The sequence below is a fragment of the Acinonyx jubatus genome, chromosome B1, assembly GCF_027475565.1.
Source record: "Acinonyx jubatus isolate Ajub_Pintada_27869175 chromosome B1, VMU_Ajub_asm_v1.0, whole genome shotgun sequence".
Classification (NCBI taxonomy): domain Eukaryota; kingdom Metazoa; phylum Chordata; class Mammalia; order Carnivora; family Felidae; genus Acinonyx; species Acinonyx jubatus.
The window spans coordinates 74,313,825-74,602,182 of record NC_069382.1 but is presented as its reverse complement, the minus strand read 5'-3'; the positions used below and the strand labels follow the sequence as shown (position 1 = coordinate 74,602,182).

General features: G+C 38.9%; 3 protein-coding genes, 1 long non-coding RNA gene, 2 other non-coding genes and 2 pseudogenes across 7 annotated transcripts; 5 read left to right on the top strand and 3 right to left on the bottom strand.

Annotated features, from left to right (window-relative positions):
• Positions 1-29,631: 29,631 nt before the first annotated feature.
• On the bottom strand, positions 29,632-54,991 carry LOC128314439 (40S ribosomal protein S12-like; annotated as a pseudogene).
• LOC106983536 (high mobility group nucleosome-binding domain-containing protein 4-like) lies at positions 45,727-48,756 on the top strand. Its single transcript, XM_053216166.1, has 2 exons — positions 45,727-45,734; positions 48,339-48,756. The coding sequence occupies exons 1-2, from the start codon at positions 45,727-45,729 to the stop codon at positions 48,607-48,609; spliced, it is 279 nt and encodes a 92-aa protein (XP_053072141.1). The 3' UTR covers positions 48,610-48,756.
• A 56-nt stretch (positions 54,992-55,047) lies between the features above and the next one.
• Positions 55,048-59,402, top strand: RPS3A (ribosomal protein S3A). The gene is made up of 6 exons (XM_015081433.3): positions 55,048-55,206; positions 56,023-56,126; positions 56,503-56,690; positions 58,168-58,376; positions 58,953-59,062; positions 59,230-59,402. The coding sequence occupies exons 1-6, from the start codon at positions 55,145-55,147 to the stop codon at positions 59,349-59,351; spliced, it is 795 nt and encodes a 264-aa protein (XP_014936919.1). The 5' UTR covers positions 55,048-55,144; the 3' UTR covers positions 59,352-59,402.
• LOC113603187 (small nucleolar RNA SNORD73) lies at positions 57,377-57,449 on the top strand. The gene has a single exon (XR_003424728.1). It is a non-coding gene; the product is annotated as a small nucleolar RNA SNORD73 (small nucleolar RNA).
• Positions 58,673-58,746, top strand: LOC113603188 (small nucleolar RNA SNORD73). Its single transcript, XR_003424729.1, has one exon. It is a non-coding gene; the product is annotated as a small nucleolar RNA SNORD73 (small nucleolar RNA).
• Positions 59,403-74,505: 15,103 nt separating the features above from the next.
• SH3D19 (SH3 domain containing 19) lies at positions 74,506-252,835 on the bottom strand. 2 transcript variants are annotated; one of them, XM_053216870.1, is made up of 22 exons: positions 252,487-252,834; positions 168,874-168,913; positions 137,100-137,180; positions 130,660-130,700; positions 124,604-124,646; positions 122,603-122,741; positions 122,028-122,190; positions 120,304-121,305; positions 111,207-111,314; positions 106,361-106,473; positions 100,746-100,807; positions 99,438-99,702; positions 96,949-97,017; positions 96,642-96,782; positions 91,002-91,083; positions 89,464-89,594; positions 87,564-87,622; positions 85,490-85,692; positions 84,707-84,760; positions 80,382-80,567; positions 79,849-79,946; positions 74,506-76,433 (listed from the first exon to the last, which is right to left on the bottom strand). In XM_053216870.1, exons 1-22 carry the CDS (start codon positions 252,596-252,598, stop codon positions 76,329-76,331), a joined length of 3,297 nt encoding a protein of 1,098 aa, XP_053072845.1. In that variant the 5' UTR covers positions 252,599-252,834; the 3' UTR covers positions 74,506-76,328. The 2 variants fall into 2 exon arrangements, with proteins under 2 accessions (XP_053072845.1, XP_053072846.1); XM_053216871.1 differs by lacking the exons at positions 74,506-76,433; positions 79,849-79,946 and having other exon boundaries at positions 80,443-80,573; positions 84,713-84,760; positions 252,487-252,835.
• Positions 230,285-245,774, bottom strand: LOC128314440 (uncharacterized). Its single transcript, XR_008296074.1, has 2 exons — positions 237,871-245,774; positions 230,285-230,924 (listed from the first exon to the last, which is right to left on the bottom strand). It is a non-coding gene; the product is annotated as an uncharacterized LOC128314440 (long non-coding RNA).
• A 15,582-nt stretch (positions 252,836-268,417) lies between the features above and the next one.
• LOC106983724 (calmodulin-alpha-like) lies at positions 268,418-269,677 on the top strand (annotated as a pseudogene).
• Positions 269,678-288,358: the final 18,681 nt, after the last annotated feature.

Sequence of the window (288,358 nt, the reverse complement as noted above, 5' to 3'; positions counted from 1 at the left end):
AAGAAATTTACTCATTAATTAAAATCATTCCAAAAAAAACATGTATTGAGTGATCCTACATATTAAACACTGCATTAGACATTTAGGTTAAAAAAGAAAAATCTAGTCCCTGCCTTGGGGACTCATAGTCTAGTCATTGGGACAGACATTATAATGCAGTATGTTAAACCTATGAAAACCTAAAAGAAAAAAAAAAAAAAAACTAAAAAGGTGATACCAAGAAAAAGGTGATACCAGAGCTGAGTATTAAAGAATAAAAGGGGGAGGGGCACCTAGGTGACTCAGTCGGATAGGTGTCCAACACTTGATTTCAGCTCAGGTCATGATCTTGCAGTTCCTGGGATTGAGACCCATGTCAGGATTCCCATCAGCACAGAGCCTGGTTGGGATTCTCTCTCCCCCTGCCCCTCTCCCCAACTCACGTCCTCTCACTATCTTTCTCTCTCTCTCAAAATAAATAAATAAACATTTAAAAATAAATAAATATTTTTTAAATAAAAATAAAAAATAAATAGGAGCAAGCCAGATGAAAAAGTCAAGGAAGATTGATCCACAATATGAGAAGTCTCCAAAAAGGGGCACCTGCATGGCTCAGTTGGTTGGGCATCCGACTTCAGCTCAGGTAATGATCTCACGGTTCGTGGGTTCAAGCCCTATGTCGGGCTCTGTGCTGACAACTTGGAGCCTGGAGCCTACTTCAGATTCTGTGTCTCCTTCTCCCTCTGCCCCTCCCCCACTTGTGCTCTGTCTCTCTCTGTCTCTCAAAAAATAAATAAAAGTAAAAAAAAAAAATTTAAAGAAAAGTCTCCAGAAAGGTTGGACATTTTGAACTGAGAATATAACTGAGTCCAACTGTCACCCTTAAATAATTAGATTTTTCTTCTGGACAGAGCTATATAGAGCACTAGTACGGTTACTCTGTAAATATATATTGAAAAATACCACCTACACTTTGATCACACCCACTTTCTAGGTATGCTTTATATATGAAGAATCAAAGTGTGGGTAACTCTTATCCCATAACAGATGGTATTGTGATTGTCTAAAATGTCATTAAAGTGTTTATTGTCCCTGCACTAAAGGAGAAATGGAATTGACTCTGTGTTTACACAATAGGCTGCAGAAGGGCAAATGAATAGATTATGATACATTCTTTGTGTGTTTGTTTTTTTAATTTTTTTTAATGTTTATTCATTTTAGAGAGACAAAGACAGAGCATGAGTCAGGGAGGAGCAGAGAAAGAGGGAGACACAGAATCCAAAGCAGGCTCAAACCCACGGACCTCGAGATCATGACCTGAGCTGAAGTCATATGCCTAAACGACTGAGCCACCCAGGTGCCCCTACATTCTTGGTTTTATTATGAATTAAAATTAGGTTATCATAACCAAGACCCCCATGCCTAAATTATAACTGTTACCAAAAAATGGTAAGTCTGGGAAAAGCAAGTAGGTTGTTGATAAGAAGTTAACTAGGGATGAAGCTAGAGAGGTGGAGTAGACCAAAGTAAACCAGGCTAAGGACTGGGCTCTACCCTGAAGGGAACCTGTTGCCTCCAGAAGATTTCAAGCTATAAAGTAATAGGACTTCACTAGCCTCTTAAAAAAATCACTAGCAGCAACCCAACCTCATTTCATATTTATTTGGGTGGAATCATCCATTGTACAGCATTAGTGGAATGCTGTGTTTATATTATCTTATAATAATTTGAATTTATAAAGGTGCAAAATTGTGTGGAATAATGAGATGATTAACATAATCATTGAAAGATTGTACATTGTGTTAGGCATTTCCCTCAAAATATTGAGAAACTGAAGATAAAGTTAAGATGTCTCCATAGTTATCATACTATCTTTGATGAGGAGCTATGCAAGTTTATATATATGATTTAGCTGTTAAGCAAATACTTGAAGCATATTTGGAAGATACTTTGGAATTTCTTGCGTGTGGCACACACTCCTAGGAAAATATATTGCCACTGGTAAGTATCTGAAAAATAAAATTGAACCCTTATCTCACATCACTCACAAAAATTAACTCAGGGGCACCTGGGTGGCTCAGTAGGTTAAGCATCTGACTACTGATTACAGCTCAGGTCGTGATCTCATGTTCATGAGTTGGAGATAAGCGTCTGCCTCTGTGCTTAGCATAAGACCTGCTTGAGATTCTCTCTCTCTTTCTCTGCCCATCCCCCGCTTGCACACAAACACTCGCTCACTTGCTTTCTCTCTCAAAAATAAGTAAATAAACTGGGGCGCCTGGGTGGCTCAGTCAGTTGAGCACCCTACTCTTGATTTCAGCTTAGGTCATGATTCTAGGGCCATGGGACTGAGCCCCATGTCAGTTTCTGTACTGAGCCCGGATCCTGCTTGGGATTCTCTCTCTTTCCCCCTCTGCCCCTCTCCCCTGTTCACTCTCTCTCTCTCTAAAATTAAAAAAAAAAAAATGTAATAGTAGGTAAATAAATACACTTAAAAAATTAACTCAAAATGAATTAAAATCATCTTGTAATGTTTAGTTTTGACAGAGAGTGTGTGAGTGGGGAAGAGGCAGAGAAAGAGGAAGACAGGATCTCAAGTGGGCTCTGTGCTGTCACAAGGCTTGAACTCACAAAACACAAGATCATGACCTGAGCCAAAGCCAAACGCTTAACCAACTGAGCCACCCAGGCACCCCTGGATTAAAGTCTTAAACATATGACCTGATACTGTAAAATGCCTAGAAGAAAACATAAAAGAATCTCCTTGACATTGATCTTTGTGATGTTTTTTTTGGGCATAGCAGCAAAAGTAAAAATCAACAAGTGGGGTGACATCAAACTAAAAAGCTTCCTTCCCCATACAACAACAACAACAACAAAATGAAACAACAACAACGAAATGAAAAAGCAAAGCTGAAGAATGGGAGAAAATAATTGCAAACCATATGTTGAATAAGAGGTTAATATCCAAAATATATAGAGAACTCATATAGCTCAACAACAACAACAACAACAAACAATCAGATTTAAAAATGAACAAACTAAATAGAAATTTTTCCAAAGAAGATATCAAAATGGCCAACAGGGGGGTGCCTGCCTAGCTCAGTCAGTGGAACACGCAACTCTTAATCTCAGGGTTGTGAGTTCAAGTCCCACGTTAGGTGTAGAGATTACTTCAAATAAAATCCAAAAAAAATGGTCCATAGGTACAATGAAAAGATGCTCAACATCACTAATCATGAAAGAAAGGCAAATCAAAACCATAATATATCACCTCACACCTGTTAGCATGGCTCTCATTAAGCAAAGATAGCAAGTGTTACTGAGGATGTAGAGGAAATAGAAACTTCATACACTCTTGGTGGGAATGCAACCTGGTGCAGTCACTTATAGAAAGCCATATGGAGGTTCCTTTAAAAATTAAAAATAGAACTGCCATATGATCCAATAATTCCACATATCGGTATATATCCAAAGGAAATTAAAGCAGGGTATCAAAGAGATCCATACTTTCATTTTTATTGCAGCATTATTCACAATGGCCACGCTACAAAACAACCTAAGTTCCCATCAGTGGATGAATGGATAAAGAAGATGTGATATACATATGTAATGGAATATTATTCAGCCATAAGAATCCTGCCATTTGTAACAACAAGGATACACCTGGAGAACATTATGCTAAGTGAGATAAGTCAAAGAAAAATAGTGTATGATATCACCTATATGTGGCATCTAAAAAAACTGTACTCATAAAAACAGAGAATAAGACAGTGGTTAACAGGGGCTGGAGATGGGGGAGATGTTGTTTAAGGGTTCAAACTTGCATCTAGTAGGTAAATAAATTATAGAGATCTACTGCACAACATAGTGGTTACAGTCAATAATACTGTAATATAAACTTCAAAACTGCTAAGAGATTAGATCTTAACTGTTCTCAGCACAAAAAAAAAAAAGAGAAATGGTAATTACAGGTTGTGATAGAGGTGTTAGCTGAAGCTAGGATGATAATTATATTGCAATATATAAATGTATCAACAGGCTGTACATCTAAAACTTACACAATGTTATATGTCAATTATATCTCGATTAAAAAAAAAAGCTTCCTGGAGAAAAGTACACATGCTTTGAATTTTCAAGGACAATGAAGAGGGGTGCTTGGGTGGCTCAGTTGGTTAAGCATCGGACTTTGGCTCAGGTCATGATCTCATAGTTTGTGATTTCGAGCCCTGAGTTGGGCTCTGAGCTAAGCATGAGGGGCCTGCTTGGGATTCTCTCTCCCCCTCTTCCCCCACTTGTGCATACTTTCTCAAAATAAATAAATTAATCAAAAAAAAAAAAAAGGACAAAGAAGATAACGTGACTTAAAAAAAAAAAAAAAAAAAGGAGAAAAGGTGTTTAAACCAAGATAGCAAAAAGTGCAAAGACCTTAAGGAGAAAAACAGCACAGGTTCCAGGGACTGTGGGACATCAAGGGGAGATGGCCAGTGAATATTTGCAGCTGTAGTTGTAGATAGAAATGTGGTATCATCAGTAATCTCACGGTTCGTGGGTTCGAGCCCCATGGCAGGCTCTGTGCTGACAGTGTGGAGCCTGCTTGGAATTCTTTCTCTCCTCTCTCTCTGCCCCTCCCCACTCATTCTCTCTCTCTCTCTCAATGAATAAACATTTAAAAGTAAAAAATTAAAAAAAAAAAAAATGTGGCATCATCCACCAGAATGAGAAAGATCACCAAGCAGAGTGTGTAACATTCGAAGGGAAAACAACTACAGACTACAGGCTTGTGGTGGGCAGTAGAAAAGCCTTTCAAAGATGTCTGAGTCCTAACCTCTGGGACGTGTGAATTTGTACCTCACATGGAAAAAGGACTTTACAGATGATTAAGTTAAGGATCATGAGGATCTATATAACCCTGGATTATGTAGGTGGGCCCATTATAATCACAAGGGTCCTTATAAGTGAAAGGCGGAGACAGAAAGGTTAGAGTCAGTGAGAGATCTGAAGACCCTACAATGATGTCTTTGAAGATAGAAGAAGGGGCCATGGGCCAAGGAATTCAGGTAGCTTCTAGAAGCTGGAAAAGGTAGGGAAACAGATTCTCACCCGTAGTCTCCAGAAGGAATGCAGCCCTGCAAATATCTTGATTTCAGCCCAGTGAAACCCATTTTGGACTTCTGACCTCTAAACAGTAAGATTATAAATCTCTATTGTTTTAAAACAATAGAGTGGTGGGGGAGAAGTCTGGCTGGCTCAGTCAGTGGAACATGTGACTCTTTATCTCTGCCTCGTGAGTTCAAGCCCCACATTGGGTATAGAGAATATTTAAAAAAGATAAAAATCTTTTTTTAAAAAGGGGGGCACTGGGAGGAATAATATTGACTTCTAGGAGCTGTAATTGCCTAATTCCATGGCTCTTAACCTTGGCCATGTTTTAGAATCACCTGGAGCCTTTTATAACTCCCAATGCTCAGGCCAAATAAGTCAGAATTGTGATTAGGACCCAGACATCAGCATTTTTTACAGCTTCTCAGGTAATTCCAATGTGGAGCCAAATTTTATAACCACTGAACTTATTTTTTATTCATAATACTTCTTTGAGGATGTGTGTAATAAGTTTGATGTTAATTAAAAATAACTTGCATAAAGATTTTAGCATCACTTATTTAGATTATTATTTCTATTTTAAAAGCAATGGTCTTATAAATCAGAAGGGAGAAGAATTGAGAGCTTTGTGTAAAAAAGAGAAACTAACAGTTGCTAGATTTCATGCTAAAAGCAACACAGAACTAGTGTCACCTTCAAAATAATTTTTTTTAAGATTTTATTTTTAAGCAATCTCTATACCCAAAGTGGGGCTCGAACTCACAACCCCAAGATCAAAAGTCGCACACTCCACTGACTGAGCCAGCCAGGCACCACCACCAAAATAGTTTATTTCTAAAGCAAAATGTGGTTAGTAAACAAAAAAAATTACCATTTATTAAAATGTACTGCAATTTCCAGGATCTAAAATAAGATTACTGGAAGTTCCATAATCAGCAACTATAGAAGAAATAGCTAGAGGAAACTATTTTATGTTGTGTAAAAAATGAGAAAGTCTTTATTCCTTTGCTAAATCCAACTTCTCCTAATGGAAGTTTGTTAGACAGCTTAACTTTGTGTTTAAGCTTTAGAAGAACAAAATGTGTTTTGCTTATATCAATTTTAGCCAGTTGAGAAAAATCTAATACAGAAAGTAACACATAGCAGTACACTGATCTAGTTCTGGTTCCATGAGTCATAGCTGTAGAAGCTTAGAAGGCAAAAAAAAGAAGAAGAAGAAGAAGGAGGAGGAGGAGGAGGAGGAGGGGAGGAGGAGGAAGAGCTATTGAATGAATTGAAGGCCTGGAAAAATGAGGTAAGACTAACTTAAGTGGAAACAAGTTTGGTAAACCACCCCAGACTACAATACATTTTTATTTCAACATTTCTGGTTTGTTCTTTACACATGGATGAGAATTAAGAATAGAATATATAGTGGTGCCTGGGTGGTTCAGTCGGTTAAGCGTCCAACTTCGGCTCAGGTCATGATCTCGCGGTCCGTGAGTTCAAGCCCCGTTTTGGGTTCTGTGCTGACAGCTCGGAGCCTGGAGCCTGCTTCGGATTCTGTGTCCCCCTCTCTCTCTGGCCCTCCCCCGTTCATGCTCTGTCTCTCTCTGTCTCAAAAATAAATAAACATTAAAAAAGAATAGAATATATAATTTTCCTTTTTTCCAGTCCCCCCTCAACCATTGTTAACCGAGGTGGTTGTGTACAAAGTAAACAGGACAAATGAACAAATAATTTTTTTAGGTTCCCCAAAATTTGGTAGGAAACCAAAGTGAATGCATTTTTTCTGTACTCTTAAATTAATTTTGAATTGAGATAATTCAGACAAGCTAGGTAAATCTTCACTTTTCAATAGAAAAAAATGAAAGGAGACCAGAGCCACATCTTCTGAATTTTCAATTTCAAATCCAGAGATTAGTACGACTGGCTGTGTGTGAAGAATGGATGGTGGCCAAGCAAAGATAAAAGCAAAGAGATAATTTAGGATGAAAAACAGCCTAAGCAAAGTGGAGGCTGAGAAAGGAAAGAAAAGGACTCAACTTGTATTTCAAAAATTGAATCAACAGGATGTGTTGTTATATTGTATGTGAGAGGGTAAAAATATGGAAAGGAAGCAGTGAAACATGTCATTTAGTTTTTTGACTTGAGCAATTGATGGATATGCTATTAACTGAGGTGGAAATAACTGGAGTTGAGCTATAGGAAGAGTTGGCAGTGACATCAGGGACTTACTTCACTCACTTGTTAATGACCAGGCTCCTGAAGGCATTGAAATGTATATTTATATTTTTCCTCTGTAATGAGTAGTGAAGAGGTGACCCAAGGCCAGGCCTCAGGATCTTTGAAATGAAGGGGAGGTGAGGAGAGGAAAAGGAACTAGCAAAGGAGATTGAAAAAGGGAAGGCCAGGGAGGTAGATGGAAAGTAGGAGCAGGTAGTCACTGAAGTCAGGGAAGGAAAGCAATTAAAAAAGGAGGAAAATGATTAGGATAGAATTGTGCTTACTCATGACCCTGATTAGTATGATATCAGCTAATGGAAAATTAAGACACATATCTGCACTGGTGACTTCACCTATGAAAGAACATGCACTTATGCCACAGCCACATTCATATATGTTCAGTTCTCCCCACCCTTCTTTCCCCACAGAATTTCCGTTATCTGTCATAAAATGGATGGTGGTATTTGTTACTCCTCTTACTAATTTCTCTCTTCTACCTTAAATAACATTGAAGGGTCTTACAGAATTCAAAAAGTAATGCATGTTAATTGTAGAAAGTTTGGAAAATGTAGAAAAGTTCAAAAATTTAAGAAGAAGAAGAAGAAGAAGAAGAAGAAGAAGAAGAAGAAGAAGAAGAAGAGGAAACCATGATTGCAACACCTAGAGATACCTTCTCTAACATTTGGTGTAGGTAAGCATTCCAACCACATAAATGTGTATTACAGGGACTCCTGGGTGGCTCAGCCCATGGAGTGTCCGACTTCAGCCTGCATGGAGATCTCTACTGTCAATGCAGAGCCTACATCAGATCCTCTGTCCTCCTCTCTCTCTCTCTGCCCCTCCCCTGCTTGCACTCTCTTTCTCTCTCTTAAAAATAAATAAACATTAGAGGCACCTGGGTGGCTCAATCCAACTTCAGCTCAGGTCTGATCTCACTGTTCTGAGTTTGAGCCCCACATCTGGCTCTGTGCTGACTGACAGCTCAGAGACTGGAGCCTGCTTCAGACTCTGTATCTCCTTCTCTGTCCTCCTCCCCTCGCACTCTGTCTCTCTCTTCCAAAAATAAATAAACATTTAAAAAAAATTTTTAATACACATTAAAAAATTTTTAATGTGTATTACAAAATCAAGATCATGTTAAATATACTACTTGTAACCTGCTTTTTTTCACTTAGAAATATATTATTAACATTTTCCATGTCACCAAATACTCTTTTAAGCATCACCTTAGTAACTATATTATTATATTATTGACTAGACCATAATTTAACAAATCTTCTATTGTTTAAATTCAAGTTGCTCCCAATGTTTGGCTATTATAAACATCATAAAAATATAAAATCTAGAGGATTATACGCTTTGACACCTAACACAGCTGGTTTAAATGCTACATCCATGGCTTACTGGCTGTGTGTTCTTGAGAAATTACTGAACAAATTAGTTAAGTTTCAGTTTCCTCACTTATAAAATGACTATAATTATATTACCCATTTTAAGGATTACAGTTAAAGTACTTAGCATGTTACCCCCAAAGCAATTAATGCTTAATAAATGTAAATTATTACAATGATTATAGAACGTGTTGTTAAATTACTGTATTTTTAATTTTTTGAAAAAAAAGCTTAAAGCTTTCCTGATCAATTTAGCTTTTTTTTTTTTTTCTGATCAATTTAGCTATTTATCATACTATTTACCAGCTAGTCTGGTTAGCATTTGGGATATCCATATCACCTCTGATTCGGTCACAAATTCCCTTAATATCTTGGACCAAAAGAGGTAAGGGTTTTTTTTTTCTTTAATATTTATTTATTTATTTTTGAGAGAGAGAGAGAGAGAGAGAGAGAGAGAGAGAGAGAGACAGAGCACAAGTTGCGGAGGGGCAGAGAAAGAGGGAGACACAGAATCCGAAACAGGCTCCATGCTCTGACCTGCCAGCGCAGAGCCTGACACGGGACTCAGACCCACAAACCGTGGGATCATGACCTGAGCCAAAGTCAGACACCCAACCGAGCCACCGAGGCACCCCTAAAAGAAGTAACTCTTGACAATGGGTTCTTCTTTGCTCATTCAGACCATTAGGAATCTTGAAGCAAAACAATTTAAATGATTTTTTTTCCAGAATCAGAATCTTGGAATCAATTCCTCAGATCACATAAAAAGTACTAATCTGTTAAAACATACCAAAAAATACCTGGGACTGGCACAACAAACTGATACACACTCCTGCTCTGCCTGCTCAGTTCCCAGTGTTGCCTACTTCTTCTCTGCCACTTTTTTGTAGGTAGTGTAAGGAGAGAAGGCTAAGCAAAGTTCATGTGGTATCTAGGAAAGAGAATAGAGGTATTGAATTCCATCCTGCCTATTGCAACAATTCCACTATCCCAGACTCTCCTCTAGCACTCCCCCAACTGCACCAGGTTTCCAAATTTACCAAATCACTTTGCTTATGTGTCAATAAAGAATCATTTTGACTTCCTTTGTAGTGAACTGAGTTGTTACTTTATTATTTTATTATCTTGGTCACTCTTTTGTTATAGAAAATTCCTCAGGGTTCCTAACATGTGGGCTACTTGAATCAAGTTTTGGACAGATGATTGTTTAGACAAAAGTGGGGGCAGCCAGACAAAATTTCCACTCCACTTCCACCCCTCAAACCATCTCTGTTTTGTGGCTTGTGGGTTGTCTATTGTAGATCTTTTTCTGCTGTGTTCCTAGTATGTCATGGAAACTAGAGAAAATACAGGAACTATGTTTATACAGGCTTCATTTCTATTTACTAAATCTCTTCTGTGGAGTTTGTAGCCCCCCCCCCCCCCCCCAACACACACACACTGTTGCACCTGTTGCTCTAACTCTAATCAGCCAATGAGCACTAAGGTCTGAAGCCAGTTTCTGATGGGGAAATAGGGAGGGTACCCATCAAACTGGTTTTAGTGCCTAAAGATGACTGATTACCCTAGTTTTGGGGGGGGGGGGAATGGAACATACAAAATAACGCCAGTCTTTGTATTTGCCAACGCTGAAATTGAATCGAGGGCTGTAAACACAAAGGCTACTAATAGACTTCACTTTTTAACCATTTTAGGACTGCCATATAGACCCAGCTTTAGAGAGCTTCATTGTTCTGACCAACACCATAGACTGGATTATACCCACCTGACTTGAAAGAGTTGTTAGGTGCCCAAGCACCTGATTGCTGGGTCATTTTGACAATGAAGAAAATGAGTGTCCTGGGTTAAATAAAAGGTATTGAATCTAGAGGCCTGTGAGTCCATTCAGATTTAGTGCTGGCATTTAACCTCTCAATTTTGTAAAAGCCAAAAGGAATGTACATAAATAAACATTCTGCATGTAGTTCCTTAAAGAATTCATTGCAGGGGCGCCTGGGTGGCTCAGTCGATTAGGCAGCCAACTTCAGCTCAGGTCATGATCTCAAGGTCCATGAGTTCGAGCCCTGCGTCGGGCTCTGTGTTGACAGCTCAGAGCCCGGAGCCTGTTTCAGATTCTGTGTCTCCCTCTCTCTCTCTGACCCTCCCCCGTTCATGCTCTGTCTCTCTCTGTCTCAAAAATAAATAAACGTTAAAAAAAAAAAAAAGAATTCATTGCAAATAATGAGGAAAAGAATTTAATTCTATTTGAGGCCAGTTTCCTATATTTTTAACTTCTGAGTCTCACTTTCTTTATCCGTGAAACAGGGCTAATAATACCTACCAAATAACATTATTCTGAGGATCAAGTGAGAAAACGCTTACCACTAGATACAGTAATCACTTTAAACAGGAAGTTTTGATATTTGTAATATAATGAACCAATAATGCAGGAGGAAAAACACTTTTTCTTTAAGAATCACCAGACTTTGGGGGCACCTAGGTGACCATGATGACTATGATCTCATTGTCCTGGGATTGAGCCCTGCCTGGGGCTCCAAGCTGAGCATGGGGCCTGCTTGGGATTCTCTCTCTCACCCTGCCCCACTCATGTTCTCTCTCTCTCTTAAAATAAATAAATATTTTTTAAAAAAGAATCACACAAAATTTATAACTTAGTTTTTTCTTTTTTTTTTAAGTTTAGTTATTTATTTTGAGAGAGAGAGAGCACACATACAGAGGGAAAGAAAGAGAATCCCAAGCAGGCTCCCTGCTCTCAGTGCAGAGACCCATGCAGGCTCAGTCTCACTAACCTTGAGATCATGACCTGAGCCGAAATCAGGAGTCGTGTGCTTAACTGACTGAGCCACCCAGGCACCCCAACTTAGTTTTTTTTTTTTTCTTAACCAATGGAGCATTGGCAATAAATGTATGTATGTATGCCCTCATACATATAAAGATATGAATATTTTTTTCTTCAAGATCACTTTTAATTGCTCCTCCTTTTTACATCCACAGAATCTACTTATGCTTATCAACAATTACCTTTTTCTGCTTTGAATTTTAATTCCTTCTTTATCAATCTCTTTCCTCCATGAGATTGGACATTCCAGGGGTCTTTCCCCCCTTACAATATCTGGCATGTTGTCCATAAAAGTTTGTGTTGAAATGAAAGAAGTTGAATGTAGAACTTGTGTAGGACTTCACTGTTTCCCATTGAAGCCATATCCTGATTAGAGCCCATTTGTTTTATCTGTCAGTGGAAAAGGGACCAAAGCAAGGGATATTGATAGTATCACAATGAATTACATAGGAAAAGATTTTAATAAAGAAAGAAGATTAAATTGTTGAATGCCACAAATAGGTAGAGAAGGAGGAGGAGGATCAAAGTTCATTGTATTTTTTCTGATGGTTAGGGATGACCTTCTATAGAACTGTCTCAGTTAAGAGATAAGGAAAAGTCAGATTACTATAGGCTTGAAAGTGAGCGATTGGTGACAAATGGCCGGAAGAAATGCATTTCTGTTTCTGGGAAATGTATTCCCTCAGGGTTGAGCTCCAGTCCAGCACGACACATAAGCATCCTCCACAGTTTTACGCTCCAGGTACACCCACCATATCACAGTTTCGTCACACATGGTGATTTGCCATCTCCAGGATTTTGTTCTTGGTCTTCCCATATGATCTAAGAGTCCGGTGTCAACTACTCTGAAACCCCCAGGTTTTTTTCCGAATTGCTCCTACTTAATGTGTTCTGTTTTGCCCTGAAGCTAGTAAAATGTAAGTTGTAACTTTCTGTTTGTTTGTTTGCTTGCTTGCTTCTTTTTTGAGAGAGAGAGGGACAGCAGGGGAGGGGCAGGGGGAGAGAGAATCTTAAGCAGGCTCCATACTCAGCACAGAGCCCAACACAGGGCTCAATCCAACAACCCTGGGATCTTGACCTGACCTGAAATCAAGAGTCAGATACTTCACCGACTGAGACACTTAGGCATCTGTAAATTGTAACTTTCTTATGTCACTCAACACATTCAGCCTAGTATTACAGTTAGGTAAATATATGATTTCCTTATTAATTTGTAAGGGATAAGTAAACTTTGACAACTACTAAAACCACTTTTCATATTAAGATACTACCTATTCAAATGGATAGTAGTTGTGTAGATCCAGACAAAGAATTTTAAGTCAGAAAAATTAAATCAAGAGACTTCAGAGTTTCAGCTTAAGCTGACAAACACTTATTGAATGCCTTTTATGTGCAAAATACTGTGCCTTCAAGGAATTTAAGATCTAATGCAGGAGTCAGCAAACATTTTTTTATAAACAGCCAGTAAATATTTTAGACTTTGTGGACAACATGGTCTCTGTCGCATCTACTCAATTCTGCCATTATAGCAGGAAAGCAGCCACACACATTCCTAAACCAATGAGGGGGGCTGTATTCCAATAAAACTTGTTTATGAACACAGAAATTTGAATTTCATATAAGTTTCACATGTCATGATACATTATTCTTCTTTTATTTTTTCTCAATGATCTAGAAATATAAAAATCCATATTTAGCTTGTGGACCATACAAAAACAGAAGACAGACCAGACTTGGCCTGATGGCCATAGTTTGCTGACCCCTGATCCAATGAATGGACAGACAGTTCACTCAAAAGCCCTTTGAAGTTCTAGCCTTAACACCAAAATAATCTACCATGTTGCTGCCATTTTGACAAGATTTGTGATTTATTTATCATAGACAAGGTAGATTTTCACTTATTCACCAATATTTCCTCAGTGCCTACCTTATTCTAAGCATTGTGCCAAGCACTGAAGATATAACTGTGAAGAGGTCAGAAAAGATGATTATCCTTAGAAAAATCACCATTTTGCAACAAATACTGCAAAATAATTATCAAAGGATGCTAAAACCAAAGGGTGAACGATTGTTTAAGAACGAAATACTCACATATTCTTGAAACATAAGATTAAATATCAAGGGAAAGGTATTTTTACAATGAAGCAATCTGATAAACCCCATCTTAACCAAGTGATTCCTATGAAATCTATATTCCAGTAGGAAAACCAGGCAATATACCACTAACAAAAAAGTAACCACCAAAAAGTAAAACCAAAAGTAAACTTGAAAAAGTTTCCTACAAGTTTCCTACTTTTCGTTTCACCAAAAGTAAAACCACTGAGAGGGGCGCCTAGGTGGCTCAGTCAGTTGAGTACCCGACTTCGGCTGAGGTCATGATCTCACGGCCAGTGAGTTCGAGCCCGGAGTGGGGCTCTGCGCCCGACAGCTCGGACGGAGCCTGGAGCCTGCTTCAGATTCTATGTCTCCGTCACTCTCTGCCCCTCCCCGACTCATTCTCTGTCTCTATCTCAAAAATAAATAAACATTAAAAAAAAAATTAAAAAAAAAACACTGAGAGATTGTAAATCCAGTGGAGAAAATGAGTACCGTTATATGACAGAAAGTATCTGGGTAGAACGGAAGGCTATTTTGGATACTGTTTTCAAGTAAAACTTCTCTGCAGAGGGAGGTATCATCTTAGCTGAGGCCCTCAAGATCAGCCAGCCATGTCAAATGTACGTAGAAAAAGTATTCCAGGACTCTAGCGTAAGGAAATAGTAATTGCAAAGGCAAATGTGTCATGAAATAATTGGAAAGATGCAGACAGGAGCCAGATTATACAAAGCTATAGGCCATTGTTAGGAGTCTGGATTTTATTTAAAATCCAATGAGATAGAGAACAAACTGATGGTTGCCAGAAGTGGGGTAGGTGGAGGGGACGGGTGAAATAGGTGACAGAGATTAAGAGTGCACCTGCTGTGATGCAGGTGTTGTTTGGAAGTGTTGAGTCACTATATTTTACACTGAAGTTAATAGTACACTGTATGTTAACTGAAATTTAACTAAAAAAATTTTAAAAATAATAATAAAATAAAATCCAATGAGAGATGTATGCACAACTTTGTGAATTGTGTTCTTTGAAAAGGGAATTTATGGTATGTGAATTCTATCCCAATAACAATTTATTTAATTAAAATTAAAATAAATTTGAGAATCCATTAAAAAAAATTTTTTTGAGAGAGAGAGGGCACAAGTGACCAAGGGGCAGAGAGAGAGAAAGAAGCAGAGCTCACCCAAAGCAGGGCACAAGTTCACCTAATGCAGGATTTGAGCTCAGGAACCTTGAGATCATGACCTGACTGGAAGTCAGATGCTTAACGACTGAGCCACCCAGTCACCCAGAAAATCCATTAAAGATTTTAAGCAGGAACATAACATGACCTAATTTACCTTTAAAAAATTTACTCTAATTAACCGCAGCTCTCTTTAGTCACATATCCTTAGTAGCTTGTGTTAAGTTTCTAGATGTTTCTGATCTCCCCAATAATCTGTAAGTGCCTGAATCATGGAATTGGTGTCCAATACATCTTTATATTCCACAGAGTGTCAAACCCAGTGCCTTACTCATATTTTATGTTCAGAAAATATTTAGGGGTGCCTGGGTGGCTCAGTCGGTTAAGCATCCGACTTCGGCTCAGCTCACGATCTCGCGGTCCGTGAGTTCGAGCCCTGCGTCGGGCTCTGTGCTGACAGCTCAGAGCCTGGAGCCTGTTTCGGATTCTGTGTCCCCCTCTCTCTCTGGCCCTCCCCCCATTCATGCTCTGTCTCTCTCTGTCTCAAAAATAAATAAACGTTTAAAAAAAAGAAAAAAAAAGAAAATATTTTCTCCATTGATATAAAATTCTTCAAGATAGTTACATCCAGTCATGGGATATTTTATTTTTGTATATTTTGCCACATTTTTCAAGTTTCCTACAAATGAGCTTATAATACTTTTATGATCAGAACAAGTGGCTCTTTTAGCACCTTGAAATGTCCATCTCTTCTAGTCTACAAATAAAAATGAAAAAAAGAAAATTTAGGATGGCTAATTAAAAAAAAAACAACAACAGTACACATAATCCAAGAATGATTCCTGCCTAAATTTCAGTCTCTGCAGCACTTTTCCTCACCCAGGCAAGGCCACTCATTCATTCATTTGTTTATTCATCAATAAAATACTATCAGGTTGGGCTGGTTACACAACTGGGGGAGGGGGAGGACCATTCACTTAGAATACAGTGTGAATGGCACCCTCCAGAGTTGTGTAACACTTACGCACTTAGCAGGTACTAGTCCCTGCACTTGGCACTTCGTAAGCCCTGGAGGTAAAAGAGTAAACAAAGCAGTTCTCACACTGTTACAATTATCTGCCTACCCCAGTGTGATGTAAACCCTGTGAGGCCAGGAACCTTAAGAAGAAATCAGATTTCTGCAGGAAGGGATGACTAAGACTAAGGAGCTTAGCAAGCAGAGAAGGGGCAGAGTCAAGGAAGAAGATTCCTGTCAGAAAAAAACAGTAAGTGGGAAGGCAAGAGAAAATTGTGTTTGACAAATTGATTGACTAGGAAAGGAATCAAGAGTAAGGAGGTGGAAAGAGAGCCATACTGGAGGGATTTGTGAGTCACAATAAAGAATTTAGACTGAAGGGGTGCCTGGGTGGCTCAGTCAGTTGAGCCTCCAACTTCAGCTCAGGTCATGATCTCATGACTCATGAGTTCAAGCCCTGCATTGGGCTCTGTGCTCACAGCTTAGAGCTTGGAGCCTGCTTCAGATTCTGTGTCTCCCTCTCTCTCTGACCTTCCCCTGCTTGCTCTCTCTCTTTCATTCTGTCTCTCTCAAAAATAATAAACATTAAAAATTTTTTTAATATAAAGAAAAAAAAAGAGAAGTTAAACAGCCTAAAAACCAAGGGTTCATAAATTGGAGCCTGTTGCAAATTGAACGTGAATGAGAAAAAAAAATTTTTTTTTTAATGTCTATATATTTTTGAGAGAGACAGAGTGCAAGTGGGGGAGGGGCAGAGAGAGAGAGAGGGAGACACAGAATCCCAAGCAGGCTCCAGGCTCCAAGCTGTCAGCACAAAGCCTGATGCAGGACTCAAACCCACGAACCACAAGAGCCTAGGTCAGATGCCCAACTGACTGCACTGCCCAGAAGCCCCCAAAAATCTTTTTTTTTTTTAAACAAGAGAAAAACCAACAGTGTAGATGGACGATACCCCAGGAAACTGAGGAACTCCAAAAAAACCTTTATTTTTACTGATTTCTAATTGAAATTTAGAAATTCCTCTAGTTATGAATGTAAACTATAAACCACAGTACTATTAACAATGTTTGTGATTTTATGACCAGTAGAAATCAGATATTTTTATAACACATTCCAGTTGTTGGAGATATCTCGAAACATTGTTCATTCTCATTGCTACTGTGAAATTATTACTGGTTATTTTACTCACTGTTGGACCTTATTTTTAATGGATTAATAAATACATGTGTTGCATTCATATTTTAAATATTCTGATAACTGTGCAGAAATATAATAGTTTCCAACTTTTTACATTTAATAACTTTACTCTGGGAAGGGTTCATTGGCTTTACCAGATGAGCAAAGTCGGCTGTGGCACAAAAAGGGGTTAAAATCCTGGCTCAGGACCTAGTTACACTGAAATACCTGTGACTCCTCTAAAGCACCAGCTTCTCCTCTGGCCTCCACCTACTTCCCCAATGTCTTCTGCTTTTTTTTTTTTTTTTTTAAGTTTATTTATTTTTGAGAGAGAGTCTGAGCAGAAGAAGGGCAGAGAAAGGGGGGACAGAGGATCTCCAAAGCAGGCTCCGCACTGTCAGCAGCGAGCCCAATGCTTGGCTCTAACTCCCAAACCTCGAGCTGAACCTGAACTGAACTGAACCTGAGCTGAAGTCGGTTGTCAATCAACTGAGCCACCCAGGAACGCCAATCTCTTCTGCTTTAAATGCCAGTTCCTTCCTCCACCATCAGACTAACTCCTTTAGATCTCACCTCAGGATTCCTTGCACCCACCCCTCTCCCCGACTCAGGTGTCTTGTTTATAGACCTTCATGACAACCTGTTTTTACTATAAACATAGTATTTACCGCATGGACCTGGCATCCCACAATTTAACATTTGAAGTTTTAAATATCACAAGTGGCCCTGAAACTCCAGGACATGTAGTAATTTGTCAGTCTGCTGAGGCATGAAATAGGATTGCTACTGCTGAGATAGAGTCACTGAGCCAGTCAGGAGCTTGGCTGCCCAGGGTCCTCACTGCTACGTGATGTAATTTAATACACACAACAAAGCTCCAAATGAAGCCGTATTTCCCCCATTTTACAGACGAATAATGTGATGAAATCATAAATTAGAGTAGAATAAGTGGATGTGGAGATTTTTTCAATGCCTTCAGTTATAACCATTTAGACTACTGTTTTGTTTCTAACTCAACCATAAACAAGTGAGCAACCTAAAGGCAACGACTGTGTGGCGAATCTTGACACCTCCAGGGCACATACTGGGCCTGGTATTAGTAGGTATTCAGTACTGAGTTTCCTCACTAATAAGAGCAGGAATCCTAAGAATTTTGCCTTCCCTCACTGAAAAGGAATTTCCTAGAAACTGGCCTCCATTTTGATCCCACCTAATTCCCAGCTCCTAGAAAAGTGCCTGGCTGATAAAAACTAGAAGTATTTATTAATTGACTGCTTGTCTAACTCTACTTTAATTTGTGTTTGACACACAGGCACACATTTTCTTTTATTGAGGTAATTCTATAAATGTCTTTGAACAGCAGAATATTGCACAAAAGTCTAAATAAGACCAATTTTATAGGTAATTCTAATAACTTTTTCCAGCTTTCAACTCTTCTATTCTTTGGAATAACTTGAACATCAGTCTCCTTGATTATTACAGAAAATTTTTACTTATGAAATATGGGGAGAGATATCTATGTTTTGTTTTGGCCATTGATCAGTACGCATACAACTGGCACACACAGGTTAAGTGTACTTTTATATAATTGAGTTTTTCCCTAGACTCAAATAAAGTAAAAATAATAATATAAATTTCTTAGGTTTTTTTGGACTAATACTTTATCTTACAGAATGAAAAAAATGGAGGCAAAAATAAATATAATCAGGAGAAAGTCTTAATGAAAACATTTGCTACGTTAAACTGTAGCGTTCACTTTAGGCTTCAGATTTGTTTTACAGAGGATTGAAATTTTATGGTAGTATTAGATCAAAGAAAGAAGGGTATATCTTTTTTTCCATGTGTAGAATGTATTAAGCATAAAAAGTATCTTATCTCAAAATGCTTCCCTTCCTGACTGATCCAGAAATAGACACATAAAATCCAAATGTGAAATGTACAAATTTCTGCTTTCAGTTCCTTGTCCTTTTCTTTCATTAGCTTCATTTGAACTGAACTTGCTCAGATAGTCACTAATAACTATGTGCCCCGTGTATATTTAGAAGCCACCTTGCAGAGACATTTGTCTTTGACTCTAATGCAAGGTTTCAGTAAGAATTTCAGTTACTCTTTCTCACATACCACAAAAGCCCAGCTTTGTAAAATTCATCACTTTCACTTTTTATAAAATAATGAATTTTCATGTGGTCAGAGATGACAAAAGCATTTGATACTATTTCTTTACATGTTATGCAATAAAAGTAAATTAGCATTTTTTTTCAGAAATTTATATAAAAACAGGGATAAATTATAATAAAGGAAAAACAATTTCAGCTCTTATTTGTGAAATTTGGGGATACATTAACAATTAGGAATATTTCATTGAATCCTAATATAGCCTGAGCCTACATAGAAGTGATGTGATATAATAGGATCAAAATAATCTCCCCATCAGTATTCTACCACACCTAAAAAGTCAACATTGGGATTAGTCATTAAAGGTTTTCTTAGCACACAATTTTAACTGTAAGTCACTCTGTTAATTTTATCTGTGAATTCATTACTGCTCACGTCATCTAGAGGACACCAGGGCCTTAAAGAAGTCATACGTATAATAGGTAAGTTTTTATGGAAAAAAAAAAAACTGCTAGACAAAAGCTCACCTCTTAGTATACCAAAGTAGTAACCCTATAGAGCCAGGAACGAATGCTTCACCATCTTTCTTTACAGCTAGTTCTTATCCCAAGGAATAGTGACATTCGGTTGAGAAAGATGTAAAGAAATTTAGCAAACAGGGGCACTTGGGTGGCTCGGTCAGTTAAACGTTGGACATTTGATTTTGGCCCAGGTCATGATCTCACGGTTTGGTTTGTGGGTTCTAGCCCCATGTGGCGCTCTGTGCTGACAGCTCAGAGTCTGCTCAGGGTTCTCTCTGCATCTCTCTCTGCCCCTGCCTCGCTCACATGCGTGCACGCACACTCTCTCTCAAAATAAATAAAGTTAAAATTTTAAAAATTTAGCAAACAGTGTCAGTCAAACCTCACATATGTCTTGCTAAGTAATGATTCTAAAAGACAAATCCCTAAACTTCCCACCTCTAGCAACAAAAGAGGCAAAGATTTAGTGCAAACCTAAACTATAGTATAATCTTATAACTAAATGAGATTAAATGAATTAGGAAAACATTTCCTGGGGTGCCTGGCTGGCTCAGTCAGAGAAGCATGCAACTCTTGATCTCGGGGTTGTGAGTTCGAGCCCCATGTTGGTTGTAAAGATTATTTAAAAATAAATAAACTAAGAGAGAGAGAGAGAGAGAGAGAGAGAGAGAAAGAAAGAAAGAAAGAAAGAAAGAAAGAAAGAAAGAAAGAAAGAAAGAAAGAAAGAAAACACTTGCTATATTTCTGAGTTAGAATGGCAGTTGAAATGGAGGCATGCATTTCAGTCTCTTTCCCAAATACCACTGAAACTAAGGAAGTAAAGGGAAAACAGCAGCATCAAATTTTGGAAGCTGAAAACATAGAAGACCAACAGCAACTGACTTAGATGCAAGCATCCTGACTCCCAAGACATCAGTAGGGAAATTGAAAACCAACTCCTGGCGCCTGGGTGGCTCATTTGTTCCAACTTTAACCCGGGTCATGATCTTGTGGCTTGTGAGTTGGAGCCCTGGTTCGTGAGTTTGAGCCCAGCTTTGGATTGCCTGCCCCCCTCCCCTCTCTGTGCCCCTCCCCAACTCGTGCACATGTGCTCTCTCTCTCAAAACTAAATAAACATTAGGGGTGCCTGGGTGGCTCAGTCAGTTCAGCGTCCAACTTCAGCTCAGGTCATGATCTCACGGTTCCTGAGTTCAAGCCCAGTGTCGAGCTCTGTGCTGACAGCTCAGGGCCTGGAGTCTGCTTCTGATTCTGTGTCTCCCTCTCTCTCTGCTCCTCCCCTGCTCACACTCTGTGTCTCTCTCAAAAAGAAATAAAGATTAAAAAAAAAATTTTTTTTAATACAGACATTAAAAAAAAAAAAAAGAAAACCAATTCAATTTATTCTACAGGATCCTCAAAAGACATGGGAAGTGGTGGCAACTGAAACTTACAGTTAGGAATACTACAGTAAAAGCAGTTTGATCTCTCCTTTTCACTAGGGAGCAACTGCTCCTTTCCAAGCCTGGGATTGATCAGACATTTATTCTCTGAAAAAAGTAAAACTTAATGTTTCCAGACTATGAAAGTCCCTGGTGAAGTTGAGGGGATAGATCTTGTATCCCAACAGGTAGACTTACAAATATGTATATTGAATACTAGTTGCAGAGAACAACCCCATTCCCTGGGCACTTACTTAGTGTACAGAATGCTAGCAACCAGGCACTTATCTACCTGGTGGGAGACTGGACATCTTTTTCTTGGTGAATCTAACCCAAGAGTTAAATTTGCCCACCCAAGTCACCCTACAGTAAAGTGTAGACACTAAGCCCCATATTGAGCGCATTCAATGAGTTTTTTAGTCCCTTATGCTTAATCATGGGGTCATGCAGTAAAGGATTACCAGTAATTGAGGGAATTTTTTCTTTTCTTTTCTTTTCTTTTCTTTTCTTTTTTTTTCTTTTCTTTTCTTCTTTTCTTTTCTTTTCTCTTCTCTTCTTTTCTTTTTAAGTTTCTTTTTAAGTTTCTATTTAATTTTGAGAGAGAGAGAGCATGAACAGGGGAAAGGCAGAGAGAGAATCTCAAGCAGGCTCCTTGCTGTCAGCATGGAGCCTGATGTGGGGCTCAAACTCACGAACCATGAGATCATGACCTGAGCCAAAATCAAGAGTAGATGCTTAACCAACTGAGCTAACCAGGCACCCTAAGGAAATTTTCTAATGTGAAAGATATGGTGTACAAATACAAACAGGAAAAAAAAAAAAAGGCAATCGGGGGAAGCAAACTTTCAAAGGGAAAAAATGTCATTAATTTTAGAGTTATTGAAAAAAATATATAGCATCCATGAAACAAGAATAGGAATTCTCAGAGAACAAAAATGAGTCATTGGGAATTAAAAGTTTGATTGAAAAACAAAAACAAAAAACACAACCCTAAAAGGTGGGTTAGAAGATAAAGTTGAAGAAAGCACTTCTGAAAGTAAAAGAGAAAAAACAGAGATGGGAAATAGTAGAAAAAAAGATAAGAAAACTGAAGAAAAAGAAAAAGTTGAGCAAAGGAAATAATGAAAATAATTCAAGAAAAATTACCAGAGTTTATAGTCTTGGTTTCCAGATTTAAAAAACCCACCAAGTACCAAAGAAAACAGACAAAGATAGATTCATACCAAGTCACCCATTCTGAAATTTCAGGACACCTAGACAGAGAAAGGATTCTACTAGCTTTCAGGAGCAAAAGTAAAGAGATTGGTTATACACAAAGGATAAAGAGACATAACAGCTTTGGACTTTTCCACAGCAGCTGTGGAAGCAAGACAATAGTCTTTCAAGAAGCAAGAGAAATACATGCAAAATTCTAAACAAAACAATCTCCAACCTAGAATCCTGTCCTCAGAAATTATCAATCAAGAATGAGGATTGAACAAAAATATTTTCCGACATTCAAAGTCCCTATTTATTTCTCACGTATCTTTTCCTAAGAAGCTACTAGAGGATGTGCTTCATCAATATGAGAGAATAAACCAAGAGAGAGGAAGACATGAAATACAGGGAGTAAAAATCCAAAACACGGGAAAGGGAATCTCAATTAACAACGGTGCCCCACACATGGAGGTAACCAGTCTAGATGGGGAAGTATGACTACAGAATCAGACATGATCAACACTGTCATCATCAAAATCCTCTGCCATTATACCCTCTTTTAGGGTATGATAGAGTACCTGGGTGACCCTGACTCACCTTCTTCCCTGGGTTTGGCTGGTCTTGATCATGTGTTGATGAAGTTTCTGCTCTCTTCTTCATCTGAGGACCATCATTTCAAAAGGATTTAGGCTTGACTTAGTGCTAAGACCTAGAGGTAGCCCATAGGAGTTAAAAGTAGAAACTACAGAGCAGTACTCTCTGATCAAGCTTCAACTCTGTGACCAGTATCTTCTTCACACTACATGCATGTTGGATAGGTGGATTCTAATAAGCTCTCTGTTTCCCAGGAGTCACTGCAGAAAGAGGAAGTCTCTTGTAAACTCTCAGAGGAGCTGAAACCAGACTATGACCCAGAGACTCCATTCAGTATGTTTTCTCCTGACTGCCTTCAACAAATGATGATAATATTGCTTTTTCCTTATGCAACTAGTTTTGTGATTGCTACTCTAGTTTTCAAAACTAAGTAATATATTCTTTACTGATTATATACACACACACACACACACACACACACACACACACACACAGATGGTGGGGAAAAGCAAATGAATGGTGGACGCAAAATCAAGCTGCCTCTGGGGAGAAAGAGGAAGATGTTATGTGGAGGGGCACACAGAGCACTGGTAGCAGTAATGCTATTTCTTCACCCAGGTACATGGATTTATCATGATTATTTAAAACCATGCATATGTGGCTTATACATTGTTCCATTTAAAGGATACATTTCACAATAAAAAAAAAATCTAAAAAATGGCTGGGAGGATACAGCTCAGTGGTAGAGCACGTGCTTCGCATGTGTGAGGTCCCGGGTTCAATCCCTGGCATCTCCAAATAGCTGATGTCACTCTTTTGGGGCACCTGGGTGACTCAGTCAATTAGTCATCCAACTTTGTCTCAGGCCATGATCAGCAGTGCAGAGCCCTCTGGATCCTCTGTCCCCCCTCTCTGCCCTTCCCCTGCTCTCTCCCTCAAAAATAAACAATAACAACAAAAAAACCCAAAACATCTAAAAACCAAAAAAATTAAATATACATTTTATTGAAGCTTTTTCTGCATTTTATTAAAAGATGCTTCTATTGTATTACCAACTTTGATTTCAGATGTTAATCAAATTCAAGTTGTTTATAAAACTTCATCTCTCCTAGTGCAACTATCTGATTCAAATACAAACATTTAGACCGAACAAAAAACAAAAACCCTAATCTGTCCTATACTCATAGAACATTCCATTCCAAAGGAAATCAAATGATATAATACTGCTGCTTTATAAAAAACAGAAAGCAATTTCCTCTCAAATAAGCATAATGAAACATGATTTTGCATTATGTAGGTTTTCTTTTCCCCTGACATATAGGCAATATGCTTGGTTACATTATAAATGTTAAAAAGTAGAAATATTTGCTCTATATGAATATAGAATTCATAATTCTATAAACTATTCAAATAAACACCAAATATATTAATAACATTATTTACTTAAGTCATTTATTAAAAGTATAATAAAAATCAGAAGATCTAATGTTGCCACTAATTTAACAATCTCAAATACTATTTACACTACTTTTTTAATGTTTGTTTTTGAGAGAGAACATGTGAGGGAAGGAGGGGCAGAGGGAGAAGGCAACAGAGGATCCCAAGCAGGTTCTGCACTTCAAACTCACGAATTGCAAGATGATGACCTGAGCCAAAGTCAGACACTTAACCAACTCAGCCACCTAGGTGTTCCTACTATTTACCCTTTTTAAAACACTGAAGTATATATTCAGATTTACTTTTTATTTTTTATTTATTTATTTTTCAGTTTATTTATTTACTTATTTTGAGAGAGACTGAGACAGTGCAAGTTGGGGAGGGACAGAGAGAGAGTGAAAGAGAGAATCCCAAGCAGGCTCCACTCAATGCCAGTGCAGAGCCAAATTCGGGGTTCGAACTCATGAAACTGTGAGATCATGATCTGAGCTGAAACCAAGAGTTGGACACTACCAAATGAGACACCCAGGTACCCCTCAGATTTACTTTTAAAATCAATTGTGGCAATCTTAAGTAAATGTTTACCTTTGACTTTGAGACTATTTGTTGAAATACAATGATTTTTGATGTCCCTGTTTTGGATTTTGGTTTGTTTTATTTACTTGTTTATTTTTTACTTTAGAGAGAGAGGGAGCACAAGCAGGGGAGAGGGGCAGGGGGGAGAGAGAGAGAGAGAGAGAGAGAGAGAGAGAGAGAGAGAGATTGACTCTCAAGCAGGCTCCATTCTCAGCACATAGCCTGACACCGGACTTGATCCCATGACCCTGGGATCATGACCTGAGCCGAAATCAAGAGTCAGATGGCCAACTGACTGAGCCACCCAGGTGCCCCCTGAATATATTTTGAAGATAGAGCTGATAAGTTTTAGATGAGGAATATGACAGCAAGAGGGAACTTGAGGATAATTCTAAAGCAAACTACCAGAATTCAGTTGCCATTACTGAGATGGAGAAGACCACATTCTGTCATGAATATGAGCGTCTGGGTTGATAAGTGTTCTGCATATATCTCTAAATAATGTATCACTATTTATCAAAGCATTTTATGGGTGAGAGATATTTATAACTAAAAAGCAACTTGAATCAGACTGTAATTATTTTTTTATTTCCAAGGATCTGATAAATGAAAAAACACTCATGATTGTTGTTTTAAAAAGCACTTCTTACATAATTGTTAAGTGTAACTTACAATCTTTGCTCTAGTTGAGCTGCTTAACTCCTTGTTGTCTTATTGTGGGTGTTAAAAGTGCTGGTGATACGCACTGGTGCTGTCTATACAGCACATTAATTGTAGGAATTATCTCTTAGCTTACCCATCTCCTGATTTTTAATTATCTTTAGAGGGAGTTATACATAGAAGTTCCACGCTGATTACCCAGAGTTATACATAGAAGTTCCACGCTGATTACCCACTGTCCAACACTAGTAACTCCTAAACCTGTTCGTTATGATGTAAATAGGATAAGAATATGTTCTACACTCTAGTTCATAGGGTATATCTCACTGTAGTGTCCCTTTCCATTTCTACAAATAATCCACATCTAAAAATGTATGCTTTTTTTTCTTCTCTTTGTGTTTCTTGAAAGGCAACGTTCTTTGTTTTCATTCTTTACTCTTAATTTGGCAATAGTTTCTGTGCCTGCATTTTATTCTGGTATTCTTTTTTTTTTTTTTTTCCTAATTGAAATACAGTTGACATACAATATCATATTAGTTTCAGGTATACAACATAGTGATTTGAGAACTATATATTATTATGAAATGCACACCACAATAAGTTTAGTTACCATCTGTCACCATACAAAGTTATATTATTATTGGCTATTGACTATATTTGCTATGCTGTACTTTTCATTATTCAGGTGCTGTTTTTTTTTTTAATGTTTATTTTTGAGAGAGAGAGAGAGCGTGCATGAGCAGGGGAGAGGCAGAGAAAGAGGAAGACAGGAGATATGAAGCAGGCTCTGTGCTGTCAGCACGGAGTTTGATGCAGGGTTCAAACTCAGAAACTGTGAGATCATGACCTGAGCCAAAGTCGGACACTTAACCGATTGAGCCATGCAGGCACCCCTATTCTGGTGTTCTTTAATGGAAATGTACTGTTTATTTCTATAAAGGGAGTTTTGTTTTCAAGATCCTAAAATTCTGTTTTTACTGTCACGGTAAATATTGGTCTGTTTATATTCTTTTAAACCTTAAAATTAATATGGAAACCATATTAGACTTGGTTTGGAGCTTGGAAGTAATCTGATTCAACTCAATATCTAATTAAGCAGATACCCAGGTCATTTGTTTTAAACACTGTCAATATAAGGGACATCACATAGCTGTCACTGCATTCTTTTTTAAAATATTTATTTATTTATTTTAAGAGAGAACAAGTGTGCACACACGTGTGAGTGCGTGAAGGGGAGAGGCAGAGAGAGAGAAAGAGTCCCAAGCAGGTTCTGCATTGTCAGTGCAGAACCCAACTTGGGGCTCAATCTCACCAACCATGAGATCATGACCTGAGCTGAAATCAAGAGTCAGACATTTAACCAACTGAGCTACCTAGGCACCCCACCTGTCATTGCATTCTTAAAAGAGCTCCAGGTGCTAGAAAGGTTTTCTTCACAAGTAATTAAAGTTGGCTTTCCTATAGGCTTTATCCATAAATTCCTGAAACTACAAAAGGCACAAGTGCTTTTCATTCAGGCATCCAGAGTTATATTATCAAGTTAACCAGTAACTAGCCATGTGACATTGTCAGAATCATAACCACTTTGAGTCTCACCTTTTTGATTTATAAAATGAGGGGCTGCAGCATTGGATACCTCATATAGCTCTTAAGTTCCATGATTCTAGCAACTCTTTCATAGAATTTTATGATGCTTGAAAGTAGCTATCACATTCCTCCCCTACATTTATTTTTTTCCTATCCTAATGTCCTGAGTTCACTCAAGGATTCCTTTTGTGACATGGTTTCTAGCTCCTTCACAGCCCTTATTACACGTCCCCAATACATTCCAGATTGTCAACATGCTTAAAGACAGTACTCAGAACTGAAGAAAGTAAATGTTCTAGATGTGGTCTGGGTACTGAGTTCCATGTTCTAGTCCTCCATTTTCCTTCCATTAATTTTTCCTGTGTAACAAATTACCCCCAAATTGGACAACTTTAAAACAGCAATAAACATTTATTAACTCATAATTCTGCGGGTCAAGAATTTGGAAAGGGTTTGGCTGAGTGATTCTGATTCAAAGTTTCTCATCAGGTTGCAGTTAGGTCATCAACTAGGGCTGTAGTCATCTCAAGACTCAAGTGGGGCTGAAAGATCTCTTTTAAACTCACTCATGTGGTTTTTAGAAGGCTGAACTTTCTCATGGGCCATTGAATTGAGGGCCTCAATTCCTCATCACACCACATGAGTCTCTCCATAAGACTGCTCACATCATGATACATCAGACAGCTTGCTCACTCTAGAGCAAGTGATCCCCAGGAGGGAAGGAAGAAAGGAGGGAAGGAGGGAGAGCGACAGAGCATGCACGAAAGACCAGTCTCTGTAGAATATAATTTCAGAAGGAGTATCCCATCACTTCTGCCATATTCTATTTGTTACAATTGAGTCAGCAGGTCCAGTTTACAGGATTACACATAGACATTGAACATCAGAGGACAGGAGGCATTGGGGACTAACTGCCTACTTCAGTTGTGAATATCACCTTTCTATAAATGCAGCCTAAGATTGAATAATGGTTTTATGACAATGGTTCATGTTGAGCTTCTAGTCAGTTAAAACACAGTAAGAGGAGAACCTGGGTGGCTCAGACAGCTGAACATCCAACTTTGTTTCAGGTCACAATCTCGCCATTTGTGGGTTCAAGCCCTGCATGGAGCTGTCCTCAGGTCCTCTGTCCCCTTCTTTCTCTGCCCCTCCCCTGCTTGTGTGCAGGCTCTCTCTCTCACTCAAAAATTAAATAACCACCAAAAAAAAAAAAAACCCACTAAAAAAACCCACCACAAAACCAAAAAGATTCCATTTGTTTCACAAAGCAATTGGTTTTGCACTCTGTCCCTTGAATCTAAGGGCAAGAATTATATCAGACATTTTATTTCTTTTGTGTCTAATGCATTTTTTAAAAAAAATTACCTCCTAGGGGCACCTGGGTGACTCAGTTGGTTAAGTGTCCAACTTCAGTTCTAGTCATGATCTCACCATTCATGAGTTCAAGCCCTGAGTCAGCCTTTGTGCTGACAGCTCGGAGCCTGGAGCCTGCTTCGAGTTCCATGAATCCCTCTCTGCCCCCCCTCCCACGCTCTCTCTCTCTCTCTCTCTCCTTTCAAAAATAAACATTAATAAAACAAAAAGAAAGAATAGAGTCTGCTAAAACATTGTTGACTATTTTTAATTGGGTTATTTGCCTTTTTATTACTGAGTATACGGGTTCTTTATATATTCTGCATACAAGTCCCTTATCAAATATACGAGCTACAAATATTTTCTCCCATTCTTTGAGTTGTTTTTTTACTTTCTTAATACTATCCTTAGAAAAAAAACTTTTTAATGTTGATGATAAATTGCTTTTTATAAAAAAGCCTTTGGAGATCTGGATCTCCAAAATGTTTTCCTAACACATAATGAATAGTTTCAAAGAATTTTATAGCAGGTAGGAAAGTAATTCAAGAGTGTATTACAAGAAGAACACGAGAACCTAACTGATAATTAAAACAAGAAATATTTTGATGGCTAGGAAAGTAAATTTCACATAGTTAATATATAAAAGTAAAGGCTCTGTAATATATTTAGATCTCTTTTCATATGTGTAAATGCACATAAAGCAGATTGCAAGAAATCATTTTATAAACACAAGCCAGAGAAAAGTCTGTGCTTACCCCTAAAACTAAGCTGAACTGAAGGGAAAACAGAGGTGATTACTCACTCAGGTTAAATGGACTGGTGTCTATAAATGACAAGAGGATATATTAAAGAAGTCATTAACTTTATATACTGAACTGTTGCTAATGATATTTTAATAAAAGTTGCTCTGGAAGTAACCCTTTCTGGCTAATTTCTCTTCTCTCTTTGGAATCTTTGGTAGTTAAAAAAAAAAAAAAAGGAAACCACTAAATTCAATATGCATCTGCAACTTTTACAACAGTTCATGTGGAGCATACAAAGTTAACAGCTTATAAATTCTCCTTCCCTCAAAAAAGAAAATGGGCATAAAGAAACTATGAATCACTGTTGTGGTCACTCCTGTTAAAATACTTCTTCAATATACTTTGGACTATTCATTTTCTTCTTATATATAAATTTTACCTTTCTCTAAATAAACACAAGGACACCGAAAGTCAGAGAAGGAACAGAATAGGAATTCAGGTAGGCAGATGAAACTTAAGTAACAAGGGGGCTCTTACAGGTGAGTTTGGAGGAAGTCTCTTTAACTTGCGTCAGTTAACACGAGGGAGAAGGGCCAAATGAAGGCAGAAATGTATTCCAAGCAGTCTAGTCAAAAGAGTTCAGGACTTAAGCAGAGTTCAGGTAACAGTTACAGGCAACAGCACAAAGCAGGATCTTAACACATTTTATATGCTTTATACGCTTCCTATTAAGGAAAGAACTTTATGTGCTTCCTGTTTTGTTTTGTTTTTTAATATTTATTTATTTTTGAAAGGGAGAGACTGAGTGTGAGCTGGGGAGGGGCAGAGAGAGAGGGAGACACAGAATTCAAAGCAGGCTCCAGGCTTCAAGCTGTCAGCCCAGAGCCCAGAGTGGGGCTCTAACTCACGAATGGTGAGAACATGACCTGAGCTGAAGTCAAACGCCTAACCCAACTGAGCCACCCAGGTGCCCCTATGCATTTCCTGTTAAGGATTCTCAAACCTGACCTGAGTGAGTGTGCAGTGGAGGTCAGTGGAGTACCTGGATGAAAGGAAGAGAATAGCAGCTTTTGACAGAAACGAATCCTGACAGGCCATTGAGGACTAGGTATCTGGGAGAGTTTAAAAAATTTTGGAGCCATGAATATTCTCCAGCGTGTTCTCTAACTACACTGGAAAATACAGGATAAATTGAAAAAATCATTTTACCAGCATCTGGGAAAACGCAATGTTACCAAGTGGTGCTAACATTTAGTAGAACAGAACGTTTTGGCTATTAATAATGAATAAAACCCACTCATACTGTGAATAATACCCAAACAATAAGGAAACTTATTATGTCATGTAACAAGGGAGTTCAGAGGTAGGGCGGGGTTGATAGATGCAGTTCCCTAACAATGTCATTAAGGATCCAGTGTTTTTTCATCTCTTTACTTTGCTATCTGTTTACTTTGTAGCTCTTTGTCAAGAGCTTCATCCCTTAGGTAACAGCTTCATCCTCAGGCAATAAAAAGATGGTATCAGAAATTCTTGGCATCATAACCCAGGTATGCCAACATCCAGAGAAAGAATACCACTCTCAGGAGTGAGGAAGTATTTTTATTTATTAATTTATTTATTTATTTATTTATTTGGAAAAAGAATCAACTTTTTTATTCGTTCATTTCTTGCATTTGAAGTATTCCTTGATGACATCCTTGGCCTGAGACTCTTTGCCATAGTCCTTAACCACCATACAACTGCAACCAACCACTTAATGGGGTTTTCCCTCTCTGTCAGTGTTACAGAAGCCTACCTAGCTTTCCTAGTTTCTTGTTGTCATCAACCTTAATTTGGTTGATCTGGTGTTCAGTACAACGGGGCCTCCACCAACTTAACATACATAGGGCCACCACAGTTGGATGCAAGCACACAAAGATGGGCTTGTCACTTGTCTAAGGCTTTGGCAGATTTGCGAATTCCACGTGCTAGGGCATCGTGGATGAAGGCCGTCTTTAGCACCTCTTGTAAAGCAATATTAACCTTCATTACGCCTCCAACAGCAAAGCCTTCCTCAGCCATGGCTGGTGTTGACTTATGGGTGAAGCCAAATCTTGACTACACTGGAGCACCCCCCCCACCCCCCGCACAACCCAGCAGCAGGGAAAGAGCAGGAGTGAGGAAGTATTTCTATGAATCCTGGTACAATTGGTCACATGAAAATTTGGAACCAATTACTGGCAAGGCAATAGAATAACTATGACTGGTTTAGACTAGCCATCTGGGGTGGATTAAATTTCAGAGTAATTATTTATACTCAGTAAGATTTAAGATATTGCTTTTGTTGGGATTTCCTTAGTTTCTCCTTAAATTGTCCATAAGTTACTATAAGTTATAATTATTAAATGATATCACTAAAGAGATACCAATTAATCTTTTTGCTCATCTGTTTTGGTAAAGAGTTCTTTTTCTTCCCTCAAACCGTGAAGCCATAACTGAGGTACTACTGTTTTTCTTTGATAATCTGTAAGGAAATGGACATCTGATTAGTTGGCTTGTAAACCAACAGATAAAATGATGAAAACTGTCTAGGAGATAAATGAATTCATATTAACTATGGCATACACGTATTAAGCAGATTTAGTCACATTTAATTCAGGATGACTGAGGTTCAGAATTAATGCTATAATTCTATTGACCTCAAGACAGCAGGGGGTGGGTGAGGGGCATTGTGACCTTGTCTTAATTCTAGAAAGGCAGATAATAAAATTATACAGTGTCACTTGAGCTTATCTAGCATCACTGTAAAGACTACAAGAACTAAGCAGTGAGGGGTGATGAGAAGTAGTTAATTATCTCTGAGATTATAAATGGTAGGCTTTTAGGTGAAGAGTCACACTGTTTCTGTCCATCAGCAGGCCTGGGTGAATTGTGTCAAACTGTGTGACAGGAGAAGGCCTAAACCTTTCACTCGATGAAAGAAGAAAAGAGGTGGGTGCCTGGATGGCTCAGTCGGTTGAACATCTGACTTCTGCTCAGGTCGTGATCTCACAGTTCATGAGTTCCAGCCCCGCATCAGGTTCGCTGCTGTCAGCACAGAGTCTGCTTCTGATCCTCTGTCCCCCTCTCTCTCTGCCCTCCCCTTTCTCAAAAATAAAAAAATAAAACAAATAAAATAAATAAATAAATAAAACAAAAAATATATATATAATAAATAACATTAAAAATAAATAAATTAATTAAATATTAAAATAAATAATAAAATAAATACAAACATTAAAAAAGGAGTAAAGAGATTAAAGAAGCTCAATTCCCACCAAAGATCATGATTTCCAGGCACCTAAACTAGTTTGTATCTTCATTCCTGCCGAACAAAGGTGTGACAGAGCTATGTACTATTAAACAGTGTATAATTCTTGAATGAAAGCACTGAAAAGAATTTTTTGAAGAGAGGTTATTTTTCACACATGTTAAAGGGAAAATTCTAAAGTGAAAGAAAAATACAATGAAATGTAAGGACCCCATTTTTCGCCTCGAATATTTGATTTCATTAGACATACACTTGTTGAAGAGGTTTTCAAACTTTTCTGATCATAACCCACAGTAAGATATACATTTACACAGACACACATAGACACACACAGACACACAGACACACAATTTTTTAAAACTGAAACAAAAACTCAGGAACAATAGTTAAACTTTCTAAGTACCTCATAGTTCTTATTCCGTTTCATTTAAAAATAAAGTGCTGATTGGGGCACCTGAGTGGCTCAGTGGGTTGAACATCTGACTCTTGATTTTGACTCGACTCATGATCCCAGAGTTGTGAGATCAAGCTGTGAGTCTGGTTCTGTGATGAACATGGAGCCTGCTTAAGAGTCTCTCTCCCTCTGCCCCTCTCCCTCGCTTGCTCTCTGTCTCTCCCTCTCAAATTAAAAAAAAAAAGTGCCGATTGACACCCAGTAAGTTGATTTTATGACCTACTAACGGGGTCTGACCTGCAGTTTGAAAAACATTGTTGTAAGGTAAATGGATAAAGAATGTTCTGATTCCCTAACACAAATGATGCCTCTGCTCCTCCTTAACAGACAGCAGAGGGAAGGAGACTATTCCATAGACAATGGTGAGAAGTGGCTGGGCTGCTTAACCCCCAACTTTGATGTCCGAGTTTCACCTTCCCTTTGGGAGCTCATAATGCTGCCACCACCAAGCTGGCCTCAAGAAGACCTACTCCCTTTTAGCCTCTTGTCTAAGATAGAACTCTTTCCTGAACTTCCTGTGGCCTAGCTGTATCAGGTTGAAACATTTAAATAAGATTTTACCAAAGGCTGAGAGAAAACAGAGGGAAATGAACACAAAGAGTAACATGAGCCTAGACAATCATCTAGTAAGATAACGCTCATTTATCTTCAGGTTTTACAGAGGTCATCTTTTCATTTCCTTCTGGGAGGACCTTGAAATGAATTCTCAAGGAAACAACAGAGTGACTCCCAGTCAAGACCTCCAGTTCCCCTTCCAGACCTTGTAGTTTCTGGTTTCCTGTTCATTTCCCACCTCCTCTGATACTCAGCTCAGTGAAAGTCCAAATTTTTGGTTGAGGCTTTCACCCCCAACCTCAGGAGTATGAACTTGCTCTGTGGCTTTATCCTTCTCAGACTATAAGGCAACATCTTTACGTTCTTAGAAGAGATATATATAAACTCCTTTTGTGAGTACCCAAAGAACTGATTAAAATAAATATGTTTCATTTTCCAGAAAGCAAATGAATTTACCCTGGCCCTTCTTTTTTTTTTTTTTTTTTTTTTTTTTTTAGTGTTTATTATTTTTGAGAGAGAGAGAGCATGAGCAGGGAAGGGCAGAGAGAAAGGGAGACACAGAATCCAAAGCAGGCTCCATGCTCTGAGCTGTTTGCACAGAACCCGTCATGGGGCTCGAACTCACAAACCTCAAGATCATGACCTGAGTCAAAGTCAGATGCTTAACCAACTGAGCCACCCAGGGGCCCCACCCTGGCCCTTCTGAAATATGATAAATTCAGACAGAAGAGGCATAATTAGAGCAGCAAAAACACCATGCTTCTCAATTTTAGCTTTTTCCCCCTTTTCCTTTTTTTTTTTTTTTAATGTTTATTTGTTTTGAGAGAGAGAGAGAGAGAGAGCACAGGGGAGGGGCAGGGAGAAGGAGACAGAGAATACCAAGTAGGCTCTCCGTTGTCAGTGCAGAGCCTGAAGCAGGGCCCAATCCTATGAACCCTGAGATCATGACCTGAGCTGAAATCAACAGTCAGATGCTTAACTGACTGAGCCACCCAGGCACCCCCACCTTTTTCCTTCTTAAGACACAGACTTTAGAGTTAAGTATGAAGTCCAATTCTCACCTTAAAGGACAAGCTTCTTATTCTCTCTGAACCCTAGTTTACTCATCCATAAGATGGACTAAGTAGTACTCGCTTTCCGGGATTGTTAAAAAAGAATTAAGGGGCACCTGGGTGGTTCAGTAGGTTAAGCATCCAGCTTCGGCTCAGGTCATGATCTCCTGGTCCGTGAGTTCAAGTCCTGATTCAGGCTCTGTGCTGATAGCTCAGAGCCTGGTGCCTGCTTCAGATTCTGTGTCTCCCTCTCTCTCTGCCCCTCCCCCTCTCACGCTCTGTCTCTCTCTCTCTCTCTCTCTCTCTCTCAAAAATAAATAAACCTTTTTAAAAATTTAATTAAAAAAAAGAATTAAGTGAGCTAGTCCTAATATACGTATAATTCGCTCAGCAAATGATCAGTAAATAATAGCTGTTGCTTATCTTAGGTCTGTTCAGACAGACTAAGAAAGCAAACATTGTCAACTCCTTGCTTAACAACAAAATCATTTCAGACTGCCTATTTCCTGGTCTGATGTTCTCCTTGGGGAATCCCTAGATATGCCTGTATCCAGAAGGATACTGCTGTGTGTCTTCTGGTCTGCTAACTCCTGCTACAACAGAAATTTGATTGTAAGTGTAGTGGATATAAAAAAAGACAAAGGGCAAATATAGGCATCCATATGTTTCTTTCTGTTCCTACCACACCCAACTTAAGGCCTCAAGAGTCTCTCTATTATAAGGAGTCTGTGCCTCCAGTCTACCTCCCACCAATAAAACTTGTAATGCCAGATGGATTTCCTAAAGCACAATTCTAATTGTGTCACTTTGATGCTCAATAAATTTTCTTGACTTCCAACAACTGGCCAAAGGAACTCTGAACTGTATATTTTGTTATTTGGTGTACCAGATGAAGTAAAAGGCTCTAACTTGCTTTTGTGGTTTTTTGGTTTTTTTTAACATTTACTTATTTTTGTGAAACTGAGAGACAGAGCACGAGCAGGGGAGGGGCAAAGAGAGGAGACACAGAATCCAAAGCAGGCTCCAGGCTCTGAACTGTCAGCACAGAGCCTGATGCAGGGCTCAAACCCACGAACCATGAGATCATGACCTGAGCTGAAGTTGAATGCTTAATGGACTGAGCTACCCCAGTGACCCATTGCTTTTATTTAAAAAAAAAAAAAAAAAAAAAAAAAAATTTAAAATTAAAAAAATTAAAAAACGCGTTTTTATTGTTGAAGTCAGTCTGCTTCTTCGTATTTGACATTTTTCTTTAAGTGGATGGTAGGTACATAAAAGTTTTGTCTTTTTGTTATTATTATTGGGGTAAACAGTCCCCATTTCCCCTTCCCACCCTATTCTTCCTGCCCTGGGGAACCACTAATCTGTTTTCTGTCCTTAAGGATTTGAAAGTGCTGCTTATTTCAATAAATGGAATCCTGTAGTATGTAGCCTTTTGTGTCTGGATTCCTTCACTTAGAACAATGTTTACAAGGTTCATCTATGTCGTAGCATGTACCATTCTTTTTTATAGCTGAAAAATATTCCACTGTATGGATATACCAACTTTTGTTTATACACTTATCTGTTGATAGACTATTCAGGTTATTTTCTCCTTTTGGCTACTGTGAATAGTGGGGAATAGCTATGAGTACTTGTGAGCAAGATCTTGTTTGAACACCTGTTTTAAATTCTTTAGATTATATATCCAGGAGTGGAATTGCCAGGTCATATGGAAATTCTATATCTAACATTTTGGAAAACTGCCAATTTGTTTTGCAAAGTCACTACACCATTTTACATTCCCATTAACAGTGTTTAAATGTTCTGATTTCTTTTTTTTTAATTTTTTTTTTTTACATTTACTTATTTTTGACAGAAAGAGAAAGAGCACAAGGGGGGGAGGGGCAGAGAGAGAGGGAGACACATAATCCAAAGCAGGCTCCAGGCTCTGAGCTGTCAGCACAGAGCCCGAAAGGGGGCTCAAAGTCATGAACTGTGAGATCATGACTTGAGCCGAAATCGGACGCTAACCTACTGAGCCACCCAGGCGCCCCTAAATGTTCTGATTTCTTAACACCTTCATCAACATTTGTGATTCCCTGACTTTTTTGTTATAGCCATAATAGTGGGTGAGAGATTTTGATTTACATTTCCCTAATGATTACTGATGTCATTGAGTTTTACATGTATTTTTTGGCCATTTGTTTTTTGTTTTTTGGGGTTTTTTTTGAGGAATGTCTACTCAGATCTTTGGCCTATTTCTAATTGGGTTATTTGTTTTTTAGTATTGACTTGTTACATTCTTTATGTATTCTATATACAAATCCTATGTTCGATATATGAGTCATAAATATTTTCTTCCATTCTGTGGATTATCTTTTTACTTAATGGTGTCATTTAAAGCAGAAAGGTTTTTAATTGTGATGAAGCCCAATTTATCTATTTTTTTCTTTTTTTGTTTGTGCTTCTGATGTCATATCTAAGAACTCATGACCTGAGCCGAAGTCAGAAGCTCAACAGACTCAGCCACCCAGGTGCCCCCCCCCCCATTTTTTTTAAATGTTTCATCATTTTAGCTGTTGAATTCAGGTTGTTGGTCCATTTTGAATTAATTTTTATATACAGTCTGAGATAGGCTCCAACTTCATTCTTTCACACGTAACTATCCAGTTGTCCAACATCATTTATTGAAAAGATTCTTCTTTCTCCATTGAATGGCTTTGGCATTCTTGTCAAAAATCAGTTGACTATAGACAGATGGGTTTACTTTTGTTTATGTATTTATTTTGTACTTCTTTTATTAAATTTATTCCTCTTTTAAGATTTTATTTTTAAGTAATTTTAAGTACACCCAATGTAGGACTTGAACTCATAACCCCGACACCAGAGTCACATGCTCCACTGACTGAGCCAGCCAGGTACCCCTCATTAAATTTATTGCTAACTATTTTATTCTTTTTGATGTTATTGTAAATAGAATTTGCTTTAAGTGGGCTCTACACCCAACACAGGGCTTGAACCACAACCCTGAGATCAAGAGTTGCACTCTCTACCAACTGAGTCAGCCCTATGCCCTTTAAAATAGAATTTTCTTAATTTCATTTCTGAGTATTCTTTGCTAGTGTCTAAAAATACAATTGATTTTTATATATTGCTCTTGTATCCTTCAGCCTTACTGTACTAGTTTATGAACTCAAACAGTTTTTTTGGTGGATTTTTTATTATCTATATACAAGATTATATCATCTGTGAATATAGTTTCACTTCTTCCTTTCCAATCTGGATGCCTTTTATTTCTTTTTCTTGCCTAATTTCCTGCTAGAACATTCAATATAATGTTGAATGGAAGTAGCAAAAGTAATCATGCTTGTCTTGTTTGCTGTGGGGTTTCATAGTTGCTTTTTTTTAAAGCATCTTTTTAAAAAATTAATTCATTGATTTTTTTTTTTTTTTAGTAATCTCTGCACCCATTGTGGGGCTCAAACTCATGATCCTAAGATCAAGAGTCGTATGCTCTTCTGACTGAGTCAACCAGGTGCCCCCATAGATGCTTTTTATCAAGTTGAGGAAGTTTCTTTCTATTCCTAGTCTGTTAACTGTTTTTATTATGAAAGGGTATTGGATTTTGTCAATTTTTTTTTGCATCCATTAAATTACCATGTGGGGTTTTTTCCCCTTTAAATTGTGTGGATATGGTGTATAACATTTATTGATTTTTGGATATTAAATCAATCTCACTTTCCTGAAATATATCCCATTTGTTCATGGTGTATAATTCTTTGCATATGTTATTGAATCTGATTTGCTAGTATTTTGTTGAGGTTTTATTTGTTCAAATTCATAAGACATAATGAGTTTTGGCTTTTTTGTGTGTGACATTTTTGTCTAGTTTTGTTATCAAGGTACTAATAGCTTAATAGAATGAGTTAGGAAATGTTCCCTCATCCATTTTTTTGTAAGCGTTTGTGAAGAATTGGTAATTAATTCTTGAAATGTTTGGTAGACTTTGCTAGTTAAGTCATCTGAACTTTTCTTCATGGGTAGATCTTTTTATTACTAACATTTTTATGTGCCTACTAAGACTCTGTTTCTTAAATCAGCTTTTGGTATTTTGTTTCTTTATAGAAATTTCTCCATCTAAATTATCTAACTTATTGGCATACAATTGTTCATAGTATTCCTCCATAATCCTTTTTATATCTGTAAGGTCAACATTAATGTTCCCTATTCATTTCTGATTCCAGGAATTTAAGTCTTTCTATTTTTACCTTGGTCAATCTAGCTAAAGGCTTGTCAATTTTTTGGTCTTGTCAAAGGACCAGTTTTTGTTTTGTTTTTATCATTTTCCTATTCTCTATTTCATTAATTTCCTCTTTAATCTTTATTTCCTTCCATCTGCTTGCTTACAATTTAGTTTGCTCTTCTTTTACTTGTGTCTCAACGTGGAAGGTCAAGTTACTGGTTAAAGATCTTTCTTCTTTTTTAACATTCTTAATTTTCAGCTGTAAATTATCTTCTAAGCACTGCTTTAGCTGCACCCCATAAGTTTCATTTGTGCTTTCATTTTCATTCATCTCAAGTATTTTCTAATTTCCCTTTTGCTTTCTCCTTTGACCCTTTCAGTATTTAGGAGTGCATTGTTTAACTTCAACATACTTGCAAGTTTCCCCAAATTCTTTCTGTTAATGGATTTCCAATTTCATTCCATTCTTACTGGAAAACAAACTTTGTATTATTTCTATCCTTTTATATGTATTTGTTTGTTTTTATGGCTTAGCATATGGTCTGTCCTGGAGAATTTCCCATGTGTACTTGAAAAGTACACATTGTGTATTGTGTATTCTGCTATTGTTGGGTGGAGGGCTCTATAGAAGTCCATTAGACCTAGTTTGTTTATAGCATTGTTCAAGTCTTCTGTTTTCTTGCTGGCCTATCCAATTGTTCTATCCATTTCTGAAAGCGGAGTATTGACGTCTCCCACCATTATTGTACACTATTTCTCCCTTCATTTCTGTCAGTTTTTGCTTAATGTATTTTGATGATCTGTTGTCAAATGTATATATGCCTATAGTTGTTATAGCTTCTTGACAGATTAACCCATTTATCATTATGAAATGTCCCTCTTAATCTCTAAAAAGATTCTCTGTTAATAGGCTTTAAGTCTATTTTGTCTGACATTAGTACAATCACTCCAACTTTATTTTGTTGTTTGCATGATATACCCTTTCCATTCTTTTACTTTCTATTTGTATATTGGAATCTAAAATGTGTCTCCTGTTGACAGTATATAGTTGGATTTTTTCAAAATCCAGTCTGACAATGTTCCATTCACATGTAATGTTATTAGATTGGATTTACACTTGCCATTTTAATTTTGTTTTCTATGCCTTGTATGGTTTTGTTCCTCTAATTTATTTTTTACTGTGTGTTTCAAGAGGGGTAACCTGAGTTACTTCCTAGCCAGTATATCCTGGGTTTCCAACACAATGCTGAATTTAGCATGAGAGATAATAGGTGATAAATATGTCAGAGTCTGGCCTAGTGGTTCTTAAAACATGGACTCCAGACCAGCAGAATCAACAGCACTTGGGAATTTGTTAGAGGAAAAAAGTTAATTGCTGTGCTCAAACTTGGGTTTGAATCCCAGCTCCACACTCACAGCTGTGATTTGGGGCAGGTCACTAAACCACTGAGTCTTATTTCCTCCAACAATCTTACCCTACAGTGCTGTGAGGGCTAAAAGAGATTAGCAAGGTAATGTAAGTAACTCTACTACTAGATCAGGACTTTCTTAATGTTAATATTCTTTCCCATCGTTCTAATATAATAAAAGCATCTACTATTTTCTCAGTATTTTCAGTATGTAACTACCAGGGACTTAAATTATTTAAACCACTTCTCATTTCAGCAACTGTTAAGAAGGAAAAATGCAGAAATAGGAATAGGAATAGAAAACATGAGGTTGTTTGGTAGTTTACCACAGAAAAAGAGAAATCTAGTCTGAGCTCATCTTTCAAAGTGCTCAGAAAAATTAGGTAGCAATTTAAATACCACCTTGGATACTGGTATATGCTCAAGGCCTGGAATTACAGCAATTAAAACAAATCACTGTTCTCTGTACTTTTTTTACTTTTACTGACAGCATGGCAATAATCCTGTGTGGTGGACAGGGCAGGTATTACTATCTCCATTTTACAGGGACTTACAGTTCAGAGGGATTAAGCACCTTGTCTGTGATTACATGAGTAGATCGTGGGGAAGTTGAGATTGAAGCCATGTCAGTTAATTGCAAATATCATAATATCACAACTTTTGAGAAGGCCTCAAAATAACCTACTGAGAGGATATAGAAGTCACTATGTATCTACATAATACTACTGAATAAATAAATATCTGATTTATAAGTAAAAATTTTGTTGCAATAAATACGACTGCAAATATCCTATTTAAGAGGATCTCCATACTATTTAAGAAGAGATTCTGTGCTATGTGCAACACTGATTTTTGGAGTAGAAGGTAGGAAGTGTGTATGTGAATATTTATTCTGACTAAAAGTTTAAACAACATGCACAATGTTTTTGAAGTCTTTGTAATTTGATTTGACTATATGGGTTTTATGGTAATATACACATTGCTGTTTTAGTGTACCATTTGAAAGTGTCATTGTGTGGAATGCATATATAGATTAGGTAACGTTCAAGCACACAAGACTTACATTATTCACTCTCTATAGCATACTAAAATTTTTGAGGGAAGATCCTAGGTTTCTCCCCCCGATTTCACTGTGCCCACCACTAATGAGTGAACAGACACATAAATGAGTAAACAAGTGCATTTTCTTTAAAATCATCCTTTGTTTACTCCCTATTTTGTCAAAAGTACCCTACTCTATTTCTGACCCTTGACGTCTCTATTATCTCCGGTTAGTCAAAATATTTCCACCCAGGCCCAGACTCAATTCTTTCTGGAATCAAGATCCTTTCTTCGGGGCGCCTGGGTGGCTCAGTCGGTTGAGCGGCCGACTTCGGCTCAGGTCATGATCTCACGGTCCGTGGGTTCGAGCCCCACGTCAGGCTCTATGCTGACAGTTCAGAGCCTGGAGCCTGTTTCGGATTCTGTGTCTCCCTCTCTCTGACCCTCCCCTGTTCATGCTCTGTCTCTCCCTGTCTCAAAAATAAATAAACATTAAAAAAGAAAAAAAGATCCTTTCTTCCCCAGACCACTGCTTTATCCCCTAAGTGACAGATCAAAGTGATTCTCAATAGTAATTTGTATCCTATGTTGGGGTCCCCTGAGCTGCTCACATGAATTTGCTTATCAACATTTTCAGTACTCTACTCATTTCTTATGAACAAAGCTTCTAATCAAAATCAGCACATTCAAGATTCTTTCTGGTGCTTCCCTTTTCCAATGTCTTTTATTTCTGCAGCTCCTTTCACGCATTCATTACAGTGTTGCACATTTTATTATTACTTTATTTTTTTAGGTGTATTTATTTATTTTTAGTACTCTCAACACCCAATGTGGGCCTCGAACTCATGACCTTGAGATCAAGAGTTGCATGTTTTTGTAACTGAGCCAGCCAGGTAGCCCACAGTGTTCCACAATTTAATAGAGAGCTGAATTTTGTGTTTAGCCAGTTAAGAAAAAAAATGAAGTCTGTACAATTTTTAAGATATTTATTTATTTAGTTTATTTATTTATTTTGAGAGAGAAAGTAAGCAGGGGAGGGGCAGGGAGAGAGGAGAGATAGAATCCCAAGTAGGTGCCACACTGTCAGCACAAAGCCTGATGTGGGGCTGGAACTCTCCAACTGCAAGATCATGACTTGAGCTGAAATCTAGAGTCAGCTGCTTAAGCAACTGAGCCACCCAGGTGCCCCTATGCAATTTTTTTTTTAAGTAGGCTGTACACCCACTGTGGGGCTTGGACTCAAGACCCCAAGATCTTGATCTTGCAAGCTCTATTCACCGAGACAGTCAGGAACTCCGATACAATTCTTATTGATGTGTTGTAAATGTATTGCTAATGAATGGCTGTTGGAAATAAATTCCCTTTTTGGGAAAGAAGGTGAGGGCAATGAGAAAAAAAGGAAAAATTTTTCTTGAGTATTGACTTTCTTGAGGTATGTATTTAATTTTCACAAAACCCTTATAAGTAAGACAAAAACTAGTAGTTCCTAAATATCCATTCTTCCCTTCTTGAAAAGTAATAAAATTTTTGGTGGGCACATGGCTGTACAGCTAATATTTATAGTTCCTAGCCTCTCTTGCAGCTATGAACAACAAAGTGATATGAGCAGAATGAAGGTGTGGAGCTTGTGGATGGTATTCTGCAAGGTAATAAATGTGTCCTCCTCCTTGTTTTTCTCTCTCCTTACTTGAGTAAATGTTGATTTTTTTACTGGGACCACATGAACGAGAGTAGCACATTATGGCTGGTATAGCCATAAGACTGATGAGAAAGCAGTGAAATCTAAGTCCCCAACACTGTGGAGCCTATGCATCAGCCCTGGACTGTATACACTGAGACATTCTCATAAGTAAGAAATCATTTCTACTAGTGGTGCCTGGGTGGCTCAGTCGGTTAAGCACCCAGCTCTTCATTTCGGCTCAGCTCATGATCTCCCAGGTACATGAGTTCTAGCCTTGCATCAGGCTCTGCACTGACAGTGTGGAGCCTGCTTGAAATTCTCTCTCTCTGCCTCTCTCTCAGCCCCAACCCTGCTCACATGCTCGCTCTCTCACTCTCTCTCTCAAAATAAAGAAATAGACTTAAAAAATAAATTTCTACCTTGTTTATGCCACTATTATCTAAGTCTTTGTTATGGTTTCTGCACCAGAGTTGCTTAACTCCCTGTGCGATCTATGTGAGTGGAGCTCTCTGGAGTTGTGCAACATGGTGGCATTGAATTGAACTTCCAACTAATAGAATAAGGACACAAATTCAGAAAGATTAAAAACTTTTCTGAAGTCAAACTACTACATGATAAGGTGAAAATGAACCCAGGTCTGTAGGATACCAAATAGTGACAATAATAGATACCAGCCCTCGATTTTCACTTTGTGAAATGTTGTTGACCAGAAGGAAAGCTCTACCACTTGTATTCTTACAGTGGTTTCAATTCCCACTCAAAATAGCAACAATAATTGTGTGGTATCAAAAAAAGAAGTGGGGGTCTTCTGGATGTGTGCTCTTCTTAGTACTAACAATGGTAATAGGGAATCTAGTTTGTACCACGGTATTTTTATAATGACATTAATATCACTGTGTACAGGTGTAATCTCAGCTTTCCTACTCACCTCTCTTGCTCTGCTTCCTGGAACAAGTTCCTTCCTTGTATCTGCCATCCACAACAAACTATATAAACCATGTGAGCAGGGCATATGACCCCAACAAGAACACACTTGAAATTTAACAAGATTACAGATAGAGCGGTATTGCAAGAGTGTGTGACTGGGCAGCTGATATTTATATTGAAGAAAAAGAGAAAAGGAGAGTTAATAGTTACTGAATGTCTCCCACATGCTAAGGCCTGTGCTAGGCTTCTAATACATATTGTGTCACTTCAACTTTGCTATAACCCAGGGAGGTAGGTATTGTTTCCACTTAGCTGTGACAAAACAAAGACAGTATAAAGGCACATGCTGGCTGGCTGACAGAGCAGTGATTTGAAGCCAGGTCTGAGTAAAAAATCCATGTTCTTTCCACTACACCTTGCTGCCTTTAGATGCCTTAAAGTCCTAGGGCACCTGGCTGGCTCAGTCAGCAGAGCATGACTCTTGATCTTGGGGTTTTGAGTCTGAGCCCCACTTTGGGTGTAGACATTACTTAAAAATAAGTTTTCAAAAATCTTTAAAGTCCTTTCAAAAATAATTTTCTCATTTTTAAATACACCATCCCCTTTATATAACTCTGCAGATTGTTTTGGGACTATTAAGAAATTTTCCAGGGGGGGCACCTGGATGGCTCAGTCGGTTAAGCGTCTGACTTTGGCTCAGGTCATGATCTCATGGTCTATGGGTTCAAGCCCCACTTCAGGATCTGTGCTGACAGTTCAGAGCCTGGAACCTGCTTTGGATACTTTGGACTCTGTGTTTCTCTTTCTCAAAAATAAACATACACACATACATACATACATAAAAGAAATTTACCAGCCTTTAATATGTTTGGCCTGTCCAATAAAATATTTGATAAGATTCAGAAAATCCAGTGGATCCTTGGTTGTAATGTAACAAAAGGTGCCAGTTGGCAACAAGGTACGGAGCTTACGTCAGAATGCCAATCAGCATACTACTTCCTTAAGAGACAAAGTTTCACTATGGAAGGAAAAGCCAGCTGAATAGTGTGTTTAGTGACACAGTTGATTTCATTCTGTCAACAACTTCTTATCTCATTGCCAACTGATAATATTTGTTGAGCGGTAATCATTCTGATGACTGCATTTGGGGAAGCACTAGTGTAGAGTACATTTCAATAATCCCACCTACAATACAATGAGACTTCATTATTATACACTATTTTCACTTTGTAAATAGAAAAGCAAGAAGAAAGCGATCTTTTCAAAGAAAATAGGTAATCTTCTCTAACCTAAAAATATTAACCAGGATTTATCCATTAGTTAAGTCATTCATTTATTCACTCAAGACTAGTATACAAAGAAAGATACTTAGGACAGAGTCTGCCTTCTACTCAGAGGGGGTAGGATAGTTAAGCACCAAATTAATAAAATTATTATTATACAATGTGATTATCCTTGATTCCTCTTTTTCTTCCCACACAACAATTGATGAGCAAATTCTGTTGGTTCTTATCTTCAAAATATAAACAGAATTTTCAGTTGTATCCCTTTGCCCAGGACAACTGCATTTCACTACTCCAGAGGATGTTATTTGCATGTTAATCTCCATAAATGGGGCCTGTTCCCACCACTCTCCACACTCTGCACTTCCTTCTCCCTAAACCAAGCCACCACCATCTCTTTTTATCTATTCTTGCTCTACTACATTGTATTGTCCACACAACAGCTAGAGTGTCCCTCCACTGCTCCAAAACCTCCAGTGGATTCTTAGCCTATTCAGAAAAACATCCAGAGTCCTCACTGTAGCCTGCAAACCCCAAATTATCTCAAGCAGGCAACAAAGTCATTTTCTTAAATGATAGGGGATAGGACTGAACTGGGGATGGGAGGAGTGTGGTGAGGGAAGGGAATGGTCAGGTACTGAAAGGCAGGGGAAAGGTAGCTGACAGGTAAAACGACTGACAGAGACCCCAAGAACCCAAGTGAGATGTGATACCATTAATTTCTGATAGTTCCAGCCTGAAATGTACAGGCTAGAACTGTTAGATATTAGATCATCTCTATTAGATAATTTCTAATCATGCTATGAAGGTAAGAGTAAATGTAATGTTAGTGAAAATGCATGTCAGTTTTTGGTGCAAAACAAATTCTCCCAACACTCCATGACTTAAAACAACAAATATGTATTATTTCTCATGATTCTAAAGTTTTTAAATTTATTTTGAGAGAGCATGAGTGGGAGAGGGGCAGAGAGAGAGCATCCCAAGCAGGCTCTGCACTGTCAGTGTGAGCCTGACGCAGGGCTTGAATCCATGAACCATGAGATCGTGGCCTGAGTTATAAAACCAAGAGTCAGATGCTTAACTGATGAGTTACCCAGGAGCCCCTATATCTTGTGATTCTAAATGTCAGCAGGTGGTTCTGTTCTAGGCCAGCTCAGTTGGATGAAATGGTCTAGAACTGCCTTATTCAAATACCTGATAGTTGGCAGACTGGTTGTTCTGGAGAGACCTCGGCTCTATTTATTTCTACTTTAAAAGATCTCTCATTCCCCAGCCAGCTAGCTCAGGCTTCTAAGTGAACTCATTGTTCTAAAGAGCAGACGGCAAGATCTGTATGTGCCAGCATTTTTTTCAGTCATTACTTGAGTCATAGCTGCTAATGTCCCTTGACCAAAGCAAGTCACATGATCAAACCCAGAATCAGTGAAGGAGGGACTGAATAAGGTCAATACAGGGAGGAGTGAAAAAACTGGGATGCATACAACCACAGAAGGTAGATAGAGTACTGAACTAGGCTTAGGGTTTTCTGGGCAGTGTCAGACAGGGGTAAGCCTACAAGGAAGTATAGAGTTTGGTGAGGAAGTTTGTTGCTCAGAAGAGCAATTACAAGCTGCAGCTGAGAGGAAAAGGAAATGAGATCAGGAAGTGTTTACACACTGGGAGAAAGTGATGTTAAATGATCCTGGAACCCACTGCAAAACTGTGGGGATCATTCGCATACCAAGAAGCAATTCTCAGACACCAGTTGGATGTCCTACAGTTGAACACAATTCCGACACTGTCTACCCATAGATAGATTCAGATCTTACAGGTGAAGTGCCCAGTCCTTCAAGACTGCCGCCCCCCTTCAAATGCTAATTGCCAAGTCCAGGTTGTCACCTGTTTCTGGCTGACTATGGCTCTGAGCTCCCCAAAGCCCCCTCCTTGGGTTCAATTAAATTTGCTAGAGTGGCTCACACAACTCCAGAAAACATTTTACTTGCTTTACTAAGTTAATAAGTTAACTTTACTTACATTTAGATTACTGATTTATTATAAAAGGATATAACTCAGAACAGCCAGATGGAGGAGATGCATAGGCAGGGTATGGGGAAAGGGTGTAAAACTTCCAGGCTCTCTCCAAACATACCTATCTCCCCACATCTCCATGTCTTCACAAACCTGGAAGCTCTCTGAACCCTGCCATCTTAGGTTTTTAAAGGGGCTTCATTACATAGGTATGATCAATTACTGACCATTGGTGATTGAACTCAACCTCCAGCCCATCTCCCTACAGGAAGGTCAGGGGGATGGGATGGAAAACTCCAACTTTATAATTACATGGTTGGTTTTTCTGGAAACCAGCCCCTATCCTTAGATGCTTCCAAATGTCACTATAAACAAAACGAGACACACCTTTACTAATCTCATCACCTAGGAAATTCCAAATGTTTTGGGAGATCTGTACCAGCAACCCAGATGAAGATGAAATATATATATTTCTTATTATACATCTCAGTACCACAGATGTATTATTTTTTTTAAAATTTTTTTTTTTTTTTAGCATTTATTTATTTTTGAGACAGAGAGAGACAAAGCATGAACGGGGGAGGGTCAGAGAGAAGGAGACACAGAATCTGAAACAGGCTCCAGGCTCTGAGCTGTCAGCACGGAGCCCAACGCGGGGCTCGAACTCACGGACCGCGAGATCATGACCTGGGCCGAAGTCGGCCACTTAACCGACTGAGCCACCCAGGCGCCCCAGTATCACAGATGTATTAAAGAGAATGAAGTTCTACATGAGAAAGGACAGCTGTGTTGGTAGCAGTGGGGAGAGAGCTGGGAGGATCAAAGAGAGAATGATATTTAATTATAAGACTTATAGCCCATGCCAGCCCTGCCCCAGCTGAAGGCACCTGTGAGGTGGAAAGCAGCTGGGAGCCCACACCTCTCAGAGGGTGTGGTACTTGGGTCTCTGGAAGGTCAGCCGGTGGTCTCCTGATAAGTTTCCTTTTTTTTTTTTTAAGTCTTTTTTTTTTTTTTTAAGTAGGTTTCACACCCAGTGTGAAGCCCAGCACAGGGCTTGAACTCACAACCCTGAAATCAAGACCTGAGCTGAGATCAAGCATTGGACTCTCAGCCGACTGAGCCACCCAGGCACCCCTCTTAAAGAAATCTTTCTAGGAGCAGCATGAGGAAGACAACCACCACCCCTCTCCCTGGACTGACAAAGCCACCTGCCAACTACTGCTGCCACCAGGACCAAGAGAAAGGCAAAAGGAGATCCTAAAGGTGACAAGGTGAAGGTGAAGGATGAGCCACAGAGTAGATCGGCACAGTTGTCTGCTAATCCTGCTCCTCCAAAACCAGAACCCAGGTGTAAAAAGTCTGCTGTAAAGAAAGGAGAGAAGTTGCCCAAAGGGAGAAAGGGGAAAGCAGATGGTGGCAAGGATGGGAGCAATGCTGCAAAGAACCTAGATGCTTCCACAGTTCAGTCACAGAAAGCAGAACACACTGGGAATACCAAGTGAAGTGTACGTTTTTGATAGCTCTGTGCTTCTAGTGCTCTGTGCTACTGTTTCAAATACTATTTTTCTTCAGTCAGGTTTTATGAAAACGTAGAATTTGGTTTTTTCTTTCAAACTGATGTTGTTAGTATACAAGACACATTGTTGTTGTCTTTTGTGAAAAGTGTAAATACCACTAATACAATGTCTCAGAAGCCAGATTGAAATGGGCGATCTTCTATCCTTGCTTTTTTTTTTTTAAGATTATTCTTGGTTCTCGGGGGAGATTTTCTGACATTCACACATGTCTTTGGCTTAGAAGCCTTACAGCATAGGGAAGCAAAACTTCATGTCTTCTTTCCTGATGCCATCAGCACATATGCTTGACTTCCTGAAGTAGTTATGATATGGCTTTGGAACCCCTAAAATCCTGTGTCAGGTACTCAGGCTTTTGGGTGATAACATCAAGATGGTGTTGCCCAAAAGACCCAAGATTCCTGTTTGTAGTTTGCAGATCATCCCATTGATAATCTTGGAGTTTTTAGTACGTTTCCTTCGTGTCAGAGTTGACCTGTGAAAAGATCTTATTACATGCCTCATGGGAAATATCCACCACTTCTGAGAACTGTGCCTGTTCAAAACAGCAACAGAAGACTGTTGACTTTTGGGGGAGCAGAGTTTGAAAGGTGTCAGATGTTATGGCTTGTCAACCATGTCCTTCTGGAAGTAACAGGTTTTGAAAAGTATCTTATAAAGCTGAATATAAATTAGGTTGGTGATAGGGAGTTCATTTCCTACCCAAAGTCATAGAGATATTCTTTACTGAATTGTAAACATTTTATAGTTTTGCTTTTCACATTTGTCTTTAGTCTTCCCTGATGTTTGTGAAAAATATGAGATAGAAGTTTAATACTTTCCCCATATGGATAAGTGGTGGTTATCCCAGCACCATTTGCTGGGTAGTTAATTATTTCCCCACTTATCTCTAACACCAGATCTTTCATAAATGAAGTCTGTGTGTGTGTGTGTCTGTGTGTGTGTATCTGTTGATGGTTTCTATTCTGACTCACTGGCCAATTTGTCTAACCTTGGGACAATACTATACCATCCTGTATAACTTTAGAAAATGGTCTCTATTGTTTTTTTTAAGTTTATTTGTTTATTTTGAGAGAGAGAAAGTGCAAGTGAGGGAGGAGCAGAGAGAGAGGAACAGAGAGAGAATTCCAAGGGCTTGAACTCATGAACTGTGAGATCATGACCTGAGCTGAGGTCAGACACCTAACCGAATGAGCCACCCAGGCACCCCTAGAAAATGGCCTTGATATCTCAGGGCAAATCCTACCTCCAGCTCCAAAAAAAATCATCAAATTTTTCTTACTTAGGAATACCTTAGCTATTCTTAGCCATTTGCTCTAATGTACAACTTTTAGAATTAGATTGACAAGTTATAAAACAAAACAAAAATGTTGGAATTTTTATTGGATTTGTATTGAATTTATAGAGTAATTACAAGGTTGAGTCTTCTAATTCATGGACATGATATAGCTCTATTTATTTTGCCTTTTCAAATACCTCTCAATAAAGTTTTATAATTTTCTCAAAAAAAGAAAAGAAAAGAAAAGAAAAGAAAAACTATAAGACTACAGGATTGGCAAATTAAAAACTTCAAAAAAAGCAAACACTGGGATATTTCATAAATAATGTTCACTTTAGGAGCACCTGACTGGCTCAATCAGTAGAGCATGTGACTCTAGATCTTGGGATTGAGAGTTCAAGCCCCATGTTTGGTATGGAGATCACTTAAAAATAAAACCTTTAAAAAAATAATATTCACTTTAGAAATTATATTTTTAATTTTTTAACAGCAGCTTTTTCAGATACAACTCTCATACTATAAAATTCCCCGTTTAAGATATACAATTAATTTTTTTTAGTAAATTCATAGTTGTGCAACCATCACCAATGTTACTATTTTTTAATTTTTTTAAAATAGGCTCCATACCCAATGTGGGGCTTGAACTCATGACCCTGAGATTAAATGTTGTATACTCTACTGACTGAGTCAGACAGGTGCCCCACCAACATGTTATTTTTATACCTATTTTTAAATTATTCATTTTATACTTAAAGTCATAGGAAACTTGACAAACACAGAAGAAAAAAGTAGTGCCACTTTAGTACAACTATGTTGATTTCCTGAGTCTGATATAGATGGGCTCACCAAATAACCTGGGAAATTTTAAGTTGGTAAGTTTTTTTGTATTTGATGTCTTTTTTTTTTTTTACTGTCTTTTGCCTTTTACATAGTTATAGTCAAGATGTATATAAGTTTTGTATCCTGCATTGCCACTTGATCATAAGCATTTTCCACTTGTCTAAACGATGTTCATACTTATGATTTATAATGGCTGCATAACAATATAGCAAATGGATGTATCATAATTTACATAACTGTTTTCTTATTTTAAAGCATTTAGGTTATTTCTAATCATCTAATTTTATGATTAAGACTCTGAATAAAATCTTTACACATATAGGTTTTTCCCAGTTTTGAATTATTTCCTTATGATATATTTCCAGGACACTGAGGGCTTTTGAATCACATTGACAAATGACTTTTCAAATGGCTTATAACTGTAAAATACCAACAAGTATGAATGAGAGAGCACCAGTTTCACTGCAATCTGGTTAGGATTTAGTAATATTTAAGCATTTAAGATAATGTCATCAGTAAAAAGAAACAAATTTGCATTTATTTTATCAAGATGAACAGAATGGAGACTTTTAAAATTTAGGATAACAAAGAAAGATTTCCTCAAATTTCTTCATCTATGGAAGAAATTTCTAACCATTTTAAATAAATGACCCACTATTCCCCAAGCTCGCAAACCAAAACTCTATTAAAATGCTATTCTTTTTAATAGGGAATTACTTGTTCAAACAGGAGGGGGGGGGGAGAAATAAACAAGATAAACAAATAACAAGCTAAACATATTTCTCAGTTCCAGGAAACTGAAACATTTACTTGGACAGCCACCCTGGGTAACAGAGACATAAATCCAATCCCAGGGTCCACAGAATGTGTGAAGTCTAATAGGAGATTCTCCCCTCAACATACTGTGACCTCAAAGAGCTAAACCATTAAGAGCTGAATCTAGTAGGACATCTACAAGGAATTATAGCTGGGTTTTTACCTCCTGGGTTGGCCAGGAAGCCTTAAGTCAAAAAAGCTGGTTTAAATGCCTGGAGGACTCTGGCAGAAGGATATGCATATCCTTTCTGAAAGAGGGTATCTTCATCATAGGCCTCAAATTATTCCCACAAATATTAGTTTTCAAATGCAATGACCAGTACACAAAGACAACTAGAAACTCAAGGGAACTACACTCTATGCAGAGAGCCAGCAGAAAAAGACAATAGAAACAGACCGATAGACTTCAGATACTGGATTATCATATGGTGACTGAAAACACTTACACTTACTGGATTTAAATCTACGTTGAAGATGCCTGCAAAGAATAAGAAGCTACAAAGTGACGTAAATTGAAAAAGAACTAAATTAACCTTTTAGAAATAAAAGACAGTAATCAAAATTTAAAAATCATTAGATCAATTTAATAGTTCAGTCACAGATGAAAAGAAAATTAATGAAACAATTTGACACTTTACTAGATTTGATGTCTTCTGACATCTTTCTGTTCCATTTTATCTGAATTTTGAAATTCTCAGATGGTTTAGACCCAATAACCTGATTTCACACGTCCTGTGCTGTCTTTTATTCAACATAATTAAATTAAAACCGATAATTGTACCATTTAATGTAACAATGTCAAGGAACATCGTTTTTTTTAAAAAAAGCTTTTATTACAAAGCATAGTTGAGGATTCAAATACGTACCTCTGACAAATCCCTTAGGTGCTGGTGTTACTAGAAGAAACTAGATGCAACTGACTTCATTAACACCTCCTCTGTGGCTTTTTACCCTTGGGCAGAAAGAGGAATCAGACCAGGAAGAAGACAAGTTTGGTTTTTATTCTGGAGTAGGTAGCCTACTATAACATTTTCCACCGGGAAGGTTTCAAACTAGTGAACTGCCTGCCAACTATGAAGTAAACTTAGTCAAATTTACTAAAAGTATAGAATTAATAAAGAGAGTTTATTAGACTTAATAGTATATTTAAAAGGACTCATTGATTTTCACTGGTCACTAGTTTTCACTAGTCTGCAGTGAGACAAGAAAAATAAGTTCTAAGCATATTTTCATAAAGTTGACTGATTTAAAAGAATTGACTTTTTAGAGGGTATCTTATTTTTATTTTGCAGGTCAAAATAATTTAAAATGAAGTGATGCTGATAGTAAATGGCAGTTGTGTTTTGTCTTTAACAGCTTGGTGAAAATTTAAAATTGCAGTTCTGGTTCCAAAATTATTTTGAGAATCTGGATTGATCCACAGAGTCCAAAAGACTGGGAACACCACTGATGTCATCAACCCCTTATTTGAGTATCCAACAAATATTCTGAGGGCCTAGGTTGTGCTAGGAGAAGGGGGCACAAGTAACAGAAGTAACCGTGCACAAGTAACTGCACTGTGTGTGCCCTGCTTACAGTGAAAAAGGAGCACATTTAATCCAGAATTCTGAGAAGTTAGGTAGTGCTACGTCTTCTGGGAGCAGCGCTGAAGGAAAGCCTGTTTGTTTGGGAATTCAATCTCTTACTGAAAGAAGTGAAGCTGAGCTGTTTTGAAAAGGCACAAGTATTTGCTTGCTGCTGAGGGAAAAGGAATGAATGGAGGAGAAAGCTGTTTAGTCTAGGGAACTTTATAAATTCTTTTTACTTCTATTTTTTAGAGAGAAAGTAGAGAAGGGGCAGAGGGAGAGAATTTTTTAAAAATGTTTATTTATTTATTTTGAGAGAGAATGCAAGCAGCGGAGGGGCAGAGAAAGAGGGAGAGAGAGAATCCCAAGCATGGATGAGGGGTTCCATCCCATGACTGTGAGATCATGACCTGAGCAGATATCAAGAGTCTGATGCTCAACAGACTGAGCCATCCAGGTACCCCAAGGTCACAGCAGTTTTTGTCAGAGGGGACGTTAAGAGATGTCAACATACCTCTGGCTGAGTACCAAGCTTGTATGGGCCAGGCTTCCAGGGGGCTGCACACTTGAAGCTTTCGGGCCACATCTAACCAGGATGTATTTTGCTAAACCCCTACAATTTAAAAAAAAAAAAAAAAAGGTGTTGTGTTTTGTTTTTTGCATCAGTTGCAAAAATGGAAAATCTTGTCAATTTCCAGCTTTTCTTGAAAACTTAAAATATCTGGGGACACGAGGAACCATACTTCCTCAGGGAAACAATCATAGTAACCTCCTATCCATGTATAATAAACCTATAGAAAAGTATACGTGTGTAACTTGATGTTCGCCAATGACATTCCCCACCAACCAGCACCCCGTATCAACATGCGTAACATCACTAGCACCTACGTTGCAGGATTTTTAACCTCAATACCTGGGATTCATGGTCTCATCGCCTCGAAGAGGTGGACACAAAATAAAATGAGCAGCAGGCAAAAGTTTAAGACGGGCATTTCAAAGCGAATGCCCGTGACTACAGGCAAGGGCCTTTGTTCTATAGGGTTTTGATCCTGGCCCCCTTTCCTTACCCCTCGTCTCTTCTCAGGTTCGCTACCCTTATTGGCCTGATAAATCTAAATACCTAGTCATTCCTTTTTGATTGGTTCTTTTCCATTAAGCCAGGGGTGGTCTATGGCCACATCTTGGTTTTAAGGTCTACTACGCGGTTTTAGTCAGGTCTTTTGTCAAATTCCTGAGGGGTACCTGAGGGGGAGTGGGTGGTGTCTGCTACATTCTCAAGAGGAACTTTACTCCTGAGGGAGTTTGCTCCAGGTCGTACATTGCTGGAAGAAATGTTTTAAAATGTCTTTTTCCCCACCCGGGGACCGTCAAGCCTTAGCCTCTTCCTCTTCCGTTCTGCTTACTGAATCCTATCTTTTCCTATCATAGCTCCAAAGTTATACTTATTTAATCCTACTGACAATCTTGTGAGGCAGACTACATTACTATGTCCTTTTAAATACGAGGAAACTGAAGGTAGACAAGTCACCAGGCTAAATATTGAAACTAGCATTTGAAACCGGATCTGTTGTCTGATTCCAAGTCCCATACCCTCCAAAAAAACCAGGTGAACTGGTAAGTTCGCTTTTAACAATATGGAGAGGCTGTTTCCTTCCACTTACTTCCGGGCTCCAGAGCCACGGAAACCACCGGCAACCCCACGGTGCACCTCAGGCCGCCAGCGCCCGCGCCTCCCCAGCGCAGAACCGAGAGGTCAGTGCATGCCGCTCGTGCTGTGCAGTCTCCACACACTAGAGGACGCTGTCGCAGCTGCAATCTGAGGAGTTCCTCTTTCTGTTGTCGCGATACTCTAGGGGCCGGAAAAACGCAATATCGAAGGTCACGTAGATGGCACGCCTAGCCCCGTACGCCTAAGTTCTCGCGCGAGTTACACTTCCGCCCTTTTGGCTCCCTGAGCAGCGCCATGGCGGTAGGCAAGAACAAGCGCCTTACGAAAGGCGGCAAAAAGGGAGCCAAGAAGAAAGTGTAAGTGGGTTCTGTTTTGGCCCCCAGCTTTTTGGCGTTCTTCTGGTGTCGGCGGGCGGGTTCTGGATGGCGGCGTGTGCCGGATGGCGAGGATGCCAGTTGGATTGCGCGCCGTGCCTGGTTGGGAACCTTCGAACGGTGGCCTGGTGGATCTGGGTTTTCTGTGTCGCCGCGGGCAGGTTCCTTTCCTTTAGCCTTGGTGGTCTTGTGCGCACTCCTGTGAGCCAAATTGGCGTCGCTACTCGGGACTGGTGTGTTCGGTATTGCGTGCTCCCTGGCTTTGTAAATTCCACGGGAAAGCGATGCTACTTATATGAGTTGAGGAAGTCATTCTTGTTTGCCCAGGACCGCGCGCCCCTTCCTCTCTTTGGGGCAGGTGGGACCTTGGAGTTCCTAAGAGCTCGCGTGAGTCCCTGAAGATTCTGAGTTACCAGTAGGAGTTTTCATGCACCAGTGAAGTTCAGGAGACGTGCATGTTATTCAAAGGCAGTGGTTCAAGAGACCTGCATGTTATTCTGAAGCAGTGCTGCTTATGTAGTGGAAAAACCGATGGTGGGGAGTGTGTATGTTTATGGCATAGCTTTTTCAAGGTGTCCGGTGTGTGTACAATGAAGCAGACATCGTGGGGAAGAGATAGGTTTGTATGTGCGCCCCTCACCTCACTGAGAACTAGAGTCTTACATACTCCAGTTGCTTACGTGCTAGTTATTAGCCTTTTACAATCCTTAGAATGAGGAATCGGTTTAAAAATAAAAACTTAGTAAGAATTAATGTGATTTACGGTAAGACTTAATGTAAATGTTTTTTAAATTACAGGGTTGATCCATTTTCAAAGAAAGATTGGTATGATGTAAAAGCACCAGCAATGTTTAATATAAGAAATATTGGAAAAACACTAGTCACGAGAACTCAAGGAACCAGTGAGTATTTTATGCTTGTTTTGTATTTTTCTTTACTTAAGGTCTGCTGGTGATCCTGTGGTGGGAGAACTTAAGGAAATGTCAGTTCTTGGTTGCAGCTTTGGCCACTGTTGGTGCTTGTGTTTGGTGTGACACTTGTAGAAGAAAGGTGGTGCTTTTAGAATCATTAAGAAAACGTGCCTGGGTAGTTTGAGCTTCTAATGAGCATAGTCAGGTCATTGGTGTTCAAATGGATTTGGTTAACAAAAGTTAGGGTTTTTGTAACGTACCATAAATTTTCTGATTTCTCAGTTCAATTTTATGCATGAACATTTCTTCGTTGGCTTGACTTTATGTGGTTCCTAACGTTAATGATATGACAATTTTTGTTTTATAGAAATCGCATCTGATGGCCTTAAGGGTCGTGTGTTTGAAGTAAGCCTGGCTGATTTGCAGAATGATGAAGTTGCATTTAGGAAATTCAAGCTAATTACTGAAGATGTTCAGGGCAAAAACTGCCTGACTAATTTCCATGGCATGGATCTTACCCGGGACAAAATGTGCTCCATGGTCAAAAAATGGCAGGTGAGAACAAAAATTCCTCAGAGTGCTTGGTGCTGTGGTATGCGTGTCCAAGGATGTGATGTTACAATGACCATGAAATTGAAGTAAGTTTCATTTTAAATTCTTGATGTTTTCTTGTCTTTACTGAGTTCTGACTCTGGAAGTGGCACTCCTGAATTTGAGCAAAGCTGTGAGCAAGCCATCATCTTCTTGTTTAAATGGAGTTCAAGATTTATTCTCAAGGTTTAGTACTGGGTTAGCAGAGTTAGTTTTTCTGCTGCGTGGATTGTTGGTTGGGGTATGTCTAGGTGCAGGTTTTCAATTTTGTCTGTCTTTAGCATATCTTTGAAACTCAAAATCTAGTGAATTTTATAGTGAAAAGGTTCATTGGTGCATTTGTTTCTCTTGTAATGTAGCATGATAAGAGTGGCAGAGCCTCTGGTGTGAGGTTGGAGTCTTTGCTCCATTTCCCAGCCGTGTTCTCTTTGGCAAGCAACTTAAAGCTTTGCCAAACCTTGATTTCTTTATCTAAAATGCAGGTAAGAGTATCACTTCTTGGAGTTAAGGTGAAATAAAAGCCATGTAAACATGCTTAAGCAAAGAGCTTGACACAAACCATCTGGTCAGTATTGTTATTACAGGAAATAACTACGTTGGTTCAGATGTGTCTGGCTAACCATTCAGTTTTGGGATATTTTGTTTATGGGAATGAATGATGACAAAATGTTTTGGTCCCAAATGATACATACTGATTATACTGTTAGATTGATTTCTGACATTCCCCGAGGATTTTATGGTTGAATTTCTGGAGATATTTTAAGGTATTTTTGCTAGAAGTGTATTATTAAACTAATTTACAAATTGCAAGGAGGTAATTCAGTTTTTGTTGCTACCTAAGGTAGTTTTCGTTTTTTAACTTTGTGGAGTGATATGAATAGTTAACAGATTTTTAATTACATTTTAGTTGTGAAATTGAATATCTAATCCTCAGCATGGCTCTAGTTTGGGACAGGAAGGACATTTAAAAATACAGATATTTAGTGTTAATAGCAATATTTAACCTATTCAAACACATTTTTTTAAAAAGGAGTAAGTGTAGATGTCCATATTGTAGAGTGTCTTCGAACCTATTTTCTCATCTTGCAGAGTTGTTCCACTGGGTGGGAAGGGCTGATGGGTGGGAAGGGTAGGCTGTTAAAAGGCTGGCATGCATACATAAAAGGTATGGGAGTGCTGGGTGCTGTTGAGATGGGGATAGAAGTGTTACATGGGGATGAGAAGGAGAGTTGGGAGGACTTGGTATTTAATTAGATACGAAGGATAGTAACATTTGGAGTAACTGTTGGTAAGTTTACTTCAGGGAAGTTAATTCTGTAAATTAGGCATGTAGTTTATGTTATACTTCATATTATAAAATAAGTACTTGATCCTCTAGTTTTTTTATATTAGAAATTGAGGGCTTTAAATTGAACTTGGTACAATATCTTTTTTTCTCTAGACCATGATTGAAGCTCACGTTGATGTCAAAACTACCGATGGGTATTTGCTTCGTCTCTTTTGTGTCGGTTTTACTAAAAAACGCAACAATCAGATTCGGAAGACCTCTTATGCTCAGCACCAACAGGTCCGCCAAATTCGGAAAAAGATGATGGAAATCATGACCCGAGAGGTGCAGACAAATGACTTGAAAGAAGTTGTCAATAAATTGTAAGTGTTTCTTTTCATTATACAACATAACCCTGAATCTCTGGTTATCCCTCAAATGAAGGAAAGCATATGAGACTAGGTAGAGTCAAACCTATGTTTTAATCCTGTCTGTGAAACTGTCTAGCTAAATCCCTTGAAATGAAATGTAAGTGCTAAGTAAATGTGATTTGGTTTCTTCATCCTTATGGATCAAGCAGTCTCATGGCAGATGGTGAGACTTGAAGCAAAAGAAATGCCGTTGCCTTAATTAGAAAATAAACTGAATAGACAAAACTTTGCAGTCAATGATGTATGGGAATAGATGATGACAAAATGTTTCGGTCCCAGATGATGTTCACTGATAAAACTGTTAAAACATTTTTCTGATGTTCCCATGCCGTTGGCTAAGAGGGTGGAACAAAAAAAGCAGAAGGCTCAAATGCTAACTTTGCATTTAAATAGCTGTATAATTTGGATCATTTAACGTCCACCTGTAAAGGGGCAATAATAGACTCTTACAAGAGGATTTAAGTGGATTAAATGAGGTGGGTATAATAATGTATAGGTTTATTCTTTTCTGTCATTACTGTTTTGCAGGATTCCAGACAGCATTGGAAAAGACATAGAGAAGGCTTGTCAGTCTATTTATCCACTTCATGATGTTTTTGTTAGAAAAGTAAAAATGCTGAAGAAGCCCAAGTTTGAATGTAAGTGAAAATTCGTAAAGAAATTGTGTGAACAGAGTACATTGGTGTCTTGTTTTTTGAGGCCAGATGATGGCTTCCCCCCCCCCCACCCCATTGTGGTTATATAGTTTTGAGGACCATTGTTTTAAGACAGTGGTATGCTATAACATTTTCTTTCTTTCTTTTAGTGGGAAAGCTCATGGAGCTTCATGGTGAAGGTAGCAGTTCTGGAAAAGCTACTGGGGATGAGACCGGTGCTAAAGTTGAGCGAGCTGATGGATATGAGCCACCAGTCCAAGAATCTGTTTAAAATTCAGACATTTAATGGTGACAAATAAAAAATCTTATTTGTGATGTTTAATTTCTGATCATTATTTTTGAGTAATACACACTTGGTGAATCAGATGTTTTGAACTGATAGTGATGTGAACTCTTCTGAAGCGTTCATGGATTTTATCTATTGCTCTTAGTTACTAAATAGCTGTGAAAGGGTAGTCATCTATTTCAAGCTGTAGTGATCTGGATGGTAGTGCTATGGATGGTTAATGAAATCTTTCTTCTGTATGGCCTGTGTTTTTAAATGGTTCTTGAACCATCTAAAAGGCTTGTTAAAATATGGTAGGGCCCTGCCCCCAGAATTTCTTATTCAGTAGTTGTAGGATGAGACCTGAAAACTTGCTTTTTCTAAATGTTTTTTTATTTTAGAGCATACATGCAAGCAGGGGAGAGGGGCAGAGAGAGAATCCCAAGCAGGCACCATGCTCAGCCCAAAGCCTGATGGTGGTGCTTGATCCCAGGACCCTGGGATCATGACCCGAGCTAAAGTCCACTTGGGCACTCTACCAATTGAGCCACCCAGGTGTCCCTGAAAACTTGTATTTTAAACAAGTTTTCAGGTGGTGGCTGGGGACCACACTTGGAGAACCACTCTGCTACACTGAGCAATGAGAAGAGCCTGTTAATTTTGTTTAGGTTTTTTTTTTATGCAAGTGCTCATTTCCCAATAGTAAAATGGCACAGTGTTCACCTTTACTATGAAGTTGAATTTGACTAGAGAAATTGGTTATTCATCACCTGTGAATAAGTGGGCATTTGATGCTGTCCAGTATCCAGTATTTACTCTAGTCATTTACCCATTCTGTTCTAGTCCTTTTCACCTCCCAACTTTTTTCATTCTTGATCAGCTCAAGACCTTAAAATCCTGAAGAATGTTTAAACTGGGTGAGAAGAGAACTTCACAAATTCCCGTTACTTCCACCCTACCATCTATGTATATATGAACAGGTTTTTGCCTTGTCTAATCAAGCTCATAGCTGTAGCTGTTTTCATGTTTCTCAATGTTTGTTTAACCAATCCCTTCCATCAGCATACATAGTGAAGTTTGCCCTTCCAGATAACACCCTACTCAAACCCCTTAAAGCAAAGCTCAAAGAACTTAACCATATATATTTTTGGGGGTGATAAGCAGTTTGATGTTTAACCACATTCTTTGTAACACTACTTTTTTTTTTTTAAAAAATGAGAGTGTGTGTGTATGAGTGGGGGAGAGGGAGAGAATCCCAAGGCTTTCAGTGCAGGGCATGACACAGGGCTCAATCCCAGGAACCAAGAGATCATGACCTGTGCTGGAATCAAGAGTCCGGGTGCTTCACCAACAGCCACCCAGGTGTCCCCCTCTAATTTTGCTTGTGAATAATGCAATTGGACCCCCAAAAGCTGTTGCTGTCAAGATTACCAGTGACTTTAAGTCCAAATGGTCCATTCATGACCCACATTTTATTTGCTTTTAGTGACATTTGACAGTTGATTTTCCTCCAGAGTCTTAACCTCAGATTTCCTATGTCAGTGGCTCCTCTTACTAGTTCATCTCAGACTTTAGAGGAGGTCTAAGGCTTGGTCCTTGGACATTTAGCCATACTCTCCCTAGTATTCAGTATCTCAAACTGACTTCCAGTTTATTTCTAGCCTACACCTTCCTTTGAATTGCAGGTTTTGTCTATCAACTGCTTACTTGATATCTTTGGATGTAAAATAGGCCTTTCACCTTGGATATGTCTAAAATAGTTATTTCAGGGGCGCCTGGGCAGCTCAGTTAGGCTTGACTTCAACTCAGGTCATGATCTTGAGGTTTGTGAGTTCAAGCCCAGCATCAGGCTCTGTGCTGACAGCTGAGAGCCTGGAGCCTGCTTCAGATTCTGTGTCTCCCTTGCTCTCTGCCTTTCCCCCACTCCCTCTCTCTCAAAAATAAACATTAAGGGGCGCCTTGGTGTCGCAGTCGGTTAAGCATCCGACTTCAGCCAGGTCACAATCTCGCGGTCCGTGAGTTCGAGCCCCGCGTCGGGCTCTGGGCTGATGGCTCAGAGCCTGGAGCCTGTTTCCGATTCTGTGTCTCCCTCTCTCTCTGCCCCTCCCCCGTTCATGCTCTGTCTCTGTCCCAAAAATAAATAAACGTTGAAAAAAAAAATTAAAAAAAAAACATTAAAAAAAAATAAAAGATGGTATTCCAGATCACAGTGTAACCAAAACACTCCTATATTGAAGGCCAAAATCCTCTGGTCATCCTTGATCATTCAGTTTATTCAAAATAGAGAATCTCCCCATTTCTTACCATCTCCATTACAATCACTTTTAAGCAAGCCACCATTACTACCTGGATTGTTAACTACCTAGTCTCCTGAGGTCCCCCTCTTGTGGAATTTAGATGACTCAAGGCCCATGTGATCTTGCCTCTGACCTCTTACTACAATGTCTCTAACTCTTCTAGCTAGACTGTCCTCACTATTCCTGGATGAATTAGGTATACTGTTTCCCTTTTACTTATGTCTACTAGAATATTCCAGGAAGACTGCTTGTTTGGGGGGAGGGGGTGTCTTGTTCACTGCTAAACCTCCAGTGCCTAGAAGTTCAATACTTATTGAATAAAGGAATGAATGATATTCCCTATTAATATCCCATAGTGAAGAAGCAAATGTTTTCAGTAAAAAACATTACATTAGTTAAACATTTGGATCTCAAATGACAGGGGCTTCCTTTCCAAGGTGGACAGTTAGGTCAAAAGAGTGGATATTGAGGGTAGGGTCCAGGAATTGAGATAAATGGTATTTTTTGTCTTGTTGGACATCATTTAATGATACAGTCAACAGTTAAGCTCCAATCTGCTACATCTCTGAATAGGGCTTGGCATAGTTCTTAGAAGGGTTCATTTGAAAATGGTTCCAAAAAGAATGTATGGTTGAATTTTCTAAGAATGTTGATTTTTGAGAGGGGGACAGAGGATCCAAAGCTGGCTCTGTGTGAACAGCATAGAGCCCAACGTGGGGCTTGAACTCATGAACTGTGAGATCATGACCTGAGCCGAAGTTGGACGCTTAACCGGTTGAGCCACCCAGGTACCCTTGTGATTGAATTTTAAATGGTTTGGACTGTTTGATGGTGGGTTTAATCAAGTTATCTTCTAGGCCAACTTGAAGGTGGATAACATCCATCCAGTAACAAACTGTAAAGGATAATTCTGTTTCCCATTTAAGTATCTTATATTTTTTATTACTATTTTAGATTGTAGGGGAGGACAGGGGGAGGGGGAGAGAGAATCCTAAGCAGGCTCCATGCTCAGTGTGGAGACTTGGGGCTTGATCCCACTACCCTGGGATCACTATCTGAGCTGAAATCAAGTCAGATGCTCAACCGATTGAGCCACCCAGGTGCCCCATAAGTACCTTATACATTTAATACATAGATTTTAAGTATTCACACTTTGCTTTTCTCTACTTGATTCTAATTGGAACAATTTTACTTTGGTCTTTCATAGGAAAACAAAAACTGTTAAAACCAGGGATACAGCAGTCTTCAAAAACAGGTTACTGAAGGGGCACTGGGGTGGCTCAGTTGGTTAAACGACTCACAGCCACGAGATCATGACTGAGCTGAAGTCAGGACGCTTAGCCAAATGAGCCACCCAGGTGCCCCACACAGGTTCTTAAATGTGGAAAAATGAGAAAGAAGAGATTGGGATAATGCCATGTGAAGATTCTGCCCAATATTACTAGCTTTGATGAAGAGGACCATGGGCCAAGGGAAGCGAATGCCCTCTAAAAGCTAGAAAAGATATGGAGATTCTCAGTGTCACAATGGTACAATAGAATATGCCATCATTATTTATCCCACATTGCATGCACAGTAGTCTCACCACTACCAGTATAATCACTGAGAAGTTTTAAAAAAAATTTGACATACGGCCCACTGAATTTTTATGGTTGTGCTGTTAACATTGTTTGAGCACATGGCCATTACTTCTATTCTCCCTCTTAGGCTTTATGTAGTCTCACTGCTACAACTATGTCATTGATACCCACTTCCAGTCCTTAGGTTGATAGCTGTATAGTTACTTTATTTGATACTTGTTCTCTGGTCACTTCTAAGTTCTCATGGCAGTACTTTCTGAGTTCTTGCATGTTTAGTACAATTTGTCAGGGTGCTTTATACCTGCAAGTCACTTTTATGGGATATAATACCCTTTGGATTCTGTGTCTCTCTCTCTTTAAAAAATAAAAACATTAAAAATATAAAAACACAAACAAAAAACAACCTAACAGTCAAAGTGGATAATATAACATCCTTGACTCTTTGAGCATCTTAAATATACTACTACATTTTCCTCTGGCATAAAGATTGCTAAGGAAAATCAGATGATAATCTAGTTTCTTTCCCTTGTAAGTCACTTTCTGGTTTTGGCTAGAAGCCCAAAGAATATTTTAGTTTTTTAAATCCATTAAGTTTATAAAATGTGTCTTGGTAGTAGTTGTTCTGATTGAATCGTCTCAGGTATGCAGTATACTCTGTGAATATATAACTTCAATTCTATTTGGGGGTAGTTTTCATAAATTAAAGTTTTTAGCATTTGTTCTATTCCCTTGATTCGGTGCCCTTTATCAGGGACTTCCTTGCCTGTGATTTCCTGGCAGCCGTTATGGTCCCTAACTATTCATGTGATAAACTCCTTGGGATGTATTTCTGGGTGATTTTGTCAGCTAATTACTGCCCATGGGCTAAATCTGGCCAATGTCTGTTTTTTGATGGCCTACAAGGTGAGACTGGCTTTTCCATTTTCATATGGATAAAAAAAATGCTTCATCACATGTGAAAATTATATGAAATTCAAATTTCAGTATACACAAAGTTTTACTGGAACACAGTACACTCATTCAGCTTTACGTATTGTCAGTCGCCGCCTTTTGCACTACAGGGGCAGAGTTGAGTAGTGACAGACCACACACAGCACACTCATCACTTCACACTAAGGTGCAGCACAATGCAGACTTCCACGTTTATATGTGTTTCATATCACCATATCACTGCCGGGTTTATACGTGTTCCATAACACCTTCAAGACACCTTCGAAGATGCATTACATAAAATCTCATTTCAAATCAGCCATAAGCTGTGAGACCATGACCTGGGCTGAAATGAAGATGCTTCAGTTAAGATGCTTAACTGACTGAGCCCCCCAGGTGCCCTTGTTTTCTTTTTAAAGAATCATTTTAGAAATATATGCTGAGATATTTATATTTGAGATTTGAGATTTGCTTCAAAATAATTGGGGAGGAGAAAGTGTCAGGATCTGTGCAGTGTTTGACATTTTACCCAACTTATAAACTTTTTAAAGAGTTAGTCTGCCACAGTTTCATGGATACTGGCAAAAGATATGAGACTCCTGAGTCAGAAATAAAAGGATTTTATTACTCACAGCATATCAATAGCCGAAGCTTCATGTTCATTTGTGACAGTTTCCCATGCTCCTCAAATCCCACAGAGGTAATGCAAAGGATCCATCATACAGTGGGTTGCATTACAGAAGAGGAACACTAAAAATTCAGCACTTGGATAACTAAGTGGAAGCAAGTCTGCTCTTTTTCCAGGGGGAGACATTACATCATCCCTCAAGGTTGCAAGGTGCAAACACCAACCTGAGAAATGGGTCAGGTAAGGAGCAGGCAGAGAGTTGTATTCTTGGCATACCCAACAACATGCAGGGACACTTGGACTCTGTGGCAGACTGCCTCTCACAATGCACTCCTCAGTGAGTAAGAATTGACATGTTCTTAGCCAAACTTCAATTTTCACACGAATATGCTCCTCCATCAACCACTCTGACTAGTCACCAGGTTAGAATCTCACACCACATACTGTCAACAAGATTCAAAGCAATGCATGAGGCCAACCTGTGGTATTTACCTCAGTCATTCTTTCCAGGGTTCCATACTCAGCCAATTGTGAATAAGTCCAAGGGGGTAGCAGTTGCTCTTATTTGAGGCAGCCATAATGTATTCAAAGGCCAGGCCATTATGCATTATGAACCATGCAAGAGAGTTTAAACTTAGGTGTCATTGTCAATAATTACATGGGCAGTAGATGAGCAAAAAAGCAACACCTGTCCCCAGGGGAGAGCCAACTCATGACTTATTTTTGTTCCCCCATCCAGAAATACAATCAAAGGGGCACAGGTCACTTCACCTCAGAATTTGTTGTTAAACCTGATTTGGATTATCATCACATTGGTTTGATCAAGTCACATGGACAGTGTCACCAAACAGTTGTAGCTCCAGTTGCCATTTTTGGTATTACCCAAAGCCATTCAGACATCAAAAGCATGTGATCAGCCAGACTGAATTAAGGTTGTGTTGATGGGTGAGTTTGTACAACACATTCATGTGTGGAGCTGCTGCTGCTGTCATCAGGCATAGCAAAACTAGTTCAGAACCAATCACATCTCATTTTATGAGTTTTCTTCTTTTCATAGCACATGGACACAGATGACAAACCCAGTAGAAGATCAGACATGCTGGATGCAACTGCCACATGATTTAGGTAGCAGTTTTGGATCAAGGTTAGTAGTTCTCAACTGGGGTCAATTTCATCTCCGGGGGACATTTGGCAATGTCCACAGACATTTTTGTCACACCTGGGGGGAAGGTGCTAATGGCATCTAGTGGGTAGAGGCAAGTGATACTGCCAAACAGCCCACAATGCACAATGCAGCACCTCACAACACTAATTATCCAGCCTAGAACATCAATAGCGCCAAGACTGAGAATGAAACAAAGAGTACGTTAATTGCTGTCTTTCCCTCCCTTCTAGGATCTAAAATGTTTTCTCTTCAGGTGCCAGCAGAGATACTTATAATTTCATCTTTTCTCTAATCATACTCACTTTCACCCAGAACTTTTGTCCTGATTATCACCTAGGAGGCACCCCAGAGGAGATGACCCTTTCCTGGGGATTGCCATATTCTGTGACCCCAACTACCCAACTCACTTCATGCAAAATGAAGATGCTTAAAGCTGCTGCAATTTTTACTTGAACAGGAAGGCCCATTTACTGAAGCACATATGGTCTCCAATACTCAAAGCATCCAACAAGGAGTTGGGCCCCCTTTTGTGGCAGGTCAAAGAGACCTGCCTTGATTACTACAGGGATTAAACATTCTAGATCCACCCACACAGTCCCCCCAAAATACTTGGTGAGCAGGCCCCTGAATTTTATTGGAGTTTATCAAACACCCCTGTTGGGAGGATGATAAAAACCAGTCAAGGCCTATAGATACTAAAGGTTCTGATTCACCAACAGGACATCTATTGTAGTGAAAATACTGGACATCAAAGGGTAGAGAAACTTGTGTTAAATCCTGGCCCACCCACTGGTGGCAAATGGCAGGGGAGTCTACTCTAAAAGTAGCAGTGACCTGGACAGAATAATCTTTGAAACTTTACAAGCATTTATTACAGCACAAGTATGTACACATCAACCTCAGGTTTAGCAGCAGAATATACACTAGTACACCCGGACTGAGCCAGAGAGGCACACAGGTACATATACACAAATTCAGAAAACATTTTATAAATTAATTTTTTTCTTCATTGCAAGTTTTACCCAAATGCCATCAGTTAATTTGAATGCTTTATTTCCTGGGGCACCTGGGTGACTCAGTCATTTAAGTGTTCAACTCTTGATTTCAGCTCAGGTCATGATCTCATGGTTCATGGGCTTGAGCCCAGCATTGGGCTCTGCGCTGTCAGTGTTGAGCCTGCTTGGGATTCTCTCTCCCTCTCTCTCTTTGCCCCTCCCCAATTCAGGCTCTCTCTTGCACACTCTCGTGCTTTCTCTTTCTCTCAAAATAAACTTAAAAAAAAGAAAAAGAAAACAATCACAATCCTATTAACATACTTCTAAATTTCAATAAAAATTCCTTAATAGTATTAAATATCCACTCACACCAATTTAATCGATGATTAATCCTCTGTTGGATATAATGCTGTGATAAGCAATGAAAGTGTGAAAGCAAGGGTAGTAAGCTTCCATATGCTAAGACCATTCATGAAGTCAAAGTTGAGAAATTACTGCAGGTGTCATTAGCTCTAAGTCTGTTTGCAGAACTGTAACTGTTTTGTGTCAAAAGAAGATATAACTCACTATAGTGGTGGAAAATGACAATACCAATAGACTGTTAAAACCAAATGCTGGTAAGGAGTGAAGTAACTGGAATTCTTAAACATTGCTAATAGAGTATAAAGTGGTACAACGCTTTGGAAAGCAAGCAGCTTTTTAATAAAATTACACATTTATCTACTTCACTACTTAACAAATTTACTCCTAGATATTTATCCAAGAGAGATAAAATCCTATGTGTACAAAACGACTTAAGAATGTTAGTACTAGTCAACTGTATCTCAATAAAGCTTAGGGGGAAATATGCATACCAGCTTTATTCATAATAGCTAAAAGCTGGAAAAAATCAATAGGAAGATGGATAAACAGATTATCATGTTTTCTTATGATGAAATATTACTGAGGAATAAAAGGGAACAGACTACTGTTACACACAACGTGGAAGAGTCTCAAAAACATCATGTTGAGCAAAAGAATCCAGAAGAGCAGATATTAAATTATTTCATTTTTATGACATCCTAGAACAAGCAAAACAAATCTTGGTGGTAGAGATCAGAACAGTGATGGCCTCTGTAGGGGAGGAGAGCAGGATGTGATGACTGACTGGGAAAGGGCACAAGAAACTTTCTACAGTGCTGGAAATGTTCTATGCATTTATTGATGGATATGAGTGTATAGAATTGCCAAAACTCACAGAACTGTACACTTAGTATCTACACATTTTATGTAAATTATGCTCCAATTAAAGAAAAATATGCATCTAGCCAGCTACATCATGGACTTGCTGCCCTTTAGTGTCTGTCCCACTCTGCGATATGCTTTCTACACTATGAACTCACCCCTTCATATCTACTTAGGTCTGGAACCAAACCTAAATATGCTTCTTTTATCTTTCTCATGGGCTTCTTGGCTGCCCTGGTATTCAGGACTTTGGCTCTAGGTACGGCCACATGGCTAGATCTGATCTTATGTTCAACATTCCAGTGGTTATGGTTAGTATTACTGCCATCCATGGACTGATGGCAGTGTTCCTTACTGCCAAATCCTAAAGAAAATCTTACTTTCTGCAGTTGGACACCAGCTTGAGTGATTTGGCTGCTGGCTTTGTGGGGGACATCAGTATGTGGGGTCTGCTCAGCGGGCCTATTTGTGAGCGTAATTCTGATTCTCATCTTTCCAGGGGTACTCAGCTTCTTTGGTTTCATCATTGCCCTTGTTCTCTTTACAAAGAACCCTCTCTTTGTGACCATCAAATAGAAGATGTTGTAGCAGCCATCCAGTCCTATCTAGCAGGAACAGCCAGACACACTTTTATAGGGGCAATCATCCCACCTGGTAGTTAGTCTTCTAGATGCATGATGCTTCAGTGCTCTACATTCTGTTGCTCTCTGACCTTTTCCCCAAATTCTCATTGCAGTGGACAACTAGGCCTTCTCGTAGCCCAACTAGGCCCCTCCGACCAGCAAAGATGCAGGTCTCTGTCTGCTCACCAATATTCATCTTCCCCTAGAGGACTCTGCATATACAAATGAATAGGGTAATTTTTTTTCATCACTGTATATGTATTTTTCAATAGCTCTGGCATTTCATAGGTCTCAAGAGAAGACACCACTGTCTCCTTAGTACAGGCATACCTCATTTAAAACAAATATTTATTTATTTATTTTGGAAGAGCGCAGGCAGGGGAGGGGCAGAGAGAGGGGGGGGACTGAGGATCCAAAGTGGGCTCTGCACTGACAGGTAACAGCAGCGAGCCCAATGTGGGGCTCGAACTCACAAACCATGAGATCATGACATGAGCTGAAGTCAGATGTTCAACCGACTGAGCCACCCAGGGACCCCAGGCATACCTCATTTTATTGCACTTCATTGCGTTTAGCAGATACAGAGTTTTTTACGAACTGAAAGTTTGTAGCAACCCTGCGTCAAGCAAGCCTATTGTGGTCATTTTTCCAACAGCATTTGCTCAGTTTGTGTCCCTGTGCCACATTTTGGTAACTCTTCTAATATTTCAAATTTTTTCATTATTATTATATTTATAATGTTGATCTGTGATCAGTGGTCTTTGATGTTACTATTGTAATTGTTTTCCTGAGACACAATATTGAAATTAGGCCAATTAATGATGTGCAATGGCCTCTAAGTGCTCAAGTGAAAGGAAGGGTCACACATCCCTCACTTTAAGTCAAAAGCTAGAAATAATTAAGCTTAGTGAGGAAGGCATGTTGAAAGCTGAGATGGGCCAAAAGCCAAGCCTCTTGCACAAAAGATAGTTAAATTGTGAATTCAAAGGTAAAGTTCTTACAGGAGATGAGAAGTGCTACTACTCCAGTGAACACATGAATGATAAGAAGGTGGAACAGCCTCATTGCTGATTTGGATAGAAGATCAAACCGGCTCCAACATTCTCTTAAACCAAAGCCTAATCCAGAGCAAGGCTCTACCTGCCCTCAATTCTATGAGGGATGAGAGAGGTGAGGAAGCTGTAGAAGAAAAGTCTAGAGCCACAGCAAGTTATCTAGAAGATCCAGCTAAGGTAATTCATGAAGGTGGCTACACTAAACAGATTTTCAATGTAGACAAAACAGCTGTATATTGGAAGAAGATGCCATCTGGGATTTTCACAGCTAGAAAGGAGAATTCACTGCCTGGCTTTAAAACTTCAAAGGAGCGGCTGACTTTCGTGTTAGGGGTTTATGCAGCTGGTGACTTAAAGCCAGTGCTCATTTACCACTACCCAAACCATAGGGCCCATAAGAGTTATACTAAATCTGGAGCACCTGGGTGGCTCAGTTAGTTAAATGCCTGACTCTTGATTTGAGCTCAGGTCATGATCTCATGGTTTGGGAGCTTGAGCCCTGTATCGGGCTCTGTGCTGACAGTGCAAACCCTGCTTGGGATTCTCTCTCTCTTTCTCTTTCTGCCCCACCCCTGCTCGTGCACACTCTCTCAAAATAAATAAATAAACTTAAAAAAAAAGTAAAAAAAAAAAAGAGTTATAGTAAATCTGCTCTGCCTTTGCTCTATAAATGGAACAACAAAGCCTGGATCACAGCACATCTGTTTACAACATGGTTTACTGAATATTTTAAGCCCACTGTTGAGACCCACTACTCAGAGAAGATTCCTTTCAAAATACTACTGCTCACTGACAATGTACCTGGTCACCCAACTTTGGTGGAGAAGTACAAGATTAATGTTGTTTTCATGCCTGCTAACACAACATTGCGTTCCGTGGCCCATGCATCAAGGAATAATTGATCCATGGATCAAGGACTTTTGAGTGTTCTTATTTAAGAAATAAGGCTATGACTTCCATAAATATATATTCCTCTAATGGATTTGGTCAAAGTAAATTGAAAACCTTCTGAAAGGATTCATGATGCTGGGTGCCACTAAGAATAACTGTGATTCATCAGAAGATGGCAGATTGTCAACATGAACAGGAGTTTACAAGAAGTTGATTCCAACCCTCAAGGATGCCTTTGAGGGGTTCAAGACTTCATTGAAGGAAGTACCTGCAGATGTGGTGGAAACAGCAAGAGAACTAGAATTAGAAGTGGAGCCTGAAGATGTGTCTGAATTGCTGTGATCTCATAATACAACTTGAACAGATAAGGAGTTGCTTCTTATAGATGAATTAAGTGGTTTCTTGAGACGGAAGCTACACCCGGCAAAGAAGCTGTGAAGACTGTTGAAATGACAACAAAAACTCTAGAACATTTCGAAAACTGAGTTGATAAAGCAGTGGCAAGATTTGGGATAACTGACTCCAATTTTGACAGAGGTTCTCCTGTGGGTAAAATGTTATCAAACGGCATCACATGCTACAGAGAAATCGTTCATGAAGGGAAGAGTCAATGGATGTGGCAAACCTCACTTTGTGTTATTTTAAGAAACTGCAACAACCACCCAGACCTTCAGCAGCCACCACCCTCATTAGTCAGCAGCCATCAACATTGAGGCAAAAGGATTACGACCTGCTGAAAGCTCAGATGGTTAGCATTTTTTAGCAATTAAGCATTTTTAAATTAAGGTATGTACATTGTTTTTTAGACGTAATGTTATTCCACACTTAATAAACTACCGTATAGTGTAAACATAACTTATATATGCACCAAAAAACCAAAATATTCATTTGACTTGCTTTATCGTGATACTCGCTTTGCTGCAGTGGTCTGGAACTGAACCCCCAGTATCACTGAGGTATGTCTGTATAGAGTAATCTCAGGTAGGGTACTGAATTGAAGGGTTAGTTAAATGCTCTGACACTCTTTGAAAGTAACAACTCTGCTCCTCACTGCTGGCTACCTGGGACAGGGGGAACAATGTGGTGGTCCTTAGTGGTCCTCTGAGTCAGGGCTCTATTAAATAAAAAACTTAGATATGACCGGAGAAATAAATGTCACTGCCCTTTTTATTCTAATTGTAAAGCAGAACTAAATATAGGTCACTATTTTGGTATGAAGACTCTTAGTTTATTTCTTTTTTTTTTTCAACGTTTATTTATTTTTGGGACAGAGAGAGACAGAGCATGAATGGGGGAGGGGGCAGAGAGAGAGGGAGACACAGAATCGGAAACAGGCTCCAGGCTCCGAGCCATCAGCCCAGAGCCTGACGCGGGGCTCGAACTCACAGACCGCGAGATCGTGACCTGGCTGAAGTCGGACGCTTAACCGACTGCGCCACCCAGGCGCCCCAAGTTTATTTCTGTTAAAAGAGGATATACGACCAAAGGTAATTTTCCTTTCTGAATTATAAACTTTAGTTCTTACTTCTCCTGAAAAATATTTCAAGTTATTGCCTAATTTACAGTATTTGAAGATAAATAATCCATGGCTTACATTCCATTAAGATTCCTTAAAAAAAAAAAAAAATCTAGAATGTATCCCATCCTCAAATATACATTTATTAAATAGCTTAACAGTGCCTGAGTTAATCTATTAGACTCCAAAATACAACAGTTTTTCGCACTATATGTGTATGAAAAGCTAGGTTTAGGAATCGTTGCTGTTACCAAGAGCACAGCCCTACAGTCACACCTTCTCATGATCTGATGCTTCAAGCATTCATATATTCTCTACTACACTGAAAAGGAATGCCCATTAATGAATCAGTTCATGCCTAGGTAACATCAATATAAATTGTGTACATAAAATTGAGAAACTAAGCAGGATTTTTTTTTTTGAGGAAATAAATTTAAGACTTTATTCTCTGCAACTCATTCCAATCGTAAGTGTTATATCTGAGAAGCTATGGTTTTTTTTTTTAAGTTTATTTATTTATTTTGAGAGAGAGGGAATTCCAAGTAGGCTCCACACTGGCAGTGTGGGGCCCAACGTGGGGCTGGAACTCATGAACTATGAGATCATGACATGAATTGAAACCAATAGTTGGATGCTTAAGCGAATGAGCTACCCAGGGGCCCCATATCTGAAACGTTTTGTTTATAGACAATAAAACAGATGAAATCTACTTGTTTAACGTATCACGTTAGCACAACGAAAAAAGTACTCAACTGGAAATCAGTAGAACTAGCTAGGTTTCGCTTTAAGCTCTGCCATACCTGTATGACCTTAGGCAAATCATTTAATCTCTGCAGGTTGAGAGCTCTGGTCTGCACTCTTCTGTGGTTTAACAGGATGAGCTTGCAATTAGGAGAGAGGCCCCTAGATGGTGCTGTTGTTCTGACTTAGGCTTTGTATTTTTTTTCCCCTCTATAATTACAGTGAAGTAAAAAGGCATAGGTTAGAAAATGATTTCCTATTAGTTCTGAAAAAAATCCAGTGTTAAATATTCAAAATGGCATTGAATTATGAATCATATGGTTCGTGTACATTTGGCATTAATTGAAAGGAATAAACTATTAATGATTATAACAAATATTCCCTTATAATTAGCTCAAATATCCATCGCTATTTCACTAGGTATATTTATCTCAGCTTAAGAAACTGAGATACTAAAATAAAAACCAAACAATTATTGTTAAAAGAGTACTGATGTATAATAAATCCTATAGAAAAAAAATTTTTTTTCAAATGCTAGTTCTAACAATAAATCTTGATAAATGCAGACTGTTTTTCACTATGAATGTTTCAGGCTGTATTTAAAACCTGTGATTTCCATGAGCCCAGTGACAGATATCTTACATTACCTCTCCATCTATATAAACAAAATCTACTTTTAAAAAAAAGTAGATTAGGGGCGCCTGGGTGGCGCAGTCGGTTAAGCGTCCGACTTCAGCCAGGTCACGATCTCGCGGTCCGTGAGTTCGAGCCCTGCGTCAGGCTCTGGGCTGATGGCTCAGAGCCTGGAGCCTGTTTCTGATTCTGTGTCTCCCTCTCTCTCTGCCCCTCCCCCGTTCATGCTCTGTCTCTCTCTGTCCCAAAAATAAGTTAAAAAAACGTTGAAAAAAAAAAATTAAAAAAAGTAGATTAAAAAAAAAATCTTTAAGTATTTTAAAGGATAAGAATAATGTATTAAGTGACTTCTCTAGTTTCAATCCACTAAAGAAAAAGGATTTGAAGATTCTAGTCTGAGTAGGCTTGGATGTACAATATCAGGTTTCATCTAAAATTACTGAAAGGAAAAAGTATATTTCTATTCCTCCCCTATGAAATTCACCGAGTGTAATATGTTCAATCAATACAGAGAACAAGGAAATACCTATGAAAACCCATACTGAGCAACATTCCGGCATTTTGTCACTTGACTGGGTAATAAGTGGCAAGCAAAAAAGGTGTCATGAAGGAGTGAAATGATACAAACTGTGAATTTTGTTTCAATGAAGATTTTTGTCTACAAATTAAGGAGGAAAAATACTGGATCTTGGGGATCTGAGATAGTATTGCTATATGTGAAAGCTTTCCATCTAACCAACCAATCTACCAATCATCCAACCAACCAACCAACCAACCAACCAACCAACCAACTTTTATTGAGTCTACATACATGGTGCAAAGGGCTGGAGATACAAAGGTACCATCTCCATTCTCAAAAAACTCAGTCGAGTATGAGAAAAGGACTTTGAAAAGTTCAGCTCAGTTTATTATAGTGTCAAATAGATTTACAACTATTGCACTTATCATTCTGCTAACACAAGGCCAAAATTTAAGAGGAATATTTTTCTCCAATAAAGCTAGGCTTTCATGATCTTTGATATATGATGTTAAAATTACACAGGCAAAATAACATACCCCCATCCTATTCCAGACACATCCCCACTTCCTTATTGTTGTGCACCTTGCTGCAAATAAGAATTTAGTCAAGATAACGCTAAGTCATTCATTTCTTGTAAAATTACTCTTGAGATTTGACAAGAGTTTTCTTTATACTGTCCTCTTTAACCAAAATGTAAGAAAAACAGCTCCCATATTCCCAAATCAATTGTAATCATGTAAATGGAAGATGAATTTCCATCAAAGACAGTAAACATCTCTTCCCTTACAAAAACCCCACATGGTGTTCACATAATGGTTTGACAACTGGCTGCCTAACTTTTGGACAATGGGAAATCATAACAAAAGCAAACAAGTGGTCTAGTACATGAATTCTTCTCAAAAATAGAAGAAAGTCATGAACATTGTTGGGCAAGTGTTTTACATTTCCAATGAAATTCTATTCCATTGATCTGTTTGAAGATTGTCTTCGACCTATTTGGCTTAAGCCCATAAACTGTAATTGATTCAGTCACATAAAGAACCACTTTTATCTTAAGCCTGGAATGCATAACAAATGGATACCAGGAAAGTGGTTTTTCATTTGCTCTAATAATTTGTTCAGGGATGAGCTGGGGGAAAAAGCCCAAATAACTATCAGCCTTCGGTCTTCTTAAATTATTTTTCATTCTGATTATAATGGGAAGAAATGAGCTGTGGGGGTTTGGTGTTTTCTGTTTTAACCGTTGCTCTGTATTCTGAGATATATGCAATTCATAATGTACCACTATAACAAGACAGTTTTTATATATTACTGGGGTAACGCAAAGAAAATGAATTTTTCTTTGGGTACCAGTAATTGTCAAAAGAATGATTGCAGATTCAGAAAATGTGCTTTATAATAACCCTGTTAACATAAAATATACATGGAAGAGAGAAGGTATGGCAGGTAGGTGGAATGATTGGTTAGTTGTATTAGCAAGGCATTTCAAGATGATTTTGGTTCTTTTGACTAAGATACATCAAATTTTAATCACCCTTAAATCCTTAGACAAAGGGGAAATACTTAGTAACACAAGGAGCATTCGATGAGCACGAGCTGATTCACCACGTGCTTATAAAGGCCCCAACTAGTTAATAAACTGCCTCACCTGAAGCAGAGATTTGCCCTGGTAATAAGGGATAATGCGCTTAAGTGGTTAGAATTAATTTGAATATCAACAATGAAATTTAGATTACCAACCATGTCCTGATAGTTACAGCACGGAGAATATCAAATGTCCTCTTTTTAAACTAAAGTAAAAAATGGAACAAGCATGGTTAATTTCCTTGTGCTGATGAAAAGATGTCTAAGTGCAACTTTTGCTTCTAAGCCTCCCCATGCTGCCATGTCACCTGACACTCTCCCCAGGGGAAGTGTCTGTCTGCCTTGCTAATCCTGCTTGATGTCTTCCTTGATAGAACATCAAGGCTTGCTTATGGGTTTCCATGTACAGGTTTCTACTGTGAATGAAAGCTGACTAAAAAATCATATTCTGCTTTCAGAAAATTCTAGTGTACCATGTACAGCATAGGTATTTCATTCAGTTTAAAAAAATAGTGCAAAAACATATCTGATAGTCAAAGTGATAGTTCAAGTGAGTTCTTGTGCTGAAAAACACAGTCAAGCTTCACCTTTAGCTGACTTGTCAAAACTGAACATAGTTTTTGGGAAATATTCCAGATTTTCCCATTAGTTCTCCACTCATCCAGTCATCATCTACAGATTCCAGCTCTGTTATGATGTCTCCAGCCTGTAAGAAGACAAAAATTGGAAATAATGATTAGTTTCTGTCGAGAATAAGCATGGTAAGCAGTCTACCTGGACAGGCATGGTTAATCTTCTCTTTATGTAACTCACTGATCCTGATTTGCCCAGGGGATTAAATGATACACCACAAAGATGATCTATACCTTATGACACCATTTACTTGTATGCCACTTCTCCTCAGAGCCTGTTCCTTTGCCTTTCTCACCCTTGCTGTACTTTTATTTTCCTGTTTGCATTTTGTGCCCTCCCCCCAATTACTCCTAATCTAAAATACTTCTTTAATAATAGTATTAGCTGTCCTAATATTATATATATAGTTTTTCACGTAATAATTACTTATTGAGTACCCACCATATGTCAGACACTGTTCTGAGCATTATGGCTACAACAATGAATTAAGACTTTAGTTTAGAGTAGGGAGACAAATAAATAAGCTGACAGAGGAGGACAGACAGTATGGGACTGCCTTCTCATCAGGGCAGTCAGGGAATGCCCCATTGAAGGTGACATTTAAACAAAGACTTGGAGGTAAGAGAATAAGTCCTGTGCTTATGATAGGTCGTGTCCTACCTTATGTACTTCATAGGAATTAACTCATTTAAACAACACTGCATCCTAGAGGTGGTTACTATTATCGTGCCATTTTAAGAGAGAGATCCTTACAGACTTCTGTATTTTAAAGAGAAGGAACGTGAAGCCCAAAGAGATCACATAGATTCCTTGGTGTCACATATCTAGTTAGTGGTAGAGACAGGATTCCAATCTAGTGTGATTTCGAGGGCCTGTATTGCTAACCATTGGGCAACATGGCCACCACATCTTACAGTGGACTTTTTACTTAGAAAGGCTTTTATTATAATTGCCTTTCCCAACATCCTGAGCATTTTGTACTCTACATTTATTCTTCCACCTAATGGTATCCTCCTCTACCATTTGGTTTATTCCATGCTTCTGTGGCCTCACGATCAAATTTACATTCTTTCCTGTCCTTAAAGGGCTTCTCCCTGACTCAGAACACTGATTTACCCTCATCAGGTTAGTCAAAGATGCTGTATGTCTCATTCATGTGAATGTTATAATTCCTCAACAGATGAGGACATAATTTTTACAATTATCTCCTGAAACTATTTTGTTCCTTATGGATTCTAACCATTTCTTAGAATCTGGGTTTAAGATTCTATAATGGTTCAAGATGACCCTGGCTACTTTTAAGAATATCTTTATCAGGCTAAATGGATTTTATTTGTAGCACTAGTACATTGCCCTCTGGAAAAATGGTTTGATTCAAGGCCTTTCTTTATGGAAAATGGAAAGGAAAAATGCTGACTATCAAATGTCATTAATTTACTTTACTCTGCCAAAATCCGTAAAAATTCTGGCTGTTCAAAATTTATATTATAAATAAGTTCCTTCTGGTTCCTAAATTATGACATAATAGTTGAATGAAACTTTTTTTTTTTTTTTGGCTCTGGTCCTTATGTACATACCATGTCAGTTTTCTAATGGCTAGCACAATTTCTTTTTCAAAAAAAAGTTCTACTAATATTCTGTAAATATTTAATAAAACATTAATGATTAACAATACTGACAGCTGTGAATTCCTTAACTAAAAAACTCTAGGGGCGCCTGCGTGGCTCAGTCGGTTAAGCGTCAGACTTTGGCTCAGGTCATGATCTTGCGGTCTGTGAGTTCGAGCCCCATGTCGGGCTCTGTGCTGACTGCTCAGAGCCTGGAGCCTGTTTCAGATTCTGTGTCTCCCTCTCTCTCTGACTATCCCCCGTTCATGCTCTGTCTCAAAAATAAATAAATGTTAAAAAAAATTAAAAAAAATAAAATAAAAAACAAAAAAAAGAATGCAGAATATCTCATAAAAAAAAAAAACACTCTAGAATTACCTTGCTTTCAGACAGTCATTTGTAAAATGAAGACAACCTATTTTCTAGAGGATACTATGAGGTCTGTTATTACACTGACATTAAGGCCAAAATAACATCTAAATACTTTGAATCCAGATTGTTCACTTGCAGTATAGATCACAAGAATGAAGTATGAGCCACTGATGCCCATGACTGAAAGGGACTATGGCAATGGTTTCCAAACATTTGGATTTTAAGGACCAAGAAATTAAGAGGGAAAAAAAAAAAAAAAAAAAAGGAACTGATGCAGGGTCACCAAATTATAATTCTGCATTAAGAAATATCATCATTTACTAACAACATTTTATAAAAGAAATGACATTTTAAAATGAAAAAGATAGAAGAAATTCTCAGAATGGAAAACTCCATAACAAAATAGAAGAGTCAGCAACTTTATACAGACTTTATCTCTGCATTGTCCCTTACTCCGTGACTCCCCAAGATTCCCGTTTTGTTTTAGACGGGTGTGGGGGTACCCACAACATCAAGTCTCATCTTGCCCAGTCACTCCTTTCTATTGTAGCCCCGCCTCTGGCTGCTTATCTCTGATGATGGAGAATTTCCCAGCGTCTGACATGGGCTGTTCTGACAGCAACTACTACAACACCCATCCTCCTTCCTCTTAGAACAGTTCCAGGGGCGCCTGGGTGGCTCAGTCGGTTGACCCTCCGACTTCGGATCAGGTCATGATCTCATGGTCTGTGAGTTGGAGCCCCGCGGTAGGCTCTGTGCTGACAGCTCAGAGCCTGGAGCCTGCTTCAGATTCTGTGTCTCCCTCTCTTTGACCCTCCCCCATTCATGCTCTGTCTCTATCTCAAAAATTAATAAACATTAAAAAAAAAAAAGAACAGTTCCAAAGTACTGTCCTGAGTGCTGTCCTCTGACCATGGTCCAGCTGTAGGCTGGGGAAAGAGGATCATGGAAATACTCAGTTTTTACTCAAAAAACAAACAAAAAAGAAGAGGTACTTCTTCAGTAAAGTAAGACTAAATTTTAGGCCTCTAAAAAAAACCTTTGCAAAGGAACTTAACCTTTTGGGATCATTTCCTCAAATTCTAATCAGTGTTTTTGTGGGCAATACTCCAGTGTCTTAGGAACACTACTGCAGCCACCATTGGTGGTAGGTACCATCTGATCTCAAAGAGGACAGTAGCAGGCTGCCAAGGCCATGTAGAGAATCATCCTTTTCTAGGGATGAATGAAAACTCCAATATTGTTGAGGTCGGATGTTACAAGGCCTAGGAATAAGGAAGTCGTTGGGGATTGTAGGGCTATCAAGTCAGGAAGGTTTTAAGGACCTAAACACCTTGCTGATAATTTAAATGTGCCCTATTCACCTTCTCTAATTCCGTCCATTAGAATTAGGGTCTGAGATCTGTTCATTCTTAGCTAATGATCAATACTTCACCCAAATGTTCCACCCTTCAGTAGAAGACACTTCAAAATTTATTAATGCGGTTACAAAAAGACACACATTCTGACCTTAAAGGAAAGTTCATCTTCATTCTCCCCATGGAAATCATATAAGGCTTTGGCCTTCTTCCCCTTAAGTGCTAAAGCAGACATACTTTTTGCCTCAGCTGTGAAGATACCAAAAATTCAAATATGTATAGAAAGACATTAGACTAAAACACAAATCAAACATTTTAAGAACCGCTCCCCCCACCCCCCCACCCCCACGCTTTTCATTCCCAGGACAGAATAATTTCAATTAATTTTGAATTTATTTAACTTGCAAAAAGGTGATGTTTTCCTAGCAGGAAAAAAACTATACAAAATACATTTAGTAGACAAAATTAGCCACTATTAAGTGAAGGCATTTTTGTCTTCCCCTCCCCCCATAACGCCAACAAAGTATATGAAGAGAGTTTCCATAAATTTATGAATCAACTCTTTCAAATGTAGGCAAACAAGTTAAACTGAGCATAGCCAGAGGGAAAAGAAATATATATCATTTCAAAGGTTTCAGGCTTTCTCCCCTTAGAGAGTAACTGTTATTTCTGTAGTTGTCACACCTTGGCAGGGCCGCACAAAGACTGCCGGGAAGATCCCCTCCCTGTCATGCAGTCTGCCCTTGTACCAGTCAGAGTCCACATGCTCAAGGATCAGGATCCGGTCTCCCCTCCTGAAAGCTAAGTCTTCACTGGTCTCTGCTGTAAAACTGTGAAGCGCTTCACACCATTCTCCAGAAAGACTATTATTATCCTGTTACAAATCAGAAGTTTGGTAAGGAATGTGAGATTTTATTTGACATTGATTTCTACAAAGCTTAAAAAGCAATGGGGGAGAAAGCTAAGGGGTCATAAGATTTCAAAGTCTGAACGCTTCTTTCAATCACCTAACATTTTATGTTGCTACCAGCTTTCAGAAATAAAAGTTTCCAATAACTTTTTTTCTTAAAAATATAATTCTAAATGACAGATACGATGGGATTTCTAGCTTTTCTGCTTTTAAAGTACATATAGTACTTAAGCAAAAACTTTTCTGTAAGTATGATCTATGACATTAGTTACATTAAAAACATTAGGTAAAAGCATATAGTATTTATGACACTATGAGAAAACTCTGGTAAAGCACATAATTTTCAGTGAAGCTCTTCTTTACCTAAATAATGAACAGGCTGTTAATCCCTGGTCTTTACCTGATTCAGAGGCTATCAGATTCCATACCATGGGACTTCATTAATTCACATTTTTAATTTTATGAGGTGTAGTTAGCTGTAAGGCTGCCAGGGTAATGACCCAAACATGGTGGGTTAGTATGATGGAATGCTCCAACAAGAATGCTTTTACCCCAAACACACCGGAGGAGGGTTTTGCTCTGCAAAAAGGTGTCTCTGCCAAGTCAAGATGGGAAGCCCATGTTTGAGGAGCTTAAGCAGGGAAGAGAGGATAATGCTAAGGCAAAGGGTTGGAGCTAGACAGGCCTAGGTTTCAGACCCACCCCCAGCTTCACCTTAGTGTTGCGGCAAGGATCAAATGAGGTCATGCATGTAAGCACACTTGGCACAGTGCCTAACACATCTTAAGTTTTGCAACAACTGATGGCTTATAATACAAAAACAAAAAAAGCAAACGAAAACCCCTCTTGTTCTTGCACTTGAGTAATCAATACTAACGAATGGTACTTTTGTTCCCAAGACATGTAGGCAGCAACATGAATATTTCCTTCTGGAGAACTGTAGTCACCTTCTTCCCTGTTTGATTTAATCAGTGCGTGGTGATGAAAGAATTAAGAGACACACAGCCCAATTACCAGTGACATATTGACAATGACCCCATCAGGCTCATTCTTCTACAATATGCTGCAAATAAACAATGGAAGTCATCCACATTCCTAATTCAGTTTAGACACTTCTGAAGTCATGCTACATAAAGTTTTTAAGCCATTTTTTCTCTCATTATACAAATATTACAAATGCTCCCAAACACCTGGAAAGTTTGAAAATGTATGAAGAAGTGAAGAGATGGGGGCGAAAACCCACCCACCTAGATAATCTTACCACCTAAAGGCAACTAGGCAATTGCATGTTAACAAATGTATTTCCTTCTAGTCTTTTTATGCTATATATTCAATTTCCCTATAACATATTTTCCTCCCATGACATTTATTTTATAAATCTAGTATTCATGGCCTCAGAACATTCTCCTAATAATGGTCATAGTTAGGTTGCTTCTAGTTTTTTCCTATTATAAAAACAGCACTATGACCATCTTTGTGACTAAAATCTTGTCCCATTTTTTTTATCCTTTTCTTGGGGTGAGAAACAATAATAATGTAATAATCTGTACTTTCTCTTTTTTTAAATTTATTTATTTTGACAGAGACAGCGTGAGCAGGGAAGGGGCAGAGAGAGGTGAAGAAAGAATCCCAGTCAGGCTCAGCACCACTAGTGCAGAGTCCTACTAGGGGCTCGATCTCACCAACCATGAGATCATGACCCGAGCTGAAGTCAAGAGTTGGACGCTTAACTGACTGAGCCACCCAGGTGCCCCTGTACTTCCTCTATTTTAGCATTCATATAATTACTTGTTTAGTGTTGAACTGTATTGAATCTTTGTTAAGTGGATAGGTTAATGGTATCTTATTGCTGCTTTACAAGGTATTTCTTTGATTACTAATAAGGTGAATTTTTTTTCTTTTTTTTTAATGTTTATTCATTTTTGAGAGAAAGAGTGAGAGAAAACATGAGTGGGAGAGGGGCAGAGAGAGGGGGGGAAAGAGGATCTGAAGAGGACAGCAGCAAGCCTGATGTGGGCTGGAACTCACAAACTGTGATATTGTGACTTGAGCTGAAGTCAGACATTCAACCAACTGAGCCACACAGGCGCCCTAGTTAAAAACTTTTTTAATATCAGGGCACCTGGGTGGTTCAGCTCCTTAAGCATTCGACTTCAGCTCACGTCATGACCTTACAGTTCGTGAGTTTGAGCCCTGTGTCAGACAGACAGTGCTGATAGCCCAGAGCCTGGAGCCTGCTTTGGATTTTGTGTCTCCCTTGCTCTCTGCCCCTCCCCTGCTTGTGCTCTCTCTCTCTCTCTCTCAAAAATAAATAAACATTAAAAAAAATTTAAGGGATGCCTGGGTGGCTCAGTCAGTTGAGCGTCCAACTTCAGCTCAGGTCATGATTTCACGGTTCATGAGTTCGAGTCTCACTTCAGGCTCTGTGCTGACAGCTCAGAGCCCGGAGCCTGCTTTGGATTCTGTGTCTCCCTTTCTCTCTGCCCCTCCCCTGCTCATGCTCTGTCTCTCTCTCTCTTTCTCTCTCAAAAATAAACACTAAAAAATATATATATTAAAAATAAATTTAAAAAGGGGCACCTGGGTGGCTCAGTTGGTTAAGTGTCTGACTTTAGCTTGGGTCACAATCTCACAATTTGTGGGTTTGAGCCCCATGTCGGGCTCTGTGCTGACAGCTCAGAACCTGGAGTCTGCTTCAGATTCTGTGTCTCCCTCTCTCTCTGCCCCTCCCCCACTCTCACTCTGTCTCTCTCTCAAAAATAAACATTAAAACTAAAGGACAACCAACGGAATGGGAAAAGATATTTGCAAATGACATATCGGATAAAGTATCCAAAATCTATAGTATCCAAAATCTATAGTATCCAAAATCTATAAAGAGCTCACCAAACTCCACACCCGAAAAACAAATAACCCAGTGAAGAAATGGGCAGAAAACATGAATAGACACTTCTCTAAAGAAGACATCCGGATGGCCAACAGGCACATGAAAAGATGCTCAATGTCGCTCCTCATCAGGGAAATACAAATCAAAACTACACTCAGATATCACCTCATGCCGGTCAGAGTGGCCAAAATGAACAAATCAGGAGACTATAGATGCTGGAGAGGATGTGGAGAAACGAGAACCCTCTTGCACTGTTGGTGGGAATGCAAACTGGTGCAGCCACTCTGGAAAACCGTGTGGAGGTTCCTCAGAAAATTAAAAATAGACCTACCCTATGACCCAGCAGTAGCACTGCTAGGAATTTACCCAAGGGATACAGGAGTACTGATGCATAGGGGCACTTGTACCCCAATGTTTATAGCAGCACTCTCAACAATAGCCAAATTATGGAAAGAGCCTAAATGTCCATCAACTGATGAATGGATAAAGAAATTGTGGTTTATATACACAATGGAGTACTACGTGGCAATAAGAAAGAATGAAATATGGCCCTTTGTAGCAACGTGGATAGAACTGGAGAGTGTGATGCTAAGTGAAATAAGCCATACAGAGAAAGACAGATACCATATGTTTTCACTCTTATGTGGATCCTGAGAAACTTAACAGAAACCCATGGGGGAGGGGAAGGGGAAAAAAAAAAAAAAAAAGAGGTTAGAGTGGGAGAGAGCCAAAGCATAAGAGACTCTTAAAAACTGAGAACAAACTGAAGGTTGATGGGGGGTGGGAGGGAGGAGAGGATGGGTGATGGGTATTGAGGAGGGCACCTTTTGGGATGAGCACTGGGTGTTGTATGGAAACCAACTGGACAATAAATTTCATATATTGAAAACAAAAATAAAGAAAGGAAGTAATAAAATAAATAAATAAACATTAAAAAAACAAAAATATTTTTAAAGTTTAATATCAGTCACTTACAGTATCTCTTTTATGAATATTCCAATCATGTCTTTTTCCTTGTTTTCTATCAGCATTTGCATGTCTTTCTAACCCATTTGCATGAGCTCTAATATACAGAGTAAAAGGAATTACCAATTTATTTCAAACATTTGTAACATGAATTGAAATTTTCTCTTGATACTTATGATAATTATGATTTTAATATTCCTCCAAGAGTTGAAACCTTTCACTACGGTTACCCATTCAAGAAGCCTACCTGAGAATTTGCACCAGAATCTTCTTTTTTGGCCTTGGGTGGTGTTTTTGTGCCTACGTTAAAAAAAAAAAAAAAAAGTTAAAACTTTACATGTAAAGACAATGTATTAGTATTGGAGAAAAACCATAGAGAGAGAATAAAAAGTCTGGGATTCCAGACCAGTCTCTTCATGTAATGACTAACTTTGACTGGTACCATCCTCCCTGGGTCTGTTTCATTTACTGTAAGGTAGGATACACATTAGTTATACTAGATAGTCCACTTCTGTTTAAAAGTCTATGATTCCTTACCATTTTTGATATGAAGCTATTGCTAACAACCTAAAACACCAAAACTAGATCTTTGTGAGAGATTACCACAACAAAGACTATCCCAATAATTAGTACCATTTAAAAACCATTTTTCAAAAAAAAATAAATAAAAACCATTTTTCTTTCTACTTTAACAAAAATATGGATTATTAAGCAGCTTATTATCCTTTTTAAAAAAATTTTTATATGTTTATCTTTGAGAGAGAGAGAGAGAGGGAAAGAGAGAGAGAGAGTGCAAGCAGGGTAAGGGCAGAGACAGAGGGGGATAGAGGGTCCGAAGTGGGCTCTGTACTGACAGCAGAGGGCCCAATGTGGGGCTCGAACTCGCAAATCACGAGATCATGACCTGAGCTGAAGTCGGGCGCTTAACTGATTGAGCCACACAGGTGCCCCTTAAGTATGATCCTGTTATTTGGTTTAGTTGAATTAGGACATAATAAAATAATAAAAAACCATATTCTCTATACTCACTTGAAATGTTTGCACCAGAGATGGGATGATCTTCCATGAGTTCTACAAAGTTAAGAGGGAAAATCCCAATTCTGTCTCGAAGTTCTCCTCTGGCCCATTCTTCATTCACATACTCTTTAAGAATAATAATTTCTCCCTCTGAGAAACTTAACTCATCCTTCTGGTCTCCAATATATTCAAACCGAGCAATACATCTTGGGCCTCTGAACAAAGAAGATCATGTTTGTGAGTTAAACTAGAGAGTACTAACTTTCAAAATGCTTTAAAACCTTAATTTAGTCTTTCAATAAATACTTATTCTGTGTTTACTACGGAACAAGATATACTAGGCATAATTTAAAATTTTCCATAAGAAGAATAAGCTACATTTCTAAATGATAGTCCTCACTTTTTAGATATGAACTTACTCACTCAAGAAGGCTAAAGCAAAAAAAAAAAAAAAAAAAAGGCTAACATCAAGGTCACAGAGTACATGAGAATTATAAAGGAGACCCCTGTGGCCAGTCTATACTGGTATATCTCTTGATCACCTTTACTCCTTTACTCCATTACATGTCTTTGTATATGTAGGCCGGCTGAATCTGAACCCTCTCAATCCTAACTGCACTGAGTTCACGAGTTGCCAACCCTGAGAATCTCGGGGCAAGACAGGAAAATTCCGTGGCCAAATGCAATGGGCAGAAGCTGGGCAGAGTATCCTCAATATATGCTGAATCATCAGTGAGTTGTCTATAGAGAGAAATGGCCTTCCCAACTGGAAGGTTAGAAGAAAACAGAAACCGGGCAAATTATAATTTTATATCTAACACTGTTGTTTTACAGATGCTTTCCATATCACCTTTAAAAAGGCTTCACTTCTGATTATGAGAACAATCCTTTAATGATCTGCAATTGTGACTGAAAATAAGATAAAAGTAGAGATAAAATTATATCCCCGAAGGCATGATTTAATACCAAACCTTCGATTTAAGGCTTTAGAAAGGGAAGTTTCAATAGCAACAGTCTAGAGAGATGCAATTGCCTGAAGAGAAAAGGTTGGTACTGGCACCAATCAAAGTCTGATTTAAGTCAGGTCAATGGATCAATAGCTGTGAAGGCCCATTTTAAATTCAACCTGCTGACACAGTAAACACTGCTTAAAAATAGGAGAAAAATTGAACTCGAAGTAGAATTCAACTACGGTGGCATCAGAAGTTTTCTTATTTGTGGTAACCTTTGCATTTATTTTCTGGAGTCCTCGGGGAGCATCTCCTTATGTCTGACCTATTCAAAGACAGGTTTACAGTCTTCAGCAGGTAGTGAATTCCACTAATTTGCTCATTTAACTGGAATATAAAGTTGCATTGTGGCAGTGTTTTAAATCACAAAGGAGTTACAGTGGTGCATAAAAGGGTATATAAATTTATGGAAAGGTTTTCAGACATAAAGGAAGACCTCTCCAACTTAACTCTTCCTTTACTTTCTTCTAGTTCCTCTAAAAAACAAAACAATACAAAATGTCTAGCAAGTTTTATAGGGTTCCTATTTCTATAAGATTAAAATATTTTCTGTGGCAAAAATATCTGAACCTTCTAAAAATATGTTGGTAGATAAACACCAGAAGGCCAAAGCAAAATGCGCTGGATAACGAAACTGTCTCTGCTCAAGCTCAGGCCAGGCTGTGGGAAGTTCTAGGATAGACAGTCTGTGGCTCTGTGTGTGTGTCTATATGTCCTGTATGACAGAGTATTGTTTATGCCAGCTTCTTCCAACATATCGCATTTTCATCAGAATTTTAATCCACTAAGGCTTTTTATTTTTATTCATTTATTTTAAAAACAGATTTCACTTTTAAGCAATCTTTACACCCAACATGGGGCTCAAACTTAACAACCCCGAGGATCAAGAGTCACATGCTCTACCAGCTGAGCCAGCCTGGTGCCCCACACGAAGGCAAAGTTTTCCTCAGAATTACAAAGACACACTGAGAATGTGAATAATCACACATCTGAAGTGTTTTCAGTTTGGTAATTCTTTAGGATATAAATGCTTGCCTCCTTTGCATTTGGTGCAAAAGGACACAAATAAAACTTACTTAACACAATGAGATGACATGGATTCTCTTTTCCCTTTTCCTCCTTCGGGAACATCAATCTGTAAAGACAAAGTCAATGCAACAATTTGCACATTAGAATAGAATAAGCACATTAATATCATCCTACCCTGGACTGAGTTTTCTCTCTCCCACATTCTGTAAGTTGAAAACTTCAGATGAGGACGACTTAAGATAGAAACTAGGCAGAAAGCATTCACGCACTACCACACGTATTCCAAGTGTTGGCAGAATTCTGCAATACTTTTCTGACCCCCCAAAAACATTTTAATCAAACTTGTGGATTTCTTCTATTTTCATAACTCTAGAACATTTTATTTTCCTTCAGTGTGAATAGGGAAGGAAGAAAGGAATTAGTACTCAGTGAGCATCTATTAAGTGGCAAGCACTTTAGAGAATACTTTATTTACAGGGCTTGGTAGAGCTGGGTTGTAATAAAATATTGGCCATAATGCACTAAGTCTGAAAACTACTTAAGGTTTAGAGGTCTATATTAAATAAATCAGCACCCTTCCTGATAAATTCTAAAAGTTTTAAAACAATTTTTTAAACCTGTAGGTTTAGAAATAACACTTATACCAATAATGTGGCAGATTCAGTGTGATTGATTTCAGTGTGGTAATTGTGCTTTTTAAAGTACTGCTACATTGGGCAGAAGAAAAATGAGAAAGAGTGCTAAAACTAACATTATTCTTAATATTAATTTAGAGAATGTGGTTAGATTGTCCAAAGAATCAGGGCATATATACACTAGACAATTTTTAAGACCCACATTTTATAATTCAAGAGACTCAAGCTCATTTATATTTGAAAAAATACAGGTTTTCTGTTATATTTGTTTCCTAAGTTTCTGCTGTAATGAAAAGTCATTGGCTTTTTCCCACTTAAATAAGCTGTTAAAGCTTAATGATATAAGCTAGCTTTATTGATATTTTTCAGTATCAATAAGTTGTATCAGAGACTGAGTCATACTCTTCCTATTGATATAAATGTTCAAGTGGCATTCTGATTTTATCTCCATAGTTCACAGCCACCTGGGCTTACACTTAGGGCTCTATAATATGGGCTCACATACTGTAGGCTGTGAGGGTGTAAAAATTCTGATACTTAATATAATTTTTCCCAATCAGATTTGAAATTATTATATGAAACATAATTAATGGACCACTACCCCCAATAAAAGTACTTTAGTATTCCCGAATCTATTTTTTTAAATGGAAATAAATGGGAATGGAAAGGATGAAAGAAACCGAAAGTGAAATCTACCTCAAAGAAAACTTGGCACCATAATCTCAGGGGACATTCCTTCGGGACTATCCAGTAACATTTAATTATTGTTTACTAAATGTTTCAAAGAACTAATATATATCCTTTAGTGCTTATCCACCCTCCAAGTTGGTTCACTAGTTGACCTGCATTTTTCACCTTAGATTTCCGAGAGCATTTAGGCATTAAGTTTTAATATTCCATATAATATAATTAATCATTGCCTAGCTGAACAAAAATTTTCTTTTAAAAATTTTCCAAATACCAAAGGGATCAATGGAAAACAGAGAATTAGAATATAAGAATCTAGGCTTTGGGGTGCCTGGGTGGCTCGGTCAGTTCATTGCCCAACTCTTGATTTTGGCTCAAGTCATCATCTCATGGTTCGTGGGTTACAGTCCCGCAACAGGCTCTGTGCTGACTTTGTGAAGCCTGCTTGGAATCTCTCTCTCTCCCTCTGTCTTTGCCCCTAACCACCTCAAAAATAAATAAATAAACTTAAAAAAAAAAAAAAAAAAAGAATCTAGGCTATCTAGGCTTCTGGTTTTTTCCAAACTGCAAGTCACACAGAACCCACCAAATATATGACCAATTTAAACAAGCACTACCCACTTACAATTACTTTGACGTAATTGGCAGGAAATATACCAGTCTGGTTTCTACATTTCCCTCTATACCAATCTGTGTCTATTTTTTCCAGAAGATAAACAATTTCTCCAGAAGTAAGGTGCAAATCATCAACTTGCTCTGTAACATAAAATTATAATTATGTGTGATGAATTCTCTTGGTTGCAGATTTGATTAAAGCAGCGCACAAAGTAGCTTTCAGTTCTGTCCACTGAGGCAGTACATTCTATTGATTTTAAGAACAGATTATACTAATAAAATTGACTTAAAAAACATATTCTTTTTTGGGAGGATATTGTTATTATAAGCTTCCTTTTTAAAGGCCAAATTAGATGTATTTACCATGCACTGATTGATGGGAGATGGTTAAAAAAAACTATTTTGTTGGTCAATGGTTCCTACCAGGTTAATATAAACCCTTTGCTAAATACATCTTGAGCAATGAAATATTTTATAGACATGTAGAATATTATTATTTTCAATCATGCTTAAAAATCATTTCAATCTAAAATATTAACTAAGGGACTAGTATAGTTCCTTAGCAAGTAAATCTACTCACACTGAAATAAAAATCAGTCTACCAAGTAGATTATAAGAAGTTTTAATAAATCATGAGTTTATTTGTAGTGGCACCTGGGTGGCTCAATTGGTTGAGCATCTGACTCAGCTCAGGTCATGATCCCAGGGTCGTGGGATTGAGCCCCATGTTGGGCTCTGCACTAAGTGTGGAGCCTACTGGGGATTCTCTCTCTTCCTCTCTCTCTCTGCCCCTCCCCCTCCTCAAAATAAATAAATAAACCTAAAAAAATAGGAGCTTATTTTAGCCTTGAATATAAAAGGTATTTAAAAATTGATTACAAAAAATGTGTATTTTCATCACATAAGTAATAGCTAAGTTCTGTGTGTAGGTTTTGCAACTCTTAGAAGAAAATTATTTCCCTCATTAAATTAGAACTAATTTCATTATGGGGCACCTGGGTGGCTCAGTACGTTAAGCATCCGACTTTGGCTCAGGTCATGATCTCATTGTTCGGGAGTTTGAACCCTGCATCACATTGGGCTTCCTGCTATCAACAGGGAGCTTGGGATCGATCCTCTGTCCCCTCTCTCTGCCCCTCCCCAGCTTGTGCGCTCACTCTCAAAAATAAACATTACAAAAAAAAGAATTTCATTTTAATTGTTAACTGGTATGCATTTTTTGGGGTGCAATATGCATAGTTTTTAAAGAGTTAAAAGTTTGCAACTGGTAGGCAATTCACTTTTTGCTCATTGCAAGGGAATCCCTCCACCCCCAGCCCTTTCTGTCTCCCCTCATTCTCTCTCTCACAGGGAGTTTTAAAGGCAAGGGAATGCAGCTAAGCTCTCTGGAACAGTTGGGTATTAATGACCCTTCTGGAAGGCATGGTGAGTGGTAAAATGACCAATCTTTTTTGGCACAGAAAATGAAGATGTCCTCGAGAGGTTAACTCAGGGAAGATACCTGCTCAGGGATCATGAGCTCTACCACTTTATTATTTATGTGCTTACCTGCTGGGAAATCATGAAGAACAACAGCATGAGGGGCACTATTGTCAACAGGCTTCTGAGCACGGCTTGGATGGCTTGGATCCTTAGGGGGAAAAACAGAGCCGTGAATGAAGTGTGCACGATGCATGCTGGATTTGCTATTCGCTCTGAGACCATTTTTTTTTTCTCATTAGAATCCTCTTGACATAATTACATTCTGAGTACAAGATGCAAACCACATAGTTGAGCCAAACAAGGGAATCATTATCAAGTTGAAAAGGCATGTGTCCTTGCCAAGGGAGGACAAAAATAACTCTCAATTATGATATCCCCTAGCATTTTTCTTAAAACCACGAGAGTAAATTAAAAGGGAATTAACTTTTAAAAAATTTTTTTATTAACTGGTACCATTCTACCCTGAAGTAGTGTTTTTTGATCTGTGTACCTTGCCAGGGTTGCTTTTTCTTTAAACTGTTATCAGTACTACACCTTAAGAACAGAGCCTTCAAAGTTGAGTCTTCATTAAAATGGTAAAAGAAGAAAGCTCTGCAATTTATACTCTTGCCTTCCATAATGAAAAGAGCTAATGACTTCCACAAAAGTATAATTCACAAAAAGTAAAATCCATTTCATTTATTACCACTTAACTGAAGGCTTTCTCTAATTTGAAGACCAACACTACCTCCCATGCCTGCCCTGGATTTTCTATTTAATCTAAATGGTTTATTCAACAGTAATTCTAACTAAATTAGCAAAGAGAATTCAATATTCTCTACCCATTTAGCCAACTTCCTAGATTGGCTAAGGGAGAGAGTAAAGTTGAAGAGTGACCTTTTCTCATTGATAAGCAACTGTTACTCTTAGTTTTTAAAACTTAATCTTTCTTTTTAAAATTTTATTTAAATTCTTGCTAGTTAACAGTGCAATATTGATTTCAGGAGAAGTCAGTGATTCATCAATTACAGGCAACATCCAGTGCTCATCACAACTGACCTCCTTGATACCCATCACCCATCCAGCCCATCCCCCACCCACCTCCCTCCATCAACCCTCACTTTGTTCTCTATCATTAAGAGCCCTCACAGTTTGTTTCCCTTTCTTTTTTCCCCCCTCCCATATGTTCACCTGTTTTGTTTCTTAAATTCCACTAGTGAAATCCTATGATATTTGTCTTTCTCTGACTGACTTATATCACTTAGCATAATACACCCTAGCTTCATCCATGTTGTTGCAAATGGCAAAATTTCACTCTTTCTAATGGCTGAGTAATATTCCATTATATATATATGCCACATCTTCTTTATCCAGTCGTCAGTTGATGGACATCTGGGGTTTCTCCATAGCTTGGCTATTGTTGATAATGCTGTTATAAACATCGGGGTGCATGGACCCCTTTAAATCTGTAATTTTGTATCCTTTGGGTAAATACCTAGTTGTACAATTGCTGGGTCCTAGGGTAGTTCTATTTTTAGTTTTTTGAGGAACCTCCATACTGTTCTCCAGAGTGACTGCACCAGTTTGCATTCCCACCAACAGCAGATTACCCTTTCTTCACATCCTCACCAACACCTGTTGTTTCTTGTGTTGTTAATTTTAGCCGTTCTGATAGGTGTGAGGTGGTACCTCATCGTGGTTTTGACTTGTATTTCCCTGATGATAAGCGATGTGGAGTATCTTTTCATGTGTCTGTTAGCCATCTGGATGTCTTCTTTGGAAAAGTTTTTATTCATTATCTTCTGCCCATTTCTTAACTGGATTATGTGTTTGTTGGGTGTTGAGTTTGCTGAGCTCTTCATAGATTTTAGATACTAACCCTTTATCAGATATGTCCTTTGCACATATCTTCTCCCATTCTGTAGGCTGCCTTTTAGTTTTGGTGATTGTTTCTTTCACTTTGCAGAAGCTTTCTATCTTGATAAAGCCCCAATAGTTCATGTCTGCTTTTGTTTCCCTTCTAGTAAGAAGTTGCTATAGCCAAGCTGCTATAGCTGCCTGTGTTCTCCTCTAGGATTTGGATGGTTTCCTTACATTTAGGTTCTGTATCCATTTTGAATTTATTTTTGTATATGGTGTAAGAAAGAGGTCCAGTTTCATTCTTCTGCATGTTGCAATCCAGTTTTCCCAACACCATTTGTTGAAGAGACTGTCTTTTCTACACTGGATATTCTTTACTGCTTTGTCAAAGGTTAGTTGACCATATGGTTGTGGGTCCATTTCTGGGTTTTCTATTCTATTCCATTGATCCATGTGTCTGTTTTTGTTCCAGTACCATACTGTCTTGAAGACTACAGCTTTATAATATAGCCTGAAATCCTGAATCACTGTTATTCTTAGTTTTATTTAATATGAACAGATAGACTTACTCTCCTCTTCCACTTCCTCCTCCTCCTCATCTAATCTGACTAAAAGATATTATTTTCAACACTGGCAAACCTGTGAACTAAATGAAGGCCGATTTATTACCTCATCTTTAACCAAATTGCACCTGCAGAGGCATGCTATATTCTCCCAAGTTAGGTATAGAGAAATACGAACCTAGGTCAAGACAGTAACGGTTAATGGCAGCTTGCTACACTAGCTTCTCAAAGTCACCCTGACAATTTTCTTAGAAGCTGCTCAGTATTTTTCTCTAAATAAATGAGCATGATGGGAAGTTCAGGATTGTGGAAAGGAACCATGAAATATTTGCAGTCTGCAGGGGCTCTAAGAAATTATTTACATAATTTATTATATGTGTGTATGTGTGGTTTTTCATTTTTTTCCTCCTGATTTACATCTGTGGAAAAAAGAATGACTATTCGATAAATGGTGTCAGGTTAGAGGGCTATCCATTTGGAAAAAATGAAGTCAGAGGCTTACCCCACACCAAAACAAACATGAATCTTCAAATGGCCCAACAAGCTGAATGTGACTAAGCCTGAGTGGGTAGAAGAGGTGGGACAGTAACTTGAGCCTCCCAGTCAGTTTCCCTTCTCTGTCTTCAATGCATGGATATCCCCACAGGGCTGCTCATCAACCTGGCCTGGCAGCTATAGGGCAAGAGGAACAGACTACACAGCATTGGCCACAAGAGGTCAGTACAACTCAGACCACACCATTAGGGTGGGTGTCTGGTAGGTAAATTTAATATATTTCAAAGCTCTTTCTTTCTAAAATTTTTTTAAATGTAATTTATTGTCAAATTGGTTTCCATACAACACCAAGTGCTCATCCCAACAGATGCCCTCCTCAATGCCTATCGCCCACTGTCCCCTCTCCCCACCCCCCCATCAACCCTCAGTTTGTTCTCAGTATTTAAGAGTCTCTTACAGTTTGCCTCCTTCCCTTTCTCTTTCTAAATTTTTTTAATGTTTATTTATTTTTGAGAGAGAGAGATGGACAGAGCACAAGCAGGGGAGGGGCACAAAGGGAGACAGAGAATCTGAAGCAGGCTCTAGACTCTGAGCTGTGAGAACAGAGCTCGACGCGGGGCTCGAACCCACGAACTGAGAGATCATGACCAGAGCCAAAGATGGATGCTCAATGGACTAAGCCACCCAGGAGCCCCCTCAAAGCTCTTTCTAATATGACCATAATTGTGGATACAAATGAATAAAAACTGCCAATACTCATTGTTTACTCTCGATGTGCTGCTCACCAGGGTAAACACCTTATATGCATTAATTAGCTCTTTTAAGTTTTTAAACATCTTTGAGATATAACTCCATAATAATACCATAAAATCCATCCATTTAAAGTGTACATAGTTTTGGCAAATTCACAAAACTGCAATTATCACCACAATCTAAGTGTAGACCATTTTTATCACTCTGAAAAGACACGCCCTCCCCATTAGCAGTCATTCCCTCTGCACCCTCCCCATAGCCCTAGGCAATCACTAACCTACTTTCTGGATTTACCTATTGTGGACTTTAATATAAATGGAATCATATAATAAATCAATTCTAAAAATATCTCTGTGGAGTTATCTTAACTATTTTCTACATTAAAAAAATGAAGTTTAGATGGGGCGCCTGGGTGGCTCAGTTGGTTGAGCGTCCAGCTCTTGGATTTCAGATCAGGTCACCATCTCAGGGTCATGGGATCAAGCAAGCTCTGCTTCCAGCTCTGCACTGAGAGTGCAGAACCTTAACATTCTTCCTCTTCCTCTCCCTCTGCCCCTCTCCCCAACTCACTCTCTAAAATTAAAAAAAAAAAAAAAGTTTAGAGATAGGTTAAAAAACTGCCTAGGGTGATATACAGTGAACTGAAACCCAGCTCCCTGAGACATAAATCTGTGCTCACAACCAGGCACTAGGTAACAATCTTCCACTTCCCCTGTGACTTGACAGGCTCAACCTCAGCTGATAATGTTCAGTATTTTCTGTTTACTAAAGCAGGAGAAAGTATAACTCATCTTTAGAAATCTGTACCTTAAAACTAGGCTTACAAGTAGGTAATGTTTATTTTTCTAAAAAGTGTAATGCTAGCCATGAACCCAGAGTTTTCTAAAGGAGGCTTCATTTTGGTATCAGCAGTAGTTGGCCAATGGAGGCCAGGTGTCTTCAAGTCTATGGTGTAAGAGGAAGGCAGGTAATGTTTAAAGTGTCAAACCTCTGGAGTATTATAAGAGTAACTTCTAATTTTTTAGCTTCTGTTTTTCACTGAGGAAAGCTTTTTGGCCCTATAACTCCCACTGTCACCCATCAGTGTGTTCTGAGAGAGGAAGGATGGCTGTGACAGATGGATAATGCTATATCAAAACGAAGAGAAAATGAGTAATAGGAGAACTTTCCCTGTATGGACTAAAGTTAGAATTTCAGTATCCTACCTGTGACTAGTTTAACACATATCTTCTCTGCTCTCCAAGACACAAATTTTTAAGTTTCTTGGCAAACTTCAAAAGATAAACTGCCTTCTAAGAAGAAAGAATTGGACTAGATTATGAAAACTAGGATGAATGGCAAACCAAATACTTTACTTGGGTTAAATGATTGGTGGGTATTATTTTTCAGGTTTGCCACATTAACTAACAGATAGTGAAAATTTAACTGGATAACTTAAGAAGCTCTTTTACGAATACACCTCTATAAATTATTCAATGCTATTTTTCTTGCTAATCAAACGACCTTCGCTAATCATTGCATTCTCCCAGGCTCCACAAATTTGTTAGGCCTAAACTGTGACTTTAGGTTGTTGGATTACATTTCATTTCATTATTTTGAGCTATGATCAGAGAAATGAGGTTTACTCTAAGCTTAAATCTTAAAGGCAAGTGCTTTTTAATGTCAGATTTAGCATTTATAGGGCCCCCGTTAAAATAATTATCCATTCTGTTAGGAAACTAATCTTGGGCAGTTTGGTAAACATGTTTACATTATTTTGGAAAAAAAAATAGCTCTCACAGTTGAATATTAATGGTGAGTGCTCTGGTTGCTGTAAGTCAGTATGCTATGAGGAAGACAACACATGGTAGTCATTCTGTGTGTCAAAGTGATTAGCATGGCAGGGGCAAGTCTTTCAGAAGTCATTTATTCTTAAAATGAAATAAAATGCTACTGCAATTTTTACTCTGGTTAAAATAAACGTGCTAATAAAAACCTGAGGATGAGATATAATTAATAGTTCTATGAAATGTGCTGCCATGTGTGACATGACAGCTGTGCAATATTAATTCCTTACGTTTGGTCTGCTTCTAAGATGTTCATCAAGTGGGGTGATAATCTTTATCTGAGACAGGTGAACTCTGCCAATATCTTCTCCCTTTTGGCATTCCAAGTAATTATTTTCTGCCTGCTTCAGCATCACAAGTACGTCCCCACGCTGTAAGGCACAATATCACACTCTGAAGCAATTATTATTTAATAAAACATTATTACTTTTTTCACATTTTAATCTTTGGAGCCTAAAGCATTTAATAATGTGTAAAGGAGTAACAGAGGACACTGATTTTTTTACATTAGTTAGTAAAGAAAGAGCTCTACTTTACCTTACAAGAGAGTTCTCCAGGGTTTTGGGAGACAATGTCTTCATTGGCAATTCCATGAGGCACAGACAGCTTAAACACAAACCCACAAAAGGATTATTCACAATCAAATAGCCTCCTCATAAACTGCTGATAATGTGGAGATGTCAAATGTGTGCCTAAAGTGCAACTTTTCTAGCAGTTAAACTCTTCACTTGGCTTCCTCAAGCTCTAGATCTAGTGGGATCCAGGAGAAATGGATACTAATAGTATCGGAATGTGAAGAATGTGGCCAAAAATTCCCTTTAACAAGTACAACCAGGAAGTTCTATTCTGTAGGACAAGGCCCACCAAGTCTCCTGATTTAAAGCATTTAAAGGATAAATGCTCAGCACCTGACCTCAGAGCCTAAGCCATGTCTTTACTGCAGGGTTCTCAATGGCTGTCTTCTGAAGGCTGATAGGGGATTGGAGCCTCCTCTGTAGGGCTTGACTGCTTCCATTTGCCTTCAATTTCCTTTTCTCCTAGAGTCTCTCTGATACCAAGTATCTACTTAAACCCATTTCATTGCTTGACCCCAGTCACTTCGTACTCAGCTGTCTGATTTTAGAATGACTATTTTACATCTGCACCCCACCCTTAGCCAGAGGACTGTTCCCTGCCTTGATAAATTTGGTCTGATAAGTGCAGGTCAGAGGGTATATCCAGGAAGTGTGATCACACAAGCTCACTTCCAACAAGAAAAGGCAGATTTCAATCACTCATAAGCAAAGATTCAGAGTGCAAGGATGTGTCCCTGTAAGGCTGGGTTGGGTGGTGGTGATTCCCAGCATCCCTGTTAAGAGTCCCAGGCTCCCAAAGGAACCAGAGTCTTGATTTTAGCAATTTAATCAAGGGATGTCCATGGAAAAAATGAGAGACTTAAGGAATTATTTCATACTGAGACATACTACTCTAATATACTATCATTATGAATTTATTAATTTGAGCTATCCAAATGTTTTACTGACATTATACAGCTATGCTAAGAACCAGCAAAATATGGTTTTTCCTGAATGAGGCTCTTAACATAGAATGTCCAAAGCTAGTAGAGACTTTATAGCTACTAATACTACTCATAGTATGGCTTATTGGCTAAGAGCATGGGGCTCAGAGCCAGCTGATCTACGTTCAAATCTTGGCTCTACCATTAACTGATTTTGTGACCCTGGACAAATTCCTCAACTTCTCTGTGTCTTATTTTTTTCATTTGTATAATAGAGGTTAATAACAGTATTTACTTCAAGGGCTGATGTGAGGAATAATACACATAAAGTGTTTCAACAACAATCTTTTTTTTTTTTAACGTTTATTTATTTTTGAGAGACAGACACATCATGAGAGGGAAAAGGGCAGAGAGAGAGAGGGAGACACAGAATCCGAAGCAGGCTCCAGGCTCTGAGCTGTCAGCACAGAGCCTGATGCGGGGCTCAAACCCACGAACCATGAGATCATGACCTGAGCTGAAGTCGGATGCTTAACCAACTGAGCCACCCAGGCACCCCTAAAGTGTTTAAACAATATCGGGCGCATAGTAAGTACTCAATACATCACTCACTGTTCTTATTTATTATTTTAAAGTAACCTATCCCAAAGAACACCCCTGGGTTTTATTCATCAGTTTAAATGAAAATGAAAATGAAAATGAGCATTACTACTTTTTTCTTATCTGTCTATACCCTTCTCTTAGGATTAGAAAAATCCTAAATGGCTTAAATTTCCTTAATGAGGAAATGTAGAATAACATAATATTGTTAATTGTTGTCTTTGTTAAGAGCCACTGTCACACAATTATCTAAAAAAGTGCAAACAGTTCTGTTCTCCTTCTCATTTTTATTTGTTTTGCATTTTATCAGGCTAACCTGACCAAAGTAGAGAGAGCACATCAGCTCTATTTTCACTTAAGAGTGGGAAATGAACAAACGTTTTGAAGTCACATGATGAAAAAACACATTCAAGAGAACAAAATTAATATCTCAACTATCTCAATTATTGATTAAAAGCTTCTAACCAGTAACTGTTACATGGGCCATGATAATTAGGTTTCTAAAGGGGAAAGTGAGGAAAAAAACCATCCATTTTAATGAGAAATTTCCTTCTATTTCATTTTAAATTTTAGTCTGTGGGCAAGGTAGCTGTAAGATATAAACTATATCAAGTTATAAACTATAATATCTGTCAGAGCTACTCCCATCAGTATAATCCACTGGGTCAGGTTTTTCAGTTTGTTTGGTCAAGCCAGACAGCAGGTTACACTCCCTGTCTGCCCTGCTTTCTTTTCCTATAGTTCTTCTAATAATGAAACCCTGCTTTAAAGACCTAGTTTTATTATGGCCTACTTCTCTAAAGCCCTATTATGGTGTCAAGGGGCAAGTCCCCATTTGTCTCATCATCTTTTTCTAAGGAATAACAGATCATTTATATACTTTAGAACAAATCTCTTGATTACAAACATTTTTAAGGGCTACACTCACCATATATTTCCTGTAAAGAGGGTGTCCTGGTTTGGGGCGAGGGGGCAGCACCGGATCTTGATTTTTAAAGACTTGACTCTTGGCTTTCGAAAGTCCAAATGCCAAGTTACTTTGTTTTTTCTGAAGATCCATGTCAGAAGAAGACCGATTAAAAGGCAGTTTTTTATTTGATGCTCTGGTTGCAGAAAGTTTCGGGGGAGGTGGTCTCTCCGGGGCCCCCTTGGGAGGAGGTTGTCGAGTCGGTATAACTTTTCCATTTATAGGTCTGAAAGTCAATGAAGGTGCTGGGAGTCAGTGTTTGATTGATATTAGGGTCCTGTTTTATTCTTTCTTACACACACACACACACACACACACACACAGCTTTCTGCTGGGGTAATACAATTTCTGAAACATGCAGGCTATGCTATTTTTGAGCAAACGACTGCTGCATTAAACATTATATTATTAGAGGAAATGCCATGATGCTCCAGCTTCCTCTTATCTTGCACTAGAGATTCATTAGTTTAAGACAAACAAGCATTTACTATCATGAGCTCTCCAAGGCACTATTTACTCTTAAACACACCATGACTATTTCAGGAGACTAAGCACTTTCTAAAGTATGAGATGAAATGCTAATAATAAGGTATCAGGTATATTTGACGGAGTCCATACATAATTAGAAAAGGAACAGCAAATTCCCTCAATATTTGCATTAGAGGAATTATTACTAAAACCCTAATTTAGATTAATATAAAGAAAGCTAATTCTGAAAACGGGTAAGACAACCATTGCTTTGAAAGTCTTCCCATAATCTCTATGACAAAAATAATTTCCAACATAGTAACATCTTCTGATAGCATCACAGCGTTTTGTTCAAGTAGCTCTGGAACTCAGGAGGGCAGGTCCCCTCTGAGCTCACAGTGCCTGTCTCCCTTTGGAAAGGCTTTCAAAAACCAGGCTGATTTCATAATGGAGAGTATGTGCGTACGTTCATGTAGACGTTCAAGAAGCAGAGTTGCTTTAGGTTTAGAAAGGGTCTTGTTCCCTTTAGTTGAGGAAAAGTTGAGGAAAAGCAATACAGATCAGTGTTTGTGCTCTGTGAGTTGCTGGGCTGTGTTAAAAGAAAGAAGGAGCAAAGATTCTTACAACCAGATGTCAGAAACAGAGTAGAGGCTAGTGGTCTGGGAGAATTCAGGAGTTTAATGCATCTTCAAAAGATCTTGGACCAACAACACTCAGTTTTGATGACAGAAAACAGAGTCCAGTCTGAGTCATTAGTTTTTCTCTAATTTACTTCTTAAAAGTTTTCTCACACTTACTTACCTTGGTGGCAACCTTGGGGGTCCTCGCACAGAACCTCCTGTTTGACCCATGTGGTCAGATTCCTGCAAGTATCAGACAATGCTTTTCAGTTAAGGTTAATCTGAAATAAGAGCTTGTCAAGAGGAATTATGGACAACTTTTTGACTAGCTCTCTAAGTGGAAATGTAGCTGAGTTACAGAAAGTAGTTTGAGAGTTTTTAGTCTTAAGCAATATTAACTCATTACTTAACAATATTAACTATTACTTCCTGTATCAGTTGTCAAGTCTGAATACAAGTGAAAACAGAGAGAAGACCAGGGTAGTCTGCTGTTGTGGACCATGGCCCAACCAACTGCACTGTGTGGTTATGCGCCCAGCAGACTCATCAGGTATTAAGGATGATATTTAAATCATGATGGGTTATACAGTAGCAATTTAAGCAAGCACTGTAGGGAATTTTTAAAAAATAGCCTTTATTTATCCTATGACAACACATAAGATACGCACTGCTCTTAAGTTTAAACGTATAATAAGTGAGGTGATGATTAGTTTGTTTTGCTTACAACAGGCAGATCTCTCATCACTGGGTGGTTTACAGTTTGGGTGGTGGCTTCTGAACTAGGAGGTAGAACACAATAGAAACTTAAGGGATGGCCTGAAAGGAAGGTATGTGAAGAATAATGGAAAAGGCTCAAGAAAGCAGAAAGAGTAAAGGGGGATAACTCAAAAAATAAAAGATGGGTAGAGCAGGAATGTCCGAGCCTAACAGCATATGGGAGAAACTGGAAGTGTGGAGAACAAGAGGAAGATTTCTATAGGAAAAGGACTCAAACTGTGCTGCTTAAACAGATTTTTCAAACATGTTGTAGCCTAAGGATTAGGAAATGAGTATAATAATACATGGAAAATGTTTGCAGATCTTTTTGTTAAAGGATCACAAAGCCAAAACTTCTGTTTTGTTTTTTTGTTTTTTTTTTTAGGAAAAAGTCCTCTCTAAATTCTTCTAATTCTGATCGAGTCTCCTGTTTTCACGTTTCCTACTTTCTAAGCCCCCAGTACTGACATGCACAATATAATATTCCTCCAAGGGGGAAAGTGCTAACCCTTTAAAATTACATTGCCTTTTTTTGTAAGGGAGATTTAACTCTCATTTGGGAATGTTCAGGCTAATTCAGACTGTTTTCCTCCCTCTCACCTTATGAGTTAAAACTCACTTCCATAGCGTTCTAATTCAAACTGAATAATAACAACTTTTCCTTAAATACCAAATGATTAATTGCCAGTAACTGTGATCATTTAAGTATATTTCAAAATCCCATTTTTAAAAATTAAGCTTGCCCTTAAAACTTGGTTTCACTAATGAGTTCAATTAATGTAGTGAGGCAAGTCACTAGCCCATAAACCCTGCAATGGTCCATACAAAATCCATGCCTTATAAATCCACCACTGCCTATATTCCTCCCACTCCTGCCAAATCCTGCTATGATTCTGAAAAACTCACTTATTTATTTGGCTACCTTTAATATTAACAAACAGAAAAACACTCTAGCAGAGAGTCAGGAACTCTTACTGGTTTTCTCAAAACTATAGTTGTTAGATAACTTAATAAATGAAGGCATATAAAAAATATAGATGTATACATTTGACACAAAAAGTTATAGATGATGTACTTTAATAACTACATACCATATAATCCTAATCTTGTACAAAATATTAACTGCACTTTTCTCTCAGGGGTGTTATTTTTATGGAGGATCTTAAGTATCTTTTTAGTTTCTCAAATTTTCCACAATGAGAACATTTTGAATCAGGAAAAAAAAAGGCACTATGCTTACATCGCCCAGGAATGTTAGGCACACTGTAGAACATAAATACTGAGAAGAGACGACTGGCTCCTGTAGAAGCCACTGTCCTAGTGTTTGCTAAAGTCCAGCTTTGTGCACGAGTTCTGCCAACAGCTTTGGAAGATTAATGATTACGTATTTCCTCCTCTTCAATATTCCACAACTAACCGGAGCCTCTCTGCATCTGTTTTTTATAGTTTCTCTTTAGCTCTGACTTTTCTGAACTTTGGCTTACAATGTGTTTGGATAGTTCCTGGTGAAGCTGGTCTTTCTGCTTGTACTGCCCCTGCAGATGCCATCTTTTTGTTCATCTGCTTTGGAATGGTTTCTTATATTCTAACTTCAAAATAGTTCCCTAGTTTGTTTGTTTTTGCTGAATTTAAAAAAAAACACGTATTTCTTCCAAGACCACATTCTTGTCTGTTGGAATTTCTTAGCAGCCTCTGCAAAAGTTCCTTCTCTTCTTTCTCCAAGACCTGGTACCACTTCTTAGGCCCTGAATTCACTGGCCAGCTTCTGTGCTACAGCTTGGATTCTTGATACATAGCAGGTGGCGTCTCAGGACTCTCCTGCACTGGCTGGCAGCCTCTTTGGGAAAAGCTTTGGAAGCCCTGAGTTCTCACACAAAAACATCTGCTCCTGCTCCAGGGGCTCCTAATGTTCTTCACCCTAGAGTCCCTGTCCTTCTGGTGAAGAAAGGGAGATTTCGTAACATAGCCATCCTGCCCTAAGATGGAGAAACAGTAAAGAGTTTTTGTCTCGTGCCTCATCAAAGGACACAGTTGGCAAAGATGAAGCCCATCCTCGTGGGTGATTACACTGGTGAAATAGTCTTTTTTTTTTTTTAACGTTTATTTATTTTTGAGACAGAGAGAGACAGAGCATGAACAGGGGAGGGTCAGAGAGAGGGAGACAGAATCTGAAACAGGCTCCAGGCTCTGAGCTGTCAGCACAGAGCCCGACGCAGAGCTCAAACTCACGGACTGTGAGATCATGACCTGAGCCGAAGTCAGCTGCTTAACCGACTGAGCCACCCAGGCGCCCCGTGAAATAGTCTTTCTACAAATCCTCCCCGATACCTGAAGGCGTTAAAATCTCTGGTCTAATAGTCACTCAGTAATCGTAATCCTCAAACAAAAGGAATTTCTCAGGCATAGATTTGACTTTCTGGCCCTGAAATCTATTGTGTGTGACTTTAGCCAACTCATTTCACTTGTGGTCTGTTTCTTTTCTCTTCTTCCTTTAGACCCAGTGCATCTATCATGGTATGTATTTATTATAGGACAGCACAGAATGCTTTGGCGCTCCTTGGTAAACAGTGTAGGACAGGATTTTCCTGTTCATGTGAGGTACAATTATGATTATAGTACCTCTCCAGATGGTTAAATCTAACTTCCTTTTCTTGTTTTCCTAAAATGTGGGAGTTGCTTTGTGGTCTGCTTAACACCAAATGTAATAATACCTAATACTTTAATAGAGCTTTATGGTTTACAGAAGCCCATTACATGACTTCATGAATGATATATATATGCCTACACATCACCCTCTCACTCTCTTTTACAACCCTTTAGAGTAGAAGTCAGTAACCTGCTCAAGTAAATTTTCCTCCATGGAAATTTGGGATTTTCTTCTATTCAACAACAGTATTGCACGGGCCCTATCATCCCCTAATGGGCTTTCTTGGCCCAGTTTTAATAAAAATTTATTATCAAGTACTTTGAAAATGTAAACCATCACTAAATTTTAGTTCAGCCTACAGGAAAATCTCATTAACTTGATATTGGCTAATTCAATTTAATGTTTCCTTCAAAGAAATCTCTTTTCACTAGATGATTAGATGGGTTTGCATGTGTAATAAGCATAGTTAATGCACAGTGTAAAACTATTATGAAATTTGAACTGAAAATTTGGTACAGAGATGTTAAGAATTTGTTCAAAATTTTTTAAATTTTCCTTTTTAAATTTTTAATTAAAGAATAATTGATATATAATACTGTATTAGTTTCAGGTGTAACACAGTGATCTAATATTTATATACATACAAAATGGACACTATAGTAAGTCATTACCATCTGTCGCCAAAGTTGTTACAGTATTACTGACCATATTCTCTATGCTGTACATTACATCCCCATAGCTTATTTATTTTATAACTGGAGGATTATACCTTTTAATCCTCTTCGCATATTTCACACCCCTCCCACCTCCCCTCTGTTCTCTGTATCTATGAGACTGTTTCCGTTTTGTTTTGTTTTGTTTTGCTTTTTAAATCCCACATATAAGTAAAGTATACAGTATCTTTCTCTGCCTGACTTATTTCACTTAGCTTGATACCTTCTACGTCCATCCATGTTGTCACAAATGGCAAGATTTCATCTTTTAATGGGTAATATTTCATTGCACATATACAGCACATCTTCTTTACCCATTAAGTTAATCTATTGATGGACACTTAGGTAGCTTCCATATCTTGGCTATTGCCAACAATTCTGTGATGAACACAGGGGTGCATATGTCTTTTTGAATTAGTGTTTTATACTTTTTTTAGATAAGTACCTACAAGTGAAATTGTTGGATACGATAATTGTTTCTAATTTTTATTTTATTTGGGGGGGGCATGAGTGGGAAGAGGGGAGGGGGGGAGAGAGAGAGAGAGAGGGAGAGAATGAACCTCAAGCAGGCTCCATGCTCAGTGCAAAGCCTGACACAGGGCTCAATCCCACGACCATGGGATCTCAACCTGAGCCAAAATCAAGAGTTGCATGCTCAACCGAGTTAGCCACCCAGGCACCCCTATTTTTAATTTTTTTGAAGAACCTCCACACTGTTTTCCACAGTGGTTGTACAAATTTACATTCCCACCAACAGTGCAGAGGGTTCCCTTTTCCCTACATCCTTGCCAACACTTGTTAAGGAACTGGTTTCTTTTGAACAAACCTTAAAAGATAATCTATCATATGGGAGTTTCAAACAGCATGGGGAAATGGTATTGAGGTTGAAAAAAAAATATATATATATGTATACATAGATACAGAGAACAGAGGGGAGGTGGGAGGGGTGTGAAATATGCGAAGAGGATTAAGAGGTATAATCCTCCAGTTATAAAATAAATAAGCTATGGGGATGTAATGTACAGCATAGAGAATATGGTCAGTAATACTGTAACAACTTTGTATGGCAACAGATGGTAATGACTTACTGTAGTGCCCATTTTGTATGTATATAAATATTAGATCACTGTGTTATACACCTGAAATATAGTGTGTATATATACGTGTGTGTGTGTGTGTATATATATATATTAAAAACTCTTTGACTACCATTGTTAACAAGTGCATGATAAAGTACTATTTTTTAATTAAAAAAATTTTTTCCCTCAATTTCAGATTAACAAATTCTTATGGTTATTATCTTAAAATCATGTCACTAATTGGATATTTTAAATAAAAACTGATAATTGGACTAAGTCTATTTCCACAAATATTAAAGGTTTTTAGAGATTTTCAAGAACTTCTGCCTAATTATTAGCACCATGTAAAAGGCAATGTCATTCTATCACTATAGGAAAAAATATTTTATGATGAAGTACCACAAACTGGCTTAATTCCTTTGTCCTATAGGAATTTTTTAAATATTGAACATCACCTTAAATAAGTACATGGGGCTTAGAAATGGTTTGCAATAAAGGTCTTTACCAGACCAACAGTAAAATAATTCAGACATCAGCTGAGTATTTAAAATTAGCGCATAGCTTGGTCTTCAATCTAAGACAATTTATAGTAACCACTTACCAAGTTTCTAGTTCTGTCAACATTACTCAGTTTTCCAGATACTACACTGTAAGTGTTTCCAATAGGTTTTTCAGTAGGGAGAGGAGGTGGGCTTTGTGGATCCTCTTGTAAACCTGGAAAAACAGCAGTAATTCATCAATAATTTAGGCCCTTTGAGGATTCCAAAGTATGAAATGATTGCAGCTTGGTTCCTTAGGAAAATGGCTGTCCTAACAGATCCATACAAAGAATGGACAGCTAAATAAGTGACAAAGAGCTTCAGAAAAAGGATGGGATTAGCAGGCATCAGTTAGTTTTACTGAACGTTGTATAGAGTAAAAATAATACTAAATAATTAAACAACAGCCAGCAATTTTGAAAACCTTCAATGTGCCAGGCATTAAGGCACCTTATTCGTATACATTTCTCCAACCAATGACTATCTATGTGCTAGATCTGGGTAGTTCACTAGCCAGTCGTTGCATGTGGTGATTTAAATTTAAATATTAAATAAAATTACAAATTCAGTTCCTCAGTTGCACTAGCTACACTGAAATAGCTAGCACTTGAAATGTTCAGTTGCCATAATAGACAGCATAGTTTTAGAACGTTTCCACCTTTGCAGAGAGTCCTATGCACTATCTAGCACTATGCTAGATAATATCCTAATTTTGCAGATGAAGAAACCAAAGTTGACAAGAAAATATAAGCTATCTGAAGTCTTAATGCTAGTAATTTTGGGTTTTGAACCCAAAAGCCTGTACTCACTATAATATGGCATGCTGTTTCTTTAATAGGTTGTGTATCCAACCCTCCCCCATCCAAATAATTGAATGTGTTTTCTAATTCATTAGCCCCAGATTAATGGGTTTAATTGCCTTCAATTTAACCAACAATATCTTCACATCCAAACTACATCCTTAACTCAGTGATAGTATACCCCCAGCTTATTTTAAAAAGAAGGAAAAGATCAGATTTAATTAGTGGCAACTAATTAAAATCTGTGTGCAAAAACACTTGGAGAAAGGATGACTGTAACATACTAAAGGAGGCTAAAGCTAATGGTGATTTAGGCACGGAAAGGAGATGGGAATTCTTTTCGTTCTTTCAAATGAACACTCTCTGCTCTCACTTCACATGAAATACCTATAACTAGAGGATGGTTTGTCAGGTTCCTATTTTATCTACAGACAGGAACACTTTCAAAAGAAGGAAAATACCCAGGCCAGCTACTATGAAAACAATGATTTAGACACAGGCAAGCATTCTTAGGGAGGGGCAGGGCTGCTCTGGAAATGAAGACACATAGGAAGATTTCAACTGAGTTGCCATCTTGAGCACTTTCTCTGTGGAAAAATTTTCTTATTCTTACAAGGAGATGCTGAAACCATTTAGGATGCTGTATCGCTGTGACAAACAATTAAGGGTACAAAGCAGTAAGAATATGAAAGTAGAGAGGAGATGTCTTACTGGCAGGAAAGGACATAGGGGTTATCAGGTATGGATGTGAGGGGGGGGAGGTGGAGATTTCCAATTTCAAATAATGTGGTTGGTGGAGGTCTCAATGACAAAAGTGGCATTTGAGCAAAGACCTGAAGGAATGTTGAAGGAGGGAGCCATGCACATACCTGGGGAAAGGACATCCTAGTCAGAAGAAACAAATCTCAAGAGGAAAGAGATGACATGTTCAAAGAAGGCCAAGGGGTTTTGCTTCACAAAGCTGTTCCTTTCTTCGCCTGACCATTCCAAGTTCTTCCAACACCAAGGCACATATGAATTGCTTAATAACTGTGGTAAGTACAATTCTGGGGAGCTGGTTTTTGATGTAAATAGAAACAGCGCTGTAGAAACAGGCACTTCAGTTCTCTCACAGACAGCACTTGGAATCCAACTTTCTAACAGCTCCTGGAGCTTTGTCAGAGTAATAAAGGTGCTTCTTCAATATATCCTTTTCAGGGGGTGCATGGGTGGCTCAGACAGTTAAGCGTCTGACTCTTGGTTTCGGCTCAGGTCATGATCTCATGGCTTGTGGGTTTGAGCCCTGCATCAGGCTCTGTGCTGACAATGTGGAGCCTGCTTGGGATTCTGTCTCTCCTTCTCTCTCTGCTTCTCCCCTGCTCGCTCTCTCTCTCTCTCTCTCTCAAAATGAATAAACTTTAAGAAATATATATCCTTTTCAGGATTTCAAGACTATTTTTTATTAAAAAAATTTTTTTAATGTTTTTATTTATTTTTGAAGGAGAGAGAGAGACAGAGCATGAGTGGGGGAGGAGCAGAAAGGAAGACACAGAATTTGAAGCAGGCTCCAGGCTCTAAGCTGTCAGCACAGAGCCCGATGCGGGGCTCGAACTCACGAACTGTGATATCATGACCTGAGCCAAAGTCAGACACTTGACCAACTGAGCCACCCAGGTGCCCCAGGATTTCAGGACTATTAAGCCAATTTATAAGTATGCAGAAAAGAATGAACATAGCAGGACTGAGACTGCTTATTCTCAGAAAGATATGCTTCCAAGGTTGGTTCTTGCTGGCATCTGGGAACTTGGGCTTTGGGAAGGTTCCCACCATCCCCAGAACTGATAAAACAAAAGAATATGGTTTATGCTGAATACCTGCTTTCCTTCTGGAAATCTGGAATTTTGGAACATGCCAAAATTGCTAGAGGTGCCTGTGTGACCAGCCCCCAATAAAAACCTTGGGCATTGAGTCTCTAATGAGCTTCCTTGGTTGACAACATTTCACCTGTGTTGTCACAACTGGTTCCTGGGGGAGTTAAGTATAGCCCTTGTGATTCCCCTGAGAGAGAACACACAGAAGCTTGTGCCAGGTTTCCTCTAGGCTTTGCCCCAGGTACCGTTTCCCTCTGCTGATTTTGCTTTGTATGCTTTTGCTGTAATAAATCACAGCTGTGAACATAACTATGTGCTAAGTCCTGTGAGTCCTCTAGCGATCATCAAACCTGGGGGTCTTGGGGACCCTGATACACCAGAAGAATAAATTCAAATATAAAAACTGTATTACTTAAAACCCACATGAGCTTCAGGCAACATTTATTATCATTATATTTCACTACACTTGTTAAAATCTAGGATACATTTTGACAAGGTAACGGCAAACAGGCAAACAACCCAATGTCTGTGATAGTTCTATAGCCCACTGATTTGTGGACTATATAATGCTGTCAAAAGAAATGAACCACCAGTTTTTTAATCTACCACATAACCTCCTAAGAAGCGAGGACCCACCAGAGTTTGGTACCCTTGACTTTTTCCTTCCCCTCATTCTTCACAGTAACTCAGTTCAATCTTTTCACTATTTGGCTTAGAGCCATCAATTAATAACCATCAAAAGACCAAAACCAGTATGATCCATCTGGGTAGTATTTTATAGAGAAGCCACACCCATAAACTAAAGGGGTTTCATGGCATTCCAGGGTATGCTTGCAAAATAACCCACGGATGCTACAGGTGAAGGACTGGGGACATTTGATCTGCTATGAGGAGGAATGGAGTGACAGGATCTCCTGTTAGATAAAAAGCAAGGATGCCTCTGGTCTATGAAAATGCACCGAATGAAATGAAATGATAGCAGAAGCTCATGGAGAAAGCTGTGTGATCACTCCAAGCATTGCCAAGAACTGCTTTGGAACGCACTGTCCATGCATGTGCGTGTACACATACATACACTTTTACACACACTTTTAAATAATCTCCAGGGTCTCAAATAAACGGGCCTGGCCCTCTTGGCTTCTCTTTTACAATAAATATTAGATTTCTTCATGGTACATATATAGGCTCATACAAAATTTCATTTATTGTGCCGGTAAAAAAATCAAGGAAGAAAACAGTATAAAAATGTTGTGTTATGCTAATTTTAAAAATGTTTAATACATTATTATGTTTTTATAATTTTTGGTTAACTGCTCTTCACACAACTCATGCATACTTACACTTAGATTATGCTGACTGGAATAAGATACTGTATCCAGAGAGACACATACAACTTTATTTGCTGTCAGTTTCAATTAGAGTTCATAGGAGAACGACTTGGGAGTTAAGAGGTGCTGACGCCCTGGTGCAGTCAAAAATCCACATTAACTGTTGACTCCCCAAAAACTTAATGACTAATATAGCCTAGTGATAAACTAAGTAGCCCAACAACAGAGATTTTATGTTTTATCTGTTATATACTGTAGTCTTACAATGAAGTAAGCTAGAAAAAAGAAAGTGTTAAGGAAACCATAAAAAGGAAATATTGACAGTACTGTAAGAGATCTGTGTACAAGTGGACCCGCACAAGTTCACACCTGTGTTGTTCAAAGGTCAAGCGGACTTTCCTGCCATCTTTACCAGAGGCACTAACGAGATACTCCAATTGTTCTGAGTTTCAGTCTCTCTCTACTGTCTCTGCCTAGAGATGATGGTATAGAGAAATGAAATCCGTATTTACTATACCAACTGTCTAAAGAACTGTGAAAAGGGGCGCCTGGGTGGCGCAGTCGGTTAAGCGTCCGACTTCAGCCAGGTCACGATCTCGCGGTGCGTGAGTTCAAGCCTTGCGTTGGGCTCTGGGCTGATGGCTCAGAGCCTGGAGCCTGTTTCCGATTCTGTGTCTCCCTCTCTCTCTGCCCCTCCCCCGTTCATGCTCTGTCTCTCTCTGTCCCAAAAATAAATAAACGTTGAAAAAAAAAATTAAAAAAAAAAAAAAAGAACTGTGAAAAAAAATAACTTGTTTTTAAATATTCTTGGACTATAAATAATAATAAATGGCCGAATACACATAATTTCAAAAGTAGACATTGATAAATTAGTATATATTTTCCCCAGGCTCTTGGAGAAGCAGATAAAGAAGGCAGATTAGTGCTTACATTTTCCCGGTTTGGCTGGAATTCGAATCACAGTGGGCTTCCTGGTGGGTGCTGGTTGAACTGCTCGTTCTTTTGTTGGTTCTGTTTTTGTGGGGAGCTGAAAGGGATCTAATGAAAAACACAGTTTATTTTGCATGTTTTAGTTAACATGGACTCAAACAAAAAACCTCATTCATAATTAAAGAGTCATATTTTCATGCCCCAGGGAAAACCATGGATAAACAAAATCTCAGTTTGCAGAGACAAACACAAAGTCGGAGCTCATGAAAGGAAATAACTTGGTGCTCTGTAAATAATTCATGTGGCTTTTCTTCCTCTCTGATGAGAGATATCCAGGACAAACTTGAATTATGAAGAAGCAATCCTTCAAGGGAGTACAGTCATTTCGCAAGTGTTGCCTGAAAATGAGAGGCAACTGAGACGAACAGCCAATTTCCCCCTATCGTGAAGCCTCCCAGATCCCCCAGGCAAGAAGGCCTTTTCTCCCCCCCTCTCACTCCCGTGCCTGTCCCAGAACTCAGGCACCAGACTCACCAAGGGCCCTCATCCTACCTAGCACCGTCCCTGATACAGAGTGTGCCTGGCACACTTTGCTGAGCAGAGTGTCAGTCGTTCAGTAAAACCACACTTCAGTTAACAGGAAAATGAAAAATGTTTTATCTTTGAAATAAGATTAAGACATCTTCCTTCAAATATTTCATTTGGGGGCAAGGATACAGGACTTGGCATTTCTCCACCTTAACGGATTCATTTAAAATTGACAGTGTATGTTTAGAGAATTTTATTTATTTTTATTTTTTTATTAAAAAATTTTAATGTTTATTTATTTTTGAGACAGAGACAGAGACAGAGTGTGAGCAGGGGAGGGGAAAAGAGAGAGAGGGAGACACAGAATCCAAAGCAGGCTCCAGGCTCTGTCTGAGCTGTCAGCACAGAGCCCAATGCGGGGCTCGAACTCACAAACTGTGAAATCATGACCTGAGCCAAGTCGATGTTTAACTGATTGAACCACTCAGGTGCCCCTAGAGAAAGTATTTTAAATAGAGACATAATTAACCAAACTTTTTTACTGAAAGAAACCGTCTTTTTTCTTTAATGTAAATATTCTTTTCAGTACTTTAGGGAAATGCCCATATCATTTTTTTAAAGATGAGAAATCTAAAAATAAGTAGATTAGCAAAAATAAAATAAATGCTGTATAATGGATACTCTCTGTAGCACACAGGATCTCTTGAGGCCTCCTTTGCCTTTACTCACCAAGAAGCAGAATGAGTATATGCTGTAATTCTGCACCTGTTCTATGGAATCTTAACTATAGGGAGATACTCCCTATAAAAACAATGTACAGCATAGCTCCTGTGATGAACAGCATTCATGTTCTGCCTATTATGAGCTGTGGTTCAATAAGCACCTTTTGCTGAGCAGCTATTTTCAAGATACATGAAGAGCTGAGCTAACGATAAGAAGGCCTTTCGGCCCCTAGATACTTGACCTTCACTTCCATGCAGCTCTCAGGCAACCTTACCATTACACATCCTACCAAAGGCATCACTCGCTCACTAGCCACTTGCTCACATATAGGATGTCTACCATGTGCCAGTAACAATGGTAGGTGGGAAGATACTATGGTAAAGTACAATCCCATTTTATTATCTACCGCCTAGGAATGGCCCTGAGATGGCATGCCAGGTAAAACTATTATTATTGGCTAGTGAGAAAAACAAAAAAAAAATTAGAGGAGTCCTCTTTGGAAACCTATTAGCTCACAATGAAGCAATCTTGTCTATGTTCAAAAAACCAACTCAAGATTATCACAACAGTATCAAACGTGAAAAAAAGGATCTTGTAATAATGTAACTTTCTTCCACTGTAACCTATGTCCTCACAAAACAAAGAAAGCTCCTTTTAGGTCTAAATAAAATTTTTAATTCTATATTTTGTTATAGCATTATTTTTTACTCCAAAAGAGTATTTATTATAAAAATGGGAAACATTAAGAAATATTTGATGGAAAGCCTTCTATAATCCCATCCCTCCAGTAATAATTAAAATTTGGTATATTTTTTTTACTATATTACATGTATTGTTATACAGGTATTTTGATAAACAAAAAAGCAGGACTTTATGTCGTTCTTTGTAATTTGCTTTTTCACTTTGTCCGCTCAATATTGCTTGGAAGCCTACTATGAATCAAATAGTATACTAGGTGCTGGGAATACTTCAGTGAACAGCAAAGAACTCTGTCCTCACGGCACTTACATTCCATCAGGGAGATGAAGACAATCAACAATAAATATAATAGATACATCGGTTACGTGGCACATTACATGAAAAGTACTACTGAGAAAGGAAAACGTAGAGCATGGTTAGAGACTCTGGGTGTGGGCAGAAGGGAAGCAGTTTGCAGCATGAAACTGGAGTGCAGGGGGTGAGGGAGGGGAGTTCTCTAGGGTCATCTTTCCAACAACTGGATTTTACATATTCTAATAGTCCTTCCAACTTCAATAATATACACGTGGTCTCTAGGAAACAGTAATGGATAACAGGGGATAGGTGCAATTGTATTAAAGCCCATTACTGCAAATATTACCTGAATGTGGACTCCCTGAATGGTTCATCTGAGTAATACTAGCTAAAACGAGAGAATCTGAAGACCCTATGTAATCCTGGCATGCATTTTATTCAAACACAGAAACACAGCATCTTTCCTTTGTGCTGATCTTTCCCTTCTGTTCACCTCTCTCCCTATCATTGCCTTTACTCTGCTTCCTAGGCCCCTGTTGGAACCCACTGACTTCCAAGGACCCACTTTTCTTCCCCAGCAGCGGTGGAGACTTGGTTCAGAGACTTGACTGCCCTCTCTCTCCCTTATCTTGGTTGTCACATCCCATTCTCTCAGGGCTCTTGTTTTCTACTGGGAAAAGCACCAAAAATTCACAAAAAGGATTAAGGCTGTTAAATGTTTACTTGTATTCTACCTTTCAAGTGGCATTTCTGCTTTAATAGCTCCTTCTGGTGCCTACAATCTGTTGATTATTAGTACAGGCTTTTAGTTGATGTTGTCTTTTGGGGTGGGTGTGGAGGGGGAAGAAAATCTTGAGCATGGAATGACCTCAGCTATTTCCCAACTCATATTATATTCTGAGCCAGTATACCACCTACATTCTTTCACATTCCAGGAGGGAGAGCACGAACAAGGGGGGGCATCAGGCAAAAAGGGAAAAGACACTGCCAATCACAGGGGGCATCCAAATTATGCTGTTTGGAGGACTGGCCTCAGACACCTGCCCCAAATCCTGCACAGTATGTAACCTCATCTTCTGCATCCAAGGGTCCAGTGATTTTTTTTTTAACCTTAAGGACTTAAATTGAAGTAGTATAGATACAATTTATATAACAAAGTATTCAAAGTGTCCTTCCTAGTTATCTACTCTTTCTCCATCTTTACCTTTAATATCACTAGCTACTCTTTAATAATTGGCACTCAGATCATGTAAAATTATTCTATGTCTCTGGAAAAAAATTCTTTCTCAATACAGTGAGCACGGAAATTTCAGTGTTCCAGTGCTGCAGGCTATTTGGCAGGAGTGGGTCTGTTTGATGACTTGCCCCAGCTGTGCTCACCGAGTCAGTGAGCTCAGCATCTTCCTCTCTTGTCTGTGAGCTGTCCAGGGCTGTAATGCAGACAAGGTGTGCAGATTAGTGGGGAGGACAAATAGCATCATTTCAATAAGAAGGTGGGACCAGAGGCCTGATTTTCATCTTGATGATGCTACGCAAATCTCTCTTTAGCTACACTAGTATGAAGTTTACTTGTTATGTCCATTTATGAACAGGGTTTTTTTTTCTAACAGAAATCTAAGTGGGCAATATATAAAATAAGGATGGCATCTCATGTTTGGGAACTCCAGGCATTGTCAAGCAGAGAACTGAATCACTGGTACTATTAAAATGTTTAAAGTTCATAACCTTTGACCCAGTAGTCTCACTTTTGGAAACTTATTCCTCAGAAATAAAAACACTAGTAGAAATTGCAATGTTTATGACAGTGTTTACTGCAGTATTTTCTGTAGAGGAAAAAGAAATCCAACAATCTAAAAGCACCATCCATCAATAGGGGAAATGTTCAATCAACTATGATACACTCATACTAAGAAATATCAGGCAGGTATAAGGAAACAAGAAGTTAGACCTACTGACCTAAAAAGAAGTCCATAAATCTCACTGTTAAATAAAAAATGACAAAGGGCAGGGGCGCCTGGGTGGCTCAGTCCACTAGTTGGTTGAGTGTCCAACTCTTGATTTCAGCTTGGGACTGCGACCCGTGTTGGTCTCTGTGCTGAGCACGGAGCCTGCTAAGATTCTCTGACTCCCTCTGCCCACCCCTCACTCTCGCTCTTAAAAAAAAAAAAAAAGACAAGGGTATAGTATGGTAAAACTGTTTGTAAAAGTAGGTAAAAGTACATGTATGTATACATGTTTGTAAGCTTTGGTTTGAAATGTCCAAAGACATGGAAAGCTACATACAGTATTGTTTACACTGGTTCCTCTGAGGATATGGATGGATTGGAGGGAGATACATTTTTTTTCTTTCACTAGATGTTTGCATTGTTGACTTGTTATAGCAGTATAACATTACTTTGTAACAGGAAAAAAAAATGCAGTAAGATAAAGCCAATCACAAGAAAAAAGTTACAAGATTAAGCTGAAATAACAACCCTGACAACCAACCAAACCAAAAACCACTTAAAAATAAGGGGAGGAAAGTGAAAATTCTTGTTCCTTTAGTTGGTCTTTAAAGGCAATAATAGCCATTAAACTTTCTATAAGATAACCAGAAAAATTAAAACTTTATTGGATATAGTTCCTCAGTGATTTTATTTAATAGGATTTTCTGTGCATACATCTATGTATTTGAATTTGTCTTTAGACATATGCAGTTCAAAATAATTAGCTTCGATTTGAAATCTTGAATAATACAGCAATTTAGAAAAATCATGTATTATTATTTTAAAATTTCTACTCATCACAAGACTGAGGATCACATGGGAAGCAGCGCTCACTCGCTCTCTCTCTCACTCTCACTCTCTCTGGCAAAGATGACAAAAGCTAACTCTCCCAGCTTTTCATCCTAATTCTGCTTATCTTTCACTGTTCGAAAACCAGGTTCCCCATCCTGTCCTGCCAATCCTGTTCCTTTATAAAGACTACCTTTGTTACTTTTTATACATCTTTCCAAAGAAACTACATATGTGAATGTGTGTGTTTTAAATAAACAGTAGCTAAAATACCATGAATGCTATCTGTACCTTGCATTTTTCACCTAATAATATCTTAGAGGTTGGTAGGAGGTAATAGGTGGTATGCTTCCTTTTTAATTAACACACAATCCTCCACTGTATTGTGGATGTACCATTATTTATTTAAGCAGTCCACTGGAGGTTACTTGCAATATTCTGTAGCAATAGCCCTCCACTGGGGTGTAAGAATAAGCCCTTGAAGCTCTGAAAACTGTACATACATGAGTTAAGGGGCTATTTTCAAAGGAGATAAAAAGATTCACAGGATAACCTGATTCCGAGTTCTGTGACCCAGAAGGGGTTAAGAACAACAATGCCACAATTCTCTTACCCAGTTTGCTTTTGTTTCTACAGTAAAAAAAAACACAAAGCATCTCAAAGAAGAAAAAATCTCCTACCCAAATCTAAGGAAGGTGCATGGCATTTCTCTCCACCTTTATTTGCAGTATTTATTCTGCCCTCCTTCTAGGCCCTCACACCAAACCAATTATTCTACACCTGCTGCCAAACAAGTAGGCCCCTTTACACCTATATCCGCATGGTCTTCATTACTGGGCTGAGAAAAACACTGATGATAATGTAGTTTTCTGCCCATTACCTGTCTCTAATAATATGCTTGTCATCATAATTAGTTTCACCATCCTTGGCTTGCTTTTCTGTCATTTCCTTCCCTTGAGTTCTGTTAATAGCAGAAATTGGCTGCTAAACTATTATTCTGGGCTGTGTAATGGAGCTGACAGCAAGGCATTCTGCCTCTTTTTTTTGACAACTGGGTATGATTTGTAAAGGTGTGAAGAGGAATTGCTAATACTTCTCAGCTCCATTACATTAACCTGGAAGGCATTCTACCCAAGAAATGAATCCAATATTAAATTGCTTGTTTTATGAGTTTTCCTTTAATAATTTTTCTAATCTTTATAATGTTTTCATAGCTCCAGTATTTTCTGATCTCTATTTTCTGAGATTAATATGGCAACCTCATTTTATGAAAACTACTTTATTAGATTTTCTTTATTTCTGAGGGAAAGAAAAGAAGGAAAGACATATTTGTGAGTTCCTCTCCTTTTTCTCATGTTCTCTCCCAGTTTCTGGCTAATGCCAGGATGATTGAGTAAGGTTTCACAAAGAGACCATAATCCTTTATTTACAAAGACAATGCTATTGATATACCATCAAAAAGTCACAAAGCCCCATATCAATACACAAACAAAAATCTCTCTGCATGTTGAGGAATTCATAGGTGATCCTAAAGGCCTCTGGAGGACAGTAAGCAGGGAAGCAACGAGGTCCAATGAACACTCTAGAAAAAATCCCTTGGGAAGCCATGATATGGAGGATGATAGGTTTGACACAGAAGCAGGGGCTCAATTTAGGAGGCCACTGCAGTAATCTGGCCAGAGTCCTAATGTGGGGCAGCAGAGGGGGGATGAAAATGAGAGGAAGACTCAAGAACCACTGAGAAGGCTAAACCAGCCAGCAGGAGTTGGTAACTAATAGGATGTTAAGGGCAAGAAGTAACAATAATAACTACTACTTAATGGGCACTTCCCATGTTTCAGACACTGGGACAGGGCTTCCCTGCATAATCACATTTAATCCTTGCATTACCTCCATGAGGAGTTATTATTACCTCGTTTTATAGATGACGAAACCGAGGCACTGTGGGGTCAAGTAAATTGCCCAAAGTCACACAGCAATTAAGTGGTAGACTCTGGCCCGTCTCACTCCAAGTCCAAACAAACAGCCACTAGGTGACAGGTAGAAAGACTCAAAGATGATCTCTAGGATTCTCTAGGGAAGGCCGGGTATATGATGGAGTTACTATGGGATGTGCAGGTTAGAAAAGAAGAGAGAGTAAATGTTCAGTACAACTCCACAGTTGAGAGCAATGGTTAAAGTCAGGGAGGGCAAACAAATTACACATTTTGCTGAAAGACTGCCTAAATAATTAAATGTTGTGCAGTGAAGCGGGAGAAATCAAGAAACAGAAAAGGCTGAGTATGAAGCATGAGACTATATTCATGTGGCATGTATATGGTTGACCTTCTTTTTGAAGATGACTGTAATTATCTGTTTGATGACATGGAATAAATTTTCAGCAGTTATTAACCAAGTTGCCATCCCCACAGAATCTAGTGGTTTCTACAAAAGGTGGTATTTCTTTGGCTTGTACCATTTCCACCTCTTCTCAGCTTGCTGTTGTTGGATTTACCCATCCCTGTCCCACCCTGAACTCTGTAACACCAAAAAGGTTTAAGTAAGAAAATGACATAACAAAGACTTGAAAAGTTTTCAAAGTGTTCCCTGGTGTAATGATTCATGAAAATGTTGGGTAGCAACATAATGTAATGAAAAACATACTAGATCTAGAATAAAAAGACGGAGTTTTGGGGCACGTGAGCATTTTACTTGGTTAAGCATCTGATTCTTAATCTTGGCTCAGGTCATGATTTCATGGTTCGTGAGATCGAGCCTCACATCAGGCTCTGTGCTGACAGCATGGAGCCTGCTTGGGATTCTCTCTCCCTTTCTCTTTGCCCCTCCCCTGTTCTTGTGTGTGCTCTCTCTCTCAGAATAAACAAATAAAACTTAAAAGAAATACAGTTTGAATCATGCCGTGAAAACTGTTAGTGTTAGGACACTGGGCAAGTTACCCATTGATTTCTCTCAGTCTCATTTTCTTCTGCAAACTGAGGACAGCAATCCCTTGCAGAGGTTTACTACAAGTATGAAATTAAATGATGTATGTCTGGGTATCTACCACAGGGTTTGGAACATTGCCGAATCAATATATTCTAACATCTTTCCTTCTAGACAAGACGCAAGCTATAGCCAGTTTAATGTGTGCAGGATAAATATTTAATAAATATGTTTGTTATCACTTAAAATACACTTGTGCTGTGCAGAATTTGGTTTTGAATCACAGAGCTTATGCCATTTTGATGCATGTTAAACATTTATAAGATGACAGCTAACCTTTTGAAAATACTATTAAGCTTATATGTTCACAAAATTTACCCAAATAAGTAAACAGCAGTAAAAGGAATCCTCAATGACAAGTAAAGCAGCTTACTCTGACAAATCAAAGATAAGCTTTATGATCATATTCTCCATCTGAACAGTATGAGGAAAGAAAACATACTCTCTGAATTTCCTCTTGAGAAATGTAATTGTCCTGATCTTGGCAGGAAACTTACAGCTCTTGTATTTTATTTACAAAACTTTGCGTTCCCAAGGGAAGACGTTCTGTGAAGATTACTGAAAAAAAAATTTGCAACATATGGCTGGGTCCTCCTCATTCCTTGCTTTGCTCTTGCCAGAGTCCGTCCCAGGGCTGGCATCTCTTCTGGCACTCCCAGTGAGGCTGGTTCAATCTGAGGAGCCTTTCTGGGGCCACTGCATGATTTCGCATCTATGAGAAATTTCCCCTGCATTCCCCCTGATGCTTGAATCTCCACCTGCCAAAGCAAGGGAGCCAACCTCACACCTAGTTTTGTCGTTAGACCGAGTCTGCTTATTCCTGGCTCATGTAACAGTCATCAACATGTGTCTCCCTCTTTCTCCATCTCCATCTCCCCCCATCCCATATTTTCCCTTCCTTCTCTGTCTCTATCTCCTACCCAGCTCCATGTTTCTTAAACTTTCTGTGTTTCTATCTTCTATATACACACATATGCATATGTGTACACACACATGCACAACTCAATAACTTATGTGTTAGAAACTAAAACAGCAAGTGCCATTCAAGATGCCCTCTGAGGAGTTTACATTCCCTTCCACTTCTGATTTTTACTCACCCAGAACCATCTCTGAACCAACAGATTCTTCAACCAGGTTCCCGGGTGGGGTGGGTAAAACATCGTCATCAAAACTGATGAGGTCGATGTCCCCTGAAGGCTTGCTTTGCAGAGCTGTAACTGTGGAGTTGGCTGAGGGTCCTTCTCCCAGTGACCTGAATGCTTTGGCCTGTGACGCCACTGAGAGTCGGGGAGGAATGGTGACTGGTTTCAGGAAAGCTGCAGGGCCGGGGTTTTCTAAGGAAACTGATTTCTTCGGCAACAAAGGCCGAGGAGCAGGAGTTGGAACTTTCTTCCCACCATCAGGGCTCTCGGCCACAGGTCCCCCTCCAGGAATCTCAGGATTAACACTTCGTATAAGGCCAGCATTTGGTTTCTTTGGCAATTCAGGTTTGGTTACTGGGATGCTCCCTACCTCTTGTGGTGGAGGGTGTGGGGTGAGCCCCTCCCGAGAGGCCACCTTGAGTCTGTTTTCAGTCCAGGAGTCCCATTCTCCAGAAGCTCTGTTAGCAGCTGGTTTGGGAGCCACTGTGGGTTTCCCTGAGGGAACAGCAGGTCTTGGGGGGAGTGTGCGGGGAACAATTTCTGGTTTCACAGACAGTCCCGAGGTTTCTTTATTTGTCTGACCCTCAAATGCTTTGATTCTTGAAACAACACTATTTTGGCTTCGTTCTGTGTTCATAATGTTCATCACTGCCTGACTATCCAAGTCGTTGGTGCTGTCCAACAGAGACTGGGGCTCGCTCGGGGAAGATTCCCTTTCTGTGGCCACAGGGCTAATTTTCTGGTGATTTTGCTCTTTAATGTGACTATCTCTGGCTATTGGTCTGAGGTTGGCTTTTGATCTTGGTCTTGGCACTGGACATCTTGGAGCACTGGAGTTCTCTGGACAATTCTGTTCTTCAGAAATATCAAAGACTATTAGAGGTGGGACATCCGTTGGACGATCACTGGCTGAGACCACTGAGGAAGGATGGAGAGGCTTGAGAGGTGCCTGTAGTGCTGACAAGACCAAAAGCAACAGAAAGAAGTTGCACCATTATAATTTAAAAGAAAAAAAAATAGTAGATACACAGATTTTTAAAAAATATACATGTAGAATATCAAGAGGTTTTGATTTCCTTAATTGGTAAAAAATAATTCCAAAATCAAGGGGGAGATGTTTATATTCAGCTTTTCACAAGAGTGTTCTTCAAGTTGTATTTATTCATAAAAGAAATATTCATTACCAATTATTTTAAAACACCATTAAATTCTTGATTCTCAGTAGATTTATCACGCAAACACGTTCTCTCTCATCAGGATTCCAACATTTCTTGTTTTACTTTTCCAAAGTAACATACTCTCATCTCTGTTATTCGAACACAATGCTTTTTAAAAGCTTAACAGGACAACCACCTTTAACATCCCATCAAAGCTACATTGCTAAATATAACATCCTTCTCAATGGGAATTCAGAAGATTAGCAATAATACAACCATGAGTTAAAAGGATGATGTTTTTGTGATATGAACTAGGGTGAGTCCCAGAGATTGGGCCTGCGGCTCATGAGAATGATCTATTGTAATAATCACACCAAGTCAAAATAAAGAAAGCATACAGTGATCACAGTGACTGGGAAGCAGAGCTCAATGAATTATGCACAAGTTGCAAATTATTTTAAAGGCTAGAAGCCTACTGATTACTTTCCTAGAACTAGGTCAGAATTAGGGAAGACAAATTACTTGCACTACTTTGAGGCAGATGGTTGTCTATTTCATCTGAAAAGTCAGTCTGAGTTGCAGAAGTAATTGTGTGCCTTGGAGTGGCAGCAGCATTATTATTATTCGTAGTGTTAACTTGAACTTGGTTGATTTCTTTTATGACTTGTTCATAAGATGGTGGGAGCTGCAAAATAAAGAATGAAGATTTTAGACATCTATGGACAAATAGCCAAAATGTTAAACGTCTCACTTTTCTTGTCTTTGAGCTTAATTTTAAAAATAAAATGTAGGGGTGCCTGGGTGACTTGGTCAGTTAAGTGTCCGACTCTTTTTTTTTTTTTTTTTTTAAGTTTTATTTATTTATTTTGAGAGAGAGAAAGACAGAGTGAGTGAGTATGAGCAAGGGAGGGACAGAGAGAGGAGAGAGAAGAGAATCCTCCCAGGAGGCACAGAGACTGCTTGGGATTCTCTCTCTCTCCTCTCTCTCTCCCTGCCCCTCCCCCACTTGTGCATGTACATGTACTCTTTCTCTCAAAAAAAATAAACATTAAAAAAATAAAAATAAAATGCAAAGAGATAATGTGATACTTATTTACCTCAGCAGGAACCAGCTCACTGGGCCTCCAAGGGCCTGCTGCAGAAGGTGGGGGAAATCCCAATCCTGGGGGTGGAGCTCCTGGAAACCACGAGGCTGGCCTTAGGGGCTCAGCTGCCACAATGGTAATCTCTGGGCGCCTAGCAGACAAGACCTCAGTGAGGGTTTGCAGGTCAGTAACAAGCTATTGTCTATCTGCAAATTGTCGAAGATTCATGAAAACAACCACCTCTCCCCCAAAAGTTACGTAAGAACTGCCATAATCACAGAAATGACCTGTTTGGCCTGGGCTATCAAGGGAGCAAATGACAGTCATCTTCTAGGACTCTGGGCCTCAATGTTAGAGATGTACCCTGGGCCCACTTAGCTCTTCTTTGGTTGATAAGGATAAGAACTAACTAGGCCCCATACAATCTCTTCATTCCAGGGTTCTACTGTCTAGCCTATACCACAAACATAAATATATGGCAAGGTAGAAAAGTACACCAGTGAAGTACAATTGCTTAGTTTTCTGCCATTATAAATTATATACTCAGACACGATACCATATAAAAAGAATATCCTTTCCTCCTCACCCAACTCTACCCCAATTCAAAGTTATCTTTCCTTGTTCACTTCCAGACCGTGACGTGTGTGTCTGTGCTCCTGGTCAGTTTTGTATATGAATTTGATAATTAATCTTTAATACTGAGGAGCCACAGTGATTCACCATTTTCTTAATCTGATTCTACATTCTCATGTTTAAACTTAATACTCAACCTGATTTCCTAACTAATACCAACTGTGTGACCCTGGGCAAATGATTAACCTCTCTTAGCCTCAGTTTTCTCATCTAACAAAAAGGGATGATGACTGATATCTGCTCTGCCTTTCTCTAGCACTCTACAGAAAATAAAAATAAAAATAAAAATAAAAAGCACTGCTATTATCAAAACTGGGCATATACACACATTCTCATGCTAGCCCATAAAACAATAGAATCTGCTTATTGATTAAATGTGAATTGCAATACCTAAAAACCCCTGCTTACAACTTTTATTTGAATAATAGGAGTTACTAGTTAATAAATGTTAAGCACTACACATGTAATAATCCTTATGACAGCCTTGAGATAGGTATGATTAGCAGCATTTAAAAAAAAAACTTTATTTTTAAGTAACCTCTACATCCAACATGGGGCTCAAACTTATAACCTCCAGATCAAGAGTTGCATGCTCTACTGACTGAGTCCGCCAGATGCCCCTGATTAGCAACACTTTAAAGATAGGGATACAGAAGCTAGAAAAGGTTGAGCAGCTTGCCCAGGGTCACACAGTGAGAAGGCAGTGAAGTCAAAATTTGAACTTGGTTATGTCTGACTCTAAAATCCTGTAGATTACTTCTATATTCTTCATTACTGTATACTATAGTCTGTAAGAAATGTGAAAGCAGGGTCCCTGTTTTATAAAATTCCACCCATCTATTTATCCACCTGTCCATGCTTCCATCCATTCTACCATCTGTTTGTCTGCCTACTGGTCCTTCCTTTTATCTACTCAGTGACTTCCTCCTTCCTCTTGCCTTCGCTCCAACCAACCATCCAGCCATTTATCCATTCAGCTATCTATCCAGCCTGACTCTTTCTCCTTCCTTATTCTTCCATTCAATTTTCTATCTTGTCATCCATTTACTTATACAACATTTACTAAGTAGCTGGGAGGTACAAAGCATTTCTTTGAAGCAGTTACAACAATGTTTTACATATACCAGTTGCTTAATAAACATTTAAAAAATTAACTTCAGTAAATAATTATTGCCAAAAGAACATTTTGAGGTTTGTATCGCTTCTTCTCCCAGCAAAATTTCCATCATTCAAACTTATAGATTAAATTAGGAAATATACCGATGAGGTAGAACACTGCTTATGTTATACATTGCTTATGAAAGAGAAATATTTAACTTGCTAACTGACAGCACACTTTGATTTCATTAGCAGAATATATGACCTCTGTTATAACCATACCTCCTATCTCGATGAAGCTCGCTCTGAAAAGAAGTCCGAGAAGCTATAGAAGAAAAAAAAAAACTGGTATAGTACAAAATCAGTACATTTAATAAAGGTTTACATTTTTATAGGATACATTATTGGAAAAAATTAACTTATACTTGAAATCAATGAAGATGTATGAATTTTAACATCCACAAGTAGAAAAGCAAATCAAAATTATCTTTTTATATGGCATAAAATTATGGTTATATATTTGAATTACATAAGAAAATACAGATTTCAAAAATTCCTGAAAGCACACTCCATGGTTCTGAAAATAATCTGAAGAATGAAAGAGAAAGGAAGATAGCTATTAAACACAAACTGCTTGGTAAGAGCTTTATGATGATGACATGAATTACAATGGGCAGAAAAAATTTTTATTTTAATCCATATGACTATACTTTTGTCATGTTTATTTACAACTCTATTGCAAAGAAAGTGAAAGGGGTCAAATTTTCATCTATTTTCTAATTTTTCCAGAATTTTATAACGTTTAAATTGTTCTACTACTTAAATTTAAAGAGAATAATAATGTAAAAACTGTTCAAAACACTTTTATAAACATGTTTATAGTACATATTATATACGTGCAGCACAGACTTTTCCTTCAAGCTTCAAACTCAAAAAGCTAGATGGTTGACACTTTCTGCAAATTTTATTTTAAAACTAAGTCAAGTCTTAATCATAAGATCTGGAAAATGGTGTCACATCACACATATGTGTAACAGAACATTATTCCTATTTTCAAGAAGCACATTCTAATGATTCCTTTAAGAAAATCTTTAAACGCTATACTGCAAAGATACGTGTACAAAGGGGAGTTTGTTTCAGATCTAAACTATTTCTATCAGTTGCCTTCATATCTCTCCAGTACTCTACATTTTCAGTTGTTCTGATTTGAAAAGGTTGAGGGTATGAATCCTTTCTTTCTTTCTATTAACTTCTGATTCTCCCTGAACAAGCAGGCTGCCGAAGCCAGGCAGCAGGGGGTGGGGATGGAGGTGGGGGGTGGGAAGGAAACCGAGGCTGGAGTTGAGGCTGTGGCAGCTGACCCTCTGCTGGGCTGGCAAAGTGTCTCAGGAGTCCTAGATTCATACCATTAACTGATATGACTGTTACATTTTTATCAAGAGCTAGACCAAGCTGAGATGCATTTTGTCTACTGGAATAAAAGAGGACAGAGAGGCTCAAGCTCTGAGTGGTGCATCTGATTCGTAAGAATGGGTTCATTAAGTCAGAGGCTCACCAAGCGGGCTACAATCACATCACCACCATCACGACAGCCAGAATCAGCAGACACAACACTATCAAAAGACATTATGTTATTGTCACAAACATACCTCTTCCACGGGGCATTTTTGCTGTGCACTATTCATGAGTGCTAAGGGAAAAAAAGAAGGGGTTATAGAAGAGGAAAGGGAGGAAAAAAAGAGAGAACCAGTTGCCTATGCTTTAAAAGGAATTCAGGAACAGGACTGTTCTGCCATTCCACTGTTTTTCCCCAACTCTGCACACTTTGATGGAAAAGAAAACTTGATGTACCAGTTTCAGAGAGTAAAGAAATCTGCTGCGGCAAAGATATATCTGTCCCGACTGGGACATCCACCCACACAACCCCAGTAAAAACAAATCTACCTACAGTTTTTAACAACAATGCAAAAAATAAAGTCTAAAAACTATTTTGCAAAGTCATTCTGCTACTTCAATAGGGATTAATTTTAAAGTATGAACGCAGTACTTAAAAGGCAATCCGGTAGTCTATTGACATTCTCTCAAACCAGTGGCTTTTCACTTGATTCTCCCCCTTCACACCAGCGGTGGTTAGTGACCACTGTTAGCAGAGTGGTCCTCCCATTCTGGAGGTAGCAGGATGAGCAAGAGAAAGTCTCTCAACCTTACTTGCAGATCTCCTCCACATCCTTTGAGAATCACTGCTTTCCTGTCTCCTGCTTTAAATTTTTTTTTCCCTCACATTTACTCATCTATGAAATCTCTCTTGATCCTTATAGGATGACTGACACTTTTTGTCAGTGTTGAACAAATTTAGTAGGTACAAACACTTTAGATTTTCATACAGTGTCTCACACTCTTCCTGCTAATTTCTTAACTATCCACTTCCCCTCATTCTCACCTTCCCAGATTACACTGATTTGGTGTAGTTGCTGCCAGGAAAATTCAACTTGCCACCAATGCCCATATAGAGGAACACGTTCCATTTAGTCCCTTCCACAAACTGCATTTCGGATTAAGACCGCAGTTAAAGTTATCGTATCATTTTACAATGACAAGAATTATTTTCAAGCGTTTCTAGTTCATATAGTTAAATTCTAAGTACAAAACAAATTCCTACTCAACTGTTTATAAAAGCCTGAGATCTGGATTTGCAATATTAGCACTAATAAAGAATCCTCCTAAATTCCAACAGGATCATAAGCCAAGAAAGAACCTCAGTGATCATCCTACTCCAATCTTACAGATGAGGAGGCTGTGACACAGAGAGGTTAAATGAATTATCCCAGGTCACACAGCCTATTAATGGGAAGGGCTGGGAGTGTTTGTTCCTTGAAGCAGTTTAACTCCTTTTGGAGCTAGGAGAGCTAGATGTTGATCCTAATTCTAAATAACTCAAAATTATTGACTAAATGATGACCAGAAGAAATAAACACATAGAAGGATTATTATATTACAAGCATCCTTGCTATAGTACCACCTTGCCAATGAAAAATCACAATAAAAGAAAATAAGTAACTACACTTGTTTGAGACTGGGTATGAGTTAGACATGTCTGACATGGTAACAAGAACATCTGTGGAGTTGAAAGCTCAATGGCCTTGTAGTCAGAAGTCTGGGTTCACATCTCAGGTCTACCTTGTGAAGCCATTTAACCTTTTCTAACTCAGTGACCCTCCATCTGTAAAATGGGGTTAAACATCTACCATGCAGAGCACTGCTTTACAATTTATGTGAACATTTCCAACTTACAGTATGCAATGAATATTAGCTGACTCTAAACTTCAGAATACAATTTTCTCTCAAAAAGTTAATGAAAGGAAAAGTATGAAATTCCAGATATATCCAACTATAATACTTTCCAGATTTTTACCCACAGTATTTAGGGTTCGTGAGGATGAATGCAAAATGGACCTCAAGGCTTGATTGGAAGGAGTATCATTATGGAAGAATTTAAAATACAACCAGCGAAGGAATATTGCTTTAAAAATGTGATGAAGTCTTTCTCCTTGCCAGAGAAAGATGACTAAGTATGGGAGAGTAAAACAAACATTTCACTGGGTTGGGGAAGACAAAAATTGTTTGCAACTTTTTCTTACAGAATGGGCAAAAAGTGAAAAAGGGGATGACATAATTATTTTTCATTTTGTATTTACACAGCAACACATGAGGTTATCTGGTGTCCTTGCCTAAACATCCAGGAATAAACACTACCAACAACTACTTCTTTAGGGTACGCTAAGTAACTGATACATAAAAATTGAAACACAACTTAGTTTTGTCTTTTTTTTTTTTTAAAGATACCTCAAAGGCAGAGTTCTCCCTTTGTTTCATCTCCTCTGTCCTCTTCGCTATGGCCCTATTTCACCAATTTCCTCTTTTTATGCTCCAGTCTGATCTCTCCACTGATTCCTTCACCATTGCCTGCAAACGTCTCCAAGCTTCCTTATCCTGAACAGTCTATGTTCAAATCTCCTCTCTGCTTGACACTCCTCAGCCCTTCCTTCTTGTGTTTACCACCAAATGCCATGGAAGAGCAGCCTTGCCCTGCTGTCCCAACTTCGACATATTCCATTCATTATTTAAATTGAAGTGTGGCTTCCAACTTCAATGTTCTATTGAAACTGCTCTCTCAGAGGTCACCACTGACCACCTAAGGGCCACATACAATGACCTATTCTCAGCTACCTTTGGCTTGTCATTGCTGCAGCATGAAGAGTTATCTGTGGTTCACTTATTCTTTAAAAAACCTCCTCTCCCTTGACCTTTAAACACACAGCCATCCCTGGTTTTTGCCCACTCCACCGTAACTGCCCTCTCCTTACGCTTTGTATGGCACAGGGGCCTTAAGGTAAGCAAGATCCATCATGGAGGATCTATGGGGAGTCAGGTACAAATTACAATCCCAGACAAAGAAGTCCTAAGATCCAAGAGAGAGGAAAGGTAAGAAGCTAGTAGACAGGACTCGGTCTCTCCTCCTTATTAGCAGGGCAGAGGTTTTTTTGGGTCATTCATCTTTTGCCCTATGGCACCTTAAAGGCAGAGCTTGGCCTCAGATGTCACTTCCCAAGATTCTGTCCTTTGTCATCTCTAGCCTGTACGTTTTTCTTGAAGTGTTTAGCTACTGCTGCGTTTTGCCTTGATTACCCCAAATTATATCTCCAGCAAAATATTCTTGCCTAAATTCCAGACCCTAATTTTCTTTTTAAATTCTCTCTGTGCCCTGTCTTCTCCACATACCCACCACTTCAAAGTGCTCTAAGGCATGAATTTTTAATTTTCATATCTGAAGTCCCTCCAAAATACACTGGCATTCCCACATCTTTATAATTCACCACCAACAAAAATAAAATGTGAGAAATGTGGAATATCCTTCTGTATTGCCACCTTACAAAATCTGCACAGCAATGGTTCAAATGTATGCTCTTTAGAACCTGTGGATATCCTAAATTTATACCAAATATTACAAATTATGTTTCTAAAACTATGATACATTCTCCTCAGGTGGTGACCTCAGCTCAAACAATGCAAAGAACATCTAAAAATCCCTTTCTTATGGGCAACTTCATTAAGAATGGAGTTGAGACAAGTTCTACCACTTGTCAACTGCAAATCCAACAGGAAGAGATGGGCCTCAGCAGATACTATTTTATTATCCCATCAGGAAGAAGGAGGGTTTTCCTTCTCCCTAGCAAAAGCCCAACCATAACTCAGCCAGTAAGAAGCCACTATATTTTTTACTCCTCAGCTTACTCCCATGGGCTTTTTGTTTATAACAGCCTTCCCATCTCCCCACCTTTTCTCTATAAAAGAATGTTCCTGCCCTTTGTTCTGAAGACTTGCCTACGGTTTTGCTATAGTTTTCGGGTCCTGGATTGCAATTCTCTGCTATTCTTGAACAAATTCATTTTTGCTGGTTAAAAAAAAAAATCCCTTCCTTATCTCTGTTTGTAATAGGTAGTCCATGTTCTATTTGAAAAGGGAAATTTGCAGAGACCTATGTTAAAAAGCTTATTAAAATTTTACACCAAGAGCAAGTTTTAACCAACAGGGTTGGTAAAGCTTTAACCAAGAGGTAAGGATGAAAGTACGAATGTACCATTTTGGAGAGAATTCTATCATGGCACTTCTATCTTGTATGTGGAAGTGAGCCAATCTCCACAGGCATTTATATCGTTACTTAAAAACACTGTGGAGAGGTGCCTGGGTGGCTCAGTTGGTTAAGCGCCTGACTCTTGGTTTTGGCTCAGGTCATAATTTCATGATTTGTGGGATCGAACCCACATCTGGCTCTATGCTGACAGCATGGAGCCTGCTTGGGATTCTCTCTCTCTCTCTTTCTCTCTGCCCCTCCTTGGCGCGCTCTCTCTCTCTCTCTCTCAGAATAAATAAATGTTAAGAAATTAAAATAAAAACACTATGGAAGCAAATGAATCAAAAAGGACAGGGTTTGATATATTTTTTGCATCCATCAGATGTCTCTACCTATGGAAAATGGTTATATAAAATTTATATTAGATCATAAAAATTGAATAGATTATCCAGATTTTTAAAAAGTTTAGTTATAATAAGAGAAAAAATATTATTCTGAGGAACTGGCTTATCAATAAATGAAAGTTGAAAAGAAAGCTGAAAAACTAGCTGCTTGTCTGAAATGGTTTATTACTCCTCAGAAGAAGTGAAAAGCTACTTTTTTGGATTCTTTGCAAGATTTATCAAACACAATAACTTGCTGGAAATCTAGACCATCATTTAAAATATCACAGAGGAAAATACAGAGCAGGAAAAACCAAACTTACATCTCTTGATTACCGCTCTAATGGATGACAAGGGTCCTTGGCTAGAAAAAGAAAGAGAAAAAAACATTATGTATTCATTAATCCTTTTGAAGAAGAATCATTCATAATGCCAGGTCATTTCTGGGACTCAATATGGCATCAAGCAGCAAGTTTGACATATTAGTTTCTGGTTTATCCTCTTTACAAAACATAAATTAAAAAAAATTTTAAATTGCCTTTGCCATAAAATGTTTTATGGGAAATGAGAAGGCTGGTGAAGTATATCTGCAGTGTAAATAAAAATCTGCCTTAAAATTGCTTTCATAGCTACCTACACAGTGCATCTTCCAGTGAAATTGGACAGTGCTTGAAGTCAGGCAGCAATTACATGGTACTCAAAAGAATTCTGACCCTCCTTTATCCGTTTTGGTGTTTGACAGTGAATTCCTATCTTCTTATCTCAGATCAAAATATATCATTTTTATAGTAATTTGACCCAAGGATTAACAGCATTTCTTCCTAAGATTAGATTTAAAACATCACCACCTAAAAATAAGTCTTCTGTTGCTTTGAGTTTTCCTCAGTGTCTGGTTGGTCCTTGGTATCTCTGACTATGTGACTTTGCCAAGTCACAGAAATGCTTATGAGCCTTTATTCACTCACTAGTCAAAACCATCTAGTTGCAAAGGTTTATACCACTAGTTTGTAAGACTCTTTTTTTTTTTTAATCTTTATTCAAACCAGTTGGACTAATTCCAGTTGGAATCATTTAGGAAAAATATACAAACCTAAAAAATTAATGATAGGATTTAGGAAAAAAAAGCCTTCTTGTTTATAAAATTCTTCACTTTGTTTCTGAATGCTCTTAACATTTAGGCTTATTTTTGATTACTAAATTTATGCTGATGGTAATCTGTATAAATCCTCTTGCTGTTTCTTAAGTAGATAAGATAATACTTCAGGAAGCTGCAATAACGTATCAGTTCATTATATGGGAGGACACTTTAAGAATATACTGTTCTGCCAGACCCCCACTCCCCCCAAATTAAGCAAGAGGAGATCTCCAAGGCTTATGAAAGTAGGACAATAATATAAAAACATAAGTGTTTTCAGGGCGCCTCGGTGGCTCAGTTGGTTGAGCATCAACTTCAGCTTAGGTCATGATCTCATGGTTCTTGGGTTCAAGCCCTGCATCGGGCTCTGTGCTGACAGCTCAAAGCCCGGATCCTGCTTCAGATTCTCTGTCTCCCTCTCTATCTGCCCCTCACCCACTTGTGCTCTGTCTCTCAAAAATAAATTTTAAAAAACGTTGAAAAAGTTAAACATGAAAAATGTTTTCAGCAATACTGATTTATTGTGTTAATTAGATTAAAAAAAAATTCAAGTATAATTAACATACTGCTATAGTAGTTTCAGGTGAACAACATAATACTTCAACAATTCTGCACATTATTCAGTGCTCATCATGGTAAGTGTACTCTTAATCCCCTTCACTGTTTCACCCATCCTCTGACCCACCTCCCTTCTGGCAACTGCCAGTTTGTTCTCTGTGTTTAAGAATCGGTTTTTTGTTTTCTCTTCTTTTCTTGGTTTTGTTTAAGTCCACTTATGAGTGAAATCATATGGAATTTGTCTTTCTCTAACTGACTTATTTCACTTAGCATTATACCCTCTAGATCCATCCAGGTTAGTTGGGTAAGCAATGCTCATTTTTAAAAACAGTTCTTGAAGGCTTGTGTAAACAACTACTTGAAAAAAATTAGTATAACATAGAAGAGATTAACAGTACTAAAATGCAAATAGGTTGACTGAGGGTTGTAGGAGAAACTTCTGGATGCAAAAGTGGAGAGACTCTATAAAGTAATTAATAGAATCAAAATCAGTACCTAGAGGCAGGGCCAAGAAAGTCAAAATTCCATGTGTATGTCCAGGCAGAGCATGTGGAATGTCTACATCATTATCTCCTTGCTCATTACCACTGATTTGGTATAATGTTGTTATTATTTACCAGTTTGCTGTTACCTTTGTGAAGGAGGAAGGTGTACTGATTGGAGCGGAACATGGGGATGTCTGGGTCAAACCGTCCCCCTCCCAAAAAGGACACGTTGAAATCTAACCTCAGAAAATAACCTTTTTTTGGAAATAGGTTCCTTACAGATGTAATTAGTTAAGATGAGGTCATACAGGACTAGAATGGTCCCCTAATCCAATATGACTGCTATCCTTAGAAGGAAACCATGTGAAGACAGAGACACACAGGAAAGGCACCATGTGACAATGAGGCAGAGACCTGCAATGATGCAGCCGCAAGCCAAAAAAGCCAAAGATTGCCCACAGACCACCAGAAGATAGCAAGAGGCAAGGAAGGATTCCCCTATGGATTTCAGAGGGAGCGTGGCCCTGATGACATCTTGCTTTTTTAGACTTCTAACCTCCGGAATCGCGAAACAATAAATTTTTGTTGTTTTAAGTCACCCAGTTTGTAGCACTTATTATGGCCGCCCTAGAAAACGGACATGTGGAGTTTTCTGGGGGCTGAGTAGATGTGATAATTAATTGAGCTGTACCTTTCGTGTATGTATGTTACACTTCGATAAAAAGTTGGGGGGGGGGGCTATGGGGGTGGCAGAAACCTTGGCACAAAATAATTTTGACGGAGGTCAGCCAAGGTTCTATAATTCTCAAGATTTATAAGCATCATGATTAGGCTAATTCCATAAACCAGCCAGCCAGCCAGGCAGCTAGCCAACTAACCAATCAGTATCTTAATGTCTAAAACAGCATTTTCCAAACTCTAAAGTGTAAAGTTCTCCCTTGTAGGTTAACAGGTTTTGTGGTAGGGAAAATAAAGAAGGCCTGTGGTCAAATACATCTCCATGGGAAGCAGTTTTGGGAGATGCTGGTGTAACTTCCTGGCTGTGTAGTGCATACAATTTCTGTATCTCAAGTGTAGCTATGGATGCAAAAGATGTCTCTTTTTCTCCACCTTTATGTAGAGCAAAGGCTACAGTGAAGGTACCACTCAGTAGTCTTAACATAAAACCTCATGGGAGTTATTCCTCAGCATAAGCTCAGGTTCATGTCTTAGCTGGGAACCTCCAGGAAGGATGGCCACTATGGGACAGTAGGCATGGCCATAGAATCACTGATCAGAGGAGGAAGCAGTAGAGCCCCGTGGTTGAGAGAGCTGGTTCCAAAGTCCCATTGTTCATACGTACTCCTGGTGCCTCTACTTTTTAGGTGGTGTAGCTGTGTGCAAATTACTTAGCTTCTCTTCATGTTTTTTCATGTATAAAATCAGGAATAACTTAACTCCCTCATGAGATTGTTGTGGAGAATAAGAGGGAAAATCCACTAAAGCATCTTACACTGGCCCTGGAATGAAGTGTGTGTTCAATAATACACTATTGTTATTGCTGCGATTATAATTACTGATGTTTTTTCGTTATCTTAAGGGACATCACAAAACATCTGACAACACATACGACCCTTGACAGGTTTCCATGTTGGGGTGTGATATCACATAGTTTTTATGTTTTTCAATTATTTTTTTCTTTGTGATTACTTTGCTCCCCTCTGGTTTCTGCTATTGCAAGAGAGCCTGAGCCTATGCCACTCCATGGCAAAACAAAGGACTGCCAAATAGCATCTTCCCTCCATTCTAAATGTATGAGTCTATGTGCTGGCCCTTGACAGAGTTGACCCAGAACTTCTGCCTTCTGCTCTTCAAGTGCTGCGGCCCCTATCATCAGGTACCTTTGTTTTCTGGAGGGCAGATAAAACCACTCCTGACATGTAACAGTCAAAGACCCACCAGGAGGGAAACAAAGGGTGAGGGGAAGTAAATGGCTTTCAGATTCTGAGAGAAGAACCAAAAGCTGAGGTCAAGACAAAGTAGTGTCAGGTCTAATTCCTGATGATTTATCTTCCTCTGGGACTTTGGGGGAGTATCCAGCCATTCAGAGTCCCTTTCTATCCTTTCTTCCCACTCTTTTACAATAAGCCCTTAGGCTGTGTTGTAAGGTAACGGTCTACTACTGCATTTGCACACAGCCTTAATTAGTGTTAAGGTGCTTTTAAGAAAGAAAATTGCATCTTAAAAGAGATTCTTAACCTGGGGTGCCTAGGTGGCTCAATCGGTGGCTCAGTGTCCGACTTTGGCTCAGGTCATGGTCTCATGGTTTGTGAGTTTGGGCCCTGTCTCAGGCTCTGTGCTATTAGCACAAAGCCTGATGCCTGCTTTAGATTCTGTGTCTCTCGCTCGCTCTCTCTCTGCCCCTCCCCCGCTTACACTATCTCTCTCTCAAAAATAAATAAACATTAAAAAAATTAAAAAAGGAGGGGCGCCTGGGTGGCTCAGTCGGTTAAGTGTCCGACTTCAGCTCAGGTCATGATCTCACAGTCCGTGAGTTCGAGCCCCGTGTCGGGCTCTGGGCTGATGGCTCAGAGCCTGGAGCCTGCTTCCGATTCTGTGTCTCCCTCTCTCTCTGCCCCTCCCCCGTTCATGCTCTGTCTCTCTCTGTCTCAAAAATAAATAAACTTAAGAAAAAAAAATTAAAAAAAAAAAAAGGAGATTCTTAACCTAATGAAATTAATTTCTAATGATAAGATTTCAGCAATGAAGATGATGATGAAAACTGCTATCATTACATGTGCCCAAACACATTGATCTTTTTTACAAACGAAGAAAATAAGGCTTAGAGGTTAGGTATCCTGTCTGCAGTCACACAGCTGCTAGTGACAGAATCAGCTGTGAATAGTACCATCCGATTACAGTCAAGTCTATAGTTCTTGCTTAAGTGGATAGGTAAAGGTACCTAGATGCTTTTCAAAGTTCACTATATAGGCAAGTACCCTCAAGCATAAAGTTAATTCAAAAAATTTCACAATGGAATCTCATCCAGATTTTGCAGATGCAGGAGAAAACAGAGGTTACTAGTTTTGATACTGTCAAAAACAGCAACAACAAAGCAAATCATGATAGTCATTCTTAATCTCACCTAAGAAAATCCAACCTCTCTTTTTATTTTGGATCATGTTTTATTTATCATTCTGAAATATTCTAAAAAATATTAATACAACTTTCAAAGCAACAGCTTGTTTCCAAGTTTTAAATAATTTCCCCTGTCCTTCTCTTTGGCGAGGAAAAACTTTTCACAAACCAGTAAATGAAGTTTCTGAATGTGGTTAGTTTGGTACACAAATCAGAATGCCTCCAAGTGCCCATCATCGCCACCACATCTGGTTTTGGAGTTCCTTCTCTGTGCAGGGGCAACTGAATATATTTTGAAAATACACTGTAAAAACCCTCAATTAAAGCCATGGTACATGATTAAAGTACCAGTCGGTAAGGTCATTAGCTTGACAAAGGGTAAAGCTAGTGTGACCTAGAGGTGTAGCCCTCTGATTAAGCTGATAAACCTGCCAGTGAACATAAATTTATCTCTTTATACCATCTTTTCCAAAGGCTCTCAACATTTGGATTCATTTCCATTTCCTAGCAGAAAGGTTTAATCAGATTGGTGTGATTTTTGCAGGTTGGAAGAGGTATTCTGGCTCATTCATTCTCACATAACCAATGCTTATTACATATGTAGTATGTAATATTTTACACACACACACACACACACACACACACACACACACACACACACACCACTAGGAATGCCTTGAAAGCATAGACTGCTCTCAGTGAGAAAGACAAATATTGCAACTGCCTTTCTATTAACACTATGCAAGGGTAGGCACAACGTGCTACGGATGCAAAGAAGGCATATATCACTCAATCTTGGAGTCTAAGGAAAAGCTTCAAAAATGTCACGTGTGTATTGACTGAGACAGAAGAATGTGTGGGAAGAAAGGGTCTGTATAGGGAGCATCAGGCAGTATGTACAAAAGACTATGTATGAGGGGACAGTTGAGCACAGCATACAAGGAAGTCATGGTAAGACATAAGAAAGGACTGGAACTCAAATGCCATGCCAAAGTGAGAAGATGCTAGAGAGGGAAGTATTAGTGCCAGGCATCACCAGCCAGATTAAACACTAAGAATCTATGGGGCAAGGATAGGACAGCAACGTATCTCAAAAGCAAGTAAGAATTTATCTGGGATATCTCCTTAGAACAAGCATTGTTAACTGTAGCTGGTCTGTATGTTCAAACCATGGTATTTGCCTGTCTTTAAAAAAAGCATTTATGAATAAACCCTGGACTGCGAATATTCGGTTTGAAAACTGTGGGCAGATCCACATCTGTTCTGTTCCTTTTTAGGAACTACATATATTGGTGATAGGCTTGGTACACTAATATTTGATGAGACACATAATGAGTGGAGGTAGGAAAGAAAAGATAAGAGAGGTGAGCAAGTGGAAGTTTTTGGAAGTGCTGTAAAGGTAATAGAGAAGTCCAGGGTGTCTTATTTATGCAGGCAATTATTCATCTATGGAGCTCTCACTACGTACCTGGCATTATACCACAATTGGGGCACCAATATGAATATACAACCTCTGCCCTCAAGAGGTATGCAGTCACATTGACAAGATCTATAAATAAAAGTTAAAAAAAAATGTGAAAAAATGTTTCACAAGGTATTACGAGACCTTGGGATAGGGGTGTCTAAATTTAAGTTCTAGGAGAGTTGAAGAACACAGAGCTGATGCTTGAAGAGAGCTAATGCAAGTTCTTGTCATTGGCACTACTGGCATTTGTTAAGGAAAAGGGCTTGTCCTATTTATTATAGGATGATTAGCAGCATCCCCAGCCACTACCTACTAGATACCAAAAGCATACTTCTTCCCACCCACTGCCAGCTGTGACAACCCAAAATATCTCCAGACATTGCCAACTATCCTCTGGGAAGGCAGTGAGGGGGGAACTGCCCTCACTTAAGAACCACTAAGTTAGTGACAACAAAACAGAGTGATAGGATTTATATGGATGGGAAAGAAGATGACTTTGTCATTACTGGTTGCCAGGTTGGTGGTAGCAGTAGTGGGATAAAATTGGGGGCTACATATAAAAGAATGAAACAAAGGAAATGAGAAGGAAAGAAGAAAAAAGTAACAGAAATATCTAGCACCAATAACAGTTTGAGAAAAGTGGTACTATGGCTCTACTAGGTGGAAAAACAAAACGAGTCTTTCTACGAAAGAACATATGAAGCCAGTCATTCTATGAAAAAAAAAACCTTTTAAAGTCAGCTGTTTATAAATCAAGGATTACCTGCACTTAAAAAAATGATACTTATTTTAGAACTCCAATAAACAAGTCTTTGACTTACTGCATTTCAAAAAAACAAAACAAGACAAAACACCCAAAACCCCAAAATCAAAAAACCTTACATATACTTTTATAAACAAAAAAAGCCTTGGATCAACCATGATTTGCTTCTCAAAACAGAAAGCAATAATGTTATATAATTTGTTATATAATAACAAATACAGTAAGCATAATTTGTTCTGGAAACATGCTTGCAATCCAAAGCACTTGTATATCCAAGTGAATTTCAAGAACCACTGGCTCACTTGTGATCATGTGACATTCAGTGTCACATACTACTTGTATTGCAAGACATCGCTCATTTATCAACTTAAAATTGATTAGAAATGTTTGCTCGTCTTGCAGATCACTCACAGAACAAGTTACTTGCAATCCGAGGTTTTACCTTGTGTTTTCATCTTGGGTATCTGTCAAACTTTTAATAGCCTATACTACCTGCTAGAATAAGGTATTATTATGTAATGGGAGACGAAAGTATGAATTAGTAAATGATATTGTGCTACAGAGACAAATATAAGGCTATAATGCCATTTTAATAATGTCTAAATTAAGATCATCATCATAATATGTACAGCCATATCTGACAAACTGTAGGAAATGAAAAAGAATAAATGTATTACTTAAAACTAATGAAAACAAATTACCTATTCTTTCTAAAATTCTGATGAACCTCCATAGTTTGAAATCTGGGTATATACTAAGGGGGTGAATCCCTTCTGAAGAAGCAGAGAATAAAGATTAGTGAGAAAAAAATAATTCAAATCCAACCAGAATGGCTTTTGCTAAAACTAAAAATTGTAACAAAACTACAAAATATTTCTATTAATATTATGAAAGCTTTAGGGAAAAAGTTGTAAGAGTTCTGATTTCACTTTCTTATCACCATTGACAGCTCAATTATAATAATTAAGATCTGTAATACAACATCAAGTTACACTGGGTATTTTTCTACTTAATATTTTTCAAAGACAAGCAAAACAAATGTGCTACCTTTATCTACACAGTTTCAGGACAAAGAAAGTCCATACATATTTAAATGGGTTTTCATTAACACATTCTGCCCATTATACATTTGTAAAATGAGTTCTATTAACAGTCATATCTGTGAGTATAGAGAATATGGAGGATGACCTGTAGAGAAAAAGCAAATAGGATACATGATGTACCTACTGGGGCATCATGATTGTAGTGGGAAGAATACAGAATCTGAAACCAGCCAGAGACCTGCTTTCCTATTTCTAATTTACTTATTTGCTGGAATTGTTTCCTCTGTAATGTAAGAATACTAATGTCAATCTTTTTACTTGTTACTAATATTGAATGAAAAAAAACTACATAAAATATACAGTACAGTGCTTAGCACATATAAAAGTCTCAATGGGGCATCTGGGTGGTTCGGTCGTTTGGGCGTCCGACTTCAGCTCAGGTCATGATCTTGCAGTCTGTGAGTTCAGGACCTGCATCAGGCTCTATGCTGACAGCTCAGAGCCTGGAGTCTGCTTTGGATTCTGTCTCCCTCTCTCTCTGCCCCTCCCAGCTTGCACTTTGTCTCTCTTTCTCTCAAAAATAAAAAAATAAAATAAAAAACATTATATATAAAGTCTCAAAATGTTAGTTACATTTCCTACCCTACTTTCCAATACACAAATGTGTATAGTTCATAATTATAGAAGGCTGAAATTTTTGGAACTATCCTGCCAACACCAGTTGAGTTACCCTATACTTATCATAATTGTACCTTATAAACTCAAATAATTGACTATTTGCATTTCAGTTGCAATTAATATTCACTACTTACAACCTTTCTGAGTTTCACAATGCATACTTCTCATATACCTAATCTCCTACCAAGACTAAGCAATAACAAAGTCAAGAGAATAAAACAAACGGACAAGCTTTTGTGAGTACTGTATTATCCCTACTGAGAACACAGATTTCTCTTCCTTTCCATCACCCTTCCCATGATGCTTTTCACAAAATGGATGTAGTGATCAGTAGCTCTGAAGAATTTCATATTTCTTTAGCCCTATTAAAAAAAAATCCCATGGGGGCGCCTGGGTGGCTCAGTCAGTTAAGCGGCCGACTTTGGCTCAGGTCATGATCTCACGGTCCGTGAGTTCGAGCCCCACGTTGGGCTCTGTGCTGACAGCTCAGAGCCCGGAGCCTGTTTCATATTCTGTGTCTCCCTCTCTCTGACCCTCCCCTGTTCATGCTCTGTCTCTCTCGGTCTCAAAAATAAATAAACGTTAAAATAAATAAATAAATAAATAAATAAATATCCCATGAAAAATTTCACAGATCCTGGAAAAAGCCTTCAACTCTACTATTAATAACAACAGTACATTTAAAATTAGAACATGTTGCCCTGTCCTTCCCAATTTTTTAAGTTGTTTTCTCTGTTGTTGATTTTTCCCCCCAGTACATGCATGTCTTGACTTCCTATTTAGACTGCAAACTTCTCAAAGAAAGAGACTGGTTTTTACTCATTTTTATAGTACAACTCAGTGGAATTGCAGTAAGTGCTCACTACTACAGTGAACTCAATCCTACCCCTAGAGAGAAACAAATATAATTTAAATAGTAGAGGTGACTCCACCTACAATTTACTTAATAAGCAAATCCCCCACCAAATAATTTTGCTGCTGGTTTAGTTCTGTTGATCTCTATTCCCAGTTATATCTTGTTGATGTTCACCTTGCTAAGAGTGTCTGGGTCTAATATATAAAAATAGCTATTTTGGGGGGCACCTGGGTGGCTAAGTCAGTTAAGCATCCAACTTTGGCTCAAGTCATGATCTCACAGTTCGTGAGTTTGAGCCCCATATCAGCTCTCTGTTGTCAGCACAGAGCCTGCTTCAGATCCTCTCTCCCTCTTTCTCTGCCCCTCCCCTGTTCTCATTCTCTCTCAAAAATAAATATTGGGGTACCTGGATGGCTCAGTCAGCTGAGTGTCCGACTTCAGCTCAGGTCATGATCTCATGGTTCGTGGGTTCAAGTCCCACATTGGGCTCTCTGCTGACAGCTCACAGACTGGAGCCTGCTTCTGATTCTGTGTCTCCCTCTCTCTCTGCCCCTCCCCTGTTCATGCTCTGTCTCTCAGCAATAAATAAATGTTAAAAAATAAATAAATAAACAGGTATTTTTCATGCCAAATGTCACCTTGATGAGCATCTGGTGCTCAACAAAGGGTAGTACTCTTCTAATAGTAGACAGAAAACTGGCCAGATTCACCTTATTAAGGAATGGTACATTAGACTCCAACATGGCACCTAATTTGGCAATAAGCATTGTACTTCAAGTGTCAATTAATGCAGTTTCAGGGGTAATTCTGCCTATTCACAGTTTTTCATTGTACTCTATCTTTAGAACTGTCTCTATTAGTTAAGCCCCTGCTAATTCCCAAATAATAAGCAGCGCAAACTCTTCACTGGTGCGCTAAATTTAAAACTATGTATAATATACAATAACATATAGTGATGTTAATCAGACAGGATATATCTAAGTGGGTTATTGTATATGATGTAGAACAAGTACAACTTATTTTGAGAAGAGATATAGGATACAATGTCTACTCAACACCCAAGAAAGGTGGTAATTACTGTAATGTCATAACAAAATCTTTAATCTTGTCAAATGTGAATGCAGAAAAGTTGAAAACTAATGGTCTAAAGCATAACTGTGTTCAATAAACACCTACTGAATGAACCAAGGAATTAATAACCAAAATATATTTTTTCTAGGGTTATATCTTTCCTCCACAGTCTACCTAAAATGATCTGTAGAAAGAGTTTAACAGAAAACCTAGAAAGACAAAAATGGCTAAAATCTAATTCTCTCTTTTCTGGATATACAGCAATATAGGAAGATTAAATTTTATGATGAAAAGTTATTTGTTAGTAAAAGGCAAAAATAAGCTGGCACTGTTCCAAAGGGGTGCCCATTACATGCCAGGAAAAAGTGAGGGGAATAAGAAAATATTAGACAAGTATAAGGCAGTTTCAGTTTGAAACATCCATAACATCCAGAGACTGATCATGTTTTGTTTTATTAGTTGGTTATTTCTGTATTTTTGACCAAAACAAAAACATTCACTTAACTGTTAAGAGTTAATATTAATTTTCAATCAAGAAATTTAATGCTTATGCTATTCCAAGTATTATGCTAAGTACCAAAGAAACTAAGATACCAAAGAAACTAAGTACCAAAGAAACAAGATCAACTAGGACAACCCTGTCTATAAGATGCTCATAGTTTATGGACTTCAAGCTGTATTACAAAGCTGTAATCATCAAGACAGTATGGTACTGGCACAAGAACAGGCACTCAGATCAGTGGAACAGAACAGAGAACCCAGAAATGGACCCACAAACGTATGGCCAACTAATCTTTGACAAAGCAGGAAAGACTATCCAATCCAATGGAATAAAAATAGTCTCTTCAGCAAGTGATGCTGGGAAAACTGGACAGCAACATGCAGAAAAATGAACCTGGACCACTTTCTTACACCATACACAAAAATAAACTCAAAATGGATGAAACACCTAAATGTAAGGCAGGAAGCCATCAAAATCCTCAAGGAGAAAGCAGGCAAAAACCTCTTTGAGCTTGGCCGCAGCAACTTCTTACTCAACACGTCTCCAGAGGCAAGGGAAACAAAAGCAAAAATTAACTATTGGGACCTCACCAAAATAAAAAGCAGCTGCACAGCAAAGGAAACCATAAGCAAAACTAAAAGGCAACCGACAGAATGGGAGAAGATATTTGCAAACGACATATCAGATAAAGGGTTAGTATCCAAAATCTATAAAGAACTTATCAAACTCAACACCCAAAAAACAAATAATCAGTGAAGAAATGGGCAAAAGACATGAATAGACACTTCTCCAGAAAAGACATCCAGATGGCCAACCGACACGTGAAAAAATGCTCCACATCACTCATCATCAGGGAAATACAAATCAAAACCACAATGAGATACCACCTCACACCTGTCGGAATGGCTAACATTAACAACTCAGGCAACAACAGATATTGACGAGGATGTGGAGAAAGAGGATCTCCTACTGCTGGTAGGAACACAAACTGGTGCAGCCACTCTGGAAAACAGTATGGAGATTCCTCAAAAAATTAAAAATAGACCTACCCTACGACCCAGGAATTATACTACTAGGTATTTATCCAAGGGATACAGGTATGCTGTTTCGAAGAGGCACATGCACCCCAATGTTTATAGCAGCACTATCAACAATAGCCAAAGCATGCAAAGAGCCCAAATGTCCATTGATGAATGAATGGATAAATATATATATATATATATATATATATATATATATATATATACACACACACACACACACAATACAGTATCACTCAGCGATCAAAAAGAATGAAATCTTGCCATTCGCAACTACGTGGATGGAACTAGAGGGTATTATGCTAAGTGAAATTAGTCAGTCAGAGAAAGACAAATATTATATGACCTCACTCATATGAGGACTTTAAGAGACAAAACAGATGAACATAAGGGAAGGAAAGCAAAAATAATAAAAAACAGGGAGGGGGACAAAACATAAGAGAACTCTTAAATACGGAGAACAAACAGAGGGTTACTGAGGGGTTGTGGGAGGAGGGATGGGCTAAATGGGTAAGGGGCATTAAGGAATCTACTCCTGAAATCATTGTTGCACTATATGCTAACTAACTTGGATGTAAATTTAAAAAATAAATTAAATAATTAAAAAAAAGATGGTCATAGTTTAGTCAGAAGCCTATCGACAAGAGAAGAGCTTACACTTGTGTGTGTTTCTGTTTTTCTTAAAATTAGGATGGTCATATACTTTTTTACCTTGTATTAGAAGTAATCTGGTGTATTATTTCCTCTATTAGACTATAAACTCCTTCTAAGGCAATGCATGTATTGGAATGATGTTAATCCTTAAATTAAAAAAATAATTATGACAAATTTTTAAAATTATAGCAATTTTTAAAGTCTTGACATGTTCAGATTCCATGCCATAAAATATTTTAGGTCATATGTAAAGAACAAATCTTTTAAAAACAAATGACTCATCCAATTAGACCCTATTTAACAATGACTTTTAAAGAATGTAAAGAGAAAGTCGTTAAAAAAAAAAAAAGAATAGAAAACCCACACCCTCTTTAAAACCTGTCATCCTGGTTTCCAAAACTACATGCATTAGAGCTTCTACCTAAAAAGGTTGACACATCCCTTTGGACACTTCCTTAGACATTCAAGGAAAACCTGGCATAAACTTCTGTGACAGACATGAAACTGGCATGGAACACTACCTGGCAGGAGAAATTAGAATATGGGAGGTCTGATAGAAACCCAAGGAGTCACTTGATCATACTACAGAGGGAAAAATTCAAAGCAGATATTTCCTACATCACAGTTCATATATGGAGTCCTATCACCTAAATGAATAAGAAACAAACATCAAATAAAAAAGCCCTCCATCCAAAGATGAAAGAATACTCAAGGACAAAAGAGGGGGAAAAGTTTCTCATAACATACTAGTTTATCACCTACCTGGAAAAATCTGCTTTATGGTGTTTGTTTTTTACTAGATATATACTAAAATATATACTAAATATATACAAGTATTCCAACACAAAATATTCCAATATGAAAAGAAATATTCTCAACAAAACATATAGTCTATTTTTGTCTTCCCTTGGTTTTATTATTACAAAAGGACAGAAAATAGTGAGATGTACAAAGTGGCAATGATATCACCTCCCACATTTGCTGCTGTAAACTCAGAGGCATACCTGGTAACACTCTCAATGTCAGAGTTATGGAGAAGAGCTCTTAATTCTAACATTTCTGGTTATAGTTTTTAGTTCTCTATTTGATTTGTTCATACATTAAGGAAGTAAAAAGAGTACCTTTTTAAAAAAATTTTTGTTTTATGTTTATTTATTTTTGAGAGCAAGAGAGGCAGAGCATGAGCAGGGGAGGCAGAGATAGAGGGAGACACAGAATCCGAAGCAGGCTCCAGGCTCTGAGCTGTCAGCACAGAGCCCGATGTGGAGCTCGAACTTACGAATTGTGAGATCATGACTTGAGCTGGTCGGACACTTAACTGACTGAGCCACCCAGGTGCCCCTAGAGCACTTTAAAAGTAGCATAAGATTTATTTTATATATATATGTGTGTGTGTATGTATATATATATATATATATATATATATATATATATATATATATATACACACACACACATATATATGTATAAAATTTTAATTTTAGGTTTTATAAAGGATACAGGACAGAGTAGGAAGGATGGAAAGAGGAAAAGTAGAATTAGATTCCATATACAACCTGATTAATCTATCACTGTAAAAGTGGGGGGATTAGGGGCGCCTGGGTGGCTCAGTTGGGCGTCCGACTTCGGCTCAGGTCATGATCTCGCAGTCTGTGCGTTCGAGCCCCGCATCGGGCTCTGTGCTGACAGTTCAGAGCCTGGAGCCTGTTTCAGATTCTGTGTCTCCCTCTCTCTCTGACCCTCCCCCGTTCATGCTCTGTCTCCGTCTCAAAAATAAATAAACGTAAAAAAAAAATTTTTTTTAAAGTGGGGGGATTAATTATTTAGTGGAGGTCCTATTAATACGAACCAATATTTTCGGCTTTTGTTTTGACATCACTCCTAACTCATTTTCAATCATTCAGTATTGAAACCTGAAGACCTAACTGCATAGCACATGTGCCTGGTATTTCTGGATGATGTAGCAATCAAAATCAGCACCAAAACTCAAAAGTTCCAGAAGTAGCTGATTACTTGGAGATGGGCTAGCAACAAAATATGTTACAGAGGGGTGTGTGCATGCATATGAATATTTGGGAAGATGTCTTAACCTGAGCATTTCAATGAGACCATATTCATCTTAATTAACCAGTATAATATTCTCTTGTAAAAAATAAAACCTTACTATTAATAAAAACATGAAAAATCAGTGGGTTTAGTAGGAGGCAACAGGGAAATAAAGGTGAGAAACATGATTTTGTGTTTCTTCATTCTTTATGGGATTGAAACAGCACTGCCTCAGGGGCTGGTAGTGTGCCGTCTTTCATTACAAAAGCAAATACACATTTTGAGCATCTGAAACTGATCAAAATATTAATTAAGTGATGCTTCCAAAAAGTTAGAAAGAAATTAGGTCAGGGACTCCTTGGTGGTCCAGTTGATTAAGCATCCAACTCTTGATTTCGGCTCAGGTCATGATCTCAGTTATTGGGATTGAGTCCCTCGTCTGGCTCTGTGCTGACAGCGTAGAGCATGCTTAGCATTTCAATCTCCCCTTCTCTCTGTCCCTCCCAGATACACGCATGGACTCACTCTCTCTCTCTCTCTCTCTCTCTCTCTCTCTCTCTCAAAATAAATAAATAAATAAACATTAAAAAAATAAACTGAAAGAAAGAAAGGTCAGTTTGAAATTCTGCTTTAAAATCTAAAAAAGGTATTACTTTTAAAATGTTAGCTCCATTTTTTTATTTGAAATACTGAGGCAGATAGTTTTAAAAAGCTAGGTTTAAATATTATTAATAAACATAATTATTTATGTTTTCACAGGACACTACAAGATTTTTCTACACTAATAATTTTTTTAAATATCTTTTAAAGGAGGCTGCCATAGTCACTCATTTCTTACCTTTGTAATTTCTCGATCAAGAGTATTACATTGGCTAAGCCCTTCCTTTTGCCCTTTGTAAAATGCATTATTTTTTTTTTGAGAGAGAGAGAGAACCAGCAGGTAAGGAGCAGAGAAAGGGGGATAGAGGATTCAAAGTGGGCTCTGCACTGACAGCAGAGAGCCTGAGGCAGGGCTCAAACCCACAAACCATGAGATCATGACCTGAGCTAAAGTCAGATAGATGCCTAAGTGACTGAGCCACCCAGGCACCTCATGCATTACATTTCTATCTTTTCACCAAATCTTACTAATATCTAAAGCAGAATAGACTTAATCAATGGTGGAGGAAATAACAATGAAGCAAAAAGCACAGAAAACAGCAAAACCTAATCAATGTAATTCCATGTATTAAAGGCCTTAAAAGGGCCTTTATTTTACTAATAAAAACAAATAATTTTTGAAGTTTTTATTTAAATTCCAGTTAGTTAATATACAGTGTTATGTTAGTTTGAGGCGTAGAATACAGTGATTCACACTTCCACACAACAATAGTTACTCATCAGAACAAGTGCAGTCCTTAATCTCTATCACCTATTTCACCCATTCTCCACCCACTTCCCTTCTGGTAGCCATCAGTTTGTTCTCTATAGTTAAGAGGCCGTTTCTTAATTTGCCTCTCTTTGTTTTTTTTCCTCTTTGATAGTTTGTTTTGTTTCTTAAATTCTACATATGAATGAAATCATATGCTATTTGCCTCTCTATGACTGACTTACTGCACTTAGTGGAATACTCTTTAGCTCTATCCATTTAATTGCAAATGGAAAGATTTCATTTTTTAATGGCCGAGTAATATTCCATCGCATATATATACACCACATCTTCTTTTTGTTTTCTCAGATCTAGGGTTAGTATTAGGACTAGGGCTAGAGTTACGATTAGGGTTAGGATAAGACAAGGGTGAGGGTATGTGCTTTGTATTTTGCAGTTCAGAGAAGACTCCAGAGAGTTAGGTTTAGGGTTAGGGGTGAGCGGCTAGGGCTACGGGCAGGATTAGGGTTATGGTTTGTGCTTGGTATCCTGCACTTCAGGGACCTTTCCAGAGAATAAAACACCAGACTCTGGGGTAAGAATAGACATGGCAGTGATCTATGGAGCTGAAGAAGGCACGAGATTTGGGGCTCTAAAAACTCTTAAACATTTTTTTTAATGTTTGTTTATTTTTGAAAGGGAGAGACAGAGGCGTGAACAGGGGAGGGGTAGATACAGAAGGAGACACAGAATCTGAAACAGGTTCCAGGCTGTGAGCTGTGAGCCCAGAGCCCGACTCAGGGTTCAAAAAACTCTTTAAATAAGGGCGCCTAGGTTGCTCAGTCAGTTGAATGTCCGACTTTGGCTCAGGTCATGATCTCGTGGTTCGTGAGTTCCAGCCCTGTGTCGGGTTCTGTGCTGACAACTCAGAGCCTGGAGCCTGCTTCAGATTCTGTCTCCCTTTCTTTCTTCCCCTTCACCACTTGCCTGTGTCTCTCTCAAAAATAAACAAACATTAAAAAAATTTTTTTAACCCCTTAAATAGAAACAAATTTTTAAAAATTCATTTAACTGAGTCCTTCAAAAACAGTTATTAAAGAATTTCTGTTAAAGCCAAAAGCTGTGACCAATAATGTAAAACAGAACACAGAAGCAGATGAGTTCATTCTAACAACACATGGATTTGTTCTCCTCTGGGAATTGGAACAGAAACTTCAACAGTGGGTAGGCATGAAAGCTTTTATTGCAAATATTCAACAATTTCTCCATTATATAAGGAGTGCAAACAGTGTGCACATCAGTTAGTATCTATTTTTTGCAAAGCCACTGAAATCCTTTACCACTGGATAGCAATAATAGATTTATTAGCTAAAGGACTTTATTAAAGTCATTTAAAATTATGACTCTCAATAAAATCACCCAACAGGTACAGTGATAGACAGGTGTAGACTAGGGTTCAGAAAAGCAGAGTTTGGATTCATATCATGTATTTGAGGATACTTTCACTTAAGGGTATGACTTCATTAAGACTGTAGGCACTGAGTCCAAATGCCCTCAAACAAGTAGTTCTTTATTTATAGGATGCAAAAAAGATTCACAGACAGTAAAATCTACCTCCTATAAGCATCAGAAGGAGGCAGAAGGGAGGGAAGCAGGAACATACAGAAGAGGATGTAGGACAGAACAGCAGGTATGGGGTCCAAATGAACAAGGGATGAAGTACTATTGTGGATGAGTAAAACAAGGTCTCTAAACACTCTCCAGGTAAAGACTCTGCCTGAGTAATAATGAAGCCTATACTGGCACCACACTTTGAAATAAATGACCTGCTAAACAGGAGATTTATGCTGCCCCTCTCCCCATTCATTCTCTCCTCTTCGCTCACACTGGAGAGATATTTTATTCAACTGTTCTCCCCAATTCCCTCTTACGACTATGAAATGACTTTGCAGTCTGTGGCAAAGCCACAGAGCATGACCAACTGATACTAGAATTTACTTCCATAAAGTAGATAAATGGGTCCCCAAACCAAATATTTAGTATGAACCCATTATTCTAAAAAAAGATTTAAAAATGCCTTATTTTTAAAATCTTACTTAGAAGACCATATATATGTGTATATATATACAAATACCTACATATATAGGTACACACATATATACACATACAAGTATATACTATATATATCAATACATATATTTTTATATTTATATAAGAAAAATGAGAACATATCTACCCAGTGGTGTGCTGGAGCCAGCTCATACCGGCTTATGAGAGCTGACAAATTTTCAGAAATTTTGCAGGCCAGTTGTTAGACATAGCATTATTAAAAATTACAGGAGCGCCTGGGTGGCTCAGCTGGTTGGGTGTCTGACTTTTGATTTCAGCTCAGGTCATCTCATGGTTTGTGAGATCAAGCCCCACGTTGGGCACTGACAGCATGGAGCCTGCTTGGGATTCTTTCTCCCTCTCTCTCTGGCCCTTTCCCACTTGCATGTGTGCTGTGTCTCTTTCTCCCTAAAAATAAATAAATAAACTTAAAAAAATTGTATAAACTGGGGCACCAGGCTGGCTCGGTTGGCAAAGCACACGACTCAGTTGTGAGTTCAAGCCCCATGATGGCTGTAGAGATTACTTTAAAAAAAATTACTAAACTAAAAAAAAAAAAAAATTACTAAAGATTACTTAAAAAAGCCCTTAGAAATATTATATAAACTTACGATTAATAAATCACATAAAAACAAAGGTAATAAATACTTAAAGCTTATTTCCTAGTTATTTTACCACATGTTACTATTATTTATGCTCTTGAGATTATTTATGCCTATTATGTCTGTATGGTGAAAACATTATATAGAGATGTGATTCCCCAGAGTCCTAGAGCAAATAGTAACTGGCACATAACTTCAAAACAAAAGGAAAGCTATATATTTCACAAATCTCTAGTGCTCCTGCATAAAATAAAAAAACAAGGAGTTAATAACGAAATTAAGTGAACATAAACATTTAGAATTTAAAAATCATTCATGTAACTATTATTTTCTTTGTGTATCCTGTGTTCCAGGGGTTCTCCTAGGTGCTGGGGAACAAGAGTAAAAAAGATGAGTCCCTGCATTCTGAGAGCTTCCAGTTAAGTGGAGAAGACAGAAAAGTAAACAGGCAATTTGTTTTTAAGTGTAAAATTTTAATACAAATTAGGAAATGTGGAAAGATACCCAAGGATATCTGGAATCTTTAAAACATATTATCACAGATCTAGAACTAATCACGAACATCAATGCAAATGAAATACAACTGAGAGTAAAATATAATCAAATTTTAAAAAATAATAAAATAGATGCTCAGTGGCAAGACTGCACAGATATGAATAGTAACATTTACCTGCTTGCAGCACCCAAAGCCAGAGTCACTCCTCAAACGCCTAGCTAGTCTGGTGTTGGCATTTTTAGAACTGGCTTGGCATGATGTTACAGTCCTCAATCAAACTTCTGGTGGCACTCAAGATCATCCTGCTTACACCTATTGACTAATGGCTGTCACCTTAAGAATGTCAATAAGATATGCAAGTTGTTTCTGGGCAATGGCCCTTCCTGTTATAAGAATTCCCAATAATGGAAATCAACCGAAATGAATGTGTATATGGATAGGTGGATGGGCAGGTAGGCAGGTGGACAGACAGACAGGCAGATGAATAAGATGGATAAACTTTTTTCATAACAGCCTTCTTTCAAAAGAGAAGATACATAATTTAGTAACTTGTACTCTCTGTACTCCCACCTATCTATCTAGGTAGCAAATATTCATCTTATTTTGTTGATGGAGTGTGAGAGAGATGAACACCCTTCTAAACAATTGAACCTGGTGTAATAAAGGTACACATTTTGCTTCCAAACAAATACCCTGTTAAAAGTGGGGCTACAATTTTCCTAGGAGAGATATACAGCTCTTTCAGGCTGAGTTGAATCCAGTCAGATGATAGTTGAGATTTTTTGTGGAATTTGGAAAGAAGAAGAAAGAGAAGATGGAGACAAGAGTAGAGAGAAATGTAGCTTTTGGTGGTAGGGTTAGAATCTAAGACATGATTCCAATCTCTACTCCAAATTCATTCTCATTCCCACAAGCCACAACCCTGACACCAAGAGTCTAAGAAAGACTGGGTGGAATTCCCATGAAAGGACAGTCAACAACAGCAGCAACTGTTCCCCCATCATCACCACCAGTAATGTGGAACAAGTCAGCTGATGTGGAACAATCCTGGCAAGTGGGGTAACAGGTCTACCAGATGATTTCAACAGCCTGAGAAGACAAGTGTGTGAAGATAACCAACACACAAATACAAATCAGTAAAGTTTTCTCTAGCTCACAAGTAGCCTCAAAAAGGATTTCAAAAAAAAAAAGGAATACATTTCAGAGTTCATCAGATTTGTAGATGTTTCTAGTTCTCCTCTCAAATCAGGAAATATTGATTCATCATCTGTTCTGTATCAAACCTGGAGACATGAAGATGAACAACCACTTCCAGGTAGGGACCTGGACTTAGAAACATATCACTATAAACTATAATACTAGATGATCTGTGCCCCGGCAAGAACTATGCTAAAGTAATTAGGAAGGAATCTTCAGTTTGTTCATTTTATCTGTGATATCAAAATGTTTCAAATAGTAACTTTGGTCCCAACTTAAAAGTTTAACAGAAAGATTGTACTATACTCCCTTTTAATTCTAACATTTCATAAGGGTTTGTTTTCAAGTTGAGACTTTCTATAGGAACAATGACCTTTCTCTTACTGAAGTAATTCAGGCTTGATTATTTTATCTTATACTATCTGATGAAGCAAAACAAAAGCTGGTCGCTTTGCAAATATTGAATTGCTGCAACTTATTTTGTCATGGTAATTTTGTTTTTTGCAAGAGGGTCTTTTTTAAATTGTAAAATCTTGTAATAGTTTTAGATGTATGGAAATGTTGAGTTTCCTTATACCCCTATTGTTCACATCTTAAATCAATATGTTACGTTTGTCACAATTATGTATGTGTTTTTAAACATTCTGGTCATGTAAACTCTACTTTTCCATGTTTTATTTGTAACAGATTATAGAAGGTACTAGAAAAGATCCCCCACAGGAATTGGTGGAACATTGAACTATAAACACTGAGTGACAGCATTGTTCCCCAGAACAATAAAAACACTGTCAAAACCCAAATATTTCTTCTCAAGGTGAAATCATGTCCAAACTGAGGTAAGGTCAAGCAGGCCTATTCACGGAGCTGACCACTTTGACTATCTCCATATAAAGGCAGAATATTTGGGGTGATGTTTTACAAAAAACAGAATTTACTAGTAAAAGGAAGAAAAATTCAGGAGACATGAAGACTGCTATCCTTAATTGAGTTTAAAGTAAATTAGGATGGGGTGAAATTTCTGTAGATTTATTTTACACAGTTCCAATTCCTTTGATTTAGCATAAACTACTTCAGTGCCTAGTAAAGTGCTTATCACACACAACTATTTGTTGAATATAAGTGAATCCCACTTTCAAGTATGTCATTGTACAGAAACCCCAATACATCTGTTTAGCATCAAATTTGCATTCATCAGTATTTCATGGAGATGTTATTTAAGTCACAATTCTTCCAACATCAGACCTAACAGAAATCCAAGTTGTGGTTTCCCCTCAGGCTTAAGCAGAACAAATCTATGGGAGATCTGAAGGCTATATTCTCAGCAATTACTATTTAAAAATCATAAAGGGTAGTATTTTATTTAAATACTGAGATCAAGGGGGCACGGGGTGGCTCAATCGGTTGAGCATCCAACTCTTGATTTAGGGCCAGGTCATGAACTAAGGGTTGAGGGATCAAGTTCTGCATTCGGCTCCACACTGAGCATGGATCCTGCTTAAGATTCTCTCTCTCTCTCTCTCTCTCTCTCTCTCTTTCTCTCTCTCTCTCTCTCTGTCTCTCAATAAAATAAAATAAGGGGCGCCTGGGTGGCTCAGTTGGTTGAGCGTCTGATTTCAGGTCAGGTCATGGTCTCATGGTTTGTGGGTTCAAGCCCCTTGTCAGTCTCTGTGCTGACAGCTAAAGCCTAGATTCTGCTTCAGATTCTGTGTCTCCCTCTTTTTTTTGCCTCTCCCCTGCTTGTGCTCTGTCTCTCTCAAAAACAAACAAACATTAAAAAAAAATTTTTTAATGAATAGCATAAAACAAAACACTGAGATCAAGTCTCTTTATGTGAGTAGAGGGCCAAAGAGAAGAGGGAAGAGGTGACCTACCCTCGTACAGAAAGCATCTGTTACATTGAGGCTACAAGTAAATTTGGGAAGAATGAAGGGCTCAGGACCAAGGATCCATTTGATAGGGGTCAGACACAGTGAGTGAACTGTGTGAAGAGTTTGGAGGTCTGAGGCACGTTGGGTCTCAGCCCTGCCACTACTCACTTGTGAGCATAATCACATCACTTGATGCCAGTTTCCACATCTATATTATTGGGTTGAATGATCTCTATTTTACTCACTACCCTAAAATTTCTTAAATATCAAACAAAAAACTCCAAGATCCCAATTCAAATTCTACTTAATAAGAATCAATCACTTAATCCAACTGTAGTAAGATGAGCTGGACTTGATAACAGATCCACTCTGATAGTAACAACAGCCAACCTGAATGAGCACTGTTCTAATACCTCACATCTTTCAACTCACTTGATCCACATATCCAAGGCTAAAAGAAGGTACTATTATATCACAAATTTACAGAGGGAAAAAAGGTTTATGTAATTTAAATGACCAAGGTCTCACAACTTGTGAATGATGAAGCCAAGATTTGATTTGCATTCGGACAGTCTGGCTCCAGAGCCTGAGTTCTTAGCTACTATGCTTCACTGTCTCACAAAAAGGTCACCTACAGGCACATGTTGAAATAAAACACACAAAAACACTTACGTAAGAATTGTGAATTAGTTACCAAGGACCCTTGAAAACCTGCCTTTTTTCATTGAATATCCCATGGCTGGAAGATTAAATCAGAAGCAATAGTGGGGGAAGGGGGAAGGTGTCTTGAATTCAAAAGTATTAGAAAATGATTTAAGACTTTCATCACTCCTGGGATTTATTAATATATAATATATCAAGGAGTATATGCAAATAAATTTTTGGAAATTCATGGGCCTGGATGTATTTTGTGTTGTTTTAGGAGATCCCATAGTAAAGATTTTTTTTTGTTTTTGTTCTTCCTTTTGCGGGTGGAACAAGACAAAAACAATAGAGGCTTCTATTCACTAAGGCACAGATCTGGTGTCAGTGTTCATAAGACTAGCAATACATTTCCCTCTTCACATAATATATTATATGGGATTTGGTTTATACATAAATACTCTAAAGTTCTACTCTGCTCTGTTTTATAAATATATTCATGGTACCCTAACCTATGTGGAAATAAATCCTAGAATCAAGGCTATAGTCCCAAAGCCAATGTATGTTAACTATGTAGTTTTCATTTCTTTTTTTTTTTTTTAAGTTTATTTATTTTCAGAGAGTGCGAGTGAGGAAGGGGCAGAGAGAGAGAGGGAGAAAGAGAGAGAGAATCCCAAGTGGGATCCATACTGACCATGTGATGCAGGGCTCAAGCTTACAAACCGTGAGATCATGACCTAAGCTGAAATCAAGAGTCAGATAGTTAACCAACTGAGTCCCCTAGGCCCCCCTGTAATTTTACCTTCTAAGTTACAATATTGTTAAGATTTTTTTCTAAATTTTTAAAAGTTTATGTATTTAATTTCAAAGACAAAGCAAGCAGGGTAGGGGCAGAGAAAGAGATGGGAGAGAGAGAATCCCAAGCTGGCTTCACACTGTCAGCACAGAGCCCAATGCGGGGCTTGAATTCACGAACCGTGAGATCATGACCTGAGGCAAAACCGAGAATCGGATGCTTAACCACTTGAGCCACCCTCATTTTTTTACTAATGGTGTTATGTTATCTTGTGAGGTTAAAAGCAACTGAACTCCTTTAAACTCAAATAAGAGGTTTTAATAATGAGGACATAAGGTTACCTTGGGAATTCCCACAAATAGTAAGTAGACCTGGACTTCACACAACACTGGAAACAAGGTAGCTTCTTGCACAAGCTCTCATTTTTCCTTTACTTTCTCTCGAGACCACACCACCTCTGCTTCACTCTTCAAATCTCCTGGTAGAGTTGGACACGTCACCATACATTCCAGTATTCATCAGTACGTATGTCCCACCAAGCCCAAATCTAAGTTATTTTCAAGGTCCAGAAATGCTGTCTCTCACCTCTGTCTCTGGTTTAAAATTTCAAGAGAAACAACTTGATTATCACAGCATATAGGTCAGAAGTCTATCAGCTATGGCCAAATGGAGCAAGGCCATGTGGAAACATGGTCACAGGTGTCTATCCTTGATCTGGGAGGCAGTTCTCAGAGAGGCAGGCAAGGGCACCCTGCACTGCAACCACAGAAGACTTAGTAGTACTGCATTATCACCCTACTGTGTTAAGAGCAGATACCAGACAGATCAGATGTCAGTTTACGTTCCTGTGTAGAATCCTGCCATGACCAGGCACCCTGGCTCTAGGAGAAAGAATCCTTTAGGATCATGAATAATGCAACTGCACAGTTACTTACGACAAAACAGACCAAACATGTCAAACAGATCAGAAAGAACTTCTGGGTTATGCTATACACTTGAAGAGTGCCGAACTTGAAAAGCAGAAAACACAATGAACCTCATATCCAAGTGGGCTTTACTGCTTAACTGAGGTCCAAACCAACTGTGATGGCCAGTTTTATGTGTCAGCTAGACTAGGCTATACAGTCCCCAGCTATTTGAACACTAATTTACATGCTGCTGTGTAGGTAGGTATTGTGTACAATGTGGTTAAAGCTCATCATGAGGTAACTTTAAGTATGGGAAATTACCCTAGATAATCTGAGTGGGCCTGATTCAGCTGAGACACCTTAAGAGCAAAACTAAGGCTTCTCTGAAGAAAAACTCCTGCCTGAGGATAGCAACTTCAGTCTATGTACCTCAAGTTCCAGCCTGCCCTTCGGGGTGATCTACTCTATGGATTTCTGACTTGCCTAGCCAGCCTCCACAATCACACAAGTCAATTATCTGCAACAAATCTCTTAATATACATCTCCTATTGGTTCTGTTTCTTTGATTGAATGCTAACTGATATAGCAACCAAATAATCGTTATAATAACCCTAGAAAACAGGTATTATTATTAGGCTCATGAATAGATGAGGAAACTAATGTACAGGAAAATAAGAAACTGCCCAAGGGAACCCAGCTACTAGATGGGGAAGCTGGATTCCAATTCAGGCAGGACTGATGTTTGAACCCAAACACATTATCTTCTATTCCACAGTCTTTCTGAATGATTCTGCCAGCATGAGTGAGCAGAGCCTAAACAGCTAAAAAAAGTATTTTTAAAAATTCATTTTGAATTACCCTAAAGAGTTCCCCAAACTTGAGCCCAGACAGTCCCAATTTCAAATACAGGCTCAAGGGACACACGCTGATGTTGATGCCTCAAATCCAGGTAATCTGAGTCCTGAATACCCTTGGATGGGTCTCTGAAAGCCTCTGGGTAAGAGGATCTCCAGAGGCTGTGAATTTGTACGACACTCCTTTGGAAAGCATTGTTTTGGGCCTAAAATAAAGCTTACCAAAAAAAAAAAAAAAAATGGGTCATGGCTAACAAATCTGGGTATCCTAACATAAAAATGAGTTACATTGAAAGAAACAAAATTCTTATTCGTTATTTTTTTTTCTGATTCATCACAACAATGCATGGCAAGAGAAGATCTTCAACACTGGTGAGAATGCAACCTATTACTGAGGCAATTCATTAGTATATATAAAAATCTTAAAATGTTTTTTTTGATCAATTTATTTTTGATCTACTAACTCCACTGCTAAAAATTTATCACAAGAGAGGGGTTAATCAGTGATGGTCCATAAAAATGCAGGTTTAATAATCGTATCACAGCACTGTTAATAATAGTAAAAAAAATTAGAAATAACTGAAATGTCTGAATAGGATATGTCTATCTGATGGAATGTCACTAAAAATCATATCCTAGGAAAAATTTTATAAACTACTGTATTGTGGCAAACACTATGTACAGTATTATCCCAATTATATATTTAAAAAAAAACACATATGCACAGAAAAAAGACTGAACCACCAGTATACTAAGTTATAATTCAGTGGTTGGACTATGAGTAATTTTAATTTTTTTCTTTCTTAAGATAAACTTTCTTTTTTTTTAATAAAATTCCTAATTTATTCTTTTTTCTTTTTTTTTAACGTTTATTTATTTTTAAGACAGAGAGAGACAGAGCATGAACGGGGGAGGGTCAGAGAGAGGGAGACACAGAATCTGAAACAGGCTCCAGGCTCTGAGCTGTCAGCACAGAGCCCGACGCGGGACTCGAACTCACGGACCATGAGATCATGACCTGAGCCAAAGTCGGCCGTTTAACTGACTGAGCCACCCAGGCGCCCCAAGATAAACTTTCTATAATAAAAATGCATTACTTTGTAGTCCAAGTTTTAATCGTAATTTATAAGCTTAGTGAAAGGGGAAAATGTTCATGTTATAATGTTAAAAATAATTTTAAACAGTATATTCATAAGCCCCTATGTTAAAATTATAGTATCTGTTTAAAAAGATATACCAAAATGTGATAGTGATTAATTATAAAGAGATGGAATTATGGATGATTTTTTCTTTTATATGCTTATTTTTCCCCAAATTTTCTTTTTTTAAATTTTTTTTTAAACGCTTATTTATTATTGAGAGAGACAGACAGACCATGAGCAGGGGAGGGGCAGAGAGAGGGAGACACAGAATCTGAAGCAGGCTCCAGGCTCTGAGCTGTCAGCACAGAGCCCAACAACGGGCTCAAACTCACAAACCGCGAGATCATGACCTGACCCGAAGTTGGACGCTTAACCGACTGAGCCACCCAGGGGCCCCTTTCCCCAAGTTTTCTATCATGAACATATTCTGCTTTGTTTTTTAATTTTATTAAATTTTTTTTAATATTTATTTTTGAGAAAGAGAGAGAGAGCATACAAGTGGTGGAGGGGCAGAGAGAGAGGGAAATAGAGAATCCGAAGCAGGATCTATGCTGACAGCAGAGAGTCAAAAGCAGGGCTCAAACTCATGAACTGTGAGATAATAACCTGAGCTGAAGTCAGATGCTTAACTGACCAAGCCACCCAGGTGCCCAAGAACATATTCCACTTTATAATCAGAACAAATAAATGTAACTTCATTAAAAAAAAAAAAAAAAAAGCAATGGAGTTAAAGATAGGAATTAACCATATGGAAAAATTCTGAAGAATGGAGTTCAGCTGATAAAGATTTTTTCTACTTGGAACTTAAGAGTCTGTAACCAGGGGCACCTGGGTGGCTCAGATGGTTAAGTGTCCAACACTTGGTTTCAGCTCAGGTTGTGATCTGTTTGTGGGACTGAGCCCCATGTTGGGCTGTGTGCTGACAACAGCAGCACAGGGTGTGCTTGGGATTCTCTCTGTGGCCCTCACCTATGCTCTCATGAGTGCACGCTCTTTTCTGTCAAAATAAACAAACCTGGAGGAAAAAAAAAAAAAGAATCTGTAACCAAAGAGAAACTACTGGGCAATAGATGGGGATAAACTTTAAGTCCTGCTTGTCATCCCGAGGTAGCATCCCTGAACTGACTGCCTGGAACAAGGCAGTGTACCAGAGACAGTATTATCTACAGGAAACCAGTTTACAATTGAGGGGATGTTTGTATTTTAGACACAATGTTACTCTGAAGCATTCAGACAATTAGACAACCAACACTCTCCTTTTATTCTTTTATCTCCTTAATTTCCAAAGGGTACTGCTTCTCAAACCTTCTTTCCAAAAGGAGAGGGACACACACATGAGTCCTTGGGCATGCTTGCCTTATTTTGCTGCATTTAGAAGTGTGGCATAAGCGTGGGCAAGCTCACTCTGCATCTCTGCAGAGCTCCTCTACAACTGGAACAAGATCAGAAGTGACAAAAATTTGACTTATTATCTGGAGGAGCAAACAACCAAAAGGGCCTAAGCCTTCAACGTTGAAATTGTATTTTTGGGACCAGGCATGATTTCTGGTTTTGAGAAGGGTTTTATGTATAAGGATAAGAATGAATTTTGATCAACGGCAGTTTACTATTAATGACACAGGAGGTAAGTGGGCTACTAAGTAGTTGTTTAGCAATTTTGTGCACGCTAAGATTCTTCCAGGAATTAGAATAATTGTGTGGCTTATAGTCCTAATCAGTGCTCTTGAAGAATGTGATATATGTTGTGCCACTAAGAGACAACATTTAAAGAAAACACAGAAGTCCAGCTGTATGCAGATATTTATTAGCTGGGGTAAAACCATAACCTAGGAACAGACTGAGATCCACAAAGATGTATACAAAGTTCACTCCACTACAGGATATTTATTATAGATTCTGTAGAACTATATAAATAACTGCTTCTAAATTATACTGCAGAAAAATAAAGAACTAATATAAACTATAACTGACCCAAGGGAAAGAGAGGAAAGAATTAGGATGAAAAAATTTAAGGGCCGGCCAGGCACTTCATATGCTCCTTGGACTGCTAAGAAATGGGTGGCCATGCATGCCCATTCTGAGAAAAAGTAATAAATACAGGACCAGCAGCTTTTCCAAAGTTAACTGCCAGCTGATAGTTTAATTTGAAAAAACCTCAGAGAAGCCCCCACACCAAGTACTATGGCAGTGGTAGGCCAGCTGATAAAACTTTTCAATTACCCAACCAATAAACCATATAAATGCTTCATTTTCATTCTCATCACACGGCGGGGGTTGGGGGGGATGCTAACGTCACATTTCTTAAAACCACAATAAAACAACATAATAAATATACATTGTCTGTAGAATGACATGAAATGTTAATAATCCTTTCACATCTCCCAGTGCAAAAGGATTTTTCCCCCCAAAAACTGCACACACTTTAATTTTTTACCTCTTTTATAGCATTACAGATGCTACAGCAAAAGTAATGTTTCTCTTATAGCTTAGAAAACATAATGCGAGAAAGTAATTACACACAAGCTATAGTTTATAGACGTACAGGAATCAAAACATATGGGCAGGGAGATGCTACAGAATTACAGCAGTTAAACTAAGCCCAGCAGAGCACGACATTTTAACAAACGTATTTAGAAAAGAGAAGATCAAAAACAAGTTAAATCTTTTGCTTTTAGCTAATCTATTTAAGTCATAATGTGATGATGCTAAAGTGTCAAATAAAATCCTTAACATCTCTGTAAGACCAACAACAGGATACCAATGCAGAAAACCAAGACTCTTTCAAATTCTTAATAACAAAGTGGTTGCTGAATTTTAACATCATCAATTATTAAATCTGAGTGTACTGACCAATGTGCTACAAATATACTGCATGTTGACTTTGAATGTCTCCCTGTGCAGGGTGACGTTTCAGGCTATACTATGTGGAGGGGGGTTGAAATGGACCCTACTGAACCTGCAGTGACACAAAACTATCATGAAGCGACCTGAGAGTAGGGAAGAGAGTACAAATGTAAGGTATATAACATTTCAAAACTTAAGATAATTATGAATGAGAGTAACAGTTCAATAGAACCTTGGGGAAAAAAATCTAACTTAAAAGACACAACAGAGGCTTTCTCACATATGTATGCACACGATACAAACATAAAGATGTTTACTGCAGCAGCATTTCTGCTGCTATTGATAAACAACCCAAATGCTATTAATAAAGGGCTAGTTAAGTAAATAATAATATAATTACATGAGGAAATTCTATGTAGCAGTTTAAAAAAATAATGAAGGAGAAAGTGACATGGTCAAACTTTCTAAAATCTAAATGAAAAGGGCAAGTTTGCATAAATATATACAAACATATATATACACACACATATATACATATATACTACACACACTCATCCCTGCTATTGTAAATATAACTTGAATATACACTATATATATGCATAGAAAGTAGACTAGGATAGACACTGAACCACTATACTGTTAAAAATAGTTGCCTATGGAATAAAGGCAGACACCATGTTTCTCTACTACTAAAAAATGTTTTCATGTATTACTTGTATAACTTTTTTTTTAATGTTTATTTTTGAGAGAGAGAGAGAGAGAGAGAAAGAGAGTGAGAGAGCACGAGTAGGGGAGGAACAGAGACAGAGGGAGACACAGAATCGGAAGCAGGCTCCAGGCTCTGAGCGGTCAGCACAGAGCCTGACACAGGACTCAAACCCACAAACCGTGAGATCATGACCTGAGCCAAAGTCAGATGCTTAACCGACTGAGGCACCCAGGTGCCGCTACTTGTATAACTCTTAAGTGAGAAAATGAAATAGAAATCTGCAAAGCAAGGGGCGCCTGGGTGGCTCAGTCAGCTGAGCATCCCAACTTCAGCTCATGATTTCATGGTTTGTAAGATCGAGCCCTGCACTGGGCTCTCCTGTCAGCGCAGAGACCACACTGGGTTTGAAGGCCATATGGTTTTCGTTGTAAGTAGTCAACTCTGCTGTTTAAATGCAAAATCAGCCATAGAGAATATGCAAACAAATGAGCATGAATGAGTTCCTATAAAAACAGGTGGCAGGCCAGATTTGGCCCATTTACGGACTTCCACTTCATACAAATAGTATCATTCTTTACCTATCTTTCTACAACTTGCCTTTTATCAGCCCAAATTATGTTTCTGAGATTAACCTACGTTGCCATATATAGTAAATTCCCTTAATCCAAACAGTGCTACTCCCAACGTTCTTGTATGTGGTTCCTCTCTGGCACATGTGAAACAATTTCCTGAGGGCATATAATACCTGCTGGGTTGTAGGCTATGGGCATTTTCAGCTTCATCAGATATTGCTCAGTTGCTCTCTAAATAGGATACACCAAATTTTTTCATACATTCTTGTTATCATCAACTTTTGAGATTTCTGTGCCTACTTGAAAGAAGTGAAATAGTATCACATTATCATGTCACTGGTATATCTTAATAGTAGCAAGATAAATAAGGTTTTCAAATATTAGTTGGCTACTTAGCTTTCATCTTTTGTGAGTTCCCTAGCCATAGTTCCCTGTCTTTTTTCATTCTGATATGTAGTTTCTTATTTATGGACACATTTATTTATAGACACTGACCTTTGCTGCCTGTGTGCATTGCATACCCATGCTTTTCACATGCTTTTGAGGTCTTCATACACATAAGGTTTTTTTTTTAATGTGTATTTATTTATCTTGAGGGAGAGAAAGAGAGTGGTACATGTGTGCAAGTGGGGAGAGGGGGAAAGAGAGAGGGAGAAAGAATCCCAAGCAGGCTCCACACCTGACACGAGGCTTGATCTCACAAACCATTAGATCATGACTTGAGCAAAAATCAAGAGCCAGATGCTTAACTGTCTGAGCCACCCAGGCACCCCTATGTACTTAAGGTTTAAATTTTCACATAAATTTACTAATCCTCTTCTTTGTGGTCTGTACTTGTTAAGCCTTGTTTAAGAACACATTCCTTACCCCAAAGTCATAAAGATAGTCTCATTTATTTCTTCAAAATGTTTTAGTTTCATTTTTGGACTTTTATGTATTTAGATTCTACCTTATATAAAACAAATTCCATCTGAATTTTTAAAAATATGGATAATCAATTTTTCCTGCATCATTTGCTGACATGTCCATTTCCCCCTTTAATCTGAATGCCGCCCCTATTACAGCATAAGACACAGAACTATGTGTATCCATCTATGTCTGTTGTGGACTCTATTTTGTTCCCTTGACCTGTCCTTCTGTTTGTTGACAAAACACTGTCTTAATTACTTGCAGGAGTCCACCTCCCTTTTCTGAACTTCAAAAATGCCTTGGTATTTCTTCCTATTCCTTAAAATTTCATTTTGTTGAGTTCAAACATTTTTTGTGTGATTTTTCTGAAATTTCACTGAATTTTACAAATAGATGTCAAAGGGGATTGTAACTTCTTAAAGGTGGTTTTAAGAAGGTGTTTGGAAGACAGATTCAAATGATAATGCTTGAGTAGTAGATTTAGGGTTCTCATTTCAATGCCTTCTTGTGGGTTTTTTGTTTTGTTTTGCTGCTGTAAATTATTTCCTTGTAGTAGGTAAAACATTTAAGACAAAGTAGCTGATTTCAGCCCCCCATAAGTCATTGGGATCTATTATTCAGAGCTAGTATGGTAGTAAAAAGAGCTCGTAACTTTCCATTCCTGACACTGCTTGCCACAGGGGCTTAACTTTCTTTATTATCTTTAGCTCCTACTTCTCTCTCAATTAGTTTCCCAAACTGTCATTTCATAGCACATTTTCCTATATGTTATTAATAGTTGTGTCTGGGAAAGGAAGTTACAAATTCAAACAAAATTTTAAAGTCCTGCATAGTAAATCTTTCACTTGGGAGTTCTATAATGTACTTTAGCGTTTCAAAGACTCTTACTAGAATCACAGCAAAAAAAAAAAAAAAAAAAGTCTAATTTTGTTTTGTTTTCTTTTGTTTGCTTTTTAAAAAATTTTTTAAATGTTTTATTATTTTTTTTTTTTTTGACAGGGAGAGACAGAGCATGAGCAGGAGAGGGGCAGAGAGAGAGCGAGACACAGAATCCGAAGCAGGCTCCAGGCTCCGAGCTGTCCATACAGAACCTGACCCAGGGCTCAAACCCACAAACTGCAAGATCATGACCTGAGCCAAAGTCAGACACTTAACCAATTGAGCCACCCAGGAGCCCCTGTCTAATTTTGTTTTAACTCACCCTCTCACGGACTTTTTTGTGCATGAATATTTATTTCTCGTAAACTGCTTAATATCCTACGTAAGAATATTCCATGGGATATCAATTTGGTAAATGGTGTATTTAAACTAATAAGGAAAAGATAAGAAGAAGCCAAATATTTCTGACTTCAACAAAGCTCAATCAGCAATAAGCAAAATTTTTAAACACCAACATCAAAAACTCATCAAAAAGCATCCAGCAAGCCACTTAGAGATGCTTAAGCAGTATTTTTAGCTTGAGGTCTTAGTGTTGGCCTCTTCTTTTAACTTGATAAGAGTAATGCTTTCCTTCCTTCAGCACTGAAATGAAAGGCAGACATCCAGATTTATTCACTTCTCACTGGGAAAGCTATAGGAGTGTTTGGCCTTATAAAAATACAAACAAAAGAAACACATCTCATCCTTGCTGGCGTTCAGCCCATCATTCTTGCTACTGAATGAGTGGCCTGAGGAGAACCAACAAACATACCAAAATTAAGTGACTTTTGTTTACATTCTCTACTTTCTGCTGTATTTTTTTTTAATTATTTTTTTTAATGTTTATTTATTTTTGAGAGAGAGAGAGACAGGGCATGAATGGGGGAGGGTCAGAGAGAGAGGGAGACAAGAATCCGAAGCAGGCTCCAGGCTCTGAGCTGTCAGCACAGAGCCTGACGCGGGGCTCGAACTCTCGGACCATGAGATCATGACCTGAGCCGAAGTCGGACGCTCAACCGACTGAGCCACCCAGGAGCCCCCCTTTCTGCTCTATTGATGCAGCAGGTATTCTGCCCGACACTGCAGGCCTGGTGGGGTAGTCCTGCTCGTCTGACAATGGCAGGAAAAGAACAGGTCACTGCCAGTCTCAGCAGACCTCGGGACAGAAAACAACGGCCTTTCCTGGAAAAACATCTCTCCTTTCTTATTACTTCTTATTGTACTTGTAACAAACATAGTCAATAACAGTTATGGGTGAGCTTTCCAGAGTCAGATTCTTCCCAATTTGCAAGGGAAAAATAGTGGCATTTTCCCTTCTCTCTTTGGACTACAACTGTCATTTATTCAACAAACATTTACTTATTAAGTGCTTTTCATGGACTGGGCACTGTACTAAATACTTAAGCTTACCAGGACTAGTAGCATAGTCCTTGAGAATCTGAGTCTTTTCCGAATATCCTGAAGAGTACCACAAGCATTTTCTGAAGCAGAAATTAGGAAGACTAGATCCCTGAGATTGGGAGTGTAAATCCAAAACAATGGGTGCTCCGTGCTCAGACTTTTTCTTATTTTCTATGGTACCCTGAGCCCAGATTAGGGCCTCTCAACAAATACCTATTGGCTATTGAATGAGCAAGAAACTGGAACCACCTAGAATAATAATTCTGCAATGTGTGAACCTTTTCTCTTATGCCCAGCACTAGTTCGTCTAGCTTTTCACAATGCTCCCTTACAGAGTGACCCATTCCATCTTTGACCAGCTGTTAGGAAATCCTTCTCACATTGTGCAGAAATAACCCCCCTCAACTTCTACCCATGGAGGCACATTCTGCCCTCTGGGACTCTATGGAACACAGAACAGTTCCCTCCACTGCTACTTTTTAATTTGCAAATTTCAAGTCTACTGAAAAAGTTGAAGGAACAGCACAATTAACCCCACATCTTTCATCTTTTCACCAATTACTATTTTCCCATATTTACTGTTTTACCTCTTGTTCATTTCTTTCTTCTCATAAATCACTTGAAATTTATTTTGTAAACATAAGACTACACCACCTCTATTACTTTCTTGTACATCTATTAAGAATAAGGACATTCTCCCACAAAACAGCATTCCTATTATATACCTAAGTTTTATTAATAAAATATTATCTAAAGTAAAATTCATATTTAAATTTTTCTAATTATTCCCAAAGTGTTTATAAAAATCTGGATTTTAAAATTCCAATTTAAAGAAAAATTCAGTCTCTTTTAATCTAGATTTTTTTTTTTAGCCTTTTAGTATTTTTCATTACATGATCTGGTTTTACCAGGATTACTAGCCTGTAAGTGATATCTATGTGTATTGCTAATGCACCATGTGGAGGCACATACTCTCAGGATGTCTCACTAGTAATGATATAAGTTGACTGCCTGATTAAGAATGAGATCCCTAGATCTATTCATTGAAAAGGTACATTTCCCCTTTGTAACTGGAAGCTTAAAATAATTTTAAGGCAGTGTAAATGTATGTCCCTCCAACTATTTTTTACCCAACTTTTAGGAGCTACTGATAATCCTTGCCTGAATCAACTATTACACTAAGAATTATAAAATGATGATTTTCTGATTCTATGATCTTTCCTGCATGGTTTTTTAAAAATCCAATGTGTTGGAATCCATTATCATTTAAAAAATTTTTGATACCCCAATTGTCCCAGATGTGGCCAGTGGGAGGCTCCTGAAACCGCCTCCTATGCTTTTTTAAAAATACATTTTCCTCATCTTTTTAACTTTATTTATTTATTTTGAGAGAGAGAGAGACAGAGGGAGGGAGGGAGAGTACACGAATGGGGGAGGAGCAGAGAGAGAAGAAAAGAGAGAATCCCAAGTAGGCTCCACACTGTCAGCACAGAGACTGACATGGGGCTGAAACTAACAAATCTCGAGATCATGACCTGAGCTGAAATCAAGAATCAGTTACTTAACAAACTGAACCACCCCTAGGCACCCTGTAAGGCTTTTTGACATGACCCATTAGCTGAACATTTCCTCTTCCCATCACACCATGAGTCCAGGCTCACCTGTACTTTCCCCTCCCCAGACCTGGTATCAGCCATTCCTCCAAGGATACCTGGTTCCTGGTAGTGGGGACAGGCATTTAGGAGGAACAAGTCTGCTAGTGTCTTCTACATACCAGCCAGTTGCTCAGAGGTGCTCAAAGTCAGTTACTTCTGTCCCATAGACCTCCCCTCACTTGCACACCTAGGCTAAATTCACCAAACTCCTTACACAAGTCTTCTTGTGACTTAACTTTGATTTCTACCCTACTCTTCTCTTTCATATTCCCTGTCCCAACTCAGCTGCTTTCTTCAATGCTGGTGGTTCCCAACCTGCCTATACATCAGAATCACTGACGGATTTCTTTACTAGACAGATTCCCAGGATCCACTCATTCCATATTTACTGAATAGGAATCTCTGGAGTAGAGTATGGGACTCTGTTTTTGATTTTAAGTTCCTCAAGTGATATCAATATAGACAGTCACTGCATACTTCACTTTTTCAAGGCCTTGTGGATCCAAAATTGGATATAGTATCATAAACTATGGTCTAGAGCTATGACTTTTCTTATATTGGACATTATAATTCTTTCAGTACAATTAAATCAATGCTGACATTTTTGAGTGAGGTGTAGGCAATGACATAAAATTATTGACTTATGACAAATTTATGAAGAACTAAATCTTCAAGACTTTTTTTCCAAACATAGTTATAACCCCGTTATCTCCTTATGCTCCATTGGTCTTTCACACCTAAGTGTGGATTTATATTTGTTCCAATTAAAACTTACATGGTTTGATTTAGTCAAATGTTCAGTATGCCAAGAGTCTTACGGATCCTGATTTTATCAGACGAAGTGTTTTTTGTTTTTTTTTTTTTTACCATTCCAACTTCATGCCATTCACAGTTAAACATGCTGTCAAAGTCTTCTCTCTTACATTGCCTTTTTCTATTATTTTTTAAGTATTAAAAAAAAAATCAATCTTACAGACTTTTCTACAATTGTGGTGGTGGTTATATAACTGTATGTATTTGTCAACACTCCTAGAATCATACACCAAGAAGAGTGAAATTTTACATATGTGAATTATACCTGGAAAAAAAAAATCAGCCTTATATTCCAAATACTCTGTTGTATTTTCCTCCTAGATTAGGTCTCACTAACCTGTTCTGACTGACCATCTCTGCAAGATGGAAGAGCAACTAATGGAGTTTTCATAGATTTTGTATTTTTATTCATTTGAGGTCAGTGCATTCTGGGTTTGATACCTTGAAAAAGCATCAGTATTTGGTTTATCAGAACAGTCAACCCAGTAAACGCCTTATTACCATATTATCAGTTCCCACAACACAAAATGCAAAGAAAAAGTGATGTACTGTGGAATAAGGTAAAAATGGTTTTAAAGAAATTATAATCCTTCACAGAACTAGGCTAAAGGGAAAAAAAAAATTGAACACAGGCCTGTCATTCTGGTGTAGGAGTAGAAGGTACAGAATTTTCTACCTATAAGTTTGACAAGGATTTTTAAGAATACTCTTCAGTGCTGGTGAAGGTCTTGTTTGAAATACACTCTCAGTGTGAGTGAGGGGCTTAGTGAAACAGGCTTCCCGCCCTTTGAAACTATGTAACAGGAACTTAAAGAATTCAACTGGAATACATATATACTGACAAAAACTAGAAGAACTGCACAAGTTTTTTAGCAGTAACCAGCCATCTGTAGCTAATGGAAGACAAGCTGTTTTGCTTTGTTTTTTAATACTTTGTATGTAAAAAATTTTTTTTAAATATTTCTACAGTGAGCCCATGTTAGTTTTATAATTAGGAAAAAAGAAATGTACACTTATAAACATATCGGTCAAAGAAAACCACCAAAGGAAGGAAATAGAGATAAAATAATTTTTTTTTTATAAAGATTTACCTGTCACTGATAGGAATACTCAAAATTAAGTATGTCTTTCAGGTATAATCAATAATTTCATAAAGAATTTTTGTTCATGAAATATAAAGAATATGTTCAGGGAATAAAAAGAAATGTTTCCCTTGTGAAGCTTCTCTGAATGCCACAGATTCAAATATACAAGAACTCTATAAGGAATACTTGTACTACCTCCAAATATTTTCCAAATGAGAAGTGTTATACAGAATTATTAAATAGTATAAACTCATACCTTGAAGAACGATGCTCTGGTTTATTTCGTTCGTTGCAATCTGTAAAGAAAGAAGACAGTTACATGTCAAAATGCTCTTCAGAAGCCCTGGAAAAAAAGTTCTTAAATACCAGCTGCTACACCATTAGATTTCACAAAGCACTGTTCAAAGGTTGCTGTGTCTTCCCCTGTATAAGGCTCTTCATCAGAGTTGAGAGGATCTTACAGAAGAGGTACAAAGGATACAAAGACAGGCATGTAAAATTTTTATGGTTGGTTAAAATCATCTACTTGGAAAGTATATCATTACATGTATTATTTCATTTCCAAAGATCTTTGCTGTGAAAGAAAAAAAACCCAAAACAAAGATCTTTGCTGTTTTAAACACTTTGCTAAAACCCAAACAAATTTAGCTAAGGAAAGAAAGTAAGGAAACTGAAAAGCCACAGATTACTCAGCTCAAAAAAATCATTCCATGAATCATGGTTGGCAAAAGCTTCCAAAAGGATGGGGAGGGGAAAAAAATGAGCAGTCAGCTACAGCAACATCTGCAAACATACTGAGACCCATACAGCCTCATTCTTAACTCTCTATTGCCCAAAACTGTTCAGAAGTTGGATTTCAAGGTCTCACTGATAATTAGGTCTAATGTGCTATAGAGGGCAGTGACTCTCAACTAGGGGCAATTTCACTCCTCCCCCACGGGACACTTGACAATGCCTGGAGACATTTTTGGTTGTCACAACTGAGTAAGAGGGAGATACTGGTATCTAGTGGATAGAGAAACCAAGGATGCAGTTAAACATCCTACAATGCACCCTACAGCAAAGAATTATCTCACCCAAAATGTCAATAGTCCTGAGGGTGAGACACTTTGCTATAAGGTAATTGACAAGAGCATGGCTGCTTGAAGTTTTCAAAAGTGTCTCTTGGGACTCTGTAAAATGTTGTTAATCCACTGAAGACTATTATATACAAGAGAGAGAACTACAAAATCCACAGGTTTTCTTTTTTTTTTTACTCCAAGTAACAATTTTTTTTTTCAGTACATGCTTAAAAATAAACAAAGGGAAAAGGTCTCAGTGTTAAGGAAAAACTAACAACAGAAAGCAATGTATAAGCCACAATAAAACCCTATGCAATGACTTTTTAAAAATCTCATGCAATATTATCAAAATATAGTTTTCCAAAGTATCTTCTGAATTAATACTAACAATATAGAATTTAATGGCAAAACAAAGATTAGACAGGAACTCTTTTATTTCCCCCTATGCTCGTGGAGCAGCATAAAGATTTATAATAAAAACATACTATAAAACTTCTAGAGAGAATTATGGAGGAAAATGTATAGGATTCACATAGTTAAATATATGTATCAATTCTTTCTGAATAGGTTCATAATGAAAACGAAATTTTTTTCAAACCAAGGCGTTAGTACACAAGAAGTATGTTTTCTGAAAGACTAACAAGTAGGAAGATTCACAATAAAACATGTTTGTTTAGATATAATGCTCTCCAAAATGTACAACGTTAATATGCTTCTGGTTCCAGTTTCTCTACACAGTGACCTAGTGTTACTGCCGCTTTTAAAACTTTCGTTTTAATTTACCTTAGTTTTATACCCCCTTAAATAAAAATACCATGGTTTTTCATTTGTTGAGCACTAAAGATTTAAAGTCCTAGCAACAAAGCGCACAATTTAATCATTATTGTTTTCAATCGTTCCTCTTCAGTAATAGGCTGCTAGTTCTGCTAACAAAAGTAAAGTATCTCAAAGCAAAGCTATAAACTGGACGCAGATCAGCTTTCCTCATATAAAAAAGCAACAACTCTTACCTGTGGCTACAGATGAGCTAAAAGTCTGCCCGTAATACCATTTGATGTGGCTGTGATCCTAGTTTCATAGAGTTTATTTAGTCATGTAATAGCAAATTCCCCCCTACAAGACTCCCTACTGGTACAACACAGGAAGGGAGAAACAGAGTCACAATGCAAGTAAACAAGACTCAGCACCCGAGGGCTTCCCTCCAGGGCCTGTTCTGATTGGCAGATGTGCTATGACCAATCTGCACAGCTGGAACATGTCCACTCAGGAAGTGAATGGTTCATAGCTCTCCTTCGTCCTTGGTTAAAACAGTAAAGTCTACAGTCATTTTATACTTTGTGCTCTAAGAAGATACAAATGCCTCAGTACAGTACCTCTACTGAACTAGTTGATAATCTTTTGGAAGGCATTTTAAACATTCCCTCCCAAATTCACTCAGTGTTATATTCCCATGGAAATATACATACACAGCGACTATAACATGCTACTCCTAAGACCCATATATTTCAGAGTTTGAGGGTAAGGGTAAATTATCCATTACTCACAATATTCCCCATTCCCCAGCTCTTGACAATGGAAAACAAATTAAAACACATGTTCTTGTCTTTTTATTTTTTCTCAAAGTGTGCTAATAATTGGATTTCACATTTTATCATAGCCATCTTTTATTTATTAAAACATTTTTTTAATGTTTATTTATTTTGAGAGAGAGAGAGAGAGCAGGGGAGGGGCAGAGAGAGAAGAGAGAGAGAATCCCAAGCAGGCCCTGAGCTATCAGCACAGAGCCTGACACAGGGTTCGAAATCACAAACCGTGAGATCATAACCTGAGCTGAAATCAAGAGTCAGATGCTTAACCTACTGAGCTACTCAGGTGCCCACATAAGTTATCTTTTCGCTTGAATATACATATATGTAGTATGTGTCTATTGTGTATTTGTGTGTCTATACAAATTTTTATATACTTACTTTGAAGCAAAGTAATTTTTATGACAGCCAAGACAATTGTGTAATCGTCAAGAAATAACATTAGTGGTGATGCTGAATTTTTGGCAAATTAATAAACAGCTATTATTTTCGTCCAAAATCCAAGACTGAACAAAACAAAGCACTGAGGGAGATTCAGGATCTGGATCTTGCCAACAATAACAAAACATTCGGATAAAGTTCCCTTAAGAAAAATGAAAACAAATTCATAGCAAATATGGAAATTTCATCTTGAGAATATATAGTGCTTTAAGCATATGGATTTTATTTATTTCAGATCAAATACTCTTTGGCACACATCCCCGATTTTTTCCAGAGTTTCTAATTTTTAAATAATTAGGAAAGAATATACTTGCAAAGGATTCCTGAACTTTTATATACTTAGAAATCATACAAATAACTTACGAGACCAAAGTCTTACCATTTATGTGAAAAAAAGGAGTTATTAAAAATAAGAATGCTCTAAAATTTAGTTGCCAAATGCTGCACATTTGCTGTGGGTAATGCACTCACTCCAGGGGCCCACCATGCAGAGCATGAGGATTTAGGTCACTTAAAGTTCACCAATACACTCTCAATGTGAAAGTCAGCATGGTGGGATTGTTATGTAAAAGTCTCTTGGTTTTGTAGGTATATGTAACACACACACACACACACACACACACAGGGTGGGGAGGGAGAAAGAGAAAACATGCTTGCGTTCCCTATTCCTACTTATCCATGTTTCCTGGTAAATAAAGCTAATTGAGGAAATGGAAGAATACCCCGCAAACAGAAAGAGGCAGAAAATGAGGCAGAACTAGTGCAAAGGGTGCTGATGGCTGTATGTGTGTAAATGCTGTTGGCAGATGTAAAGGAGGCAATGCGGGAACCCATGGCACATCAAAGGAACAGAGATCAGGAGAGGTAGGAAGCTATCATGGGTCGTCGACTCAGTATGAGAACTCCAGATTACCCAAATTTTCCTGCCATGATGACTTCTGATTCTAAGTAATATGGACATACATGGATTCAAAGTTTACATATTTAGGTCATATTCCACTTACGTAGAAATGGGCTCCTGTTCTGGCAGGGACAGTTTCTGGGGAATGGGTAGGCAGAGTCTACTGATGTGTAACCCATCCAGGATGATTCTGAATCTAATAACAGGACAAACACTTTGAAATGAAGATGACAAAAATGCAAATGTCATCTTTTGCTTTGATTAAAACCATGAAGAATGGCTAACTTAGAACTTATTAGAATCCATGGTAAGACATTCAGGCTTTGAGGATTTGGCTTTGATCACTTAGCTGGATAGAAAAATCAAACCCCATTGGGTAGGGAACTCAGACTACTAACTCAAGTTGGCAGTGAAAAGTCCTAAATCGTTCTTTGAAATTACTGGGAAGACTCAAACTACATGAATGAATACACACAGACATGCTCACAATATAAGTAAGAAGTGGTATAATGCAATCTGTCTTGTACCTCATACTGGAGTATTAAAATGAATATTATCTTTAAAATTAGTATTATCTATGAAAGGATTCTGAACCATACTCCCAAGTATTATTGTCAAGTTCCAGCTTGAGAGTATATAGTATGTTATTATTCTTTTCTAACATTTATTTATTTTTGAGAGAGAGAGAGAGAGAGAGAGAGAGCACAAGCAGGGGAGGGGCAGAGAAAGAGGGAGACACAGAATCCGAAGCAGGGTCCAGGCTCTGAGCTGTCAGCACTGAGCCAGACACAGGGCTCAAACTCATGAACCACGAAATCATGACCTGAGCCAAAGTTGGGACACTTAACCGACTGAGCCACCCCAGACATCGCTATATTATTTTTTTAAATCCATCAAACCTACAAAAATGCGGTGTGCCAATCAGTATTAACTAAAGGATCAACACATTCTGAAAAAGAACTCTTGGAGCAATACTATCATTGCCCCTTTATTTATTAGAATAAATAAAACAATGGATCCATCCACTAGAAGATATTTATGGTTCATGAAGCTTACTTTGGTGACTCATTAAAAGATTGTGAAAGTAGTTCCACTCAAATAGACCATGGATGGAATTATACATATATGAGATCAGAGTTACATAGTTCTTTTATTTAGGCAAAGAAAACTACAAATATATGTCTACTTGAAAAGAAGCCAGGGTTCAATCTACAAAATTACTGACAGTAATACTTATTCATCTCCTCCTTTGGATTCCATTTCACCACCCTTGTTCAGGTATGTTTCCAAACTCATTTTCAGTCACTTTTGAGACTCCCATAGTAAATAGTATATTGTTCTTTTAAATGGTACATTTTCAATAAATACACATTTGCTGTCGTTGAACTTAAAGTTACTACTACACCAAGAAATTAAAGACCATCTCGGTGAGTTACCACTGTGGGAGAGAAATGAGACATATTATAGAGAAGTTTACATGACTGCTACCCACGCTTTTGTGGGTAAGTGGAAACGTTTGGTCTACAGCACTGTCAATACTGACACCTTTCATTAATTTTCATTGTAAAATGCCTAAACTCATTAAAATGTAGCACCTTAACCACACAGGGAAGGAGAAATTAAGAGATGGAAGGGAAGTTTTTTTCAATAAGGAGTTATGTTTCAACAAAGAAGCAGATTGTCTGTGGAATCTGCTTTCTCTTTCCCATGCCTACTGTCTTTACCTATATTTTACATTCTGATCAGCACTTGTCAGACTGATGTGTCTTGACTGGATTTTCTGGTTCTAGTCTCTTTTCCTCCATTTCAGCCATGTTACTGGCCAGACAAATCCATGCCTCAGAAAAATTATGAATTACTACATGCACAGAGTCTAAGAGGATTACATGAGATAATGACAGTGACATCCTTAGCACTGCCTGGGCAAAGTAAGCACTCAATAAATGTCAACTGTCATCATGTTGTTAAAAGGGCAACTATTTACTAGTGGCAGTGATTGGTACTGCCTTGTAGTGACTACATTAAGTTAGTCTCTAAACATTGTTTTTCTCATCTACACAATGGGGCAAAATGTTATCCTGATGGCTTTTGTGAGGATAAATGAGCTAAAGGGTATAAAGGGTATAAAGAACTTAGTACATGGAAGATAAACTGTATGACTCTCTTACTACTATTCTTCCTATCTTTAATGCCTAGCTCAAAAACCACCTTCTTCATGAAAATGTCCCTGACTCCTATTTCTTTTCAGCATCCTTGTATTAGTTTCCTATTGCTGCTGTAACAAATTACCACAAACTTAGTGGCTTAAAACAACAAAAATTTACTATCTTATATGTAGTTCTAGTGGCCAGAAGTCAAAATAGGTCTCATTAGGCTAAAAGTCAAGGTGTTTGTAGGGCCACATTCCTTCTGAGGGCTCAAACTGAGAATCTGTTTCCTTGCCTTTTCTAACTTCCTAAGATCACCTGCATTCTTTGGTTGTGGCCCCTTCCTCCAACCATGCAGCATCTTTAAGTCTCTCTCTCTCTCACTCGGACCTCTTCTGCCTCCATTTTCCACTTTAAAGGACACGAAGGATTATACTGGGCTCACCAGGATCATCCAAAATTATCTGTTCGTCTCAAGGTCAGTTGATTAGCAACCTTAACACTCTTTGCCGCACAATATAACAACCTCACAGGTTCCAGGGTTTAAGACATGGACATCTTTGAAGGGGCAACATTATTCTGCCTACCACATCCTACGTGAATTCTCATACTATCTAAATTGACACTTACCACGATAGTGTATCTTATTATTTAAGGTTTTAGGCATGGGTCTATCCCCTTATCTAATCAGCATGTCTGATGAAGGCAAGACTATAAGACTGCCTTTTTTTTTTTTTTTTTTTTTTAAGTAAGCCCTACACCCAGTGGATACTCTTGACCCCAACATCAAGAGTAGCATGCTCTACTGACTGTATCAGCCAGGCAACCCTAACAGGACTCTAATCTCTCTTTTTTTTTATTTTATTTTTTATTTTTTAAAATTTACATCTAAATTAGTTAGCATATAGTGCAACAATAATTTCAGGAGTAGATTCCTTAGTGCCCCTTAAGGACTCTAATCTCTTAAACTCTGTTTCAGTCAGCCCTCTGTGAATGTTTGCTGATAATGATAATGTCCAATGATGCCCTGTTCTTTGGGCTATCTTTACTGGTAAAAAATGTGTCTACCTAAATATTCCCATACATTTTTTACTTTTTATAGACATGGTAGTGATCTAAGAATCCCCTCTGCCCTATAATGAGCCACATTTGGTCTACTCTGGTCTCAATGTAGCTCTCACCAAACCAAACCAAACCAAACCACACATAGGAGAAGAAATCACAGCACATTTCAACTTGAAGGAGAATCATCTATTTAGCAACAGACTGCTACTTTAAAAGTTATTTTTTTAAATGGTTCAACTGAGGGATGCCGAGGTGGCTCAGTTGGTTAAGTGTCCAACTTTAGCTCAGGTCATGATCTCACAGTTCATGGGTTTGAGCCCTGTGTCGGGCTCTGTGCTGACAGCTCAGGGCCTGGAGCCTGCTTGATTCTGTGTCTCCCTCTCTCTCTGCCCCTCCCCTGCTCACGCTCTCTCTTTCAAAAACAAGTAAACATTAAAAATGGTCCAACTGAATCATTTTGATTATTGAGTTTGACTCACTATTGAATCAGGCTTTTTAAGTTAGTAGTTTCAGAGATGAAAAATCAGAGCCACTGCCCCTTTTCATCCCAAGGTGCATTTGGTAGAAACTTTAGGAAGATGGACATTTTATTCAGTGCCACTCAGGTCCTGGGAGCAAGGTGACGAGTGAGCAGATATGGAATCAGGCTTAGTAACAGGGTGGCATCAACTCTCCTTGCTGTTCCCACCTCAGGCTCCCTAATGATTGTCTTAATAATTACTTTCAGACCTCTCTTTGTTATCAAATCACACCTTTTCAGCAAGTGAAACTTGTGATTCAAGAAGGGATAAAAAGACCTTTTAGTTAAATATAAATTTCTATTCTCTCAACTACCAAATTAAAAATATTAGACCCATATTCAAGATACTAGGTCATTTCTAAGGGTTTTTCTAACGGAGTCATAAATTTTACCTTGAGTTAAGATGCCACAAGAAAGGTAACTTGAGAGAGTGACCTAATAACAGGCATTTCTTTCAGTGTTTCCCAAGTTATAATAACCTCTTGGTAGTCACAAAGCATATTAGTATCTTAAAGGCTCTGAGAAATCTTGCAATTAAAAAAATTTGTTTAACTTTAACACAACATTTCCCAAACTATTTTGAGGATGAAATGTTTCTTACAAAATCAGACTTGATGTCTGGTCCATTGGCACACAGTGTTATCTTATCATCACCATCCACTCCCCTGGAAAATCAAAGTCCCTCACACAGAGCTTGGGTTTGGATCTCCACGGCCAGCACCACGCCTGACATGTAGATGGCACTTTTCTACTGAACTCAACTCCTACTGGTGTAGGGCCAGATCCAAAAACAAAAAAGTGTAGGAATCTCCATTCCAATCCAATCAGGTCAAGCTCTGATCTTTTAAGATTATATTAAATATGTCCTTTCTATAATCATTTTACTTATTTATCTTTGATTCTGCCATTGTTTAGGTTCATTTGTGCATCTTAGAATTACACTGTTCCACAAAGGGGAGTATACTTAGTGCCTCCAGGTATCTATTACTGGGTCATGCCTGTAAAGGGAAATCAATACATATTTCAGTATGACAACCCAAAGATTAAGTGCAGGCACTCCATGTCAGACAAGCCTTGTTTTGAGTTTTTTGCTTCACCATTTACTACCTGAATGACTTTAGCAAGACATGTAAGCTTCAGCAAGAAGATATGTAAGCTTTAGCAAGATATGTAAGCCTCAGTATCTACATCTCTAAAAGGGAGTAAGAGTACTACCGATCTCATTAAATTGAATGAGTAAATAAAGAAATGCATATAAAGGATAGTACAAAGGAGCCTGGGTGGCTCAGCTGGGTAGGCGTCCCACTCTTGGTTTCTGCTTAAGTCATAGAACTGCTTAGGTTCTATGAGTGTGAGCCCCGCATTGGACTCTGCATTGGCAGCACTGAACCTACTTGGGCATCTCTCTCTCTACTCTTCCCCCATCTCTCTCTCTCAAAATAAATAAAAAAACTTAAAAAAAAAATGAAGAAGAAAAAGAAGGGGTCCCTGGGTGGCTCAGTTGGTTAAGTGTCTGAGTCTTGATCTCGGCTCAGGTTATGATCTCGCATTCTGTGGGATCAAGCCCCACGTCAGCTCTGTGCTGGCATCATGGAGCCTACTTGGGATTCTCCCTCTCTCCCCTCCCCCTACTCATGTATGCACTTTCTCTTTCTCTCAAAAAAAATAAACATTTAAGAAAAAAAAAAGAAGAAAATTAATAATAAAAAAAGCATAGTAAGATTGCTGACTAAGAAAGGCGCTCAATAAATGTCTACTATCATGATGATAATATCAGGGAAACAATACCCATAGAGTTCATAATACTGTGAGTAGAATTATCTAAAAAGGTTAATTACCCTGTGTCCAGTATGGATTTTTTAATTCTGTAGAATTTTTTTCTTGCTTATTACTGGTCAAGAGGACAGGACTGTACTAATAAATAATTTCCAAACCCTCCCTTACCTAATCGCTCCAGCCTCTTACCCTTCTGAACCAAGGGCTAACTATAAAAAATTAATAAATCTGCACTTTCACTTTTCTTCATTTTCCCATTGCAGCTTCTGACAGAAGTGATAAATAAGCCCTAAAAGTAAGCAGCAGAAAGGAGAAAGAGAACTCAAAGGCAGACAGAGGCAGTTCCTTCAGAATGCAAACTGTGCCAACTAAGGATCACCGTCCCTCCCATGCCTTGAAGTCCAGTCCATCCTGTCAGAATTAGCCCTCACAATCATTTTCTGAGCCCCAAGAACTTTAAAATAAATTTCCTCTGTAGGATTAATGAGTGATGTAAAGAAATAACCTAAATAGGTAAAATATTTATATATTTGTAATATATTATAAATATTTATATATGTTTATAAAATTAGAGCAAATGGCATCTATATCTTAGGATAGTATGAATTTCTTTTATAAGAATCCAGAAAACAAGGATTAAAATTGTTATTTCAGGTGTCAAGGGATAGATAACATCTTTAATCACAGGTTGCTTTTTCAGCTGTTAGGGTAAAAATAAAGATTATTATTTTTTCTTTAAAGGACAAAAGGCCCATTCTTACATTCTGTTCTTCCTTTAGTTTTGATTAATTCGCAGATACTACAACAAAGTTTTACCTTTTTACACCTGTCTCTGCAAAATGAGCAAATATCAGAAACCACTCTAACCAAGAGACTCCTTTATTTACAGGGGAGCAGGAAACAAAGGGAAGATCGCAGTATTCCAAATACTGTACATCTCACTCTGATGTAAGATCATTTGCCTGTGCAAACTTGTCCTATACAGATAAAGGATTTTTCTGATTGAGTCCTCAAACCAATTTTTATCCACGGTGGGGCACTCTTGGTCTCTACTGTAGAATGATGAATTTTTTTCCTTTCAATTGAGAAAAGGTAAAGCCACATTCAGGCCTTGCCACATTACCTTACCTAGGAATTGAGAATGTATTCTCTGTACACCACATTGCTTGCAAATTCAAGCCCACCTGTCTCCTTCCTCTCCACTTTATTAACAAACTTCCATCCACACAAACACCTTCAAAAGGCTACTGGGACACAAGCAAGGAGAATGCCCAATTGTCTCATTATACTCTTTAACTGCAGAATGCCTCTAAAATAAGTGTCCAGTTCTGATTTTTCACAGTTCTAAAAAAAACACAGAAACCTTTAAAAAAAAATTTTATTTTGAGAAGGGGAGAGAGAGAGAGAGAGAGAGAGAGAGAGAGAGAGCGTGCACCAGAGGGAGAGAGAATCCCAAGCAGGCTCCGCACTGCCAGCGCAGAGCCCAACATGGGGCTTGATCCCGTGAACCGTGAGATCATGACCTGAGCCGAGATCACAAATTGCACTCCCAACCGACTGAAACACCCAGATGCCCAAGACACAGGATCTTTAAGAGGAGACCTGAGAGACATCTGCCATGTCGACTTTGAAGCCTTATTTGATTCCCCACAGGCAGAAATAATGCTTCCCCACCCCCACCACCACACAGTGCCTAGCACCTGTTGGCACTCAGCACATTTTGAATCACTTTATAATTGCCTTTATCTGTATCCTATTGCTTTCACTTTATAAGTTCCTTCAAGATAGGGCCTTTATACTCCTTGTAATGGCCAGCAGAGCACCTTACACACAGTAGGTACAACCTATCTGTCACTGAATATACTGGTATGAGTTCTCTCCAACAGCTGTGCAAATAGGAAATCAGCGGAGCTAAAATGCCACTATATTGTCTGGTGTTTCTTTTGGGGGCTGAGGGAGCAGACGGGTGGGGTGTGTTATTAATTCGTGCAGAAGACTGTGCATTACCATGCAAAGGCTTCAAATAATTTTGATTTGAAATAAAAGCATTTTGAAGTGTGGCTTCAGAGTTGTAGTATTAGCAAACACTATATTCATGTAATGAAAAATGCGCTGTTTAAGGGGAGGAAAAGAGCAACGCAATTATTACAAAGAAATACAGGAAGCTACACAAGGGGATTCATCTTCAGTGGCTCCCAGGTCACAAAACACAGCTGAGATAAATACAAGAATTAGCTATCAGCGTAACAACAATGACAACAATGACAACTATTATTCACTGAGTCTTTACTATGTTAGAGGCATTTTAATATATTCTCATTTAATCTTCATGGAACTCCCATGATGTAAGTCTTTTCCACTTTACTGATAAGAAGCAAAGTCTCAGAGAAGCTAGTTAAATAAAGAGGGAGTATAAATTTTCAAACCTGGATCTGAAGAATCCCAAGTCCCTCTGTAACAGAGGGTTGGAGGTCCCGATTCGTTTGATAAACTACAAGGGTAAAAATGTAGAAATGCTATATTTCAGTATCAGATAGTGTGTTGTTGAGACTGAACACAGGGCCTCAAATTCCTTCCAACTGTCTCTGCAGTTTTCTTCAGCTCCACAAAACAAAACACCCTCTCATAAATTCCTAAGAATATGGAAGAGTTTGCACTTGGGTGTCTTGTCTTATGACAAGATACCTACACTGGGAGAATAGCTCCATTTCACAATCTAGTGCTATCAATAATCTTCTGCTACTAACATTTAAGCTATGGGCTCAACAGAGTATGGATATAGGTATATGATGATAGGGACAATTCGTTATAAAACTGAGCAGATTATGAGGCAAGTTTGAATTCCGTTTGGAATACTGTTTGTTAATTCCTATACCTTTAGATTGAAATGTTTAGAAAAGAATATAATGACCTAACATAATTATTAAATTTTTATACAACACCAATCTGGGTGCTGGTGATTTTCTTTCCAAATACAATTAGCCGCCACCTTTTAATTGCAACACAAAATCCACTCTTAATGATAGTTGTTAACACAAACACTGAGCAGTGAGAAGGAAGAAATATAAGCTATATTAGCCACATATCAGAAATTGGCTCTGGGGCAGCTAATGTGTCATTTATGTAAACCAGACTTTCAGATATCTTGGGTTTGCCTGTCATCACTATCTAAGATTTCCACACTACTCCACACCCAGACTCAGACACATTTGAAATATGTTTGTTTGCATCATTCCTGGGTTAACCCAGGCACCACAAGTGATTAAAAAATCGGTCTGAGAAACAGTGGACACTTCCATTTGGTCAGTGGATCCAGCAATAAAGACATTAAATAAAGACCCAATTCTACTTTATCAGAAACCTGAGTAAGGTATTACATCTTTTCTCCCCACAGAGCCATGAATGAAACACCTGCAGAAGCAGGTAAGTGAGATCAATCTTAGCCACCCTCAGGCTCAGTTTGATCAGGCTCTGATGTACCCAGTTCTGGCCCAGAGCAAGAAGAATCAGTGATAATGCTGACTGCCTTAAGAGAATAAGAGACTGTGGAATACAATTGGAACACAAAAAAAGCTCAGTTCAACAAACTTATAATACATGTTGAGACACAATAGCAAACCATTTCTAATGCATACTTCGAGTACAGAAAGTGCAGAAGAACCTTAACATTCTTAACTATAATGTCATGAGAATTGTAAGAATCTAGAAAACCTTAACAAAGGTATTTGTCCAATTCCCAGACCTCTCTCAAATAACAATTTCACCAAAATCCATGTATTTCCTGTGCATATCTTTATAGCATGAGTTAACTGCATTTTCAACTTTCACTACAGTTTTATCAATCATTTGTACTGGTATACTTGACTTACAACAGGAATAAAAAATTCCTATCTCAGCTGACACGAAAATTACTTGAACTTACAGGGTTTCTAGTGAATAATCAAATGGTGAATATTAAATCAATGAATGCCCAGGAGCTACTAAAATATCAATTATAAGGGACGGTTTAGCTGTGGCTGAGAAATCTTCAAGGCTAGAATAGATGGCATTTGGTTTGAGCATAACTTTAAGTTGGCAAAATTTGAGAAGTAAATATGGGATGAAAACCATCTGAGTTTAGGAGAACTATATACTAGACAATAGTAGTGAAAGCACAAATAACTGAGGGAAAGTACTGAGTAATCCAGTTGTAGGTATATTTTAGTGTGTGAGGAAAATATATTGGGAAATGATATTACAAAATTAATTCAGGATCTTTTGGAGCACTTCATGAATGTTATATGTTAGCATTTGTACTTTTCTGTAGGCAAAGAAGAAAGAGTAGCGTGGTAGAATGCACTGGGGTGGAGGGGTGGAGAATGAAAGAAGAGAGACCACTAAAAACAGTATAAACAAGAAAATCTTGTGAGAAAAAGGTAGGAGGAAATGAAAGTAGGAGGGTTGAGTAGAAACAAACAGGATTAGAAATGGACAATATGTGTTGAGGGAGGAAGCAGGAGTCATGATATGGTGCATGGTATATACTACCATTAACTGAGGTTAGAAACAAAGCAAAAGAAGAGAATGGGTAGGAATATATTATGTTTAGGATGATATTCACTACCTAGTGCTATCAATAATCTTATGCTACTAACATTATGAGTTCAACAGAGTATGGATAAAGGTTTGAGGCTTCTAAGTGAAAAAAACATACAGAAATGTTTACTTGACTCATTCAAGATGGTGGAAGAAGGAATTGCATCCACCCCACTGCCTCTAAACTAAATTGACAATAAAATAAAAAAATAAAAATATGAGTCGAACCATAACAACACTAAAACAAAAACAAAACAAGAATGGGAGTCATCAATGGATGAGACATCCTAAGAAATTTGAGACCAAGGTCAAAGACATCAGAGGTTAAACATGAATTCTCTCTAGGGAGCTCCTTCTGAGTCAAAGAATAAAAGCTGGGCCCTTAGACAACCATGAGGATAGTTACTTAGAGCTGTACTCAGATCACCAGATCCAGCTGCTCAGCACTGGTCAGCCTGTTCGACAACCAATTACATCTGGTACTGCTATCCTGACAAAGTTGGGGATCTGCCTAGGAAGAGGCCCAGGAGGGGACTGGGGAACTGGTGGGGGGGGGGGGGGGTATAGTTTAGGGTAAGTTAGGATTTAAAATAACTTCAGACCCAGAAATTGTTGGGAGACAGAGAGAAAAGACAGGTTCCACAGGTGTAATACAGTAAACCACTCCATTTCTAGATACATCTCACCCATAGAATAGTAACTTCCTTACTTTGGCAATTTTAAGGGTCTGACCTTGCCTTCCAACTCCTTTACAGAAAAATCCACTTGCTAGCATACCCCATTAAGACACCATTGACACACTTCAGTTATGTCATTCAGAGGAAAGCATTCCTGGAAAATGAAACCACTATGTATGTATCAGCCAATCTAGCCTTTTATTCATCAACATGTACCTATGACCAATGCTAATCAAACATCTAAGGAAAAAATCAATGGTTTAAAAGGGAAAGAGCAAAATGAATGAGCAATTATGGATCAAAAAGAAACATTTAGGGAATAGATGAGAATGTTTAAAATATTCTAAGTGGTATCCTCAAAGATGAAAAAGCAGGTTATATCTATTAAAGAGAGAGAGAGAGAGAAAAGGAGAGAGATTAGTTTGTCATGGAAAAGAAACAACCACAGAATAAGAAACAGTTCTTAGAAATTAAATTTATGATTATGAATATAAAAGATTAAACAGGTAGGCTGAGTAACAGAATAGACACTGCAGAAAACTGAATTTGCAATCTAAAAAACAGGTTGACAGGGGCACCTGAGTGGCTCAGTCAGTTGAGCGTCCAACTTCAGTTCAGATCATGATCTCGCACTTTGTGAGTTCAAGCCCCACATCGGGTTCTGTGCTGACAGCTTGGAGCCTAAAGCCTACTTTGGATTCCATGTCTCCCTCTCTCTCTGGCCCTTACCCACTCGTGCTCTGTCTCTCTCTCAAAAATAAATATACGTTAAAAATATTTTTTAAAACAGGTCAACAAAATTCTAAAGAACATAAGTCAAAAACACAGAGATGGAAGATAAAAAAATTAAGAGCAATGGAGAATAGATTCAGGAGGTCTACATCATTCCTAAAGTTAGCATTTCAGGAGAAGAGAATAGAGATAATAAAGGGGAAAAGATGCTCAAGAAATGACCAATGAAAAGTTATAAAGAAATAATCTACCCTTAGAACTTAACATATACATGTCCAAAAAGAGTTTTATTTCGGGAATACGGTCTAAAATTGTTAGGAAAAGGTCTCTTGGGAAGGGCGAACAAAGTAAAGACAAAAAGGAAAGATGTTACAGATCTGTTCACTTTGTTGTAATATTTTTAGAGAGGGGTTGCTGGAGGATGGCTGATAAGCCCAAGAGAACCAATGGATACAGAAAACTGCAAATCAGGAGAAAATGAATAGAGATCGTGCAAATAAATGAAAAGTCCAGAAAAGCTCTGTTCACTAGGTATTCAATAAGTAGAAGATTCTGCAACATGAGGCTTAACTTCTCATTCTCAATATTGAGCAGAGATTACCAAAGCACGAGCAATATGATTTTTACATAGTCAACTTTAAGAAGTGGCTAAGAAGCCACAATGAAATATCACTTGATACCCACTAGGATGGCTATAATCAAAAAAAACAATAATAAAAACAATAATAATAACAAGTGTGGGAAAGAATGTGGAGCAAATGGAACCCTCATACACTGGTGGTGGGAATGCAAAATGGTGCAGTGGCTTTGGATAACAGCTCAGCCATTCTTCTAAAGGTTAAACATAAAGTTTACCATATGGCCTAGAAATTCCACTCCTAGGTGTATACCCAAGAAAAATGGAAATATATGTCCACACAAAAACTTGTACACAAATGTTCATAACAGCATTATTTATATTATCCAAAAATGGAAAACAATCCAGAAATCCATCAACTGGTAAATGGATAAGTAAAGTGTGATATAGTCACACAAGGGAACATAATTCAGCAATAAAAAGGAATAAAGTACTGACACATACCACATGGATGAACCTTGAAAACATTAAGTAAGAGAATCCAGTCATAAGAGACAACATATTGATGATTCCATTTTATGTAGAATGTCCAGAATTAGGTAAATTCATGGAAACACAGAAAGTAGATTTGTGGTTGCCTAGAGCTGGGGGGTAGGGGTGGGGGTAGATGAGAGATGAGCTCAGAATTTCTTCTTGGCCTGATGAAAATGTTCCAAAATTGATTATGGTGACAGCTGCACAACTCTGTGAATATCCTGAAGATGACTAAATTGTACATTCTATTTTTTTTAATGTTTATTTTTTGAGAGAGAAAGACACACAGAGCGCAAGCAGGGGAGGGACAGAGAGAGGGAGACACACAATCCAAAGCAGGTGCCAGGCGCCACGCTGTCAGCAAAGAGCCCGACATGGGGCTTGAACTCACAAACTGTGAGATCGTGACATGAGCTAAAGTTGGCACTTAACCAACTGAGCCACCCAGGTGCTCCTAAAGTGTACATTCTACATGGGTAGATTATAGGATATGTGAATTACAACTAATAAGAAAAAAGCAGCTAAGAATAATAGCCCTGATTAAATGATTGAATGGCTGAGGTTTTCATTTTACTATTAATATTAAAGTTAGTATAAGACTGCTATGAATTGGAACTTGGAAATAAATATTCTCTCAATTGATATTATTTGGTATGATATTCAAATTTTAAAAGTTCAGACTTCCAATTAAATACATTCTAGAAGTGGATCTCTGGTTCTTTAAGAAAAATACTTATTAATTTCACACACTGGCCTGACAACCTGATCTATGCCAACTGAAAAGTAATGGGGGACACCTGGGTGGCTCAGTCAGTTGACCGTCCGACTTCGGCTCAGGTCATGACTTCATGGCTCATCAGTCCCACATCGGGCTTACTATTGTCACTATTGTCAGCACAGAGCCCGCTTTAGATCCTCTGTCCCCCTCTCTGCCTCTCCCCCACTTACACTCTCTCAAAAAAAATAAACGTTAAAAAAAAAAAAAAAAGAAAAGTAATGGTAAAAATTGAAGCTGCATTTCCATTCTGTGTGCCTTGTGCATCAACTAACCCTCAGAGCCCTGCAATTATTCCCAGTTTAAAATGTGGAGACTGAAGTTCTCAGAGGGTAAGTAACTGGCCCAGCCAGGGTCACCTGACAAACAAGGGCCGCTCTGGGCCTGGGACTGGCACTCAGCTCGGTCTGACTACAATCCCATGCTCAAGACAGCTTTTCACAACAGCATGTTCCTGATGTCCCTTATTAAATAAACAGTGAAAGAAAGTAAAAACAGCACATCTCTATTAACAAGTCAGGGTTTTGCTTGTAAAAAGGAAAAAGTGCAATGGAATAGAAAGGAAAAGGTGTATTTAGAAGGATAGGTTTTATATGTCTTTATATGGTTCTTTATACCATTGAGTGACAGCTGATTGGGAAATTAATGACAATATTCTAAGACATAAAGCCTCTGGTATGAGGGCTTCAATAATAAAGGGAGTTGTATTTAACTAGGACTATAAGACTCTTAATCCCTAAACACGCTCTGTGGGAAATAGAAAAGATAAATGATCTTTCAATAAAAAGCTGTAACAAAGTCTCCCAGGTGAAGATAAGAAGTTGAACATAGATATGGCATTGATAGTAAAACTACCAGCTGTAGGAATCAAGAGGAGAAAGAGAATAAGCAGAAGAAATTTCCCAATAATAATTCCAAGTAACAGACACACTGATAATTCTAGGAATATTCCTGATTATTGGACAAACTGTAAAAAGATTCAGAGAACAGAACACTCCCAAACTTCTCTTCCATTTCTCCAGAAACAGCATTGTAAAAAGTAAAGAACTCTCACTGCTTATCTCTCCTCAATCTTTATGATGCTAATCACCTAAGAACAAACAAACTTGCAGTCAAGAATTTGTATACTTCCTGAGTAATCTGTGTTCAAATATTTGTAAGAAATATCATTTAACAACTAAGTTAAGAAATACTGTTATGATCAAATTAAAAATTATAATAAATATCAAATAAAAAGGTAAGCTTTTATACTATAAAAGGAAAAAATAAATTGGAAAAAGGATAAAAGGAAAAGGAATGTCTCATTTCTAGTTCCCTCCATAAATACCATTAAGATGTGGGAGCCAAACTGTATAAACTGATGTCACAGATTCTCAAAACAAACATGGGAGTAAATAAAGTGACTCCTGTCTCTAGTAAGGATGTCACTGACAGCAGTAAGTTTTTAACTGTTTTAGGCATTCATATTTGTTGCCTCCCGGTAGAAATTAAGTCATAAAAGGACAAGAGATTAACAAATGATAATCATTCGTGTTATTATCTTGAAAGACTGAAACAAAGCATGAGACATCAGATCTATCCCATATGTTTCCAAGGCTATTTCCTAAGTCAATACAGGACAACTGTTGGAGAAAAGCTCAACAATCAAAAATTCTTAATTTGTTATTCTTTTCCTAAGCATTGAGGAAAACTGCTATTCTTTGATATAAGCTCAGGGAAGACTGAATGATGTGGTTTGAGAATAGAAGCTAAAAAGGAGACAAACCATAAATAGATTTTCAAATCCTTGCTACAGCAAGAACAGAACAGGTAGTTTATCTCCAGATATGTCCTCTGCAAAAAGTGAAAAACTCAATGGATTTTCAAGACTCATTTTGGAACTGAATTTCCAAAGTGTGACATACATTTCTCAAAGGAAGTACCTGGTGTTGACTGGTAAACAGGATAAGTGATTTCTGTGGGTTAATGAAATAGCTATGGGCTCCTGAGTAGAATAACAAGGAAACAAAAGGTGATTCAACCTTCAAGAAGAGTCTATAGTAAACAAGACACAGATATCTTACTGTTAACACCCACAGAATCTTTTCACATCTCTGAAAAACAAAACTGCTGACTGGTTTTCTTCGGTTCAAAGACACCCTAATACATGAGTTTGGGGGAACTACACTTTTAGATTTTAGAGAAACTGGTTGGAACCTTGATAGCACGTAGAAGGAAAGCTCAATATCCATGTTAACCTAAGGAAAACAATTTTCAACAAAGTCAGGAAAGGAACATGCCTAATACCTGATTCTACGTTGTTTCTTTCTATATCTGAGGATCACAGGAATGGCTTTTTCTCAGAATTGTCTTTAAAAAAAAACAATAAGATTAAAACTTAGATTTAAACATAAATCTGATGTTTTATTTTTGAATGGCCTAATGAGACTATATTACTGTCAGAGACCATGAGATATACATGTCAAGTGAAATGTACATTCTGGGAAAGTAGAAGATGCAAATGGACATCAGAACTGTGGTAGTCTCTGAGTTGTGCCATCCAATTTAAAATAATTAACCTGTACAGAAAACGTGTCTCTGATGCTGAATTGAAATGTTAGCCACACGTGTCAACAGGTGTGGCTATTTCTAAAATGTAGCCATAGCAAAACCAATAGGTTTAACAGGAGCAATCTCTATTGTATAGAATCCAAATGTATGTAAGAATAATTGAATTGCTAAGCACTTTTAACACTGCTGACCTATCTTTAAACTCACTAGTATGTTAATATTAATTTGTTCAAGTCTTGAATACATAGTGTAACAAGACACAATACCCTATTGTTTTTTTAGGGGAAATGTAAGGAGATATCACTATTTGGCAAGATTTTAGGTGAATACTTTAATACAGGAAAAGGGAATCCTCCCTTAGCAAGGTCAAGTCTTCAGAGGAAAACAAATCAAGACAGAGATGGGTCATTTCCACTTTCCCAGCTTTCAGTGGTGACTGCAACCCGAGCACTTATGGATGCTGAGGCAGACAGACCCATTCTCTGCCACAGATCATGAAAGTTCCCAGTTTGTTGTAGCTGAAAAGTCATCTAAATTCAAATTCAATTGGATAGATTTGCATTGGCCCAATGTAGGCTTATGAGTCTTTCACTGGGACTTGACCCATTTTTGCTTCCCAAAGAATTTAAAGACTAGGATGAAATTTAACTAGAAAAGGAACAATAAAGAGAAGGACTAGAAAGATACATGACTTTATAACCATCTCGATTTAATTTTAAAAAATTAAAAATAAGTAACTAAAAGGCTGAAAATATAAAGATTTTCCCTGGTCACATTTGCTTTGGGTAGATTATTTTCTTTTAATTTTTTAATGTTTATTTATTTTTGAGAGAGAGAGAGCGCACAAATGGGACAGGTGCAGAGAGAGAGGGGGTGACAGAATTCAAAGAAGGCTCCCGAGCTGTCGGCACAGAGCCCAATGCGGGGCCCAAACTCGTGAACCGTGAGGTCATGACCTGAGATGAAGTCAGGACTCTTAACCGACAGGGCCACCCAGGTGCCCTTAGATTATTCTTCAACTGATGTTTTTTGGAAAATTCCTCCATCAGATCAAATAGCTTTAGGCAAAGTTACAAAAGGCAGATATCCTAACATCATGTAAAATTTGAATGTGAAAAGGAAACCCCAACTCCAGGTAAACATCTTAGGAGCACTGACAATATTCCTATTTCTTAGAGTTCCAAGTGTTTCGTGATAATATTTTTCCTTGAAGTAGGCTTCACACTCGGCACAGAGCCCAACTCAGGACTTGAACTCAAAACCCTCAGATCAAGACCTGAGCTGAGTTGCCCCTGCCCATTAAGAATTAAGGTTTTGTTCTGTGCTCTCAGTATTTGAAGGCTATAAAGTGATTACATTCTATTTTGGGCTTACCAAATCACCTAAGATTTTCTTTGCAATGATGATGTTCAACACTGGTGTAAGTAATGTAAATAGACACTCTTACCTATCAATGGTAGGAATGTGTATGACCTTTCTGGAGAGCAATTTGGGCCTTTAAAGTTCATAGCTTTTTCTTCAAAATTTTACCTCTAAAAATCTATCTTCAGGAATAGATATGTGAGGGAAATTTCCATAAGAAGGTATTTATTGCACTAACCTTTACAATAGCAAATCCAAACAGTCAACAATAGAGAAATGACCAAATAACTTTTGACATTTCCAATTTTTAATAAACTATGTAGTTATTATAATATTCAACATTTATTGTCACTTGGCCTTCACATGAACTCAATGAAGAAAGTTCTCTTATTTACTCATGAGAAAGAAAGAGTTCAGTTACTTTACAAAGGTCATGGGACTAGGAAGTGGTGGTACTGGGATTCCAAACCAGTCCAGCTCCAGAGCCCAAACTATTCAGCACTATACTAAATTGCTGTTGTATGTGTTACTTTTCTTTTTAAGTTCTATTTATTTATTTTAAGAGAGAGAGAGACAGAGACAGCACAATCAGGAGAGGAGCAGAGAGAGTGAGAGAGAGAGAGAGAGAGAGAGAGAGAGAGAGAGAGAACCCCAAGCAGGCTCCATGCTGTAAGAGTGGAGCCTGATGCATGGCTCAGTCTCATGAACTGTGAGATCATGACCCCAGCCAAAATCAAGAGCCGCCTGTTTAACCAACTGAGTCCCTTGAGTGTCCTGTGTGTGTTACTTTCCAAAGGTGATACTGTATTATAAATTTTTCTTGCAAAGATTTTTGCTCCAATATTCACACCCAAAACTGATCTCTGGTTTTCTTTCAGGAAAAATATTGCTTCCTTGTCTCAGTATCAATGTTATTTTCCCTTCATAAAAAATGAATTCTGAAACTTTCCTTCATTTTCTATGCTCTGAAACAGTTGAAAATAGCACTGGGATGATGTGGTTCTTAAAGGTGTGGTCAAGGAGTGCCTGGGTGGCTCAGCTGGTTAAGCGTCTAACCTCGGCTCAGGTCCTGACAGGTGAGATCATGGGTCAGCCCTATGTCGGGCCCTGTGTTGACAGCTCAGAGCCTGGAGCCTGCTTCAGATTCTATGTCACCCTCTCTCTCTTCCTGCTCATGCTGCCTCTCTCTCCAATAAACAAACATTAAAAAAAAAAAAAAGGAGGGTAGCTCTTTAACAACTTTCTGTATTTCATCAATTATAACTGTTCTTTGGATTTTCTATGTCTTTTGGAGTCAGCTATGGTCACATATTTTCCATTTCATTTTTTAAAAAAGCTTAATAGCTTTATTGAAATACTATTTACATGCCATAAAATTTACCTGTTTGCAGTGTACAATGATTCTTAGTAAATTCGCAGATTTGTGCAATCATCATCACAATCATTTTAGAATGTTACCATCACCCTGAAAAGATCCCTTATGCCCATTTGGAATCAATCCCTGCTGCTATCTCCAGCCCCTCCAATTTGTTTTAATTGCCTAAATCTATAACCTTAATGCATATATGAACAGATGCATTCATTTTATATGGATTAAATAAAACAGAGCCAAATCTTAGATATATTGCATATAAAGTGACTATATTATATCAAATTATTTACTTCTAAGAAATTAATGTGGTGCTATGTAAAAGTGGTATAATTTTCTTATAGCTCATTAATATTACTTGGTATTTATGGAAAGAAACAAACAGTATGATTGTTCTCAGTTTCCTATGTTCAGTACTGAGGCTTCCATAAATATGTATTCTTAAATGCCCCAATGGCAGCAAGAAGTAGGATGCAAATACTAAAATATGATCACAATAATCACCCTGCCTCCAGACACATCAGAAACTGCCATGATTCTTTACTTCATATTTTCTACCTTTAAGATAGTTTTAAGTGATTTTCTTTTTCTTAATTTCACTTTTTAATTTTTCCTAATGAAAGTCTGGAAAAAATCTTGCTATTTCTCAATTCGACAAAGTGCTTTTCCCATAATGTTCACGACTTTAATGCTGAGAATTAAGCCCAGCTGACTAGACTCCAGCCAATATACTTTTAATTAGCATTGAATAGAGATTTCGCTCATTAGGAAGCATTAGTGTCATTTGATTTTTGATCCTTGCTTCAAAGTTCTCCCCATATAATAAGGAACATTAAGTATACGATTAAACTTTATTTAACAAGAAAATCTTTTTGCATGTTCAAACGTGCATAATCCCATCAGTAGCATATTTAGATCTAAGATTAGGAAAAATTGCTTCGAGCATGGTGAATTTCTTCCAATAATAATCCATCTTCTTCTCTTCCCTCTTTCTCCCCCTTTCAAGCCTTGCAAAACAGAACAAAACAAGACAAATCACAAACAAAAGACTTCAGTGGAAACATAGTCCCAAGATTTTTTTTTAAGTGAATTTACACTTATAAGTATATATAAATACATCTTTAACTCAGGAACTAAAGAAACTCAATTAAGTTGCTTCCTGTCAACTTAATATCCTTGTTGGCCATCTGTTACTTTTGTATCAAGTTCTCCTCAAAAACATAAAGTGAGCCTCAAAAACATTTAAGTGGGTATTACAAGATTCTTTTGAGTTTTAAACAGATGTGTACTTACATGAAAGCTCAACTATACAGCACTCAAGGGTATATAATTATTGTGCTGACAAGTATGAATTCACAATAAAGTTATCCAAAGCATATAAATCATGCATATTTTCAGAGTCTGTACATATACTTTGTCCTAGGCTTATACTTTTAAAATCCGTAACATTTAATAACATTTTCTTGGCAAAATCAAAGAAAAAGAATTTTACTTCACTCTTCTAATACCTAAAACTTGTTTTTAAATGTTTGTCTGAAAAAATTATCAGTTATCAAGACATCAATAATAAATATGACTTTTAACTGGAGATAATAATATAAAATTCTATATAGAATAAGCATGAAAAAATTAAAAAGCAGTACTAAGTCTATAGTGTTACATGTTAAATATGTACTATTATAGGTGTCTCCTTCCAAAAAAGGCCAAAATTTAAAGATCTCCAAACTTAATCATCAAGTAGAATAAATTTAAAAAACTTCATATAAAATTTCTTTCCAATTCAGTCACCACAAACTCAGAATTAAACTCAAGATAAAATCTGGAATCCATGATTTATAAGCGTTTACCAGAGAACTCGAAATTTTTACAAACGTGTAAAAGAATAGATTTGAAAACAACAATTTCAGGAACAAAAGAGAAATCTACTCTTTTATTTATGATGGCTTCCATTACTTTCCAACCTTGCCTCTGATCACTTCCAAACTCTTTAAAGATTTAGGTAAGGTCTTCTCTGTTTTAGCTAAATCTTAGAATTTGGAGAAGTGTTAATATTCCATCCCCTGCATAAGGAATAAGAATGAAATATCTTCCTATTTTTCTTATCCCCCAATCTCAGTTATTCCCTCCAAATTAGTACAGTATTGTTTGACGAAAATGTTTTCTCCTAATAGTCCTATCAGCTCGGCTAATATGGAGGGGTTGAAGAGATAAATAATGAGTATGAATAAGGAGATGGGAAAAAGGATGCTCTCAATCACTATAAATTGGTACCATCTTCGTGGAGAACAATTTGGCAACAGAGATCAGACTCTAAAACTAAGTATTTTCTTTAGTCACACTATGTCAGAACAACTGACGTCAAAACAAGGGAAAAAATACATAAGAATAGACCTCATCAAAATAAAAAGCTTCTGCACAGGTAGGAAACAATCAGCAAAACAAAAAAGCAACCAACGGAATGGAAGAAGATATTTGCAAATGACATATCAGATAAAGGGTTAGTATCCAAAATCTATACAGAACTTATCAAACTCAACACCCAAAAAAACAAAGAATCCAGTGAAGAAATGGGCAAAAGACATGAATAGACACTTCTCCAAAGAAGACACCCAGATGGCCAACTGACACATGACAAAATGCTCAACATCACTCATCATCAGGGAAATACAAATCAAAACCACAATGAGATACCACCTCACACCTGTGAAAATGGCTAACATTAACAACCTAGGCAACAACATGTTGGCAAGGATGCGGAGAGAGAGATCTTTGCACTGCTGGCGGGACTGAAAACTGGTGCAGCCACTCTGGAAAACAGTATGGAGGTTCCTCAAAAAATTAAAAATAGAACTACCCTACGACTGGTAATTGTACTACTAGGTATCTATTCAAGGGATACAGGTATGCTGTTTCGAAGGGGCACATGCACCCCCATGTTTATAGTAGCACTATCAACAATAGCCAAAGTATGGAAAGAGCCCAAATGTCCATCAATGGATGAATGCATAAAGATGTGGTATATATATACAATGAAGTATTACTCAGCAATCAAAAAAAAAATGAAATCTTGCCATTTGCAACTACGTGGATGGAACTGGAAGGTATTATGCTAAGCGAAATTAGTCAGAGAAGGGCAAATATCATACGGCTTCACTCATATGAGGAATTTAAGATACTAAACAGATGAACATAAGGGAAGGGAAGCAAAAATAATATAAAAACAGGGAGGGGGACAAAACATAAGAGACTGTTAAATATAGAGAACAAACAGAGGGTTGCTGCATGGGTTGTGGGAGGGGGGATGGGCTAAATGAGTAAGGGGCATTAAGGAATCTGCTCCTGAAATTATTGTTGCACTATATGCTAATTAACTTGGATGTAAATTAAAAAATAAACTAATTTAAAAAAATAAAAATAAATAAAAGGATGGTTTGAAAGGAGAAAAAAAAGAAATACATAAGAATAGTGGTAACAATATCTATAGAATATATTCTTTAGCATATTCCACCAGCATAATTTATAATAACAGAAAATAAAAACTAAGTTTCCATTAACACAGGCATGATTTTAAAGTTACACTACACTTCTATTATTGTGTAATTTATATACCTGTACTAAAGAAAAGTCTTCAGCCCAGTATATATCGGCTTGGAAGGAAGGACTCGAGAGAAGAACATAGGGAATGCTTCCACTTTTTCTGTGCATATACAGAGCCCACACAAATAGACACATATAGTCAGAAAAAGAATGCAAGACAGGGAGACATCTGGAATGATGCTCAAAAAACCACCCAGGAGGTGCTAGAAGTAAAGAGGATGGGGAGAGAAACTTATTTTACTTTGTATCTTCATTTCTCTAAATTTTTTCAATAATTGTAAAAAATATATATATACACATATATATGTATATGTGTGTATATATATGTGTATATATATATGAATATATGTGTGTGTGTATACATATATATACCTATATATAGGTGTGTATATACATATATATACATACATATATATAGGTATATATCATATATATGTATATATCATGTATATATGTATATATATGCATATGTATATATGTATATATCATGTATATATGTATATATGTGTGTGTATATATATATATATATATATTATACCTAGCATGCAGCAGAAGGAAGGAACTGGAGCTAGGAGTATTTTAGTAATAACGATTAACTCTAGATTTCTTTCCATCTGCCTGCCTGGAGAGAAAGGGCATTCTGCTCTGGTCACAGGTGCACTAGATCTAACACAAAGTCTCCCACGATGGTTTTGTGAACCAAATGGAAAACAGCAGTTTAGCTAAATTGCCAGCTGAAGATCGGTCAACAAAGATGGCTGACTGAGGGATGCATTCCAGCCTGAAGTTTCAGTGGCCCTCCAGCCCGGGGTCTTGGTGTTCAAATCCATACTACAAAAGACTCAGGACAAGGTGAAAGAAAGGAGAGCCATGGCCTCTGCATGCTCCTGATTAAGTCCCTCCAACATCCACAGCCTCTCCACCATATTCCACCATTAGGACTAAATGATCTATCATCCGACTTCAGATGCTACCTACCACCATGATCTTCCCTGGCCTTGTTATCACCAATAACTGCGCCTTCTCTGTGACCTCAACTTCAAGCATCTCACTTACTCAGCACACTCAAGTATCTTTCCTGCACTCCTTATAGCAAGAATGCCAATTCCAATCATTTTCAATCCCATTAGGGTTTATAATCCACTGATTTTTGCCTTGCTTTACTCTCTACAGTCACTTCAATTCTTTACTTCCCTCCTTTCCAGCTTAAGTTCATGATTTATCATTATAATCACTCCCTTGCTCACCCACCCCCCTTCACCATACCCACTTCAGAAAACCTCAACCTGGTATAGTCAACCTCTGCCCTCTCTATGTCTCCACCTATGTTGCTGAACACTGCCTATGAACAATACAACTCAGCCAACTTCAGTTCAAATTCAAGTGGATGCTTTCTGGGGCCTAGCAGACACACTATACTTTCTCTGGCCTGTTCATCTCCCACCCTAGTATATGACTAGTTCACTCTCTGAGTTCTCAACACTTCCCTTCTCATCCTCGCTCTCAATAGATGACTTGTATTCCACTGAAGAAATGGAAACAGTCAGCAGAGAACTTCTACCACCACATCTCCTACCAACTAGCATCTATCTATGTCCACATACTTACTTTTATTCTTGCTGTATGAAAGACCCATCTGTGCTCTGATCTAAGCATCTTCACACCCCAACTGATGCACTAGGTTCAGTGCCCTCCTGTCTGCTTAAGGACACTTCGGCAATTCTCTTGTTTTCTGTCCTACGTCAATCTCTCCCTCTTTACTAGATAATTCCATTAGCACACAAACATGAAATCATTTCCCCCATCTTAAAACAAGAACAAAAGACTGCACCACCCAGGCTCTTCTGCCAGCTGTTTCTCAACTTCCCTGAACAGCAAAAAACTACTTTACAAAATTGCCTTATTTGCTGTCTCCAATTATTCCCCTTTCCCTCTTGAATCTGTTGGTTCACAGCCATCTTGGGAGCCTCCCAGATATAACTTGAAACAGGGGGTAGGGAGAGACCAAAGAAAGAAGCAGGCCACTCTAGATTGGTAGGTGGCAGGGTAGGAAGGGAATTTACATGAGGCCTGTCCTGGGTGGCCAGCAAGACAAGTATATCTCTATGCCCACTTGTCAAATCATAGAAGTTTATATAGAGGCCTTAACTGGGCTAGTCACGTATACTGTCTTCATGGTCTCAACACCACATCACTATCTCAAGGATATGTCGTTGAAATGCCTCTAGGAGTATGGAAGGCAAATAGAAACCCCATTCCAAGGACAAAGGAGGGGGTAAGGAGCTTCTGAATGCCCAGGTACAGCTCATGGTCAATGGACAGCATGTCCACTTGATCATCTCCTTCAACAGAATCCATTCCATGATGCTAAATTCAATGGTCAGTTCTTCATTGTCTGCAGGATTTGGCAGCCAATCATTTCTTCCTCCTTTCTTCACTTGGCTTCCAGAAGACTACTATCAGTCCTCTGCCTAACTCACTCCTATCCTCTCAAGTCTCTTCTTGGTTCCTGCTTATCTCATCTAAACGTTGGTCAATCCTTAAAACTCACAGTGAGCTTTATTTATACTTACTCGCTAGGTGACCTTATCTCATTTCATGGCTTTAAATACTTTAATATGCTGGTGACACCCTAATCTAGCCCTTCAATTTGTGGCAATCTCCTGATTCCACATTCATATATGCAACTGCCTACTACTTTCTGGTTGGACATTTATCAAGCACCTTAAACATGCCTATAAATGAATTTCTTGTCTATCCCCCAGAACTCTGCACCACGTAGTGTGCTCCATCTTAGTATATGGTTATTCCATACTTCCAGGGGCCTGGGCCAAAAAACATTTGACTCCTCTCTTTCTCTCATACCCTCACCCAATTTATCAGCAAGTCCCATTAGCTCTACCTTCAAAATGCAACCAGAACCTACCACCTCTTACCACTTTTGCCCCCACAGCCTTGGTCCAAAGCCATCATCATCTCCTACCCAAATTATTGCAGTAGTTTTCTAACTGGTTTCCCTGCTTCTACCCTGACCATTCTCAACCCAACAGCAATTGTGATCCATTTAAAACTTTTAAGTCAGATCGACTAAGAATAAAAGTCAAAGCTCTCACAATAGCTCATAAGGATCTACACAGTCTGACTCATTCCCTGTCTGACCTCATTTCCTATTGCTGGAGCCCCTCACCAACTCTGTTCTAGCTTTAGTGTTTCTCAAATGTCCCCAATACACCCTTGCCTCGGGGGCTCTGTACTGCTATCGTTTGTGCTTAACCACTAGCTCAATGCCTCTCTTTCCTCCAATACCTGCTCAGAAATTACCTCAGTGATGCCATCCCTGACCACTCTATTTACAAGTCACACTTGAGGTGCCTGGATGGCTCAATCAGTTAAGTGTCCAACTCTTGATTTCGGCTGAGGTCATGACCTCACAGTTTGTGAGTTCGAACCCCACATCAGGTTTAGCGCTGACAGTGTGGAGCCTGCTTGGGATTCTGTCTCTCCCTCCCTCTCTGCCCTTCCCCCTCCACCCCCCCCTCTCTAAATAAATAAACTTAAAAAAAAAAAAAGATTTTTAAAAGTCGTGTCTCACCCCAGTATCCTTTTCCTGTTTAATTTTTCTCCAAAGCACTTGTCATGATCTAAAACTAGAATATAAGCTCCATGAAGACAGAGGCTTTTTCTATGTTGTCATTCCTCCACTGAAAAAAACGATTACTGAATAAATAAGTGATGTCTCTGGGACTTGGGAGGCTGCTGTAGCATGGAGGGAAAGATTACTAAGCAATGAATCAGGAGATCTGGATTTGAATCTGATTATAGTAGTCCCCCCCCTTATCTGCAGTTTCGCTTTCCACAGTTTCAGTTACTACCAGTCAACCGTGGTCCAGAAGCAGATGATCCTTCTCTCACTTATCATCAGAAGGTCAATACTAGCCTAACACACCAGGTCACAATGCCTACGTCATTTACCTAATCACATAAGCATTTTATCATCTCACGGCATCACAAGAAGTTAAGTACATACAATAAGGTATTGAAAGAGAGAGAGAGGCCACATTCACTTAACTTTTATTACAGCATAATATCATAACTGTTCTATTTATTATTAAGTATTGTTGGTAACCTCTTACCGTGCCTAACTTATAAAGTAAACTTTATCATAGAAATGCATGTATAGGAAAAAACAATAAAGCATTTGGTACTATCTGTAGTTTCAGGACTCCACTAAAGAGGGTCTCAGAACACATCCCCCATAGGCAAGGAGGGGGACTACTATACTAGACAAGTCCCAGCTTTGCTCGTGCATAGCATAATTACAATTAGTTAAGTCATTTAACCTTTAAGATCCTCAGTTTCCTTATCTATAAAACAGAAATGAAAACCCTCACAGAGTTACTGTATGGAGGAAAATGTTATGCAAATGTAAAATACTGTCAAGCTTCTGTAACTGAGCACATGTTAAACTATTTAGAATCAATTTAACATTTCTAGACAATAGTTTATTCCCTTTGTAAACTAGGACTTGAATTATAACAAAGATTTTAAACTGTCCTCTCTTTACAGTGTGTAATTTGTCTACATTATTAATTGTACACATTAATATCCTAATACTAATATCTATTTAGAATCCATTTCGCCCAGGGCCAGGCACTCAAGGGACCAGCCTCCGATAAAGTGCAGCTAAAGGACCCAGGGGGAGGAGCCGGGCCTGGGGCGCCCCCTGCTGTCCAGGGAGAGCGACAGGTATGAGGTTCCTGCCTGTGGGGTGGGGAGGGGCAGACCTTACCCATTCCGTTCTAAATAAGGGAGATCAGAGGTCATATCTTGAGATCTTTGGTACTTTCATTTGGCTCTGGAATTGTCCTCCCCACCGGCCTTTCTGCAGCCCATAACCAAGCAAAGCTAAGATGGGTTCTCAGAGAGGCAGAAATTCAAGCCAGGTTCTAGTCCAGAAAATAAAATGTCAAGACATTTGTCTAGAAAATACAGACCTCACCAAAGCACAGCTGGAAAAACTGGTATTTGAAAGAGGCATCTTCTCTAAATTCTACTTTTGTTTCAAGTTACATAACAAGAAATATAAATACTCCATTTCAGTTAGTTTAGTTCTTCACAGAAATGCCTTAATCGTAATTCAAAATGATGGCATTAGCATCTATTGAGAGAATATAAAAACTGAGGTATAGTTATTAGTCCTCTAGAAAACTGTTTGTTACATTAACCCCTGTACTTTTTATCATATCATAACAAACTCACTAAATTCACTGCCAAGGGGGAAAAAGTTACCTCCTGACTGAAGAGTTTGTTTATTATGCTTATTGATATGTTTCAGATGACATGAGCTCATTCTTTTTTTCTTTCCTACTTTGGCCTCTACAAAGTTTCAAGTTAAATTAAATCTCTATTTTAATAATCCCATTCTTGATTTTTAGAAGTATAATATAATCTCCCCCTGATTTCTACAAATCTTTTAATGCCACTCACTTTTATTGTACCCACAGTACCTTCTCATGCCAAGCACCAGCTCTGGAATTAAAGAGTCTTAACTGTGTCATTGTCGTCGTCGTCGTCATCATCATCATCATCATCATCATCATGTTTTAATTTTTTTTTTATTTTTTACTTATTTACTTATTTATTTATTTTTGGGAGAGCGAGAGCGAGCGAGCACATGAGCAGGAGAGGGGCAGAGGGAAGGGAGAGAGAATCCTAAACAGTCTCCATGTCCAACACAGAGCCCAACACAGGGCTCAATCTTATGAACTGTGAGGTCATGACCTGAGCTTAACCAACTACGCCACCCAGGCACTCCAGTCATCATCATGTTTTTAAAACTGGCAACCAACATTTGCTCAGCACTTTGGTTATATGCCTTATCTAAGTTCATTCACATTTCAGAGCCCTCTGCTCCCTTTTTTTAATAAACAGGAATCAATTATTAATAAAAACCTCCTAAGTTATTTCCTTATTCCACTTCTCTCCAACTAGACTGCCAACACTTTGAAGGCAGGCAACACCTGTAATTCATGCTTCTTTATAGATTCCGCTCCACATTTAGCACAATACCTTGTACACAATAAAGATCTAATAAATACTTGCTGACTTAGGAAGACAAAGGACAAATTACAACAGGTAGAGATTGATGCTAAAAAGGAAAGAGAAAGCAGAAAATACTGGTCAACTGACTGGCTTATTTCCTCTTCTTTATTTTCTCTTGTCAGTTCTGTAACCATTTAAGAGGCCAAGGACTTAGGGCACAGACCTCTATGATCCAAGCTCAGGGATCTGCCCTAGGTTGGTTCACCTTTGGATAGGGGGTAATTACATGTGAGCACCTAGGGCAAGTCCCTGAGATGTGGCAGGTTAGACAGAGGGAGTGCCGTGAACCTGGCCTTGCCTCACACCAGAGTCACTGCACTGAGTGAGCCCACCCCCAACTTGCCCCTCTTCCCATTGGCAGAACCCCAAACAACCTGCTCTCCTAGACAGCAGGGGGCGCCTGAGGCCCCAGCTCTTCCCCCTGGGTCCTGCAGCTGTACTTTCAAAGTCTGGTCCCTTCAGTCCCCACCCTGGTGTGTGGGGTGAAAATCAAAGGACAGGAGGGGGTGAAGCAGAGGTATCCATCAGGAGAAGCTGGTCCTGCCCCCTTTCTCTGGCTGCTCTTCAGGTGGCCTCTCCCTGGGAGAAGGAAGTGCTGAATCTGAGGACAAAGACATGGGCCCTGCTGGCTGTATCTTCTTGCTGCCCCTTCTGCTGGGCATTTCAGGTGTGTTCCGGGGGGGGGGGGGTGAGAAGAGTCCTAGGTGAGGTTAAGGGCTCCAGGAGAAGCTGCACAGAGCATGGGGTGTGGGCCTCCCACGGCAATAAAAATTCATCATGGGTGTCTCCCACATACCTCTTTTCTCTCTCTAGGCACCCATGAGGAAGAACCAGAGAATCTCCTGAAGTCAAGTAAGAGGCCTTAGCCAGGGCAGCATGCCTGGGTGGACCGAGGGAAGGGAATCTGTGCTGAGCTGGAGAGAGAACCCCAGTTTGGGAAATGGCATGAAGGGGTGGGAGAAGAGGCATCAGTTTCCAGCCAGATCTCCCATATCTTTTTCCTTTTTGTCTGCAGTCTGTGGGCGGCCTGCAGTCTCCCCTGGCATTGCCTCAGGCAGGGAGGCCAAGGTGGGGCAGTGGCCCTGGCAGGTCAGCATCCGCGAGGGCCTGCTTCACATCTGTGCAGCCACCCTCATCTCAAAGCAGTGGGTGTTGACAGTGGCAAGCTGCTTCCGGTGAGTGTTGGCCTTGCTTCCGGGGGACCCACTAGGGGATTCAGGTGACTAGAGCTCCTGAACTAAGGTCAGACAGGAGTTTATCTTGCACTGCCCAATATAGTACACTGTGCCTTAGAAGTGGGTCCAAATGTTTCCCACCCTAGCTCTCAGTTCAATTCAACTACTCTTACGATTTCAGGAATCTTCACTTTGACAATCATCTTGATTGAAACGAACGCCTAAAAACAGTTACCTCCTGTCCCCCCCAACCAAGTCTCTACCCAAAAAGACATTCCCCAGGAAGGGACCCTCCCTTTACAGCATGCCCACATCTTCTTACTACTCTGGATAAACAATCTTAAGCCCTCTTTACTCTCCCCAGTGACCTCATCCATTTCTGTGGTTTAAAATGCTGTATATTTGCTGATAACACACACATTTACATCACTAACTCCAACCTGTGGTTCTGATGCATTTCCATTTGGATATCTCACTGGTATCTCAAAGGGAACATGATCAAAACAGAGCTACAATTTCACCACCACCACTATCCCTAAGCCTACTTTTGTCTTCCCTCTCTCATTCAACAACATAACTAGTTGCTCAAGCCGTACTCAGAAATATAAAGCCCTACTCTCCCTCACCCTCCATAACTACTGCATACACAAATTCTGTCAGTTTTACTTCCAAAATATACTTTGACTCCAGGATAGCTGTCCCCAGACCACTGCAATAGTATAATAGGTTTTGCTACCTTCATATACACAACAAAGTGATTTTTTTTTTTTAAGTCAGAAGCAAGGTCAGGTCACTCCCTCCTTCAAATCCTCCAGTGGCTGCTCAGGCAACTAGAATAAAACCCAGATGCCTCACTGTGGCCAAAAATGGCTGTAGATTGCCAGATATCTGCTCATTTTTCCAACCTCATCTCATTCTACTCCAAGTTTATTTCAACTCCTAGAAACTGCCAATCTCTTTTTCACTTACCCTCAAGGCCTTTGCATACTCTATTCCCTCTGTCTGAAATGCTTTTCCTGATAGCTCTTCTCAAGGCTAACTCTTATCTTTTGGGACTCAGTTGAGAACTTATCTCTTCAATGAGACCTTTTGTGATCACCCAATCCTAAGTCTCTTCCCCTACTCCTTTACTGACTTGAAATCCTGTTTGTTTTCTCCATAGTGTTTATCATAGTTTAAAATGTTTTACTTGTTAAACTGTTGCTTATCTCTGCCTCATTTCCCTCACTTCCTTCCTCCCCTCTCTTTTATACACACTCTCTTACATATATAGGCACACACACACATACACAATAAATCCAAAAGCCCTATGAGATCATGCCTAAGTCTCATTTATATTCTCAGGAAACGCTTAATACTTAGTTAAGGAACAAATGCTTGAGAGCCAGAAGAAAAATGCAACCTCCAAAACGATGGGCTCTGCTGTGACACTTCATGACAGTCATAAGAAATTCATGGTCCCCATTCTGCTTCTCTTCTCAGGTCTAAAGACATCAGAAAATACAGTGTATTGGTGGGGTCACTTCAGGTCTCTGGGCTCCAAAGCAACGATAATACCTGTGTCCAGGATTATCCCCTACCATGACTTCCAGGGAAACACATCTAGTACCATCGCTGTGGCAGAACTGGCCTACCCAGTTTCTTTTAGCCCTGTTGTCCTGCCCATCTGCCTCCCCTCATCTGCAGTCCAGCTGAAGAAGTCAACTTCCTGCTGGGTGACTGGATGGGGCTATTCTGGAACATACCAATGTGAGGATAAGTAGATTTTCTGAGCTCCATTTCCTCAACTGACATTCTCTCCCCGTACTCTCTATCCCAGCCCAGCACCAGATATATTGCACTCTCCAGGCAGTTGATCTGAGATGTCGCAGACTTCAAATTCTCCTTGACCCTATACCTCCCTCTTTTGCTTTCTTCTGCTGTAATCTCTTTTGCTTATTTATATCTGCTTTTGCTCTTATTAGCAATAGTGCTGGGACCTTAAAAGTGAGAAGGACAAGACAATGAGCTTAGGGAGAGGCTAGCTCTCCTTCTGCACCTGGGTAGTGTGCGTGGTTAAGGTACACAGAGGGGAAGCAGGCATGAAGATGTATTCAAGAAAGTAAGACTGCTCAGCAAGTCTCGAGTCAGACTAGGAAAGTAGAGCTTCATTTCTGTATCAACAGTCTTCATTCTTCAGAGTATGTTATCTCTACCTCTATTCTATGGAACAGGACGATATATTCCAAGGCCAAAAAAGTTGATTTTGCATCATTCATTGTTTTGGGTTTTCCTGAATCATATGGTTTTTTGTTATTTGTGGCATCTGGGTGGGAGCAAATGACTTCAGTCTTGTTTAGACCAAGGGAACTCAGCCTTCAGGCTATTTCCCAAACTGGAAATCAAAGTGCCATCTGATATGGAGGCAGAATATTTAAAATCAGAGGCATGAAATCTGTATCATTAGCTGCAAGCTGCTTCCTAATATTCTAAGATAGCTCTGATTCCTTTTGATCTTACAGACATGAAGCCATCCTATACACTGAAGGAGCTAAAAGTGCCCCTTATTGATCTCCAGACATGCAGGGACCACTACCAGAAAGCAAACTCGCGTGGAATCAAGCCCATCATCAGTGAAGCCATGATCTGCTCTAAGCTCCCAGTGGAACGGATGGATCAGTGTATAGTAAGAATCCATCCCATAGGCACCTTCCAGAGCCCTCCCCTTTCCCAGTGTGCTTCCAGGGAATGCCTCCATGGAATGCCTCACAGGGAATGCCTTCCAGGGAATGCTTCCATGGAATGCCTCACATCTTCAGCATCCCTGCGTGAATCCAGCAGTGTGTGGACAGGCCCAAACTCCATAGATCTTAGCTACACTACAGGGAGAATTTCTTCTCCCTTTGCCTTGTGCGTGGCCTAGTCATCTTTCTTCTCTCCCCAGGGTAGTAGAGGAGACCCCCTGACATGTAGAGTGGAAGACTCCTGGGTCCTCACAGGAGTGGTCAGCTGGGGATCAAACTGCCTTCAAACCAACGAGCCTGGAATATATACAAACATCAGTTTCTACAAATCTTGGATTGAGAAGTCAGCCATTTCACATACTGACTTTTCTGCCATCCTCACTCTGGACCTCTCTGGGTTCCTTCTTGTAATGCTTCTGCCTCTCATTTCCCTGGTGCTACCCTAACTGGCTGAGGTTAGTATGGTCATGTAAGTGACAATAAAGAATGAGAAAAAAAGGGGGGATATTCTAGAAGTTGATGGCTCTGATGAGAGAGTTTGAAGATTTAGCAAGACAGATGCAGTTATGCTACTTCTAGCTATAGTCACCATAACCCTTATCTGTTTGTTGCTTTTTATCCCCAGGTCAACCTGAAAAGCAAGATCGTCAGTGTTAATAAAGTCTGGCTGATTCCAAAGGTTATTTCTTATATTCATTTTTTTTTTTTTTTTTTGATGAAACTGGAGATAGGGCCTGGGGAAATCCAGAAGCACAGAACTTTAGGGCTGAAAAGGATCTGGAAACCACCTGGCTCAACCAATCTCACATTCTACAGATGAAGAAACTGGAGTTCAGAGAGGTTTGTTTACCCTTGCTGAACTCGAGATGAAAATCATCCAATCTGGGCCTACAATGGGTTCTGAAGAAAAAAGCAGGGACTCGAAAGATTAGCTTTCAGTTGAAGCACACCAGGCAAGAGGAGCTGAGGGCAGTGCATTAGTTATTCCTGTGTAACAAATCATCCCAAAACTTAACAGCTGAAAAATTCAAACATTGATTATCTCACAGTTACTGTGGGTCAGTAATCAGGGAGGGCTTAGCTAAGCAGTTCTGGCTCAAGATCTTTCAAGAGGCTGCTACTGGGCCATCTGGGTGGCTCAGTCACTTAAGCGTCTGACTCTTGATTTCAGCTCAGGTCATGATCTCGCCATTTGGAAGACTGAACCCTGTATCAGGCTCTGTGGTGACAGCATGGAGCCTGCTTGGGATTGTCTCTCTCCCTCTCTCTCTCAAAATAAATAAATATTAAAAGAAAAAAAAAAAAGAGGCTGCTGCTGTACCAGCTGCAGCCATCTCAAAGCTCAACTAGAAAAGGAGCTGCTGTCAAGCTCATTCATATGTCTGTGGCAGGCTCCAGAGGATCTGCTTCTAAGCTCACTTACACAGGCATCTCCAGAGCACTGCCTCATGGCAGCTGGCTTCCCTGAGAGTGAATGAACCAAAACAAAGTAAAAGAGAGCACCCAGCACCACAGTCTTTTCATAACCTAATCTCAAAACTGATTTCTCATTACTTCTGTTGTATTCTGTTCTTTCAAATAGTTGAGCCGAGACACCTGGGTGGCTCAGTTAATTGAGCATCCAACTTTAGCTCAGGTCATGGTCTTATGGTTAGTGGGTTCGAGCCCCGTATCGGGCTCTGTACTGACAGCACACAGATCCTGGGATTCACACTCTGCCCCTCCCCTGCTCATGCATGCTCTCTCTCTCTCAAAATAAATAAATAAACTTTTTAAAAAGAAAAATAAAAAATAAAATAGTGAGTCAACAACGTGTGAATATCAGGAGGCAAGGAAAACTACAGCCTTGGATCTTATAGGCTGCCTTCTATAGGTAGAGTAAGGAAAGGGTGTGGACTAGAAGCTAGGAAGCTAAGATTGACCAGTGTTTAGTAGTTGAGATCAAATGGAGGGATGGGGAGTTTAAATAGAGATATCTGGGGGGAAATGCCTCTCCCTCCCCTTAAGTCCACCTACGGAAAGCACTTCATGTTTGTGCTCTTAGGTGTACTGGGGTTAGGGAAGGTGTTTACTAGAGAGTTTCCAGCTTGCAACATCCTAACTAAAGAGTGGTCTAAGAACATATCTCATGTAAGAAATGTATGGCTGCTTTATCCCTGTCTCTTTTCTGGGCCTCTGGTATACAAAGAGTGGTTAAGAACATGGGATGTGACACTGGCCAATGTTGAGTTAATTAATGGGTTTCATAAGAAGCTGATTAAAATAATAACAGGATTCTCTGTATTACTAGGCAAATAATAGCTAAAAATAATTGATAGAAGTTTTGGCAAGACAGTAGAATTAACGACAAACAAAATGGATATCCCTTGCTCAAATTTCATTAAATACCAATAAAATCACTGTTTTATTTTTTTAATTTTGTTTTTTACATTTATTATTTTTGAGAGACAGAGCACTAGTCAGGGAGGGATAGAAAGGAAAACACAGAATCTGAAGCAGGTTGCAAGCTCTGAGCTATCAGCACAGAGCCCGATGTGGGGCTCAAACTCACAGATCACGACCTGAGCCGAAGTCAGACGCTTAACTGACTAAGCCACACAGGCGCCCCTAAAATCACTGTTTTAAAAGGGAGATATTCATTAATAACTGCAAAGGTCATTACATAAAAATAAGTAAATTAAATTTGGGCCATTAAAAAGCTTTCCATACATATGAAAATAGTAAGAACTTTGAGAAAAATTAATTCTCTAAATGTAAAAATGATACAAAATATAGGCAGGATTCAAAGAATGATTATGATTTATTTTCAAAGGGACACTATTCATGTACAAGTTCTCAGGATTTTTTTTTACGTGACAACACTAAAGAATTGGAAGGCAAAATAATTAACAAAAGAAAAGATACAACTTACTAAACATGTGAGATTCTAAATAAGTAAAAAATAAGTATGAGAAAAGATGATGGATCTAGATATTAAAGCCAAGAAATCCAACAAGGAGAAGATAAGAGGTTTTAGAATCATAAAATAAAATAGTTGAAAGGCACCTTACAAGTTATCGGATACAACTCTTAACTCAAGCAAACTCAAGTTTGCTTATTTAAACAGACCCAATGGATGATCCTTACACTTCTTAACACAGCAACATTGGAAAATTAAGTAAGTCACTACTTGGAATCGGAGAATGGGAACTATTTTCACTACACAATATTGTTGCACCCCTTTCCCACCAGAATCCTCTAAAACTGAAACTTAACAAGAAAATACTTACACATAATACATGAAATGGAATGAGATAATTATCTGTAAAAAGAAACCCCCAAATTTCAACAAATACATGACTTATGTGTTTTATGAATAAGCTAAACTTGGAGATCTAAGTACAATCTTGAAACAACATAACAGGCATGAAATCAGAACTGAGAAGCTTAAATGTAATCAACAGCATTAGGCACTGACTAAAGGGACCGAGTATTTAGAAGGGGGAAGGGTCAGCATGGAATCCAAGGCAACAAAAGCCAGATAACTTACATGTTCATCAGACCCAAGGAAAGAGACTCAGCCTGATGAATATAAACTTCACATTTATTTACAAAAATACGTTCTGTTATGGAGAAGTGCTCTTTCACCTAGTTTCCATAAATAAGGGATAGATCATCCTACTAAGTGAAATGCCTGTGGAAATTAACCACTTCCATTTGTTCTGATCCTAAGTCTCTTCAAACCACCACCCACTTACTAGTTCGCCCCTACTCATAAAGAAGATGTGCCCTGGTTAGGAAAAATGAAAATCCCAAATAATGGAAATGAATAGCTTTCACTGCAAATAAACATTCTGGCTCATACACAGGCCTCTTAAAATTTAATGAGTCAGTCTCTTGAGTTTGATGTATTCTAGGTGCTCTGACAAACCTTAAATTTCAGAAGCCAAAAAGCTAAGGGCCCAGAACCTAAATTGAGAGGATTTGTATCAAGTCATGTTGCCTGCGAAAGACCTGCCAAAGCGGACTCTCTGGGTGATAGGACATCTTTAGCTCATCTCTGTAGCAGAAATTTATATTTACTTTATGTCTCCTCTGTATTGAAATAGTATGCTATTTCCAACATTATCTTCCGTTCTAACAATTAAAGAGGAGATTACTTATCCTGCTTTCACAAATGAAAACACATACACACAAAAAAAACACAACTGAGGCTTAGAGAGGTTAAGTAACTTGCCTAAGATTACACAGCTAATATTTGATTAAATAGATTTATCCAGGACTGTTTGACTCAAAAGATCTGGCTCTTTCCACTACACAAAATTACCATTCACTGACAGCGCCATTCGCTTTTAGAAGGCTCTACTAAAGGTTCTTTATATTATGCCAAAATAACATTTCCCTTTGGTTCTAGTTATTTGTACTTATTATACTCCTAGCTCCATTTGTAATTATTCGGGTGCACACAGTTGTATTTCTCCTTCTACACAGATAAGAACGGTCTTGAGAAAAGAAACAACTATCCTATTCATCTTCTTGACCACCTAGCAGCATCTAACATAGTGATCTGCAACACAGAAAGCATCAAATCTTATTTTCTGAAAACAAAATGAAGAGCCATAGACTATAGAAAGCCAGTCGTCAACAACATTGGAAGAATTCCCTTAGTATGAGTACAAGCAAACAAATATAAAAAGGGAAATATTTCCTCTTTTGGTGATCAAAAGGACAAGACCAACTCTTGCAAAGGGGGACTGGTTGAAAGGCAGGCAGCAGGGCTCTGGGCAAGCAGGATGGAGCTCAAAGCAGGATCAGTCCCTCTGGAGAAGGTGAGTGCAGGAGAGGGAAACTACAGACTGGCCAATAAGGCAAAGAGCTGGGAAGAGGAAAAGGGTATCTGTAGAAGGTTGTCCAGGGCTTGGCCCAGACATAATGAATGCCAAGGATACAAACCAGTTCTAGCATATACTGGTTAGTGGAATTAAAGCTGGACTAAAAATGTCTTGTACAAGTTCAAGAACTAAGACCAGGCTGGATCTTTTAATCAGCCTCGGGTCTATTGTTGCAAGGTGACAGAAAAGGCAAAGTGCCAGAGTAATCAATTATTCTTTAAAAGATTGTTTTACAAAGGGATTTATTAATTTTCCAATATAGTACATCAATCTGATGGGTTGAATTAGAAAAGAGACAATGGAATCCATTTGCCCTTCCTGGAAATACAGACAAAAAACTCCAAAACTTGCAAATCTACTGCTGTCTCAGTTTTATTCCCAGGGTGCTTAAGAGAGACTGCATCCCTGAAGTGGCACCCTTGCTCTATAACACTGGTTCTCAACTGATGGTGATTCTGCCCCACAGGCGACATTTGGCAATGTCTGGAGACAATTGTGTTTGTTACAACTGGAGGTGGGTAGTACTCCTGACATTCAGTAAATGAAGGCCAGAAATGCTGCTTAACATCCAACAATACATAGGATAGCACCCCACAACAAAGAATCATCTGGCCCATAATGCCAATAGTGCCAATGCTGAGAAATTCTTATCTAAAGGCACCATCAACATTAATCTAAGCCATCACCAAGATGACCAGATGACCTGTTTGTCCAGAATTAAGCTAATACTTAAAATGGAGATACTAGCTCAGTAACAATAAAAACAGCAGCTACTATTTATTATTGCATCCTTAAATAGGCAAACCCAAGCTAAGCACTACATCTCATTTAATTTTTACAAAAATCTTGTGGATTATTATTATTCTCCTTTTGCAAAGATGGAAAAGTTGTAAGTTGGCCACAGCCACATGGCAAGTAATAAAGCTCCTACCACCACCATCACATTGCTACTTTCCAAACCAACAATTATTGTGTATAGCAGAGGCACTTAAGGATATCTTTAATGTTATTAATAGGGTAATGACCTGGGAACACAGAATCGAAGAGCTAGAGACACAGCATGATGAGAAAGGCAGAAAACTAAAAGCGCTGTCTTCAGGAAAGTCTCTGGAGTGCCACTGGCACCTACTCTCTTGCTTCTAACTCCCTGTCACTTCCTTATCTTAGGAGAAGAAATGGGAACAGTAAAATGGCAGAACAACATGTTTCTTGACTGCTAAACCCTAAATAAGAAAATATTTGTAGAGGGATAACTGGGCAGATTGACAAAGGTAAATAAAGATAAACAAATAAGCAATGCATAATTCAACGTTACATCTGTAAAGAATTTGAGATTAAGTGATTCCAATGCCTTCATGGGAACAGGAAAACGCAGGCCATAGGTGACTTGCTCAAGATCATATGGCCATCCCCCTGAAAACAACAGGATAGTACTGTGGGTAGAAAACCAGAGGAGTTTTCTCCAATATGGTAAAAAAAATATTACCTTACATTTAAAAATGAGTGGTTCAGTCGGTTGAGTGTCCATCTCTTAATTTTGGCTCAGGTCATGACCCCAGGGTTGTGGGATCAAGCCCCACATCAGGCTCTGCACTGAATGTAGGATCTGCTTAAGATTCTCTTTCTCCCTCTCCCTCTGCCCCTCTCCCCCGCTCATGTGTGCTCTCTCAAATACATACATACACACACACACACACACACACACACACACACACACACACACACACACATATATGGAAAGAAGGAAGGGAGAGGAGGGGAGGGAAGGAAGGAAGGGCATTTTCTGGAGGAGGTCCAAGATGGTAAGCATTGAAAGATCCAAACTCACCTCCTTCCATAGATACCCCAAATCTATAGCTACCACATATGAATCATTTCCCACTGAAAAATATCTGATTAACTGCTCTCCACAACAAAGAATAAAATGAGCACATCAAGATGTGTAGGAGAGGCAAAGATATGGTCTCACAAAAAAACCCACCCCTGGCTTGGTGACAGATAATAGAGAGGAATCTCAGCAAAAAGGCACTTCTCGCAGGGGGAGGGAGAAGCTGGTCCCCCACACTGGGCAACCCAATCCCTGGTATCTGCATGGGAGACAGGAGCCTCCAAAACATCTGGGTTGGAAAACCAAGGAGGCTGATATCTGGGGTTCCCAAAGCATTACAGGAAACTGAGATTCCCCCTCTTGGAGAGTTCACATGTAGCCTCGTTGACCCTGAGACCCAAGAGAAAAACAGTCTGAGAAGTGCCTACGCTATACGCGACAGAGATTCATTTGCTAACCTGGGGGCACTGGCTGAGGAGCAGGAGACAGGTGAGATGCTTACCAGAGAGGGAGGCACTGCTGGACACCACTGTCACACTCTCCACGTAACCTGCTAGCACAAGCAGGCAAGTTTGGATGCAGTACCCTCCTGCTGCTTTGCTGGGACAGGTGGGGGCAAGAAGTCACAACACTTGCTGAGGCTGGGGAGTGAGGGCAGTAGCAACCCTCCCTCGTTCCCTGTCTGGGGCAGGCAAGATGACAGGTAGCATAGACCCCCCTGCTCTCTACAGTTTGTGAGTGTGGGCAACTGCAACATTTCCCCATCCCCTGACTGGGGCTGTTGACTGTGAACAGTCGTGGCATTCTGCCGTTCCAAGCCTAAAACCAAAGCATGCAAACAGAAAAGGTACTCCCACTGAATCACTGAACACCTCAATTCCACAGGTGCATGCAGTCAAGACATTTTCCCACTGCCTTTCTGAAGCCAGTGAGTATGCCCTGCCCCTTACACTCTCCAACTGACTCTCTAAAGCTAACAGGTGCATGCAATCCACACAGGGGACACCTCTTGATTGCCTGGCCCTGGTGACCAAGAGGACTGGTGTTCCAAAGGTCCATGGAACTATAACAACTGGAAAGGCAGTTCTTGGCAGGCTCTGACCTCCAGGGCACTACACAGCAGAGAGAAACACAAATTCAGCCTTCCTGTGATTAAAAACCAAAACAAAACAGACAAACAAAAACTATTCACTTAGTCTGGAGCTTCAGCCTAAAGGATAGGCTTCAGGTTTCCCACACACACAGAGGCTGAGGAGGTGGTCCCAGGGAACGTAAGCAGTGAGACACCATCCTTGCGCACTAGTCAATGAGACTTCCCAGGAAGGAACTTATACACTCATGTGGAGCCACAGTTTTTGCAATCGTCACCCAGGGGATCCCTCCAAATCCACTGGTCTAAAGACAGCAGGGGTTACCACTGTGGCCCCATAGGACTATATATATTTGCTACTTTAAAAGCTGCTGCCTGAAAGTCTGGATTCCAATCAACCTAAAACTATATGCTAACTGACATTCTTTCCCTTGGATCACTGACAAGTCTTGGTACACCCTCAACAATTAGAGAATATCAAAAATAATTCAGGCAGCTTAGACAATCTCAAAGGTTCAAGAGACAACTAATAGCCAAAGCAAGTTTGAATGAGAAAGATCACAGCCACATAAGGCCATTCCTTCAAGACTGAGAGTGGTAGCTATTTTGCCTTATAGAAACAAACACACAGTCAAACAAAATGAGGAAACAGAGAAATATGTTCCAGATGAGAGAACAAGAACAACACATCTGAAAAAGACCTTAATGAAATGGAGATAAGTAACCTACCTGATAAAAGAATTTAATGTAATGGTCATAAAGATGCTCACCTAACTCAGGAGAAGAATGGATAAACACAGTGAGAACTTGAACAAAGAAACAGAAAACATTAAAAAAAGTACCAAGCTGAAGTCATAGAGCTAAAGAATACAATAACTGAACTGAAAAATATACTAGAGGGGTTCAATAGCAGACTGGATGAAGTAGAAGAACAGATAACAAACTAGAAGGTCAAACAATGCACCTCACTCAGAGCAGCAAAAGAAAAAAATATTTTCAAATGAAGATAACTTAAGGGACTTCGGGGACAACGTCAAGCAGAATAACATCCACATCATAAGGGTCTCACAATGGAAAACAGAGAGAGAAAGGGACAGCAAACTTATTTGAAGAAAATGGCTGAAAACTTTCCTGGGGAAAGAAACAGACACATAGGTCGAGGAAGCCCAGAGTTACAAATAAGATGAAACCAAAGAGGGGCACCTGGGTGGCTCAGTCGGTTAAGCGGCCGACTTCACTCAGGTCATGATCTCGCGGTCCGTGAGTTCAAGCCCCGCGTCAGGCTCTGTGCTGACTGCTCAGAGCCTGGAGCCTGTTTCAAATTCTGTGTCTCCCTCTCTCTGACCCTCCCCTGTTCATGCTCTGTCTCTCCCTGTCTCAAAAATAAATAAATAAATAAATAATTTATTAAAAAAAAAAAAAAAAGATGAACCCAAAGAGAACGAAACCAAAACACACTCAGATTTTGAAGGAGAGAGAAAGAATTCTCCAGATGAGCACAAGCTAACGTAGCTGATAACTACTATACCACTAAACCCAGCCTTACAAGAAATATTAAAGGAATTTAAGCTGAAAAGAGAAGGCACTAATAACAAAAAATACACAAAAGTAAAAATCTGACTGGAAAGGTAAATATATAGTAAAGGTAGCAGACTGATCACTTACAAAGCTACTAATAAGATTAAAGGCCAAAGTAGTAAAATTAACTGAAACTACAATAATTAACTAAGAAATACATAAAATTAAAAGATGTAAAAAGAGACATCAAAAACATAAAATGCAAGGAGGCACTTGGCTGGCTCAGACAGTAGGGCATATGACTCTTGATGTCAGGGTTGTGAGTTCGAGCCCCATGTTGGGTGTGTAGAGATTACTTTAAAATCTTAAACAACAACAACATAAAATGCAGGGGTATGGGGAGTAAAAATGTAGTTTTGGAATGTATTCAAATTTAAGTTACTATCAATTTAAAATAGACTGTTACACACATAGGATTATATATGTGAAGCTCACAGTACCCACAAAGCAAAAACTTACAGTAAAGGAATCTAAATATAACATTAAATAAAGTAATCCAATCACAGGAAAGACAGAAAGAGAATAAAGAAACAGAGAGAAACTACAAAAATAGCCAGAAAACAGTTAACAAAATGGCAGTAAGTACATACCTATCAATAATTACTTTAAGTGAAAATACACTGGGGTGCCCGGGTGGCTCAGTCGGCTGAGCATCCAACTCTGTTTTGCCTCAGGTCATGATCTCACAGTTCATGAGTTTGAGCACAGTGTCGGGCTCCATGCCAGCACTGTGCAGTCTGCCTAGGATTCTGTCTCTCCCTCTCTCTGCCCCCTCCCTGCTCATCTGCATGCACAAGTGCGCACTCTCTGGCTCTCTCTCTCTCTCTGTCTCTCAAAATAAATAAATAATTTTTTTTTTTTAATTTTAAGAAAAGGGGGCACCTGGGTGGCTCAGTCAGTTGAGTGTCCAACTTCAGCTCAGGTCATGATCTCGCGGTTCACAAGTTTGAGCCCCACATCAGGTTCTGTGCAGACAGCTAGTTGCGTGGAGCCTGCTTCAGATTCTCTGTCTCCCTCTCTCTCTGCCCCTCACCCATTCATGCTGTCTCTCTGCCTCTCAAAAATAAATAAACATAATAAAGAAATAAAATTAAAATTAAAAAAAAGAAAAGAAAATGGACTAAAATCTTCAATCAAAAGACAGAATGGATAAAAAAAAAAAAAACAAGACATTCATTTACTGACTACAAGTGACTCACTTCAAAAGTTAGGTCACACACAGACTGAAAGCAAAGGGATAAAAAAGATGTTAAATGTAAATGGAAACCAAGAGAAAGCTGGTATAGCTATACTCATTTCAGACAAAGCAGAGTTTAATATTTTTAAAGTATATTTATTTTAATATATACTTGTATTAGAGTGAGTGCATGAGCAAAGGAGGGGCAGAGAGAGAGAATCCCAAGTAGGCTCAATACTGTCAGTGAGGGTCCGACACGGGTCTCAAACCCACAAACTGTGATATCATTACCCGAGCTGAAATTAAGAGTCAGACTTAACCACCTGAGCCAGCTAAGTGCCCCCAAAAGCAGACCTGAAAACAAAGACTTGTTACAACAAGACAAATAGGAGCACTACATAATGATACCAAGCAAAAAGATACAGTATTTATAAATACACACACACACACAACCAATCCAGGAGCACTAAAATACATAAAGCAAATTATTAACAGACCTATAGAGAGAAATTGTCCACTCTCCCACTTTTATTCAACATAGTATTGGAAGTCCTAGCCACAGCCATCAGACAAGAAATAAAAGGTATCCAAATTAGTAAAGGAGCAAAACATCCACTATTTGTAGATGACATGATACTATACACAAAAAACCCTAAAGATTCCACCAAAAACCTACTAGAATAAATGAATTCAGTAAAGTTGGAGGATACAATTTTGATACCAAAAATCTGTTGCTTTTTTATACACTAGTAACAAACTATCATAAACAGAAATCAAGAAAATCCCATTTGTAATGCCATCAGAAAGTATAAAATACCTATGAATAAATTGAACCAAGTAGGTGAAAGACCTATAAACTGAAAAACCGTAAGACACTGATGAAAGAAACTGAAGACAAATGAATCAAACAGTATTCTGTGATCATGGATTAAAAGAATTGACGTTATTCAAATGTTCACACCACTCAAAGCAATGTATAGATTCAATGCAATCCCTATCAAAATTCCAATGGCATTTTTTGCAAAAATAGAATAACTTCTAAAATGGGTATGGAACCACAAAAGACCCCCAAATAACCAGAACAATCTTGAAAAAGAAAAACAAAGCCAGAGGTACCACACACTCTGATTTCAAACTATACTACAAAGCTATGGTAATCAGAACAGTATGGTATTGGTATAAAAACAGACACACAGATCAACAGAACAGAGAACCCAGAAATAAACCCATGAATATATGGTCATTTACAACAAAGGAAGCATGAATATATAATCAGAAAAGAACAATCTCTTCAATACACAATGCTGGGAAAACTGGACAACTGTATGCAAAAGAATGAAACTGAACCAGTATCTTATATCATAACCAAAAATTAACTCCATAACAACTCTTACACCATATCCAAAACTGGATCAGAGACTCGAATGTAGGACCTGAAATCATAAAACTCCTAGAAGAAAACACAGATGGTAGGTTCCTTGACATCAGTCTTAGCAGTATTTTTTTGGATCTCACTTCAGAAGCAAGGGAAACAAAAAGAAAACAACACCACATCAAAGTAAAAAGCTTCTCCACAGCAAAGGAAACCATCAACAAAGCAAAAAAGCAACCTACTGAATGGGAGGAGATATTTGCAAATCATGTATCTGATAAGGGGTCAATATACAAAATATATAAAGAACTTTAAAAACTCAATAATTAACAACAACAAAAACCCAAACAATTCAATTTAAAAATTGTCAGAGGACCTGAACATTTTACCAAAGAAAACATACAGACAGTCAAAGGGCACATGAGAAGATGCTCACCATCACTCACCATCAAATCACAACCACAATGAGGTATCACCTCCTGCCTCTAAGAATGACTAGAATCAAAAAGAGAAAAAATAACAAGTGATGATGAGGATGTGAACAAAAGGGAACTGTTGTGCACTGCTAGTGGGAATGTAAACTGGTACAGTCACTATGGAAAACACTATGGAGGTTCCTTAAAAAATTAAAAATAGAATTACCATATGATCCAGCAATTCTGCTACTGGGTATCTATATGAAGAAAACAAAAACACTAATTTGAAAAGACACATGCATCCCTATGTTCACTGCAGCATTAGGTACAACAGCCAAGATATGGAAACAACCTAAGTGTTCATTGATGGATAAATGGATAAAGAAGATATGGTATCTGTATATACATAATGGAATACTACTCAGCCATAAAAAAAAGAAATCCTGCCATTTATGACAACATGGATAAACTTTTAAGGTATTACGCTAATCGATAAAAGTCAGACAAAGAAAAAGACAAATACCACGTGATTTCATTTATATGTGGAATCTAAAAAACAAACACACAAGGGGCGCCTGGGTGGCTCAGTTGGTCGAGCATCAGACTTCGGTTCAGGTCATGACCTCGTGGTTTGTGAGTTCGAGCCCCAAATCAGGCTCTGTGCTGACAGCTCAGAGACTGGAGCCTGCTTCGGATTTCTGTGTCTGCCTCTCTCTCTGCCCCTTCCCCACTCACGTTCTCTGTCTCTCTCTCTCTCTCCAAAATAAACATTTAAAAAATTTTTTAAATTAAAAAAAAGACCACAAACACACAAACAAAACTAAACTAAACTCAGACTCATAGATACAGAAAACTGATTGGCAGTAGCCAGAGAGGAGGAGAGTTTGGATGGGAAGGGAGCAGAATGAGTGAAAAAGATTAAGAAGTATAAACTTCCAGTTGTAAAATAAATAAGTCATGAGGATGTAACATAAAGCACAGAAAATACAGTCAATAATATTGTGTTAATTTCATAAGGTGACAGATGGCAACTAGACTTACTGTGGTGACCATTCTGCAATGTGTAGAAATGTCACATCGCTATGTTGTACACTTGAAACTAATATAATATTGTAGGTCAATTATACCTCAATTAATATAAATAGGAACAAAGAGAAAAAGTGAAAAAGAGGTCATTTTCTTTTTTTTTAAATTTTTTTTAATGTTTATTTATTTTTGAGACAGAGAGAGACAGAGCATGAATGGGGGAGGGGCAGAGAGAGAGGGAGACACAGAATCGGAAGCAGGCTCCAGGCTCTGAGCCATCAGCCCAGAGCCTGACGCGGGGCTCGAACTCACGAACCGTGAGACCGTGACCTGAGCCGAAGTCGGACACTCAACCGACTGAGCCACCCAGGCGCCCCGAGGTCATTTTCTTAAATAACTCAATGCCATTATCACATCTATCAAGATTAGTAATAATTCCTTGATACAATCTAATTACCCAGTTTTCTTATCCTCTGTATGTGTTATAAGTGGAAGTAACTTTAGAAATTCAGGTTTCCCTTTTTTTGATATGAATACTTCATTGGATATTGCTTCGTTCTTTGTCACATCAAGAGATTCATGTCAGCCTTTTCCTACTTTCATGATGCGAAGATTGATTCAAATGATTAAAATGGTAACAGCTTGAGTACTCCATCAACCTCTCATCCAAAACTTTCAACTACTGATGATCATCCCCGGAATCAATTATCTCATGAGGGGCTACAAGTGGTGGTATTCGAATTCCATCAGTCCAAGAACGCTTATGAGCTGGAATTCCTCCCTCTTATCAACTAGGCCCATTTTTGTATTCTAAACTACCATCTGGACAGGAAAAGCAGATAACTACTTCTTTCTTTTTACTTTCAATTTTCAGAGGAAAGGGTTGGTGTCTTAGTTACTATCAATAAAGCTTATTTCTAACTAAACAAGAATCAAAATAAAACTTTTTTTTAATGAAACACTTAAACAAAAGGAAAAAGAAGAGATCTGTAAGCAATCCAACTAATTCTGAAGAGTATTAACCAGTGACTTCAGATTTATCCAGGGACATAAAAGTCCAAAGATATAGGGCAAGCACAAGACTCTCAGTGGAAAAGGAGTATCTGGTCAAATTCTTGTTCCTTTGATAAATCAACAGAAAGATGTGTCCAGAGCTTTGATGTCTTTGCAAAATGACCACCTTTATTCCAAACATGACTTAAAGGCAAACCTCAAACTGAGATCTGACTTTGTAAAAAGCTATACTTAAATAGGCTGACTAAATAAAAATGTCCTGTAAACACCATAAAGTAAATTGGAATACCCTGAGATACAGTGAGTCTGGCATGTGTCCCACCACAACAGTCTCTGCTGCTTAGCTGGTCACACTTCTGCATCCTCATCTTCCCCACTACATGTATAAGGGCACTGACTCCAAAGACAATTAGCCATGAAACTATGTCCCAGTAAGACAAGATAATGTGTTCAAGTCCTTGGGAATCTGGGCTGAAAATAAGGGAAAACTTGGGCTGCTTTCAGTGGATAGAAAGAAAAGGCATGGACTGTGCTTGGGCCATACTAATGGCATAGGAAAAGAAGTAAAGACCCTGAACTCTCATTATGAGCCCTTGAGCCATCATGAATCCAGAGCTCCCTTCCTGCTCTGGTCTCCAGGTCTGTCCTGTGATAGCTCCAGATGTCCTTGTTAGTCTCCTCCTTATTGTTCCACAGATGTGTTTGTGAGGGCTGCCATAACAAAGTACCACAGAATGGGGGGCTTAAAAAACAAATTTGTTTTCTCAGGGTTCAAGGTGTCAACAGGGTTGGAGCCTCCTAAAAGACAAGAGGGAAGGATCTATTCCAAGCTTCCTTGTAGACAGCCATTTTTCTCTTTGTATATGTCTGTGTCCAAATTTCCTCTTTATATAAGGACACCAGTCATCTTGGATTAAAGCTACCCTAATGACCTCATTTCCTTAATTACTTCTTTAAAGACACCATCTTCAATGGTCACATTCTGAGGTACCAGGGGATAGGGCTTCAATGCATGAATTTTGGGGAATACACATTTCAGCCAATAACAATATGTTTAAAGTAATCCCCTCTTTGCTTAAGCTAGTTTAAGTGAGTCTTGTTGGTTGTAACTGAATAAACCTTACCAAAATAGCTACATTTTCTGGTCTTCTATTAATTAATTATTCATGTGTTTCTTTCAATCCTCCCAAATAGTCTGAGCTATAAGAAAGCAATAACATGCTTCAATAGTTTGTTGAATTCCACCTCCACAGACCTAGTACCCTACAAACAACTGGTACCAAAAACATAAAAGGGCACAGAGAATTCTGTAGAAGGTGCTGTTCCCTCCCACCCAGATCACCTTTCAGAACTAAAGTATGCATTCTCCTAGCAACCAGGAAGGTTGACTGCTCCTAGTTCACAGCTAAGTCCTATCCCAAGAAATGCCAACAGAGGCACTTCACCTGAGGTAATTCCCATTCCTTGCAGGCAGTCTACATCCAATCATGCATAAGTCCAAAGGCCCAACCTTCTTGTCTCCATTCAAGACATCTCTGAAGAGCCATCCCAGCTCCAGAGCAACTTGTGGGATTGGCTGTGGCCTATATGCAAGTGAATTACAATTAACTCTCTCTCTGCCCAATCCTGTTTCCATCCCCCACCCCCACCCCACAACAAGGTGTTCATCCTGAGACCAGTCTCCAATAAACTCCCGGCACACAAATCTCTTAGTCTATTTCCCAGAAGGTATGATTTACCCTATATTCTATGGTTAACACTGTTGACAAAGATGAAAACAAAATTAGGAAAAATTATCCAGGTACTGGGTTAATTTCCTCTTTCCCATTTCTTGCTTTTAAAGAATCCTGTCCATCTTCTATTCCCTTGCTAGAGAAAGGGTCCTGTTCCTTCCAATCCCCTCCAACCTGCCGTGTGCAGATAGCTACTATATCCTTCCCCCGCTCCTATCCTCCAACCCACAAGCAGGAACCACAGACCTCCTGCTCTCCCTGGACACAGGAAGCGCCTCAGCGCGCCCCCCCCCCCCACCTCAGCCCCTTGCCCAGGCTCCTCCCTCTGGGTCTGTGGCTGCATTTCTGAAGTCTGGCCCCTTCAGTGCCTGGCACCAGGTGAAAACCAAAGGACAGGAGGGGGTGAACCAGAGGAATTCATCTAGGAGGTAAAGCTGGTCCTGTCACCCTTCCTTGGCTGCTCCCCAGCTGGCCTCTCCTTGGGAGCCTGAGTTCAGAAAACAAGAAGTTCTGATTCTGAGGACCGAGAGAGACATGGGCCCTGCTGGCAGTGCCTTCCTACTGTCTCTTCTGCTGGGTGAGCCTCTGGGGTGGGTGGCATGGGAGGGGAGAGGCAGAGGTTTTTGGTTCAACAAGTTATCATATAGAATAATATGTCACTTCACCCTTGGGATATTACTTATGAACAGTGTGTCCTGAGGAAGTGCTGAGGGGATACTGTATGTGAAGCAGTAAACAAAATAAAGATCCTTACCTTCATGGAGCTTATAATCAATTCACTTATTAAATAATATGTAATGTAAAATTTAAATATGTAAATTTTAAAGCAGGTTAGACAGTCATAAAGGTTATGAAAGGAAAGGGGCATCAGGAGTGCAGGGGCAGGAGGTGTGCTGTAATTTTCAACAGGGTAGTCAAGGAAATTTCACCAAGGAGTCATTTGAGCAAAGCCCTTATTTAAATAACATCCTTCATGTCTCCTTTGAATGAACTTAAGTTTTACTGCATCTGTGTCTTTCATGGTGAATCAACTTTCAAAAACAATTTTTTGAAAAAACAAAGTATTTTAGAGAAATAAGTACCTTTAATAGGAAATGAGGGTAGCTTTGGACACTTAAAATCTTTGCTAGCCCTTAACCCCATCTCTCTTCTAGACTGCCACTATGGCTCCTAACTGGCACTCCCACGTCCTTTCTCTCACTTACACCCTTGCTCAACTCCCATTTATTCTCCACAGCATTCAGACCAGTGTAAAAAATAAAGATTTTTAAATACTCCTCCCCCCCTTTCCCGTGCTTATAGCACTTTTTCAAAAACAACTTACTGCTCACAGAATAAAGACGAAACACTTAAGAGGGCTTACAAAAGCTCTGCAGGTTCTAAACCCAGACTGCTTCTTCAGCAGTGCTCCACCCTGCTCTCCATCCTTTCAATTTTTCAAATGCTCCAAACCCCACCTTAGTCCTGGACTTGTGCATCTGCTAATCCTTCTACCCTATTGTCTTTGCCTAGCTAATTCTTACTATGCCTCAGATCTCAATTCAACCTTTACTCAAGGAAGCTGTCCCCATCTCTCCTGACCAGAACAAACCCATTACATATTCTCATAGCATTATGGAACCCTCCTTCATAGGGCTCAACACAGAGCTATAATTTATTGTTTGTGTAACTGTCTTCTTAATGTGTGTCTTACCAAAACATAAGAATTTTTGTTTCTGGCAACCACTGTATCCTAGTATCAATAAATATTTATTGAATAAATGAATGAATGAATAATAATCACCAACCTCTTTGTTTCCCCAACTGAGAACCTGGGTATTTTGTTTATGGAGGTAGCCCAGAACCTGACACAATGTCTTACACAAAGCAGATTTTCAAATATTAAAGAATGAAGGAAAGAATGTTTCAGCCTCGTTCTCTTTCTCACATCTCTTCACCCATAACAAACAAAGGAGAGAAAAGAGCATGTAAAAGAGGTAAATTGAAAGGTTTCTGGAGGCAAGAATTTAAGTGAGACAACCTCTGGAATGACACAGAGGGCAAAGCAAAATGGCAACTGAGAAAAAAGTACAAGAGAAAAAGAAGGGGCAAGAAAGGAAAACAGGAGAAAGGACAGACTAAAAACAGGAAGAGAAAGCACACAATGTATGAGCCAAGACAACACAGCAAAAGGACATAAAGAAGGTCAAGAAAGCCAAAATACTACTTCCTAATCATTTCTCCAGACCCTCAGGAAGCACCTGTTCTACAGCATGGGATTTGACACAATTTTTCTCAGGAACCAGGAAGTAAAACTTCAAACTTTTAGAGGGATCAGCCCATCCAAGGGGAAAGAAAGGGATACTGAAAGAAGACGACCATATGACCTCTATCTGCTTCTCTTTTATTTTTATCAGACTTTCCTATATGTGATATTATAGTAAACATTTATTTTGCATTTGGTTATTGTCCCTCTCCCCCAGTGGAACGTAAGCTCCTTGAAGGCAGGCTCGGTGTGTTGAATGTACTGCAGTATCCTCAGTGCCTAGAACCCAGTGGGCACTTAATACTGCTGAGTGCATGCTGACATCCTAGCTGATGCATATTCAGACTAACCAGGAGAAGAAATCTGTTGGGGGTGGATTTCACTTTAGATAGGGGGCCAGGGAAATCTAAAAAGTTGACATTACACAGAGGCCTGCATAAAGGAGGACAGAAAAAACAACAACAACCTGAAAAAGAACATTCCAGGTAGAGTAAATGGCAAGTACAAAGGTTTGGAGCTGGAAGTATGCTAGATGTGTGTGAGGAAGAACAAAGAGGTCACCGCTGGAACACTGTGAGCAAAGAGCGAGAAGAATATGAACGGAGACCAGAGAGTGTGCTGAGGGCAAGTCCTACAGAGCCTGGAAGGCCCCAGTAAGGACTCCGAGTTTTATTCTCAGTGCAGTGAGAAGGGACTGGAGGGCTAAGAGCAGGGGAATGATGAAAGAATAGAAAATCCCATACCACAGCTCATGGGAGTATACAGAAACCATGAGGGGGCTACAATGGTAGAGAGGGTGGTCAGGTGGTTGCAGAGTTAGACAAGAAGCAGAGAGAATGAGAATCTGATAGCAATGTACTAATGAGCAAAACACTAGAGGGCTGCATACAGTACCCTGGAACATCAGTGAAGAAGGTTTGATTCCCTTAAGGCTGTGGGTTATCCCTATTCTCTATCTGCATTACCCTTTCAACAGAGCCCCACCAACCAAGGTTAAGAAAAACACAATCCTGAGTTTCTTACCATCTACTTTATAATTCATCATTAAGATACCTACTTAACTTCCTATTATTTTTTTTCCTTCTTACCCAGACCACTGCTCTTCTCCATACTTCATCCCACTTCTACCTCAAGGCCTTATCTTACCTATCCTCTATACCTGGAATACCCTTCTTTCATAAACCTTAATCCACTTATTTGTGTCCATTCATTAAGAAAAGGAGGTAGTGGGGCACCTGGGTGGCCTAGTCTGTTAAGCATCTGACTCTGGATTTCGGGTCAGGTCATTATATCATGGTTCAGAGTATCGAGCCCTGTGTGGGGCTGAGATAGCAGCATGGAGCCTGCTTGGGATTCTCTCTGTCCCTCTCCTGCTCATGTGCTCTCTCTCTCTCTCTCTAAAGATAAATAAACATTAAAAAAAAAAAAAAAAGGAGGTATGGAAAGGACCCTAATAAGTGGTTTTAAAAATTAATAGGAAATGGGGGGGGGGGCTATATGGTGCATGAATATCTCATTAAAGCTATTTTTAAAAAATGGACAGGGAGGGGCCCTTGGGTGGCTCAGTCAGTTAAGCATCCGACTTTGGCTTAGGTCATGACCTCATGGCTCATGAGTTCAAGCCCCCATCAGACTCTGTGCTGACAACTCAGAGCCTGGAGCCTGCTTCGGATCCTGTGAGTGTGAGTGTGTGTGTGTGTGTGTGTGTGTGTGTGTGTGTGTGTGTGTGTGTCTATCCCTCCCCTGCTAGTACTCTGTCTCTTGAAAAAAATGAATAAATATCAAAAAAAATTTTTTTGTTAATCGACAGGAAATTGTTCTCCTTTTAAACAGAAAGTCTGTAATGTATTTAGGACTCTTTAAGATATTGTAAATAATTCTTATGACTGTATTTCAAAAAAAGGCTCAAACTAACTACACACATTTTGTTCCAAATGCTTTTAAAGCACAGGGTGCCTGGGTGGCTCAGTCGGTTAAGCATCCAACTCTTGATTTCAGCTCAGGTCACGATCTCACAGTTCATGGATTCCTTTCATCAGGCTCTGTGCTGACAGTGTGGATCCTGCTTGGGATTCTCTCTCTCTCTCTCTCTCTCTCTCTCTCTTTCTCCCCCTCTCTCTCTCTGTTCCCCCACTTGTGCTCTCTCTCTCTCCCTCAAAATAAAGAACTTAAAAAATTTTTTTAAAAATGCTAAAACACAAAATGTAAAGTTTAACCCAATATATCACATAGCACCTGGTACACATTACTGAAGGAAAAAAAATCAATAAACATTTGTATTCACAGAACTAAAATGTCAAGTACTTACTGTTAACAAATTTAGTCAATGATACCACAAATGACCCAGTGGGTCAAAAGTAAATAGGGACATCTTTACACCTTGTTTTAGAGGGGGGCTCAGCAGCATTTCTGCTTTAAAATCGATTTTAATTTCTAGAATACTTTATTCCTTGGAATATCTGATTTAATATGCTCCAACTTTCACTTTCACATCTTAAGGAATTTAACTAAGGTGGGATTTGCTAAGGTCACATTTAACAAATAAAGCAGTACACTGAGGCTGCTAAAAATCCAATCCACAATTTTGTTCCCTAACAGTGGGGGGGAAGTTATATAGTTATTTCCCAGATCTTCTACTAATGTTAACAAATGAACTTCTTCAAGTAATCACACGTTTTTCTATATTTCACTAAATTGTAAAGTCACCCACAAAATATGGGGACATTATGGAAAAAGAATTCAAAATAATAAAACGTGCAAGTTGTATTTTGATGTTATTTCAACAGTGGTTATTTTATCTTTTCAGATACTTGACTTCATTCTGAAGCTATAATATCCTCCCCACCATGTGTGACCACGTATAGTTTATTTACATCCTAGAAACCAGCTACTTGAGAATTTTATTAAACATATTCTGGGTTGCCTGGGTGGCTCAGTCGGTTCAGTGTCCAACTTTGGAGCAGGTCAGGATCTCGTAGTTCATGAGTTCGAGCTCTGCGTCAGACTCTGTGCTGACAGCTCAGAGCCTGGAGCCTGCTTTGAATTCTGTGTCTCCTTCTCTCTGCCCCTTCCCCACTCGCACTCTGTCCCTCTTTCTCTCTCAAAAATAAACATTAAAAAATTTTTAAACAAGACATATTTTTTCAAGGGGTCCTTGGGTGGCTCAATCAGTTAAGCATCCAACTCTTGATTTCTGCTTAGATCATGTTCCCACAGTTGTGGGATCAAGCCCTACATTAGTCTCTGTGCTGAGCATACAGCCTATTTGAGAAATTCTCTCTCCCTCCCTCCTTCTGCCCGTCTCCCCTGTTCTCTCTCTCCCAAAGGTAAAAAAATAATAATTAAAAAAACCATATTCCTCCTTCAGGAAGGGGAAGACGGGGAAGGAGTCACTCAAAATAACAAGAGGTTAGATTAATTATATTCCCTACTACCAACAGTTAAGAGAAAGTGTTCACTATCCTAAGAATAAAAAAGATTAAAATATTTAACTGGAAGTTACAATTGGCTTTCACGATAAATAATCACCAAATTCTCTGACCCAAATTCTCTCCATGGCCTCTTCTACGTAAGCATTCGCTTCCCCTCTCCATGTGGTTGGAATAAAGTGACTGGAGTCTAGTCCTGTAGCACGTTTGCCACTCTCATGACACCTAGCCCACACTACCTTCTACCATAATTAACTATGAACACCCAGGAGTGAAAAGAGTAAGATAGGATGAGGGCCTAGGGCTCCAAAATGCTAAAAGCTTCTGATTTTAGTGCAAACTAGTGAGAAGAGGACAGATTCTAGATGCAGTTGAGTAGAAGTGAAATAATACTTAGACTGGATTTGGATATGATATGATAGATTGGATGTAGATGGTAAGAATGAGAGAATGGTAACTGGGATAGAAGGATGGGAAAGATAAGGATTTGAAAAGAGAAATGAAGAATGACTCCTAGGTTACTGGCCTCAGAATAGTCATACTATTAAAAGAAACGAGGATGGCTGGAGGAAGAACAGATTTCAGAGCTATCTAATCCAGTGGTAGACTGAACTCCTCCAAGGATGTCAATGTTGTAATCCCCAGAACCTGTGACTACTGTTACCTTATCTGGTAAAAGACACTCTGCCTACATAATTAAGTTAAACATCTTGTGATGGAGAGATTATCCTAGATTATCTGGGTGAGACCAATATAATCACAAATCTTACTGTAAAGGAATGCAGGAGAGTCAGAGTCTGAGGTACTTACTGACTATGCAGAAGACACAAGGGCTGAACCAGAAGAGAGAGAGGAGCAAAGATGCTGGCTGCTGGATTTGAGAATTGAGCAAAGGACTACGAGCCAAGGAATACAGTCAGCCTCTACAAGTTAAAAAAGGCAAAGATACAATTCTCCCCTTGAGCCTGCAGATAGAATGCAGCCCTACTGACACCTTGATTTGAGCCCACTGAAACGGATTTCAGACTTCTGACCTCCAGAACTGTGGGACAATAGATTGCTGTTGTTTGAAGCCACTGAAGTCATACAAATTTGTTACAGCAGAACACATTCACATTAGATTTGAGATGCCTATTAGATACCCAAGTAAGTAAAGATGCTGAGCAGGCAGTCTGGAGCTCAGAGAGGGCAAGTCTAGAGAAATAAATTCACAATAATCTGTTTGAAGTATTATGGACCTCTTTCTTGCCCACAGCACTCTAATCCTGCACCCCAAAGAAAGCACCCATGCACACACATATTCTTTCATATAATTTTAAGACATTCATGGATCCCTATATTCATTCATAGAAACTACTGAATATTGTAAGTAACCACAAGGCAGCATATCCTAACCCTGATAAGACTGTTCCCCCGCTAAGGAGGAGGAAATCAAGTAACTTCATTTTTTTTATTTATTTTTAATTAAAAAAAATTTTTTTAACGTTTTATTTATTTTTGAGACAGGGAGAGACAGAGCATGAACAGGGGAGGGTCAGAGAGAGGGAGACACAGAATCCGAAACAGGCTCCAGGCTCTGAGCTGTCTGTCACCACAGAGCCCAACGCAGGGCTCGAACTCACGTACCACGAGATCATGACCTGAGCCAAAGTCGGCCGCTTAACCGACTGAGCCACTCAGGCGCCCCAAGTAACTTCATTAAAAAAAAATATATTAGGGGCACCTGGGTGGCTCAGTCAGTTGAACATCCAACTTCAGGTCAGGTCATGATCTCATGGCTCGTGAGCTCAAGCCTCATGTTGAGCTCTAGGCTGACAGCTCAGAGCCTGTAGTCTGCTTTATATTCTGTGTCTCCATCTCTCTCTGTCCCTCCCCTGCTCATGCTCACTTTCTCCCTCTCAAATATAAGTAAACGTTTTTATTTTAGAAATCTTAAAAATTTTTCCCAGTTCCGCTTATTAAAAAAAGTAAAAATGCGGGGCGCCTGGGTGGCGCAGTCGGTTAAGCGTCCGACTTCAGCCAGGTCACGATCTCGCGGTCCGGGAGTTCGAGCCCCGCGTCAGGCTCTGGGCTGATGGCTCGGAGCCTGGAGCCTGGTTCCGATTCTGTGTCTCCCTCTATCTCTGCCCCTCCCCCGTTCATGCTCTGTCTCTCTCTGTCCCAAAAATAAATAAACGTTGAAAATAAAAAAAAAAATTAAAAAAAATAAAATAAAAAAAGTAAAAATGTTACAGAAATATCTAACATAGAAAGTTCAAACCCCTATGTAACTACTGTGTTCATCACTACCAGCTTCTACGCTCCTCATGCTTAAGGATGTGGTCAAGATGCCTCTGACTCCTTTTTAACTGTTGATACAGATGTACAGTTGTTTTCTCTTTAACCTTGCCTTTAAAAAAAAAAAAAAAAAAATCAAGCCTGCTTTTTAAAATTAGCTTATGATAAGAGAAAGCTATGGTTACATCTGCAAAGTGTCAGAGTTGAGAGACATTTGATTTATTAATAATTCCATATAACTAGGCTAGGTAAAAAGAAGGGTAATGGTTGATCAAAGAAATTTTGTGTCAATGAATTTTTTAAATAATGAAAACATTTGGCCTTAAAAACTAAAATGAGATCATCTTCAAAGGCGAGTATCTGGATGTTAGGAGAAATCTCCTATTCCCTTATGAGTTCAATGAAGCTATTTTTATTTCTGAAACACAGACCTAACATGAAAGACCTCAAGTAGAAAGTATTTTTAAAACTGCCTTTTTTTTCACATTCTTTTTGTCCAGAAGCTGCTGAGTTGGTATCACAAGGAAAAATATGTTAGCTCACTAAACGAGGTCCAATAAGTGACTAGTTCCAAATGGGCACATTTTAAACTTCTAAAAGCAGGTTACAGAGAAAGCAATATAAAACCAATGTCAGCCTACCTTTCTTTGAAGCTCATCAGGCCTAACCAAGCTCCTCCAAGAAGGAACAACCCATTAAGCATCAGGATAGGAGCACCCTGCTGTTGGATCATGCTCAAAACTGGACATAGTCAGCTTTGCACAATATTTTTTAAGTGTTTGTATCTCTACAAGTGGAAAAACATCTACCAAAAACTGTGTGTATTCATAAAATAGGCTCTAGAAAAATCTCTCCAGAAGAAAGACTGTATTTTTCCAGCCACGACAATAAGCTAAGCATAACAGGATAGGTCTGGGAATTCCCAGGAAAAAAAAGTACAAGGCCACATTAAGAAATTTGAGCTTTAAGGGAAGGATACAATGCACATGATATTGAGAGATTTTAACGCAGGAGAATAACATGATCAGTTTGCATTTTAGAAAAATCACTTTGAAAGATGTGCAGAGAATGCATTACAGAAAAGCAAATCTGGAGGTAGAAAGGCTACATGCAAGGCTGTTGTGAATGGTAAGAGACATCTGGACTAGGATGGCAGCAATGAGGATGGGGAACAGGATCAAGAGCTACATAGAAAACATATTTAATAGAATTTGGTAACTAATTACATATAAGTAATCACAGTGAGGGAGGAGGTTAAGAACTTTATTCAGGTTTCAGGGTAAGAAATATAGGTTAAAGACCTCAAGAGTCTGCAAAAAAAAAAAAAAAGAAGAAAGAAAAAAACCAAACAGACACATTACATTCTTACAGTGAGCATTTATTTAATAAGCAAATTGAATTACAATATATTCCAAAAGCTCAATGTGCCAATTTCTAGTTACAAAAGTTCATGAAAAATAACACACAAAGAATCTTAAAACCAAGTTTTTGCCATAGTTCCAATTTATTCACACTAGCGAACCTTTTAAGAAGGCTGTGGTAGATGATGTTGTTGCCAATGACTCACTGCTCTCCCTGAGGGATTATCCACCCACTCAAGGTACCAGGTGACTTGCAGGGCCTCCTGCAGAAAGACTCCACTTCCCTGCCCACTAACACTGTTGGCCAAAGAAATGTGAGTAGAAGTAATATAAGCTACTTCTGAATAGAAGTTTTAAAAGGTGGCACATGATTTGTCCATTGTTCTTTTTCCCAGTTAAGAGATTGCTCCTTCAGCCAGAATCCCAGAATGAAGAAGCCAAGTAAGGCTGGGCTACAGCTCACCAGTTGAATATAACTTATATAAGATATTGAGCTCTAGAGGTTGTTTGTAACCCCAGCATTAAAAACAAAACATGACAGATTTATGACAGATATAGGTGTCTAACAAATAACAATGTATGATCTGTTTGTTTTCCCTTTTCCAGTTGAAGTTTTCTGGTGATATGCTAAGAAGCAATCTGATGGCTAAAAAAACAAAAAACAAAAAAAATCTTTTAAACGGGAAGGAAATGTGATAGTCTGTTGCAGCAAACTTTTTCCATAAAGGGCTAGACAGCAAATATTTTAGGCTCAAGGGCCACACTGACTGTTACAACTATTCAATTCCATAGATACAGAACAAAAGCAGGCACAGACAATATGTAAATGAATGAGCATGGCTGTGTTACAATAAAACTTTATTTACAAAAACAGTGAGTCAGATTTGCTTCACAGGAGCATAGTTTCAAGATCACTGGACTAATTCCTTCCTATTATCAATGAGAAATTTGAGACCCAGAAAATTAAATCAAGGTTGTACAACTGGTTAGTGGCAAGTTGAGCATCAGAATGTAGATCTCACGAGTCTAGTCCTCTAGAAAAGGTTCTTTCGGGTCACAAGATGGAGATGAGACACACAGGAAAATATAAGTCAGCTTAGGGTAGGTTTTGATTATATCAAATAGCTTTCAACAGTTTGGTTATAAATAAGGATTTGCTTTTCAAGTGATTATGGCTTTCATAAAAAAAAATGAAAATTCTAAGATTGAATAGGTGAACAAATGATGAATTAGCCAGTGTTTAAAAAATTATCTTCACAGGAAACACAATTATATACCTCCTTCCTGCTATCATGTTCTCACTTTATCAATCATTTCATCAACAGGACAGCATTTGCTATGATTATTGCAGTAACTCATTTTAAGGCTATTTTTTTAAGTGTAATAAGAACAACAAATACACTAGACTGGCAGACAATGATTTCACGTCGTATTTTAAATTTATTTCTTAAAGTAATACTCACTGGAATAAACTCAAACAATACAGAAATATATAAAGTGACACACTCTATGCCCTCCTCAATTCCACTCCCCAGAATATTAACACATGACTGATTTATACCAATCATGACACTGCAATAAAGCTACTTTCCCATTTTTTTAAGAAAATTTTTTAACATTTATTTATTATTGAGAGACAGAGAGAGACAGCATGAGCATGGGACGGGCAGAGAGAGAAGGAGACACAGAATCCAAAGCAGGCTCCAGGCTCTGAGCACAGCACAGAGCCCGATGTGGGGCTCGAACTCACAAACTGGGAGATCGTGACCTGAGCTGAAGCCAGATGCTTAACCGACTGAGCCACCCAGGCGCCCCAACTACTTTCCCTTTTAACAACAAAGAGAATATGGAGTTCCCCTGGCCAAATATCCTTTAGAAATCATGGTTTAAAAAGCAACAGAGAGATTAAAGGTTGTCTATGGCCTGGAAAAGCATGCTACCTATGCAAGGTTTAAAATGGAGGATCTTGGGGCCATCAGCATGGCTCAGTCAGTTAAGCATCTGACTCTTGATTTCAGTTCAGGTCATGATCTCATGGTTTGTGGGGTCAAGCCTGGCATCAGGTGCTGTGCGAACAGCACAGGAGCCTGCTTGGGATTCCCCTGCCCTGCTCTTTCTCTCTCAAAATAAATAAACATTTAAAAAAATTAAATAGAGGGTTGTGACACCCCATTACTGTAACCAAATAAATGAGGCTCCTGAAATACTTTGATAACGCTACAGTAGGATATATAGACACTTCAAAATGAGTAAGAATATCCGTACCTTCTAATTTGGTATTTAGTGGGAAAACTTGGGCTAACTTGCTCATAAAACACTGACAATCTCAGATTTTGTTTAAATCCAAATTTGAGTAACATCAATGAAAATGGCAGAGTCAAGACCTCCCTCCAAAAGTCTATCCTCTGTAAAATCAATAAAAAACTGGCAGAAACTAGCAGAACCAACCCTTCTGGAAACCAACCAAAAGCTTGCAGTAACCTCTTATTGCACTTAAGTCCAATGAAACACTTAAAAACTAGCTGAATTTTAGTTACAGTAATAAGCTTTGTAGCATTTTAATCTACCGTCACCCTACCCCCATTCTCCAGCTTAGTGGTAGCCTTGAAAATAATAGCTTGCCTTCCTAGTACCAGGGGAGGGAAAAAAAAAAAAGGAGTAGAACAGACTTCATTCAGCAAAGAGATGTAATACAGTTGACCCTTCAACAATGTGGGGGTTAAGGATGCCGACCCCCACGCAGTCAAAAATCCACATGGGGGCGCCTGGGTAGCTCAGCAAAGCATCTGACTTCAGGTCAGGTCATGATCTCAGTCTGTGATTTTGAGCCGCACATCAGGCTCTGCACTGACAGTTGAGCCTGGATCCTGCTACAGATTCTGTGTGCCTCTCTCTTTCAGACCCTCCCTGCCTCTCAAAAATAAATACACATTAAAAAAAAAAAAATCCACAAAGAACTTTTGACTCCCCTGAAACTTAACTACTAAAAGCCTACTGTTGACCAGAAGCCTTATGACATAAACAGTCTATTAACATATACTGTATTATATACTGTATTCTTTTTTTTTTTTATGTTTATTTTTGAGAGAGAGCAAGTGGGAGAGGGGCAGAGAAGAGGAAGACAGAATCCCAAGCAGCTCCACCCTGTCTGCGCAGAGCTGGACGTGAGGCTCGAACTCACTAACTGGGAGACCATGACCTGAACAGAAATCAAGTCAGACTTTTAACTGACTGAGCCACCCAGGTGCCTCTATACTGTATTCTTTTTTTTTTTTTTCCAACGTTTTATTTTATTTTTGGGACAGAGAGAGACAGAGCATGAACGGGGAAGGGGCAGAGAGAGAGGGAGACACAGAATCGGAAACAGGCTCCAGGCTCTGAGCCATCAGCCCAGAGCCCGACACGGGGCTCGAACTCATGGACCGCGAGATCGTGACCTGGCTGAAGTCGGACGCTTAACTGACTGCGCCACCCAGGCGCCCCTATACTGTATTCTTATAATAAAGTAAGCTAAAGAAAATGTTATTAAGAAAATAGAGAAAATACTTTTATAGTACTATACTGATCAGAAAAAAATCTGTGTACAAGTAGAACCACACCTGTGTTGCTCAAGGGTCAACTGCAATTTGTTTTGACATGTTGGGTGACTGCCTTTGAAGACTTGCACAAAAGACTTGCCTTTACCTTGCTTAACTCAGAACTCTCTTCAAAGTGCTAAAAAGTGGCTAGCTGGAGGAATTTGTTTTAAATATTTACAGGTAAATACATACATTAGTTGCAGCTGCATAAGACTACTGATAACAGTTGGGGAAACAACATACTAACCAAAGATGTTGGGAGGAAAGCCCGGAGAATGAAATGCTTTGGGGAATGAGGGCTTTGAAAAGATCCTGCGTACTCCTGGGGATCTAGAAGGCCATGTGCATTCCCAGGGTGGGCGCATGCTCAGAAAAGATGTGAGAAGGCCCTAAACTCTTCTCTCTGGCTGATCCCCAGCTCTGCACAAGCAGGAAGTGAAAGCTAAACAAAGTTGTACACTAACTGCATGGCTGAGTGTTGAAAATGTGCTGTCATACACACAAAGAGCCCATGGAAAGGACTGGGAGATGTGGGGGAGAGGAGGGATCTAGACATTTAACGAAACTATCTAATCGGTGACCAATAAGGTAATGAAACTGAGACTTCAGTGCCACACATCACAAAGAATACATACTTCACAAAATTAGTTCAGAAAAGTCAGTAAACAAACAACATCCGAAATAAGCATCAATAATAAACACTGGGGTGGGAAAAGAATCTGATTTCCAGAGTTGCTACACTGCAATATTCAAAATGTCCAATTTTCAGGGCGCCTGGTTGGCTCAGTGGGTTGTGCGTCCGACTTCGGCTCAGGTCAGGATCTTGCTGTCCGTGGGTTTGAGCTCCCCTCTTGCTGTCCGTGGGTTTGAGCTCCACGTTGGGCTCTGTGCTGACAGCTCAGAGGCTGGAGCCTGCTTCAGATTCTGTGTCTCCCTTTCTGCCCCTCTCCAGCTTGCACTCTGTCTCTCTCTCTCTCTTTCAAAAGTGAATAAATGCTTTAAAAAATTTTTTTAAATAAATAAAAATGTCCAATTTTCAACAAAAAATTACAAGGGATGCAAAGAAACAAGAAAGCATGGCCCACACACTGGGGAAAAAAGCAATCAATATAAATGGTTCTTGTAGAAGCACAGACACTGAACTTCCTAGACCAACACTTCAAATCAGCTATTTTCAATACATTCACAGAGCTAAAGACACTGTTAATAGAATGGAAAAAGAAAAGCTGCAGACTAGGAGAAATATTTTCAAATTTCATATCCAACAAAAGATATGAATACAAAATATATGAAGAACTCTTAAAAACTCCACACTATGGAAACAACCAACCTAATTTTAAAATGTGCAAAATTAGAACATTTTCCCAAAGATGGTATATAAGCAATTAGCCACATGAAAAGATGCTCAACATCATTATCCATTAAGGAAATGCACATTAAAGCCACAATAAAATATCACTACACATCTATCAGAATAGCTAAAACAAGAAAAACCTGACAATACCAAGTGCTGATGAGGATGTGGAGCAAATGGAACTCTCATACATATGGTGATGATGCAAATTGGCATAGCACCACTCTCGAAAACAGTTTGGCAGTTTCTTACAAACTTAACATACACTTACCATATGACCTAGCAAACTGGTAGCTAGCTACTTAAACCAGAGAAATAAAAACTTTCATTTGTACAAAGACCTATATGTGAATATTTATAAGCAGCTTATTCATAATCTCCAAAAACCAAAAAGAACCTAAATATCCCTCATCAGGTAAATGGATAAACTGTGGTACATTCCTAGAATTCTACTCAGCAGTAAAATGGAAGAAACTATTGATACGATGTAACAATATGAATGGATCTCTATAACATTGTGTGGAGTGAAAGAAGCCAGTCCTGAATGTCAGATACTTTATGATCCCATTGATACCATATTCTGGAAAAGAGACAAAGAATACATCAGTGGTTGCCAGGGGTTAGGAGTGTAGGGAAGGTTTAACTACGAGGAGCAACACAGGAATTTCAAGGTGATCAAAGTGTTCTGTATCCTGACTGGTGGTAGGCACAAGTATCTATACATGTACTAAAACTCATAGAAGGATGCATCAAAAAAGAAGTCAATGTTACTGTATATACATTTTTTAAAAAATTTTAATGTTTATTTATTTTTGGGAAACAGAGAGAGACAGAGCACGAGTGGGGGAGGAGCAGAGAGCGAAGGAGACACAGAATCTGAAACAGGCTCCAGGCTCTGAGTTGTCAGCACAGACCCCAACATGGGGCTCGAACTCACAAACCATGAGATCATGACCTGTGCCAAAGTCAGACATTTAACTGACTGAGGTACCCAGGTGCCCCAATAAAATTTTAAATTAAAGGAGAAAAAAGACTGCAGGGGTTCAAAGCCTAGTTCCACTTAATTTCTTTGCCTCATTTTTCTCATTTTAAAAACAGAATCTGGGGTACCTGGATGGCTCAGTAGGTTACGACTCTTGGTTTTGGCTTGGGTCACGATCTCATGGTTCGTGAGCTCAAGCCCTGACTCTTGGGATTCTCTCTCTCCCTCTCTCTGCCCCTGCCCCTCCCACCATGGTGCTCTTTCCATCTCAAAATAATAATCAAACAAACAACAACAACAACAACAACAAAACCCCCAGAATCTGCCTTTGTGTTTATTAGGAGGATTGCCATGAGTTCCTGACACATATTAAACACTAAACAAGTGACTGATAAATGTTTTGCTCAAACATGCTAGAAAGTTGGTACTTTTAAAAAACCTACTACAGTACTAAGAAATCTAGTTTTCAATTAAAAGAGCAAAGAATTAAAGAATATTGGAATTAAAACCCTTAATTCCTCATTATCACTAAACATTCTTTGGAAACCTATGAGGTGATTAGTACCAAATTCCATTCTGCAAAGTGTGAACCTATGTAAAACCTCTGAACATGAGTGGCTCTATTTTAGGGACTAAAACCTCATCCTGTTCTTTGAAACAGTAACTACACTAGACTATTGAACTGAGCAAAAAAAGCATATGACTGAGCACAAGACTATTACACTTATATTCTTTTTTTTTATTGTTTTAATGTTTATTTATTATTTTGAGAGAGAGAGAGAGAGAGAGACAGAGACAGAGCAAGAGTGGGGGAGGGGCAGAGAGAGACAGAAACACAGAATCCAAAGCAGGCTCCAGGCTCTGAGCTGTCAGCACAGAGCCCGATACAGGTCTCGAACTCACACCACGAGATCATGACCTGAGTCGAAGTCAGATGCTTAACCTGAGCCACCCAGGTGGCCCACACCTATACTCTTGATTAAAAAAAAAAAAAAAGGCACTTCAGAAAATATTTTCCTAATTAACTGTACTCAGAATATTAATTAACTGCTATGTGCCCAGAAAACTAATTGTAAAATGTAATTATACCTTCCAATAATAATTTTTGGAAAACAATTTGTGTTAAGTTTCCCAACATTTCCACAAATTGGTAATAAAGACCCCTGGCTTTCACTCCTCTTACTTTGGGTTGCTATCCAAACCTGTGCTCCCTGAACTGCAATTCTTAAACCCCAAATAAACGCTTTTGTTTTATTTCAGCGCTTCCTCTCTTGTCGGTGAACCGAAGTTTACAGAACCCTTGTGCTCAAGGAGCTACGGAAAAGTTTGTTCCAAGTACTACGTTAAGTACTCATCATTCTATTTAACACTAACAGCAAAATGTTCTCATGAAGGCTTAGTACTAAAGGTTCATTATCACTGCCCCTCTCCTAGAGTCAAATCGCTACCTCCTTTTCACAAGTTGGGGAACGTTCGCAACGCTGGACTTGACACTTGCTTTGATGCCCTACATCCCATTTGTCTGTTGCCTGGTCGGTCAATCCTTCCTCAAAGATCTTTCACATCCTCCACATCCATCCTCCACAGCATTCCCTACGTACACGGGGTTTGGAACTTAAGAAGCGGCAGCTGCTGCAAGTAACAGCGACCCCGATCTTCCCAGTGTTGCCCTCCTTACCTGAAAATTAGCCTCCGTTTCTTGGTCAAGTATCCAAATCTATGTTTGAACTTTAAAAGCGGGTTCAATCGGGACCTAAGATGGCGGCGCCGTCTGCCGGAAGCAGCCGCTTGGCCAGAGAACCCACAACCCCCTGCGGAGGCCCTGCCACGCCCACCCACCATGCCCGAGAGTTCAAGACCCCTCGGAGGCCTAGGAGACCCAGAAGGGAGGCCATTCGGAAGGACTCCCAGCTCTGGACTTGACATCCATTTGCTTCCTTTTCAGCCCAAAGCCTGGTACCAGCCTTACTGATGATACCAAAGCTCTTAAACCAGAAAGGAAACAGGAAAACGTGAAGATCTTTAGCGTCAGGGCCTACGGTCTCTTCTCAATAGGGTAGGCCATGGACAGAGTAGGAATTTACTTTCCATCATTGGGTATAAAAGGATTTGCTCAAAATGAAATGTAATTAAATAATAAATGCATTAAATCATTTCCTAAGAGTTCAATTCCATTCTATTATGCAGCTACGTATTGAATATATGTGCCAGTCACTGTTCTGACTTATGAGGCCATAACAATGAAAAAACGTTAAGTCTCTCCCCTCGTGGAACTCATTACTAGAAGTCAGAGCATTCAGGTCATACATGGAGTCTGCCAATTTTACCCTCTTCATTCTAATAAACCTCTTAGCATCCCCCAGATCCAAAGGCCTGATAGAAGCAGCTGCAGGTGATTCTCAACTCTCCTCTGCAGGTACTCCAGGCCCTACCATATATACCCCTCAAGTTCCTAGGATAAGGGATCGGGGATGGGTCCAAAAAGGTAGCTATCTATAGTTTGCCCTGCGCCTCTGAAGTAATGTGGCCTGAGAACCCTGCCCACAAGGGTGCAGGACAGTGGCTGGCCAACTTACTTAAAGCCTCTTTCTTGGAGAGGCTGACTGTAAGAAAAACAAGAGAGAGCCAGTTATTCAGTAACTTCAGAAACCATGGAAGTAGACAGAAGTAAACTATGTCACAAAAATGGTGGTGTCACTGACATACGAGTAACAGTTATCCCAACTCACAAAGAAATGTTCTCTGGAGTAGCTGTTTACTATCCGTTTCCCAGAGCTACTCTTATTCACAAAGGACTGCTGAAGCTATTTCCTTGGTCTTCCAACTAACTTACCTATGTATTCTTATAATAAGCCGTCATCAGCTGTGTTTAGCCAAACAGACCTCTATTTCTTGCACTCTAAGAAACATAACTATCACATATATTGCTTTCCCGTTACTTCAACAATAGTGTCTTACAACATTCTTTATGTGCAGCCTCGTTATTCTACAAGATAACACAGGATTAAATAAAATCCCTATATAAAATGCATGGTGGATTCTGTTTGACTACAAGTCATCACAACATGAATTACATATGAGGAAAACATGTAACAATTCAAGTTACAAGAAATCACACTGAAACCACTCAACATCACATTCTTTAATAGGACACTAAGCCAGTGAGTCTCACCTTCAAAACTCCCAACTATTCCAGAAGGAATTAATTAATCAGGAAATCTGACAATGGGGTCAAGTGCATATGTCTTTTTTAAAGCTCTCCACCTGATTCTGATGCCCAGACAGTGTTAAGAGCCCCAGCACTGAGGTGCAGAGGTAACTGTGGGCATTGTTACTCAAAACGTGGTCCAGGGACCAACAGCAGCAGCAGCATCACCTGGAGCTTGTTAGAAATGCAGAAATCTCAGGCTCCATCCCAAACCTATTAAATTAGGCATCACATTTGTTAAGATCTCCAGGTGACTTGTAGGCATATGGTATATTAAAGTTTGAGAAGCACCATTGCTACCGAAATGTGAAAAATACTCCATACCATGTTACAAAGTTGAATATCTCAAGAAATTTTCTAAGAAGAAACAGGATAGAACAGTACAGGAGGTGAAATGTTTCTGATACTAGGCATTTCACGTTATTAAGCATCTAATTAAGAGTAATATTCAAATGCAATTCTTATTCCAAATGAATTCTACTTCCAAACCACACCCTCCACTGGCAATAGTTATACTTCAACTGAGTAACACAAATGTACTTTACAATCCCAGATAGCTCCAGTTATCTCCACTCTGTGGGGTGCGGGGAGTTCTTGTGGGGAAATAAAGAAACAAGGGGTGTAGTGACAAAAAAGGGATCATTTACATGGGTGGCCCCATGCTGGAGGCCTTCCAGTTTTTTGTGAACACCCCTGTAATAGTTTCAAAGAACTATCTGGAAATGATGATTTTTATTGCTAGAAAAATTCTCCCCATGTTATGCAAACATTTCCTTCTGCGCCCCTTGTTCTTGGCTAGCTCTCAGAGCAAAAGCATTTAGTTACCTTCCAGTATACTGATTCCTTGATTAATGCATCTTCAGGAAACAATGCTCCAGTACAATAAAAGCAGCCATATCAAACACAAATGAACTCTGCATCCTAAGCGGCAGCCCTGGCACAAAATATAGGGCTCATCAATAATGCAATTGTTAAGCTACTCATAGGTATCAGAGTAGGGACAAAATCACCTCCCTTCGCAGCTTCCATTTATTTATTCCCTGAGAAATATTCAAACCTGGCAATAAGCAAAATGACAACATTAGAAAATTGCTTTCAGATTCTATAGGTTTCCTATAGAATGTCCTAGGAAGACCATGACCCTCTTTAAGAACTATACATCACACAAGACAACTTGGAAGTTCACAAACACGTTCCCTATAATAAACTTATAAAGTAGTTAGAGAATGAATAATTCCCATTCAAAAGATGCAAAAGGAGGGGGGTGGCTCTAAGTGATCTATCCAAGGTCACATTATAATAAAGAACAAAACAGCAACAAGAATCTAGGTACCCTAAGGTAACTTCCTATTATTAAAATGCGTTAAGCCTCGTGGTAAGAAGAGAAAATAAAATCAAGTTAGAATTTTCATCGGTCAGGAATTGCATTCAGCTACTAGTTGTACAGGCCTAAGATAATAGTGGCTTTAACCAGACAGTTTATGTTTTCTCAAATAAAGGAGGAGGCAGGCGATCAAAAAGCACATATGATGACTCTGTTATCACCAAGAACTAAGATTCCATTGATTTTTCTGCTCCACCATTCTCAGTGCATGACTTCCATCCTCAAGGTAACCTCATGGCCTGGGATGGCTGCTGTGAGCTACACCTCCTTATTCCTGGTAGGAGAGGGAAGGAAGGGCAAAAAAGGATATTCTGTACAGCCAAGTCCCCTTGAAAGCACTTTCCTAGAAACCCCAATAGACTTTTACTTGCATTTCATTAGTAGGCTGGGAGAAGTTTCCTAGGTGGGCACATTGCCACATTTGGCAATACAGGGTTCCACTGACTAAGGAAGAAAGGGATGAATAATGGGTAGGCAACTAGGAGTCTCCGCCATTTCCTAGCTGTGTGACCTTGAGTAGATTATTTACCCCTTCTAGGTCTCATGTTCCTCATGTTTAAGAATGATGGAAATCGTCATACCTACCTCACAGGACTGACACAAGGACTAAATGTAGAACAACTACAATACTACCTGGTACCCGCTGCACAATAAATATTAACTATTATCTAATTATCCTAGTCCAGTGCTTTTCCAAATTCCTCTCCTACTCTAACTTCCTCTCCTACTCTAACTTCCTCTCAATTTCCAAAATTGGAACACAATTCCTATTAGTCCTATGTGCCTGCTGATACTCTAGTATAAATGAGTTTTATAGGACACCTCAATCAGACATACGTATTTAAAAAAATTTTTTTAAGTTTATTCATTTTTGAGAGAGAGACAGAGTGTGAGTGGGGGAGGGGAGAGAGAGAGGGAGACACAGAATCTGAAGCAGGCTCCAAGCTCTGAACTGTCAGCACAGAGCCTGATGCGGGGCTCAAATTCATGAACTGCGAGATCATGACCTCAGCCAAAGTTAGATGCTTAGCTGACTGAGCCAGCAGGTACCCTAGATATAGGTCTTTTTTTTTTTTTTAATGTTTATTTATTTTTGAGAGAGACAGAGCACAAGCAGGGGGAGGGGCAGAGAGACAGAATCTGAAGCAGGTTCTGCACTGTCAGCACAGAGCCTGACATACGGCTCGAACTCACAAATGGTGAGATCATGACTTGAGCCAAAGTCAGACACTCAACCAACTGAGCCACCCAAGCTCCCCTAGACATGTCTTTTTAAAAATTTTTTTATTTAATTTAATTTTTTGAGAGAAAGAAAGAGCACGAGGGAGGGGGAGGGGGCAGAGGGGAAGACAGAGAGAGAGAGAGAGAGAGAGAGAAAGAGAGAGAGAGAGAGAGAGAGAGAGAGAGAGAGAGAGAGAGAGAGAGAATATGAACCTCAAGCAGGCTCCATGCTCAGCACAGAGCCCAAAACGGGCTCAATCCCACAACCATGGGATCATAACCTGAGCCAAAATCAAGAGTCGGACACTCAACCGACTGAGTCACCCAGGGGCCCCATTTGCCTTTCCTTTCTAATTATGAAATGAAATTACGTGCTTGACATCAGCACACACCAGATATTCTGGACAGAATTAGGGAATAGGAATTGAGCTTACATTCCCCCCAAAGGCAGGGTCTAAAGACAATCCCAATGCAGATATTTACAGAGCCTCAAGAAACGAAGGAGACATTACAACAGGAATGGTATCTCCCACGCAGAGGAATTCCAAAAAAATTATGTAGTATTCTGCTCTCTAGAAGGTGGAGCATAACTCCTTCCTCCTTATGTGTGGGCTGTGCATAGTCATTTCCTTCACTTCTTACAGTATGGAAAGGGATGGGGGTGGGGGTGGGTTGAGTAACCCTGAAGTAGAGAAACCTGGCAAATACAAACTCAGCTAAATGATCAAGGTCAACATCAACAGTGATAAATGATGCTAATACTATGTACACTTAGTATGTGATAAAAATGTGGCCAACACTCATACCTCCCAAACATCCGTAACTCCAGTCTAAACATGAGGAAAACATCAGACAAATTGTAAGAGGGATATCCTCCAAAATATGTGACCAGTACTCCTGAACACTGTCAAGGCCATCAAAAAGAAAATCTTTGAAACTATCAGAGCCCGAGGGAGCCTGAAGAGTTACAACAACCACATGTAATAAGGCATTTTAGATGGGATCCTGTAAAACAAGAAGGAATTAGGTAAACACTAAGGGAATCTGAATAAAATATGAATCCTAGTTAATAACGTATCAACATTGGTTAAGATGTGAGATGTTAATAGGGGAAACTGGATGTGGGTGTATGGGAACTCTGTACTATCTTCACAATTTTTCAATAAATCTAAAACTATTCTAAAACACAAAATATATGAAAAAAAAGATAAGATGGTCTACAGCCTGTACCCTTCCCCAGTCTCCTCCATATACCCATTCCCACCCCAAAGGCAAGCTTAAAGCTCCTCAAGATGAGGTCTACAGTTAATGAGGGATAGGAACTGGTTTCCACCTCCTTGTAAACAAGAAGACAGGCCTCCTTCCTGACTTTTATCAGGCTATCTCCACTTCCTCTCCAACCTTAATTCCTCTCTATGCTCTGAAACTACTAAACATGTATTTTCATCTGGTACTTAATTGATAACATTCCCATCATACCTATGTTCAGTACTATAAATTCCCTAGAACATATCTCACGTCTTCCCTTCCACTGATGAAGTAGAACATCATCATTTTAACAGTGGAGCTCCTATCTTGAGCCGGCAGGACAATTTAAACTACTATAACTGGTCTCCCCAAGTGAGGCAATGTTTTGAGCTTTGCATTTTTGGCTCCTCCCTCATCAAAAGAGCAGTTCACAAGGAACCCAGAGAAACCTCCACAAGATCTTATCTTGCACATCGGCAAACTTCTATACACCAAGTCAGAAGCTATTTTTTCTTCTCATCTCCTAAAATCATAAAATGTTAAAAGTGGAAGCCTCATCCTTTCAATTAATAAAGCAAAAACCAAGGCCCAGAGAGACGCTATAAACTGCTAGAGGCTAAAGCTAATCGAGAGAGACTTGATTAAAACCCAAGTGTTCAGAGAATTAGTTTCAAAGTACCATTGAATGCAAAGCAGAAATGATCTAAGGGAAAACGGTATGTTGCCCCCAAAATATAATGTGCCAATGAAATTAGAAGCACTGGATGAATAGTGTCAAAACTGAAAAAATAAATAAATAAAGAGATGCACCCTGATTAAAAATAGGATAGGGCGCGTGGGCGGCTCAACCGGTTAAGCGTCTAACTTCGGCTCAGGTCATGATCTCACGGTTAGTGAGTTGGAACCCCGCATCAGGCTCTTTGCTCATAGCTCACAATCTGGACCTATTTCAGATTCTGTGTCTCTCTGCCTGTATCTCTCCCTCCCTCTCTCTCTCTGCCCCTCCCCTGCTTGTGCTGTCTCTCTCTCCCTCTCTCTCTCTCTCTCAAAAATAAACATTAAAAAAAAAAATGAAGAAGAAAAAAAAGCATATAAGATCACCAACTTACCTCTGATTTGCTGAAATCACTGTGTAAAAGTCACTACAAGCCATGTTAAAATAAGTCTGTACGGGGCAAGGAAAGCCAAATGAGGAACTAGGCTCAATCTTGTAAAATTGGTATATTTCTAAAAGATGAATGAACCCCAAAGCAAAGCAACATAATCATTAGGTTATGAAATGGTGAAGATGCAGATTTACCTCCCTTTTCTCCACCAGCCCGAAACCCCATAACTTCTCCCAAATAAAGAAAAATGCGGACACAGCTATGTGTCAGTATTTTACCAGTAATAACAAAAGTATACATAAATAAACGCTAATAACTTTATAGGTATTTACTATGTGTGTACCCACATTTTAAGGGTATTATCTATGGTAACTCATTTAATCCTCAAACCCTATGCAATAGGTTTTATTAATATTCCCAATTTACAAATAAAGAATGAAAGCACAGAGAGGTTAGGTAACTTGTCCAAGGTCACAGTGAGAGGTAAACTAAAAAATTAACCATAACAGTTTAGTTCTTTTGCTAAATTCCACTTGGTAGTCACCATGCACTACTTTATGTTATTTATCTTCATTAAAGTGTATTAGCCTAGAAGACATGGATAAATTCCTAGAAACCTAAAACTTCCCAAAACTGAAGGAAGAAATAGAAATTCAAACAGAAAATTTGAATAGACTGATTACTAGCAATGAAATTAAATCAGTAATCAAAAAACTCCCAACAAACAAAAGTCCAGGACCAGATGGCTTCCCAAGAGAATTCTACCAAACATTTAAAGAGGAGTTAACACCTATTCTTCTCAAACTATCCCAAAAAACAGAAGAGGAAGGAAAACCTCCAGATTCATTCTGTGAGACCAGCATTACATTACCCTGATACCAAAATCAAAGACACTACAAAAAAAAAAAAAAAAAGAAGAAGAAAAAGAACTACAAGCCAATATCTCTAACGAACATAGATGTAAAAATCCTCAACAAAATATTAGCAAACCAAATCTAACAATAAATTAAAAAATATCATTCACCATGATCAGGTGGGATTTATTCCTGGGATGCAAGGGTGGTTCAATATTCACAAATCAATCAATATGATACATCAACAAGAGAAAAGATAAAAATCACATAATCATTGGCGTGCCTGGGTGGCTCAGTCGGTTAAGTGGCCAACTTCGGCTCAGGTCATAATCTTGCAGTCCATGAGTTCGAGCCCCGCGTCGGGTTCTGTGCTTACAGCTCAGAGCCTGGAGCCTGTTCCAGATTCTGTGTCTCCCTCTCTCTGACCCTCCCCCGTTCATGCTCTGTCTCTTTCTGTCTCAAAAATAAATAAAACATTAAAAAAAAATTTTTTTAATCATATTATCACTTCAATAGATGCAGAAAAAACATTCTACAAAGTACAACATCCATTCTTGATAAAAACCCAAAGTAGGGATACTCTACTCTACTCTAACCCAAAGTAGGGATAGAGGGAATATACCTCAACATAATAAAGCCCATATTATGAAAAATCCACAGCTAACCTCATACTCAATGGGGAAAAACAGAGCTTCTTCCTTAGTATCGGGAACAAGATAAGGATGTCCACTCTCCACTTTTATTCAACATAGTGCTAGAAGTCCAAGCCACAGCAATCAGACAAGAAGAAATAAGGCTTCCAAATTGGTAAGGAAGAAAAAAACTATTTGCAAATGACATAATGCTATACATATAGAAAACCCTAAAGACTCCACCCAAAAACAACTAGAACTGATAAATGAATTCAGTAAGGTTGCAAGTTACAAAATCAACATACAGAAAGGGTACCTGGTGGTGCTCAGTCGGTTAAGTGTCCGACTTCGGCTCAGGTCATGATCTCCTGGTTAGATTCCTGAGTTTGAGCCCCGCATCCGGCTCTGTCCTGATAGCTCACAGCCTGGAGCCTGCTTCAATTGTGTGTTTCCCTCTCTCTCTGCCCCTCCATCACTCATATGCACATGCACGCTCTCTCTCAAAAAATGAACATTAAAAAAAAATCAATATACAGGAATCTGTTGCATTTCTGCACACTAATACTGAAACAGAAGAAAGAGAAATTAAGAAAACATTTCTATTAACAATTACACCAAAAATAATAAAATATCTAGGAATAAACTTAAACGAAAGAGTGAAGAACCCGTACTCTAAAAACTATAAAACACTGATGAAAGAAATTGAAGATGACACAAATAAATGGAAAGTTATTCCATGCTCACAGACTGGAAGAACAAACATTGTTAAAATTTCCATAGGACCCAAAGCAATCTACAGAATTTTAATGCAATCCCTATCAAAATACCAAGAGCATTTTTCACAGAACTAAAACAAATAATCCTAAAATTTGTATGGATACACCAAAAACCCAAATAACCAAAGCAATCTTGAAAAAGAAAAATGAGGGGCACCTGGGTGTCTCAGTCAGTTAAGGGTCTGACTTTTGGTATTGGTTCAGGTCATGATCTCACACTTCATGAGATCGAGCCCCACATCGAGCCCGCTTGGGATTCTCTCTTCTTCTCTCTCTGTCCCTTCCCCACTTGTACTCTTTCTCTCTCAAAATAAGTACATAAACTTAAAAAGGAAAAGAAAAAGAAAAGGAAAACAAAACTGGAGGTACCACAATCCCAGATTTCAAGATACACTCCAAAGCTATAGTAATCAAAACAGTATGGTACTGGCACAAAAAAAGACATATGGCTCAACGGAACAGAATAGAGAGCTCAAGTATAAATCCATGATTATATGGTCAATTAATCTACAACGAAAGAGGGAAGAATATGCAGTCTGTTCAACAAATGGTCTTGGGAAAACTGGACAGCTATATGCAAAAGAGTGAAACTAGACCACTTTCTTATACACAAAAATTAACTCAAAATGTATTAAAGACCTAAATGTGAGATCTGAAATCATAAAAATCCTAGAAGAGAGCACAGGCAGTAATTTCTCCAACAATGGCTACAGCATCATTTTTTTTAGATATGCCTCCTAAATAAGGGAAACAAAAGCAAAAAAAATAAAACACAAAAAACAAACCCCAAAACTACTGGGACTACAACAAAATAAAAAGTTTCTGCACAGCAGAAGAAACAACAAAATTAAAAGGCAACCCACTGAATGGAAGAAGATATTTGCAAATGACACATCTGACAAAGGGTTAGGATTCAAAATATATAAAGAATTTACACAACTCAACACCAAAAACACAAATAACCCAATTAAAAATGGGCAGAAGACATGAACCAGACATTCTCCAAAGAAGACATACAGATGGCCAACAGACATTTGAAAAGATGCTCAACATCACTAAATATCAGGGAAATGCAAATCTAAACCACAATGAGTGATCACCTCACACCTGTCAGAATGACTAAAATCAACAGCACAAGATTGTTGTGTTGGTGAGGATGTGGAGAAAAAGGAACCCTCTTGCACTGTTGGTGGGAATGCAAACTGGTGGAGTCACTGTGGAAAACAGTCTGGAAGTTCCTTAAAAAATTAAAAATTGAACCATAATATTCAGTAATTCCACTACAGGGTATTTACCCAAAGAATATCAAAACACTAATTTGAAAAGATAAATGCACCCCTATGTTTATTATAGCATTAGTTACAAAAGCCGAATTATGGAAGCAACCATCAAGTGCCCATTGATAGACGAATGGATAAGAAGATGTGGTATATAAACACAATAGAATTTTGTGTCATAAAAAAAGAAAGAAATCTTGCCATTTGCAACGAGATGGGTAGATCTAGAGACTATAATGCTAAGGGATGTAAGTCAAAGAAAGACATATACCTATGATTTCACTCGTGTGGAATTTAAGAAACAAAACACAGGAACAAAGAAGAGACAAACAAACAAAACAGACTCTTAAATATAGAGAACAAAATACAGAGAACAAACTGGTGGTTACCACAGGGGAGATGGGTGGAGGGTGGTGAAACAGGCGAAGGGGATTAAGAGTACACTTATCTTGATGAGCATGGAGTAATGTATAGAATTGCTGAATCACTGTATTGTACCCCTGAAACTAATATAACACTACATTAATTATGCTGGAATTTTCAAAAAATAAAGTATCAGCTTCACCTTCCCCAATTCTATGACACGTCCTTTTAAAGCAGGGAGCCTATTTTATAAATATGTTTGTATTCCATGTATTTTCTACACCGTTTTGCACATATTATACTGACGGTGATAACTACACAGGTCTTCTCAAAGAACTTGGTGAATACAGGATTTTTTTTTGTTTAATTTTTTGAGAGAGAGAGAGAGAGAGAGAGAAAACATGCACGCGAGCCGGGGAGAGGGGAAGAGGGAAAGAATCTTTTTTTTTTTTTTTTTGAAAGAATCTAAAGCAGGGTGCACGTTCAGTGTGGAGCCCAATGCGGGGCTTGATCCCACAACCCTGGGATCAAGACTTAAGCCAAAATCAAGAGTCCTATGCTCAACAGACTGAGCCACCCAGGCACCCCGTGAATGCAGAATTTTTAAACAACATGTAAAGGTAGCCAGTTTCCGTGGGACTTAAAATAAATTTCTTTTTAACTTTCTTTTTTAATATTTATTCTTGAGAGAGAGAGAGAGAGCAGGAGCAGGGTAGAGAGATGGGGGGAGACACAGAATCTGAAGCAGGCTCCATGCTCCCAGCTGTCAGCACAGAGCCCAACCCAGGGCTCAAACTCACGAACTTCGAGATCATGACCTGACCTGAAGTCAGAGGCTTAACCAACTGAGCCACTGAGGCGCCCCAGTTTCCTTTTTTTTTTTAAAGGTTTATTTTTTTTTTTTTTATTTTTTGAGAGAGACAGCAAGAGTGAGTGAGGGAGAGGCAGAGAGAAAAGGAGACAGAGGATCCCAAGTGGGCTCTGTGCTGACAGTAGCAAGCCCGACTTGGGGCTTGAACTCACAAACTTTGGGATCATGACCTAAGCCAAAACGGGAGGCTTAACTGAGTCACCCAGATGCCCCAATCCTGCCAGAGTTTACCATAAAGACATCAACATACGGAAAGAATAAATCTATTTAGTATTTATTAAACCCTACTAAATTCCTACCACTCTTCCTGGTGATTAGGGGAGGTCAACGAATTTTGCATTCTCTGCCCTTTTGAGAAACAATATAAAAATGCTGGAGGTCAGCCGGAGGGTCTCAGACCCATTTGAGAGTCTGAAGAAAGCTTTAAGACTTTTAAGAAATGCAGGAGATTAGGAGAATATCTTCATGACCTTGGGGTAGAGAAAGCATTCTTAACCAAGGGTGACAGAGAGGGAAGAAGGCCACTAACAGTTAAGAGAAAGATTCATAAATACATCTGCATTAAAATTAAGAATTTCCACATCAAAAGAAAGTATAATGAAAACTTTAAAAATAAGCTGCAGAGTGGAAGAAGACATTTGCAACACATGCAACAAACAAAAGTTGAGATTCCTTGAGTCAGAACTCCAACAAATCAATAAAAATGACAGACAAAACCAGGATATATTTATGCAGTGAAAATAAACTACAAGTGCACATAACAATATGAATAAATCTCACAAACAGTATTGAGTGAAAAGAGTGTAACACTAAAGAATACATATCGGATGGTTCCACTCATATGCAGGTTTTTTTTTCAATGTTTATTTTTTGAGAGAGACAGAGCACAAGCAGGGAAGGGGCAGAGAAAGAGGGAGACACAGAATCCAAAACAGGCTCCAGGCTGAGCTGTCAGCACAGAGCCCGACCCGGGGCTTGAACTCACAAACCCAGGAAATCATGACCTGAGCGGAAGTCGGAGCCACCCAGGCGCCCCATTAGTCATATGAAGTTTTAAAATAAGTAAACCAACATTGTATAGAAATACATATGTGTATGTATATGCATACAGGTAAGACCATACAGAAAAGCAAGGAAACAATAATCGCAAAAGTCAAAATTTAAGTTCGTTCCCTCAAGGGGAAGGAAGGGACCAGGACCAGGAGGGATCAGATCTGCTTCTAAGGAACTGACAATATTCTATTTCTTGACTTGGGCACAGGTTACAGGAGTTTCACTTTATAATTTACAGGTTTTATATGCTCTTCTGAATGTACATTGCAAAAGTAAATAAACACACCTTCACAACCACACCTAAGTTTAGCAGGGAAAGAAGGAGTTCACAGACTCCCTTAAGTCCATAAACCCCAAATGTATGGTGTCAAGTTATGTGAGATCAAAGAAAAAATCTAGATTGTAAAATGGTGGGGGAGGGAGGAAGTCTGAGAACTGGAGAGGTGAAAGATTAGAAAAACAGATGTTAAGCAGAAGAAACATTAAACTTCTGGGTCAGTTCACACTCTCACTTGGATAGAGAACAACATCTAGCACAACTGTAACTAACAAATGCCCAAGCTTGGTAAGGAATGCGATGGTGTCTGAAAACCACAGTTAACTAATGAGGGGAAAGAGGAGGACAGCCTCTAAAGAAATGTGAACTACTAAATAATGTATCCGGAAAAAAGAAGACCAAATGTTGCAAGTTTAACCCTCTGCCCACTCTATAATCTGTCCTTCACCCCTTAATGGAGTCAAGGCATATTACGTGGTTAGAAACTGCAAACACCAATTTCTGAGTGAAAGCGTAGCAAAGTATTACCACAGAATCTAGAAAAGCTTCTGCCAGCCTTGGAATAAATACACATATTGCAACTAAATGATGAACACATATCTGGAGCATATCTAGTCTGACCTCCAACATCCTTCACAGCTCTTCACAATACAGTCCATTTTGAGACAAAGTGAAGCGTTTTGGTGAAGGAAGCAGTAGGAATCAAAGGCAGCCTATGCTGTTTAAATCAGCAATTCAACAGAGGTCCATCTTTGTAAAGTTTTTTCATTGTATTCTCGCAAGAAATATTAATTCATATCCAGCAATTACCCATTATTTCATTAGTCTGGATTATACTAAACTATCAATTGTTTTCAAAACAACTAGTATTCATGCATAAAATCAAATGCCTTATTTTGATGGAAAATCCTAGTGATGGGCACAAAGAATTATTTTTAAGGTTCCAAGCTCCTACCAAGAGCATCAAATTGACAATTTATGTTCCATCAAATTCTCTCCTTTCACCCCTTCTATCCCTCATTGTTTCCTCACAGACCTGTTATCTTCTAATTCTCCAACTTTCAGGCTAAGGGAGCCACACAGAAAAGCTTCCCCATGACTTGGTGGAATGTTTACTAGGTTCCAATTTCCAAAGAGGCTTTAATGAATCGTTCTCATCTGAATCCTTCTCACTTCTCTATCTCCCTCTTGTTGTCAGCTCCCTAGGATTGCTGTCACTCTAGTTTGCAGATACATGGCTTATCCAGTTGAAACCAAAGGCCAAAGAACTTCCTCTCCACTATGCTTGACTGAAAAACTGCCCCAGGAAGAGGGAAGGGGTGTGGATCCACACATTCACTCCACCACTTAAGTTCCAAACTATCGATCCGAGCCGCCTTCGTGCACCCAAAAAACATTTTAAAAACCCACAAAAGTAACTATAGACTCAGCAATGAGTCTCAGTCCAAATGAACTGCCTTTTGGCAGGCTACCTCCTGGACTGGTTGGGGGCTCACCTAAAAACTCAAAAGCAAGTGCTATAGAGATTATGGTGAGCTCGGGCGGTGGGGGGTAGGGAATAATCAAAGGTCCGAAGTTCAGGAGACAGGAAACCAGCCCTGACTATCAGCACGAGGTTCGACCAGGTAGCCGCAGCGCAGGCAAACCCGACGGGAGGGGTGTCGTCCCCCGAGACTGCCAGACCCAGAGAATTCTTCGCCGGCTTCTGACTCATCTAGAGATAAGTAATCACCCGGGCCCAAATCAGGAGCTCCTGATTTACTGCGTACGAAACACCTGTAGTTTCGGCTCCGGGACCACTAGCAGGTAGAGAGACCAGTTTGAATTTCCTCGGGCTCGGCCCGCAAGTGAGGATGAGGATGGAAAAGCCACACTACTCTCCCTGCGTCTCGCCGCGCAGTTAAAGGAGCCCGCCCCAACCGGGCGGGTGAGGGAGCCACCGCAGTCCCGGGCAGGACCCGCGCGGCCCCGGGGCGCCCGTCCCCCCCTACTCCGCGCCCCCTCGCGCTCCCCGCGCCCCTCACCTGCGGCCGAGTGGCCGGACAGCGCACGGCCCCGGGCGCGGCGCGGGCCCCCGAGCTCGCGGCGCTCGCGCAGCTCTTCCTCCTCGTCCTCCCGCCGCCGGCCCTCAGCCATGGACGAGGCGCGGAGACGCAGCCCCGGAACGGCGAGCGAGCCGTGGGCCTTGGTGCTGGATCCGCGAGCACCCGGCGCTGCACGCCAGCGCCCTCGGGCCCCGGGGGAGGCGGCGGCTACCACCTCTGCGGACTCCACCTGCAGCCCGCGGGGGAGCGGCCGAGCTCGAGCCGGTTTCCCCGCCTCCTCGCGGCGCACCGGCGGCCTCCTTCTCCCAGCTTTCTCTCTCCCACTCTCTTCCCCCTTCCTCCTTCCCTTCCCCGCCCCGCAGAGTTGGAGCCGGGATGGGGCGGGTTGTGGCCGGGCCTCGCCTCCTCGGGGAGGGGTTACCGCCTCTGGGACCGCCCCATAGCCACACGCTAGAACCGCCTGCTCGACCAAAACAAACGTGTACAAAATACATAAATAGGATAGGAAGGGGAAAAGAGGAGGTGGCGTGGCCTCTTCCTGCCCTTTCACAACATCCCGGTGTCAACAGGAAACCCATTTGCTATACACTTAAACAAAGTAGGGGGAGGGGGAGGCGAAGGAGGAGGAGGAGGAAGAAGAAGAAGAAGAACAACAACAACAACAACAGCAGCAACAACAACAACAACAGAAGAAGAACCTTCCCGGGGCTGGACGTGGAGAGACCGGTCCGCTGGGAGCCCTGAACTCGGGAACAAGTTTTGCTTGAGCAAACTCTCAAGCCTATGAGCTGCACGCTTTTTTCTTTTCCTCTCTTTTCACCTTTTTAAATGGAGCCTCTCCAGAACACAGAGGATTTTTGGGGCAGTGAAATGATTCTGTATGATATTGTAATGGTGAATACATATCAATATATTTGTCCAAACTCATACGCGTGCAACACCCAATGAATCCCGATGTAAACCGTGGGCTTTGGGTGATTATGATGTGTCAGTGTAGGTTCCTCAATTGTAACAAATGGATCTCTCTCTGGGGATGTTGATGATGAGGGAGGCTGTGCCTAGGGGAGTGAAATCTCAGTCTTCAGCTCAATTTTGCTATACACCTAAAACTGCTCTAAAATATAGAGCCTAATTTAAAAAGAGATTTTTATTTTTTAATCCCAGCCTCACTGGATTCTAGTTATCTTAGAGTTGGGAAGTGACCACAATCCCTGGAGGAAAATGGCTTTAAGAGCCATGTACCTGATTATTTGTTGGGAGGTGATTTGGTGAGGTGTCAGGAGCACTGGTGCTGGAGTCAGAAACTAATTTGAAGCACTTAGCTGCCAGACCTACCCCTGTGAACGTTTTTGAAAGATGAAAAGAACTGTGTAAGAAAGGTATTGTGTGTATCTCTGTATAGTACACATCTTAGGTTCAGGACTTGCACGTACACACATTTTCAAAGAGAGGGGCAGATCCTGGAATCTCAGAAAAAGAAACCCAAGCGACAAGCAGGTACGTTGCCTCGACATGAACTGGTAGGAAACTCCCTGGTGGAATAAACAGGGCTTTATCTCCAGCCTCTTGCTCTATTTCTGAGAGATTGTGAGAGTTTGTGATGTTCAGCATGTGAGAGAGAAAAAGAAAGGGAGAAAAGGGTCACTGAAAATAGAATTGCTTGCCATAGCTGAGCGCTGTCTCTTTGCCTTTTCAATAGTAGTTGTTGCTGCCTGAGAAAATCTTTCTGCTTTTAGGCTGATAAGAACCACAATCGATTTCGTGGAATTGAGGTCAAATCCACAAGTAAAAATTTTATTATTGCATAAGCAGTTAAATAAGTAGACACCTTGAGAATTTGAAATTACACTAGGAAAAAAAAATTTCTGGGCCTGTCGGGTTGTTGTCAGTGTTTGGGTTCACTTTGAGTGAAAGCCTGCTTCTCACTTACCTTCAAGGATTAAGAATCACTTGGAGGCCCCTACTCTGACAACAATACAGCTTCACTAAACTCTTGGGAGTCAGTCTCTGATGTGACTCAGATTCTTAGTTTGAAAAGGCCTGAATGTGTTCTGGATCTCCCATCCAATCAGACCCTCAGGAGCCCACATCCTTCTTTCAGAGTGCACTTGACATCCAGCAAACATTTGTGAGAGCCAGCGTGTGCCAAATACCACACTAAGTGCTCTGGGGAGACTCAAAAGAGAGAAAGAAATATTTACTTTCAGGCCCTATGGTAAGTTTTTTCATACAGGTGTTGTCATTTTATTTATTTTTATTTTTTAACATAAAATTTACTCTCTTAATCATTTTTTTTAATGTTTATTTATTTTTGAGAGAGACAGGGTGTGCATGGGGGAGGAGCAGAGAGAGAGAGGGAGACACAAAATCTGAAGCAGGCTCCAGGCGCTGAGCCATCAGCACAGAGCCCCACGCGGGGCTAGAACTCACAAGCTGTGAGATCATGACCTGAGCCGGAAGTCGGCCACCCAACCGACTGAGCCACCCAGCTACCCCTTAACCATTTTTTTAGAATAGGCTCCATGCTCAACATGGGGCCAAACTCATGACCCTGAGATGGAGAAATCACATGCTCCACCAACTGAGCCAGCCAAGCACCCCGGTTTTCTCATTTTAAATGAACAAAACATATTCCCTATTCCCCAATGACAGATAAAGATTCATCCAGTTGACTACAAAACAAGGCAAAATTTGGTAAATTCTATAGTAAAGATATGATCTGAGATAAGGGTGCCAAGGTAATTCAACAGAAAAGAATTATATTACAACAGAAAGGAAATATATTCTTATATTCAGAATATATAAAGAACTAGGGGTACCTAGGTAGCTCAGTCAGTTAAGCATCTGACTTCAGCTCAGGTCATGATCTTGGGGTTCATGGGTTCAAGCCCTGCATCAGGCTCTGTGCTGACAGCTCAGAGCCTGGAGCCTGCTTCGATTCTGTGTCTCCCTCTCTCTGCCCCTCCCCCATTCACACCTCCCTCTCTCTCTCTCTCTCTCTCTCTCTCTCAAAAATAAATAAACATTTTAAAAAAAGAATATATAAAAACTTACAACTCAAACAGTTTTTAAAAATTAGCTCAATTTAAAGATGGATATACTCCAAAGAAGATACACAAATGGCCAATAAGAACATGAAAGATGTTCAACGTCAATAGTAATTAGGGAATTGTAAGTCAAAATCTTGATGAAACATTACTTCACACCTCCTAGGATGGCTAAGATAAAAATATAGATAATAATAAGTGTTGATAAGAATGTGGAGATATTACAACCCTCATACATAGGTGGCAGGAATGTAAAATGGTGCAGCCACTTTCAAAAACAAATTGGCAGTTCCTCAAAAAGTTAAACATAGAGTTACCTTTTTTTTAAATGTTTATTTACCTTTGAGAGAGAGAGAGAGAGAAAAAAAAATGTGTGTGCGCTCGTGCATGTGAGGGAGGAGCAGAGAGAGGGAGACAGAGGCTCTGTGCCAACAGCAGACAGCCCAATGTGGAGCTTGAACTCACAAACCACGAGATTATGACCTGAGCCAAAATCAGATGCATAACCGACTGAGCTGCCCAGGTGCCCCTAGGGCTACCACTTAATGCAGCAATTCTATTTGTAGGTATATGCCCCAAAGAAATGAAAACACATCCATACAAAATATTGTTCACGAATGCTCATAGTGGCGTTCTTCATAATAGCCCAAAAGTGAATACAACTAAATGTTCATCAATTAGTGAATGGACAAAGAAAATGTGGAATACCCATACAATGCAATATTATTTAGCCATAAAAATGAATGAAGTACTGCTACATGCTACAACATGGATGAACCTCGAAAACATTGTGCTAGGTTAAAGAAGACAGAGACAAAAGACTGCTGTGATGTATTATTCTGTTTACATGAAATGTCCACAGTAGGTTAAGCCATAGAGACAGAAAGTAGATCAGAGCTGCGAGGGCAGAGGAGAAAGGGGAGTTGCAGCTAATAGGTACAGGATTTCTTTTTGAGGTCAGGATAATACCATAAAATCAGATAGTGGCAATGGTTGCACAACTCTGTGAATGTACTAAGGGATAAATTTTATGATATGTAAATTTTATGTCAATAAGGCTGTTATTTAAATGTCTATGTATAAATATAAATATATATATATATCACCATAAAAGCACAGAAAATAAGGACCAGTGAGAGCACTGCACTCTGAAGTCATCATTTTAAAGTAGAGAAACCAGATGGGAGTTACAAGTAATAACAATTTAATCATATAAAAGAAAACCAAAGGCGTGGCCAGCTAGCAACTAAATAAACATGCCGAAACATTCTACTCACCCAAGTGACACAAGAGCCAAACCCATAGAGGGAAAATGTTAAGAAACTTGGAATGCAAATTTACAGACTTAAGAGAACACGATTCACCATCAAAGCTTTAAGGTATTAAATTTTTTTTTTTTTTTGTAAAAGGTATTGAAAAAGAGCCCCGATTATAAAGGAAATGTTCTTTCCTTCTCACTTTAGATATATAGCCTGTAACAAAACGGTGTATTGAATAGAATGCTACCAAAAAGTAAGAATATACTATATCAATACATATGTAGCACAGTGCTTGGCCAATAGAAGACATAATAAATGTTTGTTTAATGACTGAATGAATAGAATTCCTTTTCATAATTCATTTTTCCTGCTGAATCACCAGAAGGCATGAGTCTCAAGGCCTTTAACTTAAATAAAAAGTAAGTATTTGTAATTTAAAATTTATAGCGGAAGACCTCAAAAAAGAAAAAGCAAGGATGGACAGAGGTATATAGTATCTTCAAAGTTTGTTTCTTAAAATATCCGAACCAACTATGACAGAATTTTAAGATTCATTAAAGTATGATGGTGATTTAATGAGTGTTAACTGGGGGTGCCTGGGTGGCTCAGTCGGTTGAGTGAACGACTCATGATCTCGCGGTCCGTGAGTTCGAGCCCCGCGTCGGGATCTGTGCTGACAGCTCAGAGCCTGGAGCCTGTTTCAGATTCCGTGTCTCCCTCTCTCTGACCCTCCCCCATTCATGCTCTGTCTCTCTCTGTCTCAAAAATAAATAAACATTAAAAAAAAAATGTAGTGAGTGTTAACCGTATTCTCCACATTTTCTGTCTGCTTTTCATTATATTAAAAGAATTAAAAAGCAAAGTGTAGTAAACTGCGGTAGCTATAGTTTCTGTTTTCTAGTGCATTCTCCTAGTGATAGATAGCTTGTGGAAATGGCCCCATTTCTTTATGTGTCCCTCTTCCTATACTTTACAATGTGACTTTGTATCCCCTTCAGCAAGATGTGGTTCCCTACCCAATGAAGTTGGGCCGGCTTTCAGATATGCTCTGGCCAAAAGAATATGGCAAAAATGACAGTGTGTGACTTCCACGTCCTCAAGAGGCCCTGCTTGCTTCAGCTTGCTCTCTCGAGAGCCTTTTACCACCATGTGAGCAAGCCGAGGTGAGAGGACCAGGGAACAAGATGCTATGTGAGGGAAAGACCCGTTGTCCCAGTGGAAGCCACCTCGACCAGCCCATAGCCAACAACCCCCAAAGCTGAGACAGAAGCCAATTGCAACCGGCAGAACTGCCTATCTGTGCACCAGCTGACTGCAGACACATAAGTGACCTCAGACCAAAACTTGCCCGGCTGGCCTCTAACCTCATAAGCAGTAAGACATGCTTAATGTTTCACGTTGCTGAGGTTTGGTGGTGGTTTGTCATGCAGCATGTGCTGGTTTGGGATCCTCTGCAATCAGTCACTGAAATAGAATTAGAGGTGCAAGAAATTTATTTGAGAGGAACATCTGTGAAAAGGAGAAGGGAGACAAATACTGAACAAAGGGAACCACTACACAGACCTGACAAAGCCTCTGCTGGTCCAGGCATGTAAATGAACAGGCCCTTGCTCAGTCACTAGCTAAGGCTGCTTGGAAGCTGAGGCAGACACTGAAGAAGCTACCAACCAGAGGCTGTCAGCTTACCACTTCTTCATACGTGGGCAGCAAGAGCTTTCTGGAAGGGAGCAGCACCTCTCTGTGTCTGCCATGGTTCAATCCTTGTCCCATGCAAATCTACTTCTCCATCCACATGCAGGAGTAGCTCAGGTTAACCACCGTCACTGCACTTGGTCTTAGGGCCTGCACTAGCTGTCCTAGCCTCTCTTCTCCACTATCCATTCTAGATCCCTCTTTCCCTCGGCTACCACCTCTGCTGGTCTTGATGGCTTACCAACCTTTCATGATCAGGTTGTCTTAGCCCCTAGGAATCATATCCTTCTCAGTCTGGGGTTGTTTCACTTGTCTGTTCACAATTACAGTTGACCAAAGGAGAACCAAGAAGATGACCAAGTGGGTCATCTGAGTTCTGAACATAAGCCTCTCTGTTCCCATTATGTAAATTCAGCCTTACCTCCCGCTGTTGATCAGAGTTAATTCTCCCTGCCACAGTGGTCAGTATTCTCACCTGCTGGCCTCTGGCTACAAGGGGCTCAAAGTGCCCAGATGATAGTCATAGTTCGTAATTCAATTGGACCCTTGTTGTAGCCTCTGGTGAAAGCATGCCTCTAATGACAACCAGTACCTCTAATCCTATAGAGCCCAAGAAGCATAACTCAGTAGATTATTGGGAGTGATGGTAAGTGAGGCCGCTCCTGTTCCCACCCCCTCATTTCCAGACCCACATATTCTTCTGATTGGAGACATAGCACCACCAAAAGAAAGATCTCTGATATAATGTGTATACTGCATTTTTATGGGTTAATCCCCTCTTCATAGGGTACAGCCTCCAACTTTGCACTTCAGCTATGGCTTTCTTCACGGGAATACATGTACATATACCTCTATATGTACATACACACATGCATACATATATATACATATATACACACATACATATACATATGTGTGTGTGTAAGTATGTATGAAACTAGAGTAAGAAACTAGAGTAAGAAGAGTACTTTTTTTTTTTTTAAAAGTACTATTGCATCCATCAAAAACAAATCCATAAAGCATGTGGGCATAAAATCCAAATCTCTCAAAGTCACATTCATGGAACAAGCGATTATTATTAGTCCCTCTCTTCAAATAAAAATGAAGCCTATATTGCAAAATCAAGACCAGGGCTCTCAGGAGCTGTAGCTTCAGGTTCAAAACATAATAAAATACATGAAAGTGTCAAAAATGAGAGTTCATTTCCTGACAGAAGGACATTTTTATTCAAATTCTTGACACATCTGAAAAAGAGAAATGTTAGTGCTTTATATACAGTGACCTAGAGCTTCTAATAGCCTTCGGCCAAGTGAAATTGTAATCCTTTTCCTTCATCACTTCATTGTCTTTATTCCTGTCTACATTTTAACTTCTCAAAAATTTCTTCTTTCCTTCCTCCCTCCTTTCTTTCAGTTTGTCCATATCTTTCACTTTATTTTTCCTTGGCAATTTCTTTGGTTTTCTTAATTGTTGTGTGCCTCAGTTTCCTCCTCTGTAAAATAGGGACAATAATAATGGCTATCTCACAAGAGACTTGTGAGGATTAAAGTGAGTTAATATATTAGTTTGTTGAGGCTGCCATAATAAACTACCATAAACTGAGTGGCTTAGACAACAGAAATTTATTGTCTCACTGTTCTGGAGTCTAGAAGTCCAAGATGAATGTGTTGGGAGGGCTGAACCCTGTCTGAAGGTTCTAGGGAACTATCTATTCCAGGCATCTCCCCATGCTTCATGTAGTTCCTTGGCTTGTGGCTGTGTAACTCCAGTCTTTACATGGTGGTCTCCCTGTGTACATTGGACACATATCTCTGTGTCCAATTTTCACCTTTTTTTTAAAAGTTTATTTATTTATTTTTGAGGGAGAGAGAGACAGAGAGAGAGAGAGAGAGAGAGCATGAGCAAGGGAGGGGCAGAGAGAGAAAGGGAGACATAGAATCCGAAGTAGGCTCCAGGCTCCAACTTGTCAGCACAGAGCCTGACACAGGGCTCGAACTCACAAACCGCAAGATCATGACCTGAGCTGAAGTCAGACGCTTAACCGACTGAGCCACCCAGGTGCTCCTGAACTTCACCTTTTTATAAGGACACCAGTCTTATTGGATTAGAGGCTCACCCTATACCAGTATGACCTCATCTTAAATAATTATATCTGTAGCTACTCTGTGAGCAAATAAGGTCACATTCTGGAGGTAGTGGGACTTTAACACAGGAATTAGGTGGAGGTGAGTGACACAATTCAACTCATGATACATATGTAAAGAACTTAGAACAGTTCTGGAACATAAAAGGCACAATGTAAATATTTGCTATTTATTGAGTGCATATTATGTGTGGAGCACTGTGCTAGGTACTGAGAATGTGACAGTAAAGCAGACACTGGTCTATTCCTCAAGGACCTTGTGATTTAATAAGATCCAAGGCAGAGATGACAGGGTGACTATCATCCCAGTTTGCTTATACATGGCTGTGGACTGGGGAATGATAGGTGGTTCCTGGGACCTAGAACTTTCAGTGCAAATATTAGCAAAGTCCAGGGCAAATCAGGCCAAGTCATTTACCCTGGAAGTGGGCAAGATAGGAGGATATATGATATAAGAGAGAACAGAGAAGAAGCACAGTGGCAGGAACTGCTTGTTTCCTCCAATATCTGTTATCTCCTTAGTGTTTGGTCATCAACAATAAAGACTACGTTGTCCAGTGTTCCATGACACCAGGCATGGCCATGTGACTAAATTCTGGCCAATGGGAAATGGTGTGTGCCAAGTCAGAGAAATGTTTTAAAGAAAAGAGGCATACCATTCTTCACCTCTTTCTTCTGTGGGTTAGAATTTGAGTATAATGGCTGAAACTGGAGCAGCCATCTTTAACCACAAGATGGACGCCAAATATTAACAAACTAGGAGCCTGAACCCCTGGTAATTACAGAGAAGGCATACCTATTAGACCTCAAATATCTAGAATTCATTTATGTGAGAAATAACCTTCTACTTAAAAAAAATGTTTATTTTTTGAGAGAGAGAGAGAGAGCTCATGAGAGAGGGGCAGAGGTAGAGGGAGACAGAGGATCTGACGCAGGCTCCACACTGACTGCAGAGAGCCCAATGTGGGACTTGAATCCCTGAACTCTGAGATCATGACCTGAGCTAAAGTTGGATGCTCAACCAACTGAGCCATCCAGGTGCCCCAACTTCTACTTTTTAATGCTAAGATTATTTTGGATTTTCTGGCACACAGTTAATATAATTCAATACATTACAGATATTAACCTTTGTCTTAAACAGTCATGAGAGGAGGTATGGGGGAAAGAAAGTGTTCGCACAAAAAAAAGGTCATATTTCATATCTGATAAAGGGTTAGTATCCAAAAATCTATAAAGAATTTAGCAAACTCAACACCCAAAAAACAAATAATCCAGTTAAGAAATGGGCAGAAGACATCAATAGGCATTTTTCCAAAGATGATATCCAGATGACTAACAGATACATAAAAAGATGCTCAACATCACTCATCATCAGGGAAATACAAATCAAAACTACAATGAAATATCATGTGACCTTGCCTGAAATAATCTACTCTTTTTCTCCTGCGTATAAAAGCCTCCCATTTTGTAAAGCTCCTTGGAGCTCCTTTCTATTTGCTACATGGAATGTTGTCCAATTCATGAATCAATGAATCATCGAAATAGGTCAGTCAAATCTTTAAATTCATACAATTGAATTTTTTTTAAAACAGATTTGGTGGCAGAGATGAAATCCAAAGTGAACGTCTGGTAGCATTCAGAGACTATGAGAAACACAGGAATGGTACTACAGATCCTTCTGAGTTCTGTCTTTCTCTCTGTTTCTGATAGCCATGAGTAAGTTCCTCTCAGTTCTGAGCTCTATTGTTTTTGCATCAAGATCCTGATCTAATTGGCTTTCTGGTCAGTTCCACATTGGGAGCTGCTGGTAGTTCAGGGTGCAATTATCATGTAATTGATGGAAACCCTCAGCCCTTGATTCTCTCCTAAGATCCAGGTGGGAACTGCTGATAGGAGTTCATGGTTACCCGTTTATGTGGAGCCCCCCATCCACAGCACCCATTTGTTGAGGTATGCTCGTTCAATCCTTCCTCTGTTCTAACTTCCAAGGTGGGAAGGTCCTTCTATCAGCAAGAATGCATTAACATCTCTTGGTTATTACCACCATATTAAGGTGCACATGTTTGTCTTGTTTTGTGTAGATAAAGGCTATTGCTAGTGGGAATCTTAGAAGCAGTCACGATATTGGCAGGCACAGATCAAGTACTTAAAAGCTGTGAGAGTACTTGCCACCTAACTGGAAGACTCCTGTGTTAGGATAAGTTGGTCACAGAATGCCTTAGGTTGACACTGGATTATCCACTAGCCTCAAGAAAATTTACATACAATGAGGTACGTTGTAAAACATCACACAGTTTCTAGCCCAGTGCCATAACCTTATTAGGTGTTATATCCAAGAGAGCCAAAGGCATAGATAGATAGATAGATCCTTAAAGTCCAAAGAATCAAGTATACCACCTTCCAGCATACCTGCTTATTTTGTCTAAGAACTATATAGTCCCAAAAGCTATAAATATCTACAAAAATGGCAAAATCTTACTAAAAACAGTACAGATTGCAATGCCCATTATGGGGGATGTTCTAGTTAGACAAGATCATTCATTTAAGAAATGCAGTTGAGGGTGCCTGGGTTGCTCAGTTGATCTCATAGTTTGTGAAATTGAGCTCTGTATCGACTCTGCACTGAAGTGTGGAGGCTACTTGGGATTCTCTCTCTCTCTCTTTCTGCCCTTCCCCACTCATGCCTGTGCATGCACATGCTCTCTCTCTTTCTCTCTCTCTCAAAATCAACATTAAAAAAACAAAAGGAAGTTCAGTTGAAAGCATGTGTTCCCAAATTAAAGAGAATGGAATACCAATTTTAATCAGTATACAGAAGCTTCTAAAAGGCTTCAGAATTCCAAAATAGCTTCATTAAAAGATTTGTTACAAAAGGCTAATGAAAAATTAAAAACACGAGAGGTACCTAAAACAATAATAAGACCTACATGATTCCTACTGCATTCCTTTATCCTTCTTTACCTGAGTACTCATGCTTTATTAACTCTTTGTCTGAATTGACTTTCCACTCTGAAGAGACTATTAAACAGCTACCTTTAATAATAAAACTACTCAAGGTTATAGGAGATCCTCCTCAGATATCTTTTATTCCTTGGTCAAATACCAAACTAAGGGCCATAGTTAAAAAATTTCCTAAGCCCGGGGAGGATCTCCAAATGTTTTCTGAGGAATTTAGAGTCATTATTAGGGCCTATGAAACTGGGCTTCCTGATCTTTATTAGCTTCTGCATATGCTAGTAGGACCTGGGGGAGCCAAGAAATGGATGTGGGAAGCAGGATGGTGTAAACCCAAGGATGATATCTGAGATCCTTGACCTTCAAGACAGTCTCCTAACGGACCAGAAGAAGCTCGTAAAATAAGAACCAATCTTTAAAAGTCATTCCTAGAGTCTTCCCTGCCCACATTGATCTGTCTATTATTTAAACATGCAAACAAAAGAAGATGAATCTGTGGCAGACTTTAAAACCCATCTGGAAGCTCTCCTCCTGTGGCATTCCAGGTTCCATGCAATAAATGAGGTCATCTGCTCTAGCTGTTCTGTTTGTAAATGGATTATCTCCTGAGATTAGTGAATTGATAAAAAAGCAGAAAATAGGATGGGAGGCTACCAGTTTGAGTGAACTCATGACACAGCTGAGCACTTTGAAAGGACTTTGGAACAAGACTGTAGGCCAAAGTCCACTAAGCTATTGGCCTTACAGATAGAACAGACCCAAAACCATCCACCTAAAAACACTTGGGTCCCCCTCATTGCACACATCTAAGGGTCTACCATCAAAATGATGGCCTAAGGGTCAGTGCTTCATTTGCAATCAACTGGGACACTGGGGGAAAAGTCTCAAAGAGTCTTACACAAATTCTTCAACATGACTTGAATGAAGTAGCTCTGTAGTCAGAAGCTCATAATCAGAAACTGATTTAAGTTGCAACCCAAATCTTTGAGGCGTTAAAAGCAACTGTCCTTACAAATCTTTACAAAACTAACACAAAACAAAACAAAAAAAACCACCTTGTTTCAAGTTCTTTTATACCTAGTGAGTTTTGTGTTGATTCATGGCAGTAATTCTAAAATGAAAGTTGTAGGTCTCTGTATCTCTCTCACTCTCTCTCTCTCTCTCTCTCTATATATATATGTGTGTGTGTGTGTATCTATCTATCTATCTATCTATCTATCTATATGTATCTATCTATATATACATGTATCTATCTATCTATCTATCTATACATATATACTGTAGATGTATGGTAATTTTCTACCTCTGGATGGTATTACCAAAATTAATTTATAAAAGAGCTCTATTTAGTTGGCTTAAAGGTAAGTGCTTATATAGATTAAATTCTCAGAAATATAATAGAAACTAACCCAAGTGAATTTCATGTTCATGTGATCTGGGGAAATATTCAATATTAAAGCTAACTTAAAGTTTATTGATTTCATTAAAATAGACATGTCTTCAGAGTTATCAACATTAAAAATAATGCAGACATACAACTTTTATTCTACCTATGCTTGCTAAAGGTCAAATGAGTTCAGGTTATCTCCTATAAAATTTGTCAATAAGAAAAACAGCTTGGGATGGTAAATGATATTGTCTAATGTCTCATTAAGTTTTTAGTAGGATAAAGAATTTTTAAGTGAACTTTTAAAATAGTTTTCCCAAATTTTTTTGGTAACTTGAAACCTTAAGTTTTGCTAAGTTAAGTTAAATGATGAATTAAGTTAAATTTATTGAATATCTAGATCATTGTATGTATTTCCAAATATGATAAAATACTAAAGCATTTATTAGTGAACATCAGTTTATCGATTTTTTGCTTCCTTTCACAGAAGAAATGAAGATATTTGTGTCTATTAGTAAACATGTATTGTGCTCCACCAAAAAATTTACTATGAAAAACTATATGTTCCTAGAAATTATAAAAGGTGTTTATAAATTAAGGCCAAAAATAAATAAATACATAAATAAATAAATAACAGATTTGCAAAGCCACAGAATGTTAACATGAAAGAAAATTCACAATTGTTTACTTCTTTATTTTCACTAGAAATTAAGGTGTTTTTTTTTTATTTTTTTTAACGTTTATTTATTTTGGAGACAGAGAGAGACAGAGCGTGAACGGGGGAGGGTCAGAGAGAGGGGGAGACACAGAATCCGAAACAGGCTCCAGGCTCTGAGCTGTCAGCACAGAGCCCGACTCGGGGCTCGAACTCAGGGACCGCGAGATCATGACCTGAGCTGAAGTCAGCCGCTTAACCGACTGAGCCACCCAGGCACCCCCAGAAATTAAGGTTTTTAAGGATTAATAATTCTAATATGAGTGACTAAAACCACTAGAAATAAGGGAAATATCTCTGTATGCAAGGAAAGTAGGATGTGTGTTTCAGTAAAAGAAAGTATAAGGTATGGAAATGCATTTTTGTTGAGAGAAAAGAAAATAATTTTGTCCTAAAGAGAGGCTGGTTATTTCAGAATGGGAAAGAAGAAAACAGGACAAAATTTTACAAAGTTCATGGAAAAAAGAATTTTGAGAACAGAATTTCATGTGTGGCCAAGCTGGAAAAGATTGCATAGTTTGTTACAAGGATTTTAAAAATAAGGTATAATAGCAATAGTGTACTTCTATAAAACTAAATCTTCATATTCTTTCATCTGCTAAAAGAACAAGTTTTCTTAGATTATTTGTCTGCTCTTAATAAGAAATTACGCAACTATTTGACCTTCTGTATTTGCCAATGAAGTCTTTAATTGTCAAAATGGTTAAATGGGTAATAAATATTGTTTAACAGTGACCTATGATCCTATTTGAACTTTTTGATATTTTTGACAATCTTCCCAACATCAAGTTCTAAATGAAATCATTTTGACTTTGAACTAACTTTGGAGTTTTTTAGTGGATACCTGGAACATCTAAAATGATTTGCTCTCTCCCCTTATAAAAAGGAAGATGTTAAACTATTTAGACATATTTCACATGTTAACTTATGTGGGAAGCATTGTCAAATAAGAAGTAATACTAAGCATTCTTTTTGTTGTATTTATATAGGTCTATAGTACTGTTCTGTATAGAAATTGTTTGTGTGACTTGTCATGCATTTCTGCCCAGAGTTGCACGTATACAATCATGGGGGCCTTAGTTGGCTTGTAGTCTGTTTCTGGTCTCAGGATAGAACTGGCCCTTTTATTCCTGATGCCAAGAGGGATTAATGTGCTTCACGGACTTTATCCAGATCAGGCTGGCCCCTTGGAATGGACCAGGGAGGGAAGAGGAATATACAGATACCCAGGCTCCTAAGATTGTGAGATACGGTAAGAGAAACAGGGAAAAAACAACTTTCTTGGAACTGCACAAACTTAATGACTCAATGACTCACCATAAATCACACCCAGGTAGTATATATATTGCCCTCAGAAGAATAGCTAGCTGGAAGTCTCACCTGAGGGGAGGGCACTCCACAAGGACCCTCAATTGGGACTCCAACCAGGCTGTTCACCGTGGGGTTTCCACAGCCAGAAGGTTGCATGTTGTAAGAACCTAATTTGATGTATTAAGCCCTCTTTGTTCTTCTCTCTACTTCTCTCCCTCTTTATGTTTACTATAATTGTTTAATTCCGTATGTTCTCTTTCCCTTATAATTAATAAAGTCTTCCACCATGAAACCAGAAGTACGTCTATTGTGAATTACTATTATTTAGAACAGGTGTAAGTGTTCCAAAAATTACATGAAACTCCTGGAAATCTGATATGTCCTAGTAATATGTTATTGATCATAGTTCCAGTTATTATTATAAAATATTATGTGTTACAAAAATAAGCAAATTTCCTTGTCAACTCCGTTATAATGAACTCTCATCAGATATTCAATAATGGATATTTTAAAGTCTTTTGTCTTTTACAGAGAATTATTGTTTTACTCTGATATTTTGCAAAAGTACCAAGTGCTTTGTCTTCAAGAAGATTCATGAAAAGGACTCTGGCAAACACAGATTTCTGATAACTTTACCATCATAAAGCTGAACTGAATAAGAATTTCCAGAACTAATAACAAAACAAAACAAAACACTGGATTCAAGCAGAACAAGAATAAATAATGTGGAATTGAGTGAACTGAGGAGTATGACTATAGTTTTTATGACTTATTGTTTGAAAGAGCTCTGGTTCTTTAAATGTTTTGTTTTTCCAGATTTGAAGAAACTTTAAGTTATCCCTGACAGCAATTTGGTAAAGTGTACTATTGTAAACAAAGATGAAACATTTATTTTTTTCTCTATATCTGATCCCTCCTGAATTCAGAAACTCTTCAGTATTATTTTTGTGGCAAAATTATTATTTATTTACATAAATTTGATAAGAATTTATTGTCCTTATAAAGGAACACAATTGGAAATATTAGCTATACTTCCTAAGCTTTAATTGGAATGTCATATTTGAGATAGATGTGCATAGATTCAGATGTGGCCAGACAGATTTAAGGAACTAAAGTTGACTTTACAGAGCCAATAAAACCCCTTGGAAAAATAGACCCAGTGCCCTGCTTACAAAGTTCCAACAAAGCAGACTTAAAAAGTGCTCATAGGGGCACCTGGGTGGCTCAGTCACTTAAGCCTCTAACTTGGCTTCAGCTAAGGTCATGATCTCACAGTTCATGGGTTCAAGCCCTGAGTAGGGTTCTGCCTTGGCAGTGTGGAGCCTGCTTGGGTTTCTCTCTCTCTCTCTCTCTGCCCCTCCCCAGGACTCTCTCTCTCTCTCTCTTTCTCTCTCTCTCTCTCTCACACACACACACACACCAAATAAATAAAGAAATAAATTAATTTTAAAAATAATAAAAAAGGTAAAAAGTGCTTCTATGAGGCCGTGGTGCTGGGAGCTCGGCAGGTGTGGGGCCGACACTTGCAGTCTGGTGGCCGCACAGCCCTAAGCACACTGTGCCTTGGCAGAAGCAGCAGCATCAGCAGCAGTAGAGCCACCCCCACCATCACAGCCCCTGCGCTGGTACAGTCACCCTCATGACCTCTGTTCTTCCTCCCTTCACCTGCACCATGGCTGATCAGCTGACAGAAGAACAGATTGCTGAGCTCAAGGAAGCTTTCTCCCTATTTGACAAAGATGGTGGTGGTGCTGTCACAACAAGGAAATTTGGAACTGCCATGAGGTCACTGGGTCAGAACCCAACAGAAGACGAATTGCAGGATATGATCAACAAGGTAGATGCAGACAATGTTGGCACCATTGAGTTCCCAGAGTTTTTGACTATGACAGCTAGAAAAATGAAAGAATCAGATAGTAAAGAAGAAATTCGGAAGGCATTCTGAGTCTTTGACAAGGATATCAATGGTCACATCAGTGCGGCAGAACTATGTCATGTCATGACAAACTTAGAAAAACTAACAGATGAAGAAGTAGGTGAAATGATCAGGGAAGCAGATATTGATGGAGATGGACAAGTCAACTATGAAGAATTTGTGTAGGCAGTGCCTGGGTGGCTCAGTCGGTTAAGCGTCTGACTTTGGCTCAGGTCACAATCTCACAGTTCATGAGTTCAAGCCCCTAGTTGGGCTCTGTGCTGACAGCTCAGAGCTTACAACCTGCTTTGGATTCTATGTCTTCCTCCCTGTCTGCCCCTCCCCAACTCTCACTCTGTCTCTCTCTCTCTTTCTCTCAAAAATAAATAAACATTAAAAAAAATTTTTTAGAAGAAAAGAAGTAGCTATCATTGGTGTTCATTCTGCCCAAGAAACTCGATTAAGACTTCATATTTTAACTAAACATGAAACCCTTTCTTCTTCCCTTTCTTTCTTTTACTCTGGCACTGGCCTGGAAAGATAACACCATCATCTGATTCCCCCAGGCCACATCTTTCAGACTATTGGATTGTCATCAAGAATTCCAATCTGTCCATGATGCTAGTGATTCCCTCATACATTTCCTTGTCTCTGGTTAAGAACCCTAAACCCAGGGAAACTTGTGTCCAGGTTCTAGGCAAAGAAAGGGACACATAGCAACCAGAATAAAACTGCCTGTGTGGTCTATAGACCCTTAAAATTTTATTGGCCTCCATGACTGTCACCTTTCCAGGCCTGACTCAGAGGAGGCATTCATGATTCAAGATTTGCTTCCTTTGTCAGGGCCCACTTCCCTGGTTAGTAGTGAGTACAAATGAGGCTATGATCAGGAATTTCTCCTTAACTCTCAAAAATATTGCAGAATCTGCTGCTAGAACAGTAGTTGCCCAGCAAAAAATCCTTTGACTCTCTGGCCAAAGCTGTTCTTGATAATAGGATAAGCCTTAATTATCTTTAGGTTGAGCAAAGAAGTATCTGTGCTATAGCCAACATTACCTGCCAACACCTGGATTAACACTTCTGAGGATGTTGAAACTCAATTACATAAGGTCACTGAGCAAACCACTTGGCTTGAATAAGTGTTTCCTTCAATGAATTCTTTCTTTGACTTCTTCGATTTTTTGGGGTCGTGGCTTTGAAGTGTACCCCAGACATTGGGAATTATCCTGCTTATAATAATCATAGAAATCTCCCTAATGCATTGTTTTCTCTTGAGAGCTCTAAATTTATGTTTGCAACCACTAACCACCAACCAAATGATCTCCCTAAGACTGGAACATCAGAAAAGGAACAAAGAGAATGACCAACTTAAAAATTGTGAAGCAGAGAGGCACCTGGGTGGCTCAGTCGGTTGAGCGTCTGACTTCGGCTCAGGTCATGATCTCATGGTTTGTGAGTTTGAGCCCCGTGTCAGGCTCTGTGATGACAGCTGGGAACGTGGAACCTGCTTCGGATTCTGTGTCTCATTCTCTCTCTGCCCGGGCACTCCCCCACTTGTGCTCTGTCTCTCTCTGTCTCTCAAAAATAAATACATGTAAAAATTTTTTGGGGGTGGTGCCTGGGTGGCTCAGTCGGTTAAGTGGCCGACTTCGGCTCAGGTCATGATCTCGCGGTCCGTGAGTTCGAGCCCTGCATCGGGCTCTGTGCTGACAGCTCAGAGCCTGGAGCTTGTTTCGGATTCTGTGTCTCCCTCTCTCTCTGACCCTCCCCCGTTCATGCTGTCTCTCCCTGTCTCAAAAATAAATAAAACGTTAAAAAAAATTAAATTAAAAAAAATTTTTTTAATTGTGAACCAGAAGGCATTGCTTATGAATATCACAACCATTCAGCAAAAACATTGCAACCTGTGAATACCACATAGAGGATCAACAAAGACTGAAAACTTTTGAGTGATAGCTAGGAATCGTGCTAATCCCTTAAATTTTGATCACATCTCTCAGTTAAGCTGAGAGTTTGATCAAAAGGGGGTAATTGTTAAAAAGGACCAGCAATCCCCAAATTGAGCCACTGTGCTAAGCCCTGTGTCAGCAAACCAAGCCTTAATACCTAACCTGATGAGCCTCTCCCAAGACTGTAATCTTAACCAGCCAGTCTGGAATTTCCTGGTCAGTACTAGTGAGGTAACCCACCTGATAGACTTTTTGGCCCCTAAAGGAAGTTGACCTTACTTGAAATAATCCATTCTCTTTCTCCTTCTGCCTATAAAAGCTTTCTGTTTTGTACTGCTCCTTGGAGCTCCTTTTTATTTGTTAGATGGGATGCTACCTGATTCACGGATCATTGAATAAAGTCAATATGGTCTTTAAATTTTTTAATGTTTATTTTTGAGAGAGAGAGAATGGGGGCGGGGTGCAGATAGAGAGGGAGACACAGAATCCAAAGCAGGCTCCAGGCTCTGAGCTGTCAGTACAGAGCCTGATGCAGGGCTCGAACCCATGAACTGTGAGATCATGACCTGAGCTGAAGTCAGAGCTTAACCAACTGAGCCACCAGGTGCCCCTTTATCCTCATTTTATAGATAAGGCAGCTAAGTCACATGAAGGTTATAGAAGACATAAGGTACATGATACATGGTGATGTGGGAAACAAAGGCAAAAGAAAAAAATTAAATTTCCTTACAACTTACAGCCCACTGACAAGTCCTTGAGACAGGCAGAGCAACCTTCCTCTACGAGTTCAACTGCCTTGATGTTAATACTTTGCTAAGCGCAGACAGCAACCTTATCTTTTTTTTCCTCTATGATTTTATCATTTTAAGAATGTTATATAAATGACTTTTTTTTTCACTTTTCTGTAGTTTGCTGGAACATATTTTTAAAACTCTATTTTTATTTATCTCTAGTGTTTGGGAGTGTATCTCTTTGTATAGCTATTTCATCGGTTGCTCCCACTATTACATTATAATATATACATAATTTATCGGTCTACTGGTGTTACATTTTACTAATTAATTTACTAATTACATTTACTAATTGATTAATTACCAGTTCAAATTGTAGATATTTTATCTCCCCTTACCCTCCCTGCTTATAATGTAATCACTGCAGATATTTTCTCCAGGTACATGAGAAACACAATAGTGTTAAAACTTTTTTTTTTAATCTTATTTATTTTTGAGAGACTGAGAGACAGAGCACAAGCAGGAGCAAACAGAGAAAGAGGGAGACACAGAATCCGAAGCAGGCTCCTGGCTCTGAGCTGTCAGCACAGAGCATAATGCAGGGCTCGAACTCACGAACAGTGAGATCATGACCTGAGTCTTAGTCAAATGCCCAACTGACTGAGCCACCCAGGCGCCCCTAGTGTTAAAACTTCTGATTTAATCAAACATGATTTGGAAAACTCAAGAGGTGAAGGAAAGTCTATTGCATTTACCTCTATTATTGCTCTTTCTGTTCTTTCTTTCTGATGATGATCTAAGAGTCCTATTTTTTTTTAAATGTTTCCCAAAAAACCCACAAAACTCATTTCCTTTCTGCTTAGAGAACTTCCTTTAGCCATTCTAAAGGTAAGTCCGCTGGTGACATATTCTATTACTTTTCCTTCATCTGTGAAAAAGCATGTGTTTTCCCTTCATTCATGAAGTATATTTCTGCTGGATATAGAATTTGGGTTGGTAGTTATTTTCATTTAGCACCTGAAAAATATTATGCCACTTCCTTCTGATATGTATGCTTTCTGATGAGAAATCCACTGTCATTAGACTTGTTTCCCTCTCTAGGTAACCAATTTATTGATCTTTCTGTGCTTTCAAGATTTTCTGTGGCTTCAATTTTCAGGGATTTGACTGTGCTGTATCTTGGTGTGGATTCCTTTGAATTTATCATATTTGGGATCATTTAATTTCTTGAATCTGTAGGTTTATATCTTTTGCCAGTTTGGGGGAACTTTCAGCCATTATTACTTTAAATGCTTTTTCAGCCCCATTCTCTTTCTCTTCTCCTTTTGTGATGGTCTGAATGTTAAATCTTTCATAATAGTCCCACAGGTATCTGACATTCTGTTCACTTTTTTTTTTGAGCTTTATAATTACTTTCATCCTACATTTTTTTAATGTTTATTTTATTTTATTTTTTTCCCAATGTTTATTTATTTTTGGGACAGAGAGAGACAGAGCATGAACAGGCGAGGGGCAGAGAGAGAGGGAGACACAGAATCGGAAACAGGCTCCAGGCTCCGAGCCATCAGCCCAGGGCCCGACGCGGGGCTCGAACTCACGGACCGTGAGATCGTGACCTGGCTGAAGTCGGACGCTTAACCGACTGCGCCACCAAGGCGCCGCTTAATGTTTATTTTTGAGAGAGAGAGAGAGAGGGAGAGAGGGAGAGAGAGAGAGCATGAGCAAGGGAGGGGCAGAAAGAGAGGGAGACACAGAATCTGAAGCAGGCTCCAGAGTCTGGGCTTCAGCACAGACCCCAATGCCAGGGCTCCAACTCAGGAACTGTGAGATCATGACCTGGGCCAAAGTCAGCTGCTTAACTGACTGAGCCACCCAGGTGCCCCATTATCCTACATTGTTATTGTAATTACTGTGTTTGTGTGAGACCATTTAGAAGGCAACCTTATCTTTATATTAACCCAATCTCCAGGATCTTGTAAATCTTCCTTAACATATAAAATTTCCTTTGGAAACTTCCTTCATCTCTACCCTTCCTCCCCAAATATATGTTAGTAATCATCTTCCAAGTGTATGGCCCACTGATATAATCTGAAGAGCCTCATGACTAAGGTTTTATTAGACAGTAATAAATGACCTTTTCCTACTAACAGCTAGCCTCCTCAAAGTCCTGGAAACCTTGCTTCCAAAATTCCTTAGAGGATTACACTATCCCTAACCCCCTCCCAACTTGAAAGTTCATAATCAGTCACCTGTCACAACCTCAGGACAGCTCTTTCTGCCCATAGGTACTGTTCCCATTCTTTAATAAAATCACCTTTTGCATCGAAGATGTTTCAATAATTCTTTTTTGGCCAATGGCTCTAAACCCACCTCACAAGGTACATGGATGTCCAACTAGAATTCTAAAAGAGGAAAGAGAAAACAATTGACAAAAGGCAACTTTTGAAAGGATAAGGACTGAATATTATCCAGAATTAATAAAAATCATGAATCTTCAGATTAATGAAGTACATCAAATCCCAAGTAGATCTCTAAAGCAATGTTAATACAAAAAATAATAACTAACATTTATTGAGTACTTATCAGTTAGACTATTCTAAATGAATTATATAAATTATTATATCATTAACCTTCAGAGCACAGCAACCTTATGAGATAATCCCTGCCATTATCCTCAGTTTGCTGATAAGAAAACTGAGACAGAGAGGTGAAGTAGCCCTCCTAAGATCACAGCCTGCAAATAGTGAAGCCAGGATTGAAACTCAGACTATTTGATTCCAAAGAATGTACATTTCACACCAAGAAAGGAAATGGTTTTTTTTTAATGATTATTTATTTATTTTGAGAGAGACAGAGAGCTCCCAAGTGTGCAAGTGGGGAAGGGACAGAGAGAGAGGGAAAGAGAGAATCAGAGAGAGAGAGAACAGATTCTGCGCTGAGCATGGTGGGGCTCGGGGCTCAATCTCACAACGATGAGATCATGACCTGAGCTGATATCAAGGGTTGGATACTCAACTGACTGAGCCACCCAGGTGCCCCAAGAAAAGAAAATGTTTTAATATTATTTTATGCCCTACATCTTAACATTACATCTGAACAATCTTACATCTTAATAGCCTATGCCCTTGCTAAAAAGTGTGGTCCATGGACTAGTGGCATCAGTATTGTATGACACCATGTTTAAATATAGAATATCAGTTGCATTCTAGACTACTGAATCAGAATCCATTTTTTAATAAGATCCACAAGTGATTCACACACAAAGTTTGAAAAGCACTATTCTATGCACTCCCAAGCCCAATCTTTTTGCAATACAGTAATAAAAATGGCTAACTTTAACCCTTTGATGCAACTGGTTGTAGTTTTCTGGTATTATACTGCAAACTCCCCCTGAGCAGAGACTGTGTCTGCTTTGCCTATGACTACATTCTGAGTGCCTGATACCAAGTTGGGACATACTACATTTTTGATAACCACTTTGGTTCAATAAGTAAATAAATATTGGCCAAAAATAGATAGAATTTTTTTATGGGAACAAGAAAATATGGTATTAAAATGACCTCTGTTTTCTTTCATCTAAGTTACATTTTAAAAATATATCATTGGGTGCCTGGGTGGCTCAGTCAGTTAAGTATCTGACTCTTGATTTCAGCTCAGGTCATGATCTCATGGTTCGTGAGATCAAGCCCTATGTCCAGCTCTGCACTGATGATGTGGAGACTGCTTGGGATTCTCTCCCTCCCTCTCTCTCTGCCCCTCCCCTACTCCATGCTCTTTCTCTCAAAATAAATAAGCTTAAAAAAAAACCTTTTTTTAAGTATCAGACTTGGGGTACCTGGGAGGCTCAGTTGGTTAAGCATCTGACTCTTGATTTTGGCTCAAGTTATGATCCCAGGGTTGTGGGATTGAGCACTAAGTCAGGGTCCACGTTGAGCTTGGAACCTGCTTAAGATTCCCTCTCTCTCTCTCTCTCTCTGACCCTCTCCCCTGCTCTCTCTCTCTTTCTCTCTAAAATAAATAAAAATATAAATATAAAAATATATCAGATTAGTAGATATTGGTAATGTTCTTGAATTGTTCTGAATTGAATTCAATGCTATTTCTTCTGCTATATAAAAATCAATGCTAAATATATATTATTAAAATAATTAGGTAGAAGTTAATTTTCTCTTTTTATAGTTCGACAAGTGTCTGATATGGGATAGCTGAAAAGTACAAATAGTGTTTTGTGCTTTTCTCCCCCTGGAAAAGTACAAATAGCATTCAGCCCTCAGCATTCAGCATTCAGCATTCAGTTTAACGTATGTGATGATTTCAATAATACAATAGAAATCAAAGGTAAATTTTTAAATTTCTACTTCTCAAGTAAAGAAGCCACACAACAACAAAAAAAGTAATGCCACCACATGTAAGCATTCCAACCATCTAGAGAAGAAAGCAGATGGGTCTTCTGTAAAGTCTTGGACTCAGTCAATTTCATTCCTAAAGTTTCTCTTCAAATTGGTGTTTATTTGCAAACATGTTATGTGTGGAATCTTGAGTTACTGTGCTTCCCTCTAATTCTGCTTTTGGAAGACAAACATTTTTGCTTTTCTTTGCTTATGTTGCATCTCCATAGCAATTGTCAGAACTCTTCCTCACCCACCACGTTGACCTCAGCAAGACCAAAAATGTCTTACACAGAGCTTGTCTTATTTTGTTCCCTCCAAAGGGAATGTTCCACTTCAGCAGTTCTTAGAGCTAAATATCATAAGCAAATTAGTGGGACTGACATATTTTATGAAATTCAGTACTTGGAAGCCCTACATACCTAACTGTGACTAGTGTTTACTGCCCACTGACCCCACCCCACCCTCTACACTTCCAGTCACTCTCAGTTTGTCACTGTCCCCAACATACCCTTCTTGTTTATGTTTCTACCTCAGGAGACATGCTGTTACTTCTGCCCAGACTACTTAGAAAGCAAAAGGGTAGAAAGAACATGGGCTTTGGGCAAACCTTGATTCATTTTTTCATTCTGTGATTTTGAGCAAGTTCATTAACTACTCTGAACTATTTATTGATCAGAAAAATAAGAAATAACAATATAGAGGGGTTAAGGCTGTTATAAGAACTAAGTGAAATAACAGTAATATTAATTAACAGTTAATGAACACCTTATGTGGCATTATTGTGCCAAGTGCCTATATTATTTGAATTAATTTTTTAAAAATGTATATTTATTTTGAAAGAGAGAGAGAGAGCATGCACATGTGCATGAGCAAGGGAGGGGCAGAGAGAGAGAGAGGGAGAGAGAATCTCAAGCAGGCTCCATGCTGTCAACATGGAGCCTGACACTGGACTTAAACCCATGAACAATGAGATCATGACCTGAGCTGGAATCAAGAGTCAGATGCTTAACTGACTGAGCCCCTTGAATTAATTTTTATATCAGTAGGAAACCTATCCTTTCAGTAGTTCTTTCTGTGAACATTTCACATTTCATTGTGAAATGATGAGTTTTTAAATGTACCTGTCTTATACACTAAGCCATTAGTTCCTCAAGGACTAGGACATTATCTTCTTATTGCTCTTGGAATCAAGCAAACATTGTGTCTGATACAAAGCAGGAGCCTGGTGAATGTCTATTTCATGGGTTGATAGTATGGCATTGTTGACATCCCAGCTATTTTTGCACTATCACCTTTACTCTCCAAGTCTCAGGTGTTCATCTACTAAAAATCATACCTTGCAGGATTATTTTGAAGAGTAAAAATGATAATGTGCCACAAAAAGACACGAAGGAAACTTAAGTGCATATGGCTAAGCAAAAGTAGCCAATCTGAGAAGGCTGTATACTCTATGATTCCAACTGTATGACATTCTAGAAAGGGCAAAATTGTGGATACAGTAAAAAGATCACTTCCAGAGAGGGGTTCCAGAGAGGCAGGGAGGGAAGATAATTGGATGGAGAATAGTGGATTTTTAAGACAGTGAATTTATTACATATGATACAAATGTAATCCATTGTCAAAACCTATGGGGTGTATAACACAAAATGTGAACCCTAGTGTACTGTGGAATTTATCTAATAATAACCTATCAATTTTGGTTCATCACTTTTAACAAAAGTACCACATTAATGCAAGATGTTAATTATACAAGAAACTAGGTTGGGGAATGAGGGGGTATATGGGAACTCTGTACTTCCTGTCTGATTTTCCTGTAAACCTAAAGTTCTCTAAAATAATTAAGTCTATTAATTATTTTTTAAATAAAAAATAAAAGAATAATATGAACATAATGATATTTCAATATATGATAGGCTTTTTAAGAATTACATTCAGCCAGGGCACTTGGAGAGTCAGTTAAGCATCTGACTTTGATTTGGGCTCAGGTCATGATTTCATGGTTTGTGAGATGGAGCCTCACATTGGTCTTTGAGCTGGCAGCACGAAACCTGCTTGGGAGTTTCTCTCTCCCCCTCTCGCTGCCCCTCCTCTGTTCTCCTTCTCTCTCCCAAAATAAATACATAAACTTAAAAAAAAAAAACAATTACATTCAACCGATAGTTATTGAATGCTTACTTTGTACTAGGCACAGTGCTGGGCGCTGGAGTTATTTACAGGGAAGACCTTGTCCCTGTCTTCAAGGGATTTAAATCTAATGAAAGGCACAGAGAGACAAAGAGATACTTTTCAATACAAGGTGACATGCATAGATATGCACAGAGGAAGCACATCTCACCCAGTCCAGAGGAGAGGTGGCTAGGGCAGGGAAGTCTTACTGCAGGAAGTTACCCCTGAACTGAGCCTTGAAAATAAGCAGATATTAACCAGATAAGGAAGAGGGGAAAGTGTAAGAAGAAACTTTCAGGCATGATCAAAAGAGAGAGGTGTAAACACAGTATTCAGGGAATTATACGTAGTTGAATATTACTGTGGGTAAGAGACAAAAGGCTGTAGGAGCCACAGGTGAAGATGACAAGGTAGGGAGAGGTGAAATTAAAAAGAGCCTTTATATGCCATGCTGAGGGATCCATTGCTGGGGCAATAGGGATCCCTAGAAAGATTTTAAGCATCAGAGAGACTGGTAGCCAGGAGGAAGACTGAGAAGGGCCAGTCTTTTGGACTCGGCTCCCTCTTCTTATCATGTCCTTAGTCCCTGTGCGGCACTGCTCCTACCACATAGGCGGTTTGTTTTTCTGGAAAGGGTCTAGGTGCTGACAGCAGGTGAAGATTTGAAAGTGAAGATTTTGGCAGCCAAATGGAGATGATGTGGGGCATGAAAGGAAAGCAAAGAAGATGGAGGCACGCCTGGGTGGCTGAGTTGGTTGAGCATCCGCCTTCAGCTCAGGTCATGATCTCACGGTCTGTGAGTTGGAGCCTCGCATGGGGCTCTGTGCTGCTGACAGATCGGAGCCTGGAGCCTGCTTCGGATTCTGTGTCTCTTTCCCTTTCTGCTCCACCTCTGCTCACACTCTGTTTCCCTCTCAAAAATAAAGATTAAAAAAAAAAAAGCAAAGGAGATGGATATTTTATCAGGCGGCTCATGGCCCATTAAGGCTGCTTTTCTATGACACAAATTCTTTCCACTTCGATCTACTACTCATTGGCTTGATCTTCAGAATATCATCTCCAAAATCCCAGGAGAGGAAGTAATTGAAATATTTAAGGAATACTACTATCATTCTTTTTTTTTCTCAGATATTTTATCAACCACTGTAAGTGATTAATATAAAAACTGAGCAAGGGGCTGGCTAAGTTGGAGGAGCATGTGACTCTTGATTTCGGGGTTGTGAGTTCAAACTCCACTCTGCGTGTAGAGATTACTTAAGTAAATAAAAACTGAAAACTGAATAAAAACAAAAACTGAGCAGCAATCAGAAACCCGGATGTGTAAGAAAAAAGCATGAAGGCACTATTAGATGATCTCAAAGAAGATAAACTGAACACCGTTTCTAGCCCATAGTTTGGCTTCAGCTTCCATGAAAATGTATAAAGGGCATTTCTGGAGAAATCAGTGGGCAAGGTCATGAGCAAGACCTGGGAAACATAGAACTTAATAAAAATTGGGACTACTGGTAGGTGGCTAGGTACAGGACATCTGGCAAGACTATGGTGGGGGTTGGGGATGGGGCAGGGGGTTGCTCTTTATTTTTTGCCTCTAAGTTCACCAAAGGTCATCCCAGTTCTGGAGTAGGTCAAAGCAGAAAACTTCTGTGGGGTTTAATGGGTTCCTCGGCTTATCTGGGTGGTAGGTCATGGTGGGGTAGGGGGATAGGTGGGCAGGAGAACAGAAATTCCATCAAAACACGGATAAGGCAAAGAAAATGCAAATAACAACCTGGATCAGGCTCATTTAGGCATTCCATTCTCAGATTTTAAAAAGTAGTACAATGGCAGTTGACATCTTAATGATAACCTCTCTCAAGGCTTCTTCTCTCTTGAGTTATAACGCTCCAATTTGTTGTTCTCTATATCTGGTATATAAGCTAATACACCCCCATCTTGAAGTCTCACTTTACCTATTTCCTTACTTGGATATTCTTTTCCTATAATCCATACCTTCTTCTTTCTTCGTTTACACTTTCTTTTTTTTGATTTAACATGTCCTCCCTCCCTTAACTTCTTGAGAAAGCATGCATGGAAGCTAAGGTTTTTGAGAATTTATATGTATTCTACCTTTATTCTTTGTTTGTTTGTTTGTTTGTTTGTTTTTGCAAGTTTGTTTGTTTTGCAAGAGCAATTTGTTAAAGCAAAAGTACACTCTCAAGGTGGGAGAGAGGGTGGGTTCCACAAGGTGGAACCATCCTCTTTATTCTTTTTTTTTTTCTTCTTCAAATTTTTATTTGAATTCTAGTTAATTAACATATAGTGTAATATTGTTTTCAGGAGCAGAAATCAGTGATTCATCACTTACATATAACACCTAGTGCTCTGGTGTTGTGTGGAAACCAGTTTGACAATAAATTTCATAAAAAACAAAACAAAACAAAAAAAACCCTAGTGCTCAACATGACAAGTGCCCCCTTAATACCCATCACCTATTTAGCCCATCCCCCTACCCACCTCCTTCCATCAGCGGTCAGTTTGTTCTCTATAGTTAAGAGTCTCTTATGGTTTGTTTCCCTCTCTCTCTCCCTCTCTCTCTCCCCCCCCATGTTCTTTTCCTTTCTTTTCCTTTCTTTTCCTTTCTTTTCCTTTCCTTTCCTTTCCTTTCCTTTCCTTTCCTTTCCTTTCTTTTCTTTTCTTTTCTTTTCTAAGTAGGCTTCACACTCAGTGTGGAGCCCAGTGCAGGACCTGAATTCATGACCCTGAGATCAAGACCTGAGCTGAGATCAAGAGTTGGACACTTACCTTACTGAGTCACCTAGGCAATCCTATTTTGTTTCATAAATTCCACATATGAGTGAAATCATAGAGTATTTGTCTTTCTCTGACTTATTTTGCTTAGCATAATACACTCTAGTTCCATTCATGTAGTTGCAAATGGCAAGACTTCATTCCTTTTGATGCCTGAGTAATATTCCATTGTTTATATATACCACATCTTCTTTATCCATTCATCAGTCCATAGACATTTCGGTTCTTTGCATAGTTTAGCTGTTGTTGATTATGCTGCTATAAACATCAGGGCACATGTGCTCCTTTGAATCTATATTTTTTTTATCCTTTGTGTAAATACCTAGTAGTGCAATTGCTGGATAATAAGGTAGTTCTATTTTCAACTTTTTGAAGAAACTCCATACTGTTTTCCAGAGTGGCTGCACCACTTTGCATTCCCACCAATAGTGTAAGAGGGTTCCCCTTTCTCTGCATCCTCACAAACACTTATTTCTTGTGTGATTAATTTTAGTCATTCTGACAGGTGTGAGGTGATATTTCATTATTATTTTGATTTGCATTTCCCTGATGATGAGTGATGTTGAGCATCTTTTTATGTATCTGTTAGCCATCTGGATGTCTTTTTTTGGAAAAATGTGTATTCATGTTTTCTGCCCACTTCTTAACTGGATTATTTGTTTATTGGGTGTTGAGTTTGCTAAGTTCTTTATAGATTTTGGATACTAACCCTTTATCAGCTATATCATTTGCTAATATCTTCTCCTATTCATAGGTTGCCTTTTAGCTTTGTTGTTTGTTTACTTTGCTGTGCAGAAGCTTTTTATTTTGATGAAGTCTCAATAGTTCATGTTTGCTGTTGTTTTTCTTGCCTCTGGTGACATGTCTAGTAAGAAGTTGCTCTGGCCAAGGTAAAAGAGGTTGCTGCCTGTGTTCTTCTCTAGGATTCTGATGGTTTCCTGTCCTGCCTCTTTATTCTTGATGGACAGTTTGTCTGGGTATAGAATTCGAAGTAAGAAAAAATTTTCCTTCAGAATTTGGAAGGATTGCTCCATTGTCCTCAGAGTTCAGGGTTCAGGGTTGTTGTTCAGAAGTCTGATGCCACTCTGATTCCTTCTCCTTTGCACATGGTTTTCCTGTTTAAAAGTTTGGAGAATTTTGTCTTTGTGTTTGGTGTTCTAAAATTTCATGATGATATTGTTGGTATGGGTCTGTTGCCATTCATTGAACTGGGTACTTGGTGGACCCCTTCAATCTGGCAATTTAGGTCCTTTCCTTATCTTTTACATTACAGGATTTCCTCCTATATTTGGTAATTCTGACTGCCAGCTCATATTTAAGGGTGGGAGAGTGAAAAGCTGATTAGAAATTCTGTGCATTGGGGAAGAACTGTTGACCATGAATGGTTGCTGAAAGGTGATAGAGTAACCTCTTTTTTGGGAAATTCCACCCCTACCCCGTCCCACTCCATATCACTATCTTTAAGGATGTTTTTTTTTCACTTGGGCTAGTCATGTTCCTTAGAGAGTCTTCTCCCATCTTATGTCTGAAAGGTAAGTCTTGATTTCTAGCAAATGAGGAATTGGGAGAGGATGTGAGCATTTAGTATGCCTGCACTAATTGATCCCTGTTTACTCACTAGAATCCCTAGCCCCTTCAGCCCTGGATAAGAAATGTATACACCTTCACTTCAGTTAGGGTAGGGAAAGTGACTGAAATCCAGTTGAAAAGAGAGGAGAGGATATAAAAGTGGTGTTACTTCTCAAGTAGCTTCCAACCTCCAAGTGAGACAAAGAAACTAAAGGGACCCCATGAAAAACTACTTTTTTCCCCTCCTTTTCTCACTTTTATTTTTGCTGAACCCACACATCCCCCTTACACATGCCTTATAGAACAGATAATATGTCCTCCTAAGGTTAAGGATTTTATGATTTCTTTGGAGTCTTCTAGCACAATAGGTAACATCTAAGGAGTGACTAGGTGGGGTCATCATCAATATGTTTTCCAAGACTACTGACTTATCAAGACCCCAGTTCCATGGCATAAATGACTTATGGAGGACACCTAAACATTCATCTTTGTACCTGGATTACTGAGAAGACCCTTGCACCAAAGCACCATCCTCAATAAAAACCCTAGACTTCAACTAAAGACAAGATTCACTCTTCTTTCTTTTCCAAGTCTCCCAGATGCTCTGTCTATATCTGCACTCTCTCTGTGCTTCAGTGGTTTCTTTTTAAACTTTAAAAAAAATATGTTTTTAAGCAACAGGGGGGGCTGGAACTACAACCCCAAGATCAAGAGTCACATGCTCTACTGACTGAGCCAGCCAGATCCACCTTCAGTAAATTCTACTATCTGCTCTCATTTAATTTCTATCCTGCATGGAGCCAAGGACTCTCTGGCTGGTCCTGTAGGACCCCTTCTGGATCCTTGGACCTGGCCAGCCTGCATCACAGCCATTTCCCTTATTTTAACCCTCCTACATCTTCACTCCATATCCAGAGGATTTTGTAATGCCACTAACTTAGCATTTGGTTTTCTCAGGTCTTCCAAGCCCTTTATCACTGCTTTCTAGCCTCCAAAAATCTGTTGCTAATGCTTCTTCTCCCTCTTTCCTCATCCTTGTGAGTTTTAGTAGAGTTCTGGAGGGAGTTAGATAAGATACGTTTGTTCAATCTATCATTTCTACCTGGAATTGACTGTCAAACATTCTTAAAACACTAAGATTCATATGTCTAATAAATATTGAGTGCCTACAATATTTGGGGCACTTTGATAAATGCTGGAGATGAGCTATGATTTATCTTCCATCGTGATGATTGATGATCTAAGGTAATGGTTTGAAAAGAAAAGGTCCCTTTCCTTGCCCTGAAGTCAGAATTTTATTTTATGGGGATTACTCTATGCTTGGGTTACTTGGGCAGCTTCATAACTGATTATGATTTGAAGCCACCTGTAGAAGCCTTGGATCATTTCTGATGTCACCCACTCATTCCCCCACCCTAGCTGTTTCTGAGTGTAGGATAATTGCACTAATACCTAATTCCAAGACTGTATGTGGTGTCAGGGCTGATTTGCCTTAAAGACCAAAGTTCACCTGAATACTGCCCGGGCAAAGATCAAGTGCCTCAGGTGCTGATTGAAGGAAGGGTGTGTGGTTGTCTTAACAGAATCTTTACATGCCCTGATTGTTCCTGGTGGCAGTTTATTCTAGATCTTTTCTTCAAAGTTTGGCAATAAGCTTTTTAAAATATATATATATTCTTTTTTTTTTTTTTTTTTTTTTTTGAGAGAGCGAGAGATAGTTCAAGCAGGGGAGGGGCAGAGGGAAAGGGAGAGAATCTTTTTTTTAAAGTTCATTTATTTATTTTGAGAGACAGTGTGTATGTGGGAGGGGCAGAGAGAGAGAGAGAGAGAGAGAGAGAGAGAGAGAGAATCCTAAACAGGATCCACGCTGTCACTACAGAGCCCAATGAAGGGCTCCCACTCACAAACCCTGAGATCATGACCTGAGCTGAAACCAAGAGTTGGATGCTTAACTGACTGATCCACTCAGGTGTCCCTACAATAAGCTTTGATAATCACAATGGTAGAAGGAGGCCAGTAGGGAGGTATGACACTTACTGAGTGTCTACTATGTGCAGGCAGTGGCGTTGGCACTTCACATTTAGTAATGCACTTAATTTAATATTATTCCATAATAAATCAATGAGCATGGCACAATTCCCCTGGAACAAAGCAAATAATGCAAGCATTTGTCCTTCTCTTTTCAATCTCCTTCTCACTCAAACCTCATACTCCTCCTGTTCTACATTTCTGTGTTCCGTTTTACAAAATCACTTGAAGCCAAATAGACATATTGACACAAATCACATGCATATGAAGGTGTGTTCCTGGGATACGTTGATAACCTTAGTCCACTTAGGTTTTCTATTTCCCGGAGATGAACTGCATACATCTAGCAGCCCAGCCCAGCTGCTTTGATGGCAGGTTGGGGCCCCTGTGGAACAGGAAGAGGTCCCATCAGAACCAAGCCCCTTGAGCTTGACAGGTAGCTGCTGTTTTTGCTTGACATGCCAGTGTCTACAGATGAAAAGATTTTGAGAAAGCTTTTAGTCGCCAATCTTTGTCCTGACATTGGAAAGATGCATAGCCTAGTTTGAATGGAATTTGATTTTTTTTTGATTATTTGATATTTCTGGCCCTGGTTACAGTAATCTGGCCTGATTACAGTCTGGGATGAACTGGAAAAACAGAAAATGATCTCTGCTTATTACTGATATCTTCTATTGACAAGGAACTGAAAGATCTCTGCAATTCTTAATCTTGTGCCTTGCGTTAGGAAAAAAAAATCACACATTTAGGACAGCTGTAAGTACTAATGATATTAACAAAAACATCTTAGTTTTGCATAGCACGTTTTGGTTACAAGCATTGTTACATATACTAGTTCCTCTAAATAACCTTGAATTCGGTTTTCTTTGATTTATTACTGTGTGATTCATAGATTACTTTGTAAAAGTATTAATGACTAACACAATAAACATGTTTTATCAATTAGCAATTTCCTAATCTCAGTTTAAAGGTATAGTTTATATTGAAAATCTGCCCCCACCCCCATTCTCCCTCTTCCTGACATAATAACACCTGAAAAAATCTGCAGAACAAAGAACAGTGTCAAACAAGCTATTTGGACCTTAAAAGCAGTACCTGAAAACAGAATCAAAATCTCAGTGAGGGAAGAGATACTGAAGAGATACACCAGATTTTTTTTTAATTTTTTTTTAACGTTTATTTATTTTTGAGACAGACAGAGACAGAGCATGAACGGGAAAGGGCAGAGAGAGAGGGAGACACAGAATCGGAAGCAGGCTCCAGGCTCTGAGCCATCAGCTCAGAGCCCGACGCGGGGCTCGAACTCACAGACCGTGAGATCGTGACCTGAGCTGAAGTCGGAGGCTTAACCGACTGAGCCACCCAGGTGCCCCGATACACCAGATTTAACCTCTGTGCATTCCTGTTGTACATTCAAACATCCTCCCCCAGAGGAGGGCTTGTTCTCTCAGGAAACATTTTGCATTTCCTAGATAGTAGATAGCTCCTGGGGCTGGAGGCAATTTACTGCAGGTGGTGGGGGAATTGGAGGCAGTGGATGAGTTGGAAAAGGAGGAGAGAAGGTTGAGAAATGGGAACTGCCTTAGGGAGAGAAGACAAAAGAGTTAATTTTTTCTATAGACACTGACCCTGATCACCAGCCTAGCATAGTCGGTATTGTGGGGTACACAGAAGGAAAAAAATAGACCCCACACTTAAGGAGCATACATCCAAGTGCAGGAGGAAGAGCTTTTCACATGAAGCAGTTAAATGTAGGGTGTGCCAGTAAGTCACCCTTTGAACTCTGAGAAGTTGACTGATAAAATAAGGGCAAATATGATGACACCGGACATAAGTACTTTAAAGGGACCAAACAACTAGTAGCCAGGTGTGATTTGTCTAGAGCAGAATTGGGGATTTCACTTAATTAAGCAAGGAATTTATTAACCAATTGTAATTGATTGCAAGTTAAGACCCAAAAAGTAAGTCTGAATGGGTCTTGGGCTCCAAATCCCATTCTAAAGAGAGACCCAAATTCAGCGTGCAGAGAAATTCTCAGTTGGGGAGAGGGCCTCATAGGGGCCTGGAAGTTCCATACCCAGGACTGCCTGCTACCCTTTGCTGTGAGTCCATCCTGAACAACAACCCTGGGCATGATATTTGAAGGAATATCTCCTCTGTGAAGTTTCTCTGAACATGGTCCCCCATCTGCCAGGTAGATGTTACCAGGTAGAGTTAACCACTCTTCCTCCTGTTGTTACCAAAAACTAGGTTTACTTCTTGGTAGGTCAATCCAAATACACAGCCCAGCCAGAGAATGGGAAAAGGAAGGGTTTTACTTGGAACAGTAAAGGAAAACACCAGGGATCCTTCCCTGATGAGGGAGCATAAGACAAGCTGATAGGCTGCAAACACTCCCAAGCTCCTCAAGGCAGGGTATGTGTGATATTCCTCGGGCACTCCTGGCTGCCCAAGAACAAAGGAAAGGGGAAAAACAAATGGTTAACTGATAGAGATCACAGTCATGCAGGACATGAGTCTCCATCAGTTTACAAATATCTTAGTAAATTACAAAAAAAAAAAAAAAAAAAAAAAAGCAATCTTATCAATAGCCTAGTCTCCAGAAACCTATAGACTCTGTTTTCCTGGAGCCCCAACATCACCCCTCCATAGTGATATGAGGAACAAAGGTAGAAAGGAAATGGCAGGTAAAAACAAATTTCCTTATAACATGCAGCCCATTGACAAATACTTGAGTCTGGCAGAGTAAAACTTTCTCCAGGAACTGCTTACTGTCTTAATGTTAATGTTTTGCTAGAGGGAGAAACAATTTTAGCCTGACAATAGCTGGGCCTCTGGTAGCCTGTGTGTCTTCTTTAGCATATGAAAATCTCATTGGAAACTTCCCCTGGAATTTATAACCAGTCTTTCCACAGGGCTCAGGGCAGTTTTCCTGCCCACAGGTCTTGTCCCCATGCTTTAATATAAGCACTTTTTGAAGACATCTTCAAAAATTCTTTCTTGGCTGTTGGCTCCAGACCCCACAAACACCCTACTTTCACCCCAAAAACCTTATCACTTCCCAAAACAGTGTCTCCCCAAGAATAAAAGAGGGAAGTTTTAAGTTAAGGGTGCATATTTATTCATTAAGGGGCTTGTGCAATGGGGAATACAGCATGGAATTGGGGCAAAAGTTCTCTGAAGTTGACTTAGTCCAGGTCAAATTCACCAGGCTGGTAAGGGTCAGCATTGTCAATTCTCTGGCTCCTGTTGGTGTGGTATCTGGGTGCACAAAGGCACGTAGATACTGCAAAGATAACTCAAGAGTGTGCATCGGGTCAGGCTTTAGTTTTAAGTATGAGTAGGTTATCCCCTGGCCTGGTAGTAGCTGATTGTTCTTCCATTCTTTCGCAAGATGACTGGGGACCTAAAATGACTTTTCTTATGTCAAGAAAGCTATGTCTGTCTTTGTTTTTCTGGGAACCCTTAACTCTTTCTCCTTACAAAATCACCCCGCTTGGGGCGCCTGGGTGGCTCAGTCAGTTAAGCGTCCGACTTCAGCTCAGGTCATGATCTCACAGTCCGGTCCGTTAGTTCAAGCCCCGCAAGGCTCTGTGCTGACTGCTCAGAGCCTGGAGCCTGTTTTAGATTCTGTGTCTCCCTCTCTCTCTGACCCTCCCCGTTCATGCTCTGTCTCTCTTTGTCTCAAAAATAAATAAATGTTAAAAAAAAATTTTTTTTTAAATCCCCCCCTTGAGATATTTTGTTCCTCATTCTTGAGGGGTCATGGATGGAGGTCAGCCTTCTGTAATTACTTCCTGCTGAGA

What these genes read in the sequence shown, in the direction of transcription:
- RPS3A (XM_015081433.3), top strand. Translation starts at nt 55,145, where the DNA reads ATGGCGGTAGGCAAGAACAAGCGCCTTACGAAAGGCGGCAAAAAGGGA. An exon ending in AAGGGAGCCAAGAAGAAAGT is followed by an intron (nt 55,207 to 56,022) that starts GTAAGTGGGTTC and finishes TTTAAATTACAG; the next exon opens with GGTTGATCCATTTTCAAAGA. An exon ending in CACGAGAACTCAAGGAACCA is followed by an intron (nt 56,127 to 56,502) that starts GTGAGTATTTTA and finishes TTTGTTTTATAG; the next exon opens with AAATCGCATCTGATGGCCTT.
- SH3D19 (XM_053216870.1), bottom strand. Translation starts at nt 252,598, where the DNA reads ATGGCTGAGGGCCGGCGGCGGGAGGACGAGGAGGAAGAGCTGCGCGAG. An exon ending in CCAGAGCATCGTTCTTCAAG is followed by an intron (nt 137,181 to 168,873) that starts GTATGAGTTTAT and finishes TTTTATTTATAG; the next exon opens with ATCTTGTCAATGTGACTGCA. An exon ending in TTCTGGTGCAAATTCTCAGG is followed by an intron (nt 80,568 to 84,706) that starts TAGGCTTCTTGA and finishes TGTAACAGGATA; the next exon opens with ATAATAGTCTTTCTGGAGAA.